The sequence below is a fragment of the Paroedura picta genome, chromosome 6 (genome assembly GCF_049243985.1).
Source record: "Paroedura picta isolate Pp20150507F chromosome 6, Ppicta_v3.0, whole genome shotgun sequence".
NCBI classification, from domain to species: domain Eukaryota; kingdom Metazoa; phylum Chordata; class Lepidosauria; order Squamata; family Gekkonidae; genus Paroedura; species Paroedura picta.
In genome coordinates this window covers 2,781,083-3,062,059 of record NC_135374.1, presented here as the reverse complement: position 1 = coordinate 3,062,059, position 280,977 = coordinate 2,781,083, and the positions used below count along the sequence as shown (strand labels likewise).

General features: G+C 50.7%; 8 protein-coding genes and 2 long non-coding RNA genes across 14 annotated transcripts in view; 4 read left to right on the top strand and 6 right to left on the bottom strand.

The window, feature by feature from the left end:
* The first annotated feature begins 3,950 nt into the window (after positions 1 to 3,950).
* Positions 3,951 to 39,876, top strand: CHRDL2 (chordin like 2). Of its 2 annotated transcripts, none has more exons than XM_077341172.1 (11): positions 3,951 to 4,197; positions 18,289 to 18,401; positions 20,028 to 20,121; positions 21,436 to 21,575; positions 22,196 to 22,289; positions 24,426 to 24,472; positions 26,285 to 26,435; positions 28,710 to 28,904; positions 34,594 to 34,755; positions 35,785 to 35,877; positions 39,261 to 39,876. In XM_077341172.1, the coding sequence occupies exons 1-11, from the start codon at positions 4,161 to 4,163 to the stop codon at positions 39,338 to 39,340; spliced, it is 1,206 nt and encodes a 401-aa protein (XP_077197287.1). In that variant the 5' UTR covers positions 3,951 to 4,160; the 3' UTR covers positions 39,341 to 39,876. The 2 variants fall into 2 exon arrangements, with proteins under 2 accessions (XP_077197287.1, XP_077197286.1); XM_077341171.1 differs by lacking the exon at positions 3,951 to 4,197 and adding an exon at positions 7,312 to 7,649 and having other exon boundaries at positions 39,261 to 39,873.
* Positions 39,877 to 52,075: 12,199 nt separating this feature from the next.
* LOC143840586 (uncharacterized) lies at positions 52,076 to 58,853 on the bottom strand. Its single transcript, XR_013232239.1, has 4 exons — positions 58,730 to 58,853; positions 56,323 to 56,397; positions 55,325 to 55,974; positions 52,076 to 52,614 (listed from the first exon to the last, which is right to left on the bottom strand). It is a non-coding gene; the product is annotated as an uncharacterized LOC143840586 (long non-coding RNA).
* A 4,168-nt stretch (positions 58,854 to 63,021) lies between these two features.
* Positions 63,022 to 87,663, bottom strand: POLD3 (DNA polymerase delta 3, accessory subunit). The gene is made up of 12 exons (XM_077341170.1): positions 87,435 to 87,663; positions 86,064 to 86,119; positions 83,211 to 83,313; positions 79,281 to 79,320; positions 76,782 to 76,914; positions 75,081 to 75,348; positions 74,364 to 74,445; positions 73,706 to 73,862; positions 72,294 to 72,397; positions 67,854 to 67,942; positions 66,935 to 67,013; positions 63,022 to 64,846 (listed from the first exon to the last, which is right to left on the bottom strand). The coding sequence occupies exons 1-12, from the start codon at positions 87,492 to 87,494 to the stop codon at positions 64,647 to 64,649; spliced, it is 1,371 nt and encodes a 456-aa protein (XP_077197285.1). The 5' UTR covers positions 87,495 to 87,663; the 3' UTR covers positions 63,022 to 64,646.
* A 1,720-nt stretch (positions 87,664 to 89,383) lies between these two features.
* On the bottom strand, positions 89,384 to 100,326 carry LOC143839323 (uncharacterized). Of its 2 annotated transcripts, XR_013231686.1 has the most exons (4): positions 100,197 to 100,326; positions 91,066 to 91,235; positions 90,497 to 90,614; positions 89,384 to 89,595 (listed from the first exon to the last, which is right to left on the bottom strand). It is a non-coding gene; the product is annotated as an uncharacterized LOC143839323 (long non-coding RNA). The 2 variants fall into 2 exon arrangements; XR_013231685.1 differs by lacking the exon at positions 91,066 to 91,235 and having other exon boundaries at positions 100,197 to 100,319.
* On the top strand, positions 99,745 to 101,733 carry LIPT2 (lipoyl(octanoyl) transferase 2). Its single transcript, XM_077341169.1, has 2 exons — positions 99,745 to 100,393; positions 101,498 to 101,733. The coding sequence occupies exons 1-2, from the start codon at positions 99,928 to 99,930 to the stop codon at positions 101,722 to 101,724; spliced, it is 693 nt and encodes a 230-aa protein (XP_077197284.1). The 5' UTR covers positions 99,745 to 99,927; the 3' UTR covers positions 101,725 to 101,733.
* A 6,000-nt stretch (positions 101,734 to 107,733) lies between these two features.
* On the top strand, positions 107,734 to 117,169 carry RTL6 (retrotransposon Gag like 6). 2 transcript variants are annotated; one of them, XM_077341166.1, is made up of 3 exons: positions 107,734 to 109,150; positions 112,983 to 113,055; positions 117,042 to 117,169. In XM_077341166.1, the coding sequence occupies exon 1, from the start codon at positions 108,102 to 108,104 to the stop codon at positions 109,131 to 109,133; it is 1,032 nt and encodes a 343-aa protein (XP_077197281.1). In that variant the 5' UTR covers positions 107,734 to 108,101; the 3' UTR covers positions 109,134 to 109,150; positions 112,983 to 113,055; positions 117,042 to 117,169. The 2 variants fall into 2 exon arrangements, with proteins under 2 accessions (XP_077197281.1, XP_077197282.1); XM_077341167.1 differs by lacking the exon at positions 117,042 to 117,169 and adding an exon at positions 116,828 to 117,035.
* A 4,613-nt stretch (positions 117,170 to 121,782) lies between these two features.
* Positions 121,783 to 153,030, bottom strand: LOC143840545 (maestro heat-like repeat-containing protein family member 7). The gene is made up of 24 exons (XM_077344157.1): positions 152,746 to 153,030; positions 151,769 to 151,893; positions 150,471 to 150,593; positions 149,916 to 149,989; positions 145,504 to 145,648; positions 143,823 to 143,918; positions 141,831 to 141,935; positions 140,685 to 140,820; positions 139,414 to 139,529; positions 138,672 to 138,818; positions 138,304 to 138,464; positions 137,449 to 137,578; positions 135,807 to 135,985; positions 134,534 to 134,671; positions 133,604 to 133,718; positions 132,492 to 132,632; positions 130,999 to 131,163; positions 129,857 to 130,012; positions 128,565 to 128,687; positions 127,766 to 127,865; positions 126,579 to 126,644; positions 125,640 to 126,194; positions 123,376 to 123,474; positions 121,783 to 121,829 (listed from the first exon to the last, which is right to left on the bottom strand). The coding sequence occupies exons 1-22, from the start codon at positions 152,990 to 152,992 to the stop codon at positions 125,905 to 125,907; spliced, it is 3,078 nt and encodes a 1,025-aa protein (XP_077200272.1). The 5' UTR covers positions 152,993 to 153,030; the 3' UTR covers positions 121,783 to 121,829; positions 123,376 to 123,474; positions 125,640 to 125,904.
* An 8,954-nt stretch (positions 153,031 to 161,984) lies between these two features.
* Positions 161,985 to 210,491, top strand: PGM2L1 (phosphoglucomutase 2 like 1). Its single transcript, XM_077341165.1, has 14 exons — positions 161,985 to 163,044; positions 180,525 to 180,692; positions 188,047 to 188,153; positions 188,630 to 188,714; positions 191,016 to 191,099; positions 192,980 to 193,173; positions 194,245 to 194,434; positions 195,322 to 195,419; positions 196,183 to 196,363; positions 198,839 to 198,932; positions 200,307 to 200,436; positions 202,237 to 202,426; positions 204,846 to 204,979; positions 205,666 to 210,491. Exons 1-14 carry the CDS (start codon positions 162,934 to 162,936, stop codon positions 205,766 to 205,768), a joined length of 1,869 nt encoding a protein of 622 aa, XP_077197280.1. The 5' UTR covers positions 161,985 to 162,933; the 3' UTR covers positions 205,769 to 210,491.
* A 10,399-nt stretch (positions 210,492 to 220,890) lies between these two features.
* Positions 220,891 to 225,245, bottom strand: TPBGL (trophoblast glycoprotein like). Its single transcript, XM_077341164.1, has 2 exons — positions 223,839 to 225,245; positions 220,891 to 221,519 (listed from the first exon to the last, which is right to left on the bottom strand). The coding sequence occupies exon 1, from the start codon at positions 224,966 to 224,968 to the stop codon at positions 223,859 to 223,861; it is 1,110 nt and encodes a 369-aa protein (XP_077197279.1). The 5' UTR covers positions 224,969 to 225,245; the 3' UTR covers positions 220,891 to 221,519; positions 223,839 to 223,858.
* A 45,072-nt stretch (positions 225,246 to 270,317) lies between these two features.
* The window catches only part of SLCO2B1 (solute carrier organic anion transporter family member 2B1), a 53,270-nt gene continuing 42,610 nt past the window's right edge, over positions 270,318 to 280,977 (bottom strand). For both annotated transcript variants that reach the window (XM_077341162.1, XM_077341163.1), the window contains 6 exons: positions 280,460 to 280,652; positions 279,769 to 279,931; positions 278,693 to 278,862; positions 278,385 to 278,449; positions 272,474 to 272,594; positions 270,318 to 270,730 (listed from right to left, as the gene is read on the bottom strand). In XM_077341162.1, the coding sequence (XP_077197277.1) occupies positions 270,574 to 270,730; positions 272,474 to 272,594; positions 278,385 to 278,449; positions 278,693 to 278,862; positions 279,769 to 279,931; positions 280,460 to 280,652 (869 nt within the window). In that variant the 3' untranslated portion in view covers positions 270,318 to 270,573. The remainder of the gene's footprint in view (positions 270,731 to 272,473; positions 272,595 to 278,384; positions 278,450 to 278,692; positions 278,863 to 279,768; positions 279,932 to 280,459; positions 280,653 to 280,977) is intronic.

Below are 280,977 nucleotides of genomic sequence, written 5' to 3'. Positions count from 1 at the left end.
CCCCTTTCCTGGTCTTTTCCATGTGCTGTGTACCCCAGTGCTGGTTTGCTCATTTGTTGTGCCCTCCTGGAGTTGGCAACCATCTAGAATAGGGGGTGGACAAGGCAGAATAGTATTTGCTAGGCTAAAATGGGCTGGTTCTGTCACATTTGGTGGCTAGCAGAAGGAGAAGAGTTGTTTTTTATACCCTGCTTTTCTCTACCAAGAGGAGTCTCAAAGTGACTTCCAATCGCCTTCCCTTCCTCTTCCCACAACAGACACCCTGCAAGGTAGGTGAGGCTGAGAAAGCCCTGAGATTCCTGCTCAATCAGAACAGCACTATCAGGGCTATGATGAGCTTAAGGTCACCCAGCTGGCTGCATGTGGAGGAGGAGCGGGGAATCAAACCCAGCTTGCCAGCTAAGAAGCTGCCGCTCTTAACCACTACACCAGGGGTAGTCAAATTGCGGCCCTCCAGATGTCCCTGGACTACAATTCCCAAGAGCCCTTGGGAATTGTAGTCCATGGACATCTGGAGGGCCGCAGTTTGACTACCCCTGCACTACACCATGCTGGCTCTCTGGGAGTGGTGGGATGAGGACAGAGACCCTGATTGGCAGGGAATTTGACATGTCCATGCACATGAGAAAGCACTAGAGGTTTTGTATTTGTGGCCAGCTGACGTCTCTTCAGGGTTACCTTGAAGCCGTTACTCCACAGTCGAAAGGCTAACAAGGGTTGTATTAGAGAGGAGGGATGAGGGATTTTTCACACATAGTGAAACATCTGATTTCCCAAAAAGTATTGTTGCGGATTTAATTCTCCTTCTGCATCAAAACTGGGTAATAACAGTTTTGAAGCGCATGGAGCCAACCATATGTTTGTCCAGCAGATGTCTCTGTTGCACTGAGATAAGCAATTTGTACCTGAAAACATGTGTTTAAAGAGCCAGCTTGATGTAGTGGTTAGGATGGCGGACTTCTAATCTGGCGAGCCGGGTTTGATTCCCCATTCCCACACATGCAGCCAGCTGGGTGGCCTTGGGCTCGCCACGGCACTGATAAGGCTGCTCTGACCAAGCAGTGCTATCAGGGCTCTCTCAGCCTCACATCTCTCACAGGGTGTCTGTTGTGGGGAGAGGAAAGGGAAGGTGATTGTAAACCACTTTAAGACTCTTGAGTAGAGAAAAGCGGCATATAAGAACCAACTCTTCTTCTTCTTCTTCTTCAGGAGCACCAGGGCTCTCTCATCCTCCCCTCCCTCACAGGGTGTCTGTTGCCGGGAGAGGAAAGGGAAGGCAATTGTAAGCCACTTTGAGACTCCTTCAGGTAGAGAAAAGCGGCATATAAGAACCAACTCTTCTTCTTCTTCAGTAATATCAGGGCTCAGCCTCCCCTCCCTCACAGGGTGTCTGTTGTGTGGAGAGGAAAGGGAAGGCAATTGTAAGCTGCTTTGAGTCTTCCTCTTCCTCTTCCTCCTCCGCTGCCTCTGGGCTTAAACTTTGTTCTGCTGCTTCAGGCCCACCTAGCAGCCCACCTGAGCAGATAAGAGATGGCTGGAGGCAAGACACAGAGGTTAATTGCCCTTGCCAACTGACTACCTTCCCCCTGGCACTCCTTTTGAAATAACATGTCTGAGTTGGTGGACTTCTCTGTGGTTAAGAACCGCCTGCCTCCGAAGTTATAAAGTATTTATTAAAAGTGAAATGTTAACAAGAATACTTTTAGCACAGCACCAGGCTGAGCAAGGGACCCAAAAGCAATGGGTAAAATGCAGTCTCTCCACCCATTTCTATATACAGGCCCTATCCGATGTTAAAATATAGGACCAGGTCCTTTACCTTAGGAAAATGTACAGAGTTTCTCTTACCTTGAAGTTTCGTTCAGCTGTCCAGGTGAGCGAAAAGCCAAAGGCTGCCCCTCCCTATTGAGATTCTGCCTGCTGTCATGGGCCTAGGTCCAAAGACCGCTCCTTCTTGCTGCAAGTTATTGTTATCACCTCTCCCCCCACCCCAGGTCAGGATTATGGCAATGAAGGTTCCAGAATTTTCCTTCCTGGAGGTTGTTCCCAGAGTCTTTCTAGTTTAAAAGCTTGGAAAAGGAGGGAGAGCTTGACCCCCCCCCCCCTCAATTACCTCTCCTGTTAGATCTGTTCGCATTCGTATGAAGGTGGGCTGAGGTTCGTCTGGACAGGAATGGAGTAGAACACCCCCCCCCCCGCCGCTTTCTGCCTGTCATCTGCCCAGAGTAGGGGAACTGAGTTGGTCTGTAGCAATAGTCAAGATTCAAGTCCTGTAGCACCTTAGAGACTGTGCATTTTTCCTGTGGAGGTTTGAATTGAGCCAGTCTTTCACTCTGAATTTTTAAAGTCCCCCCCGACTTTAAAAATTCAGAGTGAAAGACTGGCTCAATTCAAACCTCCACAGGAAAAATGCACAGTCTCTAAGGTGCTACAGGACTTGAATCTTGACTATTGCTACAGACCAACTCAGTTCCCCTCTCAATAAGGCCTGCATGTAGGAATCTTTCTTTCCCCCAGGGGGGAGTGTTTCATCATGGGAGGGCTACCTTGGAAGCAAAGCAGAATTGGCTTTGGTTAGGAAGAACACTAAGGGCCATTTCCCACGGCTTAAAAATAGCACAATGGTTGCTAATTGAAAACGCTACTAATTTGGCATTACCCACGACGTCGTAGACAATCTGCAACACTCCTGAAACCGATCAGCAATAAGCGCTTCGTTTTAGCGCTTTCAGGGGAATCCAGAAAAGTGGATTCACCCTCCGGATAGCGATACACTCCTGCAACCAATCTGCAACACTAGCGCTAAAGACCTGTGCGTTACCATTGTTGCTGGTTCTTCAAAGCCCCTCCCCCTGGCTCTCTCCTCCAAACTTCCGGCGAAGCGATCGCCATTTTTTTTTCTCGGAGCGAGCGGGGATAAACGCACCGGCGAGCCTCTTTCTGTTTAGAGGCTTCCCTGGCTTCATTCCTTCACCTTTAGTCACTAAGCACAAACCACTTAAAAGCCCGTTTGCTGAAATAAAGTCCCTTTATTTTTTACACATAAATTCAGCCGAAAATCGAGCCCGTGAGAAGGGGGGGGGGAATTTTTTTTTATCACTCGAATCAGCGTGCAAACGATCATACAATCAAACGACAGCTCACATTAGGCAGCTGAATGGGTCTCTCCATAGCAACGAATCTACACAGATTCGTTGCTATGGGTCTGTTTTTTTTTTAAAAAACCTTTCTTAAAGGGAGAGGGGCTGTTTGGGAGCATGCTAACGGCTGCCCATTGGCTGCTTGACGGCCAGGGGCGGGACGAGCTTGGCAATAGCGCTTCCTTTCTAGCGATTTCTGCCGAGACCGGAAGCCTGTGGGAAACGCTAAAAAACGCAACTGATTCCACTACAAAGCCAGGTGTGCAAAACGACGAATTCCACTATTTTAAATGGCGATTTTTCATTCTGCAAACAATTTGCAACAAAGATCCCCGTGCGAAATGGCCCTAAGAAAGTCCAGGTTTGGTGTACAGAGGCAGGCAATGGCAAACCATCTCTATATGCCCTTTGCCCTGACCTGGATGGCCCAAGCGAATCCTATACTGGAAGCTAAGGAAGGTTGGCCCTGGTTAGCACTTGGAGGGGAGACCACCGAGGAAATCCAGGGCACTTCCACACCCTTTAAATGTAGTGAAATGCTTACCTTATGTAGTCGTTACATTCCGGCCCCTCCATATGATGTCGCAAACATCCAGCGTCTGGGCAGCAAACTGCTTGCTACATCCTCCATTTTAAAGCGCGAGTTGCGGAATCGCATAAACTGTATTCCCCAACCTATTTAGCGCTAGCTTAGGGAGAACAACCAGCACAGGGAAATTATGGTTGCTCAAATGTGCTAAAGCCACCCGCCTCGTCCTGCCCTCACACCCTCCTCCCTCTCGCTTGTTGCCAGGGACAGGAATGTCTTTTTAAAAATGGCTAACATCCTGGAGCAATGAATAGGCGGACAAGCGTGCAGGCAATGCCAGAAAAAAAAAGAATAGTGGACATCGCAGGACCTTTAAAACATGGAGAAAGGGGATTGGCTGCCTGGCTTGATTGACTGGCGGAAGAAAGTCATGTATAAAACATTTTGTTATTTTTCACCATTTCCAGCAGCAGTTGTGGAGGGTGAGAAGCATGAAAAGGTGGAAGACTAGAGCCAGACAGCAAAAAGGTGAGGAGGGGCTGGGAACCGAGATAATATTTAGCGCTATGCCATTCAGCTGGCATCACGTTATTTTTACCTACGTGCAGAAATGCTCTCATTATTTCCCCTCCAGAACAGCAGATGCAGGTGACCAAAATCGGTATCTCGATTTTCACTAAACCCCTTAAAGGCGATTACTGTTGGCAGAATTTAAATTTGCAAAGAGGACCAAAGCACCAGGATGCTTAAAAGAATCATAAACACTCAAAGCAAGCGACAATGAGAAGCAAGCTAAAATGCATGCACTAAAACATCAAAACGACAAATATAATATAAGGCAGGAAGGAAAGATCGCTGAGGCAAAGCCAGACAAAACCAAAATGTCTTCATCCATTGGTGGAAAGAGGAAACAGAAAGGGACAGGGCAGAGCTCTCTGGCACCAGCGTTTTGGTGCCGCAACCAAGAAAGCCCTCTCTAGGGTGGCCTACGCTCAGAAGGCAGAGACACCCAGTGGCAGGGTCACCGAAGATGACCAAGATTTTAGAATATGCAAGAGCTGTTGTGTACATAATTGAATAGAATGTGAAGAGTGTCCTACAGGGGGAATTCAGAGGACATGTGTACTTAGCATAGTTAGATTAGGAATTTGGGATCTTTCAGATACTCTCCTCCACTATCCTGATTGCCTCATTGGAGACTCCTTACTCCTTTGAGCACATTTCCTCTCTGCTTTCCTCCAGAATGAATGAATGAATGAATGAAGCCAACAGAACAGTTAGACAGTTAGTTAGGACTCTCTCTCCTCTCTTTCTATACAAAGTTGTTTCTCTTGACAATAAAACTGTTTTATTCTTTTAAGCAGTCTGGTGCTTTGCCTTTCTCTTGTGTATTTAAACTGCCAATACATTGTGGTTAGATGGATTCATAAGGCAGTAGGCAGTCTTTCAGGCTTGCTGGCTTGTGTTCTGCTCTTCCCACAGCCTGGTAGGACCAGGAGGTTTTTAATATAAGAGTTTTTTCAGAGTTGCCTTGGCCAGGATGGCTCAGGTTAGCTTGGTGTAGTGGTTAAGGTGAACAGCTTCTAATCTGGAGAGCCAGGTTTGATTCCCCATTCCTCCACATGCAGCCAACTGGGTGATCTTGGGCTAGTCACAACTCTGATAAAGCTGTTCTCACAGAGAAGAGGTGGCTTTTATACCCCACTTTTTACTACTTGAAGGAGTCTCAAAATAGCTTATAATCACTATCCCTTTCTCACAACAGGTAGGTAGGGCTTAGAGAGCTCTGAGAAAACTGCTTTGTGGGAACAGCTTCAAGAGGACTGTGACTAGCCCAAGGTCACCCAGATGGCTGTAGGTGGAGGAGATTAGAAGCTGCCTCTCTCAACCACTATACCAGGCTGACTCTCCAGTTTCTCTTGGAGCTCTCTCAGCTTCACCTCCCTCACGGGGTGTCTGTTGAGGGGAGAGGAAAGGGAAGTGATTATGAGCTGCTTGGAGACTCCTTCAGGCAGTGAAATGTGGGGTATAAAAACCAATTCCACCTCTTCCTCCTGATCTCATTGCAAAACCACCTTGCCTTGAAAACCCCATGAGGAATTGCCAAAAGTCCTGTGTCGCTTGACAGCACTCACCACCACCAGTTCAAGGGCTGGGGAATCCACAGCTGGCATCCGCTTGCAGATTCCGCCCTTCCTCTGCAACTCCCCCCCCCATTCCCCTGGGCTAGTTCAAGGGAGTTTGCTGTTCCACACCACCGTCTCTCCCAAGCCACTGAAGCAAAGCTTGAACCAGCGGCATCGGCTTAGAAGACAACGTCCACCACGTCTCACGTCACTGATGGCCACCCAGTCTTCTGCGATGCACAAATTTCCACCTCATTATGGTGCCCCAAGCAGTGGCTCGTGAACCAGCCTGGCCTGCCTCCAAGTGACACATGTGCAAGTTGAGCCTTTTGTACAATTGTCTACGGATGTGCACTAAGGCAGGACAGAGCAAATGAATCTCAATGCAATTGTAAGCATTATCACATCAATATCGTTTCGCATTTTCGTTGTAATGCTTCATCCAGTCATTTTCCAGTGCATTTGTGCTGATCTGACACCCCTACACTTTTTGCCTTCCACTGAGGCCAGTTTGGTGCATCCCCTGGAGCGGTTGCATTCAAATCCGTAAACATGTCACAGATCCGCACTGAGGCAGGAGAGTGCAAATTAATCTCAATGCAACGGAGATTCAGTGCAAGGGAAGGATCACTGGGGTGGTTGATAAATGATCTAAATTAACACTGGTGTCTCATTTAGTGGGTGCTTATATTTAGAAAAGGAAGGAAGGATGTGTAGAAGAAAAGAAGGAAGGGGAAAAAGAGAAAGAAAAATATGGAAGGAAGTGGAAGAAAAGAAAGAAGAGAGAAAAAGGGAAGGAAGGAAGGAAGGAAGGAAGGAAGGAAGGAAGGAAGGAAGGAGAAGGTGAAGGAGTTGGCTTTTATACCCTGCTTCTTACTACTCGAAGGAGTCTTAAAGCAGCTTACATTCACCTTCCTTTCTGCTACACACAACAGACACCCTGTGAGGTAGGTGGGGCTGAGAGAGCTCTGAGAGAACTGCTCTGTGGGAACAGCTCTAACAGGACTGTAATGAGCCATAGGTCACCCACTGGGCTGCATGTGGAGGAGAAACTGGGAATCAAACCCAGCTGCCATTCTAAACCAATACACCAAGAAGGAAGAAAGAAAAAAGAGAGGTCAAAAAGAAGCAGAAGAAAAGAAGAAAAAGGAAAGATGAATAAAAAAGCAAGCAAGAAAGGAAGGGTATTGAAGAATAGAAGGAAGAGAGAAAAAGAATATATGAAAAATAAATTCAGGAAGTAGAAGAAAAGATGAAAATGCACCAAGAGAGGAAATGGAAGAAACCTAGGAAGAGTTGAGGAAAGAAGAAGGAAAAAAAGAGGGAATTGAGAAAATGAAATGAGAAAAAAAGCAAAATAGGAAGGAAGAAAAGAAAAGATGAAAAAGAACGAGAGTGGGGGGGGGAGAAGTAAAAGAGGAGAAGAGAAAAGAGAGAAAAGGGTTAAAGTGTTTCCGCCTTTGGCCCCTCCTGCTTCTTTGATTAAGAAACCTTAAGGGTGGGGGAAAGATGATAAAAGGCCGCTGTTCAGCTATCCCAATCCAATTCTTGCTTTCCCCCAAGGAGGCGTCTTTGAAGAAGGCTGGCATCAGAGGCAGCTTGGGCTCAGGTGTCCCGAGAGCATCTCTTTGCCACTCCCCAGTAGTGTCCCTGCAGGCGGCCTCTGCTACTACTCTGCCCTTTGGAAAGTCTCCGGAGAGAAAGCGCCTGCTGGAGTCCCTCCTTCTCCCCCATCCGCCCCTCTCGCTGGCTACCCCACCTGGAACAGAAGGATGACTGCAGAGGTCAGAGAGATTCTTTTGGGACTGGGATTCTTCCTCCTTTCTTGGACACTGAAAACAGAGGCGGCAGCCAGTAAGTAACTAGAAGAGGAGAAAAGTGATGGGGAAGGAAGGCAAAAGGACGCAGCCCCTTGGCTGGGTGGTGGAGAGAGGGTTCGATGTCCCCCCTTGCATTGCAGGAAGCCTTGTTCAATTGCACCTAGCAGAAATGGAAACTTGGGAACTATTTTTCTATTGTGTGGACAAGCCGGTTAAGAAGAGTTGGTTTTTATACTCTGCTTTGCACTACCCAAAGGAGTCTCAAAGCGGCTTCCAATCACATTCCCTTCCTCTCCTCACAACAGACACCTTGTGAGGGAGGTGAGGCTGAGAGAACTCTGATAGAACTACTCTGTGGGAACAGCTCTAATAGGACTATGACTAGCTCAAGGTCACCCAGATGGCTGCATGTGGAGGAGTGGGGAATCCAACCTGGCTGGCCAGATTAGAAGCTGCTGCTCTTAACCATGGCACCACGCTGGCTCTCTAAGAATTCATATCATCTCATAACAGGGAGCGTCTTAGTAATCATGGGTGGATTTGATGCAGGTGGGAGCCTTTGCAGGTGAGTGCAGGTGGCTGTCGCAGTAAGAGGGCAGGTAAACGGGGGTGAGAGCCTGCTCTTTTTCATCTCCCCCCCCTCCCCTGTTGGGGGGCAGGGCCATGGGGCAAATGCCCTTGTTGCTCATTGGCTGAGATCGCCCTTGTTTCCTGGGCAGTGTGGGAGATGGAAGTCGTTTGCTTGGGTGACCAAGTACTTTCAGTCTTCTCTACAGCAGCTGGTTTATAAAGTGGGTGATTATCATGAATATGCCTGTCAGTGAATCAGATCTCGATATCAGTCAGTATCGTCTCCTAGGACTGGCAGCAGCTCTCCAGGGTCTCAGATCTTGGAGATTGAACCTGGGACCTTCTGCAGGCCAAGCAGAGGCTCTGCCACTGAGCCAGGGTCTCAGGCCAAGGTCTTTCCCATCCCCTCCTGCCTGGTCCTTTTAACTGGCGATCTTGGGAATTGAACCTGGGACCTTCTGCAGGCCAAGCAGAGGCTCTGCCACTGAGCCAGGGTCTCAGGCCAAGGTCTTTCCCATCCCCTCCTGCCTGGTCCTTTTAACTGGCGATCTTGGGAATTGAACCTGGGACCTTCTGCAGGCCAAGCAGAGGCTCTGCCACTGAGCCAGGGTCTCAGGTCAAGGTCTTTCCCACCCCCTCCTGCCTGGTCCTTTGAGCTGGAGATGCTGCCAATGATTGAACCAGGAGGCCCTTCTGCAGGCCAAGCAGAGGCCCGTCTTCTAAGCCACAGCCTCTCTCCAAAGTCTGATGCTGTTGAGCGGAGGGAAAGAACTGGTTTGTTTTCTGCATGCCAAAATTAAGTGGGGCCTATAATTCCTAATAACACCGTTCTTGTTTGCAACCCCCAGGCCAAAGGGAATCCTATTGACCTGCCCAAAGCCAGCCAACGTCTCCTAGGACCAAAGGCCAAATTTGAGGTGAAAATTTCAGGGGCAAAACCCAGAGAGACGACTCACAGTGTCACTCTAAGGAAAGGTTGCCAACCTCCAGGCGGGACCTGGACACCCCCCTCAAAAATTGCCAAGGGGGCAAGGACTGTGCTCATTTTGAGACTGTTTGTTATTTAATTGTGGATCTCCCCATTGGGGTGACTGATAGGATTCTCCTTTCCTTCCCTTTTCCCTCACAACAACCCTGTGGGGTAGTTTAGGCTGATAGGGTGTGATTGGCTCAAGGTTACCCAGTGAGTTTTGTGGTGGAGTGGGGATTTGAACTTGGGCCTGACTGATGCTAGTGTGGTGCTCTGACAACTACATCACAAGGGCTTTCCATTCCATTGTGATACACATGAAACTCACTTGGTTAACACACAAGAAACTACCAAGGTCTTAGGTGGAGGTCTTTCCCACAACTTCCTGCCTGGCCCTTTTATCTGGAGATGCTGGGGATTGAACCAGGGACCTTTGGCATACCAAACAAGATTTTAAAATATGAATTCCTGCTCATATGTTAGCTTCCCATGGTTTACTATGTACCTCCCCAGCCACCTCCTCTGGGGGCACATTGCCCTTCCAGCAAATCAATCAATCAATCAACCAATCAATCAATAGGGCGGTCTACCTTCTTGTTGTTGGTAGAGTTTAATGATGCTTTAGGATGCTTAGGGCTGATCCTGCATTGAGCAGGGGGTGGGACTAGATGGCCTCTATGGGACCCTTCCAACTCTATGATTTTATGATTCTATGCAAAGGGTTGCTATGCAGAAGAAGGCAACAACAAACAGCTTCTTCTTTTGCCTTGAAAACACTCCAGGTTTGTCATAAATCAGCTGCAATTTGACAGCACTTTCCACTGTCCCCACCCTGTATCTTGTACTGTCTCCCGATTAATCTCTTCCAGACTCCCGTGAACTCACCTGGATTCCTGGTACCCCGGATGAGATTCCTCCATCTTGCTGCCTCCCAATATTCATTTGTTCATTTGTTCGTTCTTCATTCATTCAGTCATTCACAGTCTGCCTTCCTCATTGAATCTCAGGGGAAATTAAGCCCTCCAGATCAGTGGCATGAGTCATCAGATAGGCCAGGGGTAGTCAAACTGCGGCCCTCCAGATGTCCATGGACTACAATTCCCAGCAGCCCCTGCCAGCATTCGCTGGCAGGGGCTTCTGGGAATTGTAGTCCATGGACATCTGGAGGGCCGCAGTTTGACTACCCCTGAGATAGGCAGTGCACTAGGTTTAGGATGGCAAAAACCTGAATCAAGCATAGAATATTAGGCGTGCACCTCATTGGATACAGTGAAGGAAAACAGCATGGCAGTATACAATGTAGGAAAATCCAATGGCATTGGTAGAAAATAATGCCCACACACAGCAAGACATTGATTAAATTTTTATACAGCCCTCCCAAGGCATCTGCTGTCCAAAGATGCCGTTTTCTCCAGGGGAGCTGATTCCTGGAGATTTGTTGGATTTACAGGGAGATCTCCAGGCCACACCAGGAGGCTGGCTGCCCTGATGGGAGGTGATGGGTATGATCTCCAGGACCTATGCCACCCCCGGCAACGTCTGAGCCAAACCCTAACACTTCTACAACTAAGTTAGGGCCAGGCCGATGTAGGCACAGGATGCACTGCCCGATGAGCCTTGCATGGGTATCAAATCTGTCCTTGCCTGCCTCTGCACAGCAACCCTTGGTGGTCTCCCATCCAGGTCCTAACCGAGGCTGACCCTGCTTAGCTTCTGAGATCCGATGAAATCAGGCTAGCCTAGGTCAGGGCAAAAGTTATACAGAGACTTGCCTTTGCAGAGCCACTCTAAACTTCTTGGTGGTCCCCCATCCAGGTCCTAACAGGGCTTGACCCTGCCTAGCTTCTGAGATCTGCTGAGATCAGGCCATCTAGGTCAGGGCAAAACCTACACTGGATGAACCTCAGGGATGTGGGTGGATGAAGTCCATCAAACATGCCCCAGCCCCTACCTTATTACAATCCAGCCTTGGCTGCAACAAGGAGAGCTCCAAGCTGGATGACTCAGGCAGGCAGGATCCCATCAGATCTCAGAAGCAAAGCCCTGACTAGTATTTGGGTGGGAGACCTCCAAGGATTTGGGCGGTAGTTCCTCCAAGGAGCACTAGGGGGTGTCATGATGCGGAGTCAGGCCGGGGCAAACCACCTCCTCGCGTCTCTTGCCTGGATGCCAGACAATCTCCGGTTCTCCTGGCGACGCGACACACAGCCCACGCGATAAATAACAAATAACGCACCCGAGACGGTCCTCCCCTCTGCTTGCCCTACTTACTTATTGGCAGGCAGCTTCGCGTTCCGATCTGGCGCTTCTTCAGTTTGCGTTGTACGGCCAGGGAACATGAGCTCTGCCAGGCGCTAGAGCACATGCTAATGTGCAAGTTCTGTGCAAACTTGTTCCCCTGGCACACAGCATCCCTCGCTTGATAGATCCATCCTTGAGGAATCCGGGGCTTTGGGGCAGGTGGCTGATGCAACCTTGAATGCCAGACAGCAAGGAGGAACTGAGGGCTAGACTCATGCTGAACCTGCCTTTAGTGTCAACTACACTGAAACAGGAGCCCTGGGAATTGCACTCCTAGAGGAGATTCTAAGGTAAAGAAGATTTCAGGGCAGTGATACCTTGAAAACAACAAATAGAATCATATTGTTGGAAGGGACCATCTCTAGGCCATCCAGTCCCACCCCCTGCTCATGGCAGGATCAGCCTCAAGCATCCAGGAGAAGGATCTGTCCGGCCGCTGCTTGAAGACGGCCAGTGAGGGGAGCTCCCCACCTCCTGAGGCAGCCCCTTCCACTGCTGAACTGGACTCCTAGAATCCTAGAGTAGAAAGGGGCCATAGAGGCCATCTAGTCCCACCCCCTGCTCAATGCTGGATCAGCCCTAAGCATCCTAAAGCATCCAAGAAAAGTGTGTATCCAACCTTTGCTTGAAGACGGCCAGTGAGGGGGAGCTCCCCACCTCCTCAGGCTGCCCCTTCCACGGCTGAACTGGACTCCTAGAATCCTAGAGTGGGAAGGGGCCATGCAGGCCATCTAGTCCCACCCCCTGCTCAGGGCAGGATCAGCCTAGAGCATCCAGGAGAAGGATCTGTCCATCCACTGCTTGGAGACTGCCAGTGAGCGGGAGATCCCCACCTCCTTAGGCAGCCCCTTCCACTGCTGAACTAGACTCCTAGAATCCTAGAGTGGGAAGGGGCCATGAAGGCCATCTAGTCCCACCCCCTGCTCAGTGCAGGATCAGCCTCAAGCATCCAGGAGAAGGATCTGTCCATCCACTGCTTGGAGACTGCCAGTGAGCGGGAGATCCCCACCTCCTTAGGCAGCCCCTTCCACTGCTGAACTAGACTCCTAGAATCCTAGAGTGGGAAGGGGCCATGCAGGCCATCTAGTCCCACCCCCTGCTCAGTGCAGGATCAGCCTCAAGCATCCAGGAGAAGGATCTGTCCATCCACTGCTTGGAGACTGCCAGTGAGCGGGAGATCCCCACCTCCTTAGGCAGTCCATTCCATGGCTGAACTAGACTCCTAGAATCCCAGAGTGGGAAGGGGCCATCCAGGCCATCTAGTCTCACCCCCCTGCTCATTGCAGGATCAGCCTTAAGCATTCAGGATAAATCTCTATCCAGCCACTGCTTGAAGACCACCAGTGAGGGGGAGCTCACCATCTCCTGAGGCAGCCCATTCCATGGCTGAACTAGACTCACAAAATCCTAGAGTGGGAAGGAGATAATCCAAGCCATCAAACACTTGGTGGAGCAGCAGGAACTGAGAGCTGTGATTTCTAAGACTCAGCATGGGTTTCGCAAGAACAAGTCATGTCAGACCAACCTTATTTCTTTTTTCGAGAAAGTGACTACCTTGCTGGATCAGGGGAATGCCGTGGATATAGTTTATCTGGATTTCAGTAAAGCTTTTGATAAGGTTCCACATGATATTCTTGTTGGTAAAATGCAGTATGGATCCTAATTCTGTCAGGTGGATCGATAACTGGTTGACAGATCGTACCGAGAGGGTACTTGTTAATGGTCCAACATCCTCTTGGATGTGGCGGAGTGCAGAATAGAACATGGCTCGCCACATTAGAAGTCTGCACTCCTAACCACCACACCAAACTGGCTTACAAGTGATGGGCTTTCTAGATCATGGAAACTCAGATGTTGTGGTTTACTGGATTGCAGTACGGCTTTTGGCAAGGTTCCCCATGATGTTCTGGTGGATAAACTGGAGGGCTGCAGACTAGAGTACCGCACCCAAAGAGTGGTTGTCAATGGTATTCCATCAGATTGGAGAGGGATGAGCAATGGGGTGCCCGAGGGCTCGGTCCTGGGCCTGGTACTTTACAACAGGGGTAGTCAACCTGTGGTCCTCCAGATGTTCATGGACTACAATTCCCATGAAATGCTGGCAGGGGCTCATGGGAATTGTAGTCCATGGACATCTGGAGGACCACAGGTTGACTACCCCTGCTTTACAACATTTTTACCAATGATCTGGAACTGGATGAGGGGGCTGGAGGGACTCCTCATTCAATTTGCAGATGACACCAAACTGGGAGGAGTATAGAGAGTTCAGCAAGATCTGAACATGCTGGAAAAGTGGGCCAATGAGAACAGGATGCAGTTCAATGAGGAGAAGTGTTCTACGTCTGGGTCACAAAATGAGAAGCAGGCAGACTGGATGGGGGAGACGCTTCTGGGGACAGATCTTGCGGGACTGGTGGACTCTAGGCTAAATAGGAGCAGAGAGGCTATATCAAGGGAGGCTTTGCCTCAAAATTGCTAGAGGTCTGAGTCCTGCTGTGTATTGCATTGGTCAGAGCCCAGCTGGGGTCCTGGGTGCAGTTCTGGAGGCCTCAGTTCAAAAAGGACGTGGGCAAAAAGGGGAGAGTGCAAAGGAAGAGCGACAAGGTGGATCCAGGGCCTGGAGACCAAGCCCTGTAAGAAGAGGCGGAGGGACTTGGGAATGTCCAGCCTGGAGAAGAGGAGGTTGAGCGGGAACAGAATGGCTCTCTTTAAGTACTTGAAAGGTTGTCACTTGGAGGAGGGCAGGGAAAGGTTCCTGTTTGCAGCTAGAGGAGAGGACCTGCAGGAATGGCTTTAAATTATGTGGAGAATGGAACTGGCTACTTATCATGGATGCTTTTAGGCTGGCCGTGCCTTGAGCAAAGGCTTGGACTAGATGACCTGCAGAGCCCCTTCCAGCTCTAGGATTCTATGATGTTCTTCCCTAGATTCTAACAGGCAGCTTCAGAGCACGTCTGATGCATAACAGTTAAAGTATCAGACTAAGGTCTGAAAGATCCTGGTTCAAATCTTCCCATGGCTGTGAAGTTTGCTGACTGACCTTGTGCTTGTCGTTTCGTCTCACCCTACCCTACCCCACAGGGCTGTTGTGGGATGACAGAACCATGTATGCCATTTCTAACGTGGTCCAGTCACAGTCCTGGTAGAGCTCTTATTGCAGAGGAGTTCTCTTGGAGCTCTTTCAGCCCCACCTACCTCATAGGGTGGCAGTTGTGAGGAAAGGCAGGGAAGGCAATTGTAAACTGCTTTGAGACTTTCTTCTTCTTCTTCTTTTCTTCTTCTTCTTCTGACAGGAGTGGCCAAACTGTGGCTCTCCAGATGTCCATGGACCACAATCACCATGAGCCTCTGCCATCATGGCCAATTTGACAGGGGGTCATGGTAATTGTAGTCCGTGGACATCTGGAGAGCCACAGTTTGGTCTCCCCTGCCCTCCAGGGTCACCGTGAGTTGACCTCACTTTCCTCAACTGGTTAAATCAGCAACGCTTTTGAGCATCCCTGTTCATCTGTGGAAAGGTGGGATAAAAATATAATAATAAACAAAAGAAACTTTAGAAACCTCCGTGTAAACCTGTTTGGTCCTCATGCAAATGGTTCAGTGTGACAGGAACAGACTGGGGCAACTGGTGCGACTCCGCTTGTCACAGCTGAACGCCGGAAGTGTGTCTGCCCTATTGATGGCGGATTTCTTGGCAGGAGGGAAAATGGCCCTTTTGAATATTTGGGGCGCCTTCTGCAAACTGCCAGCCCTCACAGGAGCGGCTTGTTCACACCTTGTTTACTTCTTATTCCTTGGGGCCGGCCGTGTGTAAAACAAGCGTACCTGCTTTCCTGGGACAGATGTTCAAGGGCAGGGCATGCCCGGAGAGGAAACAGGTGTTTTCCTGAAGATAAATAGAAGCCAAACGTCTCTCTCCAACTGCCGATGGGGAATCTCTCTCACTGATCCACCGCGCTCTTTCCAGAGAGGAAGGGAGGCGTGTGTCTTGGCAAGAGCAGGCTGGCTTCAGCTTTATATGGTCTCCGTTTCTCGCCAAAATCCTTGTCATGCGCCACCAAGGCCTTTTCACTTACAAAACAGAGGCCTTTTCTCCACCAGTATTTTCTGATAGGTTCACCGGGTATTTCTTCTCCCTCCCCCTTCTGCATCCCACCCTGCTTTCCAAGTGGATGTCCTTTGGTATTTTGTTGTTGTTCTGGCTTCAGCACACATTCCGTGCACGGTTTCCTCGTTTTTTTAAAGAGTGATTATACAGCGATTATACTCGCATTATATCTGAATCTGCTCAAACTATCGAACTATAGCCCTGATCTCCCATGCAAGTAAAATCTTATTGAAGATCATTCAGAACCGTCCCAAATCAACCATTTTATGCTCAGCTATCAGATGTCCAGGCTGGTTTTCGACATGGTCGTGGCACCTGGGACCACACTGCAAATTTGCGGTGGATTCTTGAAAAAACACATGAATATCAAAAGGCCATCTCTCTATGCTTTATTGATCATTCTAAAGCGTTTGACTGTGTTGATCACAAGAAGCTATGGGATGCCTTACGTGAATTGGGAATGTCGTCCCACTTAACCCATTTCATCAGTTCATTGGACACCAACCAGGAGGCCACAGTACGAACAATATATGGAGACACTGATTGGTTCAAGGTCAGCCAAGGAGTGAGACAAGGGTGTATCTTATCACCCTTTCTTTTTAATCTTTATGCAGAGGTAATTATGCGGGAGCTTAATCTGGAAGAATCTACAATCGGAGTCAAAATTGGAGGTCGTAACAACAATAATCTCCGCTATGCAGATGATACAACACTCCTTGCTGAATCGGAATGTGATCTGAAGACCCTGACAAAGAGACTAAAAGAAGAAGTGAAAAGATGGAACTATACCTAAATATCAAAAAGACCAAGATCATGACAACTACTGGCAGTAGGACCAAAGTCACGATTGACAATGAGAACATTGAATGTATTGATTTCATCTTTCTTGGCTCTATGATCAATCAAAGTGGTCGATGCAGCTGTGAAATCAAACGGCGAATAGCACTGGGTCAGAACGCAATGTTAGGCATGAACCAAATATGGAAGAGCTAGGATATCAGCCTTAATACAAAGTGCCAGATAGTCAACGCTGTTGTCTTTCCCATAACAACCCATGGATGCGAAAGCTGGGCCCTGAAGAAGGAAGACAGGAGGGGAATAGATGCTTTCGAATGATGGTGCTGGAGACGAATGCTGCGAATACTATGGGCAGCCAAAGTTACCAACAAGATAATTTTAGAGAGGTGCAAACCGATGTCATTAGAAGGGAACATATTATGGCTAAAGCTCATTTACTTTGGACACATTTGGGGCAATTTAAATTTTCCCTCTGCAGCAAGCAGGATTGATCCAGAGTGACCCTAACTTTCTCCCGTGATATCCTGGAGTGGATATAACCCTCGATATTTGAAAAATCGGCATGAGTAAAGGTGCAGCTCTCTGCTGGTTCCGAACTAACTTGCCTCGAGCCTTCAATGCTGTAGGAAAGCCCCGATTGGCCAGGGCATCAGTTCAAAGGCTTCCTTGTTCTCAGGTTGCAAGGCTTCCCTTAAAGGGAAGCCCTAACTTCTCTCAGCAGAAGCTCCAGAAGCCCTATTTCTTTCAGCAGAGATTTGCCTCTTGGATTTATTCTCCCTCCTCTGCTGTCTCCAATCATCTCCCCCACCCTTCTGGCTCCCCCCCCCTTCTGAGCTTCCCTAATCACGTGCAGAACACTTTTCTATTTCAATGCGGGGGGGGGGGGGAATAGAAGAAGACCCAAGTTCAAATCGATCTGAATTCAGCAGGATCCACCACAGAATAAACAAAGTAAGTGCAGAATTAGCCCTGGTTCTCTAGGTTAGAGGCTGCTGCTCTTTAACCACTGCACCGAACTGGCTCATGCCTTGTTGGAAAAGTGAAAGATGGATCTAGCCCTGCATCCTTCACAAGAATCCCAAGGATTTGATGGCCTCTCAAAGCCGTCCCAATATCCAGCAGTGAATTTACGAGGAGGGGGGCGATACGCTCATATTTGCGCTGCATCCAGAAAGCGGGAGAAATTGAGCATCTAGTATTTGAATTATAACTATGTATCCAATGTGTATTATGTATTATTTATATTCTTGACCTCTGATCTTGGGGCATAATAATAATAAAATCGAAGAGCTGGTTTTCTGTACCCTGCTTTTAATATGCAAAGGGCAGTCATCTTTCCCTTCCTTTCCCCCAACAGACACCCTGTGAGGTAGGCGAGGCTGACAGAACTCTGAAAGAACTGTGCTTAGCCCAAGGTCCCCCAGTTGGCTGCATGTGCAGGACTGGGGAATCAGATCAAAGGCCACTGCTCTTCAACCACGACACCATGCTGGCTCTCAAAATCTGCCCATTCCGCACACCTTGGATAATGCACTTTCAATGCACTTTAGAAGCAGATTCTCCTGTTCCGCACAGGACATTCCAGCTGCAAAAGCACATTGGAAGTGCATTATCCATTGTGTGAATGGCCTTCAATTTGTTTTTCTCTCCTAGGTTTTAAACTGAGGGGTTTGTTTCTAATGACTTGCTTCTCATCGGATGCCAGTCTCGCAGGACTGCGAATTGATGCTCTAGGTTTTTAATGGCATGTTTGTTTTTGCTATAGTCTCTTACGTCTATTGACTTTTATGCTGTCTTTCAAATCATTTTTATCATGTTTTGCTTTTTTCTGATGCTCATTGAACAGGCCTTCGAATAGATGAGGCAGCATATCCATTTTTGGAACCCACCAATTGAGTAAATAACTCTCCTCTGTTTGATTTCCAGATCTGGGCACCGCCTGTCTGTTTAACGGGCAGAAGTACCACCCAGGAGACAGTTGGCACCCTTACCTGGAACCCCACGGGGTGATGTACTGCATCAAATGCACCTGTTTTGAGGTATGGCCCAAAGTCCTCTGCGAGGCGACTAACTAACTCTGACTCTGCATCTGGGATTGGGGAAGTTGCATGATGCATTCTAGTGCTATCCATTCTGAAGGTTGAATGAAAAGGACCACACATTCTGATAGAATTTCGTGACTGCTCCTGGACAGATGGAAACTCTGGAGCATCGCTTGCGGAAATGTTGGAGCCTTTTCCAGCAATAGGGATTGGCAAGTTACTCCTCTGCTCTGCAGTAATGTGGGGCTGTCAGCATCAGATCAGGCTAAGCATATCAGGAGAGCCCTGCTGGATCAGGCCAGGGTCCTGTCCCTCACAGTGGCCAGACAATTCCTCTGCAGAGCCAACAACAGAACACAGAGGCTGAGGCCACCCCCTGGTAAGACCCCAGCCCTGCTGGGTCAGACCAGGGAAGGTCCATCACAGAGTGGCCAACCAGTTTTTCTGGAGGACTAGCATGCATGCAACTTGGGGAAGTCTTGCTTCAATGTATGTGAAGACATAAGAACATTAGAAGAGCCCTGCTGGGTCAGACCAGGGAGGGTCCCTCCAGTCCAGCCTCCCATCTCATACAGGGGCCAGCCAGGTCCTCTGCAGGGCCAGCCACAGGGCAGAGAGGCCGAGGCCTTCCCCTGAGAAGACCCTCAGAAGAGCCCTGCTGGGTCAGGCCAGGGAGGGTCCCTCCAGTCCAGCCTCCCGTCTCCCCCAGGGGCCAGCCACAGGGCAGAGAGACCGAGGCCTTCCCCTGAGAAGACCCTCAGAAGAGCCCTGCTGGGTCAGGCCAGGGAGGGTCCCTCCAGTCCAGCCTCCCGTCTCACCCAGGGGCCAGCCAGTTCCTCTGCAGGGCCAGCCACAGGGCAGAGAGGCCGAGGCCTTCCCCTGAGAAGACCCTCAGAAGAGCCCTGCTGGGTCAGACCAGGGAGGGTCCCTCCAGTCCAGCCTCCCATCTCATACAGGGGCCAACCAGTTCCTCTCCAGGACCAGCCACAGGGCCGAGAGGCCTTCCCCTGAGAAGACCCTCAGAAGGGGTCCCTCCAGTCCAGCCTCCTGTCTCACACAGGGGCCAGCCAGTTTCCCCAGAGAGCCAACAACAGGTCAGAGAGGACAAGACCCTCCCTCCTGGCCTTGGGTGATTATAGCTGTAAGGTCATTATAAGATAGTTATCTTCATGGACCTTTGATATTAATAGACCCAAATTATATGGCTTAAAATATAAAGTATAAGGTATATAGAATATAAGGTATTGGGCTGAAGACTTTCCCTGAAAAAAACACCAATTTACTGAGGAAGTACAAAAACAAGGTTTTATACCAAGGAACTCGTTCTGAATAAAGCTTTTTGCCATTGCCAGCTTGGACATTTCTTTCTGTTTATTTATAAATTCATAAGGAGCCATAGAGTCAGCATGGCTGTCGGATGGCCATCCTGGCCTCTGCTTCCACTGACGAACCATTCTGTCAGGAACTTCTTCCTAATGAGACACTGCTATTGCTATTTATTAGATTGTTAAACCTCCCTATCGTATTTCCAGTAAACACGGGGATAAAGTCACCAGTCATCAGGTTCTGTTTGTGATGGGCCGAACTGAGTTTGACTCCGGGCTGTCCCTCTCAACCCCCTAGGATACCAATGTCAGCTGCTATCGGATTCAGTGTCCGGCACTTCCCTGCCCAAACCCCATCACGGACGCCCAGCAGTGCTGCGGCAGGTGCCCAGGTAAGTGGGTTTCAGAGCAGGTGACGGGAGGTACGTCTGCACCCTTCACTACCTTGGGCGGCTATTTTGACTCTGACACTCTTGGGTGGCTAATCTCCAGGTGAGACCAGGAGATCTCCTGTAATGACAACAATTCCCAAACTGCAGAGATCCATTCCTTGGGAGAAAAATGACTGCTCTGGAGGGTAGAATCATAGAAGCATAGAATCCTAGAGTGAAGGGAAGGGACCTCCAGGGTCATCTAGTCCAACCCCCTTCACAATGCAGGAACTCACAACTACCTGCCTACTCACAGTGACCCCAATTTCATGCCCAAATGATGCCACCCCAAAAAAAATCTCCAGAATCCAGCGTGGCCTGGAGGAGATTCATCTACCATCTCAAAATGACGATCAGCAATTCCCTGGGCATGCAAGGAAGGGCCACAAGAGACAAACCCTGGCCCAACCCTTCCTGCCCACCCACTCACGATCTGCCTCAGTTCACAGAATCAGCATTTCTTTCAGATGGCTCTCCAGCCTCTGCTTAAAAAATTCCAAAGGGGATCTCACCACCTCTCAAGGAAGCCCGCTCTACCTGTCAGGAACTTCTTTTGGATGGTTAGGTCCTTTTATTCTCATGTTTGTACTAATTTTATGATCAAACCTGCTCTGCAGGGAGAGGAGAGGTGGCTTAGAAATTTAATAAATAAGAGTAGTCAAAATAATAACTAATCTCTAGGTGACAGACGCAGTTCCCCCAGAGAAAAGGGACACTTGGGAAGGCATTATGCCCTTTCCTTCCCCATACCCTGCCCTCCTCAGGATCCACCTCCCAAACCTCTAGGAATTGCCTAAACCAATTTCTTACATTTCTAAATAAGCCCACCTGGCCTCAACCTGGGCCAGAGACTTCTCTACCCTGGCCGCCACCCGGTGGAACGAGCTCCTGGAGGAAATCAAGGCCTGCAAATGGGAACTCCTCTGCTAGGCATTTGGTTGAGACCAGGTAACAAGAAACATCTACAGGTCCCCTGTTCCCTCCCAGAAATCCACCCATACATTCTGTTATGGACCTGTTTTTATTGTTATACTCTGTTACCTCTGTTATAGTTAATATTATTGTGAGAAGCTGAGTTCCATGTACTGTTTTCTGCATTTTATGTAAATCGCCCTGAGCCTCGGGTAGGGCGGTATATAAATAGATAAATAGATAAATAGATAAATAAATTAAATTAAATTAAACCATGGGTTTTCCGGGGTGATTTGAGTGTGGGGAGGGTTTAGAAAGCATTCGAATCAGCCCCTTGCCCTGCTTCCTCCTCTTCCTCCGCAGAGCTCTACAGCCAGCCCGCGGATCCCATCGATTCTTCCTGTGAATACAACGGGGCGACGTACCAACACGGAGACATGTTTACAGCCAGCGAACTCTTCCCTTCCAAGCTGCCAAACCAATGCACACAATGCAGCTGCTCGGTAGGTGGCTCAGCGCAGTTCGGGGCTGGGGTTCCCGCTTGGAGTGACACACCTGAAGCTGCCTTAAATTGGTCAGTGTTGTCTATTTAAGAGTGGCAGCAGCTCTACAGAGTCTCAGGTCAAGGTCTTTCCCGTCCCCTCCCGCCTGGCCCTTTCAACTGGAGCTACCAGGGATTGAACCTGGGACCTTCTGCATGCCAAGAAGAAGGTCTGTCACTGAGCCCCAGCCTCTCTCCATGGTTCTCCAGGGTCTCAGGCCAAGATCTTTTCCATCCTCTCCTGCCTGGTCCACTTAACTGGAGATGAACGTGAGGATTTCTGCAGGCCAAGCAGAAGCTCTGCCTTTGAGCCACAGCCTCTCTCTACGGTTCTCCTGGGTCTCAGGTGGAGGGCTTTCCCATCACCTGCTGCCTTTTCCTTTTGGAGCTGAGGTGCAGGGACTGAACCTCGGGCCTTCTGTATGCCCAGCAGATGCTTTCCCACTGAGCCACAATCACTCTCTCTCATTATGAGGTCCTTTTGGTCATTGTGAGGCCCTTTTGGATGATCTGGAGAAAGAGAGTCACTCTACTTGTTTCTGATGCTCCGAATGATAACCGGGGTCTTCTGGTGTTTCTCAGGAAGGTCAGATCTACTGCGGTTTGGTGACCTGCCCGGAGGTGTTCTGTGACTCTCCCCAGACGATTCCCGATTCCTGCTGTCTGGCCTGCAGAGGTAAGAAGTCTCTTTCATTTCTCAAATGATAGGGATAGACCACACTGTAGTGGGTAGAGAGGCCAGCTCCAGGTTTGGAAATTCTGGAAGATTTTGGGTTGGAGTCTAAGGAGAGAGGGCTTTGGGAAGGGAAGGGACCTCTGTAGGATATAGCACACCCCTCAAAAGCACCCACTTTCCCCATACAGAGGCCTATTCCGCACAAGGACCAACGTTGCCAATTGGTTCCTGAAAGCGGAAACGCTATTTTTAAAAGTGCAATCTCGGCGTTACGCAAACCTGCCTTTGTAGTGGAATCCAGTAGTGTTTCAATCGTTTCCCACAGGTTTCCGGTCTCGCAAAAATCGCTAGAAAGGAAGTGATTTTTTCTGTGCTTTGTCCCGCCCCTGGCCATCAATCAAACGGACAGCCAATGGGCGGTTGTTATAATGCTCCCGAAAAGCCCCTTTCCCTTTAAGAACAGGGTTTTTTTAAAAAGAAAAACACACGTTGCAACGACTATGCCTTGATTCCTCCTAACTTTGAGACCCATCTAGCTGGCGTGTGAGCTGGCGATTCATCGTTGCCACGCTCCCCCGAGTGAAAAGAAAAATCCCCCACCTGCACGGGCGCGATTTTTGGCCAAAAATAAAGTGAACTTGCAAACGGGGCTGTGTTGTGCTTGGGAGAGCTTTAAAGCACTTAGGGGAGCTTTAAAGCACTTCTGTGGAGGGACTGTAGCCGGAGAAGCCTCGCTGGGTGAATGAAGGCTCGCCGGTTCGTTGCTTTCTGCTCACTCCGAGAAAAAAAAATGGCGATCGCTTTGCCGGAAGTTCGGAGGAGAGAGCCGGGGGGAGGGACTTGGCTGGAACCGCAACAATGGGAACGCACAGGTCTTTTTCGCTAGTGTTGCAGATTGTTTGCAAGAGTGTAGCGCTTTTCGAAGGGTGAATCTATTTTTCTGGATTTCCCTTTAAGTGCTACAACGAATCGCTTTTTGTGGGATTGTTTCAGGAGTGTAGCAGATTGTGCACGATGTCATGCGGAACTTCAAATTAGTAGCGTTTACAACTTGCAAGCCTTTTGCAACATTGAAGTTGTGCGGAATGGACCAGAGAATTGAACTTGTAGCAAAAATAAATTACTGCAAAGTTGTTACATAGAACGGGGGGAAGCAGATATTAAACAATGCACACGAGGAGTGTCAAGAGTGCAATGTATTAACAAATGTGCACTATCAATTAAATCCATACATATGGCCACATTAATCTTACGAAGGCCGTGCATCTCTGCACAATAGCAACCTGCTCCGACTTGATCAGCAAACAAAGAAAAAGGAAGTGAAAATAAGTTGTATCCAACTTACAAACTGTACAGCCTTCAAGTTCTTAGATGTAATGCAGTCTTGAAACTTTGAAGGCAAGAAGCCAAATGGGCGATGACAGACTTCCCAGGTATTCTAGCTCTTTTTCACAAGATGTCAAAGAAGCACAAAATAAGATGCATGTAGAAGAAGAAGATGAAGAAGAAGAAGAGCTGGATTTTAATACCCTGCTTTTCACTGCTCAAAGGAGTCTCAAAGCAGCTTACAAACACCCTTCCCTTCCTCTCCACAACAGAGACCCTTTGAGATAAGTGGGCCTGAGAGAACCCTGAAAGAACTGCTTTGTGAGAACAGCTCTAAGAGAACTGTTACTGGCCCCTTCTGGTTTATGTTTGCACATGACAGATATGAAGGCAATAGCTACAGAATAATTATAAACAAAAAAATTACATCTTTTTACTAGCAAATTGGTTGAATTTTTCTACTTTGGACCTTTCCTTCCACGGCAGAGTACTCAGGGGCCAACAAATAGCACCTAGAAAAGAATAATAGAGTTGGGAGGGGCCAAACAAGCCTCCTAGACCAACCTGCCATGAGATAAAATTCCTGCCTTGCATCCCCACTTCCCTCTTTGTGACATGCCTCCCAGCTTCTAACTGGGATATCAGGGCTCCGAAGTCTCCATTCCTGCTTGTATCTGATGAAGAGTTGGCACCCTAAGGTGCTCCTGGACTCAAATCGCGCTGCTCTCCTGCAGACCAACGGGTTTACCCACCCAAAGCTCTGTTCAGGGAGAATTGGTTCCCTCTTAATGCCTTCCTTTTCTTTTGCAGATAGTTCCTATGACAGTTTGACAGAAGAGGAGCCCCTGCAGTTGAACGTAGGTGTCATGGACGACAGCTGTGTTTTTTCTTATAATTCACTAAAAGTGTTTGGTCCCCAAACCTTGGTGCCTGCGCCTTGCTCACATGCTCATTGGCAATATTATATTAGAGAGAGCACCCAAAGCTGCCTTATACTCCTTTATGTTTATTGATTTATACCTCGCTTTTTCCCCCAGTCAGGATTCAAAGCAGCTTTTAGAACAGTTCTCTCCCACCTCCTCCATTTTCTCACAATAACCACTCTGTGGGGCAGGCCAGGCTGAGGGTTTGTGATGGGCTCCTGATCACTCAGTAAGCTTACGTGGTAAAAGGAGGGATTTGAACTCGGGTCTCCCAGGCTCCTAGTTGGCCACTCCATCCACTAGACCACACTGGCTCTCATTCTCACTCAGTGTTGGCTTGAAAAGCTGACAGTGGTTCTTCAGCAGAGGGAAGATCTTTCCCAAGGCCTGATGCCTGAGGACCTAATGATTCCTGAGGACCTCATGATTTCCTCATGTCATTTGCAGGTCAGCCAATCAGATGTATGCAGCAAGACTCAATTTTCAGGCCCATGGTTGGGGCGGGGTGTGTCCAATTCTCATGTATTTCCTTCCTTCCTTCCTTCCTTCCTTCCTTCCTTCCTTCCTTCCTTCCTTCCTTCCTTCCTTCCTTCCTTCCTTCCTTCCTTCCTTCCTTCCTTCCTTCCGTGCGAGGATTCCAGTCTTGCAGGAGTCCTCCAGAGCCTCTCAGCTGAGCATCAGGGGGAAATTTCCAAGCAAAAACAAGGGAGGCCAATTGAAGTCCCTGGTCTGATGATATTACTTCTGACATAACCTGGAAGTTATGTCATTATTTTCTGTGACATTCCAGCATTTTGTCATGTACTCTGTGATTACCACAATAAAACCAGAGTCCAGTGGCACCTTTAAGACCAACAAAGATTTATTCAAGGCGTGAGCTTTCGAGTGCAAGCACCCTTCATCAGACGAAGGGTGCTTGCACTTGAAAGCTTATGCCTTGAATAAATCTTTGTCGATCTTTGTCACACAGGGGCCAAAACCCAGCTGCCATCAGGGAGTCCTCCAAATGGGACCAGAACTCCTGAAGCCCTCCCACTATTGCCCCCCAAAGCACCAAGGAGACCAGAGCAGCACACTCCCAGTCAGATTGTCCCATCTATACCTTGGGGCTAAGAGCTCCTCATGGACCTCTGCTACAGATGTTTACCCAGCCCATTTGTTCCATCCCCTTAATCCTTTTAGCTGCCTTCTTTGCCACCTTTTCCAGTGCTATGACATCCCCAGCCTGGTGGAATGAGCTCCTGGAAGAGTTGAGGGCCCTGCCGGGACTGATTCAATTCCACAGGGCCTGTGAGATGGAGCTCTTCCGCCAGGCCTTTGATTGAGGCCAGGCTGACGTAAGATCTGTCCCTCCTTTGGGACTCTCTGTGACATCTTCCCTGGGAGATTTGGGCTTGGAACTTGGTTTTGTTTGCTGGGGTTGTGTATGGGACCAGAGCCAGGATCCCAGGGGTTTATAGAGTCTAGTTCTGTATCCAATGTGATTTTGTTGTATATTTTTATAGTTTTTAGCCACCACGAGATGGCAGGCCAGGAGCAGTAGCATACAAATATAACAAACAAACATATTATTATAGAATAATTGCACCTGGAAAAGAGAAGGTAGAAAAGAGCATAAGTGGGCATGCTTCTTGTGGACTTTCTGAAAGAAGCAGCATAGGCCCCAGCCTGCCCACCCGTTCATTTATCCTGACCTGGATGGTAGCGAATCTGCTGTCCTGACTAGTCTCTCCTTGTTACCTCCAGGGCCACTCACGGGAGCAGTGTGCAGGGGAGACGAGAAACGAAGCCGCTGATATGCCAACCGGCGCGTCGCTGGAGTTTGTCCCTAATAGCGGCAAACAGAGAGGGGGTGGCACGACAGTCAAAATCATCCTGAAAGAGAGACACAAGAGAGGTAAGGCCATTTCACATTAGGCAAACTCAGGTTCAAGAACCTGCTGGTCATACATCCCGGTTATGAACAGTAAGAAAATGGTCCTTGTTCCATAGAATCATAGAGTTGGAAGGGACCTCATGGGTCATCTAGTCCAACCCCCTGCACTATGCAGGATGTATCTGTTTGCACAATTACACTGCATTCCCATGTTACGGTGTTGTTTTTTTTGCAGCCCACACCCAACTCATCTGCCAATCCCTCAGGTTTTAAGACAGTTGAAAGTTGCTTTAGGATGCTTTGGGCTGATCCTGCGTTGAGCAGGGGGTGGGACTAGATGGCCTGTATGGCCCCTTCCAACTCTATGGTTCTGTGATTCTGTGAAAGTGGGGGGAAACTAGTATGATATTTTTGTATTGAGACTTATTACTTGGGTCTCTGCGGGCTTCCTGTGCCTGCCCATGAACCTGGCTAAATTGGTGATCTTTGATTGTGATCACTTCTTGATTGTTCTCACTTCTTGCATAGATGCCCCTGATGGTTCAGGTGCAAAATGTGAACAAGTCTTGATACTGGTCCTTCAAAGAATGCGTTCAAGCTGCACGTGCATGCAGGAGGAACACCCTGCGAGTAATTCTCTTCTTTTTAATACAAGCTGTTTTCTTTTACGACCAAACTATGGCTGGTGGATGCATGTCTCTATGATAAATTAAGAAAAGCTGGTTCTTGCACTGGGTAGCAGCAGTCACTAGTAGAATTTTGTGCTTCGGTGGCCAAAGTGCACAACCCTAGTAGTCACAAGTCACCAAACCCTGGTTCTGGCCTTAGTATGCAGGTACAAAAAGCTTGGTGCAGTTGTATGTCCTGGTTTTAACTTATAGTCGGGGGCTTATGATGCTCGCAGCTTCTGTTGTTTTGTTAACAGCCTTGAGTCAGAGACGAAGTGGCTATACATAATTTTAATCAGCAGACAGATAGATATAGGATACTGCAATTTTGCATTTTCCACTCTGGTTGTCAGCCATTTTGAAATCTGCTGGGAGGAGAAACACGGAATGGTTTTATTTATTTATATTTTATAATCCTCTTTTCTAAGGCAAGATTTAATGTGTTACCATTAGGGGTATTGTCGGTTAGGTTTGCAGGGATCCCATTTTCTAAGTGGCTTTGAGATTGTAAATCAGGGAGATTTAGACCCGCCTTTGCATTTTTATAAGAAGAAGAGTGGGTTTTTATACCCTGCTTTACACTTACCAGAAGGCATCTCAAAGCAGCTCGTAATCACCTTTCTCTCTCCACCGATACACACTCTGTGAGGCAAGTGAGGCTATTACTGCTCTGTGAGAACAGCTCTAACAAGACTGTGACCAGCCGAAGATCACCCAGATGGCTGCATCTGGAGGAGCAGGGAATCAAACCCGGAAGTAGCCATTCTTAACCACTACACCGCTGGCTTTTAATTGACCATCATAAATATAGTTTTGCCTTTTGGTACTGTCCATAGAGTTTTCTGGTACTGTCCATGCAAGCTTAAATGGTCTCTGGGGAATGGTAGAGGACAAGAAAGCCTGTAGGATCATTGTCCATGGGGTCATGATGGGTCGGACACGACTTCACACCTAACAACAACAACAAATTGCCCAAGGCAAGTGGATTACAGTCTACCTCCAAAAAATGGACTCCCGCTTCAATCTGGAGGTTGCAGCTAAACTGTTAGATATCATCAACACTCACGTGTCTCTCACAGAGGCATTGACATTCATTTACTTAAAACATTTATTCACCATCTTTCTCCCTTGCAGAACTCAGGACATGATACAATAGAAATAAAACAATCCTAAAACAACACAATAAAAACAATATGAATAAAACAGCTATCATAAAAGTACATAAAAGGTCACAGCAATGATAAATATGGGGGTGTTTATTTCAAATTAAATTTAAATTTTGAAGAAATGTAACAATTTTAAGTGTTTAAATTTCAAAATCATCAGTGTGAAGGCTTTCCTGTTCCCATTTGGTTCTCGTGGCCGTTTCTTGCCTGCCCAGGGAAATGCCGATTGCCATTTTGGGGTCGAGAGGTGAATTTCCTCCAGGCCAGCCTGGCCAGGGATTTTGGTTTTTTTTTTGGGGGGGGGCGAGTAGAATCATCTGGGCATGGAATTGGGGTTCACTGTAGATAGGCAGGTAGTTGTGAGTTTCCCGCATTCTGCAGGGGGTCGGACTAGACGACCCCGGAGGTCCCTTCCAACGCGATGATTCTGTGATTCCTAAGATCCGTTTCTCTTCCCCCAGCTTGTGCCTACAACGGCAAGACCTACTCGCACGGAGAAATGTGGCACCCCACTTTCCGTTACTTTATGCCTCTGCCTTGCATCCTGTGCACGTGTCAGGATGGCATCCAGGACTGCCAGAAAGTCGTGTGTCCCAGCGAGTACCCCTGCGAGGAACCTCGGCACGTAGAAGGGAAGTGCTGCAAAGTCTGCCCAGGTGAAGTAGCTCCTTCTTCTTCCGTCTGAGCGCTTTGCGTGGCGGCCATGGGGCGGCACAGCTGCCGTAGCGGGCAGGACTGACGCCGAGGGTCTAACCACCAGACACAGGGAGCTTCCGGCTCCGGTCGCCCCGGAAGACGGGCCAAACCCGGAGGGGATTTGTACAATACGTTTCTGAATATATAGAAAGTATCATATTGCGGGAAGTTACAATGCTGTTCAAGTTCCTTTATCCTATTGTATAGTAATTTTAATATGATTCCCTAAGGAGAAAGGCCCTTGCTCCTGTTTCTCTTTTCTTTTGTTATATTATTTGTCAAGTTGTGCCCTGTTTTTACTGAGCAGGGCCCACACCAGGCCTTGCCAATGTTCCAATAAAGTTCTGCTCTGTTTTGGTACTGGATGCTGTGACGTTATTACAGACCGGTGTTAAGTCCGTGCAGGATTTCTCTCTGCATCAAACATGGCCGTACTCCGGAAGGGGCAACAGAGCAAGTTAAGGTGGACGGATTTGGGTTCCTCTGTATCTTCCCTCTCTTCTGTGACTAGCTCTTTGTTTACCCAACCTGCTGTTCTCAGGGACCTCCTTGCAGCCGCCTCCTTCTCTTCCTGTCTCTCTCCCTCCTGCATCTTCCTTGGGAGCAGGATGTCTTTTCAGGATCTGTCTCTATCTTCTGGTTAGAAAGCTAGCTAGAGGGCTTCTTCCACCTCTCCTAGCACGGCGTAGATTTCTGTAACAATAAAGTACATCTCCCCCCCCCCCCCCAAAAAAAACCCATTTCATGAGGACTTTGTCGTGCCCCTCTTCTAGCCCAACGTGTATGATCATAAATGAAAAATGGTCTAATTCCACATCGAGTTGCTTATTTTATTTTTGTGTGTGATGGAACACAAAAGTCTCAACCCAAATGCAATTCTGGGACTGCCGTATCTGGAGGTCCTGAGGTTTATTTTATTTGAATACCCAGGTGCACAGGGGTTCCATTTGGATTATGGAAACATCTGGGCCCTGCTATAGGTATCCTAGGGGAGCAAACAGCATTTTCCTGGAGGGTTTTTCCTTGGGGAAATTACACACCAGAAAGTCAGCTAGATTTGAGTAGCACCTTAGAGACTGCCAAGAGTTTTGGGTATGAGTTTTTACAGTCAAAGATCTCTTAATCAGACACTAGAAAGCTGAGACCTCCATTCCCTTATGCCAACACTCGCAATGAAAAATAGACCTTGAATTTTATTTTTTTAAAAACAGTACTCCCAAGACCTCATCCTGGAGGGATTCCCTCCAGGAACTAACCAGACCCCAACTTGTGTAGCTTCAACACAAGTGTGTAGGTTCTATTGCCTGCCCTCAAACCACTTACTGAGGCCATAGGTCAAGCACCTCCTCTTCCTATGCTTCTTCCATTCAAACACTGGAGCATCCGCATGGCTGAAGGTGTGAACTCTGAAGTCTCAACCATCACCTCCGTGGCAAGCTCCCAAGGGTGCCTTCAGTGTGCCACATTTCTCCCTGGGTCTGCCTGTTTCACCCCCATGTACAACATGAAGACAGCGACATGTTTCACGGGGTCTTCTCTGGTTGCCAGAGCCAATACGATTAAATGCAGTACCGGCAAATGAAGGGCAGTGATGGCAAATGAAGCCAAGGACAGTGATGACATAAGAGGTAGAAAACCGAGAAAGGGAGATGAAAACGTGCTGAATAACACTAAATGACACGGACATGTACCAAGACGAACATTCATTCAGTGCTTTATTTGGATATTATCAGGGCAAAAACTGAGGTTGGCAAATATTTAATGGAACCAAATTTGGAAGTTAATCCTATACATCGTCCGCTGAGATCCGAATACCAACTAGTCTGCTGTTGTGAAACCGAAAGACGGTGTACAGCAGAGTTTTAAACGAAGTTTTGTAGAGCTGTGCTCTAGGGAGAAAAGCATTGGGGGCCCTAAGCAACTCTTAGAGTTCTGCTCCAGGGTTAATACGTTGACGCACAAACCTTAATTTTGAAATTACGCCATGAGAAAAACAAAACACTGATCCCCTTTAGTATGGGAGTGCTAAAAGCCATCTCTCTAACTGCGATACTCTGCCCTGGATAGCCCAGGGTGGACTGATCTTGTGAGATCTTGAAAGCTAAGCAGGGCTGGCCCTGGATAGGACTTGGATGGGAGACCACAATGAGGCAGACAATGGCAAGCCACTTCTGTATGCCTTCTGCCATGACCTGGATGGCCCAGACCGGCTTTACCTCATCAGATCTTGGAAGCTAAGGAGGGTGGGCCAGGATTAGTACTTGGATGGGCGTCCAGGGCTGCCTCGCATAGGCAGACAATGGCAGACCACCTCTGAACGACTTGCCTTGAAAACCCTACATCTGGCAGACTAAGATGCTCAGGTCCAAACCTGGAATTGTATGTAAGCGAGAGCTGAAATGGCATCTTGGTGTGTGAATGTCCAGAAGCTGGGTGGATATTTGTACCCCACTCAAAGTGGCTTACAATTCCCGAACCGTCCTTTCTCCACAACAGAGAACCTTGTGAGGCAGGCGGGACTGAGAGAGCTCTGAGAGAACTGTGACTGGCCCAAGGTCACCCAGCGGGCTGCATGTGGAAGAGGAGGAGGGAACCAAACCTGGCTCTCCAGATTAGAGGCCAGCGCTCTTAACCACAACACCAAGTCGGCTCTTGGGTCGACTTCTCTTTCGTACTGGAACGTGGGCTATGGAACTGGCCAGTTTCACATTGGCTCATTGTTCTCCTGAATCACAAATATGGACCATATGAGCTGAACCAGACCAATGGCCCCTCTAGCCCAGCATGCTGTTCCTCAGAGATGTCCACGGAAGTCCACCAGCAAGGCATGAACATGATAGCTCTCCCCTGCAGCCAATATTCTGGGGGTTGCTGCCTCTGAACACGGAGGTTCCACCTAAGCAACACACCACAAACTCCCATCAGCATAATTTCAGAGGAAAGCCATGTTGATCCACAGAAGAAGAACTGGGTTTGAGTCTAGCAGAGCTATAAAGACCAACAAGATATTTGGAGGTATTAACTTTTGCAAGTCAACGCATAGGACGAAAGGAGCTTTGACTCTCAAAAATTCATACCTTGAACGTCTTGTTAGTCTCAAAGGTGCTACTTTGTTGAACGTGTTGATTTTTCAGGCAGACACACAGATTTGAGGCTCCTGATACTGGATTAAAATACCAAAGCAATTTCTGCACATCAGTACAAATAGTATTACGCCAGCTGAGTGGCAAAGTGCTAAATTTTATTGCGCCTCCCGGCCCCTCCTCAGTGTCTCACTCTAGTCTGCCGCCTTTTTACATGTCTCACCCACCACATCTGCTGCTGGAAAAGGTGGAAGAGAGCAACAGGACGTATAAGCGTCACGCTTCCACCTGTCAATCAATTCAGGCAACCAATCCTCTTTCTTCAACAGTTTAAAGGCCTCGCAATGCTCGCTAATTTTTTTTTTTAACTCATACTTCTCCATTGAAACACCTATGCATAGAATCATAGATGCATAGTGATTTTTGAATTCTTGATTTGGGGGGGGGGGGAGAAAAGTTTGGAGAGGCATGCTTTGTGTTACAACTTTGAAAAAAAAATATTTTATTTCTGGCATCTCCTGCATGTCTGTCTGCCTGTACACTGAAAGCTTGTACTCCGAAAACCTTGTCAGTCTCCAAGGCATTCCTGGACATACAAACACGAGAAGCTGATAATCATGCAGCTGTCTTATACAGAGTTTGACCCTTGGTCTATCATGGTCAGGAGGACTATCCGCTCTGACTGGGAAGGTCTCCGGTCGAAGGATTCCACGTCACCTTCCATCAGATTATTATTATTAAAATCATCCTCACCGTTGTCACAATAATCATTATTACTGTTATCCTTATAATTGATTAAATTTCTCTTCCATCTTGTCTCAACCAATTCAAGGCGGATTACAGCATATTAAAAGTACATAAAAATCCCAAAATAAAATCTAAAATCTGGCACGGTTAAAATTCAGAAAATATTTCTATATTGTCCATAAATCCTGTCCTACAGTTGGGGAGGGCATGATGTCAGTTCCCTAGGACAGGGGTAGTCAACCTGTGGTCCTCCAGATGTCCATGGACTACAATTCCCATGAGCCCCTGCCAGCGTTTGCTGGCAGGGGCTCATGGGAATTGTAATCCATGGACATCTGGAGGACCACAGGTTGACTACCCCTGCCCTAGGAGACCCAATTGGTGGATGTCGATGTAGGCCAGGAGGTCTCAAAGATATTATCATTATCATTCCAATTGTTATTTCCCGCCACTCCCAGGACTGGCTCGTGGCAGGTTACAATCGTCCACAATTAAAAACCCCAATAAAACCCCAATAAATTAAAAAGGGTCATAAAAACCCTTTTTTTTACCTGGCGGTAAAAATCCACTGCATAAAAATCCCCCATAAACATTATCCAATAGGGAAGTGGTAAGAGGGGAGCCATAACCCCCGCCATAGGTCACCCTGACATACTGCTGCTCCACACTGGGGGGGGGGGGCAATCAGACCTTCGACTCAGATCTTTAGCTGGACATGCTGGGAACAAGCATGGTTGACTTTGATAGACCCATGGTCAGACTCTGTAGATGTCAATACATGTTTATATTTATTTACCTCACAGATATCTTGCTAGCTGGGTGCAGGGGCTAAGAGCAGCGGCCTCTAATCCGGAGAGCCTGGTTTGATTCGCCGCTCCTCCTCTGCATGCAGCCCACTGGGTGACCTTGGGCCAGTCACAGTCCTGATGGTGCTGTTCTCAGAGCAGTCCTGTCAGAGCTCTCCCAGCCTCACCCGCCTCTCAGGGTGTCTGTTGTGTGGAGAGAAAGAGAATGCAATCGTTAGCCGCTTTGAGACTCCTTCTGGTAGTGAACAGTGGGGGATAAAAGCCAACTCTTCTTCTTCTTTCTCCTCAGCTGGGACCCAAACGACTACGCAATTGTCTTCTCTCCCCCCCCCCCCACATTTTAGCCTCACAACCATTCTGTAAGGTCACCCTGTGAGTTTCCGTCTTTTGAAACTTATTCTTTTCAACAAGATTTATGGCCCCACCTTTCAGTCCTTGCAAGACCACCAGGACGGCTAACGAATTAAAGCATACAAATCGCCATCTTTGGAAATTTTTAAGCAGAGGCTGGAGAGCCATCTGACAGAGAGGCTGATTCTATGTTGGCTCAAGGGGGTGGCAGGTGACAGTGGATGAGCGAGAGGGTTGTGAGTGTCCTGCATAGTGCGGGGGGTTAGACTAGATGACCTAGGAGGTCCCTTCCAACTCTATTATTCCATGATTCTAAATCATAAACTTCATCTCAAAAGACATTAAAACCAAGCCACAAAGACTTTGTTAAAAAGAAGAGCTTAAAATAAATACACAAGATAAAAGCAACACTGAAGATTTTAGAGGGGAAGAAAAGGGCAAAGAAGGGATTCGAACCTGGATCTCCCAGACCCTAGTCTGGCACTCTAACCATTGCTCCAGTGCATCACAGAGAAAGGTTTAGCAAACCCCTCATCCTGATGTGCTAGCTGAATACCCGAGGGGCCATTCGTGATGCGCTCTTCCTCTGCAGCCCCAAGCTGACCGCTTCCTGTGTTCCTGAGAAGCCACTGGGATTGACCGTGGGGTTTGTGTCCTTTCAGGAGACGAGACGATAGCTGCTGCCACGGTCAACGGCAACAGATGCAGAGTGTCCATCTACATGTTCATCACCTCTGGTTCTGAGAAAGAACACTTGAGGAAAATTGCCGTAGAGAGGGAATCCTCGGAGGAAGTGGAAATCTATATCTGGAAACTCGTGAAAGGTATGTGCATTTGGCGATCCAACAGGATCCTTTTGGCTGTCCCTTTTTTTTAGCACCGTGTATTTGGAGCCAGGAGCACATGAAGCGTGTGCAGAGTAGCATCTGAACATGTATTTTATTGTATTGTATTTATATACCGCCCTCCATGAAGGCTCAGGGCAGTTTACATGCAACAAGAAACGATACAGGCAACTCCATTTGTAGTAATAGCGAGGTGATGACAATGACCATTCCCATAGTAAAGGTGCTACTGGACTCTGATTTTATTGTGCTACTTCAGACCAACACGGCTACCCACTTGAATCTAGACTAGAGTAACAACAATAACATTAAAGAACGGATGGAAACTGCAAAGAGCATCAGCTCAATTCATACTGAGGCCCTGAGTTGGGCGGATTTGTTATGAGACTTAAAAAAGAAACTTGCTCTGTTTTGATTGTTTGCCACTTAATTTGGGCCAAATCCTAATTTGGGTCAAAAGATGGCATTAAAACATCCACACTGAATAACTGAACAAATTGAGGAGTAGAAGAAAAATTAAATGACAGCCAAACCTCAGCAAAACGTTTCAGAGGGTACCGTGCTGTTGTGCAGTAGAAGAGCTAGATTCAAATCCTGTCGCACCTTAAAGACCAATGAGATTTCTGGCAAATAAGCTTTTCAAGAGTCTGATGAAGGAAGCTGATCCTGCATTGGGCAGGGGGTTGGATGAGATGGCTTCTATGGCCCCCTTTCAACTCTACGATTCTACGATGTTTGGTTCTCAAAAGCTTAGACCTCCCAAATCCTGTGGATTTCTAAGGTGCTATCGTCCCAAATCTAGATGACCTAAGGGGTTGTTCGGTCTTGTTAAGCCAAACGGCCAGGTAAATTCAGGGATAGCAAATTGCAGCTTAGTGGCTCAGGCTGCTATTTGGCTTCCCGAAACGCATCATAAAGGGACCGAGGGGATCCTAGGAAGGCAGCTGACATGCAGTTTAGCATAATCCGCTCCAACCCTTCTGGCAATTTCTGTGTGTTTCCTTCCAGGTATATTTCATTTGGTTCAGATCCAGAAGGTCAACAAACTGGCATTCAGGGCAGAAGTCCAGAACTTCCGGCTGCTCTCCCAGACCAATGAAGGTACACAATAATGCGACTGAAATGATAGCAAGGGTAGGGGGGGCAGTCACTTAGGGGGTGTCCCCAACATGAGGGGCCGGGATTTGGTCACCCCAAGCAAGGTGAGCTTGTTGAGCACTTGCCAATGTCCAGGTCTGACCTGGAGAGCTCCCAAAATTACAACTGATCTCCAGACCACAGAGATCAGTCCCCACCCCCCAGAAAATGCCAGGGCCTCACAGCTCTGCTGAGCTCCTCCTCCTCCTCAAAGTCCACCTTCCCTGCATCTTCAACAAGGCTTCCAAGCTTTATGTCAGCCTTATTATTGTTGTTTTGACCAGGGGCAGTCAAACTGTGGCCCTCCAGATGTCCATGGACTACAATTCCCAGAAGCCCCTGCCAGCATTCAAGGCAGGGGCTCCTGGGAATTGTAGTCCATGGACATCTGGAGGGCCGCAGTTTGACTACCCCTGGTTTTGACACTATTAAAGCATAAGATTAGGGATGTGCTCTTGGGGAAAAAATTGAATTCACATTTTCCTATCTGGTGAAACATGAATCAACCGAATCACTGATTCAGTATATCAATTTGAGTTTGGCTGATTCGGAAAACTCGAACCAATTCCATCAAATCCACCGCCAGAGAGCTGATCCTGCTATGGAGAGAAGCCTGGAGACTCACCAGGAATCAGCTGTTTGGTGGCTCTGGATGTATTTAAAGGCACCTAGATACCTTTAATGACTACAACAGGCCACTCTCATACAACCTGAGCTCTCTGAAGCTTCAGGTGGGCCTATGGGAGAGAAAGACCCTGCCAAACAGCTAATCCTGAGGATCAGCTGTTTGGGGGTGGGGTGTCTTTCTCAATGAGCCAAATCGGATGAATTAAGCCCAAATCGCTTTGGGCCTTTCTTATCTGTCTGATTTAAACTAATGGCATGTGCAATTTGGCTTGGATAAGCTGGAAAAGTACACAAATCAGCATTAATTCTAGTAGGTTTACCTGAGCCAAATCACACATCCCAGTCTAGGGCCTAGTCTGCATACAATAGATAATGCACTTTCAATGTGCTTTCGCTGGATTTTCCTGTGCAGAACAGGAAAATCTACTTCTAAAGTGCACTGAAAGTGCATTATCTCATGTGTGCAGACTAGGCCTAAGATCAAACAGCAACCCTGGCCTTCCCTGGTGGTCTCCCATCCAGGTACTATCCCTGCTTAGCTTTTGATACTTGAAGAGATGGAACTAGCCTCGGCCTTCCAGGTCAGGGCTATAAACCCAAATAAGGTAGATTAGGCTAAGAGGGCAAGACTGGCCGATGGTCACATAACAAATTGCACATCTGGGTGGCTCTCCACAGCTCTCCCGAGACCTAGCTTGAGACTCAAGCCACTAGACAACACTGCCTTTATCCCTCCCAATGGCCACCGCCAATTACTCTTGTCTAACAGAATCCTAGCAAGCTGAAACAGGCCGTGACAAATGTAACAAAGATCCAATCCGTGTCCCACACCTTACAGTGTACCTTCGGAGGAACCCTGAGTGATGCTCACTTCACATTTGCAAGGGTCAAAGGGATTTGCAGGGTGGTTCCCTCCTATGCAGGTTTGCCTCTGTGATCCATATCCCACTTTGGGGAATGGGATTATGCAATTTAGGAACGGTAGGGGAGACAATCCACCACCACCCTCTCCCCACATGTTAAAAAATTGCTACTGCAGCATTCCAGATAGCGTGCCAATGGTGTCCTATGAGACATTTCCAGAGCAAAGAATGCAGAGAGAAAAGAACATAACTTCTTCCCCCCGGGGGTTATTCATATCTAGGGATGCTTCCAAACAAGCTTCTCATCCAAATTTCCCACCCAGATACTGGGAATTCTGAACAACTTCTTTCTGCAGCTCAGCTGATACCTTAGGAATCTTCTTGCGGTCTGCTTGGATTCCTGGATTTTGCATGTCAAATCTGCTGCTGGATTCTGTTTCGAAACACCTTTCCCTCCCTCTGTGCTGCTGATACACTTGAGGGCCAAAGATTCGGGTGTTGGTCTAAAGCAACAGAATAAAATTTGGGTCCAGGGGCTCCTTTAAGACCAACAATTCTGGATTTTAGGTGTGAGCTTTCATGTGCACGCATGCTCCCTCAGACTATGAAACAGGAATCATCAGAGTACAGACATACGGAGAGAGTAAATTAGCAGTGAATTAGTAAAACAGCATCATGCAGATCCCTGACAAATATGCAGCCTAATGGGGATGCTCAGCACAATCTAATACCTTGCTGGAATAACAAGCTCAGCTCATCAGTCCTTTGGGTTCAGCTCTCATTCAGAAACACAGGAGGGGAATAAAAAGGTTAGGGTTAGTGATGAATGGCAGACGTTTGTTAAAAGAAGTAGTTAAAACAGACCTGTTGCTGGCCCAATCTGTCTCCACCCAACCATTGAAGCTTCCCCATATGAAATAAGCTGTGCTGAGTTTTGTCTCCTGCCCTTGGTGTAAGTCAGCTTGATGTAGTGGTTAGGAGCAGCAGCTTCTAATCTGGTGAGCTGGGTTTATTCCCCACTTCTCCACATGTAGCCACTTGAGTGACCTTGGGCTTGCCGTGGCATTGATAAAGTTGTTCTCACTGCGTAATAATATCAGGGCTCTCTCAACCTCCCCTCCCTCACAGGTTGTCTGTTGTGGGGAGAGGAAAGGGAAGGCAATTGGAAGCTGCTCTGAGACTCCTTCGGGTAGAGAAAAGCGGCATCTAAGAACCAACTCTTCTTCAGTAATCTCAGGGCTCTCTCAGCCTCCCCTCCCTCACAGGGTGTCTGTTGTGGGGAGAGGAAGGGAAGGTGAATGGAAGCTGCTCTGAGACTCCTTCGGGTAGAGAAAAGCTGCATATAAGAACCAATTCTTCTTCTACTAAGACCAGAGAGTTAGATTCCGAATGACATTACACGCTACATCATTACATCACATTACAATCCACTATACACATTACAATCCACTATAAAATGAAGAGGGGATTGCAAGGAATGCAGACATAAGAGTTGAATGAGGCTAGCTTATGTAGTGATATAAGAAACCAAGATCCCTGTTGAGTCCTGGGGATTCATGGTAATTGTAATCAAGGGACATTAGGAGAGCTACAAGTTTGGCCACCCCTGCTGTGTAGTCTGGAGTATCCTTAATCACACACCTTAAATAACACGCTTTCAAGCCACTTTGCAACTGGATTTTAAAAGCCCTAAAACAGGGGTAGTCAAACTGCGGCCCTCCAGATGCCCATGGACTACAATTCCCAGGAGCCCCCTGCCAGCGAACCAGGGGAACGGGCACCTTCCTAACCTTGATGAGTCCGTACACACCTGGGGCACGCAACTAACAAATGTTCTTCTCTCTCTTCCGCTTCTAGCTTATTGGAACGCATTTCTGGTGCAGGGGCCAGAAGTGAAGTTCACAGAAGGTCCAGACAGAGAAATGAGGAACTTATAAGAAGACAAGAAGAGAGAGTGTGTGTATATTATATTAATATATATGACCAAGTTGCTCTGTTCAATCGCCGCTCATGGCCACGATGGGATGCTCAATCCACAGCCCACTCTGGGGAAAGACCAGCAGGCCACCCACACATCGGAGGACAACCTGGCCGCTTGGCGTCCCAGTTCTAATTCCATAGGGTTGCCAGCCTCCAGGTAGGCCCTGGAGATCTTGCGGAATTACAACTGTTGTCCGGACCACAGAGATCAGTTTTCCTGGAAAAGACGGTAACTTCGAACAGCTGAGTCCACCACATTCTGCCCTCATGTGCTCTTTCCTCTTAACCAGTCCTGCCTTTCCCAGGGTCCACTCCCCAATCTCCAGGAATTTCCCTACCCAAAGTTGGCATTCCTTCTTTATTTCACACTTCACTGGAAAACTGCATATTCATGCTTAACTGCCGTTGCAGCTCCTTCTCCTGACTGCTTTGAGAACCAGGGTTGAAAAGAGGCATCAGGTACACTGTAAATAAAATAAAATAATTCACATATACAGCAATTTTGATTTCAAGCTCCTTTTTTTTTCCCTTTTAAGTATGGCAGTGGTAAACTCTTGCCTCCCAGGTTACGCACAAGAGAACAGAAGAAGAGTTGGTATTTATATCTGTGGTGGAACCAGCCTGGTTTTGCCTTGCAGGCCCAGCATCTTGAGATGCTCTAGCTGGTCCTCTTGCATCTTCCTCTTCTCCTCCTGCACCCTTTTCTCCCACATCATCAGGTTCTGGAGCTCTGTTATAAAACAGCCAAACCAATATGCAGAACTGGAGTCAATTCCGCATCACTGAATGATCAATCGGAAGGCTGCAATCATGTTCTTTACCAACCGTCCATCAATTTAGTTACAATCATTTAGTTGTGGTCAGACCTTCTGGGGCAGGTGGATGTTAAAGAGCACAGAAGACAAGATAGAGCCAAGTGGGACCTAAGAGGCCAAAGGAGAAGGGTTCTAGCGGCAGCCCCCCAGCTCCTCCGTCTAAAGCCTACCTTCCTGGTAGGATTGGGAGCCCCCTAAGGAGATGGTGGTGCTTCTTGGGTTTAGCCCAGAAAGGTGGTCCAGAAAAATACCATGACTGACAGTATTGAAAGCTGCTGTGAGGGCCAGGTAAATCAAAAGAGTCACCCTTCCTCTGTCCACCTTCCCTTTTAAAAATACACGGTCAATACATCGTTATGATGTCCTGCTTCTGATTTAAAACTCACATGAGCAAAGCCTGCAGGGGTAAAGGGGGGGGGGGAATGGCGTATGTAACCAAATGCAGTCCTAAATAGAACCATCCCCAGGCACCTCCCAGAAGTTCGAAAGCGATGGGGCCAGGCAGATCCCTCTGGAGAGGTCGTTCCAGAATCATGGGGCTGCCACTGAAATGGCCTCATCTCAAACACTCACCAAGTGAGTTTCTTTGATCAGTGGGACAGTCAGGAGGGCCTCTCACTGTAATACTAATCCCTGAGCAAGAATACATGAGAAAAGACAGTCCAGATCAGATTCTCAGGTTAGATCAGGTACCCAAGCCATGTAGCGCATGAACGAAAGAAAACAACACCTAGAATGGGGCTCAGGAGTGAATTGGCAACCAGTGGAATAGCTATAGTATCAAGGACGCAGGTTTCCGATAGCTGGCCCAACCAGCAGTCTAGCTGTACTGTTCTACGTTAGCTGCAATCTCTGAACACTCTTCAAGGGTTGCCCCCAGTAGAGCACATTACAGTAGTCTAGTCTAGATGTAACTAAGGCATGAATCGCTGTGGCTAGATCTGACTGACCTTGGGGCAGATGAAATTGATGCACCTGCTGAAGAAGGGCAAAAGCACTCCAAACCAAGTCCCTGGTCTGCCTTTCTACTTACCCAGAGAGCCTCTGTCTTGTCAGGGTTAAGTGTCAGCTTGTTCACCCTCGTCCAGTCCTTGCTGAGCCCAAACGCCAGTCGGAAATATCAGCACCATCCCCGGAATTAGATGGGAAAGAAATGAGGAGCTGGATACAATACACAGTCCATGCCTCCTGACGGAATATGCAACATCTGCTGTGTGCATGATTGAACAGAATATGAAAAATGTCCTGCAGGGGGCATTGTAGGAGCCAATACATCAATGTATTTAGCATAGTTCGATTAGGAACTTCCTGGTATTTTTCGAAGAGCCTCCTGCTATGTCCTGATTGGCTCAATTGGAGACTTCATGCTCCTTTGAACACATTTGCTCCCTGCTTGCCTCCAGAACAAGTGGACAGAATGCAGAACAATAGTTAGTCAGTTAGGACTCTCTCCTCTCTTTCTTTTCCTAATGAAACTGTTTTATTATTTTAAGCAGCTTGGTGCTGCATACCCACGTTGCATGTTTAAATTCTGCCAACATTGATGAGTTCTTCCACCAGCTTCACATAAGATATTAAACAGCACAGAATCCTAGAGATGGACGGGATTCCAGGGTCATCTAGTCCAACCCGCTGCAGAATGCAGAATATTCAGAACTACCTGGCCACCCACAGTGACCCCAATTCCATGCCTAGATGGTGACCCCCATCCCCCAAACCAGAATCCCTGGCCAGGCTGGCCGGGAAGAAATTGGCCTCCTGACCCCAAAGTGGTGATCAGCATTTCCCTGGGCAGGCAAGAAAGCACCACAAGAGCCGAGATCAGATCCTGACCACCCCTCACAACCTGCCTAAGTCCACAGAATCAGCATTTCTGTGAGGGGGCTATCTAACATCTGCTTAAAAACTTCCAAGGAAGGAGAACCCACCAACTCCCAAGGAAGCCTGTTCCACTGAGGAACTGCTCTAACTGTCAGGAACTTCTTCCGGAGGTTGAGTCGGAATTTCTTTTGAATTAATTTCATCCCATCTTCAAGCAGCGGCTGGGCAGATCCTTCTCCTGGATGCTTGAGGCTGATCTGGCACTGAGCAGGGGGTGGGACTAGATGGCCTCCATGGCCCCTTCCCACTCTAGGATTCTAGGAGTCCAGTTCAGCAGTGGGATGGGCTGGCTAAGGAGGTGGGGAGCTCCCCCTCACTGGCAGTCTTCAAGCAGCGGCTGGACAGATCCTTCTCCTGGATGCTGGAGGCTGATCCTGCACTGAGCAGGGGGTGGACTAGATGGCCTGCATGGCCCCTTCCCACTCTGGGATTCTAGGAGTCTAGTTCAGCAGTGGAAGGGGCTGCCTCAGGAGGTGGGGAGCTCCCCCTCACTGGCCGTCTTTAAGCAGCGGCTGGACAGATCCTTCTCCTGGATGCTTGAGGCTGATCCTACCTTCAGCAGGGGGTGGGTCTAGATGGCCTGCATGGCCCCTTCCCACTCTAGGATTCTATGGTTCTATGATTCCCTACACTATCTCCTGAGACTCATCTCTCAGATAGGACAGAGGCCACCATAATCACAGTGCCCCTTCATCCCCGTGCCATGAGGAAGCTCCATAGGATCACTGCCTCATCGAGCGTGGGTGGCACAGCCCCTCCCTCAAGCATCGGCCACTCTTTTTACCCACCCCTGGTCAGCGTGGATCAGTCCAGAAGGGTGAGGGTTGAAATCACAGGTGGGAGGTCTCACCTCTCCAAGGATCTTGTCCACATTCTTGGCCTCCACGAGCAAAAAGGTAGCCTTATAAATGGAGCAAGTGGGTGCCAAAGATACATCATCTGAGCACATCCTGCATTCTGCAGGGGGTTGGACTAGATGACCCTAGAGATCCCTTCCAACTCTATGATTCTATGATTCTTGCCAGCCTCAAACCCAGAGCCTCCAACCCAGTGCATAGTTAAGCTGTGGAACTCACTGCCCCAGGATGCAGAGATGGCTGCGAACTGGGAAAGCTTTCAAAGGGGAACAGACAAATTCATGGCTATCTACGGCTACTAGCTGCAGTGGCTTCTAGCCATCATGGAGAGGCTCTCCCTCCAGGATGAGTGGCAGTTCCCAGAGAACATGGACAGGAAGTTGCTGCTGTGGTCGTTCTGTCTGCAGGCTTCCAAGACCAAGAGGCAACTGGCCAGCGGCTGTGTGAACAGAACTCTGGACTTGACGGCCCCTTGGTCTGATCCAGCAGGGCTCTTTTCGGTCCTCAAGTCCTCCTTACGTCCTTTGTGGGATACCGGCATGAGGAGCGAGTCTCCTAAAGAGGGGAACGGAACCACTTTCCCGCGAGAGGGAAGTCTGCCAGTCGCACCTGCGTTCCCTCCCACAGGCTACAGAGATTTGTGCGCTGATAGCATGATTTATCCCTGGTTTAATCAAGCTTGTTGTTTGGATAGATCTATCTGGAGATGCATATCTCCACCCAACAGATCGGATCCAACTTGGTGCCGGAGCCAAGCCCCCTCCTTCAGCTTCTGTTGTTTTTTGGGTTTTTTTTTAAATGTGTTAATTAATCACATTTTGATCCCATCTGTTCTCCAAGGAGCTCCAGGCAGGGTATATAAGGCAGGACGTCCCATTTCATCTCTGCAATACCTCTGAGGGTCAGGTTAGTCATTCTTTGTTCTCAGATTGTTTCCTGGGACGGCGTAACCTAGGAATGTTTTCCAGGTCACCGCAGAAAGGGTCAGAAATGGGGAATTCCGCATTTCATGTATCACCAACTCAGTTTTCTCATTTCCAAATATTTGCTCTGTGCTCTGCCATGTCCAACTGGGTGATGGTCCCTGGTTCCAAAGAAGAACGTTGCACCTCAACCAATACTTAGATTTAGTGCCCACCATTCCCAATGGCTCATGCCGGGTTACGTTAGTCTGAATAAAACCCCATTAAAAACCCCATTAAAACCCCAGACATAAAAAAACATCACAATCCAAATGAACAATGTAAAAGAGAAGAATGGGAAAAAAATATTAAAAGCCTATCCCTTCTCCCTGCCTATCCCTGCAAAGATGGGTAGGATAAGGGACCAAAATGGTAAGGACCTCACAGAAGCAGAAGAGATTTTAAAAAGGTGGCAAAATTATACAGAAGAACTATACAAGAGTGAGCTTAACATCCCTGATGACCACAATGGGGTAGTTACTGACCTGGAGCCAGACATCCTGGAATGTGAAGTCAAATGGGCCTTAGGAAGTCTGAGCAACAATAAAGCCAGTGGTGATGACAGCATTCCAGTTGAGCTATTCAAAATCATAAAAGACGATGCAGTAAAAGTGCTACACTCCATATTCCAGCAAATTTGGAAAACTCAACAATGGCCACAGGATTGGAAAATGTCAGTTTACATTCCAATCCCAAAGAAAGGCAACTACCACACCATTGCACTAATTTCTCGTGATAGCAAAGTTATGCTCAAAATCCTACAAGCTAGGCTCCAGCAATATGTGGACCGAGAACTTCCAGAAGTACAGGCAGGATTTCGAAGAGGCAGAGGAACTAGAGATCAAATTGCCAACATACGCTGGATCATGGAGAAAGCCAGAAGAATATCTACTTCTGCTTCATTGACTATGCCTTTGATTGTGTGGAGCACAACAAATTATGGCAAGTTCTTAAAGAGATGGGAATACCAGAGCATCTTATTCGTCTCTTGAGAAACTTGGATGGATGGATGGTCTTGCTGTATAAAGCGGGTTTTTCCCCGTGATGGTGATCTCACTTTCAGAATGCCGCACGCCTTCAGTCTAGTGTTGGTCTGAAGCAACAGAGCAACATTTGAGTCCAGGGGCACCTTTAAGAACAACAAAGTTTAATTCTGGGGATGTACATGCACTGCCCCTTCCCTTGTATTGCCAAAAGAGCATAAAGATCTTCAAGAACAACTTCTGCTCAGGATCCCTGGCCTTGGAAGAAGAGTTAGTTCTTAGATGATGCTTTTCTCTACCTGAAGGAGTCTCAAAGTGGCTTCCAATCGCCTTCCCTTTCCTCTCCCCACAACAGACACCCTGTGATGGCGGGGAGGCTGAGAGAGCCCTGAGATTACTGAAGAAGAAGAATTGGTTCTTATATGCTGCTTTTCTCTACCCGAATGAGTCCCAAAGTGGCTTCCAATTGCCTTCCCTTTCCTCTCCCCACCACAGACACCCTGCTTCATATTCCTTTCCATTTTGTCTAACTATAGCCCCTCCCTTATCTGGCTCCTTGATCGTGATGGTCTGATCCTGTGCCAATTTCTTTAATGCCATCTTTTCATGTTCGTTTAAATTAGACTGAGCAGGTTTGTTGTCAATTATCAAATGGTTCAGCCCTGGAGTTCTAATGAACCTAAAAATATTTAACCTCACGTCTGCAGGGTCATATCTAGGAGTAGGTACAAAAGACAAATCTTAATTTAGACTTGCAATTCATCCTTATCCATTGTTCCTCTTAACATCTGTGAAGCAGTCTGGGGGGTGGAACGTGTCTGGGGTGTCCAAGTTGGAATAGAAGAAGATGAAGATGAAGATGAAGATGAAGAAGATGAAGAAGAAGAAGAAGAGTTGGTTCTTATATGCTGCTTTTCCCTACCCGAAGGAGGCTCAAAGTGGCTTCCAGTCGCCTTCCCATTCCTCTCCCCACAACAGACACCCTGTGGGGTGGGTGAGGCTGAGAGAGCCCTGATATCACTGCCCGGTCAGAACAGTTTTATCAGTGCCGTGGCGAGCCCAAGGTCACCCAGCTGGCTGCATGTGGGGGAGGGCAGTATTGAACCCGGCATGCCAGATTAGAAGTCCGCACTCCTAACCACTACACCAAACTGGCCCTACCCCTTATAGCTCCCGCCTTCCATTCCTGAATGCTAGCCACTTTGCTCTCAGACACGCCTCACTGCTGGAGCCAGCAGAAGGTCAGGGGAGAGGGCCCTGGGCAAAGGGTGGGGGTGGAGGGGGCAACCTGCTAACGAGCTCCGTCCCATCCCATCCTGCCCTGCTAACTAGCTCTGTCCCGGGCCTTCTGATGAGCTGGCCAGCCCCTGCCCGTGCCACTTGATCAGGCTGTGAGCTGCCAGATGATACCAAGTGATACCAAGTGCGAGCTACCAAGTGATAAAAGTGGCATGGGCAGGGGGCCATTTGGGGGGGGAGCTTTGAAGCTAGTATTCAGATAAAATCCTGTTGGAGGGATTAACAACTAGAATCTCCACCTTGTTCTGGATGGTGACTTTGTTTTCTCTTGAAAATGTTTTGTCCCTTTTTTGGGATGATATTCCTCTTACGGATGAGTCTTCTTCCAAAAAATGTGACAAGAAGTCTGATACAGAGTCTGTATGTCTCCTCTTCTCCACTGCTGTTATAATCTGTGCTAGAAAACCTGGAAATATCTCCTAAAATGCCTATAGATTCAGCCAATGAAACTTGCCATGTAGATTATCTTGGTGTTTTCAAACGCCAGGGATAGACCTTATTGTTGCTACAGTTCATTTTATCATGTAAAACCCGCTTGTCTGTAATTCCTCTTTCAATTGTTTTTATCCTAACTTTGTAGCTTTGGTTCAAAGCTGCCAACGATTTCAGACTCCCACATGTCTGCTATTTCGTAATCGTAGATTTAATTTCAATAACGTGTTGATCAGATGTCTCAGTAATGACGACTGTAAGGTCTAATTCGCATATGTTTATCATTGGGATGAATTTTTTAAAATTTCCCCCAGTAGGTCTGGACCTTCATCTCTCACTACCTCAGTTTGATTCAGTTCTTCAAACACCTGTCCTAAAAATAACACCTCAAATGTGAAGACTGACAAATCTCATTAACACAGTAAAGAACAAAACAGTCCTTTGTTCTTCTGCTTTGTCGATGCTAAAAAGGCTTTCGACAGAATAGACTGGGGTTTTTTTTTAATGAAGTTGTTTCAATTGTGAATTGTGAGTGTCCTGCAGAGTGCGATGGGTAGGACTAGATGACCCAAGAGGTCCCTTCCGACTCTAAGATTCCACAGTTCTATGAATTAAGTTTTTTCCACTGTTAAATTTTGTATATTATTTTGTATATTTTGTATATTATTTTTGCAGCAGCTGAGTGAAGCTTATCTACTAGTCTTCGAAAACACAAATGTATTGTGTCTTATTTTTTTATTATTCACACAGGTCAGTTGTGGATTTCTTTACTATTTGTCACTTTGTCCAATAAAAAAATAATTATCATGCCAAAAATTGTGTCTCTTGCTTTGTTGTTTTAGGCCTAGATTTGTGGTGGAGTGGAGATACAAGATGGACAGATCAAGAGAAGAATAATTGTTTGATCTGTATCATTTGGGTTTGCTATATGGGACTGGTTTATTTATTTATTTTGTGTGGGTGCATGCATGCATGCGCACACCCAGAGGAAACCGGGTGGATCGTTCAAGGCAGCCTGCCTGCCCTGGGGGGTTGCCAGCGGGGAAGCTGTGTGGCAGCCATATTCCTACTTTGCACATCAAAGTTTTTATTTTTGTTTTTGTGTTTTATGTTCTCGCTGGAACAGACCTACCGGGTGTATCCAAACTCTATGACGCCACGGTGTAATACAGGCTTCTGCTCAACCCAAGACATTCGCAGAATGCTACTTTTAAACTGGTGTAAATCAGGAAGGAAGAGAAAAACAAATCATTACCTATAATTGTCATGTTGCCCATTCTCTTTGATGACTATTCCCAGGTTTACATTATCTTAGATAATCGTTCTGCAGAACGTAGCTATATAATTGATTACATAATCAGTACAAAAACTGATTAAAATGGTGCCCCAGATTTCATCAGGCAGCCTTTTTTTTGTTTTGTTATAATTACTAATTATTTTGTGATGCAGGTACTTATACATGCAGTCTAGCAGGCACCACTTTGGAAAACAGCCTCTTACATGTCAGGCAGGTGGGTGGGTGGGTGGGATGGCTCCTTTCGTCTCTCCCAGGGAGGGGCAAGGCGGCTCCTATGCTGGCACTTGCTTAAAACTGTCACATGAAGTACTAGTAAAGCTTAAGTGGGTGACTTAACTCTGAACTCTGTAAGTAAAAATGAAAGTGGTTCTTGGACTGGCCCAGCAGAAGAGAGATGTGGATGATCAAGAGATTCGGCTGTATCAAGCGGAGTATCGTGTCCAGATCACAAGGGATGATGGTACCACTTTACTCTGCTCTGGTTCGGCCTCATTTGGAGTCCTGAGTTCAGTTTTGGGCACCCCAGTGGAAGAGGGATGTAGACAAACTGGAGCGTGTCCAGAGGAGGGCAACAAAGATGGTGAGGGGTTTGGAGACCAAGACATAGGAGGAAAGGTTGGGGGAGCTTGGTCTGTTAAGCAAGCACAGTGGATGAGTGAGAGGGTTGTGAGTGTCCAGCATAGCGCAGGGGGGTGGTCTAGATGACTCAGGAGGTCCCTTTTAACTCTATTATTCTACGATTTTGAGAGAAGAAGAAAAGTTGGTTCTTATATGTGTTTGCTCCCCCTCCCAGTTTAGTATCATCTGTAGATTTAATTAGCACTTCCTTCATCCAAATTATTTATGAATATGTTGAACAACACAGAGCACAGGAGAGATCCCTGAGGCACTCCACTCGTCACTCCTCTCCAAGAAGACAATGAACCATTTACAGTCACCCTTTGGGTGTGATCTGTCATCCAGTTTTCGATCCACCTAAAGTAATGGGATCCATACCACATTTTACCAACTTGCCAATAAGAATATCATGAGGAACCTTGTCAAAGGCCTTACTGAAATCAAGGTAAACCATGTCCACAGCTTCCCCCTGATCTAGCAAGGTAGTAACTTACTCAGAAAAAGAAATAAGGTTAGCCTGACATGACTTGTGCTTGAGAAACCCATGTAACTCTTCGTAATCCTGTCTCACAAAGAAGCCAACTAGTTCCTTTGGACAGCCAACAACAGAGCCCAAAGGCACAGCCTGGGTTCATAAGAACGTCAGAAGAGCCCTTCAGGATCAGAACAGTGGTCCATCCAGGCCAGTATCCTGTCTCACGGAATGGTCAACCATTTCCTCTGCAGGGCAAACAACAGGGCATGGAGGACAAGGCCTTCCCTGAACCTCAGAAGAGCCCTGTTGGGTCAGAACAGGGAGGGTCCCTCCAGTCCAGCCTCTCGTCTCACCCCGGGGCCAGCCAGTTCCTCTGCAGGGCCAGCCACAGGGCAGAGAGGCCGAGACCTTCCCCTGAGAAGACCCTCAGAAGAGCACTGCTGGGTCAGGCCAGGGAGGGTCCCTCAAGTCCAGCCTCCCGTCTCACCCCGGGGCCAGCCAGTTCCTCTGCAGGGCCAGCCACAGGGCAGAGAGGCCGAGACCTTCCCCTGAGAAGAGCCCTGCTGGGTCAGGCCAGGGAGGGTCCCTCCAGTCCAGCCTCCCGTCTCACCCAGGGGCCAGCCAGTTCCTCTGCAGGGCCAGCCACAGGGCACAGAGGCCGAGGCCTTCCCCTGAGAAGACCCTCAGAAGAGCCCTGCTGGGTCAGGCCAGGGAGGGTCCCTCCAGTCCAGCCTCCCGTCTCCCCCAGGGGCCAGCCAGTTCCTCTGCAGGGCCAGCCACAGGGCAGAGAGGCCGAGGCCTTCCCCTGGGAAGACCCTCAGAAGAGCCCTGCTGGGTCAGACCAGGGAGGGTCCCTCCAGTCCAGCCTCCCGTCTCACCCAGGGGCCAGCCAGTTCCTCTGCAGGGCCAGCCACAGGGCAGAGAGGCCGAGGCCTTCCCCTGAGAAGACACTCAGAAGAGCCCTGCTGGGTCAGTCCAGGGAGGGTACCTCCAGTCCAGCCTCCCGTCTCACCCAGGGGCCAGCCAGTTCCTCTGCAGGGCCAGCCACAGGGCAGAGAGGCCGAGGCCTTCCCCTGAGAAGACCCTCAGAAGAGCCCTGTTGGGTCAGACCAGCCTCCCATCGCACACAATGGTCAACCAATTCCTCTGGAGGGTCAACAGGAGGACACAAGCAGAAGATTTCCCTGATGTTGCTCTGGGCGCTAGTTTTCCAAGCTTCACTTTGTCCCACAAAGTATCCATCTATGATCATGTCCTCCAGTCATAAATTCCAGAACTTAATTACTTAATTACTTAATTACTCCTGAAGTAACTTCCTATTTTTCCATCCCGATTCAGGTGCACATCTCCTGTGTTGCAAGTTGTGCTGCTCATGTGACCATCTTATCGGGTTCCACACACACCTGTTTGTGGTTCTCTGTACTTTTCCCTTCCTGAACCAAATTCCTTGCTGAACCCATTAAGGCCCGTAGATCGTGCCAGCTTCATCCCAGGGAGATAAGAGGTCCAGCTGTTCTGAGAAGTGATACGGATAACACACCTTGCCCGTAATTCATCCTCCCTGAGCATCTTTGCCTGTGGTGGGTGACGATGAAGAATTATTGTCTCTTGAGGGATCATTTTGCACCTGCTGGTATATCTAAGCTGCCATCTCACTAGTTTGTCAGTAATTGTTGGGAGGCCGAGACTTCCACCTTCACAAATAGAATAGGGAAAGCAGACTTGTTGAGGCAAGACTGAATCCATCTTCACAACCACTGCAGGGAAGCACAAGAACAGCTGAAGAGCCCTGCTGGAACAGAACAGTCGTCCATCTAGGCCAGCGTCCTGTCTCTGCAGGGCCAGCAACAGTGGCCAGCCAGTTCCTCTGAAAGGCCAACCACAGGGCAGAGAGGCCGAGGCCTTCCCCTGAGAAGACCCTGAGAAGACCCTCATGCTGGGTCAGGCCAATGAGGGTCCAACTAGTCCAGCATCCTATCTCAACCAGTAGCCAACCAATTCCCCTGGACAGCTGACAACATCCTTCAAGGCCTTCCTAAGTGCCTCAAAGAGCCCTGCTGGTTTAGACCAGGGAGGGTCCATCCTGCCTCAAACAGTGGCCAACAGTGGCCAATGAGTTCCTCTGCAGGGCCAACAACAGGACCAACAACAGGACATGGACGCCGAGGCCATCCCTCATTTTTCTCCAGGCATTGGTTTTCCAAGCTTTAATTTGTCCTATGAATCCATCAATGTTTATGTCCTCCAGACATAAATTCCACAAGTTAATTACTTGTTAAGTAACTTCCTCTCTCCTTCCCCGTGCATATCTCCTCTGTTGCAAGTTATCGGGTTCCACACACCCCTGTTGTGGTTCTCTGTACTTTTTCAATGACCTACTTCCTTGCTGAACACATGGAAACCTGCAGAAGGTGCCAGCTTCATTCCAGGCAGATGAGAGGTTTGGTTGTTTTTCTGAGAAGCATTACGGAGGGCGGATCCACCTCATCAGGAGACCAGCTTCCGAACCTGCGGTTTTAATTCATCTTCCATGAGCATCTTTGCCCGTGGTGGGTGACAATGAAGAATTATGGCCTCTTGAGGGATCATTTTGCACCTGCTGCTTTATCTAGGTCACCATCTCATCAGTTTGCCAAGCCGAGGCTCCTACCTTCTCCAACAAAACAGGGAAAGTGGACTTGTCCAGGCAAGGGGGAACCCATGTTCACTTCTGAAGAGCCCTGCTGGGTCAGGCCAGGGAGGGTCCCTCCAGTCCAGCCTCCCATCTCACACAATGGCCAACCCATCCTTCTGGAGGGCCAACAACATGACATAGAGGCCTTACCCTGGTAAATTCCTCAGAAGGGCCCTGCTGGATCAGCCCAGTCCTGAATTCTGTCTCACACAGGGGACAACCAGTTCCTCTGGAGAGCCAACAACAGGGCAGTGAAGCTACATGCTGAAAATGATGATGAGTCATTGCAGGATTGAGTCTGAGCACCTGGTGCTTAACTATAAAGCCTCTTGGGGGACATTGTGGCATGTGGTTGCAATGTAAGTGACACACTCACAAGCTGACATCTCCTTGCTTGTATCCTGAAAGCCTTGTTTTCTTGAACTATCGTGCTTGCCTGACCTCTGGAATTCTGAACCTCAGACTAATACAGCTAGATACCTCTCCTTCTTTGACTTTGGTTATTTGGAAGAATGGCAAAGGTCTCTGCAATCTGATACCCACATCTAGCCGAACCATTATACATGCACTTTTCCACAGCCCAGCTGCAGGGAAAAGATTGGTTTCAGACTTGTCCTTCTCACTTGCGCTCTGCCCCTTGCCCTTTAATTGAAGTTTTTGTTTATATTTCTCCCTTCCTTTAGCAGCTCAGAATAAATTTCATCAGAATTCAGTACAATTCAATATTCTGGGCCATTCCGCACGTCTTAAAGGTAGCAGAAGTCTTACCTTTGGTAAACGCTACTAATTAAACGTTCCGCATGACATTGTACACAATCTGCAACACTCCTGCAATGCTCCTGCAAAAATCGCTTCATTGTAGCGCTTTACGGGAAATCGGGAAAAGTGGATTCCCCCTAAAAAACCCGCTACACTTCTGAGCACAAGCTGCAACACATCTGAAAAAGACATATGCATTTTCAATGTAGCGCTAGAAAGAATGTCCCTGCCCCGCTCTCGCCCCTGAACTTCCGGAGAAGCAATCGCCATTTTTCCCCCCTTAGACCGGGGAAAGCAATGAATGAGCGATCCTTCTCTGGCTAAAGTCCGTCCACAGAAGTGCTTAAGAGTAAAACAAAACTCCCTACTGCAATTGTCTTTAAAGTTTCCAAGCACAATACAGCCTTCTGCTCGACACTGCCCGTAATTTCAGCCACAAATCGCGCCCTTGGGTGGGGGATTTTTTTTTTACTTGAAGAGCGTGTAAACGATTAAGCACCAGCTCCTATGCTATATTGTTACTATAGTAGAATTAAAGCCCGTTGTAGCTGATACAGTGGGCACTAGCATAGGGGGGAGGGGGGAAATAGCAAAGAGAGAGGGAGGTAGAAAGGAAGAGAGTGATTGAGAGAGAAAGATAAAGAGCATAGAAAAAGAGAAAGTAAGTAGTGTGGCTGGGCCCGGAATCTGGACAGGGGCTCCGCCCAGAAGGGCTCAGCGCTTTTATTCATATAGCCAATTGTTATGGTTATGATTATATTGAGGCAAAATATTTCGTGCAGCATGACTGATGTGAGCAAGGTACCGCTGGCCAGACTCCACCAAACTCAGCTGGCAGGAGTGAAAACCTGCTGAGAACATGCTGCTTTGTTCTCCATCTGCCCCTCTACCCACCCCGTCTCCCCAAGGACCAATGCCCCCTCCCCAGCAAGGAACTTCCGGCCGCCAATTCCCCCCTCCAAGAGCTCTCTGCATGTTGCTTGCCTCAGAACAAGCTTGGACAAACAGAGCCAGCGAGAACGGGCCTGGTTCCGTTCAGGCGAGACGGTTTGGAAATGAGGACAACAGGAACTTCTCTCTATCCTTGGGTAATTTCTACTCTGATCTCACACATCGTGGAAGCTAAGCAAGGTATTTTTTTTTGTGTGTGTGGGGTGGGGAGAATAAATATATACAGCTTTAACAGCATCAAATGCATCATCTAACTTCCCTACCAGGTAAAGTGGCAATATTTATGATATTCCTCTGGAATAAAAAAGTTACGACTGCCTTCCTGGGGAGGTGTGTCAGCCCCATTTGCAAGCCACAAGCGGGCCTGTTCTTCTTGGGGCCGCGCCCCTCCCCGGCCTGCGCCCCACCCCGTGCAGTTGAGAACCTGGAACGGGAGCAGGCTCCAAGAACAACAAGAGATGTGCCGACAACCCACAGCGCAGCCTGGCAGAGCAGAGAGGGGGGCCCATTACGCAACGGTACACCTGCACACAACTGCACACCCCGCCTCGTAACTGGCAAGCCCCGGAGGGGACCCGGTCTGGCAACGGGAGCTGGGCTTGGGAGGGAAGCGTTTCTCCTCCTTTCCATCCAGCCCCATTCGCTCAAGAATTTGTGGAATACCTAGGGGTCCTCAGGCAAGGGGGGGGGGGTCTCTCACAGGACTTCACAAGAGACAGGGAGTCTGCTCCCTCGGATAGCAGAAGGTGATTGGACAAATCTGTGCCCCAGACCGGATGGCCCAATCTCATTGGATGATCCAAGCTAAGCAGGGTTGGCCCTGGTGAGGACTTGGATGGGAGACCACCAAGGAAACTGAGGGTCGCTATGCCGAGGGAGGCAAGGGCAAAATGCCCCTGAACGTCTCTTGCCTTGGAAACCCCCGGAGCCTGGACTGGAGGGACCCTCCCTGGTCTGACCCAGCCGGGCTCTTCGGGGGTTCATAATAATGGGGTTGTAACACTCAGAAGAAAGTGAAGAGATGGGACTATATCTAAATAGGTATAGGGAAGCACGCCTGGCCTCGACCAGGGCCAGGACCTTTTCGTTCCTGGCCCCCACCTGGTGGAATGAGCTCCCGGGAGAGCTGCGGGCCCTGCGGGATCTTCCAACGTTCCGCAGGGCCAGCAAGACGGACCTCTTCCGCCAGGTTTACGGTTGAGGCCGGGGCTGATAATAGATCTATGCCCCCCCGGGGGACTCGGGTTCTGGACCCGAAGCAAAACATCATCAGGACCTCCTCTCCACCTTCTAGTAGTGGGAGGGAGGGGGGGGGAAGTTGAGCTTCTGTTCTTGGCACGCCGGTAATATTGGCAACGTTATTATTGTTTTAATGGGGTTTTAATGGGGATTTGTGATATTGTTACCCGCCACGAGCCGCAAGGGAGTGGTGGGCTATCAATATAATAATAATAATAATAATAATAATAATAATAATAATAATAATAATAATAATAATAATAATAATAATAATAATAGACCAGGATCGTGACAACTACTGGCAGGAGCACCAACGTCACGATTGACAGTGAGAACATTGAATGTATTGATGATTTCGTCTTTTTTGGGGCTCAAAGTGGGGGATGCGGCCGTGAAATCAGACGGCGAATAACACTGGGCCGGAAGGCAATGTTGGGCATGAACCGAATATGGAAAAGCAAAGATATCAGCCTTAATACAAAGTGCCGGCTAGTCAAGGCCATTGTCTTCCCCACAACAAGCTATGGGTGCAAAAGCTGGACCCTTCAGAAGGAAGACAGGAGGAGAATAGATGCTTGCTGTTGGAGACGAATGCTGCGAATCCCACGGACAGCCAAAGTTACCAAGAAGACAGTTTTATCGAGGAGCAAACCAACTCTGTCATTAGAAGGGAAGATATTACGGCTGAAGCTCACTTACTTTGGACACCTCATGAGATCAAACTCGCTAGAGAAATCATTAATGCTCGGCGTGGTCAGTGGCAAAAGAAAACGTGGTCGCCAAAGGATCCGCTGGCTTGACATGATCAAAGCCGATACCAGGATGACCAGAAACCAACTAAAAGAAGCAGTCAGAGACAGAAATGTATGGTGAAAACTTTCCTATAGAATCGCTGAGGGTCGGACGTGACTGAACGGATAATATCATCATCATCATCAACACTCAGGCATTTTATCCAGTTTCAGAGGGGAGCTCTGTCAATCTGCAGCGGAACAGGTGGATTCCCCTCCCACAACACCTTGGAGACCAGCAGGAGTTTCAGGACATGGGCTTTCAAGAGTGAGCACTCAGAAAGATGACCAAGGGAGGTCCACCCCTTGGAACCTTGAAGCTGAGCTGGTGGATCTCTGCCAGGCTACTGGACTCAAAATGAGCTGTCCCCTTGCATCTACTGGTTGTAAGTCCTGCCCTGATAAAGGATACATCCATCTTTGTGTCAACGTGGCACTTTCAGATATTCCAATCCAGCGTGGTCAGATTAGGATCTGGGATGCCCTGGGTCGAACCTCCACTGCCACGGAAGCTTCCTGGGTAATCCCAGTCACACCTTGGTCAACCCCACAAGGCTGCTGTGAGGATAAAGGGGTGGTAAAAAAGCACGTAAAGGAAGCAACATCAATAAATTCATTAGAGATGTCGGGGGCTGAAATTAGCAACTTCTGTGTGTCAAAGAGATGCTCTTCCACAGAGCCACAGTCTCCCTCCAGGACGTGAAGCTGCCTCCCATGGCCTCAGACCTCGGTTCATGAAGGTCAGTGTGGTTGGTCTACTCAGACTGGCAGCTGCTCTCAAGAGTCTCAGGCAAGGATCTCAAACAGAGGCAGGGCCTTTTCGGCATTGGCTCCTTCCTGCCTGGTGGAAGGAGCTGCCAAGTAGAGATCCAGGCCCTGAGAGAACTAGCAAAGCATTCACATCACCTTCTGCCCCTGCCCTGCTTCCTCCTCTTCCTCCGCAGAGATCTACAGCCAGCCCGCGGATCCCATCGATTCCTCCTGCGAATACAACGGGGCGACGTATCAACATGGAGACATGTTTACAGCCAGCGAACTCTTCCCTTCCAAGCTGCCAAACCAATGCAAACAATGCAGCTGCTCGGTAGGTGGCACAGCGCAGTTCGGGGCTGGGGTTCCCGCTTGGAGTGACACACCTGAAGCTGCCTTAAATTGGTCAGTGTTGTCTATTTAAGAGTGGCAGCAGCTCTCCAGAGTCTCAGGTCAAGGTCTCTCCCATCCCCTCCCGCCTGGCCCTTTCAACTGGAGCTACCAGGGATTGAACCTGGGACCTTCTGCATGCCAAGGTCTGCCACTGAGCCCCAGCCTCTCTCCATGGTTCTCCAGGGTCTCAGGCCAAGGTCTTTCCCATCCCCTCCCGCCTGGCCCTTTCAACTGGAGCTACCAGGGATTGAACCTGGGACCTTCTGTAGACCAAGAAGAAGGTCTGCCACTGAGCCCAGCCTCTCTCCATGGTTCTCCAGGGTCTCAGGTCAAGGTCTCTCCCATCCCCTCCCGCCTGGCCCTTTCAACTGGAGCTACCAGGGATTGAACCTGGGACCTTCTGCATGCCAAGAAGGTCTGCCACTGAGCCCAGCCTCTCTCCATGGTTCTCCAGGGTCTCAGGCCAAGGTCTTTCCCATCCCCTCCCGCCTGGCCCTTTCAACTGGAGCTACCAGGGATTGAACCTGGGACCTTCTGTAGGCCAAGAAGAAGGTCTGCCACTGAGCCCAGCCTCTCTCCATGGTTCTCCAGGGTCTCAGGCCAAGATCTCTCCCATCCCCTCCTACCTGGTCCCTTTAACTGGAGATGCTGGGGTTGTCTGGGGACCTTCTGCATGCCAAACAGAGGCTCTGCCACTGACCCACAGCCCCTCCACACAAGCCCATGTCTTCGGCAGTCTGTCAGAAGCATGGCAAAGGTCCATCTACCCAGTATCCTGTTTCCAACAACCATCAACCAGATGCCTCTGGCAACCCCACAAAGGGCATGAGGGCAACCAATCTCCCTTTGTCCTGAACGTCTCCCTATAATTGGGTCTTCAGTTGTATACCCCCTCTGGATATGGAAGCTCTACTTTTTAGCACCAAAAGACTTTGATTCATTATTCCTCCACAACTGGCCGAAGACCAGAACCGTATCATGTAATGATGAGTCCCATAAACCAAAAACGTCTCTCAAAAAGAAATAATTTGGACCATAATCAGATCTTGCAGCCATGAGTTCCAAAGGACAACGATGCATTCCGTAAAGAAGAACTTTGTTCCCGTCACTCCTGCCAGATGGCCTTGAAGCATTGGTGGTGTTTTGTGTGTGTGTGTGTGTGTGTGTGTGTGCGCGACAGGGGCATTTCTCACTGCACAGGGAACTATTTTCTAGTTGTGATTAAGAGAAGGTTGGTTTTGTTGGCAGAATGCGAGAAAGTGCAGCGCAAGGCTGCTTAAAACTGCTAGACCAGTTCCACAGACTGAGAGATAAACCCGCTTCCGATGCCAAACCCCCACGTATGAAAAATTTTGTTGGGGGACTTAGATTAATGCTTTTAACCTCTTCTGAATGTTGTTACCCATCCTGAGCAATACGGGAAGGGCGGGCTAAAAAATAATTCTTTACTATTATTACTATTATTATGAAAAGAACAAAATCGTTTCATTGTGAAGAGAAAGAGGGGAGGGAGAGAGAGAGACAGACTTAACTAGGTGTTCTGATTGTGGTCCGTAGTCAGTCTGTTCAACTGCTGTTCTGGAGGCAAGCAGGGAGGAAGTACTCTCAAAAGAGCAGGAAGTCTCCTATTGGGCCAATCAGGACCCAGGAGGAGATAACTGGAAACCTACCAGGATGTTCCCAATCTAACTGTGCTAATGATACCTCTCCTCTGATGCCCCCCGGCCGGACCTTCTTAACACGCTGCTGGATCAGGCACACTACAAACCTGCATTTTTCAACAATTTTAACAAGGAGGCAGCCGGATGCAGATTCAAAATGCCCGTCGGGCTTAGCATGGACACCCCTCTAAAGACTCGACACAAATTCCTCTGAATGTGCAATTTTGGCAGGATTGGAACGGAAGCCAGAGTTTAGGAGATGCGGCAGCTGCAACAAAGCAAGGGATCGCTTATACCAGGTGTAGTCAAACTGCGGCCCTCCAGATGTCCATGGACTACAATTCCCAGGAGCCCCTGCCAGCGAATGCATCCATGGACATCTGGAGGGCTGCAGTTTGACTACCCCTGGCTCACACCTCCTGAGGCTGCCCGGCTGGTACATCCCGAGGGCCTTTCCCTCCAGACCGGGATACTCCTCCTGGATCCATGCGCTGCGCTGCAGTACACACCTGGCCGATTGTGCAACGCCGGGCAGGAGAAGACCTGGATGCTTGCTTTAATGTTGCTGGCAGCCCCCCGGTCGTCTTTCGGGTTTCTTGGATCCTTTCAACCAGGCACTTCCAGAGCGTGCCATCCGAGACGCCTGGCAAGCTGGGCCTATTTAAATTGCATTTCGTTTTATCGGGTGGTTTTTAACTCTCTTCTCTCCCCCCCCCCCGACCTATCCAATCGTTAGAACTTGTTTGGAGGGAAGAGATGCTTGCTGAGGGAGGCAGGCAGGCGGCTTTGGGGGAGCCACTGTGGTGCGCTTGGCAAAAGGAGAGGGTGGCATGCAGGAGCATCAGTTCCCGCGCAGCAGAGACACAACGGGCTATTGTGCTGCCCCCTTCTGGGCACAGTGGGATTTGACTCTTGTTGGATTGATCTGCACATCACGTGCACACTCTAAATAAGATCCTTGGTCCATCAAGGTCACTCTGGCGTACTCAGGCAGAAGTCTTTCCCATCCCCTCCTGGCCGGCCCTTTCAACTGGACATGCCTGGGATTGAACCAGGGACCTTCTGAACGCCAAGCACTTCCACTGAGGTCTTTCCCATCCCCTCCCGCCTGGACCCTTTAAGTGGAGATGTTGGGGGTTGAACCTGGGACCTTCTGCAGGCCAAGCAGAGGCTCTTCCACTGGGACATGGCCTCTCTCCATGGCTCTCCAGCGTCTCAGGTGGAGGTCTTTCCCCTCCCTTCCTGCCTGGCCCTTTCAACTGGAGATCTCATGGACTGGACCTGGGACCTCCTGCCTGCCAAGCAGAGACTCTTCCACTGAACCACGCATTTGCTCCATGGCTCTCCCTCATGCTGAGGTCTTTCCAATCCCCCTCCTGCCTGGACCTTTTAAGTGGAGATGCCAGGGATTGAACCAGGGACCTGCTGCAGACCAAGCAGAGGCTCTGCCACTGAGCCACAATCCCTCTCCAAAACATGAAACTTCCTTCTGCTGCATCAGACTCTTGGTCCATCAAGTCAGTCTTGCCTACAAAGACCAGCTGCTGCTCTCTCCGGTCTCAGGACTTCTTCATTTTAGACTCCGGTTGAGGGAGTTACGATGACTGTATGTGCCTTCAAGATGAAGAGAGCAGTGAGGCTCGAAAGCTCACGACTCCCAGAATCTGCTAGTGGGCTTAGATCTGTTGGAGGAGCTGAACGGCACATACGCGGTCCAAAGGGGACTTTTTGTTTTGTCCACGCTTAGCAGGCCCTGCGGTTTACTTCACCTATTTGCTACTGAAAGGATGCATTGTGTAACTGCTGAAAATGATGTAAAACAAGGCCCAAAATGACCACAACAGGAGAGTTTGTGTGTGGAGGGAGAATAAAGAAGCAAGTCAGAAGTGACTCAAGGAACGGATCCATGTCAAGCTTTCTGGGGGGAGTATATCTTCCACATGCAGAACATCTTTCAGGCTTTGAAGATGGAAGAACCTCTAAAGTGCATTTAATGCACATTATCTAACGTGTGCGGAATGGACCCAGGATCCCATCTTTCAAGGTGGCCAACCAGTTCTTCTGGAAGGCCGACAACAGGGCAGAGAAGCTGAACTTAAGAAAAGCCTTGTTGGATCAAGCCAGTGGTCCATCTAGCATAGCATCCCATCTCGAGTACTGGCCAGCCAGTTCCTCTGCAGGGCCAGCCACAGGGCAGAGAGGCCGAGGCCTTCCCCTGAGAAGACCATCAGAAGAGCCCTGCTGGGTCAGGCCAGGGAGGGTCCCTCCAGTCCAGCCTCCCGTCTCACCCAGGGGCCAGCCAGTTCCTCTGCAGGGCCAGCCACAGGGCAGAGAGGCCGAGGCCTTCCCCTGAGAAGACCCTCAGAAGAGCCCTGCTGGGTCAGCCCAGGGAGGGTCCCTCCAGTCCAGCCTCCCGTCTCACCCAGGGGCCAGCCAGTTCCTCTGCAGGGCCAGCCACAGGGCAGAGAGGCCGAGGCCTTCCCCTGAGAAGACCCCCAGAACAGCCCTGCTGGGTCAGGCCAGGGAGGGTCCCTCCAGTCCAGCCTCCCGTCTCACCCAGGGGCCAGCCAGTTCCTCTGCAGGGCCAGCCACAGGGCAGAGAGGCCGAGGCCTTCCCCTGAGAAGACCCTCAGAAGAGCCCTGCTGGGTCAGGCCAGGGAGGGTCCCTCCAGTGCAGCCTCCCGTCTCACCCAGGGGCCAGCCAGTTCCTCTGCAGGGCCAGCCACAGGGCAGAGAGGCCGAGGCCTTCCCCTGAGAAGACCCTCAGAAGAGCCCTGCTGGGTCAGGCCAGGGAGGGTCCCTCCAGTCCAGCCTCCCGTCTCACCCAGGGGCCAGCCAGTTCCTCTGCAGGGCCAGCCACAGGGCAGAGAGGCCGAGGCCTTCCCCTGAGAAGACCCTCAGGAGAGCCCTGCTGGGTCAGGCCAGGGAGGGTCCCTCCAGTCCAGCCTCCCGTCTCCCCCAGGGGCCAGCCAGTTCCTCTGCAGGGCCAGCCACAGGGCAGAGAGGCCGAGGCCTTCCCCTGAGAAGACCCTCAGAACAGCCCTGCTGGGTCAGGCCAGGGAGGGTCCCTCCAGTCCAGCCTCCCGTCTCACCCAGGGGCCAGCCAGTTCCTCTGCAGGGCCAGCCACAGGGCAGAGAGGCCGAGGCCTTCCCCTGAGAAGACCCTCAGAAGAGCCCTGCTGGGTCAGGCCAGGGAGGGTCCCTCCAGTCCAGCCTCCCGTCTCACCCAGGGGCCAGCCAGTTCCTCTGCAGGGCCAGCCACAGGGCAGAGAGGCCGAGGCCTTCCCCTAATAGGAACCTCAGAAGAGCCCTGCTGGGAGTGACCCAGCCTGGATGCAGCAGGTGAAATGGGTACACCGGACGGAAGCCCCATAAATCTTCCGGAACTGCAAGGCCTTCACAAGATGGCCTATTTAGAACATTCTAGAAACAAAACAGAGCTTGCTTTTCTCAACGGGAGCCGGCCTCTGCGTGCAGCACCCAGAGTGGGCTTGCAAAGGCAGCGCCAGCACCCACCCCCAAAGTGCGTCACTCCCGACCTTCTAGCCTCTCTTCCCATCCCATCCCATCCCAAGGGGGGCTGGGCCACCTGATTCAGGGGCCCAGACCCCTGCCCTGGCCTGACGAAGCTTCCTGGCCTTGACCCGCAACTGCTTCCGTAGCAAGCCCCTGGGCGGCCGTGGCCGATGTGCGTCAGCCCTGCCTGCGAGGAGACCCCTGCTGCTCCCAGTCTGGGGCTCCGGGGCTGCCAGTCCGCAATTATTCGGTCAACCGGAGGCTCCCCCCTCCCCCTCCCCAGGCACTGAGATCACACACAGAGGTGAGCTTGGAGCAGGTCCCAGAGCTCTGAGGAGGAAAACAGCGTGACCTTTCTAGTAATGAGGAAGGCCCGAGTGCTTTTGCAGGTGGACAAGCACCTGGCCGGGAACGGAGGCCCACCTTCCCCTGAAGGAAGGGCTCTTGGCACACAGGGGCAGGCTTGGACCAGGCATCCTCACGAGGCAGCTTGGGGGCTCCCCTTCTTTGGAGGTGCTGAGGCAGAGGCTGGATGGCCACAGGGCAGCAACGCAGGTTCTCTGACTCACTGAGAATTTAGGCAGGTGGAGAGAGGGAGGGTGGGAAGGGGTGAGGCAGCAGTCAGCTCCCGGGGCCCTTGCTTACATGCCAAGGGCAATGCTGAGGGCCACTTGGGGTCAGGGCGGGGATTTCCTCCAGGGAAAGAATTCTCCAGCAAGGCAGGTCTCTCCCTTTACCATGTCTTGCCGTCCTTCTGCGTGTTGGTGACCCTTCAACTCCACCACTTCCGCTTAGCAGGCAGATCGGAGTTAGTACTTCAGGCTGGTGTGGCATAACGGCTAAGAGTGGCAGCTTCTAATCTGGCGAGCTGGGTTCGATTCCTCACTCCCTCATATGCAGCCTGCTGGGTGGTTGTGGGCCAGTCACAGCCCTGACCGAACAGTCCTGTCGGAGCTCTCTTGGCCCCACCTACTCCACCGGGTGTCTGTTGCGGGGACAGGAAGGGAAGGGGATTGTAAGCCCCGTTGAGACTCCTTCGGGCAGTGAAAAGTGGCATATAAAACTCTTCTTCTCCTTACGACCCAGATGCTTGCCAAAGCAGGGTACATCTGAAGCACTGGAGGAGAGAGGTGGAACACCAGGTTCTCCAGCTCTTGAGGGGGCTGGTAGGGTGGTAGTTCCTGCCCCCCCACCCCCCCGATATGTCACCTGAAAATATATGAAACAATAAATTACAGCTCTCTGGGAAGACCAGGGAGAAAGAAGGGGAAAAAAAGAGTACTCAAAAAGAAGATTGTGTGTTTATTTCACATTTCTTTACTTCCCCCCCCCCCAGCATAAACTTATGAGCACATAAAAGGGGGTGGGGAACGGAAGTTTTCATTTTAATGTTCAGGAAGAGGCGGAATACTTAGGAAAAAAGGCAAAACCAAGGTTCCCCACCCTCTCACCCTGGAGGCCCGCAGTCCTCATTCATAGAAATGAAAACTGAGGGATTTAAAAAGTAGAAAAGGCTGCACAGAGGAAACAAAATCCTTCCTCACCTGCTGCGCTGAACTCTATAGACAAAGCTGCCAAATTTACTTTCCTGGAGGACTGTGCATTGCAACACATAAGGCCTGTGGGGGGAGGTGGGAGACCCAGAGTTAAAAGGCCAAGGAGATTTCAATTTGGGGCAGCGTCTGGAATACTTGGGAGACAGATTCCGATCGATCGGAGGAGCAAGACTGACTGTCTGACTGACGTGGGCAGCCCCACGCCTCAGTATAAAATACCTATTTCTCCACTTTGGGGATCAGAACGCCAAAGGCCGGCTCTCCCCTTCACCCTTGACCTTGCAGCCGGCCACGTGGGACCAAAAAACCATCTCCGGGGTCACTACACGAGGCGGCTGCTGGGTCCTTGAACACTATTGAATAATCCCAGCCCCTTGGGAGGCCAAAAAACCCACAGCAGGGATCCCCTGGATCCCATCAAACTCACCGGATGGAGGAACGGGCTGGCTTGACGCAGAGCCGACCTTCACAGGAGGGTGATGCTTCTGCTGTCCAAGCTGACAGGCGACGGATAGGACTGGTTCTGACCTGACACCTCAAGTCCCTAATCCTTTAATGTTCCTTTGAAAGCTGGCACTTTCCCCATGGCGTTCACAGCATCAGGGGTGAGAAAACCAAAGAGGTTCCATTTGTTTCCTGTGGAGGGACTGACAGTTAACGTCGCCATCCGTCACAGTGGAATCTAGTAGAAATTAAAGCAAAATTGGTCGACAGCTTCTCCCAAATGGGTTCATACACACAAAAACTATTTTTTTTAAAGGGAGGATGGGGAGCTCAAGGTCAAAATGGCTGCCATAAAAGGCGGAGCCAGCAAAAAAATGGCTGTCGTGGGAGGCGGAGTATATCACAATGCCCTGGCTTTGATCTGAGTCTTTTAGGTCTGACAGAGACCTAAAAAGCTCTTCTCCTAGAGGGGACCTGAGGTAGGCCACCCTTCTAGGAAACCGTCCAGAACTTCCCGCCCCCGTGTGCGCATCTCTCTTTATTCCACTTGGCAGATCTGAAGCTTGGTCTCCTCCCCCACCCGCCTTCTCCTATGCAACAGCCATTGGGTCGTCCAGAGTCACAGGTTAAGCAATTCCAAGAAGTCAAAAGAAAGGGAGAAGGAGGTGGGGGCAGCAAGTCAACAGAAGATGACCCCATTTTGGAGAGCCAGCCTAGACAGGGGAGGAACTCAAAGGCCAGTCTTTAAAAAAAGAAAGCTCAAAGGCCATCATGGAGTAAAGGGACAAATTCAAAACCAAAATCTTCCAGCTTCTTCTGGCAGCTTGCTTTCCGTGCTGTCCGCAGGTGGGTAAAGGTCCAGAACTCAACCACCGTCGGGAAAGGCAGTGCTGGACTCTGTGGCCACGATTCACTTCTTCTGGAAAAAGCCCATGATAGACGCTTGTTTGTTGGCCTTGACTGCAGCCACCCCCTTCTTGGTGGCTTTCTTGTCCTCTCTGGGCTCTTTCTTGGCAGTCCTCGCAGGGGGCTTGTGGGCCGCGGTGGGCTTTGACCGGAAGTCATCTTCGCTGTCCGTGCAGGACTCGCTCTCATAGACCTTTTCAGTCACTGGAAACACAAGGAGAGGTGCAGAGGTGGTTATGGCGCACGACAAGGCCTTCCTGGCATGGCTGGGAAGCCCACTTTCAGCAAGGTCCTAGCCACCCTCCAGACTGGACCAAGTGGGAATACAGTAACACCTTTAAGACCAACCAAGTTTTATTCAAGGTATGAGCTTGACACTGTTTTATTGCAAAGGGATTTCAGAAACAGATTGGAATGGGAGACTGCTGAATGACAAATTATTACCACACTCAGGACAAGGGAACCCCCAGGGCTTAACAGAGATATTGGGTTCTTATCTACCACATGTGCTAACTCACTCACTTCTCGCATTTTATTATCTGCCTGCTAATTTGCTACTGGCCACAGGCCATACCAACTGCTTCAATCCAATCTTATAGCTAATTGGCCAGTTATACATCTTGACTCTAATCAACCCTTTCTGGCAACTAACCCCCTCTACTTCATTCTCTACCTATATGTAATAGCAGAGGAACTCTTGTCACAGGAGGCGCACCCAACCACAAATCTCAGAATGAGGCTGTGCATAACTCTCATAGAAACATCAACATTTAAGCTCTGCTTAATGGAATTGCCAACCTGTGATTTAAAACTGTTTACTTGCATATCCACAGCTTTACCTTCAGTCATCCAGTAAGGACCCTTGTGCTGTGGGGGCAAGCTGCTGCCAAAGCAATTAAAATAGTCCTCTCCAGTGGCCAATCAGAAGCCTTGCTGGGCAAAATCCCCACTAGCCCCACTTGTCAGCTCTGTTCTCCCTAGCTCTTGATTACAAATGTGCCAGCACTGACAGATAACTTTTTCAAACTCTTTACCAACAAGATCTGGACCCCCAGTCCTAGAAGAATGGGTGAGATTTCGCCCTTACCCAGAGATTTGCCGCCACTATTTCACCGTGCTCTCTTTCCTGCATCAAACGTCCAGGGCAGGCCTGTTCTCCGCTCCCTAATGAGCCTGACCGCTCCTGGACTGCAAGCTCAGAAAGGTCAGCGTTCGGCAGGAGACCACTTAATCCCGACTTCCAAGTGGCGAAGGCAAGTTTCCCACAGCTTGACATGCTTAGAGAAGACCGAACCTTTTTTTTAAAGCAAAACCTTGTTGGAAGAGAAAACTGTGACCACAGACAGGCCTGGCTACGGGGGACAGGGAAGAAGGTTGGCTACAGAAAGGAGGGTCTTTCTGCGTCAAAAATGCCCAAAGTCTGTCTTGAAGCCAAAGCAGGTATCTCTCTGATCTGGCACTTTGGCAAGCTTGAAAAACCAGATCAGGGAAGGGCCATGGTTCCGAGGAAGAGTCTCAGCTTTGCCTGCAGAAAGTCTGAAGTCCAGTCCCTGGGAATAAAAGGACTAGGCAGTGGGTGATGGGAAAGACCTCTGCCTGAGACCCTGGAGAGCAGCTGCCAGTTTGTGTGGACAAGACTGACCTTGATAGACCAAGAGGCTGATTCAGGATCAGGCAGCTTCATGTGGGGCTCAAGGATCCCCTATTTGGCCTGGAGAACGTCCGTGGTTCAATCCCCGGCATCTCCAATTGAAAGGACCAGGTAGTAGGTCAGCAATTTTCAATCATTTGGCCTTGGAGGAGCCCCTGGAATATTTTTCAGGCTTTGAGTGACATGCCCCTTCAGAGAAATGGGCATGAAAATAAGATGTGGGAGCCAGCCAAGCCATCTCTGTGGACAAAGAGACCAGGCCTGCAGAGCAACAGGGGAAGCAGGCTCCAGTGACGTCTGGTGATGTCAAGCGGCCATCCAAACTCCTGGGAAAGGCCACGTAACCCCTGGGAAGCTCTTGCACAATCTCAGGGCTCCTTGGAACCATGGCTGGGAATTCCTGCAGTAAGTGATGTGAAAGACCTCCCATGTCTAATGCTCAGTAAAGCAGAGGGGGCTGCGGCTCATAGGAAGAGTGTCTGCCTGGCACACAGAAGGCCTCAGGTTCAATCCTTGGCAGCATCTCCAGTTAAAAGGACACAGTGACATGAATGACCTTCACCTGAGACCCTGGTGAACCCCTGCCAACCAAGCTGAAACGCTCGCCACATCTTCAGCCCAGCTGACACCCCGTCGCTTACCGATACAGCCTTCCGCATCGACAAACGTTTTGGACTTCAGCACTCGCTTCCGTTTCCGCTTCTTCCCTCCAGCCGAAGCCTGGCGACAGGGAGAGGAAGTTACGGGTGAGCATGATGGGCAGGGAGCAGACCCCACGGCGACAGGGAAGAAGAAGAAGAGCAGCTGGGTTTTTATACCCTGCTTTTCACCACCTGAAGGTTACAGACACCTTTCCCTTCCTCCCCACACAGAATTGACTACAGGTCCACAGTGTGCTGAATAGATCTTTTAATGTAATGCATTTACTGTATATTTTATGGATGGTTTTATTTGATGCCTGACCATTGATAAAGGCGGCAATGCCAAAACACGTCTGGTCCGTATGTAATAATTCTACTGAGGCGATGCTGAAAGCCTTGGGGTATTAACACATATAAATACTGGTGCCATGATTTTTGACTATTGTGCTCCACCTTGTCTAGGCTTAAGTTCATTTCCCTGGTGTTGACCTTTGTAGGTTCTTGACTTTTTTTTGGATCAGGGTATTTCTTTTCCTTTTTATTTGGGTTTCCGACAGGCGCAACACTATTGCCACGAAATGGCTGCCACAAAGCTCCCTTCAGTCACAAGGTGAAGATCCTTGCGAGGTAATGGCAGCTCTGCCGTCAAAGTAACGTTTTAAAAACTCTGCAGTCAATCCAAGCTCCAGTGGTCAGTCAAAGGCCCACCCACTTTCTCAAGGCCTTTGGCAGGTGCCAGGGGAGGTGTTGGCAGAGGCCCTGATGCTCATGTTCGGGATCCCCCAGGCTTCAGCACCATATGGGACGTGCGCACTACGGAAGCCTGCTTAACACCCCCAGCAGCAGATCTCAGGATTTCTGATCACAGAGTCTGCTCTTTGGACTATGCAGAAAAGGCAAGATACCAATGAACATTCACCTCCAAGGGAACAGCGTCCGGCTCTACCTTCAGGACTGGCTCAGGAGAGAGTTCTTCTGCTTCGGGGGTTATAGAGGACACTGGAACGTCTGCGTGAAGAAAAGAGCGCAATTTGACTGGTTTATTTCGTACCTCATCTCTCTCCCAAACTGGGGAACCCAAAGCTTCTCTTCTCAACAACCCAGTAAAGGTGGGTTCGGCTGAGGCTTTGACTGGCCCAAGGCTACCCGGTGAGCTTCCCAGGCAGAGCAGGGATCCGTCTCTGAGTTGCCCAGATCTGGTACTACAACCATACACTGGACCCAGCAAAGAATTCCAGGCTCTACCACTTAGCACTTCCCCCATTTACACCAAGGCAAAACATCTCTGGCAGGGGTCTTAAAAATTAGGTCTTCTCCTCTGCTGCCAAAGGAACTTTTCCCTGCCCTCCTCTAAGGAACACCCTTTCAAATACTTTGAGAGCCATCCTGCCCCCTCTCATCCTCCTCTTCTTCAGGCTGGACATTCCCAAGTCCCTCATCCTTTCTTCACAGGGCTTGGTCCCCAGGCCCCGGATCCTCGTCGCTCTCCTCTGCCCCCTCTCCATTTTGCCCATGTCCTTTTTCAAGTGAGGCCTCCAGAACTGCCCACAGGACTCCAGGTGGGGTCTGACAAAAACTGTATACAGTGGGACTAGGACATCTAGCGATTTTTATGTGATGCCTCCCTTGATGCAGCCCAAACTGGCATCTACCTTTACCACCGCATTACAGTCTGCTTCTATTTAGCCTACGGTCCATGAGTCCCCCAAGGACTGTTCCCCAGAAGCGTCTCCCCCATCCAGCCTGCCTGCTTCTCATTTTGTGACCCAGACGTAGAACTCAACACTTCTCCTCATTGAACTGCATCCTGTTCCCATTGGCCCAGTTCTCCAGCATGTTCAGATCTTGCTGAACTCTCTAACTTCTGGGGTGTTCACTACTCCTCCCAATTTGGTGTCATCTGCAAATTTAGTTAAGCCTTGTGGCACGTGAAAGACTCCCAGTGGCGGCAGTCTCCTTCTGCCCCCAGGAAGGAAGGCAAGAGACACCCCACCCACCCCTCTCATCCTGACTACTTGAAGAGTGGCAGGGCAGCCTTATTAAGTTAAAGGAAGTGCTGCTGCCACAGAGACACTGGGGGTGGGAGCAAAAGTGACATCTGCCCACTATTTATTCCGTTGATCTCTCGCACGGCATGCGTGTTATGTAGCCAGGGGATTCTATGGTATTCTGGCAGTCAGGCAAGGGCTGTTTGGAGGTGGTTTGCCAGTGCCTCCCCCCACGTCATGCCCCGTAGAGTTCCTTGGACTTCTCCCATCCAAGCACAAGCCAGGTCTGACCCTGCTTCTGAGATCTGATGGGATCGGGATTGCCTGGGCTATCCCGGTCGGGTCTATCTACCCATCGTCCTGACTTCTTAGTTAACAAGAACAATGGAAACGCCGGAGGTGAGGACAGAACCGCCGCCAAGCTCCTCTCTCTCCCTCCCCTTTCTTGGCCATCCTGCAGCTTTGCTTTGCCCTCGGGCTACGGGCACAACACCACGCACATCGCCGGCTTGAAACCTGCCCGGCTGATTTGGTCAGTGTTGGGGATTTTGTCTGGGCCGGGCCTGAGGCCAAGTGACCCTTTGGCAGATTAATCAGGGCTCAAATCAAATGGTGGCTGACTTCCAAGGCCCAAGCAACAGGGGACTTGAGCTGGCTTAATAAGCAAGCTGCAGAAACGCAAGCAGCCCGAGAGACAGCGGGAGGCGAGAATCACACACAAAGCCGCGGACTGCAAAGGGGATCAGAGAATCTTGTTTCGACCCTGACTCTCGCAGCCGTGAGAAATGTTTTCCGAGGGCAGCCCTGCTGGCCTGCAGCAGAACAGCTAAATTCGAACCTGGAAGCCCCTCAGAAATCAATGAGGTTTTCATAGAATCATAGAGTTGGAAGGGGCCATACAGGCCATCTAGTCCCAACTCCCTGCTCAACGCAGGATCAGCCCAAAGCATCCAAGAGAAGTGGAGTAAGCTTATTAGGGGAGTGAGCTTTCATGAGTCAAAGCTCCATTTATCAGACTCTTGAAAACTCGTACCCCGAAATCCTTGCTGGTCCCCAACCTAACTACAGAGCTGCAACCTTGCCTCAGGGACACAGAAAAAGTATATTGTGATTAAACAAACATCACAAAGTTTGAGTCTAGGGCAGTGGTTCTCAACCTGGGGATCGGGAGCCCTTTGGGGGTCAAATGACCCTTTCACAGGGGTCGTGGCAGGGCAAGCAGCTTGGCTGGGGGGGAGGGCGTCATCTATACAACAGCCTTGCAGGGTAGATCGAGACAGAGCGTTCGTCAGTCTGGAGCAGCGGAAAAGAGCGAGATCGGCATTTTGGGACAAGAGGCAGAACTGAATTGAGAAACCCCGGGAAAAAAAAACAATTTATATACAATCATGAACCATGGATCTTCACGCCATGGGTCAGTTTTGGTTTAATTTCTGTCAAAGAATACTTACATAACCTTACAGTTGGGGTCACCACAACATGAGGAACTGTATTAAAGGTCACTGCATTAGGAAGGTTGAGAACTACCGGTCAAGGGGCACCTTTAAGACCATCCAAGTTGTATTCAAGAAGTAAGCTTTCACATGCAGGCACACGCCCTCTGACACAATGAAGGCGGAATTACTAGTCCAAATATATAGGTGGTGAGCAGTATATCAGCACTGAGCACAATGAAGACGTTCAACTGATTTCGTTTGATGTGACCCGCCCTTTGTGGAAGGGCTGAATACAAATGGGAAAATAAATAAAATTCAAGGACCAAATAGGAACAACAAGGTTAGAGAATAAGGTTACCATAAAAATGTCAAAATAGGAGATTAATGGGCAGATGCATCTTTAATGGTGGAATGCTGAGTGTAATTACCTGAAGGCCTGAGGGCAGGGTTTCAGTTAATTGCTCTCAGCTTTCTACAATTAAACATGCATCTGCCCATTCATCTGCAATTTTGACATCTTTATGATACCTTATAACCTAAGCTTGCTATTCCTGTTTGGTCTTAGAATTGGTTAAACATCTTCATTACTGCTGTCTGTTATTTATTATTATTAATTTAATTTATATACCACTTTTCCAGCAAGCCAGCTCAGGGTGGTACACAATATTGAAAATAGTTTTGCTCACCTTCCACCTATATATACCTGGGCTGGTAATTCCCATTTAATTGTGTCTGAGGAAGTGTGTCTGCCCCCAAAACCTTGAATAAAACTGCATTTTGGTCTTAAAGGTGCCAATGGATTCAAACTTTGTTCTGGTAGTCAAACTGTGGCCCTCCAGATGTCCATGGACTACAATTCCCAGGAGCCCCCTGCCAGCAAATGCTGGCAGGGGCTTCTGGGAATTGTAGTCCATGGACATCTGGAGGGCCGCAGTTTGACTACCCCTGTGCTACTTCATAGCAAACTTACTGAATCTAAAACACTGTTGCTATTGCTCTTGTTGCTTATGCAATTTCCTTTTTACCAAATAGGAATACACAGAGGGTCCCATTTGATATTCTTGACTCAGGCTCAAAATGAGCTAGTTACAGCTCTTTCTAACTGTGAGAAGAGCTCTTTATTTATTAATTTATTATATTTACATACCACCCTCACCGAAGGCTCAGGGCGGTTCACGTAAAGCAGAATAGAAACAATGCAGATAACTTAGATTAACAATAATGAATGAAGTGAAACAACAAGCAACATGGGACAGTAGAAAAATACGGAGAACATTAAATTAACTCCTACTGATAGCCCAGTGGGATGGGCAGAGTGATGGTGGGTGCCATAGGAGGGAGGCTCGGGGGGAGGGCCCTTGGCAGGGGTCGACCTCAACCAATGCCTGGTAGAGGAGCTCCCTTTTACAGGACCTGCGGAACTGTTCAAGTTTTTTTTTAAGTTCATTAGAAAGTTCAGAAAACTGAAAGCTGCTGAAGGTCTCAGGTTCAAACCCTGAAATTTCCAGTTAATCATAGAATCATATCATAGAATCCTAGAGTTGGAAGGGGCCATACAGGCCATCTAGTCCAACCCCCTGCTCAACTCTATGATTCTATGATATGATTCTATGATTAACTGGAAATTTCAGGGTTTGAACCTGGGACCTTCAGCAGCTTTCAGTTTTCTGAACTTTCTAATGAACTTTAAAAAAACTTGAACAGTTATTAAAGGATATAACAGTAAGTAATGTGCAAGGCCTCTGCTTCAGAGCCAGTCTGAGTACACAAGACTGACTTTAATGGACCAAGGGTCTCCATTGAACCTGGGATCTTCTGCATGCCAAGCAGACACTCTCCCACTGGCAGCTTAATGCGTTGGGGAAGGGCAATAAGCAATGGGAAAGACCTCTGCTGGAGACCCTGTCCAGCCCCCCTGCCCAGAGCTCCTCATACCTTCCTCGTCACTGCTGCCCGAATGTGGACGCTTGATCCGACGCCTCTTCCTCTTCAGACCGTCTGCCTCTTTCTCATCATCTGACATCTCTGCCCTTTTTGTTCTGCAAACAAAGTAGACAGGTAAACCCCCTCCCTCACTGGGGGGACCAAAGATGGGGTGGGAGGAGAAGTGATTATTAGCGATGAAGCCAACAGAACAAATTGTGACTCCAGCGGCACCTTGAAGGCCCAACACATTTTAACTCTGGGAATAAGCTTTCGTGTGCAGGCCCACGTCTTCAGAAGTGTAACAGGAGCAGTTTCCGAAGAAGCATGCCTGCGCACGGTAGTTTATACCCAAAATTAAACTGTGTTGGTCTTCAAAGCTCTGAAGGACGTGAGCTATCTCCTCTTATTTACATATGGAAGTGTTGCTTCAACGATGACGATTCTGGCGTATTTAATCTGTTCAGAGTTCAGAGTTGTTTAATTGGAGTATAGAATGATCGATTCAGGCAAGTTACCTAGTGGGCCTGAAGCAGCAGACCCAAGTTCAAGTCCAGGGGCATCTTTTAAGACCGACTAAGACTTATTCTGAGTATCACTTGCATGCACACTTCTTCAGACACACTGAAATGGAAGTTAGTCGTCCATACATATAGGCAGAGCAAATTAACATATTAACAGAGATATTGGGTTCTTATCTCACAACACATGTTCATTTCTCACGGTGTAGTGTTGTAGAGAGGCAGTTTGGTGTAGTGGTTAGGAGTGCGGATTTGTAACCTGGTATGCCGGGTTCGATTCTGCACTCCCCCACATGCAGCCAGCTGGGTGACCTTGGGCTCGCCACGGCACTGATAAGGCTGTTCTGACCGAGCAGGGATATCAGGGCTCTCTCAGCCTCACCCACCCCACAGGGTGTCTGTTGTGGGGAGAGGAATGGGAAGGCGACTGTAAGCCGCTTTGAGACTCCTTCGGGTAGAGAAAAGCGGCATATAAGAACCAACTCTCCTTCTTCTTCTTCTATTAACTGCATGCTAATTTGCCACTATTCAAAGGTCTTACCAACTGCTTCAATCCAATTTTAGCTATACTTATTATGCAGTTACTTATACATTTTGACTCTAATTAGACCTTTCTGGCAACTAACCTCCACCACTCTCTCCAACCTTGTTTTAGTGTTTTAGAAAGCCTTGTTTGAGTGTATCTGAAGAAGTGTGCATGCACACAAAAAGCTTATCCCCAGAATTAAACTGTTGGGTTTAAAGGTGTCACTGGACTCAAACTTTGTTCTGCTGCTTCAGACCTACACAGCCACCCGCCCGAATTTACCCAGAAACCTTTCGGTTTAGATTATTGGATACAGTTTTCATTAAACGAGAGTACTTGACTGCTGTGTACGTTTTCCTCGAGGTGACCTTTGGTACCTTTTCTTGTCCTGTTTAATTTTGGCAGGCTCCGTTTTTTTGCCCGGTTTCTTGGGCCCTGCTGCCTCAGAAGGTGCTTTCAATTCCAATGGTGGAACGGGAGGCTTCCCCGCTGCTTTCTCTTCCTTCTGTTCTTCAGGATCAGTGTTGGCTGTGCCTGCAAATGACGCAAACGTTTTAGTAGGTTTCCTTTCGTTTAAAGTGAAAGAAAAATAAACGGATACATCACACTGGGACAGAAGACAGCAGCCAGCACGTTGGCCAGTGTGGGTTATTATGGGACCGGATCCCTCCAGATTTGTTCTGTCTACACAGACTTCCAATTGGTTTCTGGGCATAATTCATGCTGCTGGTTTTGTTCCTCCAAGTTCGATATGGCTTGGGGACCAAAATGCCTGAAGGGCAGCCCACCCCCTTATGAACCTGCCCAACCTCTGATGGCAGAGTTTGAATATGCAAAGAGGCGGAGCACCAGGCTACCATCTCAGGATTTTAATGCTCCAGAACTTGCAAAAAATTCCCCCTGAATTCAGCGAGCTCCAAAACGGAGATGCTGAGAAATGCACCACAAGCCCTTTGGACATGAGGGATTAACTGCAATTGCTACAGCCAGCCTTGAGCCCCTGGGACAGGGAAGACAATAAAGGAAGGGGCTTACAGTCCTTATTCAAGGCAGCTTTTCCGAAGAAGTTGTTCAGCACGTTTCCTTTAGCAACTGGTTTGCTGCTTGCAGCTGAGGCCTGGAAACAATCAAGAAAGCTTGTCAGGAAATTGTTCATTACGCGGATGCCGTTGCGTAGCCAAGGCCGTAACTCCCTGGAAACCCTTCTGCAACCGGCAGGGTTTGTGCAACGGCCTCGATAAGCTCTTTCCCAGCTCCTATTCCCTTCCACGTGACTCGGGCAGGTGACATCGCCGGAAGAGGGTGCCTAAGGCAGACCTCCGCTTGTGTTGGCTGCCCAGGACGTCTCAGCAGGAACCTAAGCGATAAATAAAAGGGGAACTTGTGCTATTCCAGAATCTGCACAACAGGTAGCATTTGCCATAATTTCCCCTCTCAGCGCGAGGGCAACTTTAGAAACCCCGCCATCTCATTCAACGCAGCCAGCGCCCAGTAGAACGGAAATTTAAAACCAACACTCTCTGTTAGAACCTCAGGAGTTTGGCTCACGGTGGCCAGCTTCCTGTTCTTTCTCATGGTCCTCCGTCCTCTGCCTCCCAAAGCTGAGGAAGCAAGAGGCATCCCAAGGCCCGTACCCAGAGCAAAATGGATTTGTTCCACCAGTCAGATGCTGCCCGAACACTCCAGCCGACGAAGGGCCCAGAAACAAAACTGAGAAGTTTAACAGCACGCTGCCCAGGCCTGGCAACTTACACTTTGCGTGTCTTTAGCCTCAGTTTTGGCTTCTTTGTGTATGTCCTGAGTATTAGCAACAGGTTTCGCTGCGAACATTCCCATAATGCCCTTGGCCTGCTGGGCGGTCTGTTTCGAGGCAGCACTTGGGGCGTGACCATTGGCCACGGGAGTCACGCCGGCGGTTGGCCCACGCACCGGCTGAGAGTCCACTTGGGCAGGAGTCTCAGCCTGACACATCTCGGCTGCTGTCCGGGCAACTGCTGCAGCACAATGAATAGCGCTGAACCTAGAGGGGGGGGGGGAGAACAACATTTTTTGGTTACAATTCAACATTTCCTCACCCCACAACAGTCACCTGTGAGGTAGGTGGGGCTGAGAGAGCTCTAAGAGAACTGCTCTGTGAGAACTGCTCTGTGAGAACTGTGACTAGTCCAAGGCCACCCAGCTGGCTGCATCTGGAGAAGGAGTGGAGAGTCAAATCTGGTTCTCCGGCTGCCACTCTTAACCACGCCACCAAACTGGCTCTGTGCACCAAACTGACAAGACTCGATGCTCTTTTTGACATTCAAGAATACGAAACAGTAAGTTTCATTGTTAGATCATTGTTAGATCTATTGCATTGGTGCCACCCTCTTCTGAATATTATTCTCCCCACCGGGCTGAACTTGGGGGGAACTCAGGTAACTAATATCAGAATTGTGACCACCACTGCTTATGTTATATGTAACTTTTGTTGATGTTAATTGGGGTTTTTATGGGGACTTTATTGTGTTTTAACTATTTATGTTGTAAACCGCCCTGAGACCTATTTGGAGAAGGGCGATCTAAAAATTAAATAATAATAATAATAATAATAATAATAATAATAATAATAATAATAATAATAATAATAATAATAATAATAATAATAATAATAATAATAATAATGTCCCAGGTGTGCTTATAAGCTAGAACTGATGCAGGGACATCTATGCTGAACATGTCAAGGAAGGTTTGCATGCAAAGGGGGCCTAAATGGCTACTCCACGTCATAGAGGGCACTGCCCAATAACTCCAGGGCAGACAGGCAGCAAAAGCAGCCATTCCCATTAAAAAAGAACAAATCACAAGATATATACAACTTGCAGCACACCGTTCCTTTACATGAGAGACAGCAGTTAAAACAGAACACAGCTAACAGGAGGTTAGAAGGGAAATGAGGAAAACAACAGCAAGGCAGCAGCATTACAATGAGGGGGGAAACCAAGCCCAGACTTCTTCTGAGACCAAAACAACCATTTAGAATTATAGTAGCAGGTATAGTGAAGGGGAAGGGCTGGGGCTTCACAGCAGGTCCCCAGTTCAATCCCCGGGATCTCCATTTTTTTTTTCCAAAAAAGGATCCAGTACTCGTTGATGTAATAAATCTGTGCCTGTGACTCTGGAGAGCCACCGCCAGTGTGCTTACATAATACGGGCCTAGGGGGACAGTACTAGAAAAGGGGGGCGTAGCCGTAGAGCTTCTGTTCTGCACACACAAGGAAGCAGGTTCAAGCCCTGGCATCTCCAGTTAAAAGGGCCAGGCAGCAAGCGATGGGAAAGACCTCATGCTGAGACCTCGGAGAGCGGCTACCGGTCAGACAGTCTGATTCAGGCCGACAGTCTGATTCAGTCTGACTCCCGCCTACAGCAGCAGCCAACGGCAGATGAATCCAGATGGTCAGGAAGGGCAAGACTCACTTGCTGCAGTTCTGCAGGTTCGCCTTGACAATGTCGTAGTCTGTGTTGTACAGCGGGCTGCTGTCCTTCAGCATGGCCTTCTGGATGCTGTAGACGTGGACGCTGGCCACGCTGGACAGCTTGGCCTTCATGGCTGTGGAGGAAACAGAAGGGTTGAGGGGTGGGTTGTACCCCACTTTTTATTACCTGAAGGAGTCTCAAAGTGGATTGCAAACACCTTCCCCTTCCTCTCCCCACGATATTCAGAGAGCTCTGAGAGAACTGTGACTGGACCAAGGTCACCCAGCTGGTTCGTGGTGGAGAAGTAGGGAATCTGAACTGGTTTGCCAGAATAGAGGTTGCTGCTCTTAACCACTGCACCCTGCTGGCTCTCATGAATAAAGCATGAATCAAAGCAGAACTAGGAGGGGTCCTGGCTCAGTGGCAGCGCCTCTGCTTGGCATCCAGGTTCAAACCCCGGCATCTCAAATTAAAAGGATCAGGTGGGAGGTGATGGGATCTAAGCACATGGGAGTTGCTGTGGGTCTAAGCAGACAAGACTGACTTTGATGGACCAAGGATCCCGTATAAGAGCCAGTTTGGTGTAGTGGTCAGGAGTGCGGACTACTTATCTGGCATGTCGGGTTCGATTCTGCACTCCCCCACATGCAGCCAGCTGGGTGACCTTGGGCTCGCCACGGCACTGATAAAACTGTTCTGACTGAGCAGGAATATCAGGGCTCTCTCAACTTCACCCACCCCACAGGGTGTCTGTTGTGGGGAGAGGAATGGGAAGGCGACTGTAAGCCGCTTTGAGCCTCCTTTGGGTAGAGAAAAGCGGCATATAAGAATCAACTCTTCTTCTTTGTGTTCAACTGCCATTTCAATAGGACGGAGGGCATCTACAAACTAGGGGCAGAGGGGCTGCTCCCTTTGGAAGTAGGAATGAGGGAGGGGAGAGATATGGGCCATGTTTCATCCCATGAATGAAGGAGATTATAGGCAACAAAGGTACTAGCTGGACAGAAGACACAAGAACAACAATTTGGGGGAGGGAGGAGAAATTAGGAGGTAAGCATCTCCCTTTTCCAAGTGTGGAACAAGCTAAGAATTCAGAAGCAGTGCAGAGATGGGGCTTGCTAATTTTGGACAGATCGTCCTTCCCTATCAGAAGGGTTGGCTTTTATATCCTGCTTATCGCAAAATGGAGTCTCAAAGTGGCTCACAATTGCCTTCCCTTCCTCTCCCGCAAATGTTTTCATTGTCATCCTTCCTAAGGTTTTGAATGTGGCAGGACAGAAACCTAAAGGAGGGAAAGCCAAGACCACCTGCCATCTTGGCTCCAAGTAGTTCAGGGAGACCCTCACCCTCATCAATAACCGTACCGGGTAGCTTCAGAAGGTAGCCATGCTGGTCTGTAGACAAAGACCTAATTTGGAGAACGGGGAGGATCTTAGAAACTCACAAGGCTTTCAGGGTATAAGCTTATCGGCTGACTACAATTCCCATGAGCCCCTTGCCACACAATTCCGTGGGAACTGTAATCCATGGACATCTGGAGAGCCACAGTTTGGTTTAAACCTTGAAAATCTTGTTGGTCTTGAAGGTGCTACTGGATTAAGGTGCTAATGGACTCATCTCTAAATCTGCTGGACGGGTGACGTCAAGAGAAATCAACCAATTTGGTGTAGTGGGCTCTAATCTGGAGACCTGGGTTTGTTTCCCCACCCCAGCACCACATGTAGCCAGGTAGGTGACCTTGGACCAGTCACAGTTCTCTTAGAGCTCTCTCAGCCCCACCTACCTCACAGGGTGACTTTTGTGGAGAGAGGATGGGAAGGCGATGTTAAGCCACTCTTAAAGAGATTCTTTCAGGCAATGAAAGCAGGGTACAAACTGCCACCTCTTCTTCTTCAAGACCACCTAATACGATCTGTGCCTGGCAGACACAGACCCGAGGGCTGCCAACTCCGGTTCTCCTTCACTAGCAGACAACGGCATCCTGGCACTCTTTGGAGAGTGAAGCTGCTGCAAAGAACCTTCGTTTCTAAATATCTTGTGAGAGACCGCAGGGACACGAGGGCAACAAGAAGGGACGGCACTGAAGTCAAGGCTGCTGGCCCCGGGATGGAAAGGTACAGTCTCAATACCCTTTCTGTGCACTTTAACTGCCAATAGCAGGGGGGGCCAAACCGTGGCTGGCAGGGGCTCGTGGGAATTGTAGTCTATGGACATCCGGAGAGCCACAGTTTGGCCACCCCTGTGTCTACAGCAATCTATCCCCCCCACCACCACTTTTTGGCTTCTTCTGCTCACCCTGCAATAGCCTGACTGAACTTGGTATCCCAAATTTATTCATCAACAAACACCATGCTTTGCCTTTCTCCCTCTGGAAGCACTGGCCTTTTTGAGCAGAGTTTTTTAGAAGTAGGAGGCAAACCACCCCTACGACTCACTCATGGAGAGACTGCTACAGGGGAGAGCCGCCCCCCCCCTCGGTCATGTTCTCTGCAAGCCTACCTTCTAGCTGAGCTTCTCTCACTACTGCGACCTTGTGGCACTGCAAAGAGAAGACAGAGCATAATGAACACAGGTTTTCACTGATTGAGCCAGCTTACCAGGGTTCTAATACAGGGGTAGTCAACCTGTGGTCCTCCAGATGTTCATGGACTACAATTCCCATGAGCCCCTGCCAGCAAACATGTTTGCTGGCAGGGGCTCATGGGAATTGTAGTCCATGAACATCTGGAGGACCACAGGGTGACTACCCCTGCTCCAATACTCAACATGCCTAATGAAATCTTTTGGATTTCCACTGGAACTTTACTCTCAGGTCAGCAGTTTAGAGTCACAGCATCAGACTCGTTCCACTTCCCTTATAGACCTTGGACTTCAACACTTTCCACAGCCAACCATGTGAACGTGGTGTATCCTGTATCCAGGGTGACTAATTGCTCCTCTTTGTTCTAAACACCAGAAAGTGCTGGAGACAACTAGAGAGGGCTTTCATCGCCCACTAAAGAGAAATTGTTCTATCATAATGAGGTTTCTGCACATCCCTTGCCTGCCCCCACAGGCAACCCCTTAGCCACGCAGACAACTGTCCATCAGTTCATGGTAGCCTGGCTTCCGGCCCTGCTAGTGAAGCTCTACACAGGGAGGGACACTTGCTGTATAAATCCAGCTGGATCATCATGTTGATCGGAAGCAGAATAGCGATGTTTGAGTACAATGGCACCTTTAAGACCGCTTGGGACCCCTATTCCACCAGCCCCATGATCGAGACCTAAGATAGACTTACCAAGGAAAGCTGGCCTCAACACTAAGAGAGGGGAGAGGAGAAGAAATAGATGGAAGGTTAGCTCCATACCACCCCACCCCACCTGATCTAGCAATTTATGTTAAGGGGCATTTAGATTGTAAATGTTTTAATTTTAAATCCGTATGTCATTTTAGAGAGCCAGTTTGGTGTAGTGGTTAGGAGTGCGGACTTCTAATCTGGCATGCCAGGTTTGATTCTGCGCTCCCCCACATGCAGCCAGCTGGGTGACCTTGGGCTCACCACAGCACTGATAAAGCTGTTCTGACCAGGCAGTGATATCAGGGCTCTCTCAGCCTCACCCACCCCATAGGGTGTCTGTTGTGGGGAGAGGAATGGGAAGGCAACTGTAAGCCGCTTTGAGCCTCCTTCGGGTAGGGAAAAGCAGCATATAAGAACCAACTCTTCTTCTTCTTCTTCTTCTAAATGTTGTTCTTGTTGTTGTCGTTGTTAATATTATTATTATTGTCCCTGCACATGGAAACACATACCTCCAATAAAACCTTGATGAACTTAAACTTGCCCCAGGGCTCGAACTTTATTCTTGCACTATAACTTTTGCAGAACAGTGCTGCCCTCTTCTGCACAGAGTCGCTCACTGCAAGTTATACTGATCATGCTGTTTGCTGTTCCTTCATTCAAGGACAGTATGGCAAGAAGAAAGTGTAGTTATTTTTAACCTTCCAAAAGACAAAGAGGCCTGGTGATTCCCATTGCTGGTGCAGACAAATGCTTGTGCTGAGCTGAATCCCAGATGGTATGATGCACATGCCCAGTTATTCAAGGGGTTTACAAGAGCAGCCGTTTCAGACGCTTTGGACAGAAGCCATTGTTAGTATTTCAAGCACGGTCATCTGGGAAGATCAGGGGCAACCAAACTGTCAGGGGCAACCAAATTAGCTGCAGAGGAGAGGACACGCAGTAATGGGTTTAAACTTCAAGTACAACGATATAGGCTAGATATCAGGAAAAAATTTTTCACAGTCAGAGTAGTTCAGCAGTGGAATAGGCTGCCTAAGGAGGTGGGGAGCTCCCCCTCACTGGCAGTCTTCAAGCAAAGGTTGGATGCACACTTTTCTTGGATGCTTTAGGATGTTTTGGGCTGATCCTGCGTTGAGCAGGGGGTTGGACTAGATGGCCTCTATGGCCCCTTCCAACTCTATGATTCTGTGATTCTATTATTCTAGTTCAGCAGTGGAATAGGCTGCCTAAGGAGGTGGTGAGCTCCCCCTCACTGGCAGTCTTCAAGCAAAGGTTGGATGGACACTTTTCTTGGATGCTTTAGGATGCTTAGGGCTGATCCTGCGTTGAGCAGGGGGTTGGACTAGATGGCCTTTATGGCCCCTTCCAACTCTATGATTCTATGTCCTTTCTCCAAAGTACAACTGCTGACTTTGATCTGACCATGTATTTATGAGACTCATCAGGAACCTCAGGTTCTAGTCGATCCAACACCAGTTCACGCTTCTCATAAATCGTCTTTGCGGTTGAACCCGCTTCTGTCTTGGGCCACTCAGTCGCCAGCAGGTAGCTCCTCAGGGCGCTCTGTGGGGTGAGGCGTGGGTACCAGGATGTCAGGCTACTGCCACAGCCTCCCTAGCTTGTTGTGCAGCTCATGCTGTTAGTTTAGCACGAGGGAATTAGATCATTCACACCAGAGTGTTCCCCCTTACTATGGGGTGGATATGAAAGCTGGCCAACGAAGAACGGTGAAAGGAAGTCGATTCCATTGTAATGTAGTGTTGAAGGAGAGTTTTATAGCAAAAAAAACCCCCTGAACCAGTGGGCTTGAGATAAAATCAAACCTGAGCTCCCTTTAGAACAGGGGTAGTCAAACTGCGGCCCTCCAGATGTCCATGGACGACAATTCCCATGAGCCCCTGCCAGCATTCGCTGGCAGGGGCTCATGGGGATTGTCGTCCATGGACATCTGGAGGGCTGCATTTTGACTACCCCTGCTTTGGAAGCTCAAATGATTAAACTAAAGCTATTGCGCTTTGGCTGCAGTATGAGAAGAGAGTCCCTGGAAAAGACGATCTTGCTAGGAAAGCTGAAGGCTGCAGGAAAAGTACAAAAAGAGCTGTTTTTTTTATACCCCACTTTTCAATACCAGCTTGGTGATTTTGGTCACAGTGCTCTTAAGAGTTATTCTCACAGAGAGGTTCTCTTAGAGCTCTCAGCCTTACCTACCTCACAGGGTGTCTGTTGTGGGAGAGGAAGGGAAAGGTGTTCGCAAATCGCTTTGAGGCTCCTTTGGGTAGTTAAAAGTGGGGTACAATAAATGAGCTCTTTTTCTACCCAAAGGCTTCCTTGGGAGGTTGTGGGTTCTCCATCTTTCGAAATTCCTAAGCAGAGGCTAGATGGCCATCGGACAGAAATGCTGCTTCGGTGAACCTAGGCAGATCGGGAGTGGGTGGGCAGAAGGGATTGTGTCTGAGCCTGGCTCTTTCCTGCAGGCTCAGGGAAATGCCAATCACCACTTTGGGGTCAAGAAGCAAATTTCTTCCAGCCGAGACTGGCCAGGGATTCTGGGTTTTTGTTCGGGAAGGCCATGTAACTGGGGTCACTGTGGATGGGCAGGTAGTTGTGAATGCCCTGCATTCTGCAGAGGGCAGGACTAGATGACCCTGGGGGTCCCTTCCAACTCTATGATTGTATGACCCCAAACGGGGCTACCAAACACCATTCCCTTCCTCTCTCCACAACAGACACCATGTGAGGGAGGCAAGGCCCAGAGAGTGCTAAGAAAACTGTTCTATGAAAACAAGATAACAGTGAGTGACCCAAGGTCCCTCAGCTGGCTGCATTGGGGGGGGGGTTGGGAATCCAGATTATATTCCACTGTTCCCAACCACTGCCCCATGCTGGCTCATCCCTTACCTAACATGACTGTAGGCTCTCTCAAGACTCAACATGACTTCATCAAAGAAACCATGGCCCTCCATTTGCAAGGCCTGAGCAAGGCTCTTAACAATAGGAAGTCCTTAATTCACTGGGTGGCTATAATTCAGAAGTGACCGGACAGCATATAACACACGCACTCCTGTTAGTGTACCTCACACAGCTACTCTGCCTAATGGTGTCAGGCTGTAAAACACTTGTGCTCACGTCAGAGGAAGTCAAACACTCACCGTGTGCCCATTCTGGACGGCGTTTCCTGCCACTAAGTAGACAACGTGCAGCTGCGCGCCCGAATTCTCCTTTCGCTTTCTTTCCACATAATCGTATAGCATCCTGGCGGGGGGGGGGGGGAATCCAAAGATATTAAAAAGGGGCTGAACTCTTCACATTTTTATTTATTGTTATTATTTACTGAGGTTTTTAGACTGCCCTTTTGTGGTCTAAATGGATGTGTCAGCATCCATTCAGATACAAACAGATTAAAACAAGCGTTAGCTCGCAAGCGGAAACTTATTGGATTGGAGCAAAAGGAAAGCCTAAGAGAACATGCAACAGCCAACCTATTTCTCAGTTCTGCCACTGAAAGCAGAGGCTCACATGACTTAGTTCTTTGCCATACCAAGAATTCTCTTCCTACAGCAAACAAGCATGTTAAGAGAGTTCTTGCCTGCTTTTGTTTCCCGGACATGTTGATTTCCTACATGCAGGGAGTTTGTTTTTGTAGTCAGGAACAGATAGGACAACCCCGTCTCCAATCTGAAGTGCTACAATCCAGAAAGAGGTTTACTTCTTCTGATGCCGCTTTGGAGTATGAGGCCTAGGATTATACTCTGAAGAAGAGAAGGGCTGTTTTTTATACCCTGCTTTTCATTACACTAAAGTCTCCCAAAGCGGCTCACAAACATCTTCTCCTTCCTCTCCTCACGACAGAGGAAGGGGGGGCTGGGTGCACGGGGAGAAGGAGTGGGGGGATCAACCCTGGCTTAAAAACTTAAAAAGGGCAAAAGACTGACTGCAAAGCCTTCATCAGCAGTTCTTGTGCCTAAAGGTTTTCATGGCAGACTCAATACGGGGTGGTTTGCCAGTGCCTTCCCCAGTCATTACCGTTTACCCCCCAGCAAGCTGGGTACTCATTTTACCGACCTCGGAAGGATGGAAGGCTGAGTCGACCTTGAGCCGGCTGCTGGGATTGAACTCCCAGCCTCATGGGCAGACAGCTTTCAGACTGCATTCCTGCTGCCTTACCACCCTGCACCACAAGAGGCTCTTGTGCCTACGCACACGTAAACTCCATCTCACTTTTTCACAACAGTGGTTTTTATAAGGTACTAGTAATTATACAACACAGGTTAAATACAGCTTTGATAGTTTCAGCAAAATATACGTCCAATACCAACTTAAGAGACCCACAAGATTTTACACTGTCAAAGCTTCCTTCGTCAGATGACAAATCTGACAGTGGGAGCTTTGCATCTTCAATCTTGGGTCTCTAAGATGCTGCTGGAATGAAATCTAGCTGTTTTACTGCATACCAACACAGCTAAGCATTCAATCATGGGCATTCCTCATATTGGCCAATTTCAGTCCAAGAAAGAACTATCAAAAAGCTTAATGACAGAAACTGAGGGATGCACAACATTGATCTTCCTATGTTTCACAAGCAGCACCTGGGTATTTTTTAGGTATTTAGAAATTTATGCCAAAGAAGCAAGGCATAACAACAGAGATTACTATCAAGAACCTGCCGAGCTGTAATCACAGAGCACTTAGAAAACTGGTTTTGCAAGCTCTGGGGGCATTGACCTTTACAGCATACCCCAAATATCAATCAAAAATAGTAATACAGCACAGACATTCGGAATCTACCTTTTGAAAACTGCAAAACTGCTAGCAAAAAACCCCATAACTTCCCACATTCCGAGACAGATGTACCTGGAGCACCGGCATCTTTGAACTAGCTTCTCTTTCAAGAGGGTTGAATTCTCAAGAGACTGGTTGGGGTTTTTTGTCCCTTCCCCCCCAAGCCCCCTTTTTCCCTTCCCTATATGGATACTCTTTCCAACACAAAAAATCCTCCAAATTGCTGGTTGACAATGTTTGCCAGGACTGTCTGAGATGCTGCTTTGTCATAATCATGATCAACAAAAGGAAAAGAAGAGAATGCCATAAAATCCTTCTTTTAAATGTTCAACTGGTCAAATAGAATTCTCAAGCATGGAACTTGTGGATTTGAGGCAGAAAAGAGTCCGCATATTTTGGCCTGGGGATTAAAAAAAAGGAAATTAGGTTCTAGCTAAGCCTCAAAGGGAAGGGGCATTCCAAAGGTGAGGTGCCAACACTGAAAAAGTCCAGTTCTGGTCTCCCCCTGCTTCATCTCTGAAGGTGGTTGCGCAAAGAACAGGTCTTGAGAAAAGGAACTCAGTAGGTAGGCTGGACAGCATAGGAGTACTCCTGGCTTGAGCACCTCTGATCCAAGTAATTTATAGCACTCTGAATTCTGCCCTGAAAGAGATTGTCAGAATCCCCCAGTATTCTGCCATGATAAGTGATCCATTTATTGTCTTGCCTTGTCAGCCTGTGATGTATCCCAGTTCCTGAGCTGCTTGGTACCCCAAGGACAAGCATGCTTTCGATTCCCATTGCCTGGCTCATCCTCCCCAGCCTCTCTATCCCACCCACGCCTCTGTAGTTTTAGATTACACCAAATGTTTGGGCTCCTTTGAAATGCAGGCCATCACCTTCCCAAGGGAGGGGGGAATGAGGTGTGCCTGGGTTTATCAGAGGAGCCTTTCCCTAGATCCGGCATTCCTGTCTATGCCTTTGTAATGATGTCTACATCTCTGAATAAAGGAACTTGCTTTTAAAGAAGTTTTCCTGTCCATTTCAACAAGCACTCTTACAGAGATGGCCAGCCAGTGTAGATCTTTCAACACAGGATACAGTCCCTGTCTCCAGCCCCTGACAAAAAAAACTTGTCTGCTGTATCCTGGGACAAATGAAATTTCTCCGCAGTTGTCAAAGACAGTCTCTACTTTTTTCCACCACCAGAACACTGGGCACAAAAAAACCATATGAGTACTTACTGCTTAGCTTGGTTGACATGAACCCCTAGCGTATAGCTCAGCCACTTATACGTCACCTACAACAGAAAACATCACAATTCATTGGCAAAGCTTTGTTTTTATTATCTCCACATCCCTCCTTTTCAACAGAAGCTTTCTCAGGCACTCCATTCAAGCACAAACAACTGTTACTTTAAGGCAGGAATGATAATAAATAATGAAGGGCTGCTGGCCAATTGAAGGTAGACCAAACACCACCTCCCCAGTGTGAATTCTTTCACCCTGAAGCATGCTTGGTATTTTTAAACAAAAGTGTTTTTTGGAGATCACTTAACATGCTTGTTATCCCTAAAGTGCTCAGAGATAGTACAGCTGAACAATTACTGTGTTAATCTGAGACACCTGGGATTCTATGGTTTTGTATCTTAAAGAATGAATCGAGAAAAAGAAGGTTGGTTCTTATAGGCCGCTTTTCTCTACCCGAAGGCGTCTCAAGGCCTTTCCTCTCCCCACAACAGACACCCTGTGAGGTGGGTGAAGCTGACAGAGCCCTGATATTCCTGCTGGGTAAAAACAGCTCTATCAGGGCTGGTTGCATGTGGAGAAGCAGGGGATCAGACCCAGCCCACCAGATTAGCAGTCTGCGCTACTAACTACAACACCAAGCTGGCTCCCTTCAACTGCTCAGGCTGGGGATTGAACCTGGGGCCTCCTGCCTGCAAAGCAGAGGCTCATCATCCACTGAGCCATGGTCCCTCTCCGGGGTCTCAGGGGGTCTTTCGCATCACCTCCCACCTGGTCCCGTTAACTCGAATGTCACCAGGATTTGAGCCTGAGGCCTGCAGGTTTGTTTTTATTTATTATAATTTGATTTCTAGACTGCTGCTCCCAGGGCGGTTTGCAGCAGGCTGAGGTCTTTTACCTCCTGCCTGGCTCTTTTCATTGGAGATGCTGCCGGGGACTGAACCAGGGACCTCCTGCAGGCCCAGCACAGGCTCTGCCCCTGAGCCCGGCTGAGGTCTTTCCCACCCGGGCGGCCCACGAGGATTTTAGGGCAGGGGTAGTCAAACTGCGGCCCTCCAGATGTCCATGGACTACAATTCCCAGGAGCCCCCTGCCAGCATTCGCTGGCAGGGGGCTCCTGGGAATTGTAGTCCATGGACATCTGGAGGGCCGCAGTTTGACTATCCCTGTTTTAGGGCTTTGATTCCTACAGAGTGAAGCAGGCCTGGCCCTTTTGACGGGAGCTGCCAGGAGTTGAGCGCGGGGCCCTGCGCAGACCAAGCAGAGGCCTCGCCCCCCCTCCCAACAGCCCTGCAAGGTAGGCCAGGCTGCGCGAGGAAGGCAGCCTGCCCCGCCCCCAGCACTCTCGCGCCTCCCTCCCCCACTCACGACTCGGTTCTGGTCCGTGACGAACTCGTCGATGTTGTCCAGGTAAAGTTCGTCCTCCATGGCGAGCGGGCGGCCCTCGCTCTCGCCTCAGCGCCCCGAAAAGCCCGCCGCCTCCATGGCAACGGAAGGCCTTGCGCGCGCTCTACGGCGGCCGCACGGAGCCACTCCCGGCCTTCGTCTCCACAGCAACAGCACTCCGCGCTCCCGTCAGCGCGCCTGCGCTACGGCGAGCACCCCGGGACAAGCCCGGCCGCAGGCGCCTTGCGCAGCCGTTAGCCCCGCCCACGTCCTCCTGGGATTGGAGGGATGCGCTGAGGGCAGCGAACAGCCTTAAAGGGGACGTGAGGAGGGAGAGTTGCCAACCTCCAGGCGGGGGGGTTTCCCGGAATTAAGAAAAGAGACTTGAACCTGTCGCATTAGCCTCTCTGGCTAAAGACTGGAATTATAATTCATGTTTTGATGGCAGAAATCAGTTCCATGGTGGAAATGACTGCCTCGGAGACAGGAATCCATACCCCATGGTGGTCCAATGAACCTGATGGGCAGTAGGTTCAGGACAGACAAAGGGACATGATTGCTTCAGGATGCTGGAACTGCTTTAAGCTTCTGTAACCATAAACTCCTCCACAAAAGAGCCTCTGGTGGCGCAGAGTGGTAAGGCAGCTGACATGCAGTCTGAAGCTCTGCCCATGAGGCTGGGAGTTCGATCCCAGCAGCCGGCTCAAGGTTGACTCAGCCTTCCATCCTTCCGAGGTCGGTAAAATGAGTACCCAGCTTGCTGCTGGGGGATAAACGGTAATGACTGGGGAAGGCACTGGCAAACCACCCCATATTGAGTCTGCCATGAAAACGCTGGAGGGCGTCACCCCAAGGGTCAGACATGACTCGGTGCTTGCACAGGGGATACCTTTACCTTTTAACTATAAACTGTTGTGAGCAGCTCTGAGCCTCAGGAAGGGGCGCATAGAAATTTTAGAATACATAAATAAATCCTTACGGAGAGTGATTGAAATGTGGAATTTGCTGCCAGAGGATGCAGTGATGGCCACAGGAATCCTTTAAAATGGAGTCATGGATTCATGGAGGAGAGGTCTATCTGTGGTCTCGGGCCGTGTTAACTGAACCAGTGAATCCCAGAACCAGGAGCCTCCAGAGGAACTGGTTGGCCACAGTGTGAGACAGAATGCAGCAAAAAAGGTGCCAGTAGGTAGATTTGCCAGCTTTGGGAGAGGAAATACCTGGTAACTTTGGGGTGGAGCCAGAAGTGGGCAGGATTTGGGATGGGAAGGGACATCAGTGGAGTATAATGTTGTGGAGCCCACCCCCAAAGCACCCATTTTCTCCAAGGGAACAGATCAGTTCCCATGGAGAATGTATCTCCAGAGGTATATAAATATCAATAAATCTCAGTTGCCTGGAGATGAGCTGTAAAGCAGGGGATCCCAAGGTCCCACATGGGGACTGGCATCCCTATCAGCAGGGGCCATGGTGCCCACTGGTACTTTGTATGGGATCCTTGCTCCAAGTTATTCTCCCCGACTCACAGGGAGTGAACAAAATATGCTGTAATGGCTACAGTGGCAAACTATAACCCTGGGAGATCTGAGTTCGAATCCCACTTCTTCCATCGCAACCCAGCATGGCCTACCTCACTGGGTGTTGCTGGAAAATGTGCCTAATAGAGAAACAAATGTCCAAACATATAAATACAAATTAAAAGGTAAAGATTATTTCCGTATACAAGAACTAAACGTGTTCCAGCAAAAAACCTTCCTCAGTGGTCAACTGTATATTAGCGCTATGTATTTACCATCTGGGAGGTGGTATATAAATTTAATATTACAACTGTATTTTAATTTCATTTTTGGGTCTCAACCTTTTTTGGTTACCCTTGTGCAGGGTTTTGTCCCCCCCCCCCCCTTTGGTCGCATTTATGCTCCAGAAATGACTCCAATGACAGACAGAAGTTTATTTTGGCAAGAATTATACATTTGCTGTTATACAGTTGCAGCCACACTGCTGCTCACCCCCCTGCATTCTTGTGTGGCCTAGTTGATCCTTCAGAAATTTAGCAGGGCCTCCATCCAGAGACTCCTCTCTTCCGATGGCCAGCTGGATTTAAGGGCCCCAGACGCCTTCTTGAGAACCGGATAAGCAGCAGCTGCCAACAGAAGGGGAAAACAGTTGGGTCAAGAAAAGAGTTGACCTGTCATACTGCTCAAACTACCCCAATCTCCCAATTTCCATGACCCCCGTCCACTAGGTAACATTATCCAGTTCAGTCTCCAGGGACTCTCTGCAAGAGGAGAGCACGAGAGGTTTGTACAATTATGCAATAGGTAGAGACAAGGAGAATTTTTTTTGGCCACTCCCCAAATGCTAGAACTTGATGTCATCCAGTGAAGCCAATGGGCAGTAGATTCAGGACGGACAGAAGGAAATACTACTTTACACAGAGAGATGAAAATGTGGAATTTGCTATCAGATGATGTAGTGATCACTGCAGGAATAAAGAGATTTAAAGGGGGGCAAGATAGATTCCTGGAGGATCAGCCTGCTCATGGCGATTAGCTGGAGACTTAGGGTGTGGAGCTGGAACGGGCGGGAATTTGGTGAAGGGCAATGCTATGGAGTCCCCCCTGCCATTTTCTTCAGAGGAACTGATCTGGAGATGAACTATAATTCTGGGGGATCTCCAGGGAACTACCCCGGTGGCTGAGTGGAACCTCCACATTCAGGGGCACTAAGCCTCTGAATCCCAGAGCCAGGAGGCAGCATCAGAGGCAGGCCACGGCAACCCCACCCCCCTGTGAATGCCTCTTGTCCCTATGGCCCAAGATAGCTCAATCTTGTCAGATCTTGGAAGCTAAGCAGGGTCGGCCCTGCTCAGGACTCGGATTGGAGACAGCCAAGGAGGTCCAAGATTGCTAGGTCGGGGCAGGCAACGGCAAAGTACCTCTGCTCGTCTCCTGCCGTGAAAACCCCAGGGGGCTGGCCACGACTCAGCAGCATTTCCCACCACCGGCCGGAGGAAAGAAGGGAGTCAGTCCTCAGACACTTACACCTGGCCTTCAGGACAGCCCTGGGGGCCCAGCGATTTCTCCTGGGGGAAGCACGTCTCTCGGCAGTAACCTCGGTAGTGGGCACAGCCAGACCACTCTCTGCTGGAGGTTCCCGGACCTGTTTTTTGAACAGAGGGGGGGGGGGAAATGGCATTTAAGCAAGAAAGGTGTGCTTCCCGACCCAATTCCACTGGGTGCTGGATGGCAGTCCCCTGGATACATCCTCCGTGTGCTTAAACTACAGGGGTGGACAACAGCAATTCAACGGTCAGGGTTTGGGGTGACTGGAAAAAGAGCCCCCCCCCTAATTATCTGGCATCCCTAATTTTGGGGGTGCAGCCTGAGACAAGGTGGAATTTGGGGAGGGACGTCAGCCAGATAATACGTACGGGTGCCAATTCTGGGTTCCAAAATACCTGGAGATTCGACATAGCTCAGGACAGAAGGGACCAGTGCCCCATTTTCACAATTTTCTCCAGGGAAAGTGGAATACATTTCTTCAAAATAAATACATGTGATTTATGTGGCCTGGAGATTAGTTGTCATTCCAGAAGATCTCCAGCCCTCACCTGGAGATTAGCAACCCTAATATAATGCTAGTCCACCCTCTGAAGCAGCCATTTCCTCCCTGGGGACTGATCCAGGTCCTCCAGAGATTAATTGTAATACTGGGAGATCTTCACCAGCAATCTGACCCCGACATCCTTCTCTTCTCTCCCATTCTGTCCACACAACGACCCTGTGAGGTAGAAATGTCAAGTGATAAGAGCACATGCTACTTACAGATGGTTATAGCTAGAACCAGGATCACGACCAGAGAGACAAAATTCAGGTTTTTAGAGGCAGCCATTTCTTGGAGTCCTGAGGGTCGGCCTGAAAGCTGGAAAGACCCCCCTTGAGAGAGATGAGAGGGTCACTCTGGTGTCCAACAGATATCCTACAGCGAAAGAAATCCTGGAGTGTGCCTGAGGGGGGGGCAGTTTTTATAGACTTGGGAGCAAACGTGGTCGTGGTGCTGGACTGCCCTTTTAATGAAATTTAACTGCTCCTCTGAATTGCTGATCACGAGAAAATCTGTCGGTAGCTTCCGAAAAAGAGCTATTTGTCAGCGGATGGGGGTGGGAGAGAAAATTAGATTGCCTGGATGAAAGGGGTGAGGTTTTCAATTAATGTGTTGATGCCTCTGGCCAAACGCAGGACGTGGGTCACGGAATTTTCTGCCACAAGACGTTTGTTAACTTTTTAGGGTTATTTATCATGTGGCATAGAGTTTTCTCTGTTACTGCAGCAAAGAAATTAAAAGACGCTTTCTCATGGGGAGAAAAGCTATGGCAAATCTAGACAGCATCCTCAAAAGCAGAGACATCACCCTGCCAACAAAAGTGCGTTTAGTCAAGGCTATGGTATTCCCAGTTGCAATGAATGGCTGAGAAAGTTGGACCATAAGGAAGGCCGAGCGTCAAAGAATTGAGGCTTTTGAACTCTGGTGCTGGAGAAGACTCTTGCGAGTCCCTTGGACTGCAAGGCGAACAAACCGGTCGGTCCTAGAGGAGATCAGCCCTGACTGCTCCTTAGAAGGCCAGATCCTGAAGATGAAACTCAAATACTTTGGCCACCTCATGAGAAGGAAGGACTCCCTGGAGAAGAGCCTAATGCTGGGAGCGATTGAGGGCAAAAGAAGAAGGGGACGACAGAGAATGAGGTGGCTGGATGGAGTCACTGAAGCAGTCGGGGCAAACTTAAATGGACTCCGGGGAATGGCAGAGGACAGGAAGGCCTGGAGGATCATTGTCCATGGGGTCACGATGGGTCGGACACGACTTCGCAACTAACAACAACAATCATATGGCATGTGCATATGATCGTCTGACAGCCAGGCAAGGGACATTTAGGGGTGGTTTGCCACTGCTTCTACCTGCGTCCTGACCCCTCATGTTCCTCGGTGGAACTACCACCCTAATCCTTTGAGGCCTCCCATCCAAATAATAGGCAGGATTAGCTCTGCTTAGCTTCCAAGATCTGAGGTGTGACCCCACAGCTATTTGCGGCCTTTCCCACATAGAGAACATCTGGCTCCTTTGGCACATGCTCCAATGACCTCTAGACTAGATTACTGCAATGTGCTCTATGTGGGGCTTCCCTTGAAGACTGGCCACATCGTCACTTGGCCTCAGAATCCTGCAAGCAGCCGGTGGGCTGGATTGGCTTGCCAGCTTCCGATAAGCTGGCCAGTTTGTCCTACGCAACACAAAATATAGTGTGCCAAACATCCACGGGGATTTCTCAAGCTTTGAAAGTATGCAGACGCTACCTTACCGTTAGCAGGAAACCGTCCTTCCAGTTCAAAACAGGAAACACACGGGATGAAAAGAAATGCTGCAGAAAGGATCCGGCCACCCAGAGTCTTGTTTCCATAATATACCCCACTGGAAAACAACACTCAATGCCCAACAGGATAGCCGTGGATTCTTGTTTTGCCCTGGATTGCCCGATCTTGTCAGGATCAGCGCTGGCTAGCAAACATGGGTGGGAGATGGCCAAGCAAGTCTATAGTTGCTCTCGTAGAGGCAGGGAAATTCAAAGCATCTCTGTAGGTCTGTTCCCCCGACCAGGAGGGCCCAGGTACGTTCAGGATGGACAAACGGAAAAACTACTTTACACAGAGAGGGACTGAAATGGGGAATTGGCTGCCAGAAGGGGTAGTGATGGCCACAAAAATAAAGGAGATTAGGTTGATTAGGTAGATTTGGGGAGGATGTCGATCAGAGCCATGGTGACTGATGGGAAACCAACCGTATTTTACAGGATCACATCACTTCTGGGGTTTCTTGAAGCCTGAAGAATGTTTCAGGGGCTTCTCAACAATAAAAAAGGTTAAGAAAGGCAATTCTAGAGGGACCCTCCCTGGTCTGATCCAGCAGAGCTCTTCTGAGGGTCTTATAAGTCTTGATGTCCAGTTGTTGGCTGTACAGAGGAACTGGTTGGCTCCTGTGTGAGACAGGAGGCTGGACTGGATGGACCACTGGTCTGACCCAGCAGGGCTCTTCTGGTATTCTTATGAAGACCTTGACCTCTATGCTCTGTTGTTGGCCCTTCTCACTCCCTGGTTGGCCACTATATTGGACTAGGTGGTCTGATCCAGCAGGCCTCTTTTTAGGTTCTTATGGGGGCCGGGTTGGAGAAAAGAGGGGGCTTCAGAGCAACAGAATCTACCTCCCAAAGCAAGCAGTTTCCCCCGGGGAGATCATCTGTAATCCCAGGAGATCTCCAGCTACCCCTTGGAGACTGGCAAGCCTATATCCTTGAAAAACATGCTGATGAGTTCTGCTCCGCCTGCATCTTTGTTGACCTCCCAATGGTGTCTCTGGGGCCGGGAGAGGAAAAGAGGACAACACATGAGGGTTTCTCATCCCTGTCTGACTTGGCATCTTTATTCCCTACAGGGAGTCTTAAGGAAGCATCCCCCCCCCCCTGCCCTGGCTCTCCCAGGCTGGGACTCAGCAAGGCCTCCATCCCAGCTCGCCCCTCGCCTCTGCTTGTTCCAAAGATGACCCCTGACCTGTCTGCGGCACCGTCTTCCAGCGGTGACGCAACTCCCTTGCCGCAGCGTTCCAAAAAGGAAGCCAAAATTGGCTCCGACATTCAGGAACGAACGCAATGCTTCCTTGAGAAAGAAGGAAACGGCCAGGCACGGAAACGCCAGGTGGCTTTTGCAGACCAAACAAGCCTCTCTCTCGCTGGCCAACAGAGATAACATTGAACCGGCTCCCCAAGGAGAATCCCACAATGGAGAACGAACCACAAGAATCCTGCAATCTAAACGTGTGCAGTTACTGGTCTGTTCTAGGACTAGAGTTTGGAGTTCTAGAGTAGCCTTCTTTGACCTTTTGAACATGGGTGCGCCCCTGGAATATTTTTCAGGCTTTGAGGAGTCCTGGAACCGGGCTGGAAGCGATGTCAGCTGGCCACGTCTCGCTGCCATGCCTGTGGACTGGCGGGTGGGGGAGATAGAAAGGTGGTTTGAGGCACGTACCTGGTGGTTTGAGGCATGCCAGGTGTCCAGGCTCCACTCTCTTTCCCAGGTGTAGTAAGCATGTGAGAACCCCACCCCCAGGTCCATGGAAGTCCCCTGCTTTTGGGAGTGGCTTCTAGCAGGATAGAGGGGAAAGGCCAGGGAGCTCCAGGGGTCTTGGGAGGCCTGGTTGGGGATCCCTGTTCTAGAGTCATGAAACTGGCCCCCTAGAGACAGATGCAACCCCAGTCCTGAGTTGGTGGTCTAAGGCAGAGTGTCCCAACCAGGTCGGACCCCCAACAGCCTCTACAAGACCGTTTATGCACTGGGAACTTCTCTGCCCCGGCTTCCCTGCAGGAGCACAAATTGGGTGCGGATAAGGTACACCAGGCCAAATGCTCCCCCATGTGGGTGCAGGAAGAGGTGGGGCAACCTGCCATGACTAAAACTCCAGCTTGCAGCCTGGCATGAAACCTCCAGTGCGTAAACGGTCCAAGTGAGTTGCAGTCCAGTCTTTCCTTCCTGGTGCTCACTTCTGCATTTCAGGGAGCAAAGCTGAACCAGAAACCAGCACCTTCCATGACATATGTTAGCTAACAGAAGAGGAAGAGGAAGAGGAAGAGGAAGAAGAGATGGTTCTTATACCGCCCTTTTTAGTACCCGAAGGAGTCTCAAAGGGGCTTCCTATCTTCTTCCCTCCCTCTCCCCACAACAGACACCCTGTGCGATGGGGAGCTGGGAGAGCTCTGAGAGAACTAGGATGAATAATAACAATAACAATAACAATAATATATTTATACCCCACCCTTCCAATGCTCAGGGCAGGTAATAACATAAAATCAAATACAAAACGTTAAAATATGGACATAATAATGTATTCCCCCGAATAAAATCCCAACAGGTTGTGGCCAGAGTCCATCTCCTGCACCCCTTCTCCCCCTCTCTCCTGTGAGGCTAGACTTCTATGGGAGATCAATAAAGTCCAGTAGCACCTTTAAGACCAACAAAGATTTATTCAGGGCATGAGCTTACTGATATTTGGGCCAGACCTGGCTGGGTCACCATACCGAGTCAATTTGGACCGGTTGGGTCACCACGCCATAAAGGTTGGTTACTCCCAACTTAGGGCATGTACTGAGTGACTTTTCTAGCAGCATGACCCATCTATTGACCCTGGTTCTATGCAGTGGGAGATGGGGGGGGGCAGCCTGGGGATTCTCTGGTATCACAGCTCATCTCCAGATGAGAGAGATCAGTTCCCCTGGAGAAAATGGGTTCTTTGGAGGGGTCCCGCTCTGACCTGGATCCCACCCACTTCTGGTACCACCACCGAAGTCTTCAGGTGTTTTCCAATCCAGAACTGGCGCCCCCAAATCCAACAAAGAAGAGATCTAAGCTCCATTCTGCCATAAAGCTGTCCTTGTGTGATCTTGGTCCAGGCACTCTGTGATTCAGAGGGTTGTTCTCAAGATAACCTGAGCAAGAGCCTTACCTAACTAACTGCATTCGTTCTGTCTGTTCTGGAGTCAAGCACAGAGAAAGTGGGCTCAAAGGAGCAGGAAGTCTCCACCTGTGTCTCTTGCCTTGAAGACCCCCATCAGTCGGCTGCACAACTAAAGCCCTCTGTGTTTCTCACGAGTAAAAAAAAAATAGATCACTGATGAACCTCTGAATCTTGACCCACAAAGGCAGGTGAGGAGGGGTAGCCCCGTCCATCATCCACCCAGTTTGACTGGGGACATTCGTCCCATAAACAGATTTACAGTCTTGGGTTCTTGCCTTCTATTATTATTATTTTTTACTAGTGAGAAAGTAAACAAAGCTGAGTAAAGAAATCAGGACTTGTTCTCCTTGTCTTGCTAGTTTCATGCAGCACATAACACCTGTTTGCTGCAGTGGTTAGGAGTGCGGACTTCTAATCTGGCGAGCCAGGTTCAATTCCCCACTCCCCCACATGCAGCCAGCTGGGTGACCTTGGGCTGACCGAGCAGTGATATCAGCTCTCTCTCAGCCTCACCCTCCTCACACGGTGTCTGTTGTGGGGAGAGGAAAAGGAAGGCAACTGTAAGCCGCTTTGAGACTCCTTTGGGTAGAAAAAGCGGCATATAAAAACCAACTCTTCTTCTTCTTCTTCAGTAATCTCAGGGCTCTCTCAGCCTCCCCTCCCTCATGGGGTGTCTGTTGTGGGGAGAGGAAAGGGAAGGCGATTGGAAGCTGCTTTGAGCCTCCCTTGGGTAGAGAAAAGTGGCATATAAGAACCAACTCTTCTCCTTCTCCTTCTTTTATTTCATGATGCGGCTGAAAACTGGCCAGCTTAGGTCCTGGTTAACAACCATGTACCCCATGTGCATGAGTCAGGTTTATAAAAATTATATCTGGGGTGGAGAGAGAGGATAGAAGGGCATTAGAGTCAGGATGGGGGGAAAAGAAATACTCCTTTCTACATCAAGCGAGTAAGAGAATTAGACAGATGCATGGCACAGTGATCTATCTGTGGTGACAAAAGGGAACCTCCACATTCAGAGGCAGTCAACCTCTGAATTCCAGAGACAGAAGGTAACATCAGGGGAAGGCCTCAACCACTGGTTCCTCCAGAAGAATGGCCTGGCTGCTGTGGGAGGGAGGATGCTGGGCTAGAAGGACCACTGGTCTGATCCAGCAGGGTCCTTCTTGTTATGGGTGAAATCTGATGAATGCCCTGGTTCTGTTAAAGTGGCCCAGCAGCTGACATCATCTGGTGAAGCCTTTTTCCAGTCTCAGAGGTGCGATAGACAACTACTGCAAGCAGGTGTTTTTCGGTGTTGACACCTCATTTCTAGAATTCGCTCTCCAGAGATTCACCTCCGACCTAATCTAGTTTTAGGCAGCAAGCAAGAATGTTGCTTTCCCCACCCACACTTTTAAGATGGTTTTAGTTTTTCATTTATCTGAGGAAGTGTGCATGCAGGAGAAAGCTCATAGAATTATAGAATCCTAGAGTTGGAAGGGGCCACACAGGCCATCTAGTCCAACCTCCTGCTCAACGCAGGATCAGCCCTAAGCATCCTAAAGCATCCAAGAAAAGTGTGTATCCAACCTTTGCTTGAAGACTGCCAGTGAGGGGGAGCTCACCACCTCCTTAGGCAGCCCATCCCACAGCTGAACTACTCTGACTGTGAAAATTTTTTTCCTGTTATCTAGCCTTGAAGAAAACGTTGTTGGTCTTAAAGATGCCCCTGGACTCGAAATCTGTTCTGTGTTTTTATCTACTGTCTTTCTATGAAATAATGTTGAGGTCATAGAACAGAATGTTTATAGGGTATGGATTTTATTGCCAATATTTTATTATAGGAGGTGTATAATGTTCTTTTATGGCTGTTCTTAAAGGCCATGTTCTATGGTTGTAATTTCTGATCTTTCTAGGCTGAATGCATAACATGAGCCCTGCTGGGTCAGGCCAGGGAGGGTCCCTCCAGTCCAGCCTCCCGTCTTCCCCCAGGGGCCAGCCAGTTCCTCTGCAGGGCCAGCCACAGGGCAGAGAGGCCGAGGCCTTCCCCTGAGAAGACCCTCAGAAGAGCCCTGCTGGGTCAGGCCAGGGAGGGTCCCTCCAGTCCAGCCTCCCGTCTCACCCAGGGGCCAGCCAGTTCCTCTGCAGGGCCAGCCACAGGGCAGAGAGGCCGAGGCCTTCCCCTGAGAAGACCCTCAGAAGAGCCCTGCTGGGTCAGGCCAGGGAGGGTCCCTCCAGTCCAGCCTCCCGTCTCACCCAGGGGCCAGCCAGTTCCTCTGCAGGGCCAGCCACAGGGCAGAGAGGCCGAGGCCTTCCCCCGAGAAGACCCTCAGAAGAGCCCTGCTGGGTCAGGCCAGGGAGGGTCCCTCCAGTCCAGCCTCCCGTCTCACCCAGGGGCCAGCCAGTTCCTCTGCAGGGCCAGCCACAGGGCAGAGAGGCCGAGGCCTTCCCCCGAGAAGACCCTCAGAAGAGCCCTGCTGGGTCAGGCCAGGGAGGGTCCCTCCAGTCCAGCCTCCCGTCTCACCCAGGGGCCAGCCAGTTCCTCTGCAGGGCCAGCCACAGGGCAGAGAGGCCAAGGCTGAGGCCTTCCTCTGAGAAGACCCGCAAAAGAGCCCTGCTGGGTAGGCCAGGGAGGGTCCCTCCAGTCCAGCCTCCCGTCTCCCCCAGGGGCCAGCCAGTTCCTCTGCAGGGCCAGCCACAGGGCAGAGAGGCCGAGGCCTTCCCCTGAGAAGACCCTCAGAAGAGCCCTGCTGGGTCAGGCCAGGGAGGGTCCCTCCAGTCCAGCCTCCCGTCTCACCCAGGGGCCAGCCAGTTCCTCTGCAGGGCCAGCCACAGGGCAGAGAGGCCTAGGCCTTCCCCTGAGAAGACCCTCAGAAGAGCCCTGCTGGGTCAGGCCAGGGAGGGTCCCTCCAGTCCAGCCTCCCGTCTCACCCAGGGGCCAGCCAGTTCCTCTGCAGGGCCAGCCACAGGGCAGAGAGGCCTAGGCCTTCCCCTGAGAAGACCCTCAGAAGAGCCCTGCTGGGTCAGGCCAGGGAGGGTCCCTCCAGTCCAGCCTCCCGTATCACCCAGGGGCCAGCCAGTTCCTCTGCAGGGCCAGCCACAGGGCAGAGAGGCCTAGGCCTTCCCCTGAGAAGACCCTCAGAAGAGCCCTGCTGGGTCAGGCCAGGGAGGGTCCCTCCAGTCCAGCCTCCCGTCTCACCCAGGAGCCAGCCAGTTCCTCTGCAGGGCCAGCCACAGGGCAGAGAGGCCGAGGCCTTCTCCTGAGAAGACCCTCAGAAGAGCCCTGCTGGGTCAGGCCAGGGAGGGTCCCTCCAGTCCAGCCTCTCGTCTCACCCAGGGGCCAGCCAGTTCCTCTACAGGGTCAACAACAGGGCAGGGAGGCCGAGAAGGACCTCAGAAGTGCCCTGCAGGGTCAGCCCAGGGACATAAGATAAGAAAGGACCCTCTGTGTTTATGTGAAGTATTTTTTATTGTGGATTGCAATTAGGATCGGCCTTTTGCTCTAAATACAGACTGTCCTACTTGGTTCTTCGGGGGGGGGGGGGGGGGCAACAACCGGGCAATGAGCCCCAGACTCAAAGAGCCCCAGATAGTGGGATCCAACCCAGCATCCCGTCTCCCAGCATAGCCAGCCAGTCAATGAACAGACCCCAAGGCCTCGGCCTCCCCCTGCCCGTGGGCTTGGAGGCTGGACTGCGTCTGAACAGGCAGGCTCCCTTTGGGGCTGCCCCCACGAAGAGATTGCATGCAGGGTCGAAGTCTGCCTTTGCAGGGACGGCCCCTTGGTGGCTTCGGGCTCCTTGCTGCCCCCTTGGGGCTCCCTGCTGGGCCCTCCTTCTCCCCTCCCCTCCTCCTGTGGGTCTCCTTCGCCCTCCGCTGCGCTCCTGCCCGGGCTCGCTCGCTCCGTCCGCCCGTCCGCCTGGCAGCGGGGCGATGGGGGCGCTGCGGGTGGGGCTGGTGCGGCTGGGCCGGGCGTCGCTGGGGTCGGCGCTGGGGGCGCAGGAGCGCTGCGTGGGGCTGCAGCGGGGCGAGGCGGCGGCGGGCGCGGGGGCGGCGGCGGGGCGGCTGGTGGTGTGGGAGCCGTCGGGGCCGGCGTTCACGGCGGGGCTGCGCGGGGGCGGCGTCGGGGCGGCGGCGGACGAGGCGCGGCTGCGGGCGCTGGGCGCGGGCTTCGTGCGGGTGCGCCGCGGGGGGCTGCTGACCTTCCACGGGCCCGGCCAGCTGGTGGCCTTCCCGGTGCTGGACCTGCGCCGCCTGCGCCTCCCGCTGCGCGCCTACGTGGCCGCCCTCGAGCGCCTCGCCCAGGCCGCCGCCGCCGCCCTCGGCCTGCCCCGCGCCCGCCCGCGCCCGCCGCCCCTCACCGGACTCTGGCTCGGAGACTGCAAGCTCTGCGCCATCGGTGAGCCCCTCACCCCACCCGCTCCGCGGACTACAAGGCCCGGCAGCCTCGGCACGCGGCAGGGCATCATGGGAACTGTAGTCCACCGCTGGGAATTGTAGTCCACGGACCTCGGGCCACCCCCTGCTCTGCCGTATGCCAGGAACGGCCGGAGGTGGCTCTCCAGAGGTCCATGGACTGCAATCCCCCCATGGACTGCAATCCCCCATGCAATCCCATGCGCTAGCAGGGGCTCATGGGAATTGTAGTTCGAGGACCTCTGGCTGCCGTGCTCTGCCGTATGCCAGGAATGGCCGGTGGCTCTCCAGAGGTCCATGGACTGCAATTCCCCATGAGCGCCTCTAGCATGCGCTGGCAGGGGCTCATGGGAGTTGTAGTTCAAGGACCTCTGGCTGCGGTGCTCTGCCGTATGCCCAGGAATGGCCGGATGTGACTCTTCAGTGGTCCATGGACTATGATTCCCATGCACCCCTGCTAGGGCATGCTGGCAGGGGCTCATGGGAATTGTAGTCCACCCCTTGGAATTGTAGTTTGGGGACATTTGGCCATCCCTGCGCTACAGTATGCCAGGAATGGCTGGATGTGGTTCTTCTGAGGTCCATGGATTACAATTCCCATGCACCCTGCTAGTGCATGCTGGCAGGTGCTCATAGGAATTGTAGTCCACAGGCGTCTCGCTACCCCTGCTCTATTGTACGCCAGGGGTGCCCGAACGGTGGCTCTCCAGAGGTCCACCAGACTGCAATTCCCATGAGCTTCTGACAGTGGGAATTGTAGTCCCTGCAGGCAGGGGCTTTGTGGGTATTGTAGTCCATAGACCTCTGGAGAGCTACAGTTTGGACACCCCTTCCAGGGCTGTCGAGAAACCGCAGGGCTGCACAAAACCCTGGTTGAGAAAGCCTGATCTACAGCACAAATGCAAAGCTGGGAGAACTCCAGGCCTCTCCTGGAGGTGGGCAGCCCTCAGTGGGGCATCTAATAAGAAATGTACTAGGATTAGGAGCAGGTGTCTGGCCCAAGGCCACCCGGACAGCTTCTGGGCTTGTGGGGAGATTCCAAGCTGGGCCAGCCAGTGTAACGTCTCTTTTGTCCTCTGCTCTCCAGGGGTCCACTGTGGTCAGCACATCACGTCGCACGGCCTGGCTTTGAACTGCTGCACCGATCTGTCGTGGTTTGACCACATCGTTCCGTGCGGCCTGGAAGACAAAGGGGTGACCTCGCTGAGCCAAGAGCTCGGGAGACACGTCTCCGTGGAAGAAGCCACCGGGCCGTTTTTGGATGCTTTTCAAGAGGTGTTTAAGTGTACTCTGACAGACTGCGAAGATCTTTGAAGCTAGGATCTCAGCGAGCCAAACTTCAAAGAACAATTTCAGCCGGTCTTAAAGCTCCCGGTGGGGCTCAAACTGCCTAAACATGAAAGAAAATGAACGAATTATGTACAAGGTTGTGCACTGCATTTTGTACATCAGAGCACTGGGCCCAGTTGCATCCTGGGAACTTTGTGGAGACGAAGCTTTAAGGCAGGGGTAGTCAAACCGCGGCCCTCCAGATGTCCATGGACTACAATTCCCAGAAGCCCCTGCCAGCATTTGCTGGCAGGGGCTTCTGGGAATTGTAGTCCATGGACATCTGGAGGGCCGCGGTTTGACTACCCCTGCTTTAAGGAACATAAGCTTTTGAGTTCCTTCAATGAAACTACAGGTCCCAGAAAGCCTTGCAGGAAATGTTAACCCTTGAAGCTCAATGCCGGACTATGAATGTTAAATAAAACTGCTCATACTTTGCGTTTAACGTGTGCAGAAATGAGTCCATGCACTTTTAAATATTTGAACGCTGCTCTGTAAGGGAGTGAAGGGAAATGACAATGGGCGGGGGGCGTGGAATCCTTTGTATGTCGCATGAGCAATTATGCTTCCAGACCAGAGAATGTGCCCTTGGGCATGGGTGGTTAAGGCAAGGCACGTCAGATTAGTGCCTGGATATTAATCATCCGGCAATGCCCTGTGGTGGAGGAAATAGCCGTCAAGTCACAACTGATTATGAGTTGTACTTTCAAAGCCCTAAACCAGGGGTGGTGAAGCTGTAGCTCTCCAGATGTCCACGGACTATAATCACCATGAGCCCCTGCCATTGTGGTCCGTGGATGTCTGGAGAGTCACAGATTGGCCTTAAACAGTCTGGGACCAGTGTATCTGTGCCCCCGAAGAACATTTGAGAACAAGCCATCATCATCTGCTCAGGGTCTCTGGCCACAAAAAGGTAAAACTAGCCTCAACCAGGGCTTTTTCTGCCTGGTGGGACATTCTGCCCACAGAGATCAGGGAACCTCTGGCACCTTAGCCTGTTCCACAGAGCTCCTCCATCAGGCCTATGGTTGAGGCCCAGAAATAACACCCAGAACATGCTAGGCCTCCCTACCTATGCGGCCAACAGACTCAGTTAAACACCGACTAGCCCCCTCCGCCTCGGAAAGATTTTTAACTCTAAAGAGCAGGAAGTCTTTTAATCATTTTATATAACTGTGGGATGTGGAGATCTCCAGGAACTGCAATTTATCTTGCAACTGCAGAGATCCACTCCCCCTGAGAAACTCAGTGCTTTGGGTGTAATTTATGGGGTTTTACAGAGGGCAAGAGAATAATTGGTCCTGCACGTTTCAAATCCTGCAAGAGATAGACAGGTGGTGAGTATTGTTCTGCACAGAAAGCACAATGTCCCCAGAGTTCTCTCATTCCAAGTAGTTTTTCTCTATTATTTATTTAGTATATCTTTGTTTACCCCCCTCCCCAAGGCTCTAGTTCCCTCTGACCCCAAGCCACTTCCCTGCACATCAGTAAACTTTGCCGGGTATTTCTAGATTCTGCCAGAGACCTTCTTCGGAGGTTACGGTCTGCTCAGAAGCAAATTCCTTCTTCAACATTATTTATGTAATTTATACCCCACTTGTTCCGACCTGCCTGCTGTCAGACCAACCCTTTGCAGGGCCGTCTTCCATTTCAGAAAAAGTGACAGGGCTATATTATCTCTCAGGAAGGGATGGATTTATGATGTAAAGAGACTGAAATATGAGTGGCTGTGGGCAAGATCCATGCCCACACCCAAGGGATGCATTCGACCTTCCCTCTCCCACATCACTTTGTGCCCTGCAGGGCTCATTCGGGCTCTGCTTCCTTGAAATCATTGACAAGACACAACCCAAAATCAACCCCCTGGGATGGAATACCCCTCGCCCCTGGGTACAGTCCTGGAGGGTGCAGAGGAGAGTGACCAAGCCCTGGGAGGAAAGGCTGAGGGACTTGGGGATATCCAGCCTGGAGAAGAAGAGGCTGAGAGGGGACACGGTGGCTCTCTTGAAATATCTGAAAGGTTGTCCCTTGGTCTGAATATGCTATCAGGTTCAACTTCCTGCCATGGTCATTTGGCATTGCTTTTAGTAAGGCATCGACGAGGTATTGGTGCCAAATGTCAGTGGTTAATGCAGCCTTTTCCAGCCTTTGGACCACGGAGGAACCCCTGAAAAAATCAGGCTTCAAGGAAGCCCCAGGAGTGAGGGCGGTTTGCCAGGCCTCCCTGCCACCTCCCTGCCAAGTAATAAGCCACAAGAAGTGGCCTCACCACCCGTGTTAACAGGCAGGCTTGCGGAGGACAGGGGTGGGTGTGGAGACTGCGTGCGGTTTAAGGTGGGAGTCGGCCTACAGGCTCCGCCCCCATCCAGGCCCAGAAAGCACAAGAGAACCCATGCTCAGGTGGGATGGGATGGGGTGGGGGGCCATGGAAGCAGTCACTTCCCTAGCTTGTGGCTTAGTTCAGGGGTAGTCAACCTGTGGCCCTCCAGATGTTCGTGGACTACAATTCCCATGAGCCCCTGCCAGCAATTGCTGGCAGGGGCTCATGCGAAATGTAGTCCATGAACATCTGGAGGGCCACAGGTTGACTACCCCTGGTTTAGTCCATGTAGGCAGGAGGGGTGGGAGAAGGATGGTGGTGGAATGTTACGGCCTTGGTTGGCTTGGCACGAAGGATGTTACGTACACCTGGGTGCAAGGCTGCCCCATACACTTTCTGTGGGTCCGGAGGGGCCCACCTTTTCAATGGGAAAAGGGGAATTCTACCTTCCTCAACTGGGGTGTTTGTTCATAGGGGGTGGGAACCTGGGGTTATAATGACCCATGCATTGCCTATCAAACCAGTTTCAACAAGAAGAGCCATGAGCCTCATCTTGCTTCTTCACCAAGTCACTTTTGCAATTATGCCACCCGTGCTTATCGGAGTCGACCGGCTTCTGATACTAACTTATTTTCTCCTCCGATGACCCCTGCAGGAGATTCTTTATAAGCTGTTGAATCATGCAGATTCTGCATATTCTAGCAATGGCTTCCTGGACTGAGTAATCCAGGGGGTGGGGAACTGTGGCTCTCTAGATGTCCGCGGAATACAATTACCATGAGCCCCTGCCAGCATTTGCACCCAGCTGGCTGCATGTGGAGGAGTGGGGAATCAGACCTGAGCACTGCTCTTACCCACTGCACAAAGATGGCTCCCTAAGAAGAGGAGATGCAAGAAAGATTTACAGCTGAGAGCTTGTACAGAGTCACCCCCACCCCAGCCTCTGATCCAGAAGATGAAAGCCAGCCGCCTATTTCCAGCTGACTGGGATCACCTGCACCATTAGAAAGAACAAGACACAGGCTTAGAGCGGAATTGCAGGCTAAAAGGAGAAGCGCTCGCCTTATGGCTAGATGTCAGTTACCTGCTGAGAGCAATGCTGAGTCATTGCAGGATTAAGACTGAACAGCTGGCATTCAACTCTAAAACATTTTGAGCGACAGGCGGTGGGATGTGGATGCAATGTAGCTATACGTTGACACCACCCTGCCTGAAAACCTCGACTTCTCGGACCGGACTTCCTTGTTTAACTGATTCCTGGACTTTTGAACCTTGGCTTGGAATGTCCTTGCGTCTTGTTATCTCCCTTGGCTTTGTTTATTCAGAAGAACGGAGTAGGACGTTACAATCTGATACCAGCGCCTGGCCAGCTATTACAGTCAGAGGCCGGAGAAACGGAGGGAACACAATGCACATGCTACACTGAGGAATGTCCTTTTCAGCCCTTGCGCGTGTCAAGGAAGCCTGGGTGTGTGTGTGTGTGTATATAACTTAGTGACCAAGCAGCAAGAGGCAAGGAACTGTTTACTCAAGGGTTTCGTCTTCTGCCTGTGCAGGTATTGCAGCGGGCACTGATAAAAGCTGCCACCAAAAGACTGCATGAAATTCGGGTCAGCCTCTCTCTGGCCATGTGTGTGTGCAGCTTTATGATCAACAACCACCTGTGTGGACCGAGATATCTTTGCAGTCCCAGCTTGATTTCTCATGCTTTCCTCCTTCTATGGCTGGCTGTTTCTAATCCACCTCAGGCAGGCCTATAAGCATGGTTGACAACTCTGAGTTTGGAAATACCTGGAGATTTGAGGGTAGAGCCTGGGGTGTGTGTGTGTGGTTTGGGGGTTCTTGCTTAGAGTAAAATGCGATGCAGGCTCCCTTCCAAAGCAGCTATTTTCTCCAGAAGTGGGTTAAAAAATTTTTAAAATCACCTAAGGGATTTATATAGAGATCAGTTCTAATTCCTGGCCATCTCCAGCCCTCACATGGTGGTTGGCGACTCAACTACAAACCACGTCCCCTTTTTCTTATGGTATTTCCCCAGTTTTTTTGTTGGAGAGCAAATTATTCGTATAACCCTCTTTTTCCTCGCTCAGAACGTGCAGGATTTTAAAATTCTGAAGACCCTTTGAAAGCTTCCTGTGAGGAAAACTGGGGAATTTGGAGGAACAATGAAAAAAAAAATCCCCCGCAAATTTCCCATCCCCGAAATGAATGAAATATTTTAATGCTAAAGTTTTACTCAAAATATGTGGTATCAAATGTTTTTATATAAAATAAACCCACAGTATTAGAACAGGGGTAGTCAAACGGCGGCCCTCCAGATGTCCATGGACTACAATCCCCAGGAGCCCCTGCCAGCATTCGCTGGCAGGGGCTCCTGGGAATTGTAGTCCATGGACATCTGGAGGGCCGCCGTTTGACTACCCCTGTATTAGAACGTGGTGATTCCTACATTTGCATGTGCAGTTATGTCCTTGTCTCAACATGGCATCAATTAATGTGCCAGAACACGTTTTACGAGAATATAATATTTCACAATTGTTTAACTTCAGAGTCTTGTGTGCATCTGAGACTGTTTTCACCCCCTCGGTTTTGTTGACTAAGGAAATTAATTTCCTACCTTCAATATTTACTCTTTGCCACCTCTCAGGTGAAAAGAATTAGGAGTCCGTTACTGAGGCAGGAGGATGTAGCAGTTTGCAATTTTTTAAAAAAAATCAAGCCATTTGTAATGTTAAAGCTCTGGAATCATAGAATCATAGAATCACAGAGTTGGAAGGGGCCATCTAGTCCAACCCCCTGCTCAACGCAGGATCAGCCCTAAGCATCCTAAAGCATCCAAGAAAAGTGTGTATCCAACCTTTGCTTGAAGACTGCCAGCGAAGGGGAGCTCACCACCTCCTTAGGCAGCCTATTCCACTGCTGAACTACTCTGACTGTGAAAATTTTTTTCCTGAGCCTATTTTTTCCTAGCCTATATGCTGGCTTATTTGACACGCCAAACATATGGTTAAATCAGTAAGGCAAGTTTGAGTTTGGGACAAAAGTAAATATTGCATATATTTCGTTTTTTCTCCGTTCCAGGCAGCCCGCCCACCCTGAATCTGGGAAAAATTTCCCCATGGCTTTGAAATTTCTGGAAATTGAACAGCGCTATGTAGGTTTCAGAGCCTTTTGTGGCGCAGAATGGTAAGGCAGCCATCTGAAAGCTTTGCCCATGAGGCTGGGAGTTCAATCCCAGCAGCCGGCTCAAGGTCGACTCAGCCTTCCATCCTTCCGAGGTGGGTAAAATGAGTACCCAGCTTGCTGCTGGGGGGTAAACGGTAATGACTGGGGAAGGCACTGGCAAACCACCCCGTATTGAGTCTGCCATGAAAACGCTGGAGGGCGTCACCCCAAGGGTCAGACATGACTCGGTGCTTGCGCAGGGGATACCTTTACCTTTACCTTTTATGTAGGTTTCAGTTCCCAGGTGTCATGACCCCGTTTCCTGACCTGTGGTTTTTGTCCCCTTTGGTGTTCAACTCATTCCTTTGTGCTCCTGGATCTCTCTCTGAGTTGTGGCACCTGCCTGGCCCCACTGGAAAGTGCCCCTCTCACCCCCCCCCCCTTTTGCATTTCAAAGCCTTCTCCACATTCTCTCTCTTATCTCTTATCTTCTCTCCCAAGGATGGCCTTGCTGGGAGCTCCGGCAAAATACCAGATGGCCGGAAGGGCTGTTTTGGCACCTTGTACATCAAAGAAAACTGCACTGCCCTTTCCGTGTGAATCCCGCAGCCCCCGTGCCCCCCCACCCCACGCCAAGCTATGCCACCCCCTTCCTTAACGCCTCTGTCAAGGACCCTGTCTGTGAGCTCATGGGAAATGCTGATCTTTATCCGGATTCTCCAAAATAAAGACTTCTACTTAAAGCTTCAGCCAGAAGCCCTTGAGGGTGAGAGCTGCTGGGCAAATCGCCTGGGTCTCAACCGCTTGGCTCCTGACGAATTGACGGAGACCCTGATTTCTCCCTGTTAATCCTCGGTCACCGAACCCCTCGCCAAGCATGGCTGCGGTGCCCATAAAGGACTCAGGGCTCACAAACCCCATTCGGAGGCCGCAAAATGGGACCGTGGTACTTCCGACACTGCGCCCAGCGGACATCGCCCCAACCGGAGGCCGTGGGGCTGTGGGAGGAAGCCCAGTGGCCAGAGAATCCCATCTGTTATGGTCGGGGCGAGGAGACAGGACCCTGGAGGCGTTGCAGGACAGAGGGGCTCCGGAGACGGCCGAGGAGGATCTGGAAGACCTGCTCGGCACGGGCCCCTTTCGGAGGAAGCCTGGAGCGTGGGTTTACAACAGGGATCTTAGCAACACGTTATGGCAAAGGGAGGAACAGATGCAAGAAATCCGGCATGAACTGTCCCTGGAGCACCTCCCCATCGAGGAAGCTGAGGCTGAACAGAGGGACGCCTCCCCCACAGCCCTGCCCGCACCGGTGGTCCCGGCAGCGCCCACTGCACCCGTCCCGGTGGTCCGGGCAGCGCCTGCCCCCCAGTTCGGACCTATAGAAGAGCGCGTGTTCGAAGCCCGCTTCGATGGTTCCGATGAAAAATTGAGCTCCTTCCTCCTCCGGATGGATTGGTTCCTCGAGGACTGGGGGCCCACCTTCGTCTCAGAGGCAGACTCTCTGCGCCTGGTGGGCCGCAGCCTGGACGGTCAAGCGGAGGAGTGGTGGGTAGACCAGAACGTGGCCCGGGCCCCATCAGTGGCCAACGTGGCCCTATTCCGGGAGGCTCTCCAGGCGCGATTCCGGGACCCGCTGCGCACGGCGAAGGCCAGAGAGAGCCTGAGGCAGCTGGAGCAGGGGGGACGGCCCGTGTTCGAATACATCTTGGACTTGCGCTGCCTGTTCCGGAAATTGCGGACCCTCAGCGAGGAGGAGAAGATCGACGCTTTCAAGATGGGCCTGGATCGCAGCCTATTCGCCGCCATCTACCGCCAATGGCCTCCTATGGACGGAAACCTGGAAGCCTGGTTCCTCAAGGCGGGGCAAGTTGAGGACAATCAGAGAGAGTACGAGCTCTGGAAGCAATGAAGGTCCCTGCTTGACCGGTAAGCCGGGGCTAGGGGGACGTTTGGGCGGCCAGCCCACCCCGAGTGAGGCTCCGGGAAAGGACGAGGGCCCCCCCAGCCGGGTGCCCTACGGCGGGTCGTACTGAAAGGCACCCCAGTATCCTTCCCCCCACTCTCCTCCCCGTTAAATTCATACATGAGAGGGATGGGTCCCCGTGGACGTCCAGGTGGGTAGACTCTGGATGCTGCACTTCTCTCATAAAGCCTCAGCTGGTTAGAGCAGGGGTGGGAAAACTGTGGCCCTCCGGATGTCCATGGACTACAATTCCCATGAGCCCCTGCCAGCATACGCTGGCAGGGGCTCATGGGAATTGTAGTCCATGGACATCCGGAGGGCCACAGTCGGCCCAACCTTGGGTTAGAGGGCTGGGGTTAGGGACGGTCCCCCTGGACAAACCCAGAGGGAGGGGGCCAGCTTCTGGTATACTGCCCCTGCAACTGGAGGCTCCATCTGTGTCTTGCGACCTCGCCTCTTCTCCTGTGACTCCTTCCCCAAAACAGCTTGCCCAAACAAAGTTGAAGCGTCTCTCTCTGCAATTTGGCAGCCCAGCGTTGCCAACTCTTCCTTGGGAAATTCCAGGAGATTGGGGGCCAGTCCCATTTCTCATAGGATCCAAAGCAGCCCTTCTCTCCAGGGGACCGATTTCTGTTGTCTGGAGAGGAGCCGGGATTCCGGGAGAACTCCAGGCCGCCCCGGGAGGTTGTCGACCGTGCCGGCTCTTCGGGTCGGATTGCCGAAGGCGGCGGGGAGGAGCGGGCCGGGCAGAGTCAGGCAGGTCCGCCCGCCCCGCAGGCAGGGCCGTTTGGGCTGGGCTGGGCCAGTTCCGCCGCCCTCCCGCAGGCTCCGGGGCTGCAGCAGCGGCGGAAGGTGCGCCCGGCCGGGCAGCGGCTGCAGAGGTGAGTTCCCCGGAGGGGCCGGCTGCGCTCCTTGGCACACACTGCACTGCGGATCCAGACGTGCCTCCTTCACACGTGTCAGGGACCCCCGGTCGCTGTTTCTTCTCCGGCCGGGAGGCTGGGCTGCAACGGGGAAAGGCGCTCCGGGGCTCGCGCAGAGGGCGACCGGAGAACGGGTGCCGTATGAACGGGGAGGGCGCCGACACGTGCATACCCATCCCACCGTCTGGAACGCGAGACGAGTTGGGGACACCCTCAGTCCCCCCTTCCCCGTCCCAAGAAGCTGGATAGGGAGCGCGCCTCCAGCCCCAGAGAGAAAGAACGCGTGTCCCCTGCACCGGGTCGTCTCGTGTGAACACGCGGACTCGCCCAACCAAGGAATACCAAGGAATACCTCGGGCCGGGGGAGGGGGCAGTTGTTCGCCCGTCCCGGTGGGAATGCCGGGGAGAGGGAAGGCTTCATGGGAGGGGGCTTGCCCGGGAAAGAGCGGGGCGAGGCGGGTTGCCAACCTCCTGGTGGGACCCGGAGATCTCCCGGAATCACAGCTGGAGGAAACGGCTGCTCTGGAGACCCCCTGAGGCCCCTCCCCAAACGCCTTTTCTCCGCATCTCCAGGAATGCCAGGCTGGAGTTGGCAACCTGAAGGGGAGCAGGTTCGTGGGAAATTGACGGCGTTTGCGTTCCAGGTCAGGGCGGGGAAGCTGGAGATGCCAACATTGCTGAAAAGTTGAAGCTTGGGGAGGGTGGGGGGCACTTCAAGCAGAACAGATGTATTTCCTTGATTTATTTCCTTTGTTGTGAGGGAGGTCAGCAAAAATGAGAGTTCTCATAGTGATCCCATGTTTGAACCAGTCATTCTGGAAATCAGCCCTCTTTTTTTCCATATCAATCTATAGTTTCCCGATGCCAGGGGTGGCCAAACTGCGGCTCTACAGAGGTCCATGGACTACAAATACCATGTGCCCCTGCCTGCCTGTAAACTAATTTTCTGCTCACACTCTGCCTAGATGTAGGGACTTGTAACTTCCATTGCAGTGGAATAAAGTTTTAAGACCAGCAGAATTTTATTCAAGGGGTAAACTTTGTTGTGCCTGCACACGAATACTTCCACCTTGAATAAAACTTTGTCGATCTTTAGGACTTAGAACTTTAGGACTTTGCCTTAGCACATGGTATCACCCCCCTCCAGTGACAACTCCCCCCCCCCAACAAGAAAACTGAATGGCAATTGATTGGCAGCGGGATTTTCAAAAATGTTTACCTGATTTCATTGTTAATTTATTGTTTTGTAGTTTTAACTTTAGTGTCGTTTATTTTATGTAGTGAACTGCCCCAAGCCAGCTTTTGGGAGGGGCAGCATATTAATTAATTAATCAATTTAAAACTGTCCTGTTTGGCATATTATCTGGAAGGGGTTTTTGTAATGTGTTTTTCATTGGCTGCCCCAAGCCGGTCGACGGGAGTGGCGGGATAGAAATTAAATTGTTTAATAAATAAACAAATGCGTTTATTTATGGAATGTAAAATGCCTCAAATATAAATGCCTCCATATAGTACAAGCAAAATGCTGCATCTACTTGGTAAAAGAGTCAGAGGGTGGCAAACCTCTGCCCTGGCAAATAGGCCTTAGTGTTTGCCATTTAAGGGGCGTGAGTGCGGAAAACACTGAAATTACTTTGCAAATAAAAAAGACGTTTCTTGCTTGGCAGAGTCACAGTGGGCCCAACAGCTTTTTAAAATACCTGACTTTTGTGATATGAAAAACACTGTTTTTTTTCCTCTTTTCTTTTTCTTCGTTGGCCTTCAAAGTACCGCTGGACTTTAAAATCTTGGGCATAAGCTTCCTTCAGATATGAACGCTTATATCCAGAATTAAATCTTCCCAGGCTTAGAGGTGCCGCTGGACTCAGATTTTGTATTTTGGAAAGAGGAAAAGCTGGCTTTTTATACTCCGCTTTTCACTACCTGAAGGAGTCCAAAGCGGCTCACACATTTCCTTTCCCCACAGCAGACCCCCTGGGAGGTAGGTGGGGCTGAGAGAGCTCTGAGAGATCTGTGAGAACAGCTCTAAGAAAACTGTGACTGGCCCAAAGTCACTCAGCTGGCTGCATGTGGAGGAGGCGTGGGGAATCAAGCCCAGTTCTCCAGATTAGAGCCCCCCCCCTCTTCCCCACACTGATCCTGCTTTGTACTTGAGTCATTCTACCAGGTTTAGTGATGTGGGAAGGGACCTGTCCAACTTTTTCCTGTTGCCAGCTCTCTCTATACGTTTGTAGGTGGATTCCAACTAGGGTTGCCAACCTCCTGGTGAGGTCTGCAGTTCTCCCAGAGATTCCACTCATCTCCAGATGACAGAGATGAGTTCCCTTGGAGTAAAGGCCTGCCACAGAGGGCAGTTCAGTATTAACACCCTGCGGAAGTCCCTCCACACCCCAAATCCTGCCCTCCCAAGCCCTAATCTCCAGGAATTCCCCAACCCAGAGATGGCAACCTTGAATTGGAGGGCAGTTTTCGTTGGCTGCAGAGGAGAGGACACGCAGTAATGGGTTTAAACTTCAAGTACAACGATATAGGCTAGATATCAGGAAAAAGTTTTTCACAGTCAGAGTAGTTCAGCAGTGGAATAGGCTGCCTAAGGAGGTGGTGAGCTCCCCCTCACTGGCAGTCTTCAAGCAAAGGTTGGATACACACTTTTCTTGGATGCTTTAGGATGCTCTGGGCTGATCCTGCGTTGAGCAGGGGGTGGGACTAGATGGCCTCTATGGCCCCTTCCAACTCTATGATTCTATGAATTTCCAACAGTTTTCTCCCGTCATATTTGGCATCTTTTGTAGTGCGGGTCTCGCAGTGTTATTGTGCAGAAATGTCAGTTATTCAGAGATCTGCATCCCATGAATCTATGTTTAATTTCTAGCGCGAGAAGGAAGTCACGCCGTTAGGCTGGGAAAGCGCTCTGCCTGATCTCAGCGGACTGTGATTACTCAGAGGTGAGTCAAATACACTTTGCACATGCTCAAAAGCCATCACTCATATGCTAAGAGGCCAGGTTCCTCCTCTTCACCGCTGATCTTGGCCATTACCTCTTCAACAGCCATTTATGGAAGAGAGGCCTATCAGTGGAGGAGCTATGTTGACATGTTCCGAGGCAGTCAACCTCTGAATCCCAGAGCCGGGAGGCAACACTGGGGGAAGGCCTCAACCCCCTCTGCCCTGTTGCTGGACCTCTGGAATAACATGTTGGCCATGTTGTCAGCAACGTGTGGGAGTCTTATTTGCAGATTATGTCATAGCTTTGGCGTCTAGCAGCATGTGCAAACTTCCAGGTTACACAGAACAATTTAGTTGGCCGGTGGCTAATGACCACATGGCACAAGATTTCACAAATGTTTTGCGGTAGCTGAAGACGCTGAATTGTCCTCCAGAGTATTTTGTTTTCTCCCCCCTCTGCACTGGGGTTTCTGTCTGCACCACTAATCCATTTGAGATGGGGATGGAGCGTTTATTACATAAGCAGGAGTCAGATTCCGAATGAGAAGTGGTTTAAAAACTATATCCATCCGTACTCTGATGCATATAAAGGTATTGCAGTGCAGATGCTGAAGGAGAGCAAGTTTTGAATACAAAGATATAGGGAAGTGGATCTGTCTCTGTCTCTGTCTCTGTCTCTGTCTCTGTCTCTGTCTCTGTCTCTACCTACCAACCTACCTACTTACCTACCATTAAATTTAGATCCCGCCACTCCCAGTAAACTGGTTCGTGGCGGGTAACAGTTGATAAAACCCCATAACAATAAAATCCCATTAAAATACACATTAACCATTCCAAAACATTCCTTAAAGACACATGGCAGTAAAAGTCTCTCTCTCCCCAGGTAGCAAGGGGTTATATCAACGATGACACATCCTAAGGGGATTTATAATTACGTTTCCATTCTGCACCTCTTGGTATTTACCTGCTTGGGGCAGTTACATCATATAACACATAATAACTTAAATATCAAACCCTGTTGTAAAACAAAATTACACCCACCTCAGTGAAAAATCTTCATTTCTGCATCCCTGCCCAATCCTACAAAATATCTTTTATTGGACAAAAATGTCTTCCATTTTTTTACTGCGAGATGTATAATAGACTTATTGTTGAACTTGGATATATTGGAAGCCGTGGCCAGTATGTAGAAATGATTAAACTTTTAATATGTAGCAGGGCAGTCAACCTGTGGTCCTCCAGATGTCCATGGACTACAATTCCCATGAGCCCCTGCCAGCGTATGCTTGCCGCCCTCAGACGTATAAAATATAATCAAATGCAAGATTAAGACAAACGTTAAGGAAAAAACAAGAATTTACCAGTGAATAAAATGTGAATGCAGGCCCAGGTGGCTAAATTGCGGCTCTCCCGATGCTCACGGACTACAATTCCCATGAGCCCCTGCCTGTCCCTTCCTCACTGAGACTCAAGATGGATTGCACAAGGCAAATCAATACAATCAGTAAGGGTGCGACTCTAATAAGCAATGTAATAGGACTGGGATTGCAGAAATCTTAGATCTGCAGTGTAAAGAGTTCAGAAGTTTGAAACCTGTGGTTGAATTGCTGTACAAGGCCCAAGAACCCGCCGGCTCTCCCGGGAGGCCCCCGTGGCTTCTGCCACCTGGCAAGGGCCCCCGACAGGGCTTCCAAACGTGTGGCTGAAAGACCGTGCAGCGCCGGAGCGTGTCCCTCCCGCCACAGGTGCAATGAAACAGGATACCTCTGTTTGCGCAAATCAGGAAAAGCACACAATGCCGTTGGCTCTTCAGCTATGCAATTAATTCCCTTGTGTAAATAGCCGATAAGAGGGCCTGGGAGGGAAGAGGCCGCGGAGATCCCGGAGAGAGGCTGGCTGGAGAGGTTTTGCCACGGGGAAGGGGGGAGTCGTAGAATCCTAGAGTTGGAGGGGACCGCCTGGGTCATCTAGTCCAACCCCTGCACTAGGCAGGACACTCACAACCCTCTCGCTCATCCACTGTCACCTGCCATCCCCTGGAGCCTTCACAGAATCAGCCTCTCCGTCAGATGGCTCTCCAGCCTCTGCTTAAAAATCTCCCAAGATGGAGAACCCACCACCTCCCGAGGAAGCCTGTTCCACTGAGGAACCACTCTGTCAGGGACTACTTTCAGATGTTTAGATGGAATTTCTTGTGTGAAGACACTCTCAGTCTTCAAGCAAAGGTTGGATACACACTTTTCTTGGATGCTTTAGGATGCTTAGGGCTGATCCTGCATAGTGCAGGGGGTTGGACTAGATGGCCTGAATGGCCCCTTCCAATTCTATGATTCTATGATTCTTTTGCATTCCTTTCATCCTATTCGTTCTGGCCCGTCCCTCTGGGGCAAGAGAGAACAACTCTGCTCCATCCTCTCCATGGCAGCCTTTTCAATACTTGAAGATGGTTCTCAGATCCCCTCTCAGTCGTCTCCTCTCCAGGCTCAACAGCTCCCCCAACCTTTCCTCCTATGTCTTGGTTTCCCAACCCCTCACCATCTTTGTTGCCCTCCTCTGGACACGCTCCAGTTTGTCTACCTCCCTCTTCAACTGGGGTGCCCAAAACTGAACACAGGACTCGGGAGGTGGTGGGTTTCTCCATCTTTGGAGGTTTCTAAAAAGAGGCTGGAGAGCCATCTGACAGAGATGCTGATTCTGTGAAGGCTCAAGGGGGTGGCAGGTGACAGTGGGGGAGCGATAGGGTTGTGAGTGTCCTGCACAGTGCAGGGGGTTGGACTAGATGGCCCATGAGGTCCCTTCCAACTCTACTATTCTGTGATTCTATGATTCTGGCCCTCAGCGGCTGCAGGAGGAAGGGAGGTGTAAGACGTCTGGCATATCAAGGATGGCTTGGCACGGGGACTGGGCAGTTGGCACGGCTCAGGTATTCTGGCATGTCCTGAACAATAGAGGCAGTCACCAAACACAGAGGTGGGGGCCTGATAAGGCAGCAGGAGGAAATGAAAGGGCCGTTGCTGAGGCCTTCAGGGATCCGGCAGTGAACGAAAGTGCCCTGCTCTGCTTTACCACAAGCAACAGGTGGGGGAATGCCAGGCTGTCTAGTCGCAGAGGGACTCAGCCGCTGCCTCCCTTGCAGGATCGGTGTGCTGGGCCTTGCAAGATTTAGTTGGATCATCGTATAAACCACTTCTTAAGAGCCGGATTGGAATAGAGCTTGAGAGCCGCTAGCCTTTAATCTGGAGAACCGGGTTTGATTCTCCACTCGTCCTCCACGTGCAGCCACTGGGTGACTTTGGGCCAGCCACAGTTCTCTTAGAGATGTTCTCCCAGAGCAGTTCTCTTGGAGCTCTCTTAGCCCCACCTACCTATCTGTTGAGGGGAAAGGGAAGGTTTCTTTGGGACTCCTTTGGCAGCCGGGGGAGGGGGGGAAGACAAGAAATCAACTCTTCCCTTAAGAAGGTGGTGGTGAGTGACTGGGAAGAAGCAATTCAAATGCCACAGCTGTTTTCAATGTCAGCTCTGAAATTAGCAACCCCTGAGCCTAGCCTGAGCCTGTCATATTTTGGAAGCTGAGTAGGGGTCAGCTCTGCTTAGTACTTGGATGGGAGGACACCAAAGAAGTCCAGGGTTGCTACGCAGAGGCAGGCCTTGGCAAATTTTGAGCTCACTTCCTCTCTGATTCAACAGTTAGTCAGTTAGACAGTTAGCACTATCGCTCTCCCCTCTCTACAAGGTTGTGTCTCTCTTCATTAAAGCAATTTATTCTTTCAGCAGCCAGCTCCATCTTGCAGGGCCCACAAAATTCTCCAAGGCCCTGCAGGGCCCTGATCTCCCCAGCAAGAGCATCCCACCAGGCTAAAAAGGCCCTGGCCCTGGTTGAGACTTGCAGTTTGCATTTGCAGTGTAGCAAAGACCTCTGAGTACGAACTCCGGAACCCCCGGGCTGTTCTGAAACGGCGTCTCTCTTTTCTGTGCCTCCCACCAGCACCTCCCAGCAGAGACCATGCCGGCCGCCAACCTGACGGACGCCTGGCTCCACCGCCTGGACTCCGTCCTGAGGGCCTTGAACCAGACGCTCCACCACCCGGAGCCCTGCGCCCAGAACGGGGCCCCCGGCCGAGACGAGGATGACGAGAAGAACGCCTACATGTACATCCTCTTCGTGATGGTCCTCTTTGCGATCACGGTCGGGAGCTTGATCTTGGGCTACACCCGGTCCCGGAAGGAAGTGGACAAGCAGAGCGATCCCTACCGGGTTTATATCCAGGAGAGGGTGTCCATGATATGAGGAGGAGGGGGACCCAGAGAGAGAGAGAGAGAGAGAAACGAAGGCTCCCGTAGATCCTCGTCCAAAGGAACTTCTTTGTCGGATCCTGCGGGGTTCTTCCTTTCGGGTCTGGGACATCCCCTGGCGGGCTGAAGGACAATTCGGGACACGAGGAGACCAGGGGGCGGGCACCGAGAGATTTTGGACTGGTTTAATCATTAAAAAAACCCCACAATTTTAACACTGATTTCCCCCCTTCCAAGTCAATACAGAATAAACAGGTTGGTGTTTGTCGAAGGATCAAAAGACTTCCGTGCTTGAGTGGGAAAATCCAATGGCGTGTCTCCTTCCGTTTGTGAATGCAGGGCCCAATCCACGTGGAACCCCCCCCCCCCCTGTTGCAAGTCCAGTGGGAGGGAGAACGTGCACAAATGGAGCAGGCCCTTGGTCCATCAGGGGTGGTGTTTTCGGCTGAGTCTGGCAGCAGCTCTCTAGGGTCTCATCTGAGCATCTTTCACATTTTTTTGACTGGAGATGCCGGGGATTGAACCTGGGACCTTCCCTATGCCAAGCAGAGACTCTTCCGTTGAGCCACAGCCTCTCTCCATGGCTCTCCACAGTCTTATCTGAAGGTCTTTCCCATCACCTCCTCCCAGAACCTTTGTACTGGAGGTGCTGGGACCCCCGGATGTTCTCCCACTGAGCAGGACCAAAGGAAGCAGACAGGTTATGCTGTCAGAGAAGCCAGTCTGTACGTCCCCTAGATTAGGGGTAGTCAACCTGTGGTCCTCCAGATGTTCATGGACTACAATTCCCATGAGCCCCTGCCAGCGTTCGCTGGCAGGGGCTCATGGGAATTGTAGTCCATGAACATCTGGAGGACCACAGGTTGACTACCCCTGCCCTAGATCAGCGGTTCTCAAATCATTTTGGCACAGTGACCCCCAAAGTCTGAATTTTCTTGGAAAGGTGACCCATCCAGGGCTGGCCTAGGGTTTTTGGATCCCCGAGGCAAACTGAGACCCTGATGCCCGTGTAGTTCTGCATTCCACTTCCTGCAGAGGCCAGCCGAATGTTTTTGAGAAACCAACAAACGTCGTACAAAGGGTGCAGTTGCCCTCACTTTGAACCCCAAGTGGGTGGCGTTCTGACATACCCAGCCTCTGCATTTGGAGGTTACGATATCCACTTCTGTCCACCTTTTTCTTCTCCATTCCTCCATCTAATCCCCAAACAGATGTTAGGGATATAAGAGAAGCCATGTTGGGACTGCCCAGTCGTACAACCGTCTGTGGCACACAGTGGCCAAAACCCAGGGGCCATCAGGAGGTCCTCCAGCGGGGCCAGAACTCCAGAAGCCCTCCCACTCCCCCACCCCCAAGCACCAAGCAGACATACAATCACTGCCCTGAACCCTTCTCTTCCTCCTGGCCAGTCTCCCCCACCCCCTGCCAGTTCCCAGGAGGGACCGGGCAACCCATCTTTGGTGGCATCTGTTGTGGAAGGATCGTTTTCAAAAAAGTCTGCACAAGCAATTAGATCTTCAACGGCCAATCAGAAGCCTCGGTGGGCAAATTGCCCATCTGTGCTCACCTCCTTTCTCAGAACACATTTGGGGGGGGGGGGTGCCAGGAAAGGTGCTGATGGGCATGGGTCCATGGGCACCACCAGTGGAGGAGCACGGAGGAATGACAACAGGGAAATGCCACTTTGAGGTCAGAAGGCAAATATCCACCAGACCAGCCTGGTCAGGGATTCTGGGTTTTTTTTTGGGGGGGGGCATCATCTGGACGTGAAATTGGGGTCACTATGGGTGGGCAGGCCATTGTGAGTTCCTGCATTGAACAGGGGGTTGGAGGTCCCTTCCAACTCCAGGATCTGACATCATGCAGATCTTTTACCCCGAGATGACCCCACCGAATAATGCTTCTCCGTGGGGGTGCGCCAGCAAGATGTGGCCTCATGCCCAGATGTGTGTAGATCCATCCTCCTTCCTTCCTCTTGGCCTAGGCTTCCTTTGGTGGGACTTGGCAACGTTACCTCGAGCCCATCACATCCTGCAGGACCGGACGGGGCTCTTTTACGAGGCCGTCACGGCAGAATAGATTGTGCCCAGCTGTCAGCGTGTGCGATCAGCTGGCTCTGCTCAGTAATCATTCATAGCTAGAGGTCGGTGTGCTTTCTCTGCCTCTATTTCCCTCTTTCGTCTTACAACCTGAAGGCTAAAATCTTTCTAGGACAGCCTTTCTCAAATTTGTTATCACTGAGAATCCCCAGACAGGGGTAGTCAACCTGTGGTCCTCCAGATGTTCATGGACTACAATTCTCATGAGCCCCTGCCAGCAAATGCTGGCAGGGGCTCATGGGAATTGTAGTCCATGAACATCTGGAGGACCACAGGTTGACTACCCCTGCCCCCGGAGACGTCCCCTTTGAGATTCCTTTGGGTAGCAAAAAGCAGGAGAGAAAAAACCATCCCTTCTTTGAGAGCCAGCAACGTGGTTAAGAGCGGCAGTCTCTCATCTGGAGAACTGGGTTTGATTCCTCACTCCTCCTCCACATGCAGCCAGCTGGGGGACCTTGGGCTGGTCACAGTTCTCCCAGAGCTCTCTCAGCCCCAACCACCCCGCAGGCTGTCTGTAGCAGGGAGAGGAAGGGCAGGCAATTGTAAGGCGCTTTGAAATTCCCTTGGGTGGTGAAAAGTGGGGTACAAAAAGAGCAGTTCTTCTATCCCTTCCCCATCGCATGGATTTTCAAGTGATGGGGAGTTCCGCCCCCCGGATGCCGTCCATCCCAGCAGGGACCTGCTCAAGGCCCAGCAATCCCTGGCAGGGAGGGCCCTTCCCACTTCCCCCTTCACCCGAAAGGAACTTGAGCTGCAGGTGATCTCTCATAAAAAGTTATCATCCAGGTAATTACCCAAGGCGCGCCTTTTACCAGCGCAGGAGTGAGGGTTCCCTGGCCAGCTCTTGGACGCAAATGATGTCCTTTCTCTTCCACCGCAGAATATCTTGCTTTTGTAACGACCTTTCCTGCCCTGCATGGGCAGAGTTTCAGTGTGCAGAGAGCAGAGCACCAGGCTGCTTATAAAATAGTTGTTATTCAGAAGAGAAACAACTATGTACAGAAAGAGGAGAGACTTAACCAACGGTTAGCTGTTGTCTGCAGTCATGCTTCTGTTCAACTGCTGTCCTGGAGGCAAGCAGGGAGGAAGTGGGCTCAAAAAAGCAGGACGTTTCCTGTCGAGCCCATTAGGGCAGGGGTAGTCAACCTGTGGTCCCCCAGATGTGCATGGACTACAATTCCCATGAGCCCCTGCCAGCAAATGCTGGCAGGGGCTCATGGGAATTGTAGTCCATGCACATCTGGGGGACCACAGGTTGACTACCCCTGCATTAGGGCACTGGAGGAGATAATCTGAAAATCACCAGGAAGTGCCTTTCCTATCTATGCTAAAAATACCTTTCCATTCATGCCCCCCTGCAGGACACTCCTTGTATTCTGCTCAATGATGTACACTGCAGATTTTGCCCATTCCAACTTCCATCAGTGCCCTTGCCTGCCTCCACATAGTGACCTTCAACCTCCTTGAGGGTCTCCCATCCAAGTACCAGCAAGGATCAACCCTGCTCAGCTGATGGGATCTTTTGAAACTAGCTAGCCTGGGCCATCCAGGGTGTAGTCTGCATGGGGCTTTTTACCCCCTCCCAGTTCTAATGAATCCATCCCGTCTGCACTGAATTCGATTTCCATTTTGACTTTGGGCCCTTTAAATTTCCCCTCCGCAACATGCATGATTGATCCAGAACGACCCTACCTTTCCCCTGCGATATCCAGAAGTGGATATTTGAAAAATTGCCATCAGAAAGTGTGCAGATTTCTGCTATTTGCAAATTAACTCCCTTCTCCGTGCCTCTTGGCAAAGCAGTCTTCCCTGATTGGCCAGGGCGTCAGTTCAAAGACTTCCTGGTTCCCGGTTGCAAGGCTTGTCTTAAAGTGACTGCGCTCCAGAAGCCCTAACTTCTCTCAGCAGAGATTTGCCTCTTGGATTTATTCCCCCTCCTCTGCTGTCTCCAACCCTCCCCCTCCTTTCAGGTGCTCTGGACTTTTGCTTTGTTTCCTTTTTGGCTGACCTTTATGCCCCTTCCTTCTCGGATGAGTCAACATGGAAGGAGCTCGTTGAAGATGGAATTCTGTAGTGGCCATCTGGACAACATGACACTGAGACCAAGAAGACCTGGGTTCGAAACCCCTGCCCGCCCAGGAGCTCCCTAGAGGACTGGACCCAGCTTTGCCTACCCTGCATGGCTGTTGTGTATTTAGGTGGGCAGAACTCTCCATGGACTGCTTTAAGCTGCTGGGAGAATGGCTGAGAGGACAGCCAACGCAGCAGAGAGAGTGATAGGTTTTTGTGTTTCTGTGCAAAACAAATAGAAGCTTTATTTAAAAATGCAATAAACACTGACACAGTATACGGGGACGTCTTGTGGTTCCTTGGAACTGCTCCTGGGGAAGGAAGAGAAGCGACAGGTGATTCCAGAGGGAACAAAATGCAGAACTCAGTGAGGCGAAAAAAGCCTGGCACCTGCCATGTGCAAGTGGCTGAAGCTAGGCGGGGCTTTTGCTCCACAGGGCTTCTGATTGGCTGCCCATATTAAAAGGGATCCTATTAAATGGTACTTCTGAATCTCTCTCTGACCTTTTTTAAAAAAAGGCTCCACCTCCTGCAGTAGCCAGTGTGCAACTGGCTCCACCTTCCGCGGCAGCCATTTTGCGAGAGGCTCCACCTCTTGCGGCAGCCATTTTGTGTCTGCGTGTCAGAATTCCTAAGGTCCCTGCAGACTCAAAGAGGTTAGAGCCTACCCTCTGAAGCAGCCATTTCTCTCCAGGGAAGCTGATCTCTGTCATCTGGAGATCAGTGGTAATCCCTGGAGATCTCCAGACCCCACCTGGAGGTTGCCAACCCTATATTCCATGTTTGGGGTGGGGCTTAGATAGCAAATGCCGCGAGCAATTCACCATTGGGTGCTATCTCTTGATCGGCAACAAGGGGGCAGCCAACAGTCAGGTTTTGAGCAACAAAAACTATATAATACTTTAAATTTTCTAAAAAAGACAACCAAACTGAATGCAATGCAGTGTGCAAATTTCTGAGTTCTCACTGCCCTGTTGATAGCCCTGAAGAGGAACTGGTTGCCCCTGGTTGAGACAGGATGCTGACCCTCCCTGGTGTGATCCAGCAGGGCTCTTATGTTCTAACTCTCAGCATCTGCACATGTCCTTCTGGGGTAAAAGGTAAAGGTAAAAGTATCCCCTGTGCAAGCACTGGGTCATGTCTGACCCTTGGGGTGATGCCCTCCAGCGTTTTCATGGCAGACTCAATACGGGGTGGTTTGCCAGTGCCTTCCCCAGTCATTACCCTTTACCCCCCAGCAAGCTGGGTACTCATTTGACCGACCTCGGAAGGGTGAAAGGCTGAGTCAACCTTGAGCCGGCTGCTGGGATCGAACTCCCAACCTCATGGGCAGAGCTTTCAGACGGCTGCCTTACCACTCTGCGCCACAAGAGGCTCAGTGTGGAAAAGTTAGGTCCATATTATTAAGCAGGTTGCCAGATTTTGTGCTCATGTGCTTAGCATGCAGGAAAGACAACTAAAGCTTGATTAAAGGTGTTTTAGAGGAATTTCACTATGCAATTTTTAAAGTAATGTACCTGTTAACCATGCAATTTTAAATATTTTCAATTTTTGTATCTGTTCCCAGATTATGTAATTTCTGCTGTGCAGAGTTCTTTGCTCTGTGTTCTCTCTGGCCGCAGGGCTGTATTAAATGAATTTGATTTCGTTTCATTTCATTTGAGTTAAATGCCCTTCACACAGACCCCGTAATGTCTGAACCGTCCCTGATTTGGGTCAGGTTGTTTGATCTTAATAAAAGGTATTATATGGCCTTTTTGCCTTGGATCAGCAACGCTACCTGCCCCTCAAAGAGATCTAGGTGATCCTTCGTGTTCAGGGAAAGGAGAGTCAGGGGGGAGAGAAGGGGACACCCACCGTCCACGTTGGGGCCGAAGGCTGTGATTTGAGGAAGCGGATTCCCTCCCGGCCTTCTGCTCCGGATCCGGGTTTTGAAGCTGTCCTGCCATTTGCCTCCTGCAGACAAAGAAAACGGAGCTGACCAACAGACACCCGAGGAAGGGGACTCCCAGTGGCCAACCTCCTGGTGGGGGAATCACAGCTGATATCCAGCAACTCTGGAGGAAAGCCACTAGCCTGGCAAGTCATTTCCTTATCAAGCAGAGGAAGCCACCGGGAGAACAGCTTCCATGATGTTCAGGAGAGGATGGTGTGGTTTCTCTGTTCTAGTCCCAGCTGTCTGTGGCAGTCCCCTGGGCTTCTGAAGGCAAGGGACGTTCAGAGGGGGTTTGCTCTTGCCTGCATTCATTTGGCGACCCTGGACGTCCCTGGTGGCCCCCCATCCAAGGAACAACCAGGGCTGATTCTGCACTTACTTTGTTTATTCTGTTGTGGATCCTACTGAATTCAGCTCAATTTGAACTCAGGTCTTCCTCTATCTCCCCCCCCCCATTGAAATATAAAATTGTTCAGCACATGATTATGGAAGCTCAGAAGGGGGGGAGCCTCTTTCTTTTCTTGAATGGGGGGGAGGATTGGAGACAGGAAAGGAGGGGGAATAAATCCAAGACGCAAATCTCTGCTGAGAGAAGTGTGGGCTTCACCCTTAAGGGAAGCCTTTGAACTGACACTCTGGCCAATCAGGGTTTTTCTACAGTGTTGGAGGCTTGAGGCAGCAAATTAGTTCAGGGGAAAGCAAAGAGCTGCACCTTTACTCATGCCGATTTTTCAAATATCGAGGGTTATATCCACTCCAGGATATCATGGGGGAAATGTAGGGTACTCCGGATCAATCCTGCTTGTTGCAGAGGGAAAATTTAAACTGGCCAAAATCAAAATGGGAATCACATTCAGTGGAGATGGCAGAGAGTGAATCCACCTGGGATCGGAATAAAAGCTCTAAGCAGATTCAGCCCAGGGCTGACCCAGCTGAGCTCTGCCCGGCAGCTCCCGCACGGCTGCCCCTCCTTCCTCTTTCATGATGCTTTCCCCCAGCACAGGTTTTCTTTTAAATTTATTTATTCTCTGTGTATTGCAGGGGTGGATCATCTTCTAATCTTCTTAATGTGATGTGAGCAGCTAGAAAAGCCCTTTTGGGTGTCACGGCAGGATGAGGGTGCTAGAAATAGTTCGGGGGGCAGTGAGGGCGGGGGAATTCTTCTAGCAGCGAGCACCCCCCCCCCCACAGCCATCTGTGTGGCCAGCCCCCTTCCCCATGCCAGGACCCATATTTCACTAAGAACTCTTTTCCTGAGCACCTTTTCCAATGCTCCTGCAAGAGAGATTTGCACTTGTGTGTGTGTGTGTGTGTGTGTGTGGGGGGGGGGAGCTGCATTGGCTGCAAAGTGGAGCATCTCTTCTCCCTGCTAAGGAGAATGATGGCAGATTCTCACCCCTCCCAGCCACAGAAGGAGGAAAGCAGGTTTTTATAGCCTTCTTGTCTCTATCCAGGGGAATCTCAACGCAATCTCTACCCATTCCCCTCCCCAGGACGAACAGTGAAATGGGGGGGGGGGTTGAGAGAGCTCAAAGAGAACTGGGACTGGCCCAAGATCACCCAGCTTCCTGCGTGTGGAGAACTAGGGACTCAAACCCAGTTATCTGGATTAGTGTCTGCCGTTGTTAGCCATGGCACCACACCAGTTCTTGTTTCTGCATTCCTCCAATTCACCAAGGGGTGTGGTGGTGAACAGGTAGGGTTGCCAGCTCGGGGTTAGAAAACCTCGGGAGCTTTTGGGAGGTGGGGCCGGTGGAGGGGGGGGGCTTGGGGGAGGGACCTCACCTACCTCACTGGGTGTCTGTTGTGGGGAGAGGAAGGGATGGCGATGGGAAGCCGCTTTGAGACTCCCTCAGGTAGTAAAAAGTGGGGTACAAAAGTGGGGTATAAAAGTGGGGTATAAAAGCCAACTCTTCTTTTCAGAGCATTTCTGTCAGAGCTCGCTCAGCCCTACCAACTTTCACAGGATGTCCCTCTCCTCCTCAAACCCTGCCCTCCCCAGGCTCCATGCCCCAAAGCTCCAGACATTTCCCAACCCAAAGCTGGACCCTCCAGGGGTGACCAAACGGTGGCTCTCCAGATGGCCCCTGCCAGCATGGGCTCATGGGAACTGTAGTCCACAGCCATCTGGAGAGCCACCGTTTCGCCACCCCTGCATGGCTTTCTCCCCTCCATGAAAACTCACCTGCCTAGGTAGCCTTGAACTCCCCAGTGCTCAGGGAAAGAAGACTTTCATGGACGGCGGGAGGGCTGAGACTCTGGGATGCCGGCTAAGCGGCTGCCCTCCAGGTCCCTCTCTCCTGCCTCCGGCAAAACAGCGGGGCTGCTTCTCTTCCAGCTCTGCTCTGGTTCTCTCTGGCCGAAGCCCCTGGCTGCCGTGGGGCTACGCACTGGGCACAAGCCTGTGCAGGACTTCTTCTGAATTCCCCCCCAAGCGAGGGGTGTGGAAATCAGGCCTGGCGGGACGGCCCGGGGGTCCTCTTCTTGGTACTGCTGGGAACGATCCGGTGGGAGATGGGAGAGGCCGGGTTCCACCGGTGGGTCAGCGCAGGGTCTGACAGATCCCAGTGCCCTCGCTCGGAGACGCCCCCATGCCTTTCCTGGCTTCCCATTCGGTGCAGAGGGATCTGTCCTCTCGGTAGGATGGACAAGGTCGTGCAAGCTTCCTGGACCATCCGAGTAGCCTGCCAGGCAGTCAGGCGCACGGAAGGATCGGGGTCGTCCTGCAGTTTGTGAAGAGCTGCCACAGGGGGAGGGAACAAAATCAGAAAAGGAACCCAAACGCTTCCCCCCAATTTCCTCTCCTTTGTAATGGAGAGAGAAGAAGAAGAAGAAGAATTGTTCTTATATGCTGCTTTTCTCTGCCCGAAGGAGTCCCAAAGTGGCTTACATTCTCTCTTCCATGACTGAGCTTCCTATGCTCCAGGTCATGAACTCCTTGGCAGGTCCTTTTTTTTTTGTGCCAGCTAAAAGATCCAGGGCCTGGCAGATCCCAGTATTCAAAGCCTACATCACTGTGGGCAGATCCCTTTGGATCCAGTGCTTCCTGGCCCACTGCCTCATAACATTCCCCCTTCCCCCAGATATGCTTGCTGTGTTTGGGACAACAGATGGCTTCACTTACATAGGAAGATCAGGTCTTTCTTTTCTTGGGTGATCACCGCTGGCTCTGCACATTGGACGACGCAGCCTGAAAGGCAGAAACGAAGATCAGTACATGCCACGGATGAGCCAGAGGGAAGCCATTTTGAATTCGATCCAGCTTCAAGGAATTTAAGGTGGCTGTAGAAGAAGATTTGAGTCCAGTGGCACCATTAAGTCCAGAAGGTTTGGTTCTAGTTGTGAGCTTTCGTGTGCACGCACGCTCCCTCGGACTATGAAACAGGAATCATCAGAGTACAGACATACGGAGAGAGTAAATTAGCAGTGAATTAGTAAAACAGCATCATGCAGATCTCTGACAAATATGCAGCCTAATGGGGATGCTCAGCACAATCTAATACCTTGCTGGAATAACAAACTGAGCTCATCAGTCCTTTGGGTTCAGCTCTCATTCAGAAACACAGGAGGGGAATAAAAAGGTTAGGGTTAGTGACAAATGGCAGAAGCTTTCCCTGTTGTGATCAGAATTAGGAGTTATCTTCCTTGTGCTGCGTATTTGTCGGCTATCTTCATGGGGCTGTTTACCAATTCATTTTCTCCTCATAGGTGGGGAAATGCTTAGGAGATTTGGGGGGAAGGAGCTTGGGGAGAGCACATTTTTGGAAGGGTATTCAGTGGGTCTAATGCCACAGACCACCTTCCAAAGCAGCCATTTCCTCCCGGAGAACTGATCTCTGTCACACAGAGAAAAGGTTGCCACTTGACATGAGAGCCCCCTGATGCTGGGCCCACCTCCTCACTTCCGATCAGATGACGGCGGGGGGGGGGGGGCAAGATTCATCCAATGTGCAGCAACAAACTTGCCTCACTGTCCATGTGACCTAGAAATGACATCATCCAATCTGGGATGTTGGGTGATGCCCTGGTATTTGGGCAGAAACTCTATGGTAGAAGCCAAATTTACCATAGAGTTCCCCCCCAAATACCAGAGGCACCCTATGCATGATAACGTCACTTCCAGGTCACGTGGGTAATGATGTAGGTCCATCATGGTACATCGGCTGGGCCTTCCTGCTGCTCCTGGTAAGACCCCCCCACCCCCCACCAGTTGCCAGAAGGGAGCTGGAAACCCCACTAGAAGACCACCAGGCCCCACCTGGAGGCCGGCAACCCAAGGAGGCTTCCATCTCCACACTTCCTCTTCCTTACCAAGAAAAATGGCCGCTGCTCTCCGGATCGAGACTTGCGGGCACTGAAAGTGGTCCAGGCATTGAAGCAGGACGGCCGGAATGCCCTTGGACTTCCATGACTGGCAAGACAGAAATTGGAAGCATAAAGATGTGGGAGGTAATAGAATCATAGAATCCTAGAGTTGGAAGGGACCTCATGGGTCATCTAGTCTAACCCACTCCCAACCCTCTCGCTCACCCACTGTCACCTGCCACCCCCTTGAGCCTTCACAGAATCAGCTTCTCTGTCAGATGGCACTCCAGCCTCTTCCTAAAAATCTCCACAGATGGAGAACCCACCACCTCCCGAGGAAGCCTGTTCCACTGAGGAACCACTCTAATTTTCAGGAACTTCTTCTGGAGGTTTAGACGGAATTTAGAATCATAGAATAACAGAGTTGGGAGGGACCTCCTGGGTCATCTAGTCCAACCCCCTGCACTAGGCAGGACACTCCCAACCCTCTCGCTCATCCACTGTCACCTGCCACCCCCCTGAGCCTTCACAGAATCAGCCTCTCCATCAGATGGCTCTCCAGCCTCTGCTTAAAAATCTCCAAAGATGGAGAACCCACCACCTCCCAAGAAACTTGTTCCACTGAGACTTCCTTGGACAGTGGTGAGTTCTCCTTTTCTGGAAGTTTTAAAGCCTAGGCTAGATAGTCAATGTTTTACCGGTTGTATGCCGCGCTGAGATGGCCTGTCCAAGAGGGTTTGAAAGCCTAAATCTAAATCCATAAAACGCCCCAAATGCTTTGGTGAGAGAGCGGAGGGCGACTTACAATTTGCCGGCAGATGCTCTCTGCAATCTCAGGGTGGTCGTGCCACGCCTTCTTGCTGATGACCTTCTTTGGAAGGGTCCACCCCAGAAACCGGAAGCACCTGGTCAGGGCTTCCTGGCATCCCTGCAGGACAGAGTGCAAAGTGGCTCAGGAGGGCAGCGGGAGACGCCGAGGGGCATCGCTATGGGACTGCCTTTGCCGTCTGCATCCCCAGCCTTTCCAAAGATTGCCAGGTCCTGGGGGCAGGGGCCCAAGTTTTGCGTCTGTTTAGATCAGGGGTAGTCAAACTGCGGCCCTCCAGATGTCCATGGACTACAATTCCCAGGAGCCCCCTGCCAGCGAATGCTGGCAGGGGGCTCCTGGGAATTGTAGTCCATGGACATCTGGAGGGCCGCAGTTTGACTACCCCTGGTTTAGATGGTCTGTACGATGACTTGCGTAGGGAAGGCACTAGAAATGAATCATCTTGGATCGAGCAAAAGTTAGGAAGTCCTTGAATCTCAGTCCCAGGGCTTTGTGCTACAACATTCATCCTTATTCTTATTTTTTTAAATAATATTTTAATTTTTGTTATATATAAGCGCTTACAAAGAGAAAGAGAAAAAGAAACGACCGGCCGAGCAAATAATTATTGATACATTCTAAAGATATAGTCTGTTAAAGAAGAAAGAAGAAGAAAAAATGGCCAAGTAATTAATGCTTATAATTAATACAATCTATGGTTTTCCCAAATAATATATAGTCAGTTCCCATCATACATCGGCCCTAACCTAAAGGTTACTGCTGCCTTTCCCAAGAAAGACCAAGTTAATGCTCCACCGTCCATCACATTCTTCAGGTGGTTGCAAAAGGTGACATTGTGTTCTTTTCCATGATGTATCTGATATATTCTATTATTATCTTAGGTGATATAAGGTCAGTCCCCTTCATATATTTGCCCTGACCTGAGAGTTACTGCTGCTGTCTTGTTGACACATTCTTATTCTTAATATTCATTCTTATTCTTAATATAAATAAATCTCAACAAGGCCAATTTGTGGATATCTAAATCCAGACAATGGGGCCAGGGGCAGAAAAGATGTATCTTTCCTCCTGTCTGTGCTCTTCCCTGATATAGATGCCCCCCCCTCCCAAATGTCATCGCTCATAAATTGAGTGCCGGCTTGAGGACTAGAATCTTGCAAAACTTATGCTCGGGTAGCTGTTCATCCGGAGTGTTAAGCTTTGCTTCCGTCTGTCCTAACGCTCGGCCTGACCCTCCTGCACAGGGGAGGGTGGGCACCAGGACTCACCTTGACCACCTCGGGCTCCTCGTCTTGCAGGTGAAGGAGCAGCGGGACCAGACTCTGGCTCACCTGCTCCTGAACAAGGTACTTCTCCTTCTTCTTCACCACGTTGGGCAGCTCAGCAAAGAGGGCGACGGCAGAGGTGCGTGCCTTGGCGTCTGCCTGTCAACGAGGAAAGGCCACAAGAGGAAAGGTCTCAGCTGGAGAGACTGGACGGCGGAAATGGAAGAGACTGGCTGGCGGCTGCAATGGGGAAGACAGCCGTTGGGGGGTGGCCAGGTGCTCCTCAATAACCAAATATTTGCCCTCATTGGGTAGCTCCTATACTTGAACCTCACTGGAATTGTACCCTAACTGAGTATCCCCTACATTTAACCCTCACTGGAAACTAGTCCCCAATCTGATCTAGCTACTTGGACGGGGAGAGATGCAGGAGGCCTTTCTCCAACCCCCATGCAGCAGGTAGGCAAGAAAGAGAAGAAACAGGAAACAGGAAGTTGTTCCTAAGAAACTGAGTTTAGGGACAGTGGATCCTTTTGAACTGGAGATGCCAAGGGACTGTGGATCCTTTGGAACTGGAGATGCCAAGGACTGACTGTGGGACCGTGCGCATGCCAAGCAGAGGCCCTAATGCTGAGCCATGGCCCCTCCACGTTGGCACCTTTGTCTTCTCCAGTGGGAGTGAAACTATGAACTTCAACAGTGATGAGGGAACAGGCATGGATCACTGGGGACGGGAAGGACCAGGCGGAGATGGCTCTGACCAGGACATGAAACTCTTCAGAAGAGCGAGATGGTTCATACGAGGCCTCCATGGTGGTTCCAACAGTTTCGTTGACCTGACCTCCTTCCCTGACCTTCTTGCCTTCCTTTCCAAAGGGGACAAAATATGGTGCTCTAAGCACATCCAGATGACCAATTTGGTTATCTCCTCACCTTGGCTGACTCACAGAAGAAAGGGACCTCTAGAACCTGGGGCTCTCAGAAAACCCAGATGACCAACTTGGCCATCTCCACACCTTGGCTAACTCACAGAAGGAAGGGACCTCTAGGGATGGGACAGGATGAGTCCTAGCAGGGAACCCTAAAGGAAACTCTAGGGCCAAGGAGCAGAAGGTGCATCCCTGACGGAACAGCCCCCCTCTTACCATGTTGAACAAAGGAAGTAGCTTCTCAGCGAGGCTGACAATGTCGTTCCTCTGCATGAATTTCAAGAGGTTCTGGAGGGCAACCATGCCCTCGGTCGCCACCCTACAGTCGGTCTCCTCCAAGCTCCCCAGGAGTGATGGCAAGAGGGCCTTGACCTCTTCCACCTGCAAACAGGAAGCAGGTGAGTCTTTCTTCTCCGCCTCCTTCACACTAAGCAAAAACGATCAAGGAATTCACTGCTCGGTGGCTTAGGGGAGAGGTCCCCAACGCAGCACCCATGGGCCCACCAACACCTTTCACCATACTTGTGATGTGCTTTTGGAAAATGAGTGGGGTTAGCTGGGGTGGCCAGATCCTGAAGATGAAACTCAAATACTTTGGCCACCTCATGAGAAGGAAGGACTCCCTGGAGAAGAGCCTAATGCTGGGAGCGATCGAGGGCAAAAGAAGAAGGGGACGACAGAGAATGAGGTGGCTGGATGGAGTCACTGAAGCAGTCGGTGCAAACTGAAATGGACTCCGGGGAATGGGAGAGGACAGGAAGGCCTGGAAGATCATTGTCCATGGGGTCGCGATGGTTCGGACACGACTTCACGCCTAACAACAACAACAAACGCTGGGGTTTTTGAGTAGTTGGACTCCTGCCTGGCGGTGTACATTTTAAAACTCCTCCTGTCAAACATCAAGAGCTGTCAAACTTCTTGCTACCTGAAGGAGTCCCAAAGTGTCTTACAAACCCCTTTCTCTTCCTCTCTCCACAGACACTCTGTGAAGCAGGTGAGGCTGAGAGAGCTCTCAGAGAAAGGCTCTGCCAGAACAGCTCTGAGAGAACTGTGACTGGCCCAGGGTCCCCCAGCTGGCTGCATGTGGAGGAGGAGCAGGGAATCAAACCCAGTTCTCCAGATTAGGGGTCACCGTTCTTTAACCACCGCACCATGCTGGCTCTCAAAGAAGCTTACAATCGCCTTCCCCTCCTCTCCCCTTTTAAACGCCTTCTATAAAACCAAAATAGAGTTATTTGTCAGCCCAGGAGAGTTTCCGACATAAACCCGGCAGGGTTGCCAGCTCTGGGGTGGGAAATACCTGGAGATTTGGGGTGGGGTTGGGGTCCACGGAGGGTGGGTTTTGGGAAGGGGTAGATCTCGGCAAGGTACAATGCCGTAGATCCCACTTTCCATTTCCAGCAGGGAATTGATCTCTATTTGGCCCCTGAGTGACCCAGAGTGTTGGACTGGGTGGGCCATTGACCTGACCCAACAGGGCTTCTTTTGTGTTCTTATGTTTGGGGCAGGGATGCTCTGTCTTATTGATGCTTGGGGGCCACAGTGGGAGGGCTCCTGGAGTTCTGGCCCTGCTGGTGGACCTCCTGATGGGCCCTGGGTTTTGGCCCCAGAGGGTTGGACTGGATGGGCCATTGGCCTGACCCAACAGGGCCTCTCTTGTGTTCTTAGAGGATCGATTCTGCGGAGAAGGTCCAGAGGGGCTTCCTCACCTTATCTGGATGGATGGCCAAGATGCCCAGCCCTCTCAGGCCAAGAGAACGGACCTCTGGGCTTGAATGCCGGGTCCATTCCTCGAGGCTGTCCATGATCTGGTCCTCAGGGAGGTGGTCAATCTCCTGGAAATGGAGCAACTGAGGGACAAAACAAACAGTCATGTCTTCTTGCTCAGCTGGATGAACAACTCCCCAGCTAGCCTGCGGCAAAACAGAGTTTGAGTCTAGTTCATAGAATCATGGAGACAAAGGGCCGGAAGGGGCCACACAGGCCATCTAGTCCCACCCCCTGCTCAGTGCAAGATCAGCCTCCAGCATCCAGGAGAAGGATCTGTCCAGCCGCTGCTTTTGAACTCTGGTGCTGGAGAAGACTCTTGCGAGTCCCTTGGACTGCAAGGCGAACAAACCGGTCAGTCCTAGAGGAGATCAACCCTGACTGCTCTTTAGAAGGCCAGATCCTGAAGATGTGACTCAAATACTTTGGCCACCTCCTGAGAAGGAAGGACTCCCTGGAGAAGAGCCTAATGCTGGGAGCGATCGAGGGCAAAAGAAGGGGACGACAGAGAATGAGGTGGCTGGATGGAGTCACTGAAGCAGTAGGTGCAAACTTAAATGGACTCCGTGGAATGGGAGAGGACAGGAAGGCCTGGAGGATCATTGTCCATGGGGTCGCGATGGGTCGGACACGACTTCGCAACTAACAACAACATATGAGTGGCTGTAGGAAGTTACATCAGTGGTTCATCTTCTCAGTTCATCCTCTCCATGCTAGGATATGTGCTTTTGGGTATGTGCTTTTGACCGTGCCATCTTTTCTGGTTCTTTGTGGGCTTTTGTATTGTATTTAATGGATTTTTATGCCTGTTTTAAGGGGTATTATTGGAGGTTTTAGTCAAATATTGTAACCTGCCTCGAGCCCTCGGGGAGAGGCGGGCAATAAATCTAAATCTAATAATATAATACAATAACAATGCTCTCCATCTTCTCCTGCACAGGATGCTGGACAGCTGGCCATTTGCGTTGGGGGAAGTACTCTTAAAATTAAGCTCCTTCCTGCCAGGCAGATACCAGATACCCTGAAGCTAATTGGATGCTAATCTCTCTCTTACCTCTACAAAGAAGGCGATGGCCGTGGCTGTGGATTTCTCGTTGCCTTTGTGGAGGAGGGAGAACAATAAATCCAGGATCCGCGTGATTTCCGGACAAGCAAAATGCAGCATGGCTCTGTTGCGTTGCGGAAGAAAAGAGAACGTTACCCTCACCCCAAAAGCATGACCACAACCCCTCTGTCCCAGCTGCCAGTTTGGGGCTAGGAATTTCAGGGAGATTCAGGGGTGGGGCCCAGGGGGAGCTCAGCAGGGAAGAAATGCTGTGGATTCCCCCCCCCTCCAAAACGGACGTTTCCTCCAGGGAAAACTCCAGATTCTCTCATCTGGAGTTTTAATTCTGGGAGATCTGCAGGTCCCACCTGGAGAAGAACGAGGCAAAATAAACCAACATATGCCAACGTAATAAACGGCCCTATTCTTTCAGCCAGACTTGAGGAAGAGGGAGCGTTAATACCCCCTTTTGAACCTCTGTGTAAAATCAGAGCTGTAGCCGTCTGCTGTGCTATCTTCGTTCCTGGTCATGATGCCAGCCTCCAGGTGGGGCCTGGGGATCCCCTGGAATTCCAGCTCCTCTCCAGACTGCAGAGATCAGTTCCCCCGGAGAAAAGGGCTGCTTGGGAGGGGGACGGAGGGATGCCAGCCTCCAGGTGGGGCCTGGGGATCCCCTGGAATTTCAGATTCTCTCCAGACTACAAAGGTTAGTTCCCTGGGAGAAAACAGATTCTTTGGAGGAGGGATTCTCCAGCATTCTGCCCCACTGGATTCCTTTTCTTCCCCGGGCTCCAATCCCAAATCTCTTGGAGTTTCCCAATGTGGACCTGGGAACCCTACACCCATCCCCCACTTGTGGCTGGGTGTGTGTGTGGGAATACAACTTCCGAGTTAATGAAGAGATGGGTGTGGTCACTCCTGTCCTCATTGGCGCCTCACCTGGCCAGAAGCGTCACCCCCTCGAGCTGGTCTCTGGAGTTCTGCAACATGGCCCAGCCTTTCTCCTTCTCCATGAACGTGACCTCGTAGCGGCACCCCATGTGCAGCAGGAGCAGCTTGAGGGTCTCCGCTGCAAAGCTAAACACACGGAGCGCCCTTGTTAATTCCCCTGGCCCGATCACGGCAGTGTGGGCTCGAAGGAGCCATCTTGGATGAGAACAATGGCCCATCCACCCCAACTCCCTGGGTCACACAGGGGCCAAATCCCAGGTACCACCCAGAGGTCCACCAGCAGGGCCAGAAATCCAGGAGCCCTCCCACTGTGGCCCCTCCAAGCACCATGGAGACAGAGCATCCCTGCCCCAGACACAAGAACACAAGAGAAGCCCTGTTGGGTCAGGCCAAGGGCCCATCCAGGCCAACACTCTGGGTCACCCATGGGCCAAAACTCAGACATAGGAGAAACTCTGGGCCAGTGATACTCCATGTTCTTGGTTCTTGGGGGGGCCACAGTGGGAGGGCTTCTGGAGTTTTGGCCCCGCTGGTGGACCTCCTGAGGGCCCTTGGGATTTGGGCCCTCAGTGAGGTAGAATGTTGGACTGGATGGGCCAATGGCCTGATCTAAAAGGGCCCCTCTTCTGTTCTTATATAACTCTCCTAAAGGAGAAACAGAGGCGTATCCAGGGGGTGGCATCCAAGGCACAGACTCTGGTGCTGTGTCAGAGGAATGTGCATGAGGGAGCCACAGGGTCTGCTGCTCCTTGGAGGCCTCCCACCCAAATGCTACCCAGGAACAGCCCTCCTTACCTTCCGAGCCCACTCTGCAATTTGTGTCCCGCCCACGGCCAGTTCCAGCTGCCCATCACCACCTTGTCTTTCTGGGCACAGCACAGCAGCAGCCCACCTGCATGCCGTGGACCCAAGGGGTGCCCCCCTCCCCTGCGATGCCCCACCACCCAATGGCTGCCCAGGCCAGCGTGGTCCCCCATGTCCTTCCTGATTCCAATACACAGAAGGCCCCAAGTGCTCAAATTTCAATTCCAGGATGTCTTGAAAAGGAATGCACAGAACCTCTGGACCAGGGGTAGTCAGACTGCGGCCCTCCAGATGTCCATGGACTACAATTCCCAGGAGCCCCCTGCCAGCATTCGCTGGCAGGGGGCTCCTGGGAATTGTAGTCCATGGACATCTGGAGGGCCGCAGTTTGACTACCCCTGCTCTGGACTCTCTGGCTGCGGCTGGGTCACCGTCTGTCGTCTCTGCAGAGGCCTACCTGGCGAGGCTGCCTCCCCTCCCGCACTGCTTCTGGAGCGAACCAGCCTCGGGCAGCGCCTCCGTCTGCAGGCTGAAGTCGAGCTCCACGAGCAGAACCAACAGGAGCTCCGGGTAAAGCCTCTGGAGGGGCTCCTTGGAGTCGGGCACGGAGATCACATCGTACAGGGCTTGTGTGATCTGCAGGGGAAGGGTCAGTCACGCATTTACTGGCAGGATGCACAGTCTGCCTGTCTTGCTGAGAGGCAGGGGGGTTTGGCAGGGGAAGCGGCAGCTGTCTTGATTTCAAGGTAAGAGATTCATGGAGGCGATGGGCCATTACCTGCCTCTGTATAGTGATCCTGGACTTCCTTTCTAGGCGTAGTCTGCACAGGGCTTTTTACTCACCCCCATTTCGAATGAATCTCTCCCGTCTACACCGAATTTGATTTCTACTTTGATTTTGGGCACTTTAAATTTCCCCTCTGCAACATGCATGATTAATCCGCAATGACCCTACCTTTCCCCCACTATATCCTGTAGTGGATATAAGCTTCGATATTTGAAAAATCGGCATGAGTAAGTGTGCAGATTTCTGCCTTTTGCGAATTAACTCTTTTCTCCATGCCTCATAGCAAAGCAGTCTTCCCTGATTGGCCAGGGTGTCAGTTCAAAGACTTCCTGGTTCCCGGTTGCAAGGCTTGTCTTAAAGTGACTGCGCTCCAGAAGCCCTAACTTCTCTCAGCGGAGATTTGCCTTTTGGATTTACTTCCCTTCCTCTGCTGTCTCAAATCCTCCCCCCACCTCATTCAAGTAAAGAAAGAAAGAGGCTCCTGCTGCACTTGGCTCCCTTCCCTGCTCTGAGCTTCCCCAATCAAGTGCAAAACACTTTCTGTTTCAATTGGGGGGGGGGGAGTAGAGGAAGACCAGAGTTCAAATTGATCCGAATACAGCAGGATCCACAGCGGAAAAAACAAAGTAAGTGCAGAATCAGCCCTGGTCTCCCATCCGAGGACTAACCAGGGTTGACCTTGCTTAGCTCCTGAGATGTGACAAGACTGGGCTAACCAGGACCATCCAGGTCAGGACAAAAGTCAACCAAAGGTAGTTTGCCCTCCCCTGCCTCTGTGCAGCAACCCCAAGATTCCTTGGTGGTCTCCTATCCAAACCCTAACTAGGGCATGACCCTACTCTAGCTTTGGAGACCTGATGAGATTCCAATCAGCCACATCCAGTTGTTTTGATCTCACTGGGACCTAGATATGGTTCCCAGGTCTCCTGTCTCTGGGGATGGGGGGAGGGTAGGGGTGCCAGATCCAGGTTGGGAAACTCCTGGAGACTAGGGGGTGTGGCCTGGGGAGGCCGGGGACATCAGTGGGGAGCAATGCCAGAGAACCCAGCCTCCCCCTTTCTCCTGGGGAACAGAACTCTGCAGTCTGGAGATGAGCAGTCATTCCGTGGGTTCTCCAGGTCGTACTGGAGGCTGGCATATCTGAACCTCAGTGGGGTAGAATGCCCCAGAATCCCCCGTCCCAAGCAGCCATTTCCTCCTGGGGTAAACTGTAATTCCATGGGATCGCCAGATCCCACTTGGAGGTGGGCGTGTCCTGATCTAGAGCTCTCTTTTTGCCCCAGAGGAGGCGTGGCCTGGCGTGGCTTCTCACCGCGATGGACGTGGAGGTGGTCTGCTGCTCGATGCTTTGGTGCCGCTGCAGCCTGGCCAGCAAGTTCTCCAGGAGCTGCTCTTTCACCACTTCTTCCGTGGAGATGGACCGCCAGAGCTGCGACGCATTGCTGCAGGAGGAAGGCAGTCTGGAGTTGTAGGAAAAGCTAGGAAGCTTGTTGACGAGGGTGGTGCTAGCCACCCACCGCAATTGTTTTAAAAAACAGATATATCTGCTGTGTCCCTACATTGTTTTCAGGGAGAAATGGCTTTTTACCATAGAGTTTACCATAGAGTTTCTAGCAATTCCTAGAGTTACCCTGTGTCACTTCCTGGTTTCCTCTGGGTATGACAAAGGGGTCACAGACAACATAACCCACCATAGAGTTTCTGGCGATTCTTAGAGGGGTCCTATATCACTTCCCAGTTTCCCCAGGAAGTGACAGAGACACAGACAACATCACCCACCATAGAGTTTCTGGCAGTTCCTAGAGCTACCCTACGTCCTTTCTGGGTTTTCTCAGGGAAGTGGTGAAAAGACACAGACAACATTACACATCATAGAGTTTCTGGAGATTCCTAGAACTACCCTATGACAATTCTGGGTTTTCTCCAGACGTGATGAAGGAATGCAAACAGCACTGCATACCCCTCCAGAGTGGTACACCCATCTCGGGTTGCCAACCTCCAGGGGCACCAGGATTTCTCCTGCTATCACAATGGTTTCCTCTTCTCCAGGCTAAATAGATGCTGTTCCTCCCACCTTTACACAAAGGAGATGTGTTCATAGGGTTGCCAACCTCCAGCCGGGGCCTGGAAATCTCCACAGGTCCCACCACTCAATCTCAAGCAGTACCTGTCTGGAGGGAAGGAATGTTCCAGAAGACCGGAGATGACCGTGTCTAAGTGCTGAGTCCTGCTGGCCATCAAGCCCACCAGCTTCATCACCAGCCTCCTCGCACTAGGCCGGCGGATCAGGTCCAAGCGACTGCAGATCCCGTCCATAATGTCAGACACCTGGAAGAGGGACGGGGAAACAGATCTGAAGGGACTCCCTGGAGGACCGTCCTGCTGGTCTGCAGCTGAAGAGTTATAGTCGAGTCCAGGAGCACACGATTTCCAGGGCAGAAGTTACTGAGAGTCAAAGTTCCATTTTCAAAGGTTTTCCCAGCCTGTGAGATTCTCTGCTCTCGGAGGAGTTCTGCGGGGGCAGCCTTGCCTTACCTTCTCGATCTCTGCCCCACAGTTGCGCACCATGGTGGCCAGCAGGCCCTCGGTGGTAGAGATGCTGCTGCAGTGCTCCGTCAGGCTGTCCAAAGCGGTCAGGATGAAATCGGTTCTCTCACGGGGGCTGAAGTAGACTCCGAAGACCTGGAGGGCGAGGTGAGGAAGGAAGGCCAAAGGAAGGGCCCTTTTTACGGTTGCTGGATGCAGCAATTCAGCATGCCTGGACACGAGGGGGGGGGGGGACATTTCTTCACTGTAAGTGTGCATAGGTGTCATCTCCTTGAATGAGAGACCTCTGTTTGTATTGCCCGGGGTCCATTATGCACACTTTTTAACCCTTGAGAAACCCCTGACACATCACTGACCCGCCCACCCCAAACTGGCCAATGGTGAGCCTGGAGAGGGTGGGAAGGGGAGGGGCCTCAGGTGGGCGTGTCCACAGCTCTACTTCCCAGCCATATTCTGCACAATCACGCACAAAGCCTGAGGAATGTGTCAGGGGTTTCTCAAGGGTAAAAAATTTGAGACCGGCTGGGGACCCAGATTCCAAGATTTCAGATCCTTGGCACAATTCCTTTCTGTTTGCCTATCCTACCTCACAGGATTGTTGTGACGATAGAATTGGAGAATGGAGACTGATCTCTGTTGCCCTGAGGGAAGGACGGGGTCGAAATGGCGAGGGAGGAGGGCTCTTGGTGGGGCTGACTCCTCCGGGGCAGCCAGGGGGGAGTCCGGTTACCTCTGCGACTCGGGAGGGGTTTTTGAGGAAGACCAGCGGATTCCAAGACTCCAGGAATTCCTTGTGCTTCCTCCGGATGATTTCTGAATGGACGCTCTTCGGATCTAGTTTTGAAACTGAAACACACCAGGAATGCAAACGTCAGTCCACCTGATCCTCCGGAGAAAGGGATCGACCCTCTCTCAGGCCTCGGAAGGCAGGAAGGGGATCCCGCAGGAAACCGGATCCCCTTTTCCTGCCTCCAAGACAGTGGTATGGGGTGGTGGTCAGACCAGGAAGATCCCAGTTGAAACTCTTGCAGCTCTCTGGAGGACCCTGAGCTAGCTAGACTCCTTCATCCCTGCTGACCCCACAAGGTGGATGGGAGGATAGGTAGTAGGACGGAGGTTTAGGGTTACCAACTCCAGGTTAGGAAATTTCTGGAGATTTGGTGGGAGGAACTCGGACAGCGTTAACGGAAGAACCTCAGTGGCTTATGCCATAGATCAGGGGTAGTCAACCTGTGGTCCTCCAGATGTTCATGGACTACAATTCCCAGGAGCGCCTGCCAGCACTTGCGTTCATGGGAATTGTAGTCCATGAACATCTGGAGGACCACAGGTTGACTACCCCTGCCATAGATCACTCAGGGGTGGCCCAACAGTGGTTTCCCAGATGTCCATGTACTACAATTACCATGAGCCCCTGCCGCAGGGGCTCATGGTAATTCTAGTCCATGGACATCTGGAGACCCACCGTTGGGCTGTCCCTGCCGCAGGGGCTCATGGCAACTGTAGTCCATGGACATCTGGAGACGCACCACTGGGCTGCCCCTGCCGCAGGGGCTCATGGTAATTGTAGTCCATGGACATCTGGAGACCCATCATTGGGCTGTCCCTGCCGCAGGGGCTCATGGTAATTGTAGTCCATGGACATCTGGAGAGTCACCATTGAGCTGTCCCTGCCGCAGGGGCTCATGGTAATTGTAGTCCATGGATATCTGGAGACCCACCGTTGGTCTGTCCCTGCCAGAGGGGCTCATGGTAATTGTAGTCCATGGACATCTTGAGACCCACCATTAGGTTGTCCCTGCCACAGGGGCTCATGGTAATTGTAGTCCACGGACATTTGAAGAGCCACCATTTGGCCACCTATACCATAGATTCCACCCTTCAAAGCAGCCATTTTGCTCCCAGGGGAACGAGTCTCTGTAGCCTGAAGGTCATTCCCGGAGCTCTCCCGTCCCCACTGGAGGGTAGAAAACCGAACTGGGGCACATTCACGGCTCTTACTCTTCTGGCCCAGCACCACGGAGAGCAGGAGGTGGACACTCTTGGCGGCTTTGGAGCTGATCGACTTGACGGGGTCCCCGCAGCAGGTCCCCAGCACTGCCACGAGATGGCCCAGCCTGGAGAATTTGGACGTTGTCTGGTGGGAGAGAGAAGAGGGGCGAGATTAGGAGCCGGGCCCTGAGATTTGGACGGTGGCCTGCTTGGTCCCATCTCTCTGCCCCAGCAAGTCCAGCACAATGACCCTCATTTCAAAACATGCGGACTTTCGTGTGATTGGCTGAAATGGGACAGGAGTCTCTAGCTGACGGGGCCAGGGCTTGTTGGCCGAGCATCTGCTTGGCGTTCAGGAGGCCCCGGGTTCAATCCCTCACCCCGTCAGCCTCCACGGTAGAATGAGGATTTGAACTTGGATCTCCCAGAAGAAGAGCTGGTCTTTAATGTTCCACTTTTTATTACCCAGAGGAGGCTCAAAGCGGCTTCCAATCGCCTTCCCTTTCCTCTCCCCACAACAGACACCCTGTGAGGGAGGGGAGGCTGAGAGAGCTCTGACAGGACTGTGACTAGTCCCAGGTTATCCAGCTGACTGCATGTAGAAGAGGAGGAAAGGGGAATCAAACCTGATTCTCTTGATCAAAGTCCATTACTCTTAATCATGACACTGTACTGGCTTTCAACCACTGCTCTTTAATCACCACTCCCAGTTCTGCCTGACTCAGCAGCCATTTTGTGGCGGCCATTTTGTGGCCCCACAGAAGCCATTTTTGGCAGTGTTTTATGGCAGGCTCTACCTCCTACAGCAGCCATTTTGTGGCAGCCATTTTATGGCAGGCTTTGCCTCCTAGAGTAGCCATCTTGTGGCGGCCATTTTGTGACAGTGCCCACCATCTTGTGTCAAGATTCCAAAGATTCTACAGAGCTCTCTCAGCTGAAGACCCCTGCTTTGGGCCAATCATTTTCTCATCGCCTGGCCTTCTTCATGGGTTTCTGGTGGGGATAAAACATGATGGGGGACACCACAAATGGCCGCCTGAACTCCTGGGAGGAAAAGCAAGGAAATTGAGTTCTCAGCAGGAGGGTGGCCAGCCCACAAGCTGGACTGGGCCAGAGTTGGAACTGGTTGATCACTGGGGACTCAAAACAACTCACGTCCAGTTTGACCTTTGAGGCGACGAAGTTCAGCAGGGAAGCACAGCTCCAGATGGCTCTCTCACGCTGGTCGGCCTCAGAGGACTGCAGCCAAGAAACCATCAGCTGGTCAACAAGAGAGAACACAGTGGTCAAGATCTGCATCGGTACAAAAGCCGTTCCTTCCTCCCAAGGCTTCATCCCGAAGAGAAGAGAAGGTAGCGTGGTATAGCCCAACCTTCCTGGATCTCAGACACTAGGAACGGTTGGTAGAATTATAGAATAGAATCATAGAATCCTAGAGTTGGAAGGGGCCTCCCGGGTCATCTAGTCCAACCCCCTGCACTATGCAGGACACTCACAACCCTATCGCACATCCACTGTCACCTGCCACCCCCTTGAACCTTCACAGAATCATCCTCCCTGTCAGATGGCTCTCCAGCCTCTGCTTAAAAATCTCCAAAGATGGAGAACCCACCACCTCCCGAGGAAGCCTGTTCCACTGAGGAACCGCTCTGACTGTCAGGAACTTCTCCCGGAGGTTTAGACGGAATTTAGAATCACAGAATCATAGAGTTGGAAGGGACCCCCTGGGTCATCTAGTCCAACCCCCTGCACTGTGCAGGGCACTCACAACTCTATCACTCATCCACTGTCACCGAGGAAGCCTATTCCACTGAAGAACCACTCTAACTGTCAGGAACATCTTCCGGAGGTTTATCCAAAAATTCTTTTAAATTAATTTCAACCCATTGATTCTGGTCTGACCATCTAGGGCAGATGATTCAAGTGGGTCACCATGTTGGTCTGAAGTAGCACAACAAAAATAGAGTCCGATAGCACCTTTAAGACCAACAAAGATTTATCCAAGGCGGGAATAAATCAAGGCACCTTGAATAAATCTTTGTCGGGCTTAAAGGTTCGATTGGACTCTATTTCTCTTAAGAAGAAGCTCTTCTTCATCTATTCACACATGCTATATAACGCAGTTTCAATTCCCTTCTGTTAGCAAAATCCAATTGGAAAGTACATTGAAAGCTTAGGTACAATTCCAGGCAGTTTCTTCCTGGGCCTTTCCTACACTGCTGTCCTTGATTCCTTTGCTGTTCTTGGTTCCTGCAGATCCTTTCATCTCTCAGGGCATAAACATCAGCCTACAAGATACAAACCAATCTACAAAATACAAGCCAGTATGGCGTAGTGGTTAAGAGCACTGGGCACTTCTGATCTGGAGAGCCAGGTTTGATTTCCTGTTTTTCCTCTACATGCAGCCAGCTGGCTGCCCTTGGGCCCATCACAGCCCTGATAGTGCTGTTCTCACAGAGCAATCCTGTCAGAGCTCTCTCAGCCCCAGCTACCTCAATGGGTGTCTGTTGTGGGGAGAGGAAGGTGAAAGATGTATGCGACCTGAAGAGAAACCAGAGAATTGTGCGGAGAGGAAGGCAATTGTAAGCTGCTTTGAGACTCCTTCATGTAGAGAAAAGTGGGGTATAAAACCCAATTCTTGTTTTTCTTCAAACTGCAAACTTATGCGGCCTCAATTTGTCTCAGGGCTTTGCCTTCCGGAGAGGTTGGTTTACCCTTCAACCTCCAATTTGGTTTCACTGTTTTAAAATGGACCTTGATGTTCCATTAGCATTTCTGAGGTTCTCCCAGTGACCTTTCTTGCTAAAAAGTCACTGGGAGAACTGAGAACAATAGAATTAAATTTGAGTGGGGGGGCACCTCTAAGACCAACAAAGTTGAATTCTGCGTAGAAGTTTTCATGTGCATGCTTTTGGCATGCATGCACACAAACACTTGTAAGCAGAATTCAGGTTTGTTGGTCTTATGGTTGCCCAAGACCCAAACTTTGTTCTACTGGGAGAGCTAGACAGTGAAACAGCAACTAGGATAACTGGGAGGGGGTGGGGGGAGGGAGACCCTCCTCTGTCATGACTGTAGTTTGCAAGCTCCTTCTCAGCCGCTTCTTTCGGTTTTCTCTCTCAATACCAAAGTTTTAATGTTTGTTACCTGCAAGATCCTCTCGAGTTCCAAAGGGACCGGGTTTTCCAGCATCAGCTGCTGGAGCATCTCACTGAAAGTCTGATACGTGCCAATGAAGAGGCCCTGAAAAACAGCCAGGAAGGACAGCTCAGGGCACAGGAAGACAGGCAGGAAGGAAGGAACTTGGAGTAGGATGAGAAGGCAGGCAGGCAGGCAGGAAGGCAGGAAGGCAGGCAGGCAGGCAGGAAGGAAGGAAGGAAGGAAGGAAGGAAGGAAGGAAGGAAGGAAGGAGGAGATTGGAAGTAAAATGAGAAGGAAGGAAGGAAGGAAGGAAGGAAGGAGGGAGGGAGGGAGGGAGGGAGGGAGGGAGGGAGGGAGGAAGGGAGGAAGGAAGGAAGGAAGGAAGGGATGAGACAGAGAACGCAAGGAAGGAAGGAAGGAACTTGGAGTAGGATGAGAAGGAAGGCAGGAAGGCAGGCAGGCAGGCAGGCAGGCAGGCAGGAAGGAAGGAAGGAAGGAAGGAAGGAAGGAAGGAAGGGATGAGACAGAGAACGCAAGGAAGGAAGGAAGGAAGGAAGGAAGGAAGGAAGGAAGAGGGAGGCAGGGAAGGAAGGAGACAGAGAACGGAAGGAAGGAAGGAAGGAAGGAAGGAAGGAAGGAAGGAAGGAAGGAAGGAAGGAAGGAAGGAAGAGGGAGGCAGGGAAGGAAGGAGACAGAGAACGGAAGGAAGGAAGGAAGGAAGGAAGGAAGGAAGGAAGGAAGGAAGGAAGAGGGAGGCAGGGAAGGAAGGAGACAGAGAACGGAAGGAAGGAAGGAAGGAAGGAAGGAAGGAAGGAAGGAAGGAAGGAAGGAAGGAAGGGATGAGACAGAGAACGCAAGGAAGGAAGGAAGGAAGGAAGGAAGGAAGAGGGAGGCAGGGAAGGAAGGAGACAGAGAACGGAAGGAAGGAAGGAAGGAAGGAAGGAAGGAAGGAAGGAAGGAAGGAAGAGGGAGGCAGGGAAGGAAGGAGACAGAGAACGGAAGGAAGGAAGGAAGGAAGGAAGGAAGGAAGGAAGGAAGGAAGGAAGAGGGAGGCAGGGAAGGAAGGAGACAGAGAACGGAAGGAAGGAAGGAAGGAAGGAAGGAAGGAAGGAAGGAAAATACAGGGAGAAGGAAGGAAGGAAGGAAGGAAGGAAGGAAGGAAGGAAGGAAGGAAGGAAGGAAGGAAGGAAGGAAGGAAGGAAGGAAGGAGAATAGGGCTCAGGGCTAAGGGAAGGAAGGAAGGAAGGAAGATAGAGACAAAGAGGCAAAGAGACAAAGAGACAAAGGTAGGCAGGCAGGAAACTAGAGCCAGTTCTAAGGATGCAAACCTCCAGGAGGGACCTGGGAATTACAGCTCATCTCCAGGTTACAGAGTCAGCTTGGCATCGCTTGGTGTAATGTTTAAGTGGTTAAAAGCAGCGGCTTCTAATCTGGAGAGCCAGATTTCATTCCCTGCTCCTCCTCCCCATTGGACTAGTCACAGTTCTCTCAGAGCTCTCTCAGCCCTGCCTATATCACAGGGTGTCTGTTGCAGGGAGAGGAAGGGAAGGTGATTGTAAGCTGCTTTGAGACTCCTCCGGGTGGTAAAAAGCGGGGTACAAACCACAGTCTTCCTAACGAAACAATGCATGTGGAAGAGAGGAGGGAGGTCACCCTGTCCAGCCAAGGAGATAAACCTTTTGGGTACCTTTGTGTACTGAATACTGGAAACATCCGTGCCGCCTTCTTCCGGGGCCATCTTCAGGGGTGAAAGGGAAAAGACGCTCTTGAAGAAGGTCCGGAGCAAGATGCCCTTCTTGTAGGAGCCCATGGCCTTTGTGATGTGTCTCTTGCTGGGGGGAAGTGAGAAACAGGACACAGGGCTGACAATCTACTCAATGGACTCTCCTAGCAGCCGGTAGGTGCCCAGATATGAGAGAACATAAGAGAAGCCATCTTGGATCAGGTCAATGGACTATCCAGGCCAACACACTGTGTCACTCAGGGGCCAAAACCCAGGGGGCATCAGGAGGTCCACCAGCAGGGCCAGAACTCCAGGAGCCCTCCCACTGTGGCCCCCCAAGCACCAAGGAGACAGAGCATCCCTGCATCAGATGTAAGAACATAAGAGAAGCCATCTTGGATCAGGCGAATGGCCCATCCAGTCCAACACAGCGGCTGGCACAAAGAGTCAGTGTGATGTAGTAGTTAACAGCGGAGAACTCTAATCCGGAAAACCGAGTTAGATTCCCTACTCTTCCTCCATGTGCAGTCAGCTGGGTGACCTTGGGTGATTCACCCTTCTCTTAGGACTGTTCTTGCAGGGCTGTTCTCTCAGAGTTCTCTCAGCCCTACCTGCCTCACAGGGTGTCTGTTGTGGGGAGAGGAAAGGAAGGTGTTTGTCAGCTGCTTTGAGGCTTTGTGAAAACCAACTCTTCTTCTTCTTCTTCTAAAAGCCAGGACCCATCAGGAGGTCAACCAGTGTGGCCAGAAGTCCAGAAGCCCTCCCACTCTTGCCCCCCCCCAAGCACTGAGAAGACAGAGCACCACTGCACTAGACCAGGGGTAGTCAACGTGTGGTCCTCCAGATGTTCATGGAATACAATTCCCATGAGCCCCTGCCAGCGTTTGCTGGCAGGGGCTCATGGGAATTGTAGTCCATGAACATCTGGAGGACCACATGTTGATTTCCCCTGGTCTAGATAGTGTGTACCATCTACGTGTTTTTGTGGCTGTGCTCCACATGTTTCTCTGACCCTTCCGGGAGCTTGTAAGACTTCCTTTGATCTCTTCTAAACCTCCTGCTCCTTAATTTCACAGAGTGCCCACAAGTCCTTGTGTTGTGAGGAGAAGGGAAAAGGACTTCTTTCTCTACCTTCTGTACCCCACACGTAATTTGGTAAACCTCTCTCATGTCACACCTCTCTAGTTCTGTCTCCAAGCGAAGGAGTCCAAACCTCTTTAACCTTTCTCCATAGGGAAGATGTTTCCACCCCCCTAATCATCTCAGTCGTCCATTTCTGCCCCTTTTCCAGTGTCCTAATATCTGTTTTGTGGTGCAGTGACCAGAAATGTACACAGCCCTCCAAATGAGACCACACCGTCGATTTGTACAAGGGCATTGTGATGCCAGCTGATTTGTTTTCTGTCCCCTTCCTACGAACGGTCAGCTCAGATAAATACATTTGGTGTGCTTTGTGGGAGGGTTGCTTGCTACGACTCCCACAAGGCTATTCAAACGCACAGAGGCATGGAATAACCTTGGCGACAGCAGAGGCTGAAATGGAGCCCGCTGGGAAGACCGCTTTTTAAGAAATACGGCAATCTTCCCAGGCTAGCCACCTGCTCACTTTATATATGAACAGCTGGGAAGCCACAATGATCGGTGACAAGTCCCAACAGGTCAGTGGGCAATTGGGTAAAACCAGGGACACCCTCCAGGCCCTATTTTGGTTTTTTTTGCAATGTTCTCCTTGAGAGATTTATTTCCTGTACGCAGTATTACATTTCAGTGTCTGGTCAAAATTCTGTTAAATTTACCAGATACCGCAATACCAGGGACTTTCTGCAAGCTAAGTAGATGCTCTCCCACAGAGCTCTAACTCTCTGGGCTCTCAGGCAGAGGTCTGTCTGTCTACCCATCTATCTACCTATCCATCTACCTACCTATCTACCCATCGAATCATAGAGTTGGAAGGGGCCATACAGGTCATCTAGTCCAACCCCCTGCTCAACGCAGGATCAGCCATCCACCCACCCATCCACCCATCCACCCATCCATCCATCCATCCACCCACCCACCCACCCATCCATCCATCCATCCATCCATCCATCCATCCACCCATCCATCCATCCATCCATCCATCCATCCACCCACCCATCCACCCACCCACCCATCCATCCATCCATCCATCCATCCATCCATCCATCCATCCATCCATCCATCCATTCATCCAAACTACTAGTCTGTCCTCCCCCGAAGGTTCAGGGTGGATTACGACATTTACAAAATATGCAAATTTAAAATTTACACAATGTAAACGCTTAAAAAAATTACAAGGAACTGATTACCCTGGCCCTACGTCCTTGAACTAAACAAACAAAAACGGATATGCCAGATGTAATGCCCAAGAAGTAAGTCAGTTAGGAAAGGGAAATGGGTGAATTTTTGGATATTATTCTGGGGCCTCAGCCACAGGCTTGACATGCCCCGTGGAACTGATCGCAGTCCAGCAGGGTCCTGATCTCACGAGGCAGAGGGCTCCACCAAGCCGGGGCCATGTCTGAAAAGACCCCGCTCTTGGTTGAAGCCATTTAATTTTTTGGGGGGGGGCAGAGACCCTTAGCAAGTTTTGCTCACTAGAACTCAGGTGGGAAGGGCAGGCTATAAAAATAAAGTTTTTATCATCGTCATCATCTTTCTTTGGGGAACGTAGTGGAAGAGGCAGCCCCCTTCTGTCTGATCCATTAACTGGAGATGCCGGGGATTGAAGCAGAGACCTTCTGCTTGCCAAGCAGGTGCTCTCCAGCTGAGCAAAGGCCCCTTTTCCCTTGAAACTGAAATTTCTGAAACAAAGATTTTGTAGAAATGAGAAAGCCACTTCCCAGATGTTAATTTGCATCACAGATTGCTGAGCCCTGGATTTAGGAAGCAGAAAAGGGGCCTGTGATAAACAAAGAAGAGGACAAACGTGGGAAGATGGTGATGCCTGTGGTGCCACGGTGATCTAAATTTCGGATTGCTTCCAAAAGTGACAGGCAACACTGCCAAGGGAGTGACTCAAAGGCTATGTCTTGATCCCTGTTAAAAGTACAAGAACCCTCCCCCACGTACACAGCTGCGGCTTCACTGCCTTGCAAATAAAGAAATGCAATTAGAGGAATCAAATTAGCCAGCTGCTAATTAGAGCCTCCTCTGGTCTACCTCCTTTTGATGCCTGTTGATGCGGGTGAAGGAGGAGAGTGCAAAAGTTGGCTTGAAACTCAACATCAAGAAAACAAAGATCATGGCATCCGGCCCTCTCAATTCCTGGCAAATAGATGGGGAAGAAATGGGGGTAGTGACAGATTTTATTTTCCTGGGCTCCAAGATCACTGCAGATGGGGACTGCAGCAAAGAAATTAAAAGATGCTTGCTCCTGGGGAGGAAAGCTATGGCAAATCTAGACAGCATCCTAAAAAGCAGAGACATCACCCTGCCAACAAAAGTGTGTCTAGTCAAGGCTATGGTCTTCCCAGTTGCAATGTATGGCTGTGAAAGTTGGACCCTAAGGAAGGCCGAGCGTCAAAGAACTGAGGCTTTTGAACTCTGGTGCTGGAGAAGATTCTTGCGAGTCCCTTGGACTGCAAGGCGAACAAACCGGTCAGTCCTAGAGGAGATCAGCCCTGCCTGCTCCTTAGAAGGCCAGATCCGGAAGATGGAACTCAAATACTTTGGCCACCTCATGAGAAGGAAGGACTCCCTGGAGAAGAGCCTAATGCTGGGAGCGATCGAGGGCAAAAGAAGAAGGGGGCGACAGAGAATGAGGTGGCTGGATGGAGTCACGGAAGCAGTCGGTGCAAACTTAAATGGACTCCGGGGAATGGGAGAGGACAGGAAGGCCTGGAGGATCATTGTCCAGGGGGTCGTGATGGGTCGGACACGACTTCGCACATAACAACAACAACAACAGGACTACGTCCCCTTATTTCTCTATACTGCAGTCTCCTTCTGTGAATGTATTTCCTTCATGGAATCATAGAATCACAGAGTGGGAAGGATCCATGGAGGCCATCTAGTCCCACCCCCTTCTCAGTGCAGGATCAGCCTCAAGCATCCAGGAGAAGGATCTGTCCAGCCGCTGCTTGAAGACCACCAGTGAGGGGGAGCTCCCCACCTCCTGAGTCAGCCCCTTCCACTGTTGAACTAGACTCCTAGAATCCTAGAGTGGGAAGGGGCCACAAAGGCCATCTAGTCCTCCCTACCCACTCATGTGCCATAGAAACCGAGAACAATAAGGGAATGGAGGGTTGGCCAACAGGGTAGCCATGACTTTTGACAGGACGCTTCGGTCAGCCCTGTCCACAATATAGTCAGCCACCTGGAGGCTAGGTAAGGAGAGAAGGAAGAAGTTCACCTACCTCAAGTCGATAATGGTGGTCATGGCGTACAGGCAGATACTGGTGGGTTCTGGAGGCTCTTTCTTTACCATCTCCTGTAAACGGGAAACAGGGAGATATATTCTGAATGGAACAGGCTGATTCTGGGGGCCATGGCCTTCCTCTGCTGAGCCTTCCTTGGTGGCCTCCCTCCCAAGGACTGACCCTGCTCAGGTCAAATCCATATTTCATTTACAATCTTTAAATTGTTATATTGTTCTCTGTGTTATTTTATTGCTTTTGCTGTTTTAGTACCTAATTTATTATTATGGTTTCTGAACCTGCCCTTAACCATCCACAAACATTGAATTTGAGAGGGGCAGCATAGAAATTAAATTATAAATATATCCAGGGGTGGTCAAACTGGTCCATGGACTGCAGTTCAGTGCTGGCAAGGTCTCATGGGAATTACAGTCCTTGTACATCTGGAGAGCCACAGTTTGCCCAACTCTGCCTGTCTCCCCAGCAGCCTTTTCCTGCTCCCTCTTGAGCCCGAGAAGGCCAGCAGTGCTCCGATGTGCCCCAAGTCCCACTCACCGTGACGGCTCCCACAAGGTCCGATGTGAAGTTATCCATGAAGAATTCGGTCATGTTGTTCCAGTTGATCGTCTTGCTGAGGATGGAGAGGAACCGCAGGAAACTCTTCTTCATGACCCCATCCTGGAGCAAACCAGGAAGAGAGGGACATGTCCATTGCACTCATGGGGACCCATGACCCAGACCAGCACTGGCAGGGGCTCATGGGAATTGCATTACATGGACATCTGGCTGTAGTCTGCATAGGGTTTTTACCCACTCCCAGTTCGAATAAATCCCTCCCGTCCACACTCAATTTTATTTCTATTTTAATTTCGGGCGCTTTAAATTTTCCATCTGCAACATGCATGATTGATCCGGAGTGACCCAACCTTCCCCCTGCGATATCCAGAAGTGGATATAACCCTCGATATTTGAAAAATCGCCATTAGTAAGTGTGCAGATTTCTGCTTTTTGCAAATTAATTTCCTTCTCCGTGCCTGGTAGCAAAGCAGTCTTCCCTGATTGGCCAGGGCATCAGTTCAAAGGTAACAAAGTAAGTGTAGAATCAGCCCTGGAGAGCCACAGTTTGGCCACCCCTGCACTAGATATACTGTACACCAGCCTTGCTCAACTTTTTACCATCAAGAAACCTTGAATCATTCTTCAGGCTTGTGGCACAATCATGCAGAATATGGTTGGGAAGCATAGGGGTCTACACGACCACCTGGGTCCCTTTCCCACCCCTTAGTTCAGCTGTGGAATAGGCTGCCTAAGGAGGTGGTGAGCTCCCCCTCACTGGCAGTCTTCAAGCAAAGGTTGGATGTACACTTTTCTTGGATGCTTTAGGATGCTTAGGGCTGATCCTGCGTTGAGCAGGGGGTTGGACTAGATGGCCTCTATGGCCCCTTCCAACTCTAGGATTCTGTGATTCTAGTTCAGCAGTGGAATAGGCTGCCTAAGGAGGTGGTGAGCTCCCCCTCACTGGCAGTCTTCAAGCAAAGGTTGGATGCACACTTTTCTTGGATGCTTTAGGATGCTTAGGGCTGATCCTGCGTTGAGCACGGGGTTGGACTAGATGGCCTGTATGGCCCCTTCCAACTCTATGATTCTATGATTCTATGATTCCAGGCTCATCACTGACCATTTTTTGGTGGTGGTGGGTCAACATGAGCACATATGGCAGAGGTGACCAAACTGTCTCTACAGATGTTCATGGACTACAATTCCCATGAGCCCCTGCCTGCAAGTGCTGCCTCTATTTCTCCCAGCAGGAAGAAGAGACCAAAGTTTTCAGGCAGGAGGCAGGTTCTGAGTACCTCTTTTTTGTGGCTGAAATAATCCATGGTGCTCCTCCACGAAGCCAGGAAAAGCTCCGGTTCTTCAGGGCAACCAGGATGCTCATTTTCCTCCCAAATTGTTGCCATGGCCGAAAGGTCAGGAACTGTAAAAGAAAGAGAGACAGAATAGAGACTATAAATGCAAGAGAGATAGATAGCGGTCCATGTCAAGAGCCAGTTTGGTGTAGTGGTTAGGAGTGCGGACTTCTAATCTGGCGAGCCGGGTTCGATTCTCCGCTCCCCCACATGCAGCCAGCTGGGTGACCTTGGGCTCGCCACGGCTCTGATAAAACTGTTCTGACCGGGCAGTGATATCAGGGCTCTCTCAGCCTCACCCACCCCACAGGGTGCCTGTTGTGGGGAGAGGAATGGGAAGGCGACTGTAAGCCACTTTGAGACTCCTTTGGGTAGGGAAAAGTGGCATATAAGAACCAACTTCTTCTTCTTCTTCTTCATGAGTGGCTCTTAGCCACAAGGTCTGGATGGGACACTCTGACAAGGGCTGTCTCTTTGGTGCTTGGGCCGAAAGAGCAGGTGGGCTTCTGCAGTTCTGGCCTCACCGGTTGACCTGCTAATGGCCGCTGAGTTTTGGCCACTGGGTGACACAGAGGGTTGGACCGGGATGATCCAGCAGGGCATCTCTTAGGTTCTTTTGCTTCTCTAGGACATGGGTTTCTCCTAGACTCTAGAGCAGGGGTAGCCCAACGGTGGCTCTCCAGATGTCTGTGGACTACAATCCCCATGAAACCCCTGCTGGAAGCAGGGGCTCATGGGAATTGTAGTCCACAGACATCTGGAGAGCCACCGTTGGGCCACCCCTGCTTCCTTCTGAAGCTTCCATTTCCTGCAAGGGAACTCTTCGCCTGGACCTCTGTTGCCCTTCCAGGAGAACCAGATCTGCCATGGGCGTGTGGCTGCTTCACCCCCCAGCCCAGCCCTCCCTTCTCTTCCTCTACCTGAACTGATCGTCCTTCTCCGCCTCGTCTTTTCCTTCTTCCCCTTCCGGTAGAGCCTCTTCAGGCACCTGAGGAGCGGCCCGCTTTCGTCAGGAGCCAAGTCGGCCACCTCGTCCGGGAAGTCGCCGCAGCTCAGGTCTACGTCCTGGTGGCTGCCGAAGGACAAGTCCGAGTCTTCCCACCCTAGGAGACTGGCGGCATCGGGAAGGGCTTCCTCACCCTCCCGCGGGAACTCACGTAGGTCCATCCCGTAACCGAGGCGTGGAGACCTGCGGAAGGCCAACGCTTCCTACAAGAAGACACAAACAACCTCAGTCTGGTTCACCACCATGGGAGAGCTCTTTATTCTTTCTAGAGCTGCCAGCTATGGGATGGTAGATTTCTGGAGACTGGGGGGTGTGACGTTTGGGGAGGGGAGGGAACTCAGCTTGCTGCAATGCTGTAGAGGCCCCCTCCAGAGCTGCCGTTTCCTCTGGATAGGCTTGCCGACTCTGAGGCCCATTCCGCACACATTAGAGAATGCACTTCCAATGCTCTTCAGAAGCAGATTTTCCTGTTCTGCACAAGAAAATCCAGCTGCAAAAGCATATTCAAAGTGTTTAATCTGATGTGTGCGGAATGGGCCCATTCCGCGTACATTGGATAATGCACTTTCGATATACTTTTGCAGCTGGATTTTCTTTGAGTTGGGAAAGGCTTATAAATCAGGGGGGGTGAAGTGTGGGGAGGACAGAGTTTGGGGGAAGGAGGGACTACAGTGGGGGACAAGGCCGTACAGGCCACACCTCTAACCAGCTGATTTTCCCAGGCATACTGATCTCTGTAGCCTGGAAAGCAACTGGGATCCCGGGAGATCTCCAGGCCCCACCAGGAAATCGGGAACACTATTTCACATACATTCTCTCTTTTTTGGACTACATTATGTTTGCTTAATTGCCCAGTACAACATTTTTATACTTATACCCTCCTTTTTTGGAATTGCATTTTACTTTTTGAGCTAAAGCAGCTGGACCATGGAGGAGCCTCTGAAATAATTTTTCAGACTTCAGGAAGCCTCGGAAGTGAGGTCAGCTGGCCACCCCTCCCTGCTCTCCTCCACCCCTCACCCCGTTCCCAGAAGTGGCTTAACCACCCATGTTAACAGGCAGGCTCAAGGGGAGACAGGACATGGTATAAGGTGGGGGTGGGCATACAGGCGCATAAACCATGGGAGATCATAGAATCATAGAGTTGGAAGGGGCCATAGAGGCCATCTAGTCCAACCCCCTGCTCAATGCAGGATCAGCCCTAACCAGCCCTAACCATCCTAAAGCATGGTCTCATGGTCTAGAAGGGGAACAATGGAAGGGGGCCTGTTCCCTACCTTGTATAAAGCAAGAAGGCTGTGGACCCCCTCTGGAGCTCCCGCAGACCTCCGGGTTGTTTGCGGACCACTGGATGGGAACCCCTTGTTTAGGAGAAACCACATAGAGATAAATGCATTTCTGTTTGTGTACGAACAAATCTACAATACAGACGCGAACCCTTCCGTTGCCTGAGAACACCCACGGAAGTTCAGGTGCTTCCTTTCTTGAGATGGAAACCTCAACATTCAGTGTCAACGTCGGAAAACCTGCTGGGATTTTGAATGCCGAATTCTGTTCTTGGGAACTGGATGTATTTATGTATCGCGTGGTGTGTTTGTCAAGGATCCAGGAGATCTGAGGGTGGTTTGGCCGCCAGGCAAGGGGCGTTGGGAGCTGGTTTGCCCTTGCCTGCCTCCGTGTCATGACCCCAATGTTCTTTGGAAGGAACTCCCACCCAAATCCTTGGGGTTCTTCGCATCCAAATACTAGCCAGTTCGGCCCCTGCTTTGCTTCTGAGAAAATCAGGCTGGCCTGGGCTATCCGGATCAAAGCAACAGCTAGTTCCGACCCTGCTTAGTTTCCAAGATGTGACATCCAGACTTTGAGAATTGGTGTGCAGTCAGGGTTCTGATCCCGCCAGCTTATAATTCCCATAAATCTTTGGGAGGAGGCAATGACAGGCAGGCCAGTGCCAAAGCTCTGCTCAGCATGACTCAGACCTACAATGGACCGTCTGCTTCCAGAACAGGGTCCCAAAGCCGCAGTAGGAATATGGGCTGTTTAGAAGGACTTACTTCTCTTTTGAGGGTAGGCTTGACCTCAAATTCACTCCAGCCACCAACGTCAGGCGCACGACTCTAGCGGAGGATGCTGGGACCAGCCGGGCGAGGATTGCATAGCAGGCAGCAGGGTCTCCCGGGAGACCACAGGGCAGAGTTGCTAGGAGAACACCCAGGTAATAAAGGGAAGGTGGATGTGTCAGCCGCCCAGGTGGTCTCCCAGAGACCTCCCTGAAGATCTGGAGAAGCTGTTTTTGGTGTTCTCCAGCCTCTTAGTTCAAGCCCAATCCCGTCAGGTCTCAGAGGTTAAGCAAAGCCGAGCCTGGGTAGTGTGTGGGTGGGAGACCACCAAGAATTTGGGTAGTCCTTCCTCCAAGGAACGCTAGGGGGGCAGGACAGGGAAGCGGGCAACGGCAAACCTCCCCCAAATGTCCCTTGCCTGGCTGCTGGACAATCCCCAGATTACCTGGCTATATAATGAATAATGAAATAAACCCAGGCTTCTAAAGTTCAGCAGATGGTTGTGTCCCCCTGGTTCTTCTGCCACGGTTAATTGTGGCCTGCCCTGTGATGCTGGCCAGCTACATGCCTCTGGCACCTCAAGGGTATTCTAAGTCTTTGGTTTATAGCCTCTAGTTTCCCCATCACTCCCTCTGTTTCCTCTCCCACTCTGCTGCCCCCTCCTTCCAGCCTTTTGGTTTCCCTTGGAAGAAGAAGAAGAAGAAGAAGAAGAAGAAGAAGAAGAAGAAGGAGTTGGTTCTTAGATGCCACTTTTCCCTACCCGAAGGAGGCTCAAAGCGGCTTATTATTATTATTATTATTATTATTATTATTATTATTATTATTATTAATTGGATTTATATCCCGCCACTCCCCATAGGCTCGTGGCGGGTCACAGCAGTCCTATCCCCATTAAAATACCCATTAAAAGAGAGCGGCAGGGAGGGTAGGGAGGAGATGCTAGGTCCGGGGGGGGGGGAATGTTGGCACTCATTCGCTGACCCCGGCCTCCACCAAAAACCTGGTGGAAGAGCTCCATCTTGCAGGCCCTGAGGAAAGCTGGTAAATCCTGCAGGGCCCGCAGCTCACCCGGGAGCTCGTTCCACCAGGTCGGGGCCAGGACTGAAAAGGCCCTGGCCCTGATCGAGGCCAGGCGCGCTTCTCTAGGGCCAGGAACAATCAGGAGATTCTCCCCCGCCGAGCGTAGAGCCCTGCGGGGGATGTAGGGCGGTAGGCGGTCCCTCAGGTATGTGGGTCCCAACCCGCGTATAGCCTTAAAGGTCAAAACCAGAACCTTGAACCTGATCCGGGCAGCAATTGGCAACCAGTGCAGTACCAGTGAGGACCCGAGCAGCTGTGTTTTGCACTAGCTGGAGTTTCCGGATCAGAGACAAGGGTAGGCCTGCGTAGAGCGAGCTACAGAAATCTATTCTGGAGGTGACTGTCGCATGGATCACTGTGGCCAAGTGGTCAGGGGACAGGTAGGGCGCTAGTAGTCGGGCCTGGCGGAGATAGAAAAATGCCTGACCCGCTACTCTCTTGACCTGAGCCTCCATAGTCAGGGAGGTCGCCTTTCTTTTCCTATAGTCGCCTTTCCTTTCCTCTCCCCACAACAGACACCCTGTGGGGTGGGTGAGGCTGAGAGAGCCCTGATATCACTGCCCGGTCATGGCGAGCCCAAGGTCACCCAGCTGGTTGCATGTGGGGGAGTGCAGAATCGAACCCGGCATGCCAGATTAGAAGTCCGCACTCCTAGAGATCTTTTCTCCTTCTCCTTCTCCTTCTCCCTCTCCCTCTCCTTCTCCTCCTCCTTCTCCTCCTCCATTGGCATGCTGTTTCAAACATTTAAAATGCCTCATGTACAAACCCCTGGAAAACATTTCAGGTTTTTCACTCCGGCAGCCCCTGTGCGTGCCAGACACCCCAGCACTCCACTGTGCATGACCCACACTGACCCATGGCCTGACTCATCCCACCCCCTTTCCCTTGCATTGTCTCTGGGCAGTCACTGATGCGGCCTCGGATTAGTGCCCTCTCACAGCTGCCAAGATGCCGCTGGCCAGAATGACGGGCTGAGAGATTTAGAGGCAGTGCCAGGTTGGCACACAATTCCCAACTCCGGGTTGGGTAGCTCCTGGTTAGGTTTGGGGGTGGGGCCCGGGAAGGGGGTCAGGGTGGGAACGTGCACGACCTGTGGTGCGCATGATCCAAGAGCATTGAAGGAATATCCTGCAGGGGGCACTGGAGGAGACATGTCATGAGCATCTTCAGATTAGGAACTTCCTTATATTTTCCAAACAATCTCCTCCTGTGTTCCCATTGGCCCAGTTGGAGACTTCCTGCAAGCAGAGAGCACACTTCCTCTCTGCTTGCCTGCAAAATTTTGAATTCAACTCTCTAGTCCCAGGACAAGATAACTGCTAGTTCAGCTTCTACTTGTAGGAATGTTTCACACTTGTATGGAGACAGATGGGGCTGGCAGCAAATGTTGGGTGGAAGCTGCTGATCACTGGCATTGACAGTTTTATTTCTCCTATGTTTTTGTGAACTACAACTGAATTCGGGGGTCTGATTGGCTGGTTTAGCAAAGAATTATCATATGGCTGAATTTGGATGCTGAGACACAGTTTACTACTTTAACAGGGTTAACTTTTGCTTATATATTCCCACTGTCATGATGGTCAGTTCTTCGTCTGGGGAAGGGTGCTTGCACTCGAAAGCTTACGCCTTGAATAAATCTTTGTTGGTCTTAAAGGTGCCTGACTGGACTCTGGTTTTATTCAGATTAGGAACTTCCTGATATTTTTCAAACAATCCCCTCCTGTGTCCTCATTGGCCCAGTCGGAGACTTCCTGTTCCTATGAGCGTACTTCCTCCCTGCTTGCCTCCAGAACAGAAGAACAAAATTCATCGGTTAGCCCCAGGTTCAAGTGTTTCTGTGAGACCATCTCTTCTACTAGCCCCCTCCCCTCAAGAGTGCTAAGGCCATCTGACCCAAACCTGCTCAGGATCCCCAGCTGGAAGTGAGACCGGCCTCAACGAAGGACAGGGCCTTTTCAGTCTTGGTGGGACACCCTGCCGAAAGAGATCTTGACCAGAGCCTGTAAGGCGGAACTGTTCCACCAGGCATATGGCTGAGGCCAGAAAGAACATCAAGGAACGCTGGTTTCACTGCTGAAATCAAGGGAGATCTGTCTCTCCAAAGATCTGGAAGCCTCCCCATCACCCAAGTTCAACGAAATGCCTTTAATTCCTATAATCAGGCGTTCTGTGATTGATGTGATGCTTTTAACCCTTGTGGGTCCCCGCCCTGATCCATTCAGGAAGGGCGAGCTATAAAAATATTAATTTATTTTTAAGGAAGGCAGGTCTGCAGGACGTGTCAAAGGAGGCAATGGCTTCTAATAGTCCCCCTAGCTGATCCCCCTGCGATCTTTGGGGGCAGAAGGGGCGGTAGCCATGTGCCGAATCACCGAGTGTTGCTGTGGAAGCTAGCCTAGCTTCCTTCCTTCACCCGCTCAGCACTCAGCGATCTTTGTCCTCAAGAAAGGCAGCCCACAGGATGAGCGCTGTGTTCGAAGCGTGACATCACCGGCGGCCAATCCGAGGGAGGCTGCGGATTCCCTCCACCCTCTGCCTCTGGGGTCTCTCCCTACAGCGTGCTCATCCCTCCCCCCACGCCTTGGGCTTTCCTCCTTCACAGTTTTGCAATCCCTGGTATCCAAAAAACCCTGGGTCAGATGAGATGCTTCGTTCTGACTCATTCCGTCCTGCGCATGGCCTTCCTCCGTTGCTCCAGCATGCCGATAAGCCAGCTGAGATGCTTTTACACGCAAAATAACTGGTGTGTGTGTGTGTTTGTGTGTTTGTGTGTTTGTGTGTGCTGTGTGCAGCTGCACTGAAGAAGAAAGCCGGAGACGTGCACGCAATAAAATTTTAAATGGCCGCAGTATCAGTGTCCAGCAATTTGAGAGGGGCAGATAATGCACGGCGTGCCCGTGTTAAATAAGTAATGTTAAGACAAAAGATGTTCCGGACAACGAGGATATGAATATGCACGTGTTGTGTGCCAAGGGATGCAGCAGCTGCTCTGCTGGGAATCGAGGGAGGCTCCCCTGCGTGACTCTTTGCGACTCCAAGAACTGGAAAGCGGAAGGTTAAGAGGAAATGTTTTTATACCCCACTTTTCACTGCCTGAAGGAGTCTCAGAATGTCTTACAATCGACTTCCCTTCCTCTCCCCACAACAGATACCCTGTGAGGGAGGTGGGGCTGAGAGAGCCTTGACAGGACTTCTCTGTGAGAACAGCTCTATCAGGGCTGTGACTAGCCCAAGGTCACCCAGCTGGCTACATGTGTCTGTATCCAATCTGCCTCCATATTCGTGTACAGATGTGTGGTGTGGGGAGTCTGAGGGCACGAACTATCTGAAGAATAAAGGGGTTTTTTTTTTGGGGGGGAGATGGAGGACGGGAACTTTCCCCAGCTGCAGAATTCATTTGTCCGTTCGTTCGTTCGTTCGTTCATTCATTCATTCATTCATTTTGGGATTTATATTCCACCCGCTCTTTTGAAACTCATCATTTATAGGTCTCCCTCCCTGACTGGCGATCCCACAATCAGTTTTCCCTCCCCGCTACCCAAAAGAGCCTCCTCGATCTCCCTTCCTTGAGGACCGTTTTCCAAAATCCTTTTATTACCCATCTGGCTGCCTCCCTCCATCTGCTCCCTACTAAATGAACGGCCAAATGACAAGCTCTCAGCCGCCTGGCAACGTTTCTCTCGGGACGGGAGGAGAAGAGAGAGGCGTATCGCAGGAATCCGCCTGTGATCCCTACCACTGGTATTTTGCAAAATTTTGTGGCCGGCTCTTCTTGGAATCTCCAGGACGCACAGAGATGCTGTTTCTGCCCAACATACACTAGTCTGTTGCGCTTCCTAGAAGGGGCGGCAGGATGTCGCGCCAAAATAATAATAATAATCCAGATTAAATTCCAGGGCCCCTAAATCTAAAATCATCCAAATCTATTTAAAAGGATAAAGACTCAGCCAGGGAAGAACCAGCCACCTGCCACTGACAGGATTCATCTTTCCTTCCGTTTCGGCTGCTTTTGAACATGGACACACGGAGGGCTGCCGGTTTCTCCTCATCTCCCCTTCGAAACGGGGATGGTTTTGCTGTGCAGCGACCGGAGGTGTTGAAAGATTGGGGTCAGAGCTGTATGCAGATGCTGGTGAAAGCTGGTGAAAAGGAGAAAGGGAGGAGAGGAACAAAGGTTAAGGTTGTACCTCCTGCAGAGGGATCAAATCCCGAGGACCTGCGGTACCCGAGGTCTTTTGGACGCAAGACCTACCTGCTCCCATTTCAGAGTGGGAAGGAGGGAAGGAACCCTGTTAGAAAAAGGGCAGAGTCACCATGAAGTTCCCACTCTGCCGAAGTATCTGCAGGACTGGAAGATGCTCCCCCAGCTGCACCGGCTCCGGATTGGAGACTGGAGCAAGTTCAAGCCTTCGACTCTCACTTTCAAAGCCCATTGAGAACCCCCTGAAATGTCCTTCAGGCTTTGAGAAACCCCAGAAGTAGCATGATCGTGCAGAATATGTTTGGGAAGCGTCGCTGTGTACAAGCCCACCCGGGGCCCCTCCCCTTCCCACCCCCTCCGGGCCCATCATTGTAAAAATCTCTCTATATATATCTTATTTTTATAAGGTCTGCTATGTGGCTAACCAATATCACCTTCGAGCCATGAGCTAACCTATATAAGCTATAGCTTACCTATATAACCTTTGAGCCATTAGCTCTATCGCAGACATGGGAAAAGCACACAAACTGGACTCAGATCAGCAGACAAAATGATATCAAAGAGAAAGCTATCTCTTCCAGCCAACAATGAATTGTTCCTACCCCTTATAATCAAACACCTGGGCCTGTGAACTTTGGGCTCAGGCACACTTCTGAAGACTGTTCTCCGTATCACAGTTTAGCAGGAGAGTGTGTCAGCACACAAATGGATACCTGTTCCCTGAGGTCATGTATGGCAGGGGTAGTCAACCTGTGGTCCTCCAGATATCCATGGACTACAGTTCCCAAGAGCCCCTGCCAGCAAATGCTGGCAGGGGCTCATGGGAATTGTAGTCCATGAACATCTGGAGGACCACAGGTTGACTACCCCTGATGTATGGCAACACATACATGGGAGACCCCACTGATCATAGGGTTGCCAGCCTCCAGGTGGTGGTTAGAGATCGCCTGGAATTACAAGGGACCTCTAGGCAACAGGGATCAGCTCCCTTGGAGAAAGGAAAGACGCCCGCCCCAGTGTCCACCCCCAAAATCTTCAGGAATTGCCCAGCCCAGAGACGACAACCGTTTATAATTACAAAATGCAAGCATGTGCAGTCATTGCATGCGATTGACACAGGGATGCCGATTCTGTGAATTTGGGCAATTGGGGAGTGGGTGGGCAGGAAGGGATGTGCCAGGGTTTGTCTCTTGTGGCCCTTCCTTGCAGACCCAGGGAATTGCTGATCGTGTGCATGCACACGAAAGCTGACACCTGGAAGAAATCTTTGCTGGTCTTCAAGGTGCCCTTGGACTCAAATTTTGTTGTGCTGCTTCAGACCAAAACATTTGAATCCCCCTTTGGCATTATATCCCACTTTGGTCTCTCTCCTCCCCAGGCTGTGACCTCCCTGTGACCTCCAGAAGCTCCCCCACCTGGATCTGGCAACCCACGTGCCTCCCTGCATAAGCCCGTGAAGAGCTCTGAAAAGGATCCTCCTGCCAGGAAAGCTTTAAAGACTACACTTCCCAGAAGCCCTCGCGGCTCAAGAAAAACCGCCCCTCCCTCATGCCTTGAAAGGGAAACAAAAATAAAGGCAGGCCGCGCGCGCAGCCGACGGCGCCGACGGACGTGGGCGGGGCCTGGCGAGGCGCGGCCTGCGCGAGTGGGCGCGGCCTGCCGGGCGGAGCCCGGCCGTTGGGCGCGAGCGAGCGGCGGTTAGAAGCCACGGGGCGGGGACGATCAAAAGGAGGCGTGGCCGGCGGAGGGAGGGCGTGGCTTGGGAGGGTTGTTGATGGGCTCTCCGTCCGGCTTGGGGGTGCTGCGCGCGCAACTCTCCCTGAGAGCGTTGTGGGGGGGGAAGAGAGAGGGGTGGTCTCTCCTTTGTGTGGAAATGGAGTGGGGAAAGGACGTTAATTATATTAAAGTATTTCATTTTTTAATAAATTAATCGAGCTCTGGGCCTTCGGGGTCCGCTAATTTTAGTCTGTCAAAACAGGCTGTGGCGAGGGGGGGAGGAGTCAGGCCCCGCCCCCTGGCGCCTGGCCCCGCCCTCGCTTTTAAAGGAGGGGCCGCCCCATGCTGTGGGCCGGGGGGCGAGGAGCCTGCGCTGACTGCAGCCCCCACCCCCCCCCGTGGTTTTTCAAAGGGGGAATTGCGGGGTCTGTGGGTGGGGGTCTTCCTCCCCCTCCCCATTGGAGGTAGCCCCGCCCTCGTTTTTAAAGGGCTGCTGGTTTGGGGGGGGCGAGGAGCCCTTTCTCTGACTGGATCCCACCCCTCCATTTAGGCTAGCCCCCCTCTTTTTAAGGGGGGACAGCTGCGTGCCTTTGGCTGGGCTGATAGGCTGGGGGTCGAGAAGCTGCCCCTCTGTCTGCACTCCCCCTCCCCACTTGAGGCTGGCCCTTCCCTCGTTTTTAAAGGGGGAGCCGCTCTATGCCTTTGGCTGGGCTGTGAGGTTGGGAGGGGGGCGACGAAGCCGCCTCCCTGACTGAATCCCCCCTCCCTCTGTAGGCTTTTTTTTGGGTTGAGGCATCTCTGTGACTTTGGCTGGGCCTTCCCTCTGCAAGCCCCCTCCCCATTTTTAGGCTAGCCCCTCCCTCGTTTCTCCCAGGGGCCATGCCTTTGCCTGGCTGGTGTGAGGAGCCTGCCCTGTGACTGCAGCCCCCCCCCCCCATCCAACAGGTGTGGCGAGCCCTTGCATGCACACACACGAACGTGTGCACGCACATTTGGGCTCGCCGGCACATCGCAGCAGCGGGACGCGAGCCTGGACCCTCCGAGCATGGGAGACCACGGGGATGTCGGAGACGTCAACTCCAACTTGCTCATCAGCTACAGCACGGGGGACTCTCAGCTGGACAAAGCCATCTGGCAGTGGCTGACCTGGGACAAGGTGCGCACCTGTGCATGGACTCCTCTTTCTCCCCTTCTCCTGCCCCCGGCTCTGTGACTAGCATGACACGTCTGTATCCTCTGTGGTGCATTTGCGGGGTCGCTCTTGGGTATAAATGCTCAAAATACTTGGACCCCATTCCCCGAAAGCAAAGATGCTGTCGTTTTCTGCATGTTGCTGATGAAAATCTTGCCTCCCCCCCCTTCTTCTTTTTTTGCTTTGGAGATGATTTCAGGGAAAGAAATGTCTTTTGCCTTTGCCGTGTGGGTAGATTTTGCCAGAGTGCCCCACAAGCCCATTCCGGTGTCTGCCTGTGAAGGTGTATTCTTGAATGCTGAGCGTTTGTGTGTCTTTCCACTGTCGCTTCTTGTTTTTCCTCCTGCAGAAATAACTGTAATGGGAGGAAATCCAGGCAGCCTCTATCGGAGCAGCCTGTTCTTTTGTATAAATGACTTCTGGGAGCCTCAATTGCAGTGAGGCTCGTTTGGGTCTTGTTTTGGAAGGAAGAAAACACCCTGAGGGGGTTCTGCACCCTGCTTTCAGCGGCTGATCTGGATCTGTGCGGGTTAATAAGCTGTTCTGTATGCTCTGTGCTCTAATGACTGTTCTTCTCTCCGTCTTAAGGAAACCAGAAATTGCAAAGACACACAGCTGCTTAAGTGCTGTTTTCTGCTTTGAAATGTGTATTGTTGGGGGGGGGGGGGGAAGGATCTTTGTTTTTTGTTTTTTTGTCAAGACATGGGCCTAGGAGTGTGGAGAATAAATGCAAACCGCCTTCTTGTCCAGGGCTCATTTTGCCTTGAGGTTTTTCTAAGTTCCTCAACAACCCCCATTCTTGGGAGGCAGGGAATGAAACCACAGAGCGCCCTTCACATTTTGTTGTCGTCTAAGCCCTTTTCCAGCTTCCCTATTTTAAGAAATGCTGGCAACATGGTAGTTTTGTGCATGTGTGTATTTGGTGCTTTCTTTAGGAAGCTATTTCAACGTGGCGTAAGAATGCTTTTCTGCTTGGTTGAGAGAGGGCTGTGTGTTTGTGTGCATTCCTGTTGGCCAGGGACATCAGATCTGGGTCTATGAGGCTCCAGTCCAGCATATTTTTCTTCTTCTACCCTTGTGCTCCTCACTCAATGACGTCATAGAGTGTACACCCAGGAGAAGGAACCTCGCAGAGTGCTGTGGGGATGAGAGTCATCTGCAGGAGGGCAAGCTGTTACTTGGAAATTGGCAACCATTACAGATGGCTTTCTCAACTGCTGGGTAGAGGTTCTTCTCTAGGCTGTGCACCAGGTAACATTAAGAATTTTTCTTGTGTGCCCTGTGCATAGGAGACTGCCTTCCTTACTGAGTGAGACCCTTGGTTTAGCAAGGTTAGTATTATCTGACTAGCAGCTGCTGTCCAGGGTTTTAGGTCAGTGTCTTTCACATCATTTACTACAGGGGTAGTTAACCTGTGGTCCTCCAGATGTCCATGGACTACAATTCCCATGAGCCCCTGCCAGTGTTCATGGAATTGTAGTCCATGAACATCTGGAGGACCACAGGTTGACTACCCCTGATTTACTACACCCTGAGCATCCAAAGGTGAATGCCATTTTGGGCTGTATCAACAGGGACATCCCATCAAAATCACAAGATGTCATAGTCCCATTGTATACGGCACTGGTCAGACCACACCTGGAGTACTGTGTGCAGTTCTGGAGGCCTCACTTCAAGAAGGACGTAGATAAAATTGAAAGGGTACAGAGGAGAGCGACGAGGATGATCTGGGGCCAAGGGACCAAGCCCTATGAAGATAGGTTGAGGGATTTGGGAATGTTCAGCCTGGAGAAAAGGAGGTGGAGAGGGGACATGATAGCCCTCTTTAAGCATTTGAAAGGTTGTCACTTGGAGGAGGGCAGGATGCTGTTTCTGCTGGCTGCAGAGGAGAGGACATGCAGTAATGGGTTTAAACTACAAGTACAATGATATAGGCTAGATATCAGGAAAAAAAAATTTCACAGTCAGAGTAGTTCAGCAGTGGAATAGGCTGCCTAAGGAGGTGGTGAGCTCCCCCTCACTGGCAGTCTTCAAGCAAAGGTTGGATACACACTTTTCTTGGATGCTTTGGGCTAATCCTGCGTTGAGCAGGGGGTTGGACTAGATGGCCTGTATGGCCCCTTCCAACTCTATGATTCTATGATTCTACACAATGGAGATGCTAAGGGACTGTATCCGCATGCCAAGTAGATGCTCTGGCACTGAGCCATGGCCTCCTCCTGCACATGAGTATTACATAATGACATGTGTTCTTTCATTTCCCCCTCTGAACATGGGCTAGTGACACAGACAACAGATTTCATGGATCACTGCTTAATTTTGGTCCAACACTTGGCATGCTAAGACAGGCCCTTGCAAAGAGGTGACCCCTGAGCATCCAAAGGAAAATGAAAATGTATCGTACCCCAAGTACGGCAGCTCTGTATTCCGACCCTGGCCATGCATCAGTAATGCATTATCCCGATTGCATGCTGACTCTGCAGATTGGCTTGTGGTCTATTTTAAGCAGCCTTTGCCTCGGGGTAGGGGTGGGATATAGCAAGTGTTTAATAATGCATGGCACCCATTATATAGGAGAAGTGGGAAAACATTAGCTCCATTTTAACCATCAAGGGCAAAGCCCCACAGAACAAAGTTGCTCCTTTTCTGAAGTTCTCTTGAGGTTTATTAGATCACACGCATCTTGATTGTCATCGTTCTGTCCACAGTTTGCCTAGATATAAAATGATTTAAGCATAAAAGCTGTTGCTTTACTGTAGATATAACTGTATAAGAATGTGGCTCCAGTTTAATGCAAACCTAGAACTGATCTGAAATTTCTTCCTATGTAGGATTCTAGATTGGGGCTTTGCCCCGTAACTACTGTTGCCCTTTAGATATTATCATATTTTTACGTTCTACATTGCCTTATTTGGGAACCAGATGAGATTATATACATTAACCGAGTACGTATCTAAAAAGATAATTCTGAATGAAGAAATCGGCTTCTATTGGTATCTAACGGAGCATGATGGGAGAGCCCTTGTTCAGGATCATTCATTAAAAAAAAATTATAATTCAAAGCTGCCATAGATAAGTCCAGAATGGATTGGGGAAGTGGTGAGTAGAGGAAAGGGCAGGGAAGCTGTTTTGCAGCTGAAGGCAGATAGTTTCAAAGGCGTGTATTGAGTCAGGGGAAAAGGTTAGGAGAGGAACTGTGGGTAGGGGAAGGGCCGTGGCTCAGTGACAGAGCATCAGCTTGGCCTGCAGAAGGTCCCAGGTTCTAGTCCCAGCTAAAGGATCAGGCAGGAGGGGAGGGGGAAGACCCTGGGGAGCTCAAGTCAGTTCAGCATAAGGCTGCTTCATATTTGTTCAAGTGTTTTGGGCTGATTAGCTCTACCTTCCCCCCCCATATCAACTTTTGGGGGGAATACAACCAACTCTTCTACTTCTAAACAAAAAAAACACCCTTTCTATTAAAAAAATTGATTGGCACAGCTTGGCCCAGTTGACAATAAAACTGTGAAACCAAACTAAAAAAAACAAAGTTCACATAGCAGAGAACTCTAGCTTAAAATAAAGCACATTAGATGCGAGAACATGAAAAAGCTGCTTAAAATCCATCCCTGGACCCCTTTATTTATTTATAAAATGACTTCTTGTATTTGCTGAAACTGTACTACTCTTTATAGTTGTGAGTTCCTGCACAGTGCAGGGGGTTGGACTAGATGACCCTGGAGGTCCTTTCCAACTCTAGGATTCTATAATTCACCCTTCTCCTGCACATTTACAACATATCTTTGGCAATTTTTAAACAGAGGTTAGATAGAGCCATCTGACAAAGAGGCTGATTCTATGAAGATTCAAGGGGGTGGCAGGTGACAGTGGATGAGCAAGAGGGTTGTGAGTGTCCTGCATAGTGCAGGGGGTTGGACTAGATGACCACAGAGGTACCATCCAACTCTAGGATTCTATAAAACCACCATGACGGATGCCGGCTTTAGGTTCAAACTGCTCCAAGGAACAAGAGACATGAATGACATCTAGTATGGCCCTTAGCCAGGATTTCCTTCTTGTTTTGGCAGGAGTGTGGAAGTATCCCTGGCAAGTCATTAGTGCCTCGATAGCTTTTGTTCCCTGCCAGCACCTTCAAATAAAACTAGCATTTTGACGAGGCTTTGTTTAACACCTTCCCTCTGGCTGCATCTGCCGCTCTCCTGGTCTCCTGGCCATGTGATCTGGAATGCTCCTTCTTCCTGTGAAGCTTGCCTTCAGCGAGACTGGACAAGCCCAGAATGAAAGGCCTCCTGCTGTTTGCTGCCATTTCCCACATTTTCCCTGTTTGCTGCCATTTCCCTGTGAGTTCAAGGGGCCTCTGCTGTGGATGCTGAAAAAATTCTGTGTTGGTCTTTGGAAATCTAGAATTGCTTTCGGGAGGTATTCGTTGCTGTTACTGGGGCCGAATTGATCCAGAGCATGGCTTCCCAACGTGGCTTGGGACCCCAAAGTTGCTCACAATGCCTTTCCATTGTTTTCTTTTGTATTTTGGAAACTAAGCTCTGACCCTGGAAACAGTATCTTCCATGTCATCTGTTAGCTGGTGTTTTTTTTATTTCCTGCACACGCACCTGGTTCAAGTACAATGTGTCTTGATAGTTTTTAGGCTATTATTCTAGGTGGTAGATTCATTGCTGCAATGTGAATCAACAGCTGCTATCCTTGTAGACCTTATAGACCTAAAGTTTCCAGTCCTACTGAGTATGTGGGCAATTCTGGAATTTTGAGAATGGGTAGTGAAGGGGAGCTACCACAAAAAGGCTGTTATGGGTTGCTGGATCCAGTGGCTAGTAGATGGGAGCTGAGAAGCCAAGCCTCTTCCTACAATGAAGGCTATTTTTTGCCTGTGACATGTAGTCATGAAGGCAGGGGTTCTTTTGAGATACTCCCTGTGCCTGGAAGTCAGGTACCAGGTCTGGCTGCTGTTTTTGAGGAATGAAGAGGGGGTGCCATGGCATCCAGGAGTGACACGTTGGGGGTCACTGTCTAGACCAGGGGTGGCCAGACTGTGGTACTCCAGAAGTCCGCGGACTGTAGTCCATGGACATCTGGAGAGCCACAGTTCCCATGGGAATTGTAGTCCTCGGACATTTGGAGAGCCACAGTCTGGCCACCTCTGGTCTAGACATTGGCTGGTCTCCTTTCACGGTAGCCTGAAGATTCTCCATATGTAACCTTCTCCTGGAACGAAGCATACCATTCCAGATTACCTTGTGATTACAGTATGTTCCCTTCCCCCTATAAAATCACTCTTTTGAATGATTGTACTGGTCTCTTCCTTTACTGTCTCCCCAACAGGCCATAGCTGGGAGGGAAGATAGCCTTCTTGTATCGTGTACTGAATTCTTAGATCTACAGGCTTTTAAATAATCGGGCCAATGTTGATCAACCAAGCATGAGGGAGACCCTGGGTCTGCGACGTGGAGGCCTAGAAATCGCAGTTGGACACATCTGGTCATTGATTTGTGAATCTCATTAGGAGTGTTCTCTGAGCTGGGATGGCAGAAGCATAACTCTTTTTAAAAATCACAGACATGTGATGCTCATTAAGCTTGTGCTCTAAGCCTGGGTGGTAATTCTTATCTCATTGATGGAGGACCTTCTGGCTCATGTATCATCGGTCTGAGCCCACACCCACTTGGGAACTTTTCAGTTTACGAGGAAACATAGGTATCTACTAGCCTCCACTTCTGGGTAGTTCTTGGATCTTTGAGTCAAGCATAGATCCGTTATCAGTTTTTAAAATAAATGATCACATAAGCAATTTGTTTTGAATCTGAAATATCAGCTAGCTAGTCAATCCTGTGAGACAGATGCATGGAGAGTCTATCAGTAGCTACTAGCCAGTGCAGCTTCAGGGAAAGATATCAGCCTCTGTGGACCATTACTGGCACTCCAGAGAAATTCATTCATTCATTCATTCATTCATTCATTCATTCATTCATTCATTCATTCATTCATTCATTCATTCATTCATTCATTCATTCATTCATTCATTCATTCATTCATTCATTCATTCATTCATTCGATTTATAGCCCGATGTTCTTGGGAACTGACTCATGGTGGGGTTACACAGCAATCCATACAATATATTTATTTATTATTTATTATTTAAACTTGTATACTGCCGTTCGCCAAAAGGTCTCACGGCGGTTCACAATAAAACATCAAAATCACAATAAAAACCCCATAGGTTCCCATTATATATTACGCAATAACAACAACGATGGCGTTCTAATCCTATAACCCCCGCCTGTTCAGTCAGAGGTCATAATGTTGGTCACACGAGAGAGGGAGCTGGCCGATGTATCTAAGGGATCCAAGATGGAACCTGGGCTCGGCCCTGGCCTCAGCTGTACGCCTGGTGGAAGAGCTGTGTCTTGTGGGCCCTGCGGAAAGCTGGTAATTCTGGAAGGACCTACTTTACAATAAAATCCCCTAACCCCCCCCCCCCATTAAAACCCCAGTTTCTAATACGACTATACAAATTGACTGGCCAGTGTTTAAACAGAATTCTAGACTAACTGGACCACTAGTCTGATCCAGCAGGGCTCTTCTTATGCTCATAAGTGAATATTTGCAACAACTGTGTCCATTTCTGGGCAAACAAGAAATATTTCAGTGGGCATCTCAGAAACACGCTTGAATGACATCTCCTTTTGTGGTGGGTATGTGGTACCCGTGTGGAAACACCGTAAGTACCTTGACACAGTTTGTCAGGACTCAAGACTTCTCAGGGTTAGTTCCAACCTCATCGCAGCGTGTAAAACGAATCCAACAGGATCATCCTGAACTAAGGAGACTTGTACCCTTGTAAGTGCAATGAAATCAGCGGGTTTAGAGGCTTGTTACACTGCTTAAGATGGCTTTGCAAATCCCTCATCGGTTTCTGAGAGCCCCGTTTTGTCAAGCTGGAGGTGGTGGTTTGGGGAGAAGAGGAAGAAGCAGCTCAGGGGGATGTAGGAATCAAGCTGGTCTGTCCAGTGAACTTTCTGGTATGGAGCTGGGGGATACAGAAGGGCTGGTAAAACGAGGGCACTGTGGCAGAAAGGTTTTACGAAACAGTGTTTAAATCTCTTACAGATGCTTATTTATACATAAACCTTTTTAAAAATTATGGGTTTGCATGAATATGATAAAAGATGACCAAGTTCAAGCTCCTGCTGGACCCTGATCAAGCGATTCTCCTGCAGACTAACAGAGCTACCCTCTGAAATGGGGTTTTGTTTTCTGTCATCTTAAGCAAGTCATCCAGTTACGAAATGGCTCAAAACAGAGGCTTCCTCTGCACCGTGTTTTGGGGGAAATGGGAATAAAAGCACTCTGGCTTCCGGATAAGAGCAAGAGTCCAGGTTGCCTTGTCTTCTAGGTTAGTGGTCCCCAACCACCAGGCCGTGGCTCCCTCTCCCCACCCCCCTCCCGCAGTAAAAAACTTCCCAGGACGCAAGCTTGCGGCCCGGGAAGCTTTTTAATGTGGGGGGGGGGGAGAAGGAAGCAGGGCCGCGCACGTGCATCGCAATGCGTGGCCGGGCAATTGCCCTACCTGCTGCCGCCGGTCCCCAGCCTCAAAAAGGTTGGGGACCACTGTTCTAGGTGTAAAGCATAATCCTCTGTCATTTTCCATGAGTTTTCGCCTCAAGGCCTTTTGCCTTGCCTTGTTTCCAGGATTTTCTTGGCTCTGTTAGGATTAGCTGCTTTTCTGCGTGGACTTGCCTTTTGAGACAGTTGGAATACTTAATTCTTGTTCACAAGTTGGTAAAATGCGGGATGGATCCTAAATCTGTCAGGTGGATCAATAACTGGTTGACAGATTGTACCCAACAGGTACTTGTTAATGGTCCAGCATCCTCTTGGAAAAGAGTGACAAGTGGAATACCCCAAGGATCTGTCCAGGGGCCTGTGTGGTTCTACATGTTTATAAATGATTTGGATGAGGGATTAGAGGGGATACTTTATTAAATTTGCCAATGATACTAAACTGGGAGGGGTAGCAAACACAACTGAAGACAGCAACAGAATACAGGATGATCTTGATAGGCTCGAGAAGTGGGCTAAACTGAATAAAATGAAGTTCAATAGGGACAAATGTAAAGCTCTGCATTTAGAAGAAGAAGAGTTGGTCCTTATATGCCGCTTTTCCCTACCCGAAGGAGGCTCAAAGTGGCTTACAGTCGCCTTCCCATTCCTCTCCCTACAACAGACACCCTGTGGGGTGGGTGAGGCTGAGAGAACGCTGATATCACTGCCCGGTCAGAACAGTTTTATCAGTGCCGTGGCGAGCCCAAGGTCACCCAGCTGGTTGCATGTGGAGGAGTGCAGAATCGAACCCAGCATACCAGATTAGAAATCTGCACTCCTAACCACTACACCAAACTGGCTCATTTAGGTAGGAAAAACCAAATACACCAATATAGGATTGGGGAGACTTGTCTTGGCAGGAGCATGTGCGAAAAGGATCTAGGAGTCTTAGTAGACCGTACGTTGAACATGAGTCAGCAGTTTGACTCAGTGGCTAAAAAGGCAAATGGGATTTTGGGCTGTATCAAATGGAGTATCGTGTCCAGATCACGGGAGTTGATGGTACCACTTTACTCTGTTCGGTTCGGCCTCACTTGGAGACCTGTGTTCAGTTTTGGGCACCCCAGTTGAAGAGGGATGGCATCTGATGGAGAGGCTGATTCTGTGAAGGCAAAAGGGTGGCAGGTGACAGTGGATGAGCGAGAGGGTTGTGAGTGTCCTGTATAGTGCAGGGGATTAGACTAGATGACTCAGGAGGTCCCTTCCAACTCTATCTGTTGTAGCTGCCTTCTGGATGATATGAAGAAGCAGGATCATGTTCAAATCACGCGTTGTTTGGCACCTCTTCTGGCTTCCGCTCTGCCTTCAAGCCCCATTCAAGGTGCTGGTGTTGACTTTTGGAAAGCCCTTTATGGCTTGGGGCCTGTGTTGCTCAGAAACAGCCTTTCCCTTTGTGTGGTGTTGTGGTTAAGAGCAGCAGCCTCAGGAGAACCCACTCCTGCTCAGTGACCTTGGGCCAGCCCGCTCAGTGACCTTGGGCCAGCCACAGTTCGCTCAGACCTCTTGGGTCTCATTTCCCTCACGGGATGTCTGTTGTGGGGGGAGGAAGGGAAGGCAAATATCCGCCACTTTGAGACTCCTTCTGATAGAGAAAAGTGGCATATAAGACCAACTCTTCATCTTCAGTAATCTGAGGGATCTCTCATCCTCCCCTCCCTCACAGGGTGTCTGTTTTGGGGAGAGAAAGGGAAGGTGATTGGAAGCCGCTTTGAGACTCCTTTGGTTAGCGAAAAGCAGGGTATAAAAACCAGCTCCTCTTCTTTGCATCAGGAACCTGGACCCTCTCCAGCAGTGGTCCCCAACCTTTTTATCACTGGGGACCGGTCAATGCTTGACCATTTTACTGAGGCCTGGGGTGGTGGTGGTAGTCTTTTGCCGAGGGGCATCGCCACCGCCTGACCCCTGCTCCGCTTGCTTTCCCGCCGGTCCCCCTGACTTCCCGTCACCCACTGGGGGGAGCTGCATCTGCGCGGTGCCATGCCAAGGGGGAGCCCCAGCCATGGCAGCCACTGGAGAGCACCAAAGGTGGGCTGGCGGCAGAGTGGCAGGGCAGCCCCTGAGGCAGCAGCCGGGGAGGAGGACGCGGAGGAGCCACGGCCCAGAACCTACTGATCCACGGACTGGTCCCGGTCTCCGGACTGGGGGTTGGTGACCGCTGCTCTCCAGGATCTCAAGGAAGGATGGTGGAACCCTTGGAGGAACAAGTTGGAGTCTGCTGGTCATGGCTGAAAGATTCAGAACTCGATTGTCAGAGGAGGCTGGTTGGTGCACCTGGTTGATTTTGAGGAAGGCACAGAAAGGCAAAGTTTAGAAAAAGGTAAATTAATTACTGTACACCATACAGCACATAAGTCACAAGAAAAGCAATTCAAAAAGAAAAGAATACTAGCTCACCACCTGACGATACTTTACTTGTATCAGGTGATGCTTCCTTAGTTTCAGGCAGAGAGTAAGTCTCCATTTTAAAAATCTCTCTACACATCTGCAGCAGCTCATAGGTATGCGACCACTGAAATCCAAGGTAGCTTCTGCCTCCCAGCGCCTAGGCCCAACTTTAACTTTTTGCCCTGGCATGGTCAGGCAGCCCACTGAGACCAACCTTTTGGTATAATTGATGGAAAATTCCAGAACATTGTTTCATTCTTTGCTCATCCCCTTCCAAACACAAGCACCCAGGCCTTTTTTCCATAAGTAGTTACCCAGGACAGTAAGCTGGCCTTGAAATGATAAGAGTCAACCAGTTACAACCAGGCACCAATTAACACACCGGTGAGATCACACCACATTCCATGCAGCCCTTTTGAAGGAGGGGAGATAAAAGCTGCTTTGCTTGACACCATGTCTGTGGATACCATGGCCAGACAGGACAGATCTTTCTGCAGAACTAAGAAAAGTGCCAGTTTTGTGATAAAATGGGTGGGTGGAGTAACACTCATAAATGATAAAAGGAGTGCCTGTATCTTTAAGAAACAGATGCACTCAGTGGTTGTTGCTAGGCAGCCATAGCAGTATTGCCAGCCTTTAAGTCTTGGCTTCTGTCATTAACGGAGAGGGGAAAGGGTTTTCCCAGAGCTCTTCTGGCCTTTCCATGAGGACTCGTTGGGGCTAGGTCCAGCAGCAGCCACCACATGACTTGCTACAATGTGACTTGCATGACTCACCCAGGACTGGCTACTAGATACGGTTCAACAGCAGATTCTCAGCCTAACCTACCTCACAGGTTTATAGTAGAGATAAAACGGAGGAGAGGAGAATAAAATAAATTGCTTTGGGTCCTGTTTCTGGTGAAAAGCAAGGTATAATCAGGGTAAATAATAAATATAGTTGAAGGTGGAGGGTAGAGAAAAAGGGTGAGTGGGAAGGAAGCAGGGAAAGATGAGGCTATGGGGGCTGCCAGGGAAAGGAAAGAAGAAATAGTGGGGGGAGAAGAAAATGAGATTCTCTCCCTCCTGCAACTCTTTGTGGTTCTCCCACTTGTGTATTTCTATTGTTGGATGCCTGAAATGTAGCTGGAGAGGCAGAATGCAAGTAGATTTAATAAACAACATGCCTTGTATTGTTCCAGGGAGGAGAAAAAGCAAGAACAGCTGCCGGAGAATGCTATAATCATGTGGAAGCTGGCCTCCTTCTGCCAGTTGAGAAAGATTACTTGACACAAAAGGGCTGTTTGCAATTCATTCATAGCGCAGCGGAGGGACTCTGGAGAGCAAAACTCCTCTATTCAGCTACTCGCTTGCTTGCTGTCCCCAGAGATCTTTCTCCCAGCTTCTATTGGGCTGCTAGTGTGTATATTGCTGAGGCCGGCTAACAAAACAACTGGAACCCCAGTTTCTCTGCCTTGTACTTGATGCAGTGGCAACGGGAGAAGAGTGCAGGGAGACAACTGCCAGCATAATGCAAAGCCTCCTCCCAATGCCATTGCAAGCAAGATTTCCAACCTCTAGGTGGTCCTGGGACCCCAATATGGTACCTGGCACCCCTAATTGCAAACTATACTCTCCACAATTTGCAAGATCGAGATGGGTTATGTTTGCCTGTCTGTCTGTAAACGGTAATGACTGGGGAAGGCACTGGCAAACCACCCCGTATTGAGTCTGCCATGAAAACGCTGGAGGGCGTCACCCCAAGGGTCACACATGACCCAGTGCTTGCACAGGGGATACCTTTACCTTTTTAGCAGTAGAAAACAGCAAGAGTCCAATAGACCCTTCCAGATTACTACTGGACTCTTTTTTCCCTACCAAATTTGCAAGTATTTATTTTGGGCTGTGGAGAAAGCTCATTGTAGGATTTTTAGGCCGAGGATGCTAAGACGTGCTGAATGGCGATATTTGGTTTGGGAGCCTCATGAGGTCCTTTGGCATGCCACCCATGGCTTTTGTGAGGACTGTTCCCCAGTGTGACACATGCCCCATTCTTCAGGTCAGAAGGCAAGGCACTTAACTGGCAGGACTTGAAGTTATCAGGTAGTTCCCACTCTGGAACTGTTGCCTCTGGGGGAATGGGCAAGCTTGTGATCCTCTGTGGACTGCAGGCCTCATGCCAGGGATGAAAGTAACTGTGGCTTTTTTGGGTTGGTGGCAACTGCAGATGCAGTTCTTTGTGAACGGTAATAGAACATTGTGGCTGAACGCGAGATCCATAACATTAAAGAGCTCACAATGTCGCGGAAGTGCAGATCTGCCCTCTGTGAGTTTTTTCCTGCTTCCTGTTACTTCTTTATCAGGTTTTTAAAAAAATCCATAATGATCCGGTTATTGCTGTGCTTTGCCTGGTGTCGAGGCTGCCCAGCTGCTTTGGGAACAAGATTGCAAACAGTCCTGGGCAAGAAACTACAAGCTTACAAACCGCTCTTTGGCAAGGAAGAATGTCAAGATGGTTTCTGCAAACCAGACATAGTTCTCTTGAGACCCAGGCTGGTTAAAATGTGTGGGATATTAGGGAACTTCTTTTCCAAGCTGCCTTAGAAAATGGCACACATAGATACTTGTATGTCGGGCTGTGGAGTAACAACCTTGGTGGTGATGCAAGATGGTTTTGTTCTGTACGGTGAAGCAAGCAGGATGAACTCCTAGATGCATTCCTGAGGCCAGCCAAGGTTAATTTCTTGAGGCCTGTGTGACTCTGCCTTGCAGTTCACACTTACTTACAGTATATGCTGGAAAAGTTCCTTGAGAACCTCTGGGTCAGCCGATGAGCAAACTGCAAATGGGGAGCAGTTTATGCAGGACAACCTTGTCAGTTATGCTCTGCTGATGCCATGCGATGCACAATGCCTTGGCAGCCCCCAAATAGGTAGAGGGGCCATGAAGGTGCTGGGTAGGATGGGTATCCTGTGATCCATGCAACGCTCACCTCTAGGCTGGATTTCTGTAACTTGCTCTACATGGGGCTACCCAGAAATTGCAGCTGGTTCAGAAGGTAGCTGCTAGAGTCCTCACAGGTACATTGTGGACAGTCCATCTGTGGTCTGTGCCCCACTAATCTGAGGGACAGCCTAACGCCTTATGCCCCTCGGAGGGTGCTTTTCTCTGTGGGTGCGAATTTGTTGGAGATCCCAGTTCCAAGGGAGGTTTGCTTGGCTTCGACCAAAACCTTAAGCTTATTGGGGGTGGGGTGGGGGTGGAATGCATTCTTGGGAAAACCTGGATGGTTTTACTTTATGGGGCAGGGGGTCTGAGAAATGCCTTATATCACATGGTGATAGCCATGTGAAATTGTGAAATTGCTCACCTGTAAACGGAGGGCAGACCTCTCTGTGATTGTGGGAACTCAAATGGTCTTGCAGAGAATGTGAGTCAAGAAGTGTTCTGTGAAGTTCATCATGAGGTAAAGTGGTTCTGGGATTGCACTTGTAACCCAAACTAGCTCCGGACCTGTGGAAACCCCAAGTAGTTGAAACGTACAATCCCAGAAATATCTTCCACGATCCAACAATCTTGTAAAATGCTCAATGCTGGTAGGGGCTCGTTGTAATGGTAGTCCAGGAACATCTGGAGAGCCAGTCTGGCCACCTCTACTCTAGTTCTTATGCAGTCACGTGAAACTGGGTGCTATTTGTGGAGTTTGAAGAGATCCTGGGCTGAATTCCTAGGGCCATATGCTGATTAGTTGGCCTCCTATACGCCGAACCCCTGGGCAAATTCCTTACCAAGTTATTACCAAACTCATAGCCTATTTCTGATTTTGACAAAGTCACCTATCTATTATCAGATGTCGACCCCTATACTTAATATAAGGTGCCACTTTTTGCTCTGGCTGCCAGGAAGATCCAAGCCAAAGCATTTTTACAGGAGTCTCCCCCTCTTATTGTAACCCAGTAGCCAATGTGTACAATTTTATGTACGCAATATTGGAGAAATATTGTTTTATTTGTATTTGTACCATATTGTTATAATTGTGCTTTGTAATGGCCTTTGGCTATATACAATAAATGTTATCATATCTATTAGTTGGCACTCCTCCGATATTGTGGATGATAAAATTGCTTGTGTTTTGGATGATGAAGAAATCGGCCAGGAGGAAAGGTGATATCTTTGGCACTGGAGAAGGCTTCTGCGGATTCCATGGACAGTAAAAGAAAGTAACATAAAACCTGATCTATCACTGGTAGGCAAAATCACAAAACTCCAGCTCAATCACTTTGGATATATCATGCGATCCAACTCAGCGGAGAGAGCAATTATGGTAGGATCGGTCAGAGGTAAAAGGAAACCAGGCCAGCAAGGAACATGGTGGTTAGATACAATCAAACTGGACCCTGGCTGGAGCATTACACAACTAAAGGAAGTGATGCAAGATCGGAAGATGTGCAGATGGCTGGGCCATAGTCAAACACAACTGAATGGCCAACATCATCATCCTTGAAGCTAGCCCTGCTCAGCTCACCAAATGAACACTGCTGCATCACAAATATTCCCCAAAGCAGCTGGTTCCCTAACGGGTCAGAGTTCATTAAGGCTGCAGGGAGAAGGCTGCAGACCCTCTCCAGAGCTCCTGCAGTCCACCAGGGGTCCATCCCTGCTTTAGAGCTGAAATTAAGCCTAGATGTTTCAAGTGTGTTCCAGGCAGCAGACGTGTAGCTTGCCTTTTGCGTTAATGCAAGTTTCCAAGTTTCCTCCCTCTCTCTTCTCCCGGTGACGGGATTTTTTTTTTTTTAAGCAAACTGCCTGGAGCAACGAATAGGTGTACAAGCTTGCAGGCAGGCCAAAAATATTTTCCTCCCGAAGCAGTTACACAAAGCATGCCTCTCTCTGAAGGCCCCCCCCCCCAAATAAAAGCCTGAACCTTCAGGGAGGGTGGTATGTAAATATAATAAATAAATATTTAAAATATTCAAGACTTGTGATTTCATAAGGGGTGTCATTATAAAAAGCACTATGCATCTAATTATAGTTTAAACAGAAGAACTGTTAATTAAAAAAATTGGTGGGTATTGTGGGACTGTTAAAAAAAGGAGAAAGGGGATTGGCTGCCTGCTTGATTAACAGGCAGAAGAGATTTTCATGTAAACTGCATGGCTTCCTTCCGCCATTTCCAGCAGAGCTTGCGGAGTGTAAGAAGTGCAAAAAGGCGGCAGACTACAGTGAGATGGCAAGAAGGTGAATGGCTGGAGGCGTGATAATATTTAGTGCTACACTATTCAGCTGGCATAAAGCTATTTTTTTCAACATGCTGAAATGCCCTGACATTTTCCCCTGGGAGGCCATTTTGGACAAAAATACATAAATCCTTACATTTGTCCCGGTGATTCTCTGCCGTCAGTACATTTGGGGGGGACTGGATTTAAACGTTCTTCATCTCCATTTTTGTCAGTGTGACAAAACTCCTTTAAATCCGAGGGGCTCAGTCTACTGAACAAGCATCTGTGCAGGCATGCAGGGCCTTTGTCTTCCCAGACAGCAGAGCTGCCAACCTTTCCCCCTTCCATTGAGTGGCTCATAGTGTCAGCCCTATCTGGCGGCTGAGTAACTTGACTATCCCCCCTCCTCTCGATACATCGGCAAAACTGAACGGTGCTGGGTGACTGTGGGACCCAACGCTGGCTGACCTCTTTGTGGTAAATGTCAACCCGGCTGACCCCTGAGGCTTGGCATTCCGCTGCCTTTTTTAAAACCGCCACTAAAGTGTCCATCTGCTGCACGTTGCGAAGGAAAACTCCAGGCTCAAGCTGTACGCTGTTATGCATGTTGTATTGTTCAGCTATGGCACCGAACCCAAATGAATTGGGTAGTACAAATTGTGCTACAGATCGGTCTGTGCTTATCAGCTAGCCGGTTGGGAGCCTTGGCCGAAACTTAAAAGCGGAAACATGCGAAGGCCCTGTCTTGATTACATGCACCCTTCAGAGAGTCTTACGGTGCAAATACCGTTTGCGTGCAAGCCCGTCGTAAGAGATCTGTATTCTTTTATCTCTCATTTCCGAACAAGCTTCATGCTGCCACTGAAATGGAGCGAACGTGAGTATCGGAATGAATGGTTAAGTGCTGCATCCGAAAGACTTTGAGGCAGTGTGCAGATGAGTTGTGCATATCCGTGAGAAGATTCTGATGGAAGAAATATGGATGTTGCAAAGGGGGAGGGACACTAGTTAACATGTCTATGCAGTGTCATGCCTTTTATGAGGAGCCACCCGAATATCAGACCCTGTACCTTACTTAAAAAGCATGCTACCTTTTGAATGCTCTAATCTAGAACAGGGGAAGTCAACCTGTGGTCCTCCAGATGTTCATGGACTACAATTCCCATGAGCCCCTGCCAGCAAAGGTGTTTGCTGGCAGGGGCTCGTGGGAATTGTAGTCCACGAACATCTGGAGGACCACAGGTTGACTACCCCTGCTTTAGAATTTTTCACCAGCTCAAAACCAGAATGCCCGTATGTTGGGTGGGGTGAAAATAAACCCATCAATAAAGAAAGAAAAGGAGGTTGAGAGGGAACATGATAGCCCTCTTTAAGTATTTGAAAGGTTGTCACTCGGAGGAGGGCAGGAAGCTGTTTCTGTTGGCTGCAGAGGAGAGGACGCGCAGTAATGGGTTTAAACTTCAAGTACAACGATATAGGCTAGATATCAGGAAAAAAGTTTTCACAGTCAGAGTAGTTCAGCAGTGGAATAGGCTGCCTAAGGAGGTGGTGAGCTCCCCCTCACTGGCAGTCTTCAAGCAAAGGTTGGATACACACTTTTCTTGGATGCTTTAGGATGCTTAGGGCTGATCCTGCGTTGAGCAGGGGGTTGGACTAGATGGCCTGTATGGCCCCTTCCAACTCTATGATTCTATGATTCTATGAAAGGGGAGTTGATCGATGCAAACTGACCCAATGTATACTGGCACAACGTTAATTTTCCGTTTAACAGCTGTTGATGAAGACTTGGGTTTTGCCACTATGCTTTAGTCCTGGAATCCCCCACCTGTTTTTGCCTAATGAAACAAGGCTGAGTATCTGAATACGTGATGTAATAAGGTTTTTGTATGAACGGTTCTACCATTGAATAGCGACAGATTGCCACTCTCCTCTTAGATGGGGATGTGGTTTGCTAGTCCCTGGGTGTGTCAGGCATTTATGAGCTTCGGAGATTTGTTTTCATGCTGATGGCTTTCTGTTTAACTACCATTGTTGCTGTGAATGCCAAGGTGTTCACCCTGACAGTGGAACAAATGCACAGTATATTTCCCCATGCTTTTCTTATCTCAGTCCTCCTCCGTGGCTGCAGCTGCCGTTCCCCTCCATACTGGCACCATCAGGGATGGGTGTGTGGTGGGGTATAAGTGTTTGAGCAATTAAATTTCGGCTTTCTTATTCACTCCACCGGTCTGTTTTGTTTGCTTGCAGAATCCCAAAACCAAAGAACAAATTGAAAACCTGCTACGAAATGGGAGGAACAAAGAACTCCGGGACCGCCTGTGCCGCAGGCTTACGTTTGGGACTGCTGGGCTGCGCTCTGCCATGGGGGCCGGTTTCTGCTACATCAACGACTTGACTATAATTCAGTCCACGCAGGTGAGTTCCGGAGAGCATCGCACAGGTGGTGGAGAGAGATGAGCAGCGACCTGCCCAAGACACGGGTCACTGGCCGTCCTTCAAAATGTTGCCGCTGTGGTGCAGTGGTTCATAGTGATGGGCTAGTACCCGAAAGACCCAGGTTCGAATTCCCACTCACGCCATGGAAGCGTGCTGGGTGACTGGGGGTCACATTCCTTCCGCCTAACCTATCTTGCAGGGTTGCCATGAGGATGAAACAGAGGCGAGGGAAATGATGTTTTGATTTTTAGCCTGCCGCTCCCGTAGGCGGCTCATGGCAGGCTACAAATAGTCATCCCCCCAATAAAACCCTTTAAAACCCCATTAAACCCTTAAATCAATGAATCAAGCAGGGGGAAAAATGCTGCTCCCTGCCCTCCAGACAGTACCTCCTGCCTCGAGGAAGAGGTATAGTGCGATGACCTGACTCAACCTAGCATTTTAACTATCACCAATTCTAAAAAGCTCTCCAGTGGCCAGGGATCGATTGGTCTGTCTGTCTATCATCTACCTACCTACCTACCTACCTACCTACCTATATACTGCCCCCCCCTTGAGGCTCAGGGCGGTTTACATGGAATGTAGGAAACAATACATGGAACTTAGTTTTTTCATACAACTACAACAATAATAGTATTAACATTAATTATGAAAGAGGTAATGGACTATAACAATGCAAGCAGGTCCAGGGGATTTCTGGGAGGGAGGGAGCAGGGGCCCTGCAGATGTTCGCTCGGCCTCAACCAAACGCCTGGCGGAAGAGCTCCCTTTGGCAGGCCCTGCGGAACTGTTTTAGCTCCCCTGTGGGTGGAAAACCTGAAAAAACGTGCACTTTGCTGTCCATGTGGTGTGATCATAATTTTCCAAAAAGATCGCATCAAACTGGATGTGGAATTGCAGCAAAGTGGGGTGGAAATGTGGCAACAGGATTAACAGAGGACGTCGTTTCATGGATGGGGACAATGTTGCAGCAAGGAAGCCAAGGCAGAGACATCCGTGTGGAAACAGCCCAAGCAGATTCAGGCCTGCCGCCTTTTATAGGAGGCAGCTCCCCAGGATGTGCGAGTGACCTGAACCATGCCTTCGTGATGCTCTTTATCCTGGCCTGGTTGGAGTCACCTAGAGTTCCTGAGGAAGGCTTTTTGTCGCTTGTTTTTTTGTACACAAGGCAGGTAAAAACTGAGATTCTGCTGTTTGCATGTGCAAACTCTTGTGTGGTCATAATGGATTAAGATGCTAAAAAACTTTCAAATCCAAGCATTGGGAATGCGATCAAGATGCGTTGATGCATTAGTCTGTCTCTATCAGTAGAGCAAGAGTCCAGGAGCATCTTTAATAAGAAAATTTTGTGACGGGATGAGCTTTCAGATATCTGAAGAAGTGAGCAGCGACTCCCAAAAGCTCACTCCCCGCCTCATATTGTGTCAGTCTTTAAGATGCTACCAGACTCTTGCTTTTTTCTACCACATCAGGAATTTATAGAAGGCAGTTAAAAAAACTATTCACGTGAGAAGTCGTTAAGGGATCTGTGGGCAAGTCTCTGTCAAAGATGTGGTCCGAAGCATTTGAATTGGAGGCAGTGCAGCCGGCTTTAAGGAACGAAAGAGCTCTCTTAACAGGCTGCCAAGAAAGGAAATGTTGCTTTCCACTTTTGACCTGCCTGTTCTATTGACTTTGGAGCTGTTCACGCTCTCTCAGCCTGGGCAGCACGTGCTGGCTTTGTGTTTGGGTCTGCCTGAAGCCAGGGAAACTTTGGATTGGCTGAAAAGTAATAGACATTTTTGGCAGCTCCACTTGAGACACCGGGGAATTTCGACTAGTGTTGTTTTGCCTGTTCTGTGGGTTACATTGCACACTGTTTGTTGACTTGAGACGCTATTTTTGGCCACATTGCAGTCATATTTGGGATGTGGATGAAACTAGTTTTGCTCCCGAACTTGACTGCTTTGCTGGTTGAATTCCACCAGAATCTGTCACTTCAGATCCATATTTTCACTGGGATTAAGGCAAAGAATGGTAAAGCTGGAGAAAGTGTAGGCAACCAGGACGATTAGAGGATTGGGGCCCCTTCCCCATGAAGAAAGGTGGAAGAGTCTGACTTTCCATTTAGAAAAGGGATAACTAAGTGGGGAGAATCCAATGAAACTGGTGGGCAGTAGATTCAGGATGGATGAAAGGAAATATTCGCTGCCAGAAGATATAGCAATGACCTCAGGCCTAGAATGCTTTATAAGGGGATTAGATGTGTCCATGGAGGAGAGGCTTCATCAGCAGCGACTAGCCACAGTGACTGCGGGAAGCCTCCACATTCAGAGGCAGTGAACTTCTGAATCTCAGGTTCTTCAGGGAAAGGTCTTTGCCTCTTTGCCCTTTTGTTGGACATCCAATGGAACTGGTTGGCCACTGTGTGAGACAGGATGTAGATGGACCACTGATCCGGTCCAGCAGGGCTCTTCTAATGCTCTTACATTATTCAAGGATTGCACCTCTGAGCCCTAGTCCAGGTCCGAAAATTGGCCATTTGCTGATGGGTAGAGAAAGAACAAAAGCTTCTTAGGCTGGGCTGCTTTTGTTGCAGTCCGTGGGATGGGCCCACCGGACATGAAGAACGGCAGCAGAGCCCTTAGCATTTGACTCAGCCAAGGAGGCTGGGAGGCTGGTCACTCCTGGAATTGGGCTTCCAAAGAACTCCACATACGCTACCATATGTTTCATGGAAGAAAGACAGGATTTTTATTTATTTCAGGCATATCCCACCTTCCTTGACATGGAAGTCAAGGTTGCTTGTGTCGGGTTTTCAGGCGGCCTTCCATTCTGGCATTGCTCAGCTCCCAACCTCTTCAGCTTCAGCAAGACTTCTGCACTGTGTCCTCCAAGCGTCCCTTCCTTAAACACAGAAAGGGCTGAGGCAACTGACCATGTGTTCATCTGCCTCCCTTGTTGCCTTCTGTTGTAGCCTGCTTGGTGTCGTGGTTAGGAGGGCAGACTTCTAATCTGACAAGGCAGGTTTGATTCCCCGTTCCTCCCCAGTATGCAGGTCTGGATGACCTTGGGCTCACCACAGCACTGATAAAGCTGTTCTGAACGAGCAGGAATATCAGGGCTCTCTCAGCCTCACCCACCTCCCAGGTGGGGGGGGGGGGAGGGAAGGAGATTATAAGCTGCTTTGAAACTCCTCCGGTTAGAGAAAAGTGGCATATAAGGAACCAAGCAGATCTGGTGGGTTTTGACTCTTGGGAGCTGATTCCTTGACAATCTTAGGTGCCACTCGACTTGATTCTAGCTGTTGTAGGGTTAGAGTTGCCTCTTGGCAGCTTGGAACTCTAGTGCGGTTGGGCTTGTATCCATCTGGGATATTTTTATCTCTCCCTCCTTCCCTCCAAGAAGCTCAGGGGAGCACACATGAGTCTCTTCTCTCGTTTATCCTCACATGCAAGTTGTCTGTGAGGTCGTTTCTGCTGAAAGAGGGGCCAGCCTGTGATCCTCCAGGGACCTTCATGGATAAGGAGGGGTCTTGAAGGGGGGGGGGCAGGGGCTCATCATTCAAGCTTCTGCCTGGCATACCGGAGGTCTGAGGTTTGATCTCCAGGTGAAAGGATCAGGCGGTGGGTGATGGGAAAGACCTCTGCTGGAGAGCAGCTTGATGGACCCAGGGTCAGATTCAGTAGAAGGCAGCTGCATGTGCCAACCGGCTCCCCGCTAAGGTCTGCAGCCAGTGCACTGCACTGTCATGTTCTCCAGCACTGAAGGGCACACTCACGCTGAATCATTGTGATGTTACACCTGAATGCATTTAGGGTGCAGTTATGCAGAATTAATCAGAATGCCGTTACTCTAGATTGCACAGTACTGTTAATCCTTGCATGAATTGTGTCTCTCCCCGCCCCCATTAGTCTGAATCAGGGGCAGACAAAGAATTTGCTGTTCTTTTTTTTCCCCCTTATAACGTATTTCTGCTGTTGTAGTTCTTGCGAGTGTCAATCAAGCTCAAATTAAGGGGGTGTTTCCCACTTACGGGTGGACTGGCGTGGTTTCCCCATCGTACAGCACAGGTGCAACAGGGCTTCCATGTGGCAGGTTTCCTCGCATCACCTCCCCCCCCCCCCAGTAACACCAGGGAGCTTTTGGGGTTCTGTTCTTTGAACAGGCAACTAATTATTTATTTATTTGTTTGTTTGTTTGTTTATTCAGATTTCTAAATAAATGTATCTTTACAACATTAGAACAGTGTCTCTCTGCTTTCCCAAATCTCCAGTCCCCCTCCCCCAATAAATCAAGTTTTTAACAAAAGGGGCTACACATTTATTTTTAAAAATTGCCCTTGGGTGTAGAGTACTTAAAAGTATATGAAAGCTGTGACTTAAGAGAACTGAATTGACCTGAGCTCTCTTTTGGGGCTGTTTGGGGTTGCTTGGGGTAAGCTGACATGTGATCGAAGAGGTGGCCTTTGATTCCTTCCAGTTTTCTGATTTGCTGTCTGTTTCTCTCTCTCTCTGTCTCTCTCTCTCTTACTCACTCACACACTCACAAACCCGGCTGGTGGTTCGTAGAGGAGGGCAGATCCCTTCAGCTCCATTCCAGAGGGGCAGCCACGTTAATCTGTCAGAATCGACTGTCATTAGAAAGACCAACTTAGAGAGCACTCGGGTCTGCTCAGATCCGTTCAGTGGGGCTTACTCCCAGGAAAGGAGTCCTAGAATGCTGCTGCTAGACTCCCGTGGACTTTCAAGCTCATCGCGACCCATTCCAAACGGAACAAGAATAAGCACCCTAGAAGCCCAGGCAGCCATTGACCCTCCCTCCGTTGCCCTCCAACCAGCGACTGTGCTGGCACCAAGACCTTTGTGTTGGGTGGCCGTTCCACCGAGCTAAAGAAACGGTGTAAAATGCCGTGCGGCTTTGCAAAACTCAGGGCCTCCCGGCTAAATCCATGAGGAGGCCGTCAGGGCAGCAGAGGGAGAAAGCGGGCACCGAGGGCACAGCAGGGCATCACCCGATCAGCCTGCTGACTCGCCGGGCAGCAGTCCCATGACTGAGATTTGTGTGGGCCGAAGCGCTGGGGGCTTAGTCAGCAGTCGGGCTGGAACCCATGGCTGTGCTGACCTGGCTCGCGGCAACATGGCTCCCCAGCCCCACAGGAAGCTCGCTCCCTTTCCCTTCCCCAAATGCCTCAGCCCAAGTCACTATCCTGAAGGCCAGTTGCGATGCTTGTGCTCCTCTGGGCTACTGCTCCGTTTTGCCCAGCAATGGCTTCCCCTCTGCCCTGTGCATTTCATGACTTTTTGAACCCGTTATTTGCATTATTTTCTCTGAATCACACGTGCATGCGTGCGCTTGCCAGCTGGGGAGCCAGGCTTCAGCGCACAAGAACTCGATGGATGTCATCTGATTCCTGTTTGAGTTTGCTGCAGTTGACTACCCTTGGTGATTAGCTCTTTCCCTAGATTTATTATTTATTTTATCTATTTTTTTATATTTGTAATATCCCCTATTCATCCGCAGTTTCTTATTCCCCCCTCCCCCCAAAAAGTGAGAATACAGGTTAGTTTCCTCTTGACACTATAAAGAGGAAGCCAACAATCCGTCTGAGATCTTGCCCCCTCCTTCCATCCCTCCGGAGACAGTGGCTGGGTGGGCAGTGGGGGAGTTTTTGATAGAGTCATTATCGCCATGTTGCCGGTTTAGTATTATGAGTGCTGCCCGGTTTATGGGGTTTTATGGGGGTATTATCAGACCCATGAGCCGTCCTCGGGAGTGGCGGGGAATAAATCGAAAAAATAAAATAAAATAAATAAATGCCAAATCTCTCATGCAGTTTGAATCCCATGTTGTGTCCACCTCTCAGAAAGTGTGACTCGCCACTTTATCCAAGGAGTGATATATTTGTTTCATGTGGTATTGTTTTGGGGGACATACTAAAATAACATGAGCTGCAGAATCTACTTGATCTGGAAAAGCACAGCATTTGGTGTTCCTCTCCAGGAATTCTCTCATATCTCCCTTGCGTCTCAGCTGAGTCTGAGGCATTGCTGTTCCTGAAGAAGTGGGCCTGACCATGAAAGCTTCTACCTTGAATAAAATTCAGTGGGTCTTAAAGGTGCCCCTGGACCCAAACTTTGTTTTGCCTTGTCAATAGAAAAGCTCTTCTGAACATATGGATTTCTAATCAGCAGAAATAGTCTGGCAAAGGAAAAATATGGGGAAAATTAAACTTTGGACAAGGATCCTCCTGTATTACTTGGTGTGTGTGGAGCTATCACTTATGCTGTCTCTCCCCCCCCCCCCCAAATTAAGCATTAGAACTTTGGGCCTGTTCTGGAGACAGATCCCCAAACTTATTTGTGGCACCTCAGGGAATTTCTTTTGGTTGGAATGTAGCAGACTAAGTGGTTGCAGCTGGGTGGAGATCCTGTTTCTGATTCAGGTTTGCCCATTGTATGTATCTGTGGTTTAGTAGAGGCTTGGACTAGTCTTTCACTTGGCAAGCCAGATTGGTGTAGTGATTAAGAGCAGCCGGGTTTGATTCTCTGCTCCTCCTCCACATGCAACCAGCTGGGTGACCTTAGGCCAGTCACAGCGCTGATAAAACTGTTTTGACCAAGCAGTAATATCAGGGCTCACCTCCCTCACAGAGACTCCCTTGGGTAGAGAAAAGCGGCATATAAGAACCAACTCTTCTTCTTCTTCAGTAATCTCAGGGCTCTCTCAGCCTCCCCTCCCTCACAGGGTGTCTGTTGTGGGGAGAGGAAAGGGATGGCGACTGTAAGCCACTTTGAGACTCCTCCTCCTCCTCCTCCTCCTCCTCCTCCTCCTCCTTCTTCTGCTGCTGCTGCTCCTGCTCCTGCTCCTGCTCCTGCTCCTGCTGCTCCTGCTCCTGCTCCTGCTCCTGCTCCTGCTCCTGCTTGGTCTGAGTGTAAAGAATGCCAAGGATGCATTACCTGCCCTTCTACAGAGAAGGATTTCCTCTGAAAGCTCAACATGATTTTCAGGGGCGTGATCTTTTGAGAAGCAAAGCTCCCCTCACTGGATTGGAAGGCATTCTGGCTTGTATCTGTCATTGAGAGCTTTGACTACCGAAAGCTGATGCCCCCAAAATCTTATTGGTCTCTGCGTTGTTCCTGAACGCAAATCTTGCTCTTCTCCTGAAGCCCAGCAGGCTCCTAGCATGACTTTGCCCGCCTGAGGCTGATGCCTGTTGTGAATGTCGAGAGAAAGTTCTCGCTCTATAAACTGCAGCGTTCTCTTCCCTGCCTTGGGGAATGCGGCCAGGAGGGTCTAAGGACCCAAGCGAGCAGGCATTCACGCAAGCCATCTTTGTTTGATTTTGTTGCAGGGGATGTACAAATACCTGGAGAAATGTTTTCCAGACTTCAAGCAACGCGGCTTTGTCGTGGGATATGACACCCGAGGTCAGGTGACCAGCAGCTGCAGCAGTTTACGGTAAGGATTTAGCTTACCTGCCTAAGATGGACTCGAAAGAGCTAAATTCCCCTGTCTTAACAGTTTGGGCACAACAAGAATTTTATTTGATTAGGGGGCTAGGGGCCAAGCCCGTCGCATTCAGGAGTATAGTGGGTGCTAGATTAGGGGCTGGGGTGGAAGAGCTCTGTAGATGGCCCTCCCCCAGGAAAGGCTGCAAACTGGAGGCCCCCCCGGGAAGGGAACTCACCGGCAGGGGCAGCTCTCACACAGCAGGGATCTGCAGCCTCTGAGCCTCAGAGGAAAGTGGAGGGAGGAGGGGGGTGGTCAGGGAGATCCTGGAGATGCTGCAACAGCAAGGGGATTTCCCCAAAGTTCCCACACCGCTCTTGAGCTGGGGTGCCTGGCTCCACCCTGGGAATTTCTCTCTCAGCTGAGGGCTTTGGGGGAAACAATCCAATCCACGGAGTGAACTGACCCTTTGTTGTTTCCTGCAGACTAGCAAAGCTCACCGCTGCAGTCCTGCTTGCCAAAGGGGTCCCCGTCTACTTGTTCTCCAGATACGTCCCCACGCCTTTTGTGGTAAGTCTCCCCGGACATTATGTTTGAGGGCTGAGCTCAGCATGACGTGGGAGATGGCCATTCATGGTCTGGGCCCAACACATCTGAGGGACCATCTATCTCCTTATGCCCCCCCGCTGAGCACTTCCCTCTGTGGGAACAAATAAGCTGGTGATCCCTGACCCATGGGAAGTGCACCTGGCCCCAACCCGGGCCAGGGCCTTTTTCGGTCCTGGCCCCTACCTGGTGGAATGAGTTCCCGGAAGAGCAGAGGGCCCTGTCGGAACTGACAGTTCTGCAGGAACTGCTAGAGCTCTTCCAGCAGACGGTTTGGCTGAAGCCAGGGCAAAGAAGAAGCTCTTGGGGTCCCTCCCCTAGAGAAACGTCTTCATTTAAGAAGGCATTCTTATCTCTTCTAGCTTTTCTCTGGAATTCAGCATTCAATTGGGTGTATCTTTCTCTTTCTCCCTTGCCTTTCACTTCCCTTCTCTCCTCAGCTATTTGTATATTATTTATTATAAATAATAATAATAAAGGTATGATCAGAATTGGCCAAAGCTTTATTAAAGCGTCTATCCCAGGTAGCTGTTGAAGTTTTATCTGTATTTGCAAGTTGGTTTGTGTGCGTTGGCTGAGTTTTTGTTTATTTCTGAGCCATTCCAAACCTTCCACATAGTGGTCGGTTTCAAGACATGCACAGATTGCATGGTATAAAGCAGCGGTGTCCAAACAGTAGCTCTCCAGATGTCCATGGGCTACAATTCCCATGAGCCCCTGCCAGCAGGTTCTGGCAGGGGCTCATGGTAATTATTGTCTACGGACACCTGGAGAGCCGCTGTTTGGACCCCCCTGGATAAAGCACAGTTTGCATACGAGAAGTATACGTGTCCATCGTGTGCAGTTCTTGCGTGGAAAGTGATCTCGCTTTCCAGGGAACCACAGACCTTGCTTCGGTCTCAGCAGCCAGCTTTCCACCTTCCCTCTGTTTCAGACAGATGGGGTCCCCCATGGCAAGCTACTTTCCATAAAGCTGGGGATGTGGACTGTGCTCCAGAGCAATGCCGCAAATGCACCCTGTGTATTGTGTGCTTAAAGAGGCTTCCTGGATGGCAGCCACTGGCTGAGCACATCTAAGTCCTCCTGAAATCCATGGGGCGAGTGTATAGTTGTTTCCCTGGATCACGCTCATGAACTGCTGACTTGTGCCCAGTTACGGACGTTGCTGTTTTTGCCAAATTACAAGTTTCTAAAGCCTTTCCTGAGCACCGTGGGGGTCTTATTAAGAGCCGCTCTCGGTTTTTGAATCCCAGCTAGTCTCTGTGTGTTGGGGATGAGAAAATGGCTCTGAAGCAGGAGTGGACAACCTGTGGTTCCCCAGATGTCCATGGCGTACAATTCCCGCGAGCCTATGCCAACATGCTGGTAAGGACTCATGGGAATTGTAGTTCATGGACATTTGGAGAGCCACCGTTTGGCCACCCCTGCTCTAAATGATGTGTTGTTTTTTGAAAAATCTGACGAAATCTGACCAAGAATAGAATTCATTGAGGCACTTTGTATGGGGAATCATACATATTGTAGCAGTGTTTGCCCACTTGTAGAAGTATGTTATCTTGTGCAGTAGACGTCTGTCTGTCTGTCTGTCTGTCTGTCTGTCTGTCTGTCTGTCTGTCTGTCTATCATATGGCATGTCTGAAAGCCAAGCAATGGACATTCGGAGGTGGTCTACCATTGCCTGCCTCTGTGCCATGACCCATGGGGTTTCTCGGAGGTCTCCCAAATATCAGCCAGGGTTGGACCTTCTTAGGTTCCAAGGTCTGGGCTGTCCTGTTCAGGGCAGTTAACAAAACTCCCAAGAAGTATATTGCAAAAGGGAAACTTACATTCATTCAGATAGAAGATTCAGGCTGCAGTCAAAAGGAGAGAGACCAGCCTAATTTGAAAGAGCACTAGTCTCTGTCACAAGCGGCTAGATAATCTGGTGTCATGTCTGTAGGAGTCTGGGGGTTTCTACAGTGGTATGCGAGATAGAACAAAAGGTACGGGGCGGGAGGAGAGGTCAGAGGGCAGCTCCCTCTGACAAAGAGAAGCATCCCATTCAAGGAGATGACACCCCTGCGCACTTAGAGCAATGTAGCCCCCCCCCTTCAATGTCTAGCTGGGCCTGCTGGGCCACTCACACCAGCACATCATTCTGGATCCCATTCTGAACAAGAGACATGGCGGGAAAAAGTCCAGGCGTGTTCCTTGCGGATAGTTGTGTCACGTGTTTTCCTTCCCGGAGGTTGCTGCACTGCTGAGACTCTGCCTCTTGTCTTGCAGCCCTATGCCGTTCAGGAGCTCGGAGCTGTTGCCGGGGTGATGATCACCGCTTCCCATAACCGCAAGGAAGACAACGGGTACAAGGTATGCTGGCAGCTCTCTGCTTGCCTGTGGCCCTTTAAATAAAAAGATCTGTACTGCGTGGGACAGTTGCTGGCCCAGGCTGCAGTATTCAGATCACTGTGAGCCAAGTGTTCTGCTAGAGCACTGGCTCTCAACCTTGGGGTCCCGACCCCAAGTGGGGTCACCTGGCCCCTTCCGTGGGGTCAGCAGGACAGGTTGGTGACAGCGGCGGCTGGTGGCACCTAGCGATGTTGAAGCCATGGCACTGGCCACCTCCATGCTGCCTCTAGAGGGTTGTGTGCTTGTGCGTGCGCCTGCACAAGTGTGCCCGCTGCCACCACCACCAGAGTTGGGGGCGCAGCGTTACAGCAGTTGAGAACCTCTGTGCTAGAGGAAAACATATTAAGAAAAAACATGGCTTTTTAAAAACCCAAAGTATTTTTAAAACTCAGAGCATGGCCTTTTCTTGGAACCTGTAAGAGCACGTTGGGTTTGTGCAGTCAATCAATCAATAGATGTTGGGTTTGTGCAGTCAATCAATCAATCAATCAATCAATCATCTCTTTTATTGTGTAGTGATCAGCATGTCAGAATAGGATCTGGGAAGATTCAGGTTCAAATCTCCACCCTATCATGGAAGCGGACTGGGTGACCATTCTCAGCCAAGCCTCTCTTACAAGGTTGTTGTGAGACTAAAAGGGAGGAGAGGAGAAACCATATAAACCACTTTGGGTCCTCATTTGGGGATACAGATGAATTAAATACATTCAAAGTTGTCATTGCTTGTTAATATTGTTTCCCACTTTCCTCAGCCACTCCTGTGATAAATATACATTTTTGGAAACGTACAAATAGAAAAGCACTCCCCCCCACCTTGCTTCATTGTCCATTGTATGAGTTATAGGTCTTTTCAGGAAATACGAGTGAGGGCTGGGGTCAGAGGTGTTTATGAAATTACGCACGAGGTGGAAAAGGCAGATAGAAACAGCTCTTTCTCCCTTCCCCCCAGTACTAGAACTCTGGGAAGCTGATGGGCAGTAGATTGAGGCCAGAAGAAGTACTACTTTACTCAACAATTAATTAATTGTGGCATTCAGCATAAGGGACCTCTTGCCCACAATGGGGTCAGTTTCCTCATGAAACCAGTTTGACTCTTCTTCCGACCGTTGGACTACCTCCTTCTGCATGTACAACCTCCACAGCGAGATTGAGATCTGCAGATCCACTTTCTTGATGATGGGTTGCTCATTGGAGAGTCCAAGTCTCAACTCCCATGTCATGTAGTTTTGACTAGAGGCACCTTTGACTAGAGGCACCATGTAGTTTTGACTAGAGGCTACTTCGACCTCACCATCAACTCTGTGAAACACTATTCCATTGATGTAGATTCCTGGGGAAAAGCAAGTTGGGAAAGCAGTGTTACTATTACAGTTTCGTTAACTGGCCCTCACCTAACTCCATGGTAAGTGAGCTTGTTAATCTCCCACGTGGGACTGCACAGAAGACACCAAGATGAAAATATGGTTGCAGTTACCTATAACTGATATTCAGCGAGTGTCTTCTGTGCAGGCACACATCCCTCCCTCCTTCCCCACCGTGGGCCATACAGCTCCTTCTTGATCTGGGAATGGAGTTCAAAGCTGTGCTGTGGGGGAGCACTTAGCAATAGACTCTAGAAGCTGGTAGAAAACTCTGTGGCAGGCATGCTCTAAAGCAGCCTCATGTGGGACTGCACAGAAGACACTCGATCATCAGTTATAGGTGAGTGCAACTATGTTTTACATTGCTGAATTTGATGAATTTCTACATAAACGTCATTACCAGATGCTTGCCTAGTCTGAAGATGTTCCGTAATTCTGACTCAGACCCTCTGCTGGAATTCTTGGCCTCTCTTGCTGTAGGTGTACTGGGAAAACGGAGCTCAGATCACCTCCCCTCACGATAAAGAGATTTTGAAATGCATCGAGGAATGTGTTGAGCCGTGGGATGACTCCTGGAATGAGAACCTGGTAGATACCAGCACTTTGACCCGAGATCCTTTGCAGAAAATTTGTGCAAGCTACATGGAGGATTTGAAAAAGATCTGTTACCACAGGTAAGGCTCCCAAGGAAGACGCATTCAGGTTATGCAAGGGCCACTTCTGTATACACAAAGATTCCAGAAGACGATGTGTGGAGTTTGGTAGTATCCAGGTGTTGATAGGTGTCGATTTTCTTTGTGCAATCTAATTACCAATTTCCTCTTAGAAGGATGGTACTGTGGAAGAGGGGAGCTTGGACGTTATCAGTGCAGCCGGCCTTAGAATCAGAACCATAGAGTTGGAAGGGGCCACACAGGCCATCTAGTCCAGCCCCCTGCTCAATGCAGGATCAGCCCAAAGCATCCTAAAGCATCCAAGAAAAGTGTGTATCCAACCTTTGCTTGAAGACTGCCAGTGAGGGGGACCTCACCACCTCCTTAGGCAGCCTATTCCACTGCTGAACTACTCTGACTGTGAACATTTTTTTCTGATATCTAGCCGATATCGTTGTACTTGTAGTTGAAACCCATTACTGCATGTCCTCTCCTCTGCAGCCAACAGAAGCAGCATCCTGCCCTCCTCCAAATGACAACCTTTCAAATACTTAAAGAGGGCTATCATGTCCCCTTGAGTCAGTCTTGCACAAATGAGGTCATGTGCCCCTGGGCACAAGCCTTGTTTGTGCGCTTTTCCTGGGAATAGGGGGCAGCCTGCCTGCTGTCGATTAGGGGTGGGGCTTCTGGTGTTATACTGCTCAGTGTATTGCCTATCCAATCAGTTTCAGCAAGAATCATAGAATCACAGAATCATAGAATCATAGAGTTGGAAGGGGCCACACAGGCCATCTAGTCCACCCCTTGCTCAACGCAGGATTAGCCCTAAGCATCCTAAAGCAAAGAATAATTGTGAGCTTCGTACTGCTACCTCGATAAACTGCTTTTGCTGCTATTGCAAATGTGTTCGTTGAGGAAGTCGACAGGGATCTGACGTCGGGCCCACTTTCCTCAGCTCCGACTACTGAGCCTGTTTCGGGTCCCCATCGGTCCACTAGGTTCTCACAGACCCAACTATCAAGATGGCTCCTGTCCAAAAACAGTTGCTGTCAATCATCTTTTCTTCTGCATCGCTGTGTTTCTCTCTTGCAGGAAGCTGAACACGCAAACCGGCCTGAAGTTTGTGCACACTTCTTTTCACGGGGTCGGTCACGACTACGTGCAGTTGGCCTTCCAGGCGTTTGGCTTCCAGCCCCCCATCCCAGTCCCCGAGCAGAAAGATCCGGATCCGGACTTCTCGACTGTAAAATGCCCAAATCCCGAGGAAGGAGAATCTGTGCTGGTAACTGTCAAGCGACTGCTGTGCAGTCCGCAGGGCCGTGTGCAAGGAGCCCATCTGCCTAAACACTCATGCGCCGGTTAGAGCAGGGCTCCAGGGAGTGCCATGCTGCCTGCCCAACACCTGGTGTTTTCCTGGGTGGGGACAGGAGGGGCATTTACCCAGTAAGGCTTCTGAGCATTGGTTGGCTGCGCAGATTATTTTAAAAGATCCTTTGGCAGCAGCTGCTGCTGCACCATAAAGATCTTCACTGTGAACCTGAGGCAGCCATTTTGTGGCTGAGCCCCCCACACTGTCAGAATTCTCAAAGTTCCTGCAGGCTCGGAAAGGTTAGGGGCCCCTGGGTTCGAGGGCTGGACTTGGAGCTGGGAGATCTAAGTTTGAATCCATGCTTTGCCATGGAGGCACACTGGGTGACCCGGGGCCTGTCCCATGTGCTAAGCCAAGCCTATTTCGCAGGGTTGTTGTGAGGATAGGGGAGAACAGTGTAATACACCTCGCATCCCATGAAAGGTGGGGTGTAAATGGATTAATGAAACGTAATAAATTGTGAGCTAATAACGTGGGCCTTCAGGCAGAAGGAGAATCCAGTTGGCTGTTCTGAATGGATTGAAGGAACTCATGGCTTCTTCCAGCTCGGAGTCGTGGTTAAGAGCTATAAGCTGGAGAACTCGGTTTGATTCCCCACTCCTCCATAGGCAGCCACCTGGGTGACCTTGGGCCAGTCGCAGTTCTCTTAGAGAAGTTCTCACAGAGCTCTCCCGGCCTCACCTACCTCACAGGGTGTTTGTTGCGAGGGGGGGAAGAGTCGGTGAATGTAAGCTGCTTTGGACTCCTTCAGGAAGTAAATAGTGGGGTGCAACAAACAGCTCTTCTTCTTCTTGTTGCAGGAACTGTCCCTGCGGCTTGCGGAGAAGGAAGGTGCTCGGGTGGTGGTGGCGACAGATCCCGATGCCGACAGACTAGCTGTGGCAGAGCTGCAGGAGAAGTAAGTGGGGTGGCCCTTGGCGACGTCAGAAAGAAGGGAAGCACCATTTCTCCTCCGAAAGGTCCCTCCAAATGAGGCACTGCATCCTTCTCTGGGCCTTTGGGCTAAGATCAAATTTGGGAGTGCATGACCCCTGTGGCTGAAGGGTTGGAGGTAGAGTTGAATTCCTCTGGTGTCTTAGTTTCACAAGCTGATCTGCAGGAGAAGATGTAGATTCGTGTCCAGTAACACCTTAGCTGGAAGGGACCTCGCCCCGTGACCCCTGCTCTGTGGTCAGAGGAAGGCAGAAACTTCCGGGATCCCGCTCTGGCCAGGAGGGAAATTCCTTCCTGACCCCGAAGTGGCCATTGGCATTACCCTGCGCATGTAAGCAAGGGCCCCGAGAGCTGATCCCTGGCTCTGCCCTTCTTGCCCTCCTCATCTGCCTAAATTCATTATAAGTCACAGACTCAGCATGGCTGTCGGATGGCCAACTCACCAAAGGAGGAACCACTCTGGCTGCCAGAAAGGTCTTCCTAATGTGACTCTTTTGATTTGAGAGATGAGCAAATTCTTTTTTTTGGGGGGGGGGGGGATAAGCTTTTGAGAGTCAAAGCTCTGGGTCTGAGTGCACAGTCTGAGTCAGTAAGCATTGACTCTCAAAAGCGTATCCCCTGGTTGGTCTTTAAGGGGCTGCTGTGTTCGAATCGCGCTCTTTGGTGTCTTGGAGCTGGCCGCTCATTTCTTCTCAGCGTCTGATGCTCTCTTTCCCTCCCTCCCGCAGTGGCCGCTGGAAAGTCTTCACAGGCAACGAGCTGGCAGCTCTGTTTGGGTGGTGGATGTTTACTTGCTGGAAGGAGAACTGCTCAAAGGACAGTGACGTCAAGAATGTTTACATGCTGGCAACCACAGTCTCCTCCAAAATCCTGAAAGCCATTGCACTCAAAGAAGGATTCCACTTTGAAGTAAGGGGCTACGCCGCATTTCCCATGTTAAAAAAACTCCCCCCCCCCAAAAAAAAAGTGGAACTGTTTCTAGAATTCTGGCACGGAGTGATGGGTGCAACTACAAAGCAACTTCTTCAGGAGGCAAAGCCAAGCAAAAAATGTCTAGAACACTAAATAAATAAATCAGCTTGGCCGGCAGAAGGCTCCAGGTTCAATCCAGTTAAAAGGACCAGGCTGGAGGGGACAGGAAAGACCTCAACCTGAAACCCTGGAGAGCCATGAGGAGGGGCTGGGGATCAGTAGAAGAGCCTCTGCTTGGCATGCAAAAGGTCCCCGGTTCAATCCCCAACATCTCCAGTTAATAGGACCAGGCAGGAAGGGATGGGAGAGATCTCTGCCTGAGACCCTGGAGAGCCATGGAGGGGGGCTGTGGTTCAGTGGCAAAGCATCTACCTGGCAGGCAGGAGGTCCCAGGTTCCGTCTCCAGCATTGCTAATTAAAAGGACCAGGCAGGAGGGGATGGGGAAGACCTCTGCCAGTCTGAGTGGACAATGCTGACCTTGACATACCAAGGGTCTGATTCAGAATAAGGCAGCTCCACGTGTTCATGTGTTCAGTTGGCTGGCCAAGAGCTTTTGCTTCATGCAGTTTGCTCCTTTGTAGCAAGTAAGTGCATTGGTCCATGAAGGTCAGTGTAGTCCCTGATCTCCTTCCATAGGCAGCAGCTCTGTAGGGTCTCAGGTGGAGGGCTCTCCTGTCGCCTGCTGCCCGGCCCTGTTTTCTTAACGAGACAGGAGGTATTGAACCTGGGCCCTTCTCTGTGGCCAGCATGGATTACTTTTGAACCTTTGCTGCCCTCTGGTGTACAACTTGGCATATTGGTGCTGTAGTTTCTTTTGGATCGAATGCTCAAATAAGATGCCCCCTGACCTGGGATAGGCCAGGTGCACCCGATCTCATCAGATCTCAGAGGCTAAGCCGGTTCTTGGCCAGTATTTGGATGGGTGGCCCCCAAGGAACACTTGAGTCATGATGGGGAGGCAGGCAAGGGAAAGCCACCTCCGAGCGTCTCTTGCTAGGCTACCATACAATAGTAGGATCTCCTGACTTTGCATGCCGTACCATAAATAAATGTATCGCAAGAATCTTCAGATGTATCGGAAGAGACTGCAGAGACTCAGAAACACTCCTCCCCTGCCACAAAGTTGGTTAGTCTCAAAGGTGCTCCTGCTCTTCTCTAGAACTCAAGGTGACAATTGAAAGTTTGTAGCTGTAAGAGTGCTTGTTGCACTGACCAGGAAAACTTCCTTAAAGGCAAGTTCCTTTATTCAGAGGCATTCTCCCTTCATCATTTCACGCTACAGATTATAGTCTGATGACAGTAATAAGGTGCTTTCCCAGAACTTAAGAGCCATGAATCTTAGACCAAGATTTATACTCTGCCAGTATGTTAGCTGCTGTGGGGAATGACCTCTTTGGCCCAGTTGTTGGTCAAGCAACCGGAAGGGACTGTCACATGGATAGGGAGCATGCATTTATTTACTCACGTTCTTCATTTATAGCAACCTTTCTAATTTTTTTTTACCCTTGAGAGACCCCTGAAACATTCTTCAGGTTTCAAGAAAGCCCAGAAGTGGCATGATTGTGCAGAATAGGGTTGGGAAGCAGAGCCCCCCCCCTTCCTACCCCCTCCAGGCCCATCTTTGGCCATTTTGGGAGGGGTGTGTGAGTCAACATGATCATATATCACTCAATAAATTTCAACAATTTTAAAATATATATATAAAAATAATTAACTCCCCCCCCCCTTTCAAGGCTGTCAAGAAACCCCAGGGTTTCAAGTAACCCTGGCTGAGAAAGCCTGATTTATTGCATGCCTTTCTCTCTGAGGCTCTACGTGGGGTTCCCAAATTTATGAGCCTGCAGGTACCTTTGAAATTGTGACATGGATGGTTGACACAGCCACCAGCTGGCTGCCACAGTGAAGGTCCTTGTGCCACGGTAGCAGCAGCTGCCAAAGCAAGACTCTTAAAGATCTGCAGAGCCAATCAGAAGCCTTGCTGGGCAATAGCCCCACCTACCTCCACCCACCTTCTAAAATCTCTTGGCAGGTTCCAGGAAAGGTGTTGGTGTGTGCCATGGGCACCACTTTGGGGACCCCTTCTCTAGGTGATTTCTGACTAGAAACAAAGCAGTAAGAAAGAATCATAGAATCACAGAGTTGGAAGGGACCTCCTGGGTCATCTAGTCCAACCCCCTGCACTATGCAGGACACCCACAAGAACACGCCACAAGCAGTTTCATCAAAGTAACCGTATAACAAAAGGAGAGAGCATTGGTCTCAAGAGATGGTACAATACGGGTAGTAAAGTGGGGTTATAAGATTGGAGAAGAGTTGCGGGTGCGGATTCGAACCCAGGCCTCCCAGGCCAGGCGGAGTCACAGTACAGTGGTGACCCCTGCCCACAAAGGTCCCGCCTCCTCTTGTTTCAGGATACACTCCCTGGCTTCAAATGGATTGGCAGCAGAGTCAAAGACCTCCTGCGTAACGGCAAAGAAGTCCTGTTTGCCTTTGAAGAGTCCATAGGTAAGCACAGCCAGGCGCCTGCATCCAGGAGCCTTTTAAGAATGCTCCGTTGTTCTTCTGAGTGTGCTCCTGAAATTTCATAACCATCTATGTTGTTGAAGTTCATGTTATTAACAGTTGGTGGCTTAGGGTTTTTCTTATCCGAGATAGCAGGCTTGGATAAGTTTCCAGAGATCTCTTGTCTTTGCAGTGAGAGACAATGTAAAACCTGGGGGGGGGAGGGGAGGGGTCAGACCTTAGCTTTGTATTCTCTGGCAGTTTCTCCTTCACTGATCAACACTGAATTGATGCCCCACTCCTCCTTGGCGTTGCTCATAAATGAGGGGCACAGAAGGACCAGCACGGCTGCCCTGTGAAATGTGCTTGGGAGAGAGATCTCTGACTTGTTGGATGGATGTCCAGAATCAAATCTGACAATGTGATGAACGAGCAGGTTGCTGGTTTGCAACGTGGCTATGGGGAAGAGGAATAATTGGGTTGGATAGACATGGGCATTTCACATCACTGGGCCAGTAGAAAGATTCCGGTGGGCAGCTGTGTGGGTCTGTAGCAGCAGAACAAAATTAGAATCCGATTTTAATTCTTGGGATAAACTTTTGCATACAGCCAACTTGGTGTACTGATAAAGGCATCCCCTGTGCAAGCACCCGGTCGTGTCTGACCCTTGGGGTGACGCCCTCTACCGTTTTCTTGGCAGCCTCAATACAGTGTGGTTTGCCAGTGCCTTCCCCAGTCATTACCGTTTACCCCCCAGCAAGCTGGGTACTCATTTTACCAACCTCAGAAGGATGGAAGGCTGAGTCGACCTTGAGCCGGCTGCTGGGACCGAACTCCCAGCCTCATGGTCAGAGCTTCAGACAGCATGTCGGCTGCTTTACCACTCTGCGCCACAAGAGGCTCTTAAGAGTGGTGGATTAATATGGTGAGCCAGGTTTGATTCCCCACTCCTCCTCCACATGCAGCTAGCTGCATGACCTTGAGACAGTCCTGTTAGAGCTGCTCTCACAGAGCAGTTCTGTGAGAGCTCTCTCAGCCCCACCTCCCACACAGGGTGTCTGTTGTGGGGAGTGGAAGGAAGGCGATTGGAAGCTGCATGCACACTTTAACCTCTCATGGGTGGGTTGTGTGAATCTGTCTGGTCCTTCCAAAAGTACTTTGGTGAGAATCTCTGAATGGTTGTGGGATAAGGCAGGTACGTATGCCATCCTGCCGCTGGCTTCATAAAAACCTGCCAGTGCTTTTGTTATCGCTGTTATTCTTTCACATTTTATCATTTCAAGAGTGGTGAGCTTGCCTTCCCATGACAATCCATAATAGATAAGCGCCCTCCCTAAAGAGAGCCACGCTCAGCCCGGGATGCTTTCTGGTTCGCAGGTTTCATGTGCGGCACTTCCGTCTTGGACAAAGACGGCGTGAGCGCAGCCGTGGTGACCGCTGAAATGGCCGTGTTTCTGGACACCCAGAGCCGAACTCTGGCACAGCAGCTAACGGAAATCTACAAAATGTAAGTTCTGTAACGGATTGGGGGTGGGGGGGGGGTCAGTCTGTAGCGAAGCGGGGAGTTGACGCGAGCCCTCTTCCGTTGCGATGACGTCGGTACTACAGCCTTGCAGCCTGGGAGATGGGGCTGCCTCTGTGACCTTCCTGATAGATGTTTGGTTGCCTTTTGTGTGCCTAGGGGGCAGCGCACATTTGCACAGACCAAAATCTGGAAATGTGTGTGTTGCCCCTTTCATACTGAGTGGCACGTGCTCACTTGTTGTAGAAGCATCGAATCATCTAGTTCAGGGGTAGTCAAACTGCGGCCCTCCAGATGTCCATGGACTACAATTCCCAGGAGCCCCCTGCCAGCGAATGCTGTCAGGGGGCTCCTGGGAATTGTAGTCCATGGACATCTGGAGGGCTGCAGTTTGACTACCCCTGATCTCGTTGGAAGGGGTCTCCAGGGTCATCTAGTCCAACCCCCAGCAGCATGCAGGAAATTCGCAACTACCTGTCCACCACAGGACCCCAATTCCATGCCCAGCTGATGCCTCCCTCCCCCAAAACCAGAATCCCTGGTCAGTCTGGCCTGGAAAAAATTGCAATTGGCATTTGAAGAGGAAGAAGTGTCAGGTTTTATACTCTGCTTTTCACTACCCGAAGGAGTTTCAGAGTGGCTTACAATCACTTTCCCTTCCTCACCCCACAATAGACACCCTGTGAGGCAGGTGGGGCTGAGAGAGCTCTGACAGAACTGCTCTGTGGGAACTGCTCAAACAGAACTGTGACTGGCCCAAAGTCGCCCAGCTGGTTTGTATGGCTTCTGAACTGGCTTAGAGGCCCTGTGAGGGTATAAACCTGGGACGGAAATCTTTTCAACAAAGGCATCTGTGGGAGGAGAGGCTCACCAGAAGAAAGTAGTCTTTTCTCTCCATGTTTGCTTAAGCCTTTACTCCTTCTATTCTCCACCTTTCTGTCATGAACCCCGATTCATGCCATCCATGGCCCCATCCATTCCTGCATTTTTCACACTTCTCTGTCCTCCCCGGCCAGCTCTGGCCAAGGCTGTAAAGCAAAAAATCTGTGCTCTGAGAACCTCACTCCCTTCCTTTCCCAGCGGGAGAGGCTCCATCTGAATGTATCAATCTTACTGTAAGTGTCCTTGCGGAGACAACTCAAAGTCTCAACAAAGTGCCAACCGCTTGATAAGGTTCCTGGCCATCTGGCCGCTTGGGAACCGGCTTTCTTTTGTTACCTCTCTGCTCTCCCGCCGAAATACCTTCGGCCCCCCCTCCCCTACTTGGTCAGCCCTATAACTACCCCACTTGTTCCCCTTACACTTTGTTATTATCAAGACCTTTGCTTAGGAAGATCTTGGCATGCTTTATCTTTCTGTGGACTTAGCCTAATAAAGCTCTTTCTTGGAAATTTGCAATTGACGGATTTCGGATGTGCTTTTACTGGGGACTCCACAGGCTGGGCTCAGCCAGATTCCTGACACTTTCTCCCCAGCTGGGACCGCGAACAGGCTTCCATTTTTCTCCTAGCCTCCATTTTATCCTCACAACAACCCTGCCAGGCAGGATAGGCTGGCAGTGTACGACAGATCCAGGGTCATGCCGTGTAAGGATTTGAACCAGGGTCTTCCAGCTCCTAGCGACTACACAGCACTGTCTCAGTATATCTTAGGAAAGAGCAGCAAGGAAATGGCTGTATTCACTCAACCAGAGCAATGGAGTTCTAAGAGCTTTCACTTTAATGACTTCAGTGTGCCACCATGTGCACCAAAGATCTTTTCACCGCAGCTTTTCTTCCCCTGTAGCTACGGCCATCACATTTCAAAAACCTCCTACTTCCTGTGCTACGATCCCGCGACCATCAAGCGGATATTCGAGAGGCTGCGGAACTTTGGTTCGCCCGGCTCTTATCCAGAATGCTGCGGGGCGTACAGCATCCTGCACGTCCGGGACGTCACCACGGGCTACGACAGCAGCCAGCAGAACAAAAAGTCGGTGAGTTTCCAGCGCAGGATGGTGGTGGGAGCTCCCTTCTTGTCCTCCCACCCTTGTGCCTCCCCATCCTGGTGCTCGTCTCCCTTGCCCATACCTAACCTGCAGTTGCAGCTGTCCACACCATCTATGTGTCTTTTCCCTGATGGCTCTGGTTGGTGGATGTCGCTGGGAGTGCCACCGTCAAGGCCATCTGGAGCACTGCTCACACCCCTTTCCTGGCAGCGCTGGGCAGCACATGCAGGCTGGAGTGTGGGTATCTAAGCACTCCCAAACCAGAAGAGAAAGAAGAAAAGCTTTTTCTTTTTGGTACTTGGGAGTCTCCAAGTGGCTTCCAATCGCCGTCTCTTCTTCTCCCCACGACAGGCACCCTGTGAGGCTCTGAGCGAACCATGATTGGCTCAAGGCCACCAATCTGGCTGGGTGGGGAATCAAACCCAGTTCTTCAGGTTAGAGGCTGTCACTTTTAGCCACGCTGTGAGCATCAGAGGAGGGGCATGGGTGGGGAGCCTGCAGCAGTGACCCTACCAGAAGCCCTGGGCTTCGACGTCTGAGCCCCTGGTCATGCAGACTGCCTGGCCCCCAGCCATACGGAAGGCCGCAGACAAGGGGGAAAGGCAGGGATTCTCAAGGGTTCAAATGCAATTTCCTCTAGAACGTGGTCAGAGGCCAGGGGCAGTTTAATTCAGGGCATCAGCTTTCGTGGGGCATGCACAGTTTTGAAGTATCTGAGGAAGCATGCATACACACAAAGGTTTTACCTAGATTTAAACTTGTTGGTCTTCAAGGGGCCCCTGGACTCAAACTTAGTTCTGTTGCCTCAGACCAACATGGCCACTTGCCAGAATCTTAACTTCCTCTAGTTTAATCAGAGAGGAAGGAGAAGCTGGCATCCTGTCTTCAGTTGTACCAGTCAAGTTTCAGCTGACATGGTCAAGTTTCTGCAGAGTAAGCAGAAATCCCCATGCACGTGTCTGGTGTCCAAAGTGACTTGCTGCCATCTCTTTCGGAGCAGAAGACGCGTTATCGAACGGGCATGCAGGGGATGTTCCATCACAAGGCCTGTGTAGCCTTTCACCTCGATCCCTGCTTGTCCAGGAAATAGCTAAGTCAGCTAACAACCAGCTCTCCAGAACCAGTTCGGCATTCTTGAACTCAGACTTCCTGTGAACGCGCTACGCCGGGGTCTGTTGAAGCTAAAACAGAAAGCCTGCCATGGCATGTTAAAGATGGGCAGATTTATTGCAGTGGAAGCTTTGGTGGGATTCCAGAACTGCCTCTGAAATGCAGGGGATGTGGGGTGATTAAAAAAGAATACACCAAGAAAGAGGAGAATAAACCGGCACTGTGGTGGCTTCTGCAACTGAAGTTACAGTATTTTGATCTGCACAGCCAATCAGATTTCAAGTGACCAACACACTTTCTAATAACAGCTGATGGGCATCAAGAAAGGTGCCCATAAGGTGTCGTGGCACCCATGGGCAGTTTTTTGGGAACGCTTGCATGAAATGCTGCCAAAGAGAGTGATTAAAATGTGGAATTTGCTGCCAGAGGGTAGCATTAAAGGGGGTTTAAACAGATTCATGGATAAGAAGTTTATCAGTGGCTCTTAGCCATGGTGATGGAGAGGAACCTCCCCATCCAGGGGCACTAAACATGTGAGTTCCAGAGACGGGAGGAAACATCATCAAATCATAGAATCATAGAGTTGAAAGGGATCTCCAGGGTCATCTCGTCCAACCCCTTGCACCATGCAGGAACTCACAGTGACCCCAATTTCATGCCCAAGTTATTCCCCCCCACACATACACCAAAAAGCTCCAGAATCCAGCCTGGCCTGGAGGAAATTCACCTGCTTCAGCCACTCTGCCGTTGTTGACCCTCCTTAGGAGCTGGTAGGCCACTGTACCTTCATTGGACATTGGTCTGATCTAATAAGGCTTTAGCAAACTATACACAGTGGTATAGACCAGGCTTTCTCAACCAAGGTTTTGTGAAGCCCTGGGTTTTCTTGACAGCCCTGGAAGGGTTTCCTGAATGGGTGGATGTTAATTAATTTGTAATATATTTTTAAAATTGGTTAAACATTTATTGGGTGATATGACTACATCTGGTCATGTCGACCCATCTACCCCTCCAAAATGGCCAGTGATGGGCCGGGAAGGGCAGGCAGGCAGGCAGGAAGGCCCTTTTAAGTAATCCACTTTGGCCTGGTTTGTGGGGAGCTAAGAGAGCAGGAGCCTCCCTGGCCTCCTTGGGCAGGCCATCCCACAGGCCCGTGACGGAGAAGGCACATGGTGCTTCTTCCCAGCTGTGGGTTGGCGCCTGCAGCAGAGCCAAAACCCGGGTATGTAGAAAGACGGGGAGGAGACGTCTCTTGACCAGCTGAGTCTCAGGTTCCCTGCTCCTTCTGTCGCAACAGGTGCTTCCGGTGAGCAAGAACAGCCAGATGATCACCTTCACCTTCCAAAACGGTTGCGTCGCCACCCTCCGGACAAGCGGAACGGAACCAAAGATCAAATATTACGCCGAGATGTGCGCCCCGCCAGAACAGAGGTAGGGGGCACAGAGTCTTTGGGACTCCCGGTCCAGATTGTATGCCTCTGTCGGCCAAGGGATTTGAGCGCTCCCCAACGACAGGCCCGTGCCTTGGAAGGTACAAATAGACGCTTCCACTTGCTGAGCCGCCAGCTAAAGGGAGCCGGTTGATGCAAGACTAGGTTAAAATTAAAGGAGGAAAGATACTAGCTGGACATGAGGCATAAGATTTCTGTACTCCGAGTCGTTCTGCTGTGGAACGGACTGCAGGGGGAGGTGGTGAGCTCCCCCTCACTGGCAGCCTTCTCAGGGATGCTCTAGAGCAGGGGTAGTCAAACTGCGGCCCTCCAGATGTCCATGGACTACAATTCCCAGGAGCCCCTGCCAGCGAATGCTGGCAGGGGCTTCTGGGAATTGTAGTCCATGGACATCTGGAGGGCCGCAGTTTGACTACCCCTGCTCTAGAGCAGGAGTGGCCAAACTGTGGCTCCCCAGAGCATGCTGGCAGGGGCTCATGGGAATTGTAGTCCATGGACATCTGGAGAGCCACAGCTTGTCCACCCCTGATCTCGAGATCAAGAAAGCTTAGGATGGGAGTGGAGTAATGGAAATCCCTCCCCCCACTTTCCCCTTTCAGATAAGACTGTGGCTCTTTGGATGGGGCTGGGGTTCCCTCCCTGACCACTGCCTCCTCTTCCCCTCAGTGACCTGGCCTTCCTGGAAGAGGACCTGCGGACACTCATCGACGCCCTGGTCGAGCATTTCCTGGAGCCCAGCAAGAACGGACTGGTCTGGCGTTCCGTGTAGCCCCCCCCCCCCCCTTGGCTGTCCTACGAGTCACTTTACGCACCGCGTTGTGCAGAACAAAGGAACCAAGAACAGAGCTCCCCTTTGCATTGATTTAATGTGTGTTTGTGTATGCGTCCTCTATCTGGAAGCAATATTGTGTCCTCTGCTGTTTCCATCCCAAGCGGTGAAGCTGGCCATCCCGGTGCCTTCCAGATCCCTGTGGGAAACTCCCTTCCCTCAACGCTCACCGGAAAGGTCCAGGCCGCTTCTGCCCAGGTGACCAGGGGCTGATCGGTGGCAGATTCTCCTTCCACTAGCACGGCTCTTGGGGGTGGGGGTGGGGGAACAACCCTGTCATTTCCGCTGGTTCTCTCTAGCATTCGACTAATTTCAGGCATCTGCATTCCCCGATTTGCACAAATCCACGGCAACTGGCTGGCGGTCCTCCGTCGGAAAGGGGTAGGGGTCACACCTGGACTGACACGCAGTCTCGCCTCTTAAGCAGCTGTGTTTGACTGTGAGTGTCCTAGCTGTCCAAGAGTCTTAATTCTATCCCTGCTCTTCCCCCCTCCGCTAGGTGGGTCCATGTTGCCTCATTGTAATGAGGGTTCCAGCGACCGAGATTCCCTTCTTTGCTGCGAGGTGCTCTCCCTGCTTGTGTGTTTGTGTCCGTCTGGGACCTTTCTCAAAGTTTACTTAACCGTGGAAGAAGAGGGGCAAGTGGCAGTCTTGAGGTTGGGCTGGCCTCGGAGTACCCCCTCAGTAGTACGGATGCGGTTTTTGCTTCCAGGAGGATTCAAGCTGCCGGGAGGCACCCGACTGTGGCTGCGCCAATTTTGCCTTCTTGGGCCACCTTCCAAATCCCGTCACCCTTCTGAAAACAATGAAAGGACAGTTGTTTCCTATCAAATTGCAACCCAGAGTAGGATGGCTCTTCGGCTTCGGCTTGTGGCTGTTCCAACTGTCGTGGTCTCGTAGCAGTGGCTAAAATTTCACAGGAGCGTGGGTCCCTAAAGAAGGCTAGTCGGGGATTGGGCTGGGGACGCTTCCCTAACCACCACCTGTGGGGTGTCTTGCTGGCTTTACTCACCACTGAGCATCTGTTAACATGTTATTTGCAAAATCTTGTTCAGCTCTGTTTCCGGCTCTGCACAGAGCCTTATTATGTTGCAGCTGGAGAGCCAGAACATCTCAAGAAGGGGGGAAAGCTTTCTTTGACAGCTCTTGGCTCAGCTGAAGACACGAGATAGAAAAGTATATTTTTTAAAAATGCAAGAAGGATCTTGCAGGCTATTGGTGGAGACCTCATCCCCATTTGTCACTGCAGAACAGCTTGACTTTTCAGTAATGCCACCTGGATAACCTTGGGAAGGTTCTTCTCCATGCTCATTTTGTCCCGTGGCTTGGGTTTATTTTATTTTCTGCTTTGCTCCCTCTACCGGCCAATTCAATATAACATTGTTATATGTCAAGGATATTTCCCTGTACTTCAAATCTGCAGGGAAATATGTTCGACATACCACAATGTATTATTGAATCAACCACTAGGGGGAGCAAAGCCCAAGCAGAACAGCAAGACCCCTGAAAAAACAGGAACAGGCAAAAGACAAAAATGAGGAGAGCTGGAAGAGGAACCGCACATGGTGTGCGCGCGAAGGGTCATCCGATGGTCCAGGGAGGCTCAAGGATCCCAAGAAAGTAGAGCCTAGTTTGTATTCTGGCCAGTGCTTGGAGGCCCTGCTTGCATCAGGTCTCTGGGGTGACGCGTGTTGAATCGCAGTTGGCTTTACCTCTGGGTCAGGGAAAGGTGACAGGAGATCTGGCTGCTGGCATCGGAGGTGGTCTGAACCAGAGAAGTGGGGCTTGCGTGACTGATTGCCCCTCCACATCTTAAAATCCCTTCCACGTACAAAACTAGCATCTTGAGGAGACAGTTTTTGTATGCAGCAACTCTTTTTCGTCCGTGGAAGAACACCCAGTAGACTGAAAGGATGGAGACCAGACTAAGGCTGGTCATGCAGCCTTCCTGCCCAAGAAAGTCCCTGACTTGAGTTCTGGCACTACGAATAAGTCAGGACCCCCCCCCGGAACGTGTTTAACCTCCGTGCTTCCTCCCCACTGAGCAGCCTCCTCCAGGTAAACGGAGCAGGCCAAGAGTGCACTCCGAGTTTAGGTAACCCAAGTTGGCTTAGCTCAGCTGCCACTGTTTGGTTCTGCCCTTCTCTTCCCCTCCAAGCGGGTTGGGACTTGTAAGGCAGTGCAGATGACCTGGTTGGGATCCTTTCTTTTGGGTTTGGGGAGGGGGGGGCAGTGAATGCCGACTGGAGCTGTTTGATGTGTGACGTATCAAAATACCTGCTGTACCTGAATGTATGAAGAGGACAGGAATCTGCCTGCCCTTTGTCCGGTTTTGGGGCACTCTGCCAGGAACAATTTCCAGGCATGTGTCGAAGAATTCTAAGCATAAGGCAAGGGTGGCCGAACTACGGCTCTCCAGATGCCCACGGACTACAATTACCATGAGCCCCTGCCAGCGCGCTGGCAGGGGCTCATGGTAATTGTAGTCCGTGGACATCTGGAGAGCTACAGGTCGGCCACCCCTGGCATAGGGGATATTGTGGCGGGATTTTGTCTTTGATTGATGTGATATTTATTTATTATTTTTATTTAAAGCTTAAACGCCTTCCGGATTGAGTGAAATGTACTGAATGCCAAACCTTCCTTTTTTAAAGAAGACTTTGTTTGCCTCTTTCATTGACTGTATATTTAATACGTGTATTTACAGCACAGGAACGTTACGGGGGGAGCACTGAAACGACAGGGCTCTCCGGATTTCTTTCTTCTTTTTGTTTGTGGTGTAGGAAGGCATCCAAAGACGTTTAGGGCAGATCTTTTTGCCCGCCTCTCAGAGATCCATTGTGCTTTGAGACCGGGTTTCCATCTCACCAAAGTTGTCGCTCTTTGAATGCAGAGGGTGGTTTGTCTTTTCAAAGGGGGGGGGTGGGAGGGAAGGAGGGAGGGAGCATTCCCTCTCACATGAGGGTTGACCAATATTTGGCCAGGGGGTCGGATGGCTTTTGTGGCGGAGACCTGCAAACTGCACCACAGAGATATAATTCTTCCCTGGGACAAGAGTTCTGTTGGGGGGCTGCGATTTCTCTTGCCCCCCCCCCAAGTGACAGAGGGAGGATGTTGCCCCCTTCATTGCATGTGTTGAAGGCTGACTCACTAGGGGTGTACCAGCTACTGTCCTCAATGGGTTTTCCTCCTCGAGGATGCTTGAAAATCCATTTTGGAAATCGCTCCGTTCCCCCCCCCCCTGCTCTTCCTCTCTCCTCTTGTGAAAGACCATCCCTTTGTCTTTCTTTTTTTCCCCTCTGGTGGGTAGCACGTGGTCCCACCGCCCTTTGACTCCCCTTCTTCTCCCCAGGGGGTCTGCTCTTGCCAGGGGAAGGCTATTTTAAACTAAGAACACCTGAAGCACTTTTCAAAAGGCCTGGGGGCTCGGCCAGGTGGCTGAGATGGGGCTTTCCTTCTGAGATGCCAGCGTGGACTGATTTTTACCAGGCTGGTGCATAAGAACTCATCATCCTTTAAAAAAAAAATAACAACTGCATTTTATTGGTTCACCCCCTCCTTTTGGGGGGGGGGGAATTAAAGGTATCTTCTTTGTCCTATGAACATATCCTACTGTCCTGAATGAGATGAGGATCCTGGCTTTTGCTGGGTTCTCAAGAAAGCACCGGGTGCTGGGAACGTTTGTAATAAAACCGTGAATTGAATTCCCAGCTTCCTTTTAAGCGCGGGAATATTCTAACCTTTCCTTGAAAATAGGGGTGGGTGGGAGCTGCTTTACCATCCATAATAACTAACGGGAGACCCCCCCCCAATTTGTGAATTCCCTGATGTGATTCAGCCAGCTGTTGTGGGAAAGACCCGGCAGCAGAACCCCCAGTTACACCGGGGCAGTTTCAAGTAGCGGGAAGCCCCACGTGTGTGTCCCCCTCTCCCGCTAAAAGTCTTAAAATTAAACGCAAATGGCATTTGCTCTCCTCTGGAGGCACAAAGTTGTATATTAGTTTGGAGGCTCACCGTAAGAGGAAGGCAGGGGAGTAGCATTTTAATCTCCTGCCTTTCCTTGAAGAAAGAGCCCCACCTGGAGAGGTTTGAATCTGTGGGGTAAAACCCCTGGGGTGTTGTCCCGTAAACCCCACTCTGTGTTTCAGGTTTCTGCAGGGCCAGCCACTGACAACTCGAGAATCCTAGAAACCGAGGGTGAAATTGTGTGTGTTCCTTTTTTGAGAAAGTAGGTGGTTCTGGTGAATGTTCAAAAACAAGAGAGCAGCGTTTGCGTTCACAGCTATATTTTGTCCTCGGCATGTGCCCCAATCCAAGGGATGCTGACCCCTAACCCCCCAGTAACTTATCCACATCCACCGGGTAGCCCACGCTTCTTGCAGGGGGACGAGAAAGGTCAGTGTGCCTCTCCCAACCCCAGCATGCTCCTTCTTGGACTTTGATTTCAGGACAATCCTCTTCCAGGTGGTCACGGGCCTGTCCTCCCCTCAGCCGCGGTATGGGAAAGGCGCCTCTTTCCGCCCCAAAGCCGTTTTCCTCCTCAAATGGTTGTTATCGTAAATGTGGACTGAACATTTTGCACTTTGATTCTGTTGGAAGTATTTTTGGTGTATGATGTGGATTTAGTTGAATGAAGTGTTAAGTTAATAAAAAGTTCTCTTCACAGACGTTTCCAAGCCTCATTTCTTTGGGTGTTCCAAAGGAGGCAGGGGAAGGGGCAGCCACCGAAAGGGCCCTGCATGTTCAGTGTTGGGGAGTAGCCCCAAGCAGAGTAAGCAATTCTACAGTTAAGAGTGCTGGACTAGTATCTAGGAGATCCAGGTTCGAATCCCCAGTTGTGCATTGCTGGGTGACCTTGGGCCTTGTCATAATAGCTCAGCCTAACCTACCTCACAAGAGCCTCTTGTGGTGCAGGGTGGTAAGGCAGCAGACATGCTGTCTGAAGCTCTGCCCATGAGGCTGGGAGTTCGATCCCAGCAGCCGGCTCAAGGTTGACTCAGCCTTCCATCCTTCCAAGGTCGGTAAAATGAGTACCCAGCTTGCTGGGGGGTAAACGGTAATGACTGGGGAAGGCACTGGCAAACCACCCCGTATTGAGTCTGCCATGAAAACGCTGGAGGGCATCACCCCAAGGGTCAGACATGACCTGGTGCTTGCACAGGGGATACCTTTACCTTTTAACCTACCTCACAGGATTGTTGTGAGGGAAATAATAGAGGTGAGGCAAATAATAGGAGCGGGTTTGGTTTCTCATTTGGAATAAATGAATTAAATAAATGCTGAGCTTCCATTCACTGACCCTCATTGGCCATTATCCTTCCCAGGGACCAGCCCAGAACCTCCAGCGACCCCTTCTGAGTATGATGTAAAGGGGGGGGGGAATTGCCTGTCACTTGTGTGTTGATGGTTAGGGCAGGCTTCCTCAGTGGCCCTGGAAGCAGCTCTCAAAGGGAAATATATATATATTTAAAATTGTGAAAAATATATCAAGTGATATGACCATATTTTAGTCATGTGGACCTGCCCCTCCTTCTCAAAATGGCCAGTGATGGGCCTGGAGGGGGTGGGAAGGGGAGGGGCCCTGGGTGGGCGTGTCCACAGCTCTGCTTCCCAGCCATATTCTGCCCGATGGCACCACTTCGGGGGTTTCTGGAAGCCTGAAGAATGTCTCAGGAGGTGGTCAAGGGTAAAAAAGGTTGAAAAAGGCTGATTTAACTCATTGATTTCAGAAAACGATGCAAGGCCTTTCTGCCATAAGTTTCCCAAGTGCAGTTTCTATCGGCCACACTGAAAGTATAATTCTGCTCAAAAACGATTCCTAAAAACCCAGAAAAGCAACGGCAGCCCCTGTTTCCACAATCTGGTCAGGCCTGCCGGAGGAACAGGCGAGGGAGGGCTCACGGTCTTGCAGTGGGGTTGGTGCCTCACTTGGGGGTGCCCTGGCCCAGCGCAGGAGGTCCGTGGCGCTCTTGGCAAAGAGCTTTCCCTCTGCTCTTCTCGTACACCTGCACCTCGACCGCAGCCAAGCAATGGCTTTGAACCTTCGTTTCCAGAAAGATCACAGAATCACAGAATCCTAGAGTTGGAAGGGGCCATGCAGGGCCATCTAGTCCCACCCCCTGCTCTATGCAGGATCAGCCCAGAGCATCTTAAAGCATCAAACAAACCAAAAGGTCCTGCAGTTCTGGAACGCAGAGGAGCTGAGCCTGAAGCATCCAAAGGGCTGGAGTCTGAAAAAGATCCCGGGGGAGGGAGGGGAGGCAACACTAAACTGAGGTCTGCTATCCAGGGGTTGGCGAACCCTGTTCAGCTGTTTAAACTGTGTTCTCCCCAAATGGGCAGTTCTTCTCACTGTATCACCAAAAGGACCCTGCAGAGCTGGAAATAAGTACAGAGGAGGACGACCAAGAAGATGAGGGGGTTGGAATAATTTCCCAAGGAGGAGAGGTTGAAGAGTCAGGGGACTTTGCAGTAGAGAAAAGAGACACGACAGTGGATCAAATTATGCCTGGGGTACAGAGAGCTGGCAAAGAACCTTATCTTGCTTTCCCAAAATATTCCCAACAAAGCTGATGGGCAGTAGCTTCAGGATGGGCAAAAAGAAGTAGTATTTTGCACAGGGAACAATTCTGATGTGGAATTCACCTGAGGATGTTGGGATGGCCACAGGAATAAAGAGTTTTAAGAAGGGAACAGAAAGATTCCTTTGGGTAGAGAAAAGCGGCATCTAAGAACCAACTCTCCTTCTTCAGTAATCTCAGGGCTCTCTCAGCCTCACCTCCCTCACAGGGTGTCTGTTGTGGAGAGAGGAATGGGAAGGAGACTATAAGCCGCTTTGAGCCTCCTTCGGGTAGAGAAAAGCGGCATCTAAGAACCAACTCTTCTTCTTCTTCAGTAATCTCAGGGCTCTCTCAGCCTCACCCACCTCACAGGGTGTCTGTTGTGGGGAGAGGAAAGGAAAGGCGACTGTAAGTCACTTTGAGCCTCCTTTGGTTAGAGAAAAGCGGCATCTAAGGACCAACTCTTCTTCAGTAATCTCAGGGCCCGGGTCCAATCATGACAGAGGCCAGGCTAAATTGTTTCCTTGGTACCAGAGAAGGACGTTCCTGGTTCCGCCTGTTTTCCTTGACCAGTTTCTGAAATGATTGCCTCTTTGAGGAACAGGATTAAAGACTTCTGATTCAGAGGCAAGGCCGTCTTTCTGAGACAACGATCAATGATGCTTTTAAGATTCCTTGACAAATGTCAATTTTTATTTCTTCAACTCCGAGGATGTGTGATTCTCTGGGCCTTGCAGAGATGGATGTCGCCTCCCTCGGTATAAAATGACCCTGCAAAGGGCTGGCTCAGGCCAAATGCTCCTCAGCATTCCTCTTGCTTCCCACCCGGTTTCTTTCAAGAGATTTGCAAAAGAAGGAGAGGAAGAGTTGGTTTTTATCCCCTGCTATTCTCTACCAGAATGAGTTTCGAAGAGGCTTCCAATCGCCTTCCCTTCCTCTACCCACAACAGATACCCTGTGAGGTAGGATGAGGGAGCTCTGTGAGAACAGCTCTAACAGCACTGTGACTGGCCCCATGTCACCCAGCTGATGTGTCCTAAGGTGTCTTAATTCTCTTCAGTTCTTTCAAATACAGTTCTTTCAAATACAGGCGTCTTAATTCTCTTCAGTTATTTCAAATCCATTAAACTTTGTAGTCTCAAAGTTTAATGGAGGTTTCTTAACTGCTCACAGGCATAGATGACCTGTTTGTACATAACATTATGTACAAAAGGAACACCACAGATAGTGGTTTTGAAAACGGGCAATTGAAAAAAATCATGTTTATCCGGAACCTGTTTTGGTTAATAGCTAATATTTTAGTTTATTTTCATACGAATAGGACGTGAATATCTATTTTGAAACAATAAAATCAGAGTCCTGTAGCACCTTTAAGACCAACAAAGATTTAATCAAGGCGTGAGCTTTCGAGTGCTTGCACTCGAAAGCTCACGCCTTGATTAAATCTTTGTTGGTCTTAAAGGTGCTCCTGGACTCTGATTTTATTGTGCTACTTCAGACCAACACGGCTGCCCATTTGAATCTATTTTGAAACAGAAAGCTTTTGCAGCATCTCTGGATGCAGGCTGACCTGGGCCTTGGTGACAGCAGGGAAGGTCAACTCCCCTTGGGCTAGTTGCCATCTCCAGAACTGGGGCCTTCCCAAATGTGGAGTGCATGATCTTGCCATTTGCGCCATGAAAAACCCATTGCTGCAACTAACAGTGTATTGAGCAAATTGTTGGCATATGTGGCATTATGTCTCTTGCGGGCGGGGAAGCAAACCGTGCTGGTGGCTGATCGCTAAGCCTTGACCATGGGCAACCGTCACAACAACCCTGCAAGGTTGGTTGTTCTAAGACTGTGTGACTGGTCCATGTTCACCCAGCAAGCTTTCAGGGCAGAGTGGAGATTCAACCCTGTGTCCCCCAGAATCGAATACAGCCTTTCTCAACTTTTACTGTTGCAAAATCCCTAAAGCATTCTTTCGAGACAAATTGAAAGCGGCATGATGGTGCAGAATCCGGTTGAGAAGCATAGCTGTGTACACACCCACCTGAGACCCTTCCCCTTTCCAATCCCCTCAAAGACCATCATTGGCCACTGGGGAGGGGTGGGTGGGTTGATAAGACCATATATGTTCATGTTACCTGATAAATGTTTAATAAATTAAAAAAATATATTAAAAAGTCTGTTCTCACCCAGCACTCTAATCCCAACCCCGTAGTGCCTGTCCAATTTAGCAGCCTAAATCCATGTTGATGCCTGAGTCGTTCGTAGGAAGACTGGGGATCTTCGATGAAATGCAAATGAAAGCAGAATTCACAGGAAGTGGGATAAAACAACATGTTTGTTTTCAAGGGGAAATGGAAGCAGCTTTGCCCTGAAAGTCTGGCATTCCCACTGAGGCTGTGGAGCTGTCCCTGGTGCTGAAATCTTGTAGCACAATCAATCTGCTTCTACAAGGAGACACTCTCCTGCCGCTACCTATGGAAATACGCAAGGTCTTCAGTATGCAGAATTGAGTGGAATATCAAGGGTGCCCTGCAGGGGTCATCAGTGGAGATGTATATGTAGCAGAGATAGGATAGGAAATTTATGATGAATTTCAGATTATTTCCCCGGGAGGTGGTGGGTTCTCCATCTTTGGAGATTTTTAAGCAGAGGCTGGAGAGCCATCTGATGGAGAGGCTGATTCTGGGAAGGCTCAAGGGGGTGGCAGGTGACAGTGGATGAGCGAGAGGGTTGGGAGTGTCCTGCATAGTGCAGGGGGTTGGACTAGATGACCCAGGAGGTCCCTTCCAACTCTAGGATTCTAAATTCCGTCTAAATTTCTGGAAGAAGTTCCTGACAGTCAGAGCGGTTTCACAGTGGAATAGGCTTCCTCGGGAGGTGGTGGGTTCTCCATCTTTGGAAGGTTTTAAACAGAGGCTGGAGAACCACCTGACAGAGAGGCTGATTCTGTGAAGGTTCAAGGCAAGCCCCACACGTTCATGTCTCAAGACCTATGCAGGGCTGACCCTGGTTAGTATTTGGGTGGGAAGTGTCCAAGGATTTCATAGAATCATAAGATCATAGAGTTGGAAGGGACTTCATGGGTCATCTAGTCCAACCCCCTGCACTATGCAGGACACTCACAACCCACTGTCATCCACTGTCACCTGCCACCCCCTTGAGCCTTCACAGAACCAGCCTCTCCGTCAGATGGCTCTCCAGCCTCTGCTGAAAAATCTCCAAAGATGGAGAACCCACCACCTCCTGAGGAAGCCTGTTCCACTGAGGAACCGCTCTAACTGTCAGGAACTTCTTCCGGATGTTGAGACGGAATTTCTTTTGCATTAATTTCATCCCATTGGTTCTGGTCTGTCCCTCTGTTAAACGGAATGTCCCCTGCAGACTTTTCTTCATATGGTATTGAGCCTTGCATTACAGATCTTGCATTTCCCAACTGTCTGCAAGAACTGCAGTTTTGCTGAACCTGAGCTGCCTAGTTTTGCTGAACCTGAGCTGTCAGCCACCTGGCCCACCCCTTCCCAAACAGCCCACTCAGCTCAGCTTTAGCAAAGCCGTCTCCTAATTATCTTCTTCGTTTGCCAGCCGGCTAAAAGGGAGATGGCTTAGTTCTCGGCTCCTCTGGGGCAGCCCCCTTTGTTTCTGCGTGTCCAACGGGAGGTTCGAACAAGGTAGGCCTTTTGCAGCCACTTCTATGTCGGGAGCGAATGACAGCCGAAGCCCAGGAAGAGAAAGCGGATGATGAATGGCCCCGCCCCCCCTCGGTTTGCAGACGCCACTTGGTTTTAGCTTTTTAGCCAAAAGATGGAAGCGATACGCTCTCTGCTTCAGTTTTTCATTTGGCAGCCTGTCGGCAGCGGTGGAAGGAGGGGGGGGGAATTTGACTGAGCCTCATCAGTCCTGCTGGGAAAGCAGAGAAACCATTAGCATGATACCCATTCCCAGTTTCCCCGCCAGCCAGGAGGCCAGGATTATGTTCATCCCTTGGCATCGCTTTTGAAGACAGTGCAAGGAAACAATCCGGGGTATCCCTGTTGGACTGAACAAAACAGGCTCCTTCCAAGCGCAGAAGAGAGTGCCGGTTCTCCTGCTGGTGAGAGAAATGCTTCCCTGAGCCCCCTCCAGGGGTTGATGGTCACTAAGAGTGAGCTGGGTGGGAATCCCCGCTCCTCCTCCTCCTCCTCCACATGCAGCCATCATGGTGACCTTGTGCTGGTCACAGTCCTGATAGTTCTGTTCTCACAGAGCAATCCAGTCAGAGCTCTCTCAGCCCCTCCTCCCTCAGGCCCTGCCTTGAGGTTGGTCAGTCTAGTGTGTCCTGCAGGGCGTCTTTGGGTTGTGCAGTCCAGCTTGGATTGTCTTATGGGTTCAATGAGATCTGAACACACTGGGAAAGTGGGCCAATGAAAACAAGATGTAATTCCATAAGGAGATGGGGCAGAGTTCTGCATCTGGGTCGCAAAACTGAGCAGCAGGCATCCAGGGAGAGGCACTTCGGGGGAGCTGTGTGTGTGGACAAGATCTTGGGGTGCTTGCAGACTGGAAACTAAATAGGAGCAGAGAGGGTGATGGGGTGGTAAAGAAGGCAAAGGCGGGCTATATCAAGGGAGGCCTCGCATCAAATGTCACAGTCCCATTGTATACGGCTCTGGTGAGACCACACCTGGAGTACTGTGTGCAGTTCTGGAGGCCTCACTTCAAGAAGGACGTAGATAAAATTGAAAGGGTACAGAGGAGAGCGACGAAGATGATCTGGGGCCAAGGGACCAAGCCCTATGAAGATAGGTTGAGGGACTTGGGAATGTTCAGCCTGGAGAAAAGGAGGTTGAGAGGGGACATGATAGCCCTCTTTAAGTATTTGAAAGGTTGTCACTTGGAGGAGGGCAGGGAAAGGTTTCTGTGAGCAGCAGAGGAGAGGACCCGCAGAAATGGTGTTAAACTACATATCAAACAGTACCTGCTAGATATTAGGGAAAAAATGTTAACTGCCAGCATAGTTCAGCTGTCGAATGGGCTGATCCTGCACTGAGCAGGGGGTGGGACTAGATGGCCTCTTTGGCCTGTTACCCCTCTAGGATTGGTGCTTTCATACATCTATACTGTTTTATGAACGGTTCTATTTTTATTTTTATTGTATGGGAGTTCTGATCCCAGGGGGAGTGGTGGTTTCTTGGGGCACAAAGAACTACCTCCCCCCCCAGCCGTAAGAGAAGAGTTCTTTGCCTGCCAGGAAAGGCCCAGCACAAAGCCTGTGCCGGAGTCAGCGGAGAGAGGGGCTGAATGTCAACTCCAGCTGGGACGGAGACAGCAGCTTCTGACCTGGCTCATTAGTGTGACAAACACAGAGAGCGATCAAACAGGGAATTCTGACGGGGGGGGGGAGTGCTGCGGAGGGGGGAGGCATCTCTTCTTGTCACTTTAATGGCCCGCTCTCAGAGATGAAATCTTTTTTTCCTTCTGGCCCAAGAGACAGGCACTGATTCTGCACTTACTTCGTTTATTCCATTGTGGATCCGGCTGAATTCTGGTTGATTGGAACTTAGGTCTTCCTCTACCCCCCCCCCCCCATTAAAACAGAAAGTGTTCTGCACTGGATTGGGGAAGTTCAGAGTAGGGAGGGGAGCCAAGGACAGCAGGAGTCTCTTTCTTTCTTTTCTTGAACAGGGTGCGTGTGTGTGTGTGTGGGGGGGGAGAGGATTGGAGACAGAGAGGAGGGGGAATAAATCGAAGAGGCAAATATCTACCGAGAGAATTTAGGGGTTCTGGAGCACAGTCACTTTAAGCCAGCAAGACTTTGAACTGATGCCATGGCCAATCAGGGAAGACTGCTTTGCTACAGTGTTGGAGGCAGGAGGCAGCAGCAAGTTAATTCGCAAAGAGCAGAGAGCTGCTGGGGCCCGGATCCCCCAGTTTTCCGTGCAATAATTAATTCCACCTTAATTCTACCTTTTCCTCTCGGAGCTAGGAGCTCTTGTGTCTGTGGGTCCCATAAGTGAGTTGTGTCACATTGCACTACTTTTCCTCCCCTGGAGGAGGGAAAGAAGATTTCAGCACTCCACTTGGGAAGGGGTTCATAATGGTGCAGTGGAACACGGGGCAAACAGAATCATGGCCAGATCTGGATGAGTTCTCCAGGGAACTGCTGTCAAAAGGGGAAGGGATCATCCATAGAGAATTCCTAGCAGCCTCCTGCTGTTCCCTTGATAGCCAGGTTAGCTTAACCACTTAAAAAACAACCTGGCAACCCATCGTTATCCCGTTCTTACTCCAAGGAGTGGCACCCTTAGTTCTCTCCTCCGTCATTATGTCCCCACAACATGCCTGTGAGGTAGGACAGGCCAAGAGAACAAATGCCAAACCACGCTGGAATAACGGTTGTCAATAGTCAAAGTGGCTCTAGACTTCTGCTTTGTTTTGCTAACATTTAGACCAACATACATACGGGAACAGAACAATATGGGTCCCCGTGTTAGACTGTTTGGACCAGCGGAGGTCACCAGAGTCCAGGAGCTCCAAGACAAACAGAATTTATGGCGGGGGGGGGAGCTTTCGGGAGTCCCTGCTCACTTCCTGAGATCCAGGGAGAATGTGAGCCCATCTGTCCTTCCATCGCAAGGCGGGTGAATCCGCATTCCGCACAGCTAAATGTGGTGCCTTCAAGGGAGGCAGATCAAGGAGATGGGGTGGGGTAAACTGCCTGAAATGCCACATTCATGTTCCAGCATTCTGGCTCACAAGACGCCAGTGCAAACAGGCTGGAGTCCAGGAACACCATCCAGACCAGGGGTAGTCAAACTGCGGCCCTCCAGATGTCCATGGACTACAATTCCAAGGAGCCCTTGCCAGCATTCGCTGGCGAATGCTGGCAGGGGGCTCTTGGGAATTGTAGTCCATGGACATCTGGAGGGCCGCAGTTTGACTACCCCTGATCCAGACCCACCAAACTGGAGCTTTCTAGAGTCAGCATCAACCCATGGCACCGTGGAGACCCAGAAGATTTTTGGGCTACGAGCTATCAAGACTGAAATCTGCCTGAAATTCTTTGTTCCTCCATCAGACAGGGACCTCTGTTCCCACTTGTATCTGCCGAAGGGAGGTTTGGCTCATGAAAGCTTTTGTTGGACCTCAATCTCCCTGTTTTACTGCAGATCAACATGGGCTGGTCTGAAGCAGCAGAACAAATTTAGAGACCAGGGCTGGTTCTGCACTTACTTTGTTTATTCTGGTGTGGATCCTGCTGAATCCAGATTGATTTGAATTCGGATCTTCCTCTAATCCTCCCCCCTCCCCATTGAAACAGAAAGTGTTCTGCACTCGATTGGGGAAGCTCAGAGAGGGGAGGAGAGCCAAGCCCAGCAGGAGTCTCTTTCTTTCTTTTCTTGAAAGGGGGAAGTGGGGAGGACTGGAGACAGCAAAGGGGGGATGAATCCAAGGGGCAAATCTCTGCTGAGAGAAGTTAGGGCTTCTGGAGCGCAGCCGCTTTAAGGGAAGCCTTGCAGCCAGGAACCAGGAAATTCTTGAAATGACACCATGGCCAATCAGGGAAGACTGCTTTGCTCCCAGGTAGGGAGCAGTAAATTAATTCACAAAAAGGAGCTGTCTACACTTTTACTCATGACAGTCTTTCAAATATCAAGGCTTATACCCACTCTAGGATATTGCGGGGGAAAGGTAGGCTCACCATGGATCAAACATGCATGTTGCAGAGGGAAAATTTAAAGCACCCAAAATCAAAGTGGAAATCGATTTCACTGCAGACAGGAGGGATTCGTTTGAACTGGGAGGAGATAACAAGCCCCATGCAGACTACACACCCTGGGGCACCTTTAAGGCTATAAAGTTTTTTTCTAGGTGTGAGCTTTTGTGTGCACGCACGCTTCCTCAGTGTATTGTACCTGAGGAAGTGAGTGTGCACATGAAAGCTTATACCTTGAATAAAATTTTGTTGGTCTTAAAGATGCAGTGGGACTCTAAATTTGTTCTGCAGGTTAACATGGCTACTCTCTGAAACGAAAGACATAAATCATGCACGTTCCCAGCAATCCACGGCTTGCAAATGGGGAGGTCAGCCGTTTCAGTGCCTCTCTGGATCACCTCCCTTCTTTTCTGGTGTTAATTGTGTTTTGGAATTTTTGGTGGGTCAAAGCTATCCATGGTAAAGACACATCAAAGAAAGACAGAGCTGGAAAGTACCGAAGGGTCATCTAGTCCAGCCCCGGAACAACACAGGAAATTACAACCACTTCTGACTTCCCCCAGCAGCTCCTGGTCTGCCCCCACAGATCCTTTCTCAAATGTCAGCTGGAAGCCATGACTGCATCTAGGCAGCACCCTGGTTTGCAGTGATGTCCGTGCCACACAAAACCACGGTTAACGCCAAGGAGGAAAAGAACCAGGGGTAGGCCCCAGAGGAGAGCAGAGAAGGTGAAGCATGTCTCCTAATTGGCAGCCTGAGATCTGCAGGGAACCGACGCTACATCAGCTCAGGAATAACAGCACAACAGCCAAGGCTATTCTGAAATTATTGCAACCAGCTTTATAGAAAACCAACAGAAGGCAAGTCAGAAATGCAAGCTTCGATCGCTTCTCTCTAGACACAGGCCAGCCATGGCTGTGAACGCCACTGGAAGCGTGGTCAGCCAGCCGTGCTCTTTGCCCGCACTCCTATGGCTGATGGGGGTTCCCTTCACCCCAGCGGTCCGTGCTCTGAAGCCACCCTGCAGACTAGCATGAGCGCATTTCACCCGGCGTAAAGATTGACGAAACAGCCCCTAACCTAATTATGATGCTCCAAAGTCAGGACGTTAAACTTGAGTGGTTCCTGCGTGCTGGAGGAACATGCAGCCAGGCGGTCGGGAAGGGGGGAGTGTCCGACGGTGGTCCGGTCCGGTCCAGTCGCATGACCCCGTGCCTGAGAAAAGAGCTCAATTTCCATCCCACAAAAGCCCAAAGGCCGTGGCCATTCTCCTGCACCGGTCCGCCCTGCAGGTTGTGCGTTGCACGGCAATGGGCCGGTTTGGATCGCTTTGGGGGCTGCGAGTCGGAAAATCAGGCCGGCGGGGAAGAGGCCATTCTGCAGGCGCCTGGTGGAATCCGGGGCGAAGGAGGTTCGCAGTGCGAAGTCTGCCACGTTTGTCCATCTGCGAAGTACAAACTCTCTCTGGAGGGATGGCGGCCTGGGAAGACCCGGACAGGAGTTCAAGGCAACAGACGGCAGCCCCGGTGAAAAGGGGGTTCCTCTGGAGGAAGTGGTTGCTTCCCAGGGGAATATTTGCTTCACTCCTCTTGCGCACCAGAGCAAGCCCCAGTCAGTCTGCCCAGGGCAGGGGTAGTCAAACTGCGGCCCTCCAGATGTCCATGGACTACAATTCCCAGGAGCCCCTGCCAGCGAATGCTGGCAGGGGCTTCTGGGAATTGTAGTCCATGGACATCTGGAGGGCCGCAGTTTGACTACCCCTGGTCCAGGGATTCTCCCACGTTCCACAGGGACGTACAATGCAGCTTCCTCTGGCGAGGTCACCCTCCCCTTGCTGGTGTTCAGGGGTCTTTTACAGAAGAGCAAAGGGGGGTGATGGTGGAAAGGGGGGGCAGTTGCAGCAGCTTCCCCCTCCTTCCTCCCAGTGCTTTTACGGGCCCTGCAGCCCTGATCTTCCCGACATTTCCTTGGGAGGTAGGGACACTAAAATCAATTTGCCTACTCTAGCAATGTCTAAGGCGGCAGGTTTGAGCTGGCCAGCCGCACAAGACTTACTCAGGAGTAGTCCCACTGATTGCTCCAGGGCGACTCAAAAGGACGTGGGTGTCTTTTGGGTTCCTACAGCAGTGGTTGTGGCTGGGGGGGGGGGAGTCCACACTGAATTCCCCTGCGTTAGATCTTGGGCAGTTCTGCTGTTTAAATGGGGGAGAATATCCGGTCCTGAATCTGATTGTGGGGCGGCTCACCAAACTTACTTCCCACCAGTCCACAGAAAGTGAGCATCGTGCTCTCCAGGGAGATGTGAAGGAGCTCTCTGTACTCTCTACAGCTGTGGCATTTGTGCTTGTTCAGGGGGATTGCCCTCTCTGTTTGCACAACCATTGGGCTAACTTGAAGAAGAATTGTTTTTTTATATCCCACTTTTCACTACCAAAGGAGTGTCAAAGCGGCTTACAATTGCCTTCCTCTCCCTACAATAGACACCTGTATTTGGGGCTCAGAGAGCTCTGACAGAACTGCTCTGTGAGAACAGATCTAACAGGACTGACTGGCCCAAGGTCACCCAACTGGCTGCACATGGAGGAGCAGGAAATCAAATCCAGCTCTCCAGATATTTTATATTATTCTAGGTTTCCCACATGCAATAGATCAGGGAACAGTTAGCATTCTGGGTTGGGTAGGCCTACCTTGTGTCTTGCAAGTAATGCCTGCAATTGGACCCTGAAGATTTCAATGTTAATGTTACTTCAGATGATCCAGAATATTTTCCCACTCCTACAAAAGCCTTTGGAAGGGACAATGTATGGGGAGTGGCCATAAAGGCTGGGTCCAGGCCCCCACCTGCAAGCTCTGCACTTAGGGGTCGGCAAGGGGCCAATCCAGATGCAGCATCAGCTAAGTCTGTTTTGTGCATTAAAAGGGGGGGGGTCTCCCCTCTTCTGTCTCTGACCTCCAAGGGGGCTTGTGCTCAGTCGCCTCTGGCCACTTCAAAATGATAGAAAAAGGAAAAATCTGGTCCTTTAAAAAATATTTAAAGCTGCAGGACAAAGAACTGATAGAGAACAAGTGACTCACTGCAGGCCATGCACAGTGGGGAGAACCGCTGCCAACGCTCCTTACTGGGCGGGGGGGGGGGGGGAAGGCAGCTGTGCAGAGTGAGGGGGTCTCTCAGCCTGCAGTGTGGGGAGGAAGAGGAGGGCAACTGGCCTCCCCGCTCCCATGAGACTGAAGGGGCTGGAGATCCGGCTGGATTTCTCATAGCAGGAGGGAGGACCCCCACGGCAGGTCCCTCTCCCAGGCTGGGGGCTGCAGGCTGTCCTCACTGACCCAGGGGCAGAATTCGGGCGCTCAGATGGCTTTTCCCCAGGAAACTCAGTCTGAAAACGAGAGCCGTTTTTCAGTTTGGAAAAGAGGAACTCCCTCCCTCTCTCTCTCTCTCTCTCTCTGCACCAGAATAGCAGGGTAGCCAACCTCCAGGTGGTGCCTGGAGACCCTCCCTCCCCCGGCTTTGCAACAGATCTGCAGAAGATCAATTCCCTGGGGGTGGGGTGGTGGGGAGATGGCTTCTTCGGAGGCTGGACTCTGTGGCCTTTGCACCCTGGAGGGGTCCCTCCCGGCTCCCAAATCTCCAGGGATTTTGCAGACTGGGGTGGGGTGGGGGGTGAGAGGGGGATGTCTTCCAGTGGGCGGGGGCTGTGGGGAGGGGTGCCCTGAAAACAAAGCCGTTCCCGGCCCCCTGCGCCTTGGAAGCCCACCCCCCTACCCGTCGGTCCATGCGGGCTCTCAGAGGTCCCCGGAGCCGCCGCCTCCTCCTCCTCCGCGCCGCGGGTCGCAGTCCTGCTCGTAGCGGTAGTGGTAGCCCTCCATCTGGTCGCGGCAGGCCTCCCGCAGGTTGTTGAGCCAGCGCTTGATGCCCTTGCGGTTGAGGTAGAGCACCATGAGGAAGACGAGGCCGATGAGGGCGAGCACGATGCCGAAGAAGACGTAGGAGGCCGTCTCGGGGGGGCTCAGCGCGCCCTGCTCCTCGTCCTCGTCCTCGTCGTCGGGGCAGCCGAGCTGCGAGGGCCGGAGGCGGGCGACGGGGCGCCCCTGGAGGGCGCGGGGGGCGGCGCAGCGCAGGGGGGCGCGCTCGGCCTCGGAGGCGTTGCGCAGCCAGGCGAGCAAGGGGCGCAGGGCGGCGCAGTCGCAGCGCAGCGGGTTGGCGGCCAGCAGGAGGCGCGGGCGTCCGCGGGCGGCGAGGCCGTCGAGCTGCGCGGCATCCAGCGCCTGCAGGGAGTTGTTGCGCGCGTCGAGGTGGCGCAGGGCCGGCGGGAGGGCGGCGGCGGGGGGCAGCTCGCGCAGGCGGTTGCCGGCCAGCTCCAGGCGCGCCAGGCTGAGGTTCGTCAGGGCGCCGTCCAGCAGGCGCGCCAGCCCGGCCGCGTCGCGCGCCTCCAGCGCCTGGTTGAGGCGCAGCGTGCGCAGGTGGGCGCAGCCGGCGAAGGCGCCGGGGGCGACGTCACGCAGGCGGTTGTGGCTCAGGTCGAGCGTGGCCAGGGCCGGCAGGCCCGCGAATGCCGCCTCCTCCAGCGCCTCGATGGCGTCGTGGGTGAGCAGCAGCAGCGTCAGCGCCGGCAGCGGCCGCGCCGTCGGGCCCGCGGAGCCCCCGAGCCAGCCCCCGGCGAAGGCGGCGGCGCGCAGGACGGGCAGGCGGGCGCCGGCGATGGAGAGGTTGCGGGCGGCGGCGGGCACGTCGGCGGGCGGCTCGAGGAGGCGGCCCAGGCGGCACTGCAGCGTGTCCGGCGTGGCGAAGCAGAAGCAGGGCGCCGCGCACGGCCCGCCCGACGGCACCAGCAGCGCCAGCAACACCAGCCCCGCCGCCACGACGGCAGCGCTCAGCGGGCGGCCCCGCGCCATCCTCGGCCCATCGCCGCCGCCGCCCCTACACGCCCCGCCCGGCCCGGCCCCAGTCCCGCACTGGCCCTGCCAGCAGAAGGCGCGGAAGAGCCAGACGCACAGGCCAGGCGGCGCGGCGCTCGACGGGGCGGCCCGGGATCATGGCGGCGGCCGAGGCTCTCCCGGGCTCCCCTTCTCCTCCCCTCCAGGCAGGCAGGCAGGCAGGCAGGCAGGGGGGCGAGCTGGCTCTCTGCGACGGGGCGGGCGGGAGCGCGGGCGGGAGCGGCTCGTCGGGCGGGCGGCCGGGCGGCGTCTGGCCGGGGCGGGAGGCGTCGGCCAGGGTGGCGGGGAGGGCCCGAGGCTGCCATTGGCTGGCCCGCAGCTCCCGACCGCCCCCCCTGGCCCGGGGAACCGCGTTTGAACGGGGAGGAGGGAAAAGGCCGGCCGGGGGGGGGGGAGGGAGGGGGTTGCCGGGCTCAGCCGGCAGCCGCCGGGGGGTTCCCTGAAGCCGAACCTGATGGGGCGGGGAGGGGGAGGGGGAGGGGGAGGGGGCGCGGTATGCCCCCCTTTGCCCGGGGCTGAGGCGCACCGGCCTTTGGGGAGGCGCAGGCGGTGGGATTTGTAGGGTTTCTATTGATAAACCAGGTCGAACTCGACGGTTGGTGTGGCCCCTTCCCAGGCTGGGATCCTCAGGGGTTAACAACACAGATAATGAGTCCATCCCATGAATAGACGGCGGAGGGATTTGGGATTTAGGAGCACAAGAAGCTGCCTCTTGCCGAATCAGCCCCTCGAGCCATCCAGGTCAGGGGCCTCTCCTCAGACAAGCGGCCGCTCTCCAGGGTCCTCGGCGAGGTCTCGCCTCTTCCCTCCTGCCTTTTCCTTCAACCTGGAGATGCTGGTGGGGGATTGAACCGGGGACCTTCTGCGTGCCAAGCAGAGGCTCTGCCACTGAGCCTCGACCCCTTCCCTATGGCTGTGCAGGGTCTCACACAGAGGTCTTTCCCTTCCCCTCCTGCCTGGTCCTTTTAACTGGAGATGCTGGTGATAGAACTGGGGATCTTCTGCAGGCCAAGCAGAGGCTCTGCCACTGAGCCTGGCTCTCAGGCCAAGGTCTTTCCCCTCCCCTCCTGCCTGGTCTTTTTCACTGGAGATGCTGCTGGGGATTGAACCTGGGACCTTCTGCAAGCCAAGCAGAGGCTCTGCCACTGAGCCTGGCTTTCCCCTTTCCCCTCCCCTCCTGCCTGGTCTTTTTCACTGGAGATGCTGCTGGGGATTGAACCTGGGATCTTCTACAGGCCAGTCAGGCCTCTGGCCCTCCGTAGGGTCTGGGGGGGGGGTGTCTTTCCCATCAAATCACCTTCTCAGCCGAAGCTGCTGGGGATCCAACCAGGGACCTTCTGAGTGCTGAGCAGAGGCCCCTCCCCTGAGCCTCAAGCCCTCCCAGCAGAGCCATTGGGCAGCCAGAGGCAGCAGGATGGGAGGGGAGCTGCCAGGGCAGGGGGCAAAAGAAGCCCTCCCCCCTTTCAGGCTCTTCTTGATGGCAGTGAGGTTGCCAACTCTAGCTCTGGAAATTCCAGGTTCTAATGCCAGAGAGCCCCCCTTCCAAAGCAGCCGTTTCCTCTAGGATGAATTCATGCAGAGAGGGCCAGCTCAGTGGTGTGGTTAAGAGCAGGGCTTTTAATCTGGCAAGCCGGGTTTGATCCCCCCCCCCTCCATGCAGCCTGCTGGGTGACCTTGGGCTAGTCAAAGCACTGATAGAGCTGTTCTGATAGAGAAGTGATATCAGGGCTCTCTCAGCCTCACCCACCTCACAGGGTGTCTGTTGTGGGGAGAGGAAAGGGAAGGCGACTGGAAGCTGCTTTGAGCCTCCATCGGGTAGAGAAAAGTGGCATATAAGAACCAACTCTTCTTCTTCTGTAACCTCAGGGCTCTCTCAGCCTCCCCTCCCTCACAGGGTGTCTGTTGTGGGGAGAGGAAAGGGAAGGCGACTGGAAGCTGCTTTGAGCCTCCATCAGGTAGAGAAAAGTGGCATATAAGAACCAACTCTTCTTCTTCTGTAACCTCAGGGCTCTCTCAGCCTCCCCTCCCTCACAGGGTGTCTGTTGTGGGGAGAGGAAGGGAAGGTGATTGGAAGCCACTTTGAGACTCCTTCGGGTAGAGAAAAGTGGCATATAAGAATCAACTCTTCTTCTTCTTCAGGAATATCAGGGCTCTCTCAGCCTCCCCTCCCTCACAGGGTGTCTGTTGTGGGGAGAGGAAAGAGAAGGCGATTGGAAGCCGTTTTGAGACTCCTTCAGGTAGAGAAAAGCGGCATCTAAGAACCAGCTCTTCTTCAGTAATCTCAGGGCTCTCTCAGCCTCCCCTCCCTCACAGGGTGTCTGTTGTGGAGAGAGGAAGGGAAGGCGACTGGAAGCCACTTTGAGACTCCTTTGGTAGAGAAAAAACAGTATATAAGAACCAACTCTTCTTCTTACCAACTCAGGTTTGGAATTCCTGGAGATGTGGGGGGGATTGTTTTTCCCCTGGGGAGTCCCCCCTCCCAATGCAGCCATTTTCTCCTGGCTGCAGGGGTGGCCAAAGTGTAGCTCTCCATGGCCTACAATCCCCATGAGCCCCTGCCAGCATCATGCTGGAGAGCTACCTTTTGGCCACCCCTGCTCCAGGGGCACTGATTTTGAGCAGCCTATCCCCACCCACAGCCTCTGTTAAGCGGACAGTTTGCCTTCCTCCAGGACTGTTGGCATCCGTCCTTGCCCCTTTAAACATGGCTCCTGCCTCTGCTTCTTTCTCGGAGGCGGATCTCCCTGGAGCTCTGTTGGGGGAACTTGTGAGCAAACAGATGAAGGACATGATTAAGACCTGCTCGTTACAGCTTCACATCTGCTCTTTTCGCCCCGGTTTCCAGTCCGCGATTGTTCTTTTAGTATCCTTTATTGCCACTGTGGTTTTTAATTAATTTCCCGCAGTCTGCTTGGTACCTTGCCGAGGCTTTCCCGGTTTGCAGGTTGGGTTTCTGCCGTGGATTCTCACAATGCAAATCTCTGCGTTGTTGCTAGGAGGATTAGCGGCAGTTGTGTTCTTAGATGGCCTCATTGCTGCTCCTTGAAGTTAGTTTTAATTGTTGTTATGGGAGTTTCGGCCACTGTGTTTGTGACACGGAGTGTGGGACTGGATGGGCCACGGGCCTGATCCTACAGGACTTTTCTCGTTTTCTTATCTGTAAACTGCTCCTCAAGAGCGGTAGTAATAAAACGCTAAGGACAATGTGGGAGGAGAAAGGGGTGGGGCGAGTCCAGGATAAAAACTCGAAGGGGCCAATCAGGAGCCACGAAGCGGCTCCTGATTGGCCCCTCCGAGTGTCAGTCTGGGAGGTGAGGGGGCCAGGGGAAGAGCCTTTGCTGCCGGGAAAGGAGCAGGGCCGCCACGTCAAAGACGTGCCGGGCCTGCTCATTTCCCCGGGCCGCAACAAGATTGAACCATGGAGTCCAATTCTAGGGTACCCCATATGATCCCCATTGTTTCCTATGGTAAGAAAAACACAGAATGGAAATCAGATGGGGGAACCCTCTTTGGGTTTGGTCCAGTCTTTTTGCAACTTGGGGGTTCTTTTGAGGAGGGACTCCTGCAGCTACACTGCAAGTTTGGTGCCTCTACCTCAAACCTCACACACACACACGCTCGCTGGCAGGACTGTGACATCTGAGGAGCTAAGCCAGAGGCAAATTAAAGGAAGATTCTGCATTCTGCCGGGGGTTGGACTAGATGACCCTTGAGGTCCCTTCCAACTCCATGATTCTTTGAGGGACAACGGCCCCTCTGTCTGGGACACCAGAGCAGATCATCTTCTCACGAGCAGACTCGGTTCCCAGCCTGCAAGCTCGCTGTTTATTCAAATACCTCCAGTTGTCCTAAAAGCTCTCTGCAGGTACCGCTCACCTCATTTGGGCCGGTCGCGGAGTGCTTTTTTACAAGGTAGAATTTTGGACAATAAGAGCAAAGGTCTGCAACTAGTCGCCCTCCCCCCTCCCCCATTAGACGGTTGGGAGCTTCATTTCACTGGGAGCTTCATTTCGGCTGGTTTGCTGCTCGTAACGATAACCCCGCAAGGTGACTTGTTCCCCTTTGCAATTTCACCTCCAGATCTACCCAGGAAGCTGATAAGGTTCGTCTCGGGGGAAGCTAATGAACCACATTAGCCCAGGAGACAGCTCTGGGCACCTTCCTGTCACCCCCCCCCCCCCCTCCTGATTTTCCGCATCCTCGCCATCTCTGGCATTCGAGTTAATGCAAGCTAATGGAGCATCTATTTCCCGGCCCGGCTCTCTTCTCAATCATAAAAGTTTTCCGATTCCAGGCTTAATTCCCACAGTCTGGGGCTGCAATGTCATGATGACAGCCGTGGGTCAAGGGGGAGGTGGGGGGGGGAGTGATGGATGGACCAGGATGGATACAGTCTGCTTGCAATGAACGCCCTGATGGCAAAAGGAGATGCCGCAGTTTTGGTCTGGATTTATTATTGATCAGATAAGGGCCGGGACTCCTCAGCACTAAAGGGAGCGGGGAACCCAGCCGAGTCTCAGGCGAGGAAAGAATGGGGAATGCGGGAACAATGACTTTCAGTGCGAGGGCCAAGGCAGAGCCAGCCCAGCGCCTGAAGCCCCAACGAGCACCAAGCCTAGCGTGATCTTTCCCAAACCTCTTGCATCATATCTTTGTGGGGAACCCTCCTCGGCCAGTGTGGTGTAGTTGTTAAGAGCCATGGCTTCTAATCTGGAGAGCCAGGTTTGATTCCCTGCTCCTCTGCATGCAGCCAGCTGGGTGGCCTTGGGCTCTCACAGCCCTGTTAATGCTGTTCTGACCGAGCAGGAGTATCTGGGCTCTCTCAGCTTCATGCACCTCACAGGCTGTCTGTGGTGGGGAGAGTTCTGGAGGCCTCACTTCAAGAAGGACGTAGATAAAATTGAAAGGGTACAGAGGAGAGCGACGAAGATGATCTGGGGCCAAGGGACCAAGCCCTATGAGGATAGGTTGAGGGACTTGGGAATGTTCAGCCTGGAGAAAAGGAGGTTGAGAGGGGACATGATAGCCCTCTTTAAGTATTTGAAAGGTTGTCACGTGGAGGAGGGCAGGATGCAGTTTCTGTTGGCTGCAGAGGAGAGGACACGCAGTAATGGGTTTAAACTACAACGATATAGGCAAGATAGGAAACAATTTTTCACAGTCAGAGTAGTTCAGCAATGGAATAGGATGCCTAAGGAGGTGGTGAGCTCCCCCTCACTGGCAGTCTTCAAGCAAAGGATACACACTTTTCTTGGATGCTTTAGGATGCTTAGGGCTGATCCTGCGTTGAGCAGGGGGTTGGACTAGATGGCCTGTGTGGCCCCTTCCAACTCTATGATTCTATGAGAGGAAGGGAAGGTGAGTGGAAGTAGCTTTGAGACTCCTTCGGGTAGAGAAAGTTGGGGTATAAAAACCAACCTTGTTTTTCTTCATATCAGAGCCCTCTCAACCTCCCCTCCCTCACAGGGTGTCTGTGGTGGGGAGAGGTCAGGAAGGTGATTAGAAGCCACCTTGAGACTCTTTTGGGTAGTGAAAATCAGGGTATAAAAACCAACCTCGTTCTTCTTCTCCTTCATTCCATTTCAACTCTTTGTGGCATCTAGGAACCAGTGGTTATTCCAAGTTTCCATTTTTTGATGCACCGGTCTCCTAGGTCAGTTGTCCCCAACCTTTTTATCACTGGGGACCACTCACCCCTTGACAATTTTACTGAGGCCCGGTGGGGGGGGGGTAGTTTACTCCTCTACTCTCAACCACTGCCCTGACGCTCTCTGATCGCTATGGTAATGTTTAAACATCCCTTCAAAATAAGATATAGACACGCCACAACAATGAACATAAGGAACATTTTATTTTCATGGAAAGTTTAACTCATGACAATGACAAATCAGTGGGAACCCTGAGCTTGTTTCTCTGCAACGAGATAGTCCCATCTGGGAGTGATGGGAGACAATGATACCCGAAGTGTGTTGTAAAGGGCCAGGGGGAGGGGAGAAGGCGTCCTTCACGGCCCACTTCCAAGTAGTCGACGGACCACATGTGGTCTGCGACCCACAGGTTGGGAATCACTATCCTAGGTCACTTGACTTCCAGGTGTTCTCTCAAACTTTTCAGGTATGTTGCCTGGAGGGCTAGCACCTAGCTTCCCTTTAATGCTGTTGAATAGAGACCCTACCTATGTCAGACGTTGCAAGGACTCACAACCAACTTCTTAGAAATAGAAAGTTTTTATTGAGAAGCACTTCATACATCTAGACTAGCGAAGTCAAATCTGGCCTGAGGACAGATTTGCTTCTTCTTATCAATACAATTCTCCCGCCCAAAACTTGAAAGTTCCCAAGGGAGGGGAGGCAGAGAGAGGAGACAAATGCAATTAAAAACAGTGTTACATTCTCATGGCCTTGACTGTCTTCAGACTTAGATAAGATGTACTGTGTAGCAGAACCAGACCTTGCCAAGAGGCCCCACGGAAAAGCACATTCAGAGATAATGGCTACAATAACATAGTTTCGCTTTTCAACTAGGTAGCATGATATAGGACCTGGAGCTCCCAGGCACCAAGCAATAAAACTGTCATGGAGGAACTCAGGCTAATTTATGACAGGGTTTTCTAACAATCCTGACAACCTAGTGCCTGCATCTCCCTCTTCTCAGTGACTGGTTACTAAGGGTAACTTACTTACTGCACTTCTGCAACTCCCTGGGGATTAGAGATCTAGCATCCCAACACCTTCCTTCCTCTAGTGACTTTTTTGAATAGTGTTAGAATTCTAGAGGTTCAAGTGGTACAGACGACAAACACCGGCATTTAAAATAATAAAGGATGTATTAGAAAGAAAAAGTCTCCACACATACTGTGCACAGCAATGGATTGAGCAAGGATACTAAAGAAAAGGTGTAAACACGATCTTCTGTTCCTCAGCTCTCTACATCAGGGGTAGTCAACCTGTGGGCCTCCAGATGCTCATGGACTACAATTCCCATGAGCCCCTGCCAGCATTCGCTGGCAGGGGCTCATGGGAATTGTAGTCCATGAACATCTGGAGGACCACAGGTTGACTACCCCTGCTCTACATGACCTAGTTGGTCTTATTCTATGGTAGGTTCTTTAAGCTTGGTGGTTACAGCATTCTAAAAGCTTCCCATTACTTTAAGGTTTTTCCCCAGGCAACCAACCATGTGACTATAGTGGCCATCAAGATGGAGCCTAAATATTTACTGTTATAGTTTAATGTTTTATTTGCTGTTTCAATTCTTGTTATTGATAAATTGTGTATACATGCCGCCATGAGCCAGCCTTGGGAAGGTGATGTAGAAATCTCTTTGATGATGATAATGAGTGAGTGCCTTCCTCTTTCCCAAAAATGGACTTCCTGCCCTCCAGTGAAGCAATTTTCTCATTGGCCTTGACCTCTGTTGGTCAAAATTCTTCTTTTTTGGAGTAGCCAGGAAGATCCTATCTATGCTCCTGCCTAATGAACTTCTGCCCCCTTCTAGGTGTCAGATTCTAGATGTGGGATGGCCATTTCATCATCTCCGGCAAGCATTTGCAAAACATTTACTGCTTGGTACTTGCTACACTAAGAGCCTCTTGTGGCACAGAGTGGTAAGGCAGCCATCTGAAAGCTTTGCCCATGAGGCTGGGAGTTCGATCCCAGCAGCCGGCTCAAGGTTGACTCAGCCTTCCATCCTTCCGAGGTCGGTAAAATGAGGACCCAGCTTGCTGGGGGGTAAACGGTAATGACTGGGGAAGGCACTGGCAAACCACCCCGTATTGAGTCTGCCATGAAAACGCTGGAGGGCATCACCCCAAGGGTCAGACATGACCCGGTGCTTGCACAGGGGATACCTTTACCTTTACTTGCTACACCTGTCATCAAGATGGGCGACGCTTCAGAGCAATTGACTCACCCTTTCCAGTATCTCTTATGCTCACACACAAAAAGTTTTAAAAACAAGACTTCTGCAGAGCCCAAACCTTGAAAGAAAATGAATTTCTGCACTAGTGTCCTGCCAAGTCATCATTGGCCTCCTGTCTCAGATTTCTATCAAAACGGCCTGCCAATTTTGCAAGGGCTCCTCGCTTCGGTGAAATGTCTAAGTCCCATAAGGGTTTCTGCACCCGTTTCTCTTCCGTTGGTAGCTCTGTTCCCAGACTTCATGCTACGAGTTCAGCACATATTTTAAGAAGTTCCTGCTGCAAAACCTAGAAGCAGAGTTCAGGAAGAGTTGTAGATTGAAGCACATTTTCCTTTGAACATACAAAACTGTCTTATAGTCTAACCCAGCCGTCTTCAAACTTTTGGCCATAGAGGGACACCTGAAATATTTTTCAGGCTTCAAGGAACCCCAGAAGTGGTGGCGGCATGCCCCTTCAGAGAAGTGGGCGTAGAAATAAGATGCAGGAGTCAGCCAGGGAGAGCTAAGGCTGTTGGCCAGTGCCAATATCTGAGGCAATCCAGAGGTACTGAGGAGGGCTATTGCCGCAGACACAGGTACTAACAGTAGTTCAGCAGAACCAGAGCTCTCTCTGCCACAGTCTGACATTTTGCCACCTGTCCCTGAGCTAGTCACCCGGCCTTTGCCTGGCAGGATGCAAACCTGGGCCCATAACCCTTCAAGGCCCTGCTCCCACTCTGTAGAAACTGCAGCAATAGGCAGCACAAAGGATGTGAAGGCCAGACTGGGCACAGGGAGCTGCCTTATACTGACCTTGGTCCACCAAGGCTGGTGTTTTCTACTCAGACTAGCAGTGGCTCTCCAGGGTCTCAGGCAGAGGTCTTTCCCATCTGTTGCCTGGGCCTTCTAACTGAAGATGATGGGGATTGAACCTGGGACCTTCTGCATACCAAGCAGAGGGTTCTTCCACTGAGCTGCAGCCCCTCTCTGACATGTTGAGACTAACGCCTCCTCCCAGGATCATGGCCAGGACTTTGCACAGCCTTGGGAGCTCTAGCCCTGCTGGCAGCGCTGAGACCTTGGAAGACACCGTTCTGGATCAACTGAGCTCCTCCATGTTAGCCTCGTGTCTCCAGCTCCAGTTTCCCAAACCTCCAAGTTCAGCCGGCCCCCAGGGCCAAGGCAAAACCCCTCCCAGATTTTCAGCAATTCCTCCATAACAACAGTTGGCTCACCCACCTTATGGATCCCCAAGCTGATGCTCTGGAAAGGGCTGGAAGCCTTGTTTCGTTAGGCCCAGCCTGCTCCTCCCCCTCCTCACCTCTCGATCTGTAATCTGCCCACCTTTGTCCTTAGATCGTCCGGGACATCTCTCCGAGGGCCTGCTTGCCTCCCCTCCAAAGCTGACTTCAGCATCTCTGATAAGCCTGCAGCACCAAGAGGCAATCTCTCCCGGATCGATATCTCGAGCTGGGCAAAAGGCGTGTCAGGCAGACGGATGGTGGGCATTCCCAGATGCCCCTCACAGGGCTCCTCTTCACGCTGGCCTTCTCCTCTCCCCGTTTGTTTTGCTCTCCGAAGGCTTATTGCAAACAGGCACAGCTATTCTCAGCTGTTTTGGAGAGGCGAGAGGGGAGAGGTGGGGTGCTAAGAGAAGCATTTCCATAGGGGCCTGGTTGGGGAGTTCCCAGCAGACAGGGATCAGAGCTCCGCTTGGGCCTTCTGCACAGAAAAGGTGGAGCTGCCCTGCAAATTGTACGCACCACGTCCACGTAACCCAGGCAGCTTCTCCCAGGCATCTTGGGACTGGACGTTTGTACCAGGAGAAACAGAACCCAGTTCAATGAGGGCAGGGTGGGTACAGTCCACCCTGTTCCTCCTGCTGACCAGACAGCTCCTTCCATGTTTTTGAATGGATTGATCAAGATCTGTGAACTTCATCACACACGTTCCGGAACTCAGAACCCCCCCCCCCCTGGCCCAACTACCAAATTTCTGTGTGGGAGGGGCTGTGCCTCAGTGACAGAACATCAGCTTGGCCTGCAGAAGGTCTCAGGTTCAATCCCCGACATCTCCAGTTAAAAAGAATAGGCGGGGGGAGGGGGAGAGGATGGAAAAGACCTTGGCCTGAGAATCTGGCTCAGTGGCAGAGCCTCTGCTTGGCAGGCAGGAGGTCCCCGGTTCAATCCCCGGTATCTCCATTAAAAGTACCAGGCAGGAGGGGATGGGAAAGACCTTTGTGGGAAGCCCTGGAGATAAACAGAGGGGCCATAGCTCAGGGGCAGAGCCCCTGCTTGGCAGGCAGGAGGTCCCCAGTTCAATCCCCAGCATCTCCAGTTAGAAGGTCCAGGCAGGAGGGGATGGATGGATCATCTGATTCAGTAGAAGGCAGCTTCATGGCTGTTTAAAGCCACAGCATGAAGCCCCTGGGATAGGAATACCCTCTCTGGGAAGACATCTCCCCGCCCTCCTTTTTCTCTCATTGACTCCTCCAAGACCAGTGGGGCAAGCTTGTTCAGCCTTTCTTCCCTTTACCATAAGCAAAAAGCCAAGCAATGCTTAATCAGGCAAGTACGCTTCCCTTACTGCTGTGGCCTCCGCGTTTGACTCCTTTATGCTCTCTGCCTGGCAGATTTATGAGAACGTTCAGTTTTCATGGAAATTCAGGCACAGCAACTGTTGGAACAGATAGGGGAGACCGAGGCCATAAAATTCCACTAAGACAACTCTTTTTGTACATGGGCCTTGCAGAATAGAGAGCTGCCAGGGATGGATCATCTCTTTCTTTCTTTCTTCTTCTTTCTTTCTTTCTTTCTTTCTTTCTTTCTTTCTTTCTTTCTTTCTTTCTTTCTTTCTTTCTTTCTTTCTTTCTTTCTTTCTTTCTTTCTTTCTTTCTTTCTTTCTCTCTTTCTCTCTCTCTCTCTCTCTCTCTCTCTCTCTCTCTCTCCCTCCCCCCCTCCCCCTCCCCCTCCCCCTCCCCTCCCCCTCCCCCTCCCCCTCTCCTTCCTTCCTTCCTTCCTTCCTTCCTTCCTTCCTTCCTTCCTTCCTTCCTTCCTTCCTTCCTTCCTTCCAAATTGAAGATTTGCATTCAAGACTAAGAAAGACTAAGAAAATGCATGCCAAACCTAATTCAGGCTTAAGGTTTTGGTTATCACCTTTAAGGCCACATGCGGGCCCAGTATCCCTTTCTCCTTACATCCCTCAAAGAGCCTTGCACTCCACCACCTCCAACCTCCTGGTGGTCTCTGGCCCCAAAGAAGCCCGCTTGGCCTCAACCAGGGCCAGAGCTTTCTCCATCCTGGCCCCCACCTGGAAGGAGCTCCTAGAGGAGAACAGGGCCCTGAGCGGTTCCGCAGGGCCTGCAAAAAGGAGCGTTTTAAAACAACTAGAAGAATAAGAATTATTTCTTATATTTCTTGTATTTCTGTACACCGTTTGCACATTTAAATTCTGCCAACAAGCCTTAAAACCTTCATAGCTCCAGCCCAGCTCTTTTGGTCTGGTTTCCAGACATCTCCTTCCTTGCACGCCATCAGGACTGGTCCTTCGGTCCAACAGCCTTTTCCGAGCATCTGCAAGATTCTTTCATCCGACTGGGCATTTTAACGGGCATCAAATGGATTTGTTCTTTTCCCGCTTCAAGAGTCTGGAGAGCCCGGCTCGTAAAAATAGCTGTCCTTTGCCATCCGAGGCGAAGCAGCTGAGGCTGATCAGCGTGACACGGTCGATCAATTGCTTGCGATCAGTTATGAAATACTAGACTCCCTGGACAGTGAGAAGCAGCCTGGGAGGACTCCCCACTAGTCCCTTAGCTGTGCGCTCCTGACACATTTGCAAAATCCCAGGGGGGATACACTGCTGTTCCAATTGCTGAAGCAGTTGTTTTAATCACTTAACTGCCCTTGGCAACAACACACACACACATACAAACACACACACAAACGCAAGCACACACACTTGGATTTGCAGCACCAATTCTTCCGCTGTCCTGGCAGGAGATTCATGGAGGACAGGTCTATCAGGGGCCGTTAGCCTTGGGGACTAAAGGGAACTTCCACATTGTGTCAACAGGCTTTGTTATTTTGGAGCTCTTTAAATATTTCAAAACGGCAGAAAGAGAAAGATAGGACACGGCTAGCGGTTCAGTATCACCCGCGAAATACAATGTCCTTTTGGGAGTAAAATACCGACTCCGAATGCAGAACGGCCGGCCTTTGATGAATATGCTCCGGTTTAGCAGAGATGGGTCGTGAAATGCTTTTCTTCCTCTCGGCCGCGGTTCTGTAGCTTAAAAGCCCCCAGAGGGGAGGGCAAGAGAGTCAGGCAGAAGCTCAGGGGTTCTTTCTGCTCAGAGGTCAGCCTGGGCATTTCCCCAAGTCTTTCTCTTGTTCCGACTTTGTGCCAAATCGCTCCAGGAGGTACCTTTTCATTAAAGATGTTCTCGAAACTCCGTCTACCTGCCGAGCTGTTTCCCACCAGTGTGAGCAACTGAGGCAGCGTTAGAGAACAGGCAGGACGCGGGACTGCATCTTTGAACTGCTTGGCCCTTCTGATCCTGGACACGTGGATATGTTTTAGGACGGTCAGCCAAGATAGGGCCCTGAGGCTAAAGATAGGGTGGGGGGGGTAGACTATGCATGCTATCCTAAGCAGAGTTTCGTCCTTTGACCAAAGTCAGTCCCTGGTCTGGATAGCCGGATCTCACCAGATCTCAGAACCCTGCCTAGTGCTTGGATGGGAGATCCCCAAGGCAGTCCTGGGTTGGTGTGCAGAGGCAGGCCATGTCAAACCATCCCTGTACTTCTCTTGCCCAGAAAACCCAAACATAGGCTGTGAATCGGTCTTAATTTCCCATTAAGGTTAACAGACTGAGCAGGCCTTAAGTCTCCTCAGGAGTGAATCATGGAATCATAGAGTTGGAAGGTGCAACCTGGGTCATCTAGTCCAACCCCCTGCACTGTGCAGGACACTCACAACCCTCTCGCTCACCCACTGTCACCTGCCACCCCCTTGAGCCTTCCCAGAATCAGCCTCTCCGTCAGATGGCTCTCCAGCCTCTGCTTAAAAATCTCCAAAGAGGGAGAACCCACCACCTCCCGAGGAAGCCTGTTCCGCTGAGAAACTGCTCTGACTGTCAGGAACGTCTTCCGGAGGTTGAGACGGAATTTCTTTTGCATTAATTTCATCCCATTGGTTCTGGTCTGTCCATCTGGGGCAAGAGAGAACAACTCTGCTCCGTCCTCTATATCAGTGGTCCCCAACCCCCGGTCTGCGGCCCGGTGACGGGCCACGAAGGCCTCGGCGCTGGGCTGCGGCTCCCTCTTCCCGCCCCCCCCCCACAGCGAGAAGCTCACCAGGCTGCGAGCAAATCGGCCACCGAAGCGGCCGATCAGCTTGTGGCCCGGCAAGCTTCTTGCTTTGGGAGGGGAGGGAAGAGAAGCTTGCCGGGGCGCAAGCTAATTGGCCGCTTGGGCGGCCGATTTCCTTGTGGCCTGGAGGGGTGGGGAGAGGGAGCTGCATGCGGGGGCGCAAACACGCACGCACGTCAAGTCCGCCCATGCGTGTTTGCGCCGGGGCTGCCGCACACGTGCGGGGCCCCGGGTCGCCCTCTCCCCGCACCCCGGCGCAGTGGACCGCAGCCTGACAAAGGTTGCGGACCACTGTTCTATATGGCAGCCTTTTAAATACTTGAAGATTGTGATCAGATCCCCTCTCAGTCGTCTCCTCTCCAGGCTAAACAGACCAAGCTCCCCCAACCTTTCCTCCTACGTCTTGGTCTCCAAACCCCTCACCCTCTTTGTTGCCCTCCTCTGGACACGCTCCAGTTTGTCTACATCCCTCTTCAACTGGGGTGCCCAAAACTGAACACGGGACTCCAAGTGAGGCCGAACCAGAGCAGAGTAAAGCGGTACCATCACCTCCCGTGATCTGGACACGATACTCCATTTGATACAGCCCAAAATCCCATTTGCCTTTTTAGCCACCGAGTCCCACTGCTGACTCCTGTTCAATGCGGGGTCTACGAAGACTCCTAGATCCTTTTTGCACATTCTCCTGCCAAGACTGCTGGGAGACGTAACGCCCCTTCGAGGTTCACAGCATGGAATGACTCTTCCCTCTAAGATTTTCTGCCCACTTTTCCTCTTTACCTGCCCTTTACCGGCTGCAACATGAAGAAAACTTCTCCCGGAACTTCCCTCATTGACAGCAGCCCATCAATCAATTTAGAAAGGGAAGTTCCATGTGCGGCTTCCTAACAGGGGGGCTGCCGTGGGGCTGTTATGGGAACCAGGCAGCATATTATGATGAATGCCTCTCCCTGCCGGTGGGTCCTTGCCTGCATTTCTCAAGGAAGAGTTTCCACCCAATGTGAAGAACTTGGTTCCTCACCTCGGACTTCTTCCTTCTCCCCTTGCTTACAGAAGACGAATCATGAGATGGCTTTTGGGGCTGGTAAGAGCTGAAAATTGGTTCGGCCACTTTGGGGAAACCTGAGGAAGAGAAGAGAAATTTGTGCTCTAGACTGGAGATATTTTTGGACCCTTAGAAGAGATCTTCACCTCAACAGCATAGAGAGAGAAGAAGAAGAGAAGAAGAGTTGGTTCTTATATGCCGCTTTTCCCTACCCAAAGGAGGCTCAAAGCGGCTTCCAGTCGCCTTCCCATTCCTCTCCCCACAACAGGCACCCTGTGGGGTGGGTGAGGCTGAGAGAGCCCTGAGATTCCTGCTCAGCCAGAACAGTTTTATCAGTGCCGTGGCGAGCCCAAGGTCACCCAGCTGGCTGCATGTGGGGGAGCGCAGAATCGAACCCGGCATGCCAGATTAGAAGTCCGCACTCCTAACCCCTGCAACAAGCTGGCTCTCCAGAGAGAGAGAGAGAGAGAGAGAGAGAGAGAGAGAGATGGATTAGGATCTCAGCTGTCATTGGGGGCAGGGTAGCTGAATGGAACCTCCCTGTACAGTGATAGTCTGTCTTTGTGTGAGGCCAGGTGCTAGAGATAGGGGAGACCTGTTGGCACCAGGAGATGAGTCTGGGCAGCCTTATCAGATGCCACTAATTGTGTCCGTCTTGGAGATTCTTGGACAGCAGCCTCTGCCTAGCTTCTAATATACTTTTATGGAAGTAACAAAATGAAGCCAGCTTAATATCATTAGGGGTCTTCCAAGGAGCCAGAGATTCGATTAGGGTGCAGGATCTGCCTCCTGACTGCCTTTCCCTCCCTCGTGGAAGGCAGCTCCCTCCTCCTCCTCCTCCATGAATTGGTCAGAGCCACAAAATTTCTCCTCTCTTGCCCCTGGCATTGCCCGTCCAAATCCCCTTGAGAAAACTGGGACCACTGAAGACAAGAAATAGGGACAGAAGGACAGTGGGCCACATCTAAACATGGCGGCCGTGGCTCTCACAATGGGGTGTGGGCACGATGGGTGCTCTGTGTCTGGGAAAGACAGGGAGATTTGGGCGGGAACTTGAGGAGGGGAAGCAGCTCAGCAGGGGATAATGCCCAAGAGCCCCCCTCCAAAGCATTTGTTTTGTGATGGCTACAGATATGAACAGCTTCCACAGGGGAGGATACAGAATCATGGAGGTCTATCAGTGGTTTCTAACCATGGGGACTAAAGGGAACCTCCACATTCAGGAACAGTAAACCTCTGAATACCAAAGACAGGAGGCAGCATTAGACGAAGTCCTCAGTCTCCCTGCCCTTTTGTTGGCCCTGCAGAGGAACTGGCTGGCCCCTGGGTGGATGGACTGGAGGGACTCTCCCTGGCCTGACCCAGCAGGGTTTCCTGATGTTTTCCTGCTCCAACCCAAATTCCCTTTCTTTGTCTGTTCTGCCAGGCAGCGTTCTGTGAATCTCCTCCCCCACTACCAGCAATTAAATTTGTCGGGGGTGAGTGGGTATTTTACAAGCCGGCAGATTTACTATCCCCTGTTGCTCTGCACTCAACCGGCCACCTTGTATTTAATCTTCATTAGAAGTACCTTATGCCTCCCTCCACAGGAGAAGGGCCATGTAATTACCGAAATATTTACAGTTCTCCTTTTTGCAGGGATGTTGAGGCCTTTCAGACTTCTCTCCAGGGCGTCTTCCTTGCTGCTCCTTCCCTCCTTTCCTTTCAGAAGAAATGGAATCCTACACTGGGAAACGAGAACCAGAGAGCTGCCTGTTGTTGAGCGTTGCCATCCTCCAGGCGGGACCTTGAGTTCTCCTGGAATTACAACTCTTCTCCAAACAGTTCAGTTCTCCCAGAGAAAGTGGCTTCCTTAGAGGGTGTCTATGGTATTAAACCCACATGAAGTCCCTCCCACCCCAAACCCCAGCCTCCCTAGGCTGCACCCCCAAATCTCCAGGAATTTCCAGACCTGGAGTTGGCAACCCAACTTCTGATTTCCTCAATGCAAGGGGGTTCAAGGGGGTGGCAGGTGACAGTGGATGAGTGAGATGGTTGTGAGTGTCCTGCAAAGTGCAGGGGGTTGGACTAGATGACCCAGGAGGTCCAACTCTGTAATTCTAAACTCCGTCTAAACCTCCGGAAGAAGTTCCTGACAGTCAGAGTGGTTTCTCAGTGGAACAGGCTTCCTCGGGAGGTGGTGGGTTCTCCATCTTTGGAGATTTTTAAGCAGAGGCTGGAGAGCCATCTGACGGAGAGGCTGATTCTGCGAAGGCTCAAGGGGGTGGCAGGTGACAGTGGAGGAGCGAGAGGGTTGTGAGTGTCCTGCATTGTGTGGGGGTTGGACTCAGGGGTAATCAACCTGTGTTCCTCCAGTTGTTCATGAACTAAATTCCCATGAGCCCCTGCCAGAATTTGCTGGCAGGGGTTCATGGGAATTGTAGTCCATGAACATCTGGAGGACCACAGGTTGACTACCCCTGGACTAGATGACCCAAGAGGTCCCTTCCAACTATGATTCTATGACCAATTAGACACACATGAAACTGCTATATCCTGATTCAGACTAGGGTCCCATCAAGGACTGCATCGTCTACTCTGACTGGCAGCTGCTCTCCAGGGTCGCAGTCCTCCCCTGGGCCAATCTGGCTCCTCTTCCAGAGTCAGGCTCACCTGGGCCCAGAAATACTGTAATACAAATATCAGAGGATTGTCCCGGTCTGGAACCTGCATGCAACGTACCCTCTATGGCCTTACAAGTCAAATCAAATACATTTTAAAGATAACAGGAGTTCCGGTGCTTAATTTTGTTAAGTGCGAAAGGGCGAAAAGAAGTAGTGAAAAGCAGAATGTGAATGCCCGAGGCCTGCTGATGGTGGGGTCACTCAGCCTTAGAAAAGATGTTAAGAAGAAGAGCTGGTTTTTATACTCTGCTTTCCACTGCCTGGAGAAAACTCAAAGCGACTTACAATCACTTTCCCTTCCTCTCCTCACAACAGACACCCTGTGAGGGAGGGGAGGCTGAGAGAGCCCTGAGATTCCTGAAGAAGAAGAAGAGTTGGTTCTTAGATGCCGCTTTTCTCTACCCGAAGGAGTCTCAAAGCAGCTTACAATCACTTTCCCTTCCTCTCCCCACGACAGACACCCTGTGAGGGAGGGGAGGCTCAGAGAGCCCTGAGATTACTGAAGAAGAAGGAGAAGAAGAGTTGGTTCTTAGATGCCGCTTTTCCCTACCCAAAGGAGGCTCCAAGCGGCTTGCAATCGCCTTCCCTTTCCTCTCCCCACAACAAACACCCTGTGAGGTGGGTGAGGCTGAGAGAGCCCTGAGATTACTGAAGAAGAGCTGGTTCTTAGATGCCACTTTTCTCTACCTGAAGGGGTCTCAAAGCGGCTTCCATTCACATTCCCTTCCTCTCCCGATAACAGACACCCTGTGGGGTGGTTGAGGCTGAGAGAGCCCTGATATTCCTGTTCGGTCAGAACAGTTTTATCAGTGCTGTGAGGAGCCCAAGGTCACCCAGCTGGTTGCATGTGGGGGAGCGCAGAATCAAACCCGCTATGCCAGATTAGAAGTCCGCATTCCTAACCACTACACCAAACTGGCTCTCAACAACACCACACAGCTAGAGAAACACATCGGCTAAACATCAGGGTCAGACCAGGGAGGGTCCCTCCAGTCCAGCCTCCCATCTCACATCATGATCCCGAGGTCCACGGACTACAATTACCATGGGCCTCTGCCAGCATGGTCAACTGGCAGGAGCTCAAGGCAACTGTAGTCCCTGGGCAACTGGAGAGTCACAGTCTGGCCGCCCCGGATAGCTGGAGGCTCAAGGTCGGACCTCTCCAAACTGCATGTTGTGCAATCCGGAGGGGGGGTGGGTCCCGGGAGTGGCTAGGAAGAACCCACTTCTGCATTCCCAGAGATGGAAAGTGGGTCTTTCCTCTGTGACTTCTGCAAGCAGTTTCTTATCTGCCTTTTCAAAAACGGCCGGTGAAAGCCGCAGCAATTAATCGATCCGCTGCTGATATTTATTTCCCAGGACGAAGGGACCATTAAAGCGGCCTCTTGTTCCTTTGCAAGAGCGCCCAGATGGATGGTTACAAATGGCCCAGCTCAATATTCAATTACCTGTTCTGCAAGAAGAGGCCAACTTGAGACAAAGAGAACTGCCAAGGAGGGCCTTAAAAATGGAGACGGATTTGCAATGCTTGAAATAGACCAAGTGCTTCTGTCTCCGGGGGAGAGGGGTTCCTCGGAGTGTCTCCCCCTTTCGGGAACGGGCCATAGCAGAAAGCTCCATGCACCAAGGTTTTGTGTATTTCTCTCTTGGACAATTTCTGAAGAGACGAGAGGTGGGAGGGGGAGAACTAGAAGTCTGACGCTAGAGATATCTTTCCGAGTAGAGACAGGGCCATGCATTTTATTTATTTGGCTGTTTCATTTATCCTCACAATGACCCTGCGAGGTATGATAAGCTGAGAGCGCATGAGTGCATTTTAGGAGACAGGCCTGGGCATTTAAAATCATCTCTAGAGACAACCTTCAGCACCAGTCCTCCATAACACCAGTGGTAGCAGGACGACCGAAAGGAAGTACCTCTTTACAGAGAGTGTGGTTAAAATATGGAATTTGCTGCCAAAAGGTTTCATGATGGCCAGAGGAACAGATAACTTTTAAAAGGGGGATAGTGCGAGTCATAGAAACCAGATCTCTTAGTGAGTACTAGCCACAATGACTAAATAGAACCTCCAAGTCTAGAGGCAGTCAATCTCTAAATCTCAGGGTGAGGTGGTAACATATGCCAGAGGAACAGGTTGGCCAGATGGGAGTCTGGACTGGAGGGACCCTCCCTGGTCTGACCCAGCAGGGCTCTTCTGAGGGTCTTCTCAGGGGAAGGCCTCGGCCTCTCTGCCCTGTGGCTGGCCCTGCAGAGGAACTGGCTGGCCCCTGGGTGAGACGGGAGGCTGGACTGGAGGGACCCTCCCTGGCCTGACCCAGCAGGTCTCTTCTGGGGGTCTTCTCAGGGGAAGGCCTCGGCCTCCCTGCCCTGTGACTGGCACTGCAGAGGAACTAACTGGCCCCTGGGGGAGACGGGAGGCTGGACTGGAGGGACCCTCCCTGGCCTGACCCAGCAGGGCTCTTCTGAGGGTCTTCTCAGGGGAAGGCCTCGGCCTCTCTGCCCTGTGGCTGGCCCTGCAGAGGCACTGGCTGGCCCCTGGGTGAGACGGGAGGCTGGACTGAAGGGACCCTCCCTGGCCTGACCCAGCAGGGCTCTTCTGAGGGTCTTCTCAGGGGAAGGCCTCGGCCTCTCTGCCCTGTGGCTGGCCCTGCAGAGGAACTGGCTGGCCCCTGGGTGAGACGGGAGGCTGGACTGGAGGGACCCTCCCTGGTCTGACCCAGCAGGGCTCTTCTGAGGGTCTTCTCAGGGGAAGGCCTCGGCCTCTCTGCCCTGTGGCTGGCCCTGCAGAGGAACTGGCTGGCCCCTGGGTGAGACGGGAGGCTGGACTGGAGGGACCCTCCCTGGCCTGACCCAGCAGGGCTCTTCTGAGGGTCTTCTCAGATGAAGGCCTCGGCCTCTCTGCCCTGTGGCTGGCCCTGCAGAGGAACTGGCTGGCCCCTGTGTGAGACGGGAGGCTGGACTGGAGGGACCCTCCCTGGCCTGACCCAGCAGGGCTCTTCTGAGGGTCTTCTCAGAGGAAGGCCGAGGCCTCCCTGCCCTGTGGCTGGCCCTGCAGAGGAACCGGCTGGCCCCTGGGTGAGACGGGAGGCTGGACTGGAGGGACCCTCCCTGGCCTGACCCAGCAGGGCTCTCCTGAGGGTTTTCTCAGGGGAAGGCCTCGGCCTCTCTGCCCTGTGGCTGGCCCTGCAGAGGAACTGGCTGGCCCCTGGGTGAGACGGGAGGCTGGACTGGAGGGACCCTCCCTGGCCTGACCCAGCAGGGCTCTTCTGAGGGTCTTCTCAGGGGAAGGTCTCGGCCTCTCTGCCCTGTGGCTGGCCCTGCAGAGGAACTAGCTGGCCCCTGGGTGAGGCGGGAGGCTGGACTGGAGGAACCCTCCCTGGCCTGACCCAGCAGGGCTCTTCTGAGGGTCTTCTCAGGGGAAGGCCTCGGCCTCTCTGCCCTGTGGCTGGCCCTGCAGAGGAACTGGCTGGCCCCTGGGTGAGACGGGAGGCTGGACTGGAGGGACCCTCCCTGGCCTGACCCAGCAGGGCTCTTCTGAGGGTCTTCTCAGGGGAAGGCCTCGGCCTCTCTGCCCTGTGGCTGGCCCTGCAGAGGAACTGGCTGGCCCCTGGGTGAGATGGGAGGCTGGACTGGAGGGACCCTCCCTGGCCTGACCCAGCAGGGCTCTTCTGAGGGTCTTCTCAGGGGAAAGCCTCGGCCTCTCTGCCCTGTGGCTGGCCCTGCAGAGGAACTGGCTGGCCCCTGGGTGAGACGGGAGGCTGGACTGGATGGAACCTCCCTGGCCTGACCCAGCAGGGCTCTTCTGAGGGTCTTCTTAACATCCTTTGCAGGTTCCAAATCTGTCACAGAATTTTGGGTTATTGTTCTGTCTTTTCTTTCACGGGGAAATACTCTTCAACGCCTGAGGCAGAATTCTGCAAACTGGGAAAGTTCCCCAGGCTGGGCCAGGAATGCATTTTGCTGATCAGGCAAAAACAAAAAAAACAAAAAACGGGTTAGGTGCATCCCTTCCTTCTTTTGACTTTCCTGTCATCACCCTCTCCGAAAACAATGTTTGTTCTCCCTTCCAGAGAAGTTAAAAGGACCTGGGCTGTGTGTGAGCATAGATTAACCAAGTTGGGGGTGGGGGAGGTCAACCTTCCCTCTCCCAAAGGACCTAGCTCAGATACTGATACTCCCCCCCCCCCCCAATATCTCTGGTTTTAAAACCAGCATGAGTCAGAAAAATCCGTTCCCAAGCCTCATGAATAACCCATGAGAGGAACCCAGATTAGCCTCCCGCTGAGCACAATGAGAGGGGGGAATGTAAAAGTTTTCCATGATGACTCTGAAGCAGGTTGACTTCCAGAGTTCAGTATGACTCGCTCTCAGGTAGAAGCAGAAGAAGAGTTGGGTTTTTTACCCTGCTTTTCACTGCCCGAAGGCATCTCAAAGTGGTTGACAGTCGCCTTCCCTTCCGTTCCCCACAAGACACCCTGTGAGGTGGGAGAGGCTGAGAGAGCCCTGAGATTACTGAAGAAGAAGAAGAAGAAGAAGAAGAAGAAGAAGAAGAAGAAGAAGAAGAAGAAGAAGAAGAAGAAGAAGAAGAAGAAGAAGAAGAAGAAGAAGAAGAATTGGTTCTTAGATGCCGCTTTTCTCTACCCGAAGGAGTCTCAAAGCGGCTTACATTCGCCTTCCCTTTCCTCTCCCCACAACAGACACTCTGTGAGGTGGATATGATATCAGCTATCAGGAAAGAGTAATTCAGCGGTGGAAGGGGCTGCCTCAGGAGGTGGGGAGCTCCCCCTCACTGGCCGTCTTCAAGCAGCAGCCGGACAGATCCTTCTCCTGGATGCTGGAGGCTGATCCTGCACTGAGCAGGGGGTGGGACTAGATGGCCTCCATGGCTCCTTCCCGCTCTAGGACTCTCTGGGTCTAGTTGAGCAGAGGAATGGGCTGCCTCAGGAGGTGGGGAGCTCCCCCTCACTGGCCATCCTCAAGCAGCAGCTGGACAGATCCTTCTCCTGGAGGCTTGAGGCTGATCCTGCACTGAGCAGGGGGTTGGACTAGATGGCCTTTGTGGCCCTTTCCCACTCTGGGATTCTAGGAGTCTAGTTCAGCAGTGGAAGGGGCTGCCTGAGGAGGTGGGGAGCTCCCCCTCACTGGTCGTCCTCAAGCAGCGGCTGGACAGATCCTTCTCCTGGATGCTGGAGGCTGATCCTGCACTGAGCAGGGGGTGGACTAGATGGCCTGCATGGCCCCTTCCCACTCTAGGATTCTAGGAGTCTAGTTCAGCAGTGGAATAGGCTGCCTAAGGAGGTGGGGAGCTCCCCCTCACTGGTCGTCCTCAAGCAGCGGCTGGACAGATCCTTCTCCTGGATGCTGGAGGCTGATCCTGCACTGAGCAGGGGGTGGGACTGGATGGCCTTCATGGCCCCTTCCCACTCTTGGATTCTCGGAGTCTAGTTCAGCAGTGGAAGGGGCTGCCTAAGGAGGTGGGGAGTTCCCCCTCACTGGTCGTCCTCAAGCAGCGGCTGGACAGATCCTTCTCCTGGATGCTGGAGGCTGATCCTGCACTGAGCAGGGGGTGGGACTAGATGGCCTGCATGGCCCCTTCCCACTCTAGGATTCTAGGAGTCTAGTTCAGCAGTGGAAGGGGCTGCCTAAGGAGGTGGGGAGCTCCCCCTCACTGGCCGTCTTCAAGCAGGGGCTGGACAGATCCTTCTGCTGGATGCTGGAGGCTGATCCTGCACTGACCAGGGGGTGAGACTAGGTGGCCTGCATGGCCCCTTCCCACTCTGGGATTCTAGGAGTCTAGTTCAGCAGTGGAAGGGGCTGCCTAAGGAGGTGGGGAGCTCCCCCTCACTGGCCGTCTTCAAGCAGCGGCTGGACAGATCCTTCTCCTGGATGCTGGAGGCTGATCCTGCACTGAGCAGGGGGTGGGACTAGATGGCCTGCATGGCCCCTTCCCACTCTAGGATTCTAGGAGTCTAGTTCAGCAGTGGAAGGGGCTGCCTAAGGAGGTGGGGAGCTCCCCCTCACTGGCCGTCTTCAAGCAGCGGCTGGACAGATCCTTCTCCTGGATGCTTGAGGCTGATCCTGCACTGAGCAGGGGGTGGGACTAGATGGCCTGCATGGCCCCTTCCCACTCTAGGATTCTAGGAGTCTAGTTCAGCCGTGGAAGGGGCTGCCTGAGGAGGTGGGGAGCTCCCCCTCACTGGCCGTCTTCAAGCAGCGGCTGGACAGATCCTTCTCCTGGATGCTGGAGGCTGATCCTGCACTGAGCAGGGGGTGGGACTAGATGGCCTGCATGGCCCCTTCCCACTCTAGGATTCTAGGAGTCTAGTTCAGCAGTGGAAGGGGCTGCCTAAGGAGGTGGGGAGCTCCCCCTGGCCGTCTTCAAGCAGCGGCTGGACAGAGGCTTTTCCGCTGGATGCTTGAAGCTGATCCTGCACTGAGCACCGGGTTAGGCTAGAATGGTCTATGCTTCCAAAACACAGGCGTGCGTGTAAGAGAAATGCTTAGGTATGTAGTATAACGTCACGCGCTTTGCTCACAAATTACTATCATACATCACCACGCAGGTCGAAATTTCAATTATGTGGGGAAAATGCCTGCCTTTATTCACCCTGTCCACAAGACCCTCGGGGCATCCTGGGAGAAAGATCGCTTCTCAAGCAAAGAGTAACTGACTCATCAGGATTCTCAGTTCCTAAGAACTTTGGGCCAATGTGTCGGCTGACGTGTGCTGAGGTGGGTGTTGGGCCCTGGGGTGGGGGGAGGAGAGGATAACGAGCATCACCTCCACAGGTATATCTATGGTGGCCAACCTCCAGGTGGGGCCTGGAGGGCTCCCAAAATGATGAATGAATTCCGGAACGCAGAGAACAATTTCTTGGAGAAAAGGGTTTGGAGGGTGGATAAACAGAATCACAGAATCATAGAGTTGGAAGGGGCCATACAGGCCATCTAGTCCAACCCCCTGCTCAACGCAGGATTAGCCCTAAGCATCCTAAAGCATCCAAGAAAAGTGTGTATCCAGCCTTTGCTTGAAGACTGCCAGTGAGGGGGGGGCTCACCACCTCCTTAGGCAGCCTATTCCACTGATGAACTAGAATCCTAGAATCATAGAGTTGGAAGGGGCCATACAGGCCATCTAGTCATAGAATCATAGAATCCTGGAGTTGGAAGGGGCCATAGAGGCCATCTAGTCCAACCCCCTGCTCAACGCAGGATTAGCCCTAAGCATCCTAAAGCATCCAAGAAAAGTGTGTATCCAACCTTTGCTTGAAGACTGCCAGTGAGGGGGCGCTCACCACCTCCTTAGGCAGCCTATTCCACTGCTCAACTACTCTGACTGTGAAAATCTTTTTCCTGATATCTAGCCTATATCGTTGTACTTGTAGTTTAAACCCATTACTGCGTGTCCTCTCCTCTGCAGCCGATGGGAACAGCATCCTGCCCTCCTCCAAGGGACAACCTTTCAAATACTTAAAGAGGGCTATCATGTCCCCTCTCAACCTCCTTTTCTCCAGGCTGAACATTCCCAAGTCCCTCAACCTATCTTCATAGGGCTTGGTCCCTTGGCCCCAAGATCGTCCTCATCGCTCTCTTCTGTACCCTTTCAATTTTATCTACGTCCTTCTTGAAGTGAGGCCTCCAGAACTGCACACAGTACTCCAGGTGTGGTCTGACCAGTGCCGTATACAATGGGACTATGACATCTTGTGATTTTGATGTGATGCCTCTGTTGATACAGCCCAAAATGGGATTTGCCTTTTTTACCACTGCATCACACTGCCTGCTCATGTTTAGTTTACAATCCACAAGTACCCCAAGGTCTCGTTCACACACAGTGTTACCTAGAAGCGTATCCCCCGTCCAGTAGGCATGCCTTTCATTTTTCTGACCCAGATGCAGAACTTTACACTTATCTTTATTGAATTGCATCTTGTTCTCATTTGTCCATTTTTCCATTGTGCCCATTTCCCCAGCATTCTACAGCATCGTCCCCTACTGAGGTTCAGGAATGCCAGCCTCCAGTTGTGATCTGGGGATCCCCTGCAGTTGCAGCTCATTTCCAGACTGCGGAGATAAGTTCTCTGGGTGGGGGAAAAAGCTTCTTTGAAGGAGGGACCCCGTGGCACTGTTCCCCACAAAGATTCAGGGTTGCCAGCCTCCAGGTGGGCCTGTGGATTCCCCCAGGCTGACATCCCCTCTCCAGGTTGCAGAGATCAGCCCCCCACCCGGAGAAAATGGCTGCTTTGGAAGGGGGACTCTGTGGCCTTGGACCCCACTGAGGTCCCTCCCCTCCACAAACCCCTCCATAAACTACAAGTACAACGATATAGACTAGATATCAGGAAAAAGTTTTTCACAGTCAGAGTAGTTCAGCAGTGGAATAGGCTGCCTAAGGAGGTGGTGAGCTCCCCCTCACTGGCAGTCTTCAAGCAAAGGCTGGATACACACTTTTCTTGGATGCTTTAGGATGCTCTGGGCTGATCCTGCGTTGAGCAGGGGGTTGGATTAGATGGCCTGTGTGGCCCCTTCCAACTCTATGATTCTATGATTCTATGATTTTAGTTCAGCAGTGGAATAGGCTGCCTAAGGAGGTGGTGAGCTCCCCCTCACTGGCATTCTTCAAGCAAAGGCTGGAGACACACTTTTCTTGGATGCTTTAGGATGCTCTGGGCTGATCCTGCGTTGAGCAGGGGGTTGGATTAGATGGCCTGTGTGGCCCCTTCCAACTCTATGATTCTATGATTCTATGATTTTAGTTCAGCAGTGGAATAGGCTGCCTAAGGAGGTGGTGAGCTCCCCCTCACTGGCATTCTTCAAGCAAAGGCTGGAGACACACTTTTCTTGGATGCTTTAGGATGCTCTGGGCTGATCCTGCGTTGAGCAGGGGGTTGGATTAGATGGCCTGTGTGGCCCCTTCCAACTCTATGATTCTATGATTCTATGATTTTAGTTCAGCAGTGGAATAGGCTGCCTAAGGAGGTGGTGAGCTCCCCCTCACTGGCAATCTTCATGCAAAGGTTGGATACACACTTTTCTTGGATGCTTTAGGATGCTTTGGGTTGGTCCTGTGTTGAGCAGGGGGTTGGACTAGATGGCCTCTATGGCCCCTTCCAACTCTAGGATTCTATGATTCTACGTCCTTAGGCTTCACCCACTAAATATCCAGGACATCCCCAATCTGGACGTACGGAGAGCCATAACTATCAGAATCCCCAGGTTTTCTGCCATGATTTTATTCTTTTTCATTGAGTTGATTCTGTTGCCTGTTAAGGTGTTGCTTTGACCTGTCTTGCCCTGATGTAACACAGATGCTTTGGTTTGACACCCAAAGATAGTTTCCTGCTGTTATGTTTTATGACTCCCTACCCTCCCTCCACAATCCTCCCCTCCCTTGAGTTTGTATCCATAGTTCCCAGACCTGTTGTCCAAACAGCCCAATGGTTATCTCTCTGTTTCGACTCCTTTGAACTGTGCCTGGTTTGAATTTCCAGGGGAGGGGGGGGGACAAACCCCTATATTGTTTGTTTTATGCTTTGTACTTCAAGTCCTTTTGTAGACACTTTCATTTTTCTTAAATAAATAAATTTTCATTTCTATGAGGTTAGTTATTTAGAAATCGAAGTTTCTCACCGTGAGTCAGGACTGAGATATGGGGCTGTTTTGAATTTAGGGTTGCTTTTGTGCAAAAGAGGAAAACGCGAAGAGCAACGTGTATGGACTGTTAAAACACAGCCGATGCATTAGGGCGCATGCCGTGTGTCTCTTCCCCCCCCTCAACAAATACTTTGCAAGGAAGGGAAGGCAATTTGGTGATACAAGGACGCCTCATCTGCGGTTTGCAGACACAGCTCTCAATATGCGCTTTGCGGAGTCCAGATATTAGCTGTCACCTTCTCTACACAAGGTGAGTGTTTTGGAGTGTGGGTCCCGTTCTTGATTGCCTTCCCTTCCGAGTGCCTGGTGCAGAGAGATGAGACAGCCTGGGCAATGAGAGGCAACCTCAGCAGGGGAACAAATCCCAGGAGTGGAGGTGGTGGTGGTGGGGGAGGCTGAGAGGCTGCACAAAACAGATGCCTGCAGAAGAGCCCCCAAAGCTTGAACGATAAAGCCCCCCCCCCAGAGGCACATCAGTCAACGGAACAAACCCACCCCTTCCACTGGGTCAGTTCTGACAGGTCTGGTTTCAGGCCTGGGTGAAGCCAATTCATCTGTATGCAAACATTAAGGAAGGTGAAACATCACGATCCCTGCACCGAGGGGTGGGGTTCTGGGAAGAACCCTACCTGTTAAAGACAGGTAAAGTCACTGGGTTTGGATGCAGAGGGGTTCAAAGGTGGGGTTTGCTGCCAGAGGATGTGGGGAGGGCCACAGGAATAGACAGCTTTAAAAGGAGATTAGGTGGAGGTATGGGGGATAAGTCTATCAGTGGCTTCTAGCTGTGGAGATTGAGGGAAACCTTCACAGATAGAATCCTAGAGTTGGAAGGGAGCTGCTGGGTCATCTAGTCTAACCCCCTGCACTATGCAGGACACTCACAACCCTCTCGCTCATCCACTGTCACCTGCCACCCCCTTGAGCCTTCACAGAATCAGCCTCTCCATCAGATGGCTCTCCAGCCTCTGTTTAAGAATCTCCAAAGATGGAGAACCCACCACCTCCCGAGGAAGCCTGTTCCACTGAGAAACCGCTCTAATGGTCAGGAACTTCTTCCAAATGTTTAGACGGAATTTAGTATCAGAATCCTAGAATTGGAAGGGACTTCCTGGGTCATCTAAAGTCAGAGAATCCTAGAGTTGGAAGGGACCTCCTGGGTCATCTAGTCCAACCCCCTGCACTGTGCAGGACACTCCCAACCCTCTCGCTCCTCCACTGTGACCTTCCACCCCCTTGAGCCTTCCCAGAATCAGCCTCTCCGTCAAATGGCTCTCCAGCCTCTGCTAAAAATCTCCAAAGATGGAGAACCCACCACCTCCCAAGGAAGCCTGTTTCCCTGAGAAACCGCTCTGACTGTCAGGAACTTCTTCTGGAGGTTTCTTTCCGGATGTGTCTTTGGAAAGGTACTTCTTGTTTGAGTGTTTGCACAGTGACTGTCCAACATTTAGTTTTCAAAGGTGGTGGTTTTTTAAACAAATATTTTTATTTTAAAGGTGGTGTTTTTGTTTTTTTACTCAGGGGGTGTTGTGGGAACCAGCGTGGTTTATTGGGCTAGAGGGGCAGAGCCAATATTGCACTCCACCATGGAAGCTCACTCGGTGACCCTAGGCCAATCACAAGCACTTGACTTAGCCTACCTTACAGGGCTGTGGTGAAGATGAAATGGAGGGGAAAGGTATAGAGCTGCCAACAGGCAGGGACCAAAGCTACCAGAGCCCAGCCGCACAGCCGGAAGAAGCCACAACAACCCGTTGACTCTGGCCATGAAAGCCTTCCACAATCCACCTTGGTGACCTTACCCATGCATCTGCGAGGTCTGGACTTTTCCAAAGCGGAAAAAGCAGGAAAAGCGTCAGGCTAAAGATGCCGCTGGAAGAGATGCCAGCCAGCCACGGTTGTGTCCCTCTCTGGTTTGCTTATTCATCCAGGACGTGGCGATGCTAATGCCAGTGGCCATTTGCCCAGAGATGTTGTAACGATTAATGAGCTTTTCCCCCTTAAAAAAAAAGAAAAGAAACCCTGTAAAGTCGTTTTCACGCTCCAAGTACTGAGTAAATAAGAGTGATTATTCACAGTAATCTATGGCAAACAGAGCAGTAGAGGCATTGGGGGGTGGATGATTCACAAGAAGGAATGAGTTTGAAATTTTGCAAAATATTTATTGTATACAAAATGTGACTCTCTGAAATGGGAACACATTTATGGTTTTTTGGTTCTCAGGTGTGCTGATGGATACTGTCTTTTAAAAAGTTACTTAGGGTACAAGCTTTTTTGGTGCAACAGACCTCCCTCCCTCCCTCCCTCCCTCCCTCCCTTCCCTCCCTCCCTCCCTCCCTCCCTCCCTCCCTCCCTCCCTCCCTTCCTTCCTTCCTTCCTTCCTTCCTTCCTTCCTTCCTTCCTTCCTTCCTTCCCTCCCTCCCTCCCTCCCTCCCTCCCTCCTTCCTTCCTTCCTTCCCTCCCTCCCTCCTTCCTTCCTTCTTTCCTTCCCTCCCTTTCCTTCCTTCCTTCCTTCCTTCCCTCCCTCCCTCCCACCCTCCTTCCCTCCCTCCCTAATTCCTTCCTTCCTTCCTTCCCTCCGTCCCTCCATCCGTCCCTCCTTCCTTCCCTCCCTCCCTCCCTCCTTCCCTCCCTCCCTCCTTCCTTCCTTCCCTCCTTCCTTCCTTTCCTCCCTCCCTCCCTCCCTCCTTCCTTCCTTCCCTCCCTCCCTCCCTCCCTCCCTCCCTCCTTCCCTCCCTCCCTCCCTCCTTCCTTCCCTCCTTCCTTCCCTCCCTCCCTCTCTTTCCTTCCTTCCTTCCTTCCTTCCTTCCTTCCCTCCCTCCCTCCCTCCTTCCTTCCTTCCTTCCTTCCTTCCTTCCCTCCCTCCCTCCCTCCCTCCCTCCTTCCTTCCCTCCCTCTCTCCCTCCCTCCCTCCCTTTCCTTCCTTCCTTCCTTCCTTCCTTCTTTCCTTCCTTCCTTCCTTCCTTTCCTCTCTCCCTCCCTCCCTCCCTCCCTCCCTCCCTCCTTCCTTCCTTCCTTCCTCCCTCCCTCTTTCCCTCTCTCCTTCCCTCCCTCCCTCCTTCCTTCCTTCCTTCCTCCCTCCCTCCCTCCCTCCCTCCCTCCCTCCCTCCCTCCTTCCTTCCTTCCTCCCTCCCTCCCTCTCTCCCTCTCTCCTTCCCTCCCTCCCTCCTTCCTTCCTTCCTCCCTCCCTCCCTCTCTCCCTCCCTCCCTCCCTCCCTCCCTCCTTCCTTCCCATCCTACTCCAAGTTCCTTCCTTCCTTCCTATTTGACCACCCTCTGTCTGCAATAAGCACAGGAGCGGTGTTCTCTCAGAGCAGTTCTGTCAGAGCTCTCAGCCCCACAGATCTCACAGGTTGTCTGTTGTGGGGAGTGGGAAGGTGACTGGAAGCCGCTTTGAGACTCCTCTGGGCAGTGAAAAGTGGGATATAAAAAACCTTCTTCAGCAAGCTCTAATTCTGAGAAGAGGAGACAGCTTTTAAGCGATTTTTAAACTTCAAATTTAAATTGCATTTTGATGTCACTGTCTAATTTATGCTACAGGTTTCATTTATCTGCAACTTAATTGCTTCAGATTTGACATGATTCATCCTGAGCTGCTAGGGAATATTAATATATACATATAAACACTGACATTCTGCCAATACAAACTGAAGTTGCCCTCAAGGGAAGGCAAATGGTTAAAAGATGGGTCACTCCTGAAGTCCAGTGAACCTGCAGCTCAGGCCTTGAGCTGGGAAGTCCTCCGGCCCTCTCTTGACCTTGGACTTGAGGGGAGACCTGGAACCTGCCACTGCCTCTCTTCTGCAGCCAGAGGCACTCTGCCGTGCTCTGTGGAGATTGTCATGTCAGCCTGTCTTGCAGGGCTGTTGAGAGGATTTCCAAGACAAAGCACAGAATGTGGTGGTAAAAGCTGAGTTTCTCTTTTCAATGGCATCATAAGGACTGCACCTTGTTTGTCTCGTTGAGCATGACGGGAAGCAGGGAGCCGAGAAGCCGATGTTGAAGCCAGGAAGAAACGCAGACAGATGCTGGCAGAGAAATAATCACGACAGAAATGAAAGAGAGTTGTCATCTCCGTGGTTCCTTTTTTCCGATCCATGACAGCAGTTCTTTCCCTTTTTGATAAAGCAAAGATCGATTTTGAGTGATGTGTTGCGGTCGCCGTGGAGAGCAGATCCTCATAAATAAATTCTATTTGCCCTTTGGGATGAGCGAGGAAGAGACAAAGAACTTGCGATTGAACCGAAGATGTCCTGGCCCCGGCCGAAATCTCGATGGCAGCTCCTTTCTCCTCCTCGCTACACGTAAGACAAGAAGACGGATCGAGGAGTGTCAGATTTTACCTCGGTGTCCGATTTTAAGCCTTGATTTACGGCCTGTGAGATCATGTTTTTATTTCCACGGCTCCATTTTTAGATGTACCTTGTCTCACATCTGCCGGGCTATCAGTCAACTGGAGATGGGCTTTTTTAGCAGGGCCTGAGAGAGGGGAGTTAGATTGCGGAGAGCTGATCTGGGCTAAATTCGGCTCTTTCTCAGTGTCTGGGACGACGTGAGGCACCCCCCCTCCCCCCCAGTCAGCAATCTTGGATTTGCAAGAAAAAATACAGAGTCAGAAAGGCTTCTGAGAGCGCTGCTCTTTACCGGCTCGTGGATTTGAAGCAGCAGGCACGAGGCTTGCCAACCTCCAGGCGGCAACTAGAGATCTTCCCAGCTCACTTTCTGGGGAGAAGATGGCATTATCAGTGCAAAATGGATGGCATCATACCACACTGAGGTCCCTTCCTCCCATATCCAGAGATGGCCACCCCAGTGGAAAAGAACCTTCAACTGGGACCGATCCAGTGAGGGAGCTTCTGCAGGCCCAACTGAGCCCCAGCCCTTTTGGACCTGGAATCTCTAGGTCCAAACGCCAAGATGGCCAATAGACTGCAAGAAGAATAGGCAGGACCTGGGGGTGCCAATCCCCAGGGGAACCTGGAAATCTCCTGGTTTTGCAACTTGTTTCCAGACTATGGGGATCAATTTCCCAGGAGAAAATGCAAAAGGACCAAAGCATCCGCTGCTTAAAAGTTTTCTATTCGTTTGATTTAGAGTTGGGTCATGGGCTTCTGGTCAACCCCTCTCCCCCCCCCCCCCATCTGGGAATTTTCACGGAAGGCATCAGTGTGATAAATGTTTTAAAATTAAAAAAAAAAGTTTTAAAATGTTGCTGTTTTATTGTTGTTACCCACCATGAGCGATATGGAAGGGTGGGATAGAAATAAAAATGTATTATCTTTAACCGCTCCTGCGGTATTAAATAAAAGTGTAAGGCCACCTGGGGAGGAGTTAGGGCGGGCCCTGTCCAGGATAAAAACTCAGAGGGCCCAATCAGGAGCTGCAAAGCGGCTCCTGATTGGGCCCTCTGAGTGTCCATCCAGGGCCAAGCAGCCAATGGGGAGGCACACGAAGCGCCTTCCTATTGGCCCCTCACCAGGACAGACCAAAATTCCATTCACCCAGCCCAGTCTGGCTGCCAGTCTGCTCCTGACCACCACAGGGAGAGGAGGTCAGCAGGGCTGCCAAGGGGGATGAGAACCGAGGCTGTGCCAGCCCTTTTCACCCCAAGGCTGTCCTAACTGCCATGTCCAACTGCAAACTGCCTCAGAGCCCTGACAGAGCTGGCCGGAGGCTGCAGAGTGCTCCCCCTCCCCCCTCCCTTCAGGCCTGCTGCGAAGGAGCCTCTGACAGCCCCTGACTGAGGGGAGGGAGGCCTTTCCAAGAGCAACGAAGGGGAGCCTTAGGGGCCTTCCTTTTGAGGGGGGGGGACTTTCCCCTTCTGCCAAACAGTTGCCTGACAGGGAGGCCACAGGAAAGCCCCTTCTCACTTAAAATACTGCTCTGGCCGGAGGTTAGATACAGCCAAGCCATGTGTCTTTCTTCTTTGCAACTCTCTGCAGATTTGAAGCCACTTCACAGCGTTATTCTGCAGAAGAAATTGCCTCTTTTGTCTCCTGCTTCATCTGCACAACAACCCTGTGCAGTAGGCCTCAAGTCTTTCAATTCAACAACAACAACCTGTGTGGGAAGCCTTAAATCTTTCTTCTCTACCACAACCCTGTCCAAAGTAGCCCTTTCTGCCTGGGGAGCTGATCTTTATACTCTGCAGGTGAGCTGTAATTCCAGGAGCTCTCCAGGCCACACCTGTGAGGCTTGCTACCCCACCTCCCTCATGTGGAGTCTGCTATGGGGAGAGAAAGGGAAGACGATTGGAAAATGCTTTGAGACACCTGAGGCCTGCTGGGTCACTGCGGCCCATTCCCAGTTCTCTCACAACCCCACACGTTGACTATTGTCGAGAGACGAATGGAAAAGGTGTTTGTAAACCGCTTTGAGACTCCTTTGGGTAGTAAGCAATAGGGTACAAAAATCTGTTCTTCTAAGGAGCAACTATGAAAGAAGCATGTGAACAGTGAAAACATGGGAGACAGAAGGAACAGGGTGGACACCTGTGTACTGTGTAGGGCAGAGGGGCATTTCGGTGAATGTGGTCTAATTCACACAAGAAGGGAAATGACGCAGAACTGGGGGGGAATTGGTTGCCATGTAATCTTCCCCTAAGAAGAGTCTCCAGTCTGATTTTCCCTTCACATATCTGAGGACAGGGCTCTGGAAAGCTCATCTGTAACCACTATGCCACAATTCCCAAAGGTCAGTCCTCTCCCACAATCAACGAACATTCCACGCCACAGGTTCTTGACACCCATATCTCCACACCCATGGCCTCATTTGCCACCATGCCACCACAACCTCCCACACAACACACACATTCAACCCCATGCCCTTACAGACTGGACAACTCCTCCCCTTCCTCTTCCCACTGCCAAGCTCTAGCGCCCGTTGTATTCTTGGAGACAACGGGCTTTGCCCCTAGTATTATAATATTATTAAAGAACTAGGGGCCAAGCCCGTTGCATTCAGGAATATAGTGGGTGCTAGATTTGGGGGGGGGGGTAGGGTGGAAGAACTCTGCAGATGGCCTCCCCTTCCCCCAGGCTGTTCCTCCCCTCTTCAAACCCCAACCGTCCCTATTCTCCTCCTCCGCAAACCGCCTACCCCCCCAAACCTCGCAGTCCGGCTCAGCCCCAAAGGCTCTTGCTAGGGTATCCCTTTGACCTTGAAACACCCGTGTTTATTTTTAGCAGCTATTTAAAAACAATTTTTTAAAAAAACAGCTGAAACTAAATGGATGCCTGTTAGAACCCCTTTTGACGTAGGCTGATCTCCGTAATGTAAAGAAGGTCTCTCCTGCAGGGAAGGGCAGGCATTCATAATAGATGAAGACAAAACAAATACAGATTTATTGCTCAGCGGCCGAGGCTGATCTTTCTCATTTGGTTGCCATCCATAATTTATAAGCCTCCACCCGGCAAAGTTTCCAAAAGGAGGAGGAAGGAAAGTCCTTGTGGTCCCGAGGGTGGCGGGTGAGCTGAAGGCTGTGATAATAATCCCAAGTGTTGACACAACAACACACTTCAGGTTTTCAAGCATTTTGCGTATATTATCTGAGAAATCCCTCTGGAGCCTGACCAGGTGACTCCAGCTAGCTTAATCACATGGGAGCCAGGAAGCTCTAGTCAGCACTATGACAGGAGACCACCAAGGCAGTCCTGGGTGTAGTCTGCTGTTAACCCACTCCCAGTCCGAATAAATCCCTCCCGTCTACACTGAATGCGATTTCCATTTTGATTTTGGGCGCTTTAAATTTTTCCTCTGCAACAAGCATGATTGATCCAGATGTGGATATAAGCCTCGATATGTGAAAACTAGCATCAGGAAGTGTGCAGATTTCTTCTTTTTGCAAATTAACTTCCTTCCCGGTGCCTCGTAGCAAAGCAGTCTTCCCTGATTGGCCAGGGCATCAGTTCAAAGACTTCCTGGTTCCCAGTTGCAAGGCTTGTCTTAAAATGACTGTGCTCCAGAAGTCCTGACTTCACTCAGCAGAGATTTGCCTCTTGCATGTATTTTCCCCTCTTCTGCTGTCTGGGGGCATTTGCTTACTTGCTTGATGGTGTTTAAAGGATAAAAATCAAATTAAAAGGAATAAAATAAAAGCATAGAATAAACCGTTCTGCTTTGTGTGCTCCATAAACCTACCTTAAAGAAGCACAGACTATGTGGTTAAACGGTTCATAATTGCTTCCTTTTTAACCTTGTGGCTTTTTGGGCTGGGTTTTTTGTATCCTGCTTCTTACTATCCAAACGAGTCTAAAAGTGGTTTGCAATCACCTCCCCCCACAACAGACACCCTGTGAGGTAGGAGAGAGCTCAGAGAGAACTGTGACTGGCACAAGGTCCCCCAGCTGGTTGCAGGTGGAAGAGGAGTGGGGAATCCAACCCAGCTCTCCAAATTAGATCCCACCTTACTTTACCCACTACACTGTGCTGGCTTGAGAGGCAGTCCCCCCCTCCGAAGCTGCCATTTTCTCCCAGAGAACTGACCTCTGTCATTTGCGTATGGGTTGTACTACTGGGAGATTGCCAGGCAGTGCCTGGAGGTTGGTACCCTTCATTCCCACCCGCCTTCCTAGAAAAATCTGTCTTTGCCTCATCTTCTGCAGAAAGAGTAGTGTGTGGTCAGATTCCCTGAATATCCCCCATCCGGTTTTATTTCCTGCAGCTGATTTCTTCTGCAGTGCCTCGTCCCCCCGAGCGGCTTGTGGAGAAAAGCCCATGCAAGAGATTTGCCCAGAATCAGCCGTGCAGGCAGAAGCAGCTGCCCTTCGTGCTGCCAGGGACCTGTGCAGGAATCCGTGGCGGTGGCATTCCTCCGAAAACGCCTCCCACCCTGCCTCTTCACTCCCTTGAGTTTTCATCTCCTCCAGCCACCAAGCCGTAGCGGAGCTGAATCAGCAGAAGTGAGCGGGGAGAATGGCGCATCGGCCCGGCCGGATAATTTCCTCATGAGGGCCTTGCGCATTATTAAGGACTTGTCAGGCCAAAGTAACCTCGTTGCGGCTTGGTGACCACTGAGGCTTTTCCTGGACTCTGGAGGGCGAGGTGACCGAACGGCTCCCCAGGGCCTTCCACCTAGGAGGGAAATGAGGGCAGGCTGGCCTCATCACTAGCACATCCCCGTGGGGAATCCGTGAGGCCAGAAAACAGCCGTTGCAAAACCAGTTGCAGGTTACTATGGGCAAGGCACCAAAACAAGGAGATCAACAAGGAAGTCAAAGGTTAGGACAGAAGTGAAGCCCTGTTGGGTCAGGCCAGTGGCCCCTCCAGTCCAACACTCTGTGTCACCCAGGGGCCCTCAGGAGGTCCACCATCAGGGCCAGGAATCCAGAAGCTTCCCCCCCACACCAAGAAGCACCAAGAAGACAGAGCATCCCTGCCCCAGACCGAGTCTTCCGTCTATACCTTGTGGCTACATACGGACATAAGAGGAGCCCTGTTGAATCAGGCGAATGGCGCATCCAGTCCAACACTCCTCCTCGTCTTCTTCTAAGTGTGGCGGCTCCTAATCTGGTGAGCCAGGTCTGATTCCACGCCCCTCCATATGCAGCCAGCTGGGTGACTTTGGGCTAGTCACAGCCCTGATAGTGCGGTTCTGACCAAGCAGTCCTGTCTGAGCTCTCTCAGCCACACCTATCTCAGGAGAGGTGATTGTAGGCCACTTGGAGACTCCTTCGGGGAGTGAAAAGCGGGTATAAAAACCAGCTCTTCTTTTTCTTTGTCACCGACTGTCCTTTTCTTCCTCCTTGCAATGATTCCTCCCGGCCATCGGATTCATTTCTCTACTGGTGTCGGTTCCGAGTTCGACCTGCAGTAAGAACGTCCCACAACCCCAGCAGGGCTCACCGCTGACAAAACCCGACAGGTCCCAGCAAGAGAATGTCCCTGTCTCTTTGAGTGAAGATCTCAGGGAAGGAGAGGGGCAGGTGAAGGCAGGCTCATCCCAAGTTTTCTCGGGTGACGGATTGCCCGGAGGGAGACGTTTCTCATTTCTGTAGATTCGGAAGATTTGTCAAGAAGAAGGACAAAGCGACACGGCTAATTTCCAGCTCCAGCCCACCCTCTTGCCTTCTGCAAGGCTCTAATAATTGGATTTTTAACGCCGAAGCTATTTCGGAAATGTCCGGAGGCTGAGGGTATTTGGGTTCAGCTGTTTAGATGAGTCCTGAAATGAATTTTCGGCCAGGCACTGAAACTCTGAGGAACTTCAAAGACAATCAGACTCAGTGGATAATCTGATGGCTGGGCTTGTGAGTCTGGGGTTGGTGGTGAGGAGGGCCCTCCTAAGTGTATAAGGCCCTGGAGACAAATTCCTCCATGGTAGTGGATCTCTCTTGCCCTGAGATGAGCTGTCATTCCCAAGGAACAGCTGCCCATACACGGAGGTTATAGAAACCCAAAGGTCTGTGTGAACCCAGAATCCTAGAATCCTAGAGTGGGAAGGGTCCTCCTGGGTCATCTAGTCCAACCCCCTGCACTATGCAGGACACTCACAACCCTCTCGCTCATCCCCTGTCACCTGCCACCCCTTTGAGCCTTCACAGAACCAGCCTCTCCGTCAGATGGCTCTCCAGCCTCTGCTTAAAAATCTCCAAAGATGGAGAACCCACCACCTCCCGAGGAAGCCTGTTCCACTGAGGAACCGCTCTGACTGTCAGGAACTCCTTCCGGATATTTAGACGGAATTTCTTTTGCATTCTTTTCAAAGAATAAAGTGGTATCATCACCTCCCGTGATTTAGTATATTTTCCAACAAGAATATATTAATGATGTAATTAGTATATCGATGAGGCCTTCTTAACCAGAGTTTTGTGAAACCCAAGTTTTCTTGTCAGCCCTGGAGGGCTTTCCTAAATTCGTGGAAATTAATTTTTACTATGTTTTAAAAATTTGCTAAACGCGTATGGGGTTATATGACCCTATTTGGTCATGTCGATCCATTCCTCCCTTCCCAAAAAGGGCCATGATGGGCCTGGAGGGGGTGGGGAGTGGAGGGGTGCAGGTGGGCTTGACCTAACCATCTTCTGCAGATTGCACCACTTCTGGGGTTTCTTGAGGCCTGAAGAATCTTTTAGGGGTTTCTCAACGTTAAAACGGTTGAGAAAGGCTAGCATAGACTATGGTGACCAGATTCTCCCACTTTTGGAGGGACATCTGGGGGCACCTGGCAAATTGTACTTATATTGAAATTTAAAATATATATATTACAGTACTATTTTTGCGTTCTATGTGTTCTATGAAAATCTTTGTTGCTCCATGTAGACCAAATTTTTAATCAAGAACCCCCTGGTCAATGTTAAAACCTGGTCACCTTAGCATAGACAGATATGAACCGTCAGCATGGCTCTAAGAAGCCAATAAAAATGTACACAAACTGATACTACAGTCGTAAACACTCCAAAAAAGGGGGGAAATTTAGATTCCAGCGGCACCTTTAAGATCAACACATTTTTATTCAAGGCACATGAGTTCTTGTTGTAGGTTTTAAAGGTGCTGTGGGACTCTAAATTTGTCCTGCTGCATCAGACCAACACGGGGACTCCCTGGAATGGAACTCCAGAGAAGGATAAAAAGATATGAACACAGCGACCTCCAATGTGCTACAAAGAGCGTCTGCCTTCTCTGCTCACAGCAAAACAGTGTTCAAGGAGAATCCATGCCCCTTGCTTGCTTCTCCCCGCATCAGGCTTCTTCAAGGGGCAGAGCAATGCTGTAAGTCTGTGCATTAAAAAAAGAGACTTCTAATGTTGTTAAAACAAAACACTAATCAGTCTTGAAGAACATGAGCAGTTTTTTTTCAAAATTAAGTTGGGGAAATGGCCTTTTTGTGGGAAAGACACTTCAGGACACCAAAACTTCAGGCCCCTCCCCTGGACATATATGGTCATAAACGTATCCTCTGTGCAAGCACCGGGTCATGTCTGACCCTTGGGGTGACGCCCTCCAGCGTTTTCATGGCAGACTCCATACGGGGTGGTTTGCCAGTGCCTTCCCCAGTCATTACCGTTTACCCCCCAGCAGGAAGCTGGGTACTCATTTTACCGACCTCGGAAGGATGGAAGGCTGAGTCAACCTTGAGCCGGCTGCTGGGATCGAACTCCCAGCCTCATGGGCAGAGCTTCAGACTGCATGTCTGCTGCATTACCACTCTGTGCCGCAAGAGGCTCTATATGGTCAGATCACCTGATAAATAGTTAGCAAATGTAAATATATATATTTGGGAAACCCTTTCATTTCAGGGCTCTCAAGAAACCACAGAGTTTGACGAAACCCTGCTGGAGAAAGTCTGGATTAGACCAAAGTACTGTAATTTATCCTGGTCTTGCTCATGCTTATTAGCAAACAGCCTCTGTCCTGGCTGGAGGTTTTTGCTAGTGTAAAAAAGAAGGAAACAGGAAGGGGGGGGGGGCTGATTCCAGAAAACTACGAATGCTTTGGCGAGTCCTTTATCAACCTGTCGGAGGAGTTTAAACATTCCTCTCTGGACCAACAAATGTTTATATAACAGTAACTTTTCTCGCTAATCGACCTGTTAGTATTCTGACTCACGATTAATCTTTTTAAGGGGGAAGGGACATTAAATTTGATTTAAGGATTTAAAAAACAGTCCCGATTTGTCAGTAAGATTTCTTTGTGGGTTTTTTTTTTTTTGCGCCTGATCATCAGCCAAATATAACAAATATAAATGGACAGTTTTGCCCATTGCAGGCATAATTTAGGACCTTTCGGTGTTTGCAGACTGTCAGAGCTGTTCCTGCAGAGCATTTCTGTCAGAGCTCTCTCAGCCTTACCTATCTCACAGGGTGTCTGTTGTAGGGCGAGGAAGGAGAGGTGATTGTAAGCCGCTTTGAGACTCCTTCGGGTAGAGAAAAGCGGCATATAAGAACCAGCTCTTCTTCTTCTTCAGTAATCTCAGGGCTCTCTCAGCCTCCCCTCCCTCACAGGGTGTCTGTTGTGGGGAGAGGAAGGGAAGGCGATTGGAAGCTGCTTTGAGACTCCTTCGGGTAGAGAAAAGCGGCATATAAGAACCAACTCTTCTTCTTCTTCAGTAATCTCAGGGCTCTCTCAGCCTCCCCTCCCTTACAGGGTGTCTGTTGTGGGGAGAGGAAAGGGAAGGCAAATGGAAGCTGCTTTGAGACTCCTTTGGGTAGAGAAAAGCGGCATATAAGAACCAACTCTTCTTCTTCTTCAGGAATCACAGGGCTCTCTCAGCCCCACCTTCCTCATAGGGCGTCTGTTGTGGGGAGAGGAAAGGGAAGGCGACTGGAAGCCGCTTTGAGTCTCCTTCGGGTAGAGAAAAGCGGCATATAAGAACCAACTCTTCTTCTTCCTCAGTAATCTCAGGGCTCTCTCAGCCTCCCCTCCCTTACAGGGTGTCTGTTGTGGGGAGAGGAAAGGGAAGGCGAATGGAAGCTGCTTTGAGACTCCTTTGGGTAAAGAAAAGCGGCATATAAGAACCAACTCTTCTTCTTCTTCAGGAATCTCAGGGCTCTCTCAGCCCCACCTTCCTCATAGGGCGTCTGTTGTGGGGAGAGGAAAGGGAAGGCGACTGGAAGCCGCTTTGAGTCTCCTTCGGGTAGAGAAAAGCGGCATATAAGAACCAACTCTTCTTCTTCCTCAGTAATCTCAGGGCTCTCTCAGCCTCCCCTCCCTTACAGGGTGTCTGTTGTGGGGAGAGGAAAGGGAAGGCGAATGGAAGCTGCTTTGAGACTCCTTTGGGTAAAGAAAAGCGGCATATAAGAACCAACTCTTCTTCTTCTTCAGGAATCTCAGGGCTCTCTCAGCCCCACCTTCCTCATAGGGCGTCTGTTGTGGGGAGAGGAAAGGGAAGGCGACTGGAAGCCGCTTTGAGTCTCCTTCGGGTAGAGAAAAGCGGCATATAAGAACCAACTCTTCTTCTTCCTCAGTAATCTCAGGGCTCTCTCAGCCTCCCCTCCCTTACAGGGTGTCTGTTGTGGGGAGAGGAAAGGGAAGGCGAATGGAAGCTGCTTTGAGACTCCTTTGGGTAGAGAAAAGCGGCATATAAGAACCAACTCTTCTTCTTCTTCAGGAATCTCAGGGCTCTCTCAGCCCCACCTTCCTCATAGGGCGTCTGTTGTGGGGAGAGGAAAGGGAAGGCGACTGGAAGCCGCTTTGAGTCTCCTTCGGGTAGAGAAAAGCGGCATATAAGAACCAACTCTTCTTCTTCAGTAATCTCAGGGCTCTCTCAGCCTCCCCTCCCTCACAGGGTGTCTGTTGTGGGGAGAGGAAAGGGAAGGCGATTGGAAGCCGCTTTGAGACTCCTTCAGGTAGAGAAAAGCGGCATATAAGAACCAACTCTTCTTCTTCAGTAATCTCAGGGCACTCTCAGCCTCACCTCCCTCACAGGGTGTCTGAAGGGAAGGCGATTGGAAGCCGCTTTGAGACTCCTTTGGTTACAGAAAAGTGGGGTATAAAAACCAGCTCTTCTTCGTCTCTGAGATCAGTTCTCCGGGAGGCAATGGCTGCTTTAGAGGGTGGGCTAGGTTACAACGTCCTCAAACCCCACCCACCCTGGGCTCCACTATAGCAATTTCCCAACCCAGAGTTGGCAACCCCATCCGTGGCTGATGCTGGCAGCTGCCCAGAGCATCCAGTGTCCAAATGGAGCACAAAACGGAGGGGGTCGTGCTGTCTCCGGCCCGGCCCCTTCCTGCCTTCCTTTTCTCATCCAGTCTCTGGTCGACCTTCTCTCCTCCACCAAGGGACTTCTCTGGATTGCTGAGTCAGGGCAATAAATCCAACGCTGCTTCTTACGCAGGAAGGCCAAGGATCACCGGGCTGTTGGTGATGAGGGAGGCTTTATGATGGGGGCTTTGTTCGCTCCTCCATCTCTTTGGTTGCCAGAAGTCATTTCTTGCCAAGGGGTGGAAGGTCTACCAGAAGAAACCGCATTTTTGCCCAGTCACCACAGCTAGAATGGGCTCATTCATTCATTATTATTAATTTCATGTAAGGCATGTGTGTAACTTAGCCAGGGGATCCTACGATTCCCCGCCAGCCAGCGTCCAAATGCCTTAAATCCCAGAATTATTGTCACAGTTTGCAGCCGCACAGGATAATCCCTGGTTTTATACTCTGTACAGGCTCAGAGTTTATAAAGTCCTTTTTGCTGGCTGGCAGAAGGGCACGGGGGTAGCGAGATAAATAGGTGTGAGTGACCCAGGCCCAGGGCCAGTCTGTGCCGTAGATACAAAGAGGGCCCTAGCTGGAGGAGAACAATAGCCAGCCTACAACTCCAAGCGTCAAAGAGCAGTGCTCAGTCTGTGGGTCCAGAGGTGAACATGAACACCTGAGGGGATTTGAGCTCTTTATTAGGGCCCCAGCAGGGTGCGATGAAGAACTGAACTCAACCCACACTCCCCTAGAAAACCCCAGCTTTTATATCTAAGCAAACCATGGATCTTCCTACCACAACACACTATTGGTCAGTTTGTGTTTAGACTGACTGGATCTGGCAGAAGGGAGAGGAAGGGGAGGTGATTGGAAGCCACTTTGAGACTTCTTCAGGTAGTGGAGAGTGGGGTATAAAAAACAACTCTCCTTTAAACTTCAAGTACAACGATATAGGCTAGATATCAGGAAAAAAATTTCACAGTCAGAGTAGTTCAGCAGTGGAATAGGCTGCCTAAGGAGGTGGTGAGCTCCCCCTCACTGGCAGTCTTCAAGCAAAGGTTGGATGCACACTTTTCTTGGATGCTTTAGGATGCTTAGGGCTGATCCTGCGTTGAGCAGGGGGTTGGACTAGATGGCCTCCATCTCTATGATTCTATGATTCTATGATTCTATACAACGATACAGGCTAGATATCAGGAAAACAAATTTCACAGTCAGAGTAGTTCAAGCAGTGGAATAGGCTGCCTAAGGAGGTGGTGAGCTCCCCCTCACTGGCAGTCTTCAAGCAAAGGCTGGATACACACTTTTCTTGGATGCTTTAGGATGCTTAGGGCTGATCCTGCGTTGAGCAGGGGGTTGGACTAGATGGCCTCTATGGCCCCTTCCAACTCTATGATTCTATGATTCTTCCATGGCGCATGGATACGCACACACACATGCGTAGGAACTCTGTATGCACCTGACCCAAGCAAGGAACCATTTCCATCGCCTGCTTCCATCACATCTTCTTCCAGTTCTTTTGGGGTTGTGTCTTGCTAGGTCTTGGGGCAGAGTAGGGCTGAGTGAGAACACCCAATCTTTGTAAGGCACAACCTGGCAAATTGCTCGCGAAGAAAGCAGATCTCCAGCTTCGGGATAACGGCTTTGATGCTCCCGGGCCTCTTAAAAGGGTACTTACCCGTCTCATGAATTATGGAGCTGCCGGGCCCTGGCTTTCAGCTGCCGTCCGTGCAGCTCCGCTTCCCTTCTGATTAATTTCACCTCTGCCGATAAAGAAGTCGGCGTGGAAGTACCGAGAGGGTTTCCAATAAGCGTGACCGGCCGGCCTTTCTGCTGCATTATTTTCGCTGTTGTTTCTGTTCCCTTCCAGGAAGAAATTTAAATATAAAGTGAAAGAAGCGGAACGCTTTTAGAAGCAAAGATGCAGCGTGGCTCTCGGCTCCCAAGAACAGACTACGTGTCCTTGCTGAACTGCATCGGATATTCCAGGTAGGCCACACACAAACCTCAAACCCTCTTCACATTTTGATCCATTGCAGTCAGAATTTAGAGCTGTGCTATGGTGAAGTACGATTCAGGCGGGTGCCCTTACTGGTCTGAAGGAGCAGGGCAAATTCAGAGGCACCCTTAAGACCAGCAGAAGAGAAAATCGGCATATAAGAACCAGCTCTTCTTCATCTTCATCATAATCAAGGCCACTGGGCTCAATCATAGTTATGGTGAAGTATGTTGAGGATGGCATCGATTCCCTGTTTGGCAGCTTCTCAATAGGAAGAGACTGGAATTGCCTTCTGGGCCCATAACCCTCACTCTCTAGGGCAGTTTTGCAGGCCTGGAAGGGAATGCATGTTCTTTGTTTGGAGCAACAGAATACTTTGTATTGTGGCAGAGTTTCAACATGCAAAGAGGTGTGCAACACCAAGCTGCTTAAAATAATTAAAAAATGGTGTGCAGTCCTCATTCTGACCGCTATGCAAATAAAGGATCATAAATCAGCCAATCATAACTCTTATAAAATGGACTTATGGCCCAATGAAGAATTGTTAAGGACCAATTAGGTCTTGTACAAATGTATATAAATTCGAGATGTTCCATTGTTCAGTGTTTGGTGTTTCTAGCTGGTGTTGGATTCAAAGGGCTGATTGTTCCTGAAGAGTTGTGTCTGTGTCCACTGAACCCGCAGACTTAATAGTTTGATTATGAAGAGAAAGAACTTTGTATGAAAAGAGAGAGTCCTGTCTAACTGTTCTGTTCTGTTCTGTAGGCAAGCAGGGAGGAAGTGGGCTCAAAGGAGTAGGAAGTCTCCAAATCAGCCAATCAGGACCCAGAAAGAGCATATTAGAAAAACATTAGGAAGTTCCTAATCTAATTTTGCTGATGACACATCTCCACTGATGCCCCATCTCCACTGATGCCCCTGCAAGCTATTCTTCCTATGCATTTGAAATTGTTATTATAAAGGTCTGTTGAGTCCGGGGGAGTTGGGAATTGTTGCCCTCAATGCGAGTGGGCAGGCAATTGTGCATTCCCTGCATTGTGCAGTGGGTTGGACTAGACAACCATGTAGGTCCCTTCCAGCTCTATGATTCTATGGTTCATTTGGGAGTGCCTGAAGGGGTCAGGATGGTTCTCTGTAGTCTTTGAAAGGCTGTCCCTTAGAGGAGGGAGGGAGAAGTTCCTGTCGGCTGCAGAGGACAGGACTCAAGAGACTGGGTTCAAATTATAGGTGGAAAGATTTGAGCTGTACATTAGGATATATATTTTTATTATAAGAAGAGTTCAGCCATGGAATGGTTACCCAAGGGTCATCTAGTCCAAACCCAAGCACATTGCTGGAAATCCACAGCTACCTCTCCAGCTCCCCTCCCCCCTTGACCTCTGCTCTGTGCCCAGAGGAAGGCAGAAAACCAGTCCAGGGCCCCTGAGACAATCTGTCTGGGAGGAAAATTCCTTCCTGCCCCCAAAGTGGTGCTCGGCCTTACCCTGGGTCTGTAGGAAAGGGCCACAAGAGCTGAGCACTGACTCCTTCCTTACCGCCCTTCCTCTCACCCTCTGCCTAAATTCTCATAATTGGCATTGCTGTTCAGATGGTCACATAGCTTCGGCTTAAAAACCTGCAAAGGAGAGCCCCCCCGCCCCCCATCGCCCGAGGAAGAGACGGATTCAAATGTGGGGTTCACAGCCAGAGGATGTTGTGAAGCAGGGGTAGTCAAACTGTGGCCTTCCAGATGTCCATGGACTACAATTCCCAGAAGCCCCTGCCAGCATTCGCTGGCAGGGGCTTCTGGGAATTGTAGTCCATGGACATCTGGAGGGCTGCAGTTTGACTACCCCTGAAGGCTACAGGGAAAAAAAACCCAGCTAGAAACAGGGATTGGAGAGATTTATGGAGGAGTGGTCTCTCTTGTGTTGCTGCCCTGGACTTCCTCGGGGGTCTGCCATCCAAATGCTACCCAGGGCCGGCCTTCCTTAGCTTCCAAGCTGGGATGAGACCGGGCTAGCCTGGGCATGGAGACACTTCTTGGCCAGCAAAAGGCTTGGGATGCATAACCAGTAGACAGATTATTTATTGGTTGATGGCCATTTTACCCGGCTTCCTGCTGACTGGCAGCTGGGTATCTAACTCCAGAGGGCATGTACAACGGAAGAAAGGAGGGAAGGTGCCAGCGGAGGGATGGGCACAGGAAGGAGTCCTCTGTGCTCCATGTTCGCCACTTCTGTCGTGGGTGCAGTTCAGGGCTCACACACAGGGCTCTGTCTCTCCGCCTGGCAGAGGAGGAGGAACTGGGAGTCCCTGAGGGCACGTCAGCTGGAGGCTTCTGGCATCTGCTCCAGCACTGTGTCCGGGAGGTTCTCTTCTGTCGACCTTGGCTGTACCTGTTCCTCCCTATGGTATAGGTAGTAGACGGCCACCAGGCACAAGAAGCAGCAGACCTGGAACCAGACTTGAATGCCGATGAAGCTGCGGGCCCAGAAACAGAGGGGAGTGAGTCAGGCTGGGAAGGAAGCATTTAAAAGGCTGCCATGCGGAGGATGGAGCAGAGTTGTTCTCTCTTGCCCTGCAGGGAGGGATCAGAACCAATGGGATGAAATTAATTCAATAGAATTTTTGTCTAAACACCCGGAAGAAGCTCCTGACTGTTAGAGCGGTTCCTCAGTGGAACAGGCTTCCTCGGGAGGTGGTGGGTTCTCCATCTTTGGAGATTTTTAAACAGAGGCTGGAGAGCCATCTGACGGAGAGGCTGATTCTGTGAAGGCTCAAGGGGGTGGCAGATTACAATGGAGGAGCGATAGGGTTGTGAGTGTCCTGCCTAGTGCAGGGGGTTGGACTAGATGACCCAGGAGGTCCCTTCCAACTCTGTGATTCTATGATTCTGTTCTATCACCTACTAAACAGGGCCCCAGAGTACGGTGAAGGGTTGTAAACCACGGGGGGGAAGGGGCATTCTTTGGGATTTGGGGGCAGAGCTCAAGGGGGATGTGATGACATTGTGTTAGAGTCACCCCAGCGGTGGGACAGTGCTACTTCCGGTGTGCATTGAAAGCAACATCGTTATGCTCCTGACTGCCCTGGTATTTGGACAAAACCTCTATAGTTGAAGCCATTTGGACCACGGAGGTTTTGCCCAAATACCAGAGTGTTCCCACTCTAGGGATGCCAACCTCCAGGTGGGGAAGGAATGACCAGTCAGCTGCAGGTAAATATGAAGAGAAAAAAGCCAACCAGCTACCCCTTCCAATCCTAATCTAATGAATCGGAGCCAAAATGACTTCTAGAGAAATCCTCATTTTCAAAATAGCAAATGAGTTTTGATTCCCTGCTTGTGTACTTTTTGTGTAATGGCATTTTACTTCGTTTATTCTTCCCGTTGACTGGAATTATGAAAAAATTATTTGTACTAGATTTGTACCCACTCCTGTACTAGATTTCTGGGGGGGGGGGATATTTTGTTGCCGACCACCATGGTTTTTTAAAGTTTTTAAGAGTCTGTTTATTGTACATGGAAGGATGTCTGGAATTGTTTTAATGGGGCTTTAAAAGGGCTTTTAATATGGACAGTTGTAACCCGCCATGAGGAGGGCTTGGGTTTGGGAGTGGCGGGCAATAAGTCCAATAAGTAAGTAAGTAAGTAAGTAAGTAAGAAGAGCCTCTTGTGGCACAGAGTGGTAAGGCACCAGACATGCAGTCTGAAGCTCTGCCCATGAGGCTGGGAGTTCAATCCCAGCAGCCGGCTCAAGGTTGACTCAGCCTTCCATCCCTCCAAGGTCGGTAAAATGAGGACCCAGCTTGCTGTGGGGTAAAACGGTAATGACTGGGGAAGGCACTGGCTGGAGGGCGTCACCCCAAGGGTCAGACAGGACTCAGTGCTTGCACAGGGGATACCTTTACCTTTACCTTTTTAAGTAAGTAAGTAAATAAATAAATAAATAGGAGAGACCTTGGCCTGAGACCCCGGCTCAGAGTCAGAGCATCTGCTTGGTGTGCAGAAGGCCCCAGGTTCAATCCCTAGCATCCCTAGCATTAAAAGGACCAGGCAGGAGGGGATGGGAAAGGCCTTGGCTTGAGACCCTGGAAAGCAGCTGCCAGTCTGAGCAGACAATACTGACCTTAATGGAACAACCAAAGATCTGAGATCTCCAGGCCTTACCCGAAGAATGGAAAACCTACCCAAGGCCAATCTGAATTTTGGCAGCCTAGCCATACCTGTGCCGGAGGGCTGTGTTGTTGTAGTACCGGCAGGCCGCTCTCTTCCGGCACTTTGACTGCCACAGGATGCAGGTGGAGTCGATGAGGCTGCCGTTGAGGACCGGGGCTGGCAGCCAGGCTGCAAAACAAACCAGAGAGGCCTTGCTCAGGGACTCAGAAGGATATTGCTACGCTGCTTTCCTCTCCAATGGGGATCCGCAGCAGTTTGCAATGCACAAATACGATGCAGGCCTACAAACAGGGGCAGAAGAGGGGGAAAGCTTCTCCTGTGAGCAGCTCTCCTGCTCGCTCAGCCTCCCAAATTTGAGGACCTGGAGAACTCCCAGAATTATAACTCCATGGCCTTTCCGTGTATTGAGCCCCCACCCCAAGCCCCGCCCTTTCCAGGATCTAGCCCCCCAAATCTCCAAGAAATTCCCAATTCCGAATTGGCAACCCTAAGTAAGGGGTGGGGAATCATAGAGTTGGAAGGGACCTCCAGGGTCATCTAGCCCAACCCCCTGCACTATGCAAGACACTCACAACTACCTGCCCACCCACAGTGACCCCAATTTCATGCCCAAGTGATGCCTCCACCAAAAATCTCCAGAATACAGACTGGCCTGGAGGAAATTCACCCACCATCCCCCAGTGGCGATCAGCAATTCCCTGGGTCTGCGAGGGGCCACATGAGACAAACACTGGCCCATCCCTTCCTGCCCACCCACTCAGTGGGTCACTGAGAAAAATAGTTGAAAGAATATACCATGATGATAATTCAACAAAAGAAAATCAGAGTCCAGGGGCACCTTTAAGACCAACCAAGATTTATTCAAGGCGTGAGCTTTCGAGTGCATGCACTCGAAAGCTCACGCCTTGAATAAATCTTGGTTGGTCTTAAAGGTGCCCCTGGACTCTGATTTTGTTTTGTTGTGCTGCTTCAGACCAACACCGAAACAAACTGGAATCTATCGTGATGGTAATGGATATTTGCATCCCCGGCTTAGAAAGGAATAGCAATCTATAGAGAATTGGAAAATACAAGACTGTCATTTACAATCAGGTTACTTGTTTGAGGGGATGATTCTAAGAGAAGCTGTTGGTGAGAAAATAATTAGGAAGAAACAACGACATTGAAACAATGTCCTTGAAGAAGAAGAAAAAACGAAAAGGAGGCGGTTCCTAGGGACTCGTTCTGACACTTAGGGGCTAATATATATTTGGAGGGAAAAAATCGTCAATGCCTCGCCAGCTTGAGAGTTCTTCATTTGCATTTCACGGCTGACGGGTCTTTATTCGCTCCTGAGTTCATAAAATCAGCATTACTGTCAGGTGACTCTCTAGCCTCTGCTTAAAAACGTCCAAGGAAGGAGGTCTGATTTAAGTCAATCCTCAGAACCAAACAGAAGGTTTGGCTCACAGAGAGCCAGCTTGGTGTCCTGGTGAAGAACGGCGACCTCTAATCTGGAGAAATGGGTTGGACTCCCCACTCCTCCTCCACACGCAGCCAGCTGGGGTGACCTAGAATCATAGAATCATAGAGTTGGAAGGGTCCATAGAGGCCACCTAGTCCAACCCCCTGCTCAACGCAGGATCAGCCCTAAGCATCCTAAAGCATCCCAGAAAAGTGTGTATCCAACCTTTGCTTGAAGACTGCCAGTGAGGGGGAGCTCACCACCTCCTTAGGCAGCCTATTCCACTGCTGAACTAGAATCATAGAGTGGGAAGGGGCCATCCAGGCCATCTAGTCCAACCCCCTGCTCAACGCAGGATCAGCCCTAAGCATCCTAAAGCATCCCAGAAAAGTGTGTATCCAACCTTTGCTTGAAGACTGCCAGTGAGGGGGAGCTCACCACCTCCTTAGGCAGCCTATTCCACTGCTGAACTAGAATCATAGAGTGGGAAGGGGCCATATAGACCACCTAGTCCAACCCCCTGCTCAACGCAGGATCAGCCCAGAGCATCCTAAAGCATCCCAGAAAAGTGTGTATCCAACCTTTGCTTGAAGACTGCCAGTGAGGGGGAGCTCACCACCTCCTTAGGCAGCCTATTCCACTGCTGAACTAGAATCATAGAGTGGGAAGGGGCCATATAGGCCACCTAGTCCAACCCCCTGCTCAACGCAGGATCAGCCCAGAGCATCCTAAAGCATCCCAGAAAAGTGTGCATCCAACCTTTGCTTGAAGACTGCCAGTGAGGGGGAGCTCACCACCTCCTTAGGCAGCCTATTCCACTGCTGAACTAGAATCATAGAATCATAGAGTTGGAAGGGGCCATACAGGCCATCTAGTCCAACCCCCTGCTCAACGCTAGTCATGGGCTAGTAATGTCCTGCTAGAGCTCCCAGTTTGCTCAGGGCTCTCTAAGACCTACCTAACTCACAGTATCTCTGTTGTGGGGAGAGGAAAGGAAGGCAATAGTCAGCCCAAGACTCCTTTGGGGAGGGAAAAGTAGAACGTAACCTTTTCTGCTGATGCAGCAGAGAATATAATCAGCGGTTCAGTGGCTAAAATTCCCAAGATGGCTTTGAGCTGAAATTAGCAAGGATCCACAGGATTAACAGCAACAGTGGGATGGGCTAACTAAGGGGGTGGGGAGCTCCCCCTCCCTGGTAGTCTTCAAGCAGGGGCTGGACAGATCCTTCTCCTGGATGCTTGAGGCTGATCCTGCACTGGGCAGCGGATGGACTAGATGGCCTCCATGGCCCCTTCCCACTCTAGGATTCTAGGAGTCTAGTTCAGCCATGGAATGGGCTGCCTAAGGAGGTGGGGAGCTCCCCCTCACTGGGGGTCTTCAAGCAGGGGCTGGACAGATCCTTCTCCTGGATGCTTGAGGCTGATCCTGCACTGAGCAGGGGGTGGGACTAGATGGCCTGCATGGCCCCTTCTCACTCTAGGATTCTTTGAAGGTCAAGTTATATTGTACGTTTAAAAAAGGAGAAGACTGGGGTCTATTTGTCCCCAGAGCCGGGTCTATGAATTGCTTCCTTATGAACTACACATAAACATTTTGGCTGGTTTTCCGCTTTTCTTGTTTCTCTCCTCGCTCTCAGTGACCCACCAGACCTTAGCTGGAAGAGTTGATACAACATTCTTTTTCTTTCCATGGGTACAGATGGGGAAATGATGCATGTCTTTCTTACGGCCTTAATTTGCATTCATCCAGTCCAGTTGAAAGTTAATTGGTGTCATTCCCTCCTCGTTCTATTATCTACTTCTGCTGCCTGCCTTCTTCCTTTTTTGCATTACAAGCGCCCTGCCGCTTGCATCCCTCCCTGGCTACTGGTCTCTCCCCCTCCTCTGTGTTCTGCATTACTGCTTTTAGAAAGAGAGCTGCAGGGAGAGGGGGGCTGGTTTATGCCGAGGAAAATCTACCAAGCTCTCCGCTGCATGAACATGGTCAGAATGATGGTCTGTAATGCCATCTGAATCAGGGGTCTCCAACGTGGTTCCGCTTTCCTGGCATTGCTAAGTGTTTTGAGAAAGGGAGCATAATTACTTGGGGCTGCTGCATCACTGGGGGCCTTTTGCTAGGAATTCTTGAGCCGGGGAGGTTGGGCCTCCAGTCAGCCGGCCAGCAGTGGAAGCCAACATTGAAACGTCATTTCTGGCATGCACAGGAAGTGACATCATCGTGTTGTTGTCAGGTCCCCCCTGGCCATTGGCAGGGGAGGGAGGGCAGGGTTGCCAGATCAAGGCTGAGAAATTTCTGGAGATTTGGAGGTGGAGCTCCTGCCACTTCTTGGAGTTACCACTAGCGACAAAGATGGCAATGTCCAGAAATTCTGTAAGATCAATATAAAGTTCTGGCAGTTGCTAGAACTACTCTTGTCACTTCTGGGTAGTTCTAGGAATCAGCCACAACTCCGTGTCAGAATCATAGAGCTCCAGACTACACTCTTAGTGTAAAAACAGTTTTCCCTAATATCCAGTCTGCACGTCCCCCCCTGTAATTTCAACCCATGATTGGCAGTCCTGGCGTCTGGCACCAGCAGGAGCAGCTCCCTGCCCTCCTCTAAGGTAGCGATCCCCAACCTGTGGGCCGCGGACCACATGTGGTCCTTCGACTAATTGGAGGTGGGCCCCGAAGGACACCTTCTCTCCCCCCCCCCCCCCCCGGCCCTTTACAACACACTTCGGGTGTCATTGTCTCCCATCACTCCCGGATGGGACTATCTTGTTGCAGAGAAACAAGCTCAGGGTTCCCATTGATTTGTCATTGTCATGAGTTAAAATTTCCATGAAAATAAAATGTTCCTTATGTTCATTGTTGTGGCGTGTCTGTATCTTATTTTGAAGGGATGTTTAAACATTACCATAGCGATCAAAGAGCGTTGGGGCAGTGGTTGAGAGTAGAGGAGTAACTACCCCCCCCTACACCGGGCCTCAGTAAAATTGTCAAGCGTTGAGTGGTCCCCGGTGATAAAAAGGTTGGGGACCCCTGCCCTAAGGGACAGCCTTTCAAAGTCTTCAGGAGAGCCATCTGAGCCCCTCAGCCTTTCCTCTCTGGGTGCTGGGCTCATCCTGGTTGCTGTCTCCTGCACCTGCTCCATTCTGTCCACATCCTTTTGGAAGTGAGGCCTCCAGAACTGCCGAGGGCCTGCCGTGTCTGCAGTTCTGCCGAGGACCAGGTTTTGAGGCCCAAGGCAGGATTGGAAGCCTGCCCTGTAAATGACCAATGCAGGGCTGGATCCCATCTGTTGGATCCAGTCAGTTTAAAGTGAAACTGACCAATAGCGCGTGCTGGCGGGAAGATCCATTGTGGGGCTTTTGTATACACGCTGGGGTTGGTTGTCGGTTTCTTCCGTTCTGGACCCATTCTGCACACAGTGGTTTATGTACTTTTAATGCACTTTAGAAGTAGATCTTCCTGGGCTGATTCTGCACTTACTTTGTTTATTCTGGTGTGGATCCTGCATAATTCAGATACATTTGAACTTGGGCCTTCCTCTATCCCCCCCAATTGAAACAGAAAATGGTCTGCACTTGATTGGGGAAGCTCAGAGCGGGGAGGGGACCCAAGTGTAGCAGGAGTCTCTTTCTTTCTTTACTTGAATTCGGGCGGGGGGGGGGAGAGGATTGGAGACAGCAGAGGAGGGAGAATTAATCCAAGAGGCAAATCTCTGCAGAGAGAAGTTAGGGCTTCTGGAGCGCAGTCACTTTAAGACAGTCATTGTAACCGGGAACCAGGAAGTCTTTGAACTGACACCCTGACCAATCAGGGAAGACTCCTTTGCTACCAGGAACGGAGAAGGGAGTTAGTTCACAAAAAACAGAAATCTGCACACTTACTGATGGCGATTTTTCAAATATTGAGGCTGATATCCACTCCAGGATATCGTGGGAGAAAGGTAGGGTCACTCCAGATCAATCATGCATGTTGCAGAGGGAAAATTTAAAGCACCCCCCAAATCAAAGTGGAAATTGAATTCAGTGTAGACTGCAGGGATTCATTCGAACTGGGAGTGGGTAAAAAGCCCCGTGCAGACTACACCCTGTTCTACATGTGAAAATCCAGCTGCAAAAGCACAGTGAAAGTGCATTATCCTACACGTGCAGAATGAGCCTGGCTTTCTTGTTGTATCATGCTAGGGTCCTAATAAAGAGCTCAAATGACTTCCAGGCCCATGGCCACTCTGAACACAGGGATTTAACACAGGGTCCTCCCACCTCCCCAAATGGCCATTTCTTCCAGGGGAATGGATCTCTCTTGCCTGGAGATTTGTTGTAATAGCGAGAGATCTCCAGGCCCCACCACGTGCCTTATGTGAGGCTCTCACCTTTCCTACCCAGCTACAAGTGTGTGTGTGGGGGGGTGTCGGGGGTGTGTGTGTCGGGAACCTTGTTTCTAAGAATTCTAGATGCAGCACAACAGTCGTGGGAAGGTGGATTTGCACCCAGGCAGTTCTTAACAAGCCATTCTGACTTACCAGCAATTCTTAGCAAGAGGAACTGGATCCCAATCGCAAAAGACTTGTCTTCAGCCTTAACGCTCCTAAAAACGAAAACAAAACACCGTAAGACGCCTGCTCTTGTCAGCAGCACCCTCGGCCTACCAATAATAGGAAGGGAGACCCAAACGGGACTTTTAAAGCCGATCTCTTTGTCATGCCCCCCCTTCAATGCCCATCATGCCAACTCAGCAGATTTCCAAAATGTGCCCGCTCTCGGTCCCCCTGCAGAGAAAAGGCAAGTCCTCCAAAGCTCCTAGGAGATATCGCCCAGCCTCTTCTGCTACCTGAGGATGAGCATGAAGGACGGCGTGTGGATGACGCAGGCCAGAAATCCGGCGATGCAGACCAGTGCCACAAAGGGAGTCAGGAACTTGGAGCAACTTGTGCTGCAGGTCCCTGGGACGGCGGATCCCGCACTGCCGTTGACTTTGATGCAGCTGCAGCTGCTGTAATTCTAGAGGAGGAGGAAGAGGGAGACAAGATGCCAAGGGGTGAGGGAGGGACAAGCTCTAAGGACGTTGAGGAAGGGGAAGACGTTTCAAAAAAGACGTACAGAAATAGAGCCAGGGCTTCAGGAATGGGAAGTGACAAAGCTCAGATACCTCTTGACCCCCCCTCCCAGGCCCCTCCCTGATCTGAAAATCTTCAAATATTAACACCGCTAGCAACACATTTTGGGGGTAGCAGATTTCAAGAGTCAAAGCGAGCGGGATTGGAGGTCCCAGAGTCCTTCTTTTCCAGCCTGAGGGTGGGAGGGGTGAGGCAAGGAACTCAGGATCCCAGGGCCCCATGCAATCTGCTGGATCACAGCAGAAGAGAAACGGCTGGGGTCAGAAAAAGGACATCTGCTGTGAGACGAGAATCCGATGTCCCGATTCAGCCCAGGAAAGGGGAGGGGCTTCCGCCATCTTGATTCCGTGATAACTTGGACATTTCCGCACAGCTAGATTCAAGTCCACATATGGTCATGTTGACCCACCCTGCCCCTTCCAAAATGGCCAGGCTGGAAGGGGTGGGCAGGGGAGGGTCCCCAGGTGAGGATGTCCACAGCTCTGCTTCCCAACCATAGTCTGCATGATCGGACCACTTCTTGAGACCTGAAGGATGTTTCGGAGGTTGCCTCAATGGTAAAAAGGTTGGAAGAGGCGGGGCTCATGCCTAGCTGCCTACGATGTTCATAAACAACGGGGGGGGGGCAGTTCTAAGTCCAGGAGGAATCCGAAGGCAGAGCAGGAGAAGGGAGCGCAGGATCCGTTCTGTGCCGCTAACCTCTCCGCTGCACGCCACTGCCCATCACCCGCTCACGGCTCTCCGATTAGAGGCTCCCCCAACACTGGATGGCCAAAGGCTCCCGACTCACCGAGACTTTCATTCGCGACACGTCGTAATGTAGAGTTAAGCAGCCGGCGTAGCAAGGGGAGATGTACTCGATTTTATCTTCGCCACAGATAGGGTTAAAGGCCGTGTCCGAGCAGTTGCACATGTGGTTGCAGTCAGAGATCTGTCCCTCTCCGAGTCGGGAGCTGGAAAGGGGGGAAGGGGGCTGAGCTGAAGGAGAGGGGCTTTGAAAGTCCACGTTTTAAGGTTGTTCTTGTAGAATAGAGGGCGTAGAGGCAGGTATTTGGGAAGGAAGGTGGCATGGTTCAACCCAACCCCACCAGACCTTGGAAAGCTAAACAGTGCCAGGATGTGGAAGGAAGACCAACAAGGAAGGCTCTGCGGAAGAAGGCCATGGCCAACCCCCCCTGCTTGTCCCTTGCCTTGAGAGTCCCTTGCTGGGGGGGGGGGGCAGAAGTGGGAAGCTGAGCAGGGTCAGGGCTTGAGAGGGAGACCACCAAGGAAGGCTCTGCACAGGAAGGCCATGGCCAACCCCCCCTGCTTCTCCCTTGCTGGGGTGGCTAGAAGTGGGAAGCTGAGCAGGGTCTTGAGAAATAGCCATCCAAGGAATTCTCTGCATAGGACTTTTCCTAGTTCCTAAAACAGACGTTTCTCCCAGGTTCCTCCCACCAACATCCAAACCTGGCCCCATCGGTTACCCAGAGTTTGTGTACCTTTGGGAGGTGTTGAGGCCAGCTACTGCCTGCGTAGGGCAGCCCAGGAAGAAGAGGGGGATCTCAAAGAGGACGCACAAGCCCATGCTTACGACACACAGAAGGGTGCTCTGCTTGAGGGACAGGTGGAACTTCTTCATGATGACCCCACCCAGCAGGACTCCAAGCATGCCCGCCGGGAGGTTCACAGCACCTGTGGGTAGGAAGAAGCGAGGGGAATTCAAGAACTGGCCAAGCAATGTGGACCATGCCTAACTGTCTGGCAATTTGCTTGGCATATTCCTGAGCTCAGACTTCAAAGTAGACATACAACCTTCAGGTGGGACCTGCAGTTCTCAGAAGAGCCCTGCTGGGTCAGACCAGGAAGGGTCCCTCCAGTCCAGCCTCTCGTCTCACCCAGGGGCCAGCCAGTTCCTCTGCAGGGCCAGCCACAGGGCAGAGAGGCCGAGGCCTTCCCCTGAGAAGACCCTCAGAAGAGCCCTGCTGGGTCAGGCCAGGGAGGGTCCCTCCAGTCCAGC

What these genes read in the sequence shown, in the direction of transcription:
- LOC143840545 (XM_077344157.1), bottom strand. Translation starts at nt 152,992, where the DNA reads ATGGACCTACGTGAGTTCCCGCGGGAGGGTGAGGAAGCCCTTCCCGAT. An exon ending in TGGCCATCCATCCAGATAAG is followed by an intron (nt 131,164 to 132,491) that starts GTGAGGAAGCCC and finishes TCCTGTTTGCAG; the next exon opens with GTGGAAGAGGTCAAGGCCCT. An exon ending in TACTTCCTTTGTTCAACATG is followed by an intron (nt 130,013 to 130,998) that starts GTAAGAGGGGGG and finishes CCTCGTTGACAG; the next exon opens with GCAGACGCCAAGGCACGCAC.
- RTL6 (XM_077341166.1), top strand. Translation starts at nt 108,102, where the DNA reads ATGGCTGCGGTGCCCATAAAGGACTCAGGGCTCACAAACCCCATTCGG.
- PGM2L1 (XM_077341165.1), top strand. Translation starts at nt 162,934, where the DNA reads ATGGGAGACCACGGGGATGTCGGAGACGTCAACTCCAACTTGCTCATC. An exon ending in AAAAAGATCTGTTACCACAG is followed by an intron (nt 193,174 to 194,244) that starts GTAAGGCTCCCA and finishes TCTCTCTTGCAG; the next exon opens with GAAGCTGAACACGCAAACCG. An exon ending in GCCAGCAGAACAAAAAGTCG is followed by an intron (nt 202,427 to 204,845) that starts GTGAGTTTCCAG and finishes CTGTCGCAACAG; the next exon opens with GTGCTTCCGGTGAGCAAGAA.
- LIPT2 (XM_077341169.1), top strand. Translation starts at nt 99,928, where the DNA reads ATGGGGGCGCTGCGGGTGGGGCTGGTGCGGCTGGGCCGGGCGTCGCTG. An exon ending in CTGCAAGCTCTGCGCCATCG is followed by an intron (nt 100,394 to 101,497) that starts GTGAGCCCCTCA and finishes TCTGCTCTCCAG; the next exon opens with GGGTCCACTGTGGTCAGCAC.
- POLD3 (XM_077341170.1), bottom strand. Translation starts at nt 87,494, where the DNA reads ATGGAGGACGAACTTTACCTGGACAACATCGACGAGTTCGTCACGGAC. An exon ending in ATTAAACAGGACAAGAAAAG is followed by an intron (nt 72,398 to 73,705) that starts GTACCAAAGGTC and finishes CTTTGTTTGCAG; the next exon opens with AACAAAAAGGGCAGAGATGT. An exon ending in CGATGCGGAAGGCTGTATCG is followed by an intron (nt 64,847 to 66,934) that starts GTAAGCGACGGG and finishes TTGTGTTTCCAG; the next exon opens with TGACTGAAAAGGTCTATGAG.
- TPBGL (XM_077341164.1), bottom strand. Translation starts at nt 224,968, where the DNA reads ATGGCGCGGGGCCGCCCGCTGAGCGCTGCCGTCGTGGCGGCGGGGCTG.
- CHRDL2 (XM_077341171.1), top strand. Translation starts at nt 7,568, where the DNA reads ATGACTGCAGAGGTCAGAGAGATTCTTTTGGGACTGGGATTCTTCCTC. An exon ending in TATCTGGAAACTCGTGAAAG is followed by an intron (nt 34,756 to 35,784) that starts GTATGTGCATTT and finishes GTTTCCTTCCAG; the next exon opens with GTATATTTCATTTGGTTCAG. An exon ending in GCTCTCCCAGACCAATGAAG is followed by an intron (nt 35,878 to 39,260) that starts GTACACAATAAT and finishes TTCCGCTTCTAG; the next exon opens with CTTATTGGAACGCATTTCTG.